This window comes from Corvus cornix, chromosome Z (genome assembly GCF_000738735.6).
Source record: "Corvus cornix cornix isolate S_Up_H32 chromosome Z, ASM73873v5, whole genome shotgun sequence".
NCBI classification, from domain to species: domain Eukaryota; kingdom Metazoa; phylum Chordata; class Aves; order Passeriformes; family Corvidae; genus Corvus; species Corvus cornix.
Genome location: NC_046357.1, coordinates 32936960 through 33225317, shown reverse-complemented (window position 1 = coordinate 33225317; position 288358 = coordinate 32936960). Strand labels below are relative to the sequence as shown.

General features: G+C 38.6%; 2 protein-coding genes across 3 annotated transcripts; both read right to left on the bottom strand.

The window, feature by feature from the left end:
* Positions 1–70668: 70668 nt before the first annotated feature.
* ROR2 (receptor tyrosine kinase like orphan receptor 2) lies at positions 70669–214713 on the bottom strand. 2 transcript variants are annotated; one of them, XM_039567432.1, is made up of 9 exons: positions 214310–214713; positions 116095–116172; positions 106160–106447; positions 105018–105048; positions 83220–83347; positions 79505–79819; positions 77556–77801; positions 75728–75930; positions 70669–74054 (listed from the first exon to the last, which is right to left on the bottom strand). In XM_039567432.1, exons 1-9 carry the CDS (start codon positions 214623–214625, stop codon positions 72612–72614), a joined length of 3048 nt encoding a protein of 1015 aa, XP_039423366.1. In that variant the 5' UTR covers positions 214626–214713; the 3' UTR covers positions 70669–72611. The 2 variants fall into 2 exon arrangements, with proteins under 2 accessions (XP_039423366.1, XP_010398287.2); XM_010399985.4 differs by lacking the exon at positions 214310–214713 and adding an exon at positions 185863–185938.
* Positions 214714–243403: 28690 nt separating this feature from the next.
* SPTLC1 (serine palmitoyltransferase long chain base subunit 1) lies at positions 243404–277542 on the bottom strand. Its single transcript, XM_039567066.1, has 15 exons — positions 277462–277542; positions 275630–275737; positions 268010–268104; positions 263226–263319; positions 262692–262764; positions 258293–258425; positions 256453–256582; positions 254598–254687; positions 253784–253891; positions 252287–252382; positions 251902–251998; positions 250370–250424; positions 248621–248738; positions 247702–247775; positions 243404–247205 (listed from the first exon to the last, which is right to left on the bottom strand). Exons 1-15 carry the CDS (start codon positions 277522–277524, stop codon positions 247112–247114), a joined length of 1428 nt encoding a protein of 475 aa, XP_039423000.1. The 5' UTR covers positions 277525–277542; the 3' UTR covers positions 243404–247111.
* Positions 277543–288358: the final 10816 nt, after the last annotated feature.

Below are 288358 nucleotides of genomic sequence, written 5' to 3'. Positions count from 1 at the left end.
TCATAAAGGGCCAACAACTTCTAGCATGTTTGATGAAGGACCAGGTTCTGATACACCCTTCAGTGAGCAAGGGCATCACACTCTCACCTAGATGGAAAGCCTGTCTGAGAGGATACCAGAGTGACGATAACACCCCAGTACAAATTACTACTGGCAGAACAAACTGAATGTCTTACAACACATTCTCTGGAATAATGAACTAAAGTAAGATGAATGCAGCACAGATTTTCTCCAACTAGTGCAGAGACTGTCTGCTACGTCAGTGGCTCCCTTTGGTGCTCTCTAGAAACATCCCACAAAGCCTAGGTCTCAGGCAATGTTCTTCTTCTTCATCTTATTTAATACTTTTTCCTTTGCTGTGTTAATTTTCACTGTTTCCTTCTTCTGGCTCTTCATTAATTTGAAAGGCCAATATCAACATATTTTGGCACTTGCTGTGCAAATACATACCCAAGGTGTGCTCAGTGTAGTATTAACAATTCCAGCTCCAGCGCTGCCATTAGCTCTCTCAGTGCAGACATCAAACAACAATATATTATCTTAATGCAAAGCTGTCAACTGTTTACTACATTATACCCACTGTATAGTATTCCCAAGCCAAGACTATATTAACAACAGAGTTAGGACAGAGAGCACAGATTAAAAATGTGGACAAAATAACCATTGCAAGAATACTGCAATTATCCCCAAAACAAATATTAAAACCCCTTATGATTCAAAGTTCAATTTATACTAACAGAAATTCACAGTAAGGTCATCGAAACGACCTCAACTGTGACAAGTAGTGACAGCCTGCAATAAATAAGCATGTTAGTCTTATAATACCAACAACTGCAGTAGCATCAAATATTTCTACAGTTTAAAACTAATTCTTTCTTTCTCATATGCTGTCTTTGCAGTGAACTCATACATGAACAGCAAATACATGCATTATTTTTTAGCATGTAGAATGACCTTCTTGTAAAATAGAGTGGAAAATACAAGAAAAATGTATTTATGTTGGACACAGAAACAGCCTTGATCAAAACCCATGTGTCTTAATGCTAAGAGTCTCCAGAGAGAGTCTTAGCCCTGATGTAAATTGCATCACCTGCTTTTATAATGTATATTTTGACTTGCATCCACAGAGTGCATGACAGTAAAACAGCACACATCCTTAGCATGTAATTACATGTTCAACTCCCTATAGTGTAAATCATATGCCCCTTAAAAACAGTTACTGGCATATAACTAATTAATGAATATTATTCAGGGTTATTGCCCACATACCAGCAATATTCGTTAGAGAACAGTTTACATTCAGGTATAACCAGTTTGCAGCCCAGCTGGCTTACCACATTATTTTCCATGATAATGGTTTTATCTGGTTTAAGAAAACCACATTTTAAGGAAAAAAAAAGCTGTGGTACAAAATAAGGCTGGAAATAAACAGCACTGAGGGCAGTGGCATCATGAGGCAGCACACAGGTACAAGGGAGGAGCCTGTAGCCCATCAGACTCAGGCAGAAAGGGTGAGAGCTGCTATCTGGGGAGAAGGAGGGCCAGCAGTCACTTATGCTTGGCAGCATGTTTTGAGAAGCTGTGTATGATCTCCCTTCTGGGTCCTACTGGTAATGGAAACATCAGCTGAAAGGAACCAGGAGCTTCCCCCATAACCTGGCACTTGGGGGGAGACTTTGGCTGGAAAAGGACCCTTTTCCAGATTGTGTGTGTTGCTCTGACCTTTCTCTCTCTTTTGGAATCCAGCCTGTCAAATCTTCTCCCTTAACACCCAAGCCCCAGCAATGTGAGTTGAAGTTATGCCACTGGCCCTAGCACTGTTATTTCCTTTGTTTGCAGCCATTTAGGCAAATTCCTCTTAATCACTTAATGTAATTTATACATATAACTATGGGCCACATGAGTATAAAGAGGTAGGCATGGCATCAGAAGTGTTTGTGGAACTGCTTTTGCTTACACCAAAGGCTGAATTCCGTCCAGTATTTTTGCACAGAAAGGCAATGTGTAATGTTACTGCAACACATTTTCTCTGGCACTGTCTCACTGCTGCTGGCACACACACAGCTCTTTGATATTGAGTAGGTAAATGATTTTCCTTGCCAGCTTTCTATCTGTAACTTTGACTACCAGTAATATTTGCTAGCTACCTTCAGTATGGCAGCTTTTAAGTTTCATTTCAGTTGTAGCCCAGACATTAAAACGAAGCTAGAGGCGATGCCTGTCCTAACAAGTCACGATATTCTGTGATGATGCACATCTGCGTCATCTCAAAATGACAGTATGTTCCATGAAAAAGAAAAGGAAGGGGGAGTAGGCTTATGTCTGCATTTATCAGAAAGCACAAACACACATTTCTGTCTTCATTCCTGTGAAAAAAATGCATCCACAACACTCCGTCAGATAACAGACTGCAACACTGTAAAACAGTCAATAAAACCAGCTGGGTGAGGCTGGGTTTTGGGATGGGAAAGAAAAAAAGGTGAACAGTGATTAATATCAGATTTTAACTCCTACATCTAAAATTTTAAGGCGTTAAAGGAGGATAGTTTCTTACCAACAACTACCCATAAACCACAGGAACGAACCTGTACTTTAACTGTACTTTAATTTACATTTTAACTTTGTATCAAAATGTCAACAAATGTGATTCAGCCTATAGAGCTGACTGGACAAATCCTACGTCATTTACTGCCCCCCTTCTTCCATACTGGCATATTAGTCTACTGAGTTACAATACAGCACTGCAAATACAATGTCTTTTTGAGTGTTTAATAATAGATATAACAAACTCATGCAATTAGAAATAATGTTCTAATCAAAACATGGGATCTGGATTAGAAAGATGCAGTGTTCCTACCTATGGAGAAGAGCATGCCTCACAAACGAGAAGGGGTTTGTGCAGGAGAAACAGGGAGGATATCTGGCTCCACATGTACACATGCTTTGCTCAATGTGCAGTTTCGCAACACAGCCAGCTGAATGCATCAGGGAGATTACTTCAAATGAGCTCCTACCTCTTGTCCTCTCTCCTGCATTTTTCACTTGCTCCCACTCATATCCCATTTTGCTCTCAGGAGTTGCAGGGCTGGCCAGTGAGCAGCTCAGATAGATGGTGGATTAGACCCTCTGCTGGTTCAGTGAGCTGATCCAATGCTCCATTTGGCAGAAAGATCACCGGATCTGCTTACTTCTTAGGCCAGTGTTTGCACCAGTGCTGTAGCCATCTCTGGCTGTATCTCAGACCCACCATGTGAAGCACCTTGTAATGCTGTGACTTGAATCTGTGCGGCTGACAATCAATCAGCTATTCCCAGCCCCTGCTAAATAAAGTTAAACAAAGACAGCTTATTTTGTAATTTAAAGTGACCATGCTGACATTACACCCAGTGCGTCTTTTCTTTGAATGCTGCCTGTCAGCCTGCCCTACTTTCTGAAGGTTGTGAGGGTGCTGTAATGAAAGGGATGCAAATATTTCATAATACCAGCAGAAACTCATAAAGACTCTATTTCTGAAAATTACCAATCATCACTTGGGGCCTGTTATTGCTAGCAGCACTTGGGGCTCACAGCCCGAGGAACACCTCTGCTGCCTCTGCTCCTTTGCATGACCTGTTTGGCCCGTATCCTCCACTGACAGGTCAGATTGTAATCTTGGGTGAATTGTAAGCAGCCCCATGTATCTGGAAATGTCTGCTGAGATACATGTTTATGTATGCTGTGTGCCCAAGATTAGAGCTTGGCCCAGCGCCAGGAGTTAGGAAACCAGACCCTACCCAGGAGTTAAGAAACTTGCTTACATTTGTTGTGTACTATTTTAAACATAAGAACAAAGAGGAAAACACTCTGCACTGATCCTTGCTGATGTGGAAAGTCAGACTAAGACACCTATTTATATTTCACAATGCTGAGGAATATCTATTACTTCAGGATGACAGTCGTGCTGAGTTTGTTGTGCAATAGGGATTTACAAGAACTTCTGCAAACTTACCCTCTTAGGTACTAAATGAACTTAAGCCTCCCCATGTTTGCTACACAAAGTTCATTCTAGCCCTGAAATAGTTCATGGCACTCTTTGTCCCATACTTGCTTCACACCCTTCAGCAAGCAGCATGTCATGCAGGCCTGGAGGCTGATCCCTGCTGACATACAGGGGATGGTTTTCAGTCAAGAGCAAGGTTCTTTTTCTGCAGGAGTTTTCCACAGAAAAAGTTGTTGTTTGGGTTTGTTTTTTTTTTTTCCCCTTTGCAAAGGTAACAGAAGAAAGCCTGTAAAGACTTAGAATTTCCAGGACTACTGTTTAAATGAGGCAAACACTTTGAAGCATCCCCTCTCTCATGTCAGAGGCTCAGGGGGGCTCTGGGACTGGAATCTGGCTGCTCCTGGTCTCTCAGAGGCAGTCAGTGGGGTCCATGGAGGTGACCTAGGTGCAGGAAGCTCTCAGTACACTCACTGCAGCCTGGAGGAGCCACTGCCTCCAAATCACAGACAGCAGTTGCAAACCCACAACCCCAGAATGCACACATCCCCGAGATGTATTAAAAAGGTAGAGGAGATGAACCCCAGCCTGCTGGAGGGGGTTTGCTGGTAAGGAAACAGCAGACAGGGCCTCCACTCAGGTCAGCAGTGAGCGCAACACAGATGCCCAGTTTTGAAAGGTCTCTGGGCAAAGCAACATTGAGCTCTTGTAAAACTAGGTGCTGAAGTTGGACTCTTACTGCAACAATTAGTTGCTTACATAAGTGACCTGATTTTTCAAATGCGCTGAACATCCAACAGTTCCCATGGACTCCAATTAGGGCTGCTGGCTGCTCAGCAGTTTTGGAAATCAGACTATTTCTTTGGATGCCTAAATATGGGCTTGGGGATGCTGGCTCTAGCCACTCCAACTTACAAATTCTGGTCATGCTATTTCTGCAGCAGAGGCAACCCCAATTAAGCTGAGCAGAGTTAGAAGTCATTCTAGAAAAGGAACATGACTGCACTTGGAAAATCTGTCCGGTCTGCTGACATGAAGAAATGAAATTGAAATTCCTGTGTTATTTATTCATAATCATCTGTAAGATAAAATAAGAATGCACATGTACTTCATACTTCACTACTTGCCATTTTGCTTGCACTTTGAGAGAAGTTGCAGAACACCAGGAACTGATTTGGAAAAACTGTTAATTCAGTATACATTCCACTTGCCCATCCCAAAACACAATGTACTTTACCAGAGGGAAAGACTTGGACTTCTTTTCATAACAAAGAAAAGAAAACAGCAATAAATAAAAGAACTAGGAGGCAACGGTCAGTGTTGAAACTTGTTCTCAGGTTGTTCTGCAAGACTTCCTTCAGTCTGCCCCCTCCTTTTGTACCCTCAACAGGGAGAAAGGCTTGGGGTGATAGGTAGCAACAGGATTCAGAAACGTTCTGATAGTAATGAAAATTTTGCATTCCCCTTCAAACTCCAGCCAATTGAATGGAAGCTCTTGTTTGCCATCAATAACACTTAACAGTCATCTAACAGTCAGATTAGCCAGCAGTGAAAGTGTACAGCGCAACCTGAGTTTGAATTAGACAAACTCTGTTAAGAGATATTCGTACCTCTGTACCTTTAGCAAGCCCTTTCTAGTGCCTCCTGACATCCCAGTCACTCCACAATCTCTTTCACCACTGTCTGTTTAATGTGCCCCCATGCTAATCTGGAAATGTGAAAACAAGGTTGAGAGCCAATGCAAGTTGTCTGAGCAGTGATGGAAAGGTGCTCTTGCTACAGTATTCGGCTCAAGCATCTGTATTTGGCTCCCCAAAATAGGCATACTTGGCAGGTTTGATATTAAATGAATTACTAATACTGCCTTTCAGCAAATTTCCTGTAAGGCTTTTACACTGATTTATTCTCCTGGCAAGATTTTTCTAAGCTCTGAAAACTTATTTAGATATTATCACTAACTTATGTAACACTTACAGAAAGCATGGCAAGAAGTATGGAAAGGGAGCTAGTTTTCATTTGTATAGCTGATAGAATCATGTAACTATATGTTTGCCCGTGACCTGTTTGCATGCTGATTCCTGTCCCCATAATGTTAACGTAATTATGTAAAGTCTTCACCATGAGTCACATAGGAAACTTCAAAGACAATGAAGTTCATTCATTTGTACACTATGTATTTCCCAAATTTAAACAAGAAAGTTATCATCACAGCATCCCCAAGGGGGCAGCCCAAGTGATAACAGTTGCCTTCCCTTTCCCTTGTAAGCACTGCTCAGAGTATTAAGTAACTTTCTCATGGACATTCCAGAGAGGGTAATGTGTGATCTATGCCTTCACATAAGACAAAGAAATCCCTGCTCATCTCCTGTAATGGATCTCCACTGAATAAAGACAATTCATTCTTAAACATATTTACTTTGAGGTGACAGGGGCATTTCATAGCCTGTGATAGCAGTTTCATAAAAGTATCCATTTACTCAAGAGAGCTTTTGCTGCAGTACGGGAGCTAATGCTGCTTGTAACACCATTTCTCTTTCTTGTCTGTTTTCACTTCCCCCGAAATGCCTAAACACTGATTCCCCATCTTCTGGAACGTGTTTCTTCTAAATAAACAGAAGAAGGAATATTAGTCTGGGGTTGGCTGGCAAAAGGCTGTGTCCTTTGAGAAAAATCCCAGCATCCATTTTTTAGATCCACTGGTTGAAGGGAACCTGGACATAGTGCAGAAAAACTATCTGTATGGAACTCCATTGCTAGAGTTTCAAATGAATCTCTGGCTGCACACTTTGGAAAAAAAGGAAAGACTTTTGCTATAGTGCTGAGTGAATCTTACTATTCAGAACAGGAGGATTTAAGTATTTTTTTCTTTCTGTCTCATCAGAGCACCAAAGAGTTGCATTTAGGATTTGATTCGTCATTCCTCATTACTGACACGAAGGGAAATTTTTATTTGTTAGTCCTAAGAAGAATAGAGAATGCCAGATCTCACAAAAGACGTCAAAAAATTTGGTTGCAGATCCAGAAGTTTCCATCAGTGAAACACGTATATGTTTAAGTCATCGGTGATGTGATATTCCCAGATAGGTATCAAACTTTAGAGACTGAGCCACTGAGTCCTGAATTTAAAAGGCACCTTCACTTCCTGGACTACCCTTACCTCTTTCACATCTGTATGCCTCAACTCTGAATTCCACTGCGGTTTTGTAGGTTCAAAGCAAGCAACAGCTGGTGAAAATTTTCAGCAAGCAGGTAATAGACAGTCGTTGTAGCTCGGTAAGGACTATGCTTGTGTACAAGAAAGATCTTAACTTGATTTGGGACTTGGAAAACATACTAATTTAAAAAAAAATTGTTCCTCCAACTCCTGCATAGATCAATGTACTTAACTTCAATAAGCGTACTAATGAAATGTAATTCCAGTTACTACTCAGAAATAACAAGGTCAACCAAACTCATCCCAATAAAATCTTTCTGTCAAACATTTGCTATGTCTTTTCTCTATAGATTATATATCTGCTATATTAAAGCCCACCTTAATACTGTTATTCTAAAAGACAACAATGTTAAGCATTCAGGATTTAGGAAATCCCAGCAATTAAGGCTCCTTAATGTGCAACCTTAATTCAACCTCTGTGGTACAGATGTATTGTCATCATGTATGGTGATACAGTCACACAGAGGTTTTTTCTTACAAGACCTCTGCCTCTTTCAATTACTTAGGAAGGACAGTGCCCTGTAGGTTTTCAATATTTAATTCTTTCCTCATTCAGTACACTGTTGTCTAACATGTTATTTATTTAACACTGTTCAAGCCTACTCTGAAAAAAACCACATAAAATTTCCTCAAGGGCTTTTCTGTGGTGCTTACCATAACAGCACTGCAATGATACACAAATGTTAATGAATCATTTCACAGGTTAAGAAGTGAGGCAGAGACACTACGAGTTGGTAAGCAATTTCAAATGTCTGCAACCTTTCTTACAATTATTTAGCACTGTATTTTCAAAGCTCATCTTCCACTAACTACAGCTACAGCTGTGAGCATTCAGCATTTCTGCAGCATCATCTTACAACCTCAAGTCAGAAGACCAAGAAACAAAATGGGGAAACAAAATGGCCAGGCCTGGGAAGTCACTTAGATGTTGCCTAGTTAGGGCTTTCTTCTGGAACAAGCCAGGTTTGCAAAACTGGTCTGAAGCAGCCATAAATTGAATTCCTAATCATAAAGGTTCCAGTCTGGCCTTTAGAAAAGTTATGTCAAAACTGGAATCTGTCCATGAGTGTCTTGGTTTTGATAGACTGGAGTTTGTCACAAAAACACTGTGTAGAAAAATTCCCAAACAGTTCCCTTTGCAGTGAAGACACACCAAGAAACCAAATTAAGGTTGTTCCAGAAACATTCACTTTTTGGTATTTCTTAGCTTTTGAGTGCTTTAGAGCGCATCCGTAATAATAATATGAATAATGTACCTTCGTGTGTGAGCAATCTGGTTCCATACCAGTGAATGCAGACAACTGCACATAGACACAGATGTGCTGGGACATGGTACTACACTGACTGTCAGCATTCGTACTTTCATTTGCGTAGTGTGATTAAGCAAGATAGAAACAGTATATAAGCAGGAAGATACTCTGCTACTTCTGGCATTTTTTTAAGCAACAGCAGACAAGTCACTTAGGAATATGATTTAGTGGCGGACTTGGCAGTGCTGGGTTAACAGTTGCACTCAATGATCTGAAAGGTCTTTCCCAACTTAAATGATTCTAAGTTTCTGTGACAGTGCCTCAAGCTTTAGCTTACACTGTAGAATCAGGTTGTTAGCAGTTTTCACAGCTATGAACAATGATACACACACAACAAATAGATTTTCATATACATTTCTGTCGTATTATTTACTTCTCTAGACAGGTTTCTAATTCATTCAGGAAGGATATTACAGGGGAGGGTTAGGAGTTGGGGGGGACTTTGCAATGGGAATAGGCTATACTTTTACCCTAGATGTTATACAGAAAGAATTTTAATAAAACCACCAATTGTATTACATCAGTGCATCCTCTTAAATCCCATGGAGATTTTCCTAAACAGAGCTAAGCCATTTGCTTCAAACATCTTATTTATTTCTGTCACTACACAAATCCCCTAAATATTTCAGTCACTGCAAGGCCAACTGAAATGGTAAATTACCTTGTATACTAAAGGGAAAAGTGTTGAATAGCACTAGGTTTGGATCCTGCTGAAAATGAGGCTGCTGGGATTGAAGGCAACTGCAGGAAAATCAGAATTATAAGCAGTATCATCCCTATCCAACAATTACACTAGTGCCTATTGGTAACATTCCTTTATACTTCTCCTCGCTTTTATTTTGTCTGATGAGACATTCTGCTATTTTTCTAAGTGCATGTTGAAAGAGAACTGTCAAAGGATGGCCTCACCTATTATTCTTTGCAATGGAACTGTTTGCAGACAGGTCATCAGAGGCTACTGCAGCTTTTGGAAAAGCTGACGATAATACAATGAAAGCATTTCTGAAACCTAAAGCTGTCTCTGCTGTACTTTTCCTTCTCCATTTTACAGTGTCAAATGCTTTTCTTAGTGCCCCTTAGCTAATTTTGGAAGCAGGGACTTTTATTAGATGACTGGTTTCAACCTGGGAATAAAGCTAGCAGCACCAGGGCACAAACCCAAGTGACTCAGATAAGGTTCAAATTCACTTACAAACTTATTCATAAAATTCTACAATGAAGGACAAATCCAAAGAACAATTAGCTTCTGCCACTACATGAATTATCTTTCTAACAAAACCACCAGAGCGTTAACTGTGATCCCAGGAACTGACAATTCATAATGATGACATCAGCCTACAAAGGGAAAGCAGAAAGAAATGCATGGAAAGTATTATTATCCTCCCTTATTCTCTAGGATTAATATTTGTGGTTTGCGGTACCATCGCACTTGGGACACAGCATTTCAGTTGTAAGCTCTGCCACTGGATTTTTTTTTTAAGATGTCCTTATCAGGAAAAGACATAAGGATTCTATTTTCAGCAAAGATCCTGAGATTTGTGGCTTTTCCACACCCTTTATAGATGATTCTGAAGTTTAAAGGCAAGTCAGGAAGCAAATGGCATCTTTACTAATGGAGAGCAGACTCCAGAACACATGCCTGTAATTCTCATGTACTTCTAAAGCACCTATAGTTGCATATCATCAAATACAGCAGGGACAATTGAGCCACAGAATTCTGACTGATCCTTCAAAATTTGACCTTATTTACACTAATAAACTTGCTGGCAACTCTAGTGAAATAGGCTCTGCTCTCAAATCACAGAGGAGACCTGCAGGAAAAGGCTGGGCATACACCTTGCCGTATGCCAGCAGATTCACTTCATTAGTGCAACCCCATCCCAAGGCCATGGAGGAGGTCCCAATGTTTTGGACTCTTGCTCAGTACCATACTAGTTCTGGCACGGACATCTTTTGTCCCTGACCACCTTTTGAGACAACACCAAGTCACAGTGGCACATTAGAGAGATGGCATCTCTGTGGAGATGGAGCCCCGTAGCAGCACACTGGTCTGCATTAGAGAACTGCTGCTCTCCTTCTCATTTCTCTAGCCTGCTCCTTGTCCCACCAGTGCTGGCCTCGGCATTGTCCTGCTCCTCTGTAACTTAGGAAATTTGGTGTCTTCATGTTAGATGCCAGTAGAATCTCCTCCTGACCCAAACAGCCCCTCACCTGACTTGCTACAATGCCCCTCCAGGAGACTAATGCATGCCTTAGGGCTGTCCTGCTTGGTCTTGTAACAAAACTGCTCATTGTTTGCCCAGGACTGCCTTAAGATCTTGGAGTATTGCCATCCTGCTGTCAAACACACCCCCCCTGCCACCCTGTCTTTGTTTTCACTGATGTCTAGTACTTTAAAGCATTAAGTCTGCCTGGATATGTATCGGATGTCAAGTGGGATGACAGTGTAGCAATGCTGTCACAGAGGAAAATTAACAGCATATTTCTATTTTGGCAGAAACCAGTTGTTCATGTGGAATCTCATTGAGTTGTGGCTTGTGCCATTTGTACCTTAAGAGCAAGCAGCATGGACAAGATGCCTGGTTGAACACACATGACTGCTTAGCATATGGATTTTGAAATACAGCTATGGGTGCATTAGAAGAAATACATGTTTTCCTGTGAACTAACTGTGGTGTGTGGATTCAGAAAATTCCCTGCTGGACTTTTTAAAATAGGCTGTTGTATTTACATGCCTCTAAGAAGGAGCTTCAAAAAATTAAAAATAGTTCTCTCTCATACGATGATGACACGATACCAGATTTCTTTTCCTGTTCTGAATTGAAACTCATGCCCAGAAGGAGGGGAAGGGAATCTTCAGAATCTTCATCTCTTTTTTTTTTTTTTTTTTTTTGAAACTTTCTTGAAGGCTGACGCCAAAATGTAGTTATACGGGTTGGGCACATTTTTTCCTTGGAAGAGGTCAGAGGGGTGAAATCCCAGTTTCCTCTGACTTCACTGTGGAAAGAGGCCACAGCATATTTCTGCTGAATGTTTATACTTTTCTTGGGAAATGTCTCTCTTTTTCTTCTTTAAACAATTTATGACATTTTCTGGAAATCAAGGGCAACAGCAGTATGTTCAGAACAACTTGAAAAGCCAGAAGTTCACACAGATGTTGGGACAAAAGCTTTCCAGTTCATCATTTTGAAACAAAGTCAAAGACAAAGGTCTAATTCCACACTTGGTTTTGTTTGGTTTGTAATTATTTCAAATGCAGTGGCAGTCTCTCCTGAAGTGGAACCTGAGTAAAAAATGAGGATGAGGAAAGACTGTAATTTCCATATGATCTCTGTGCACCTGCATGCATGCACACACATGCTGTGTTTACAGATGTGTGGCTCCAACTGCAGTGTCCCAGGTAGAGTACCCAAGGACTGTCCATGATCTGTGCAGGTCAAGAGAAGTGAAGAAGCAAGTTTGGTACTGCAATGAGCGCACACTCTCCCAGCAGGTGAAGGTTGCCCAGTGACCTCCATTCTCTTTCTCACACAGCTGGATCCTTCAGCCTTCCTGCCATGGGGCTCTTTCTCAATGCTGTAGTCCAACCACAAGCCTGGAAAGTTAGAACGATTAGAAAAGGCAAAAGTTTTGTTGCAGTTACTGCTCAAAGCCAATTTAATCCACTATAGAAAACAGTGGTGTTTGTTTGAAAGAAAAAGCATGCAGAAAGTACCTGTATGTAAAGAGATAACTGAAGTCAGCAATAAAAGAAAGATTAGCTGACCTGTGAAGTATTTACTGAATTCTCCCAGCTACAGTATACTGTTTCCTTGAATTTAATACCTTAATTGCATCCACAATTCTTTAGACACAAAAGGTTAATGCAAGAATTCTATATCCCCCGGTGTGCAGGCAGTTGTCAGCTTCCATTCTCTTCATCCAACCTTCCAAGTACAAATCAGTTCTTAGATATGGGAGAAATGAAGGAAGATATGATTAATACTTGAAGCTCTTCTCTAGTTTCTGTACTCTTGGCAGAGACTGTAGCAGCAATGATCAGATCACTGCCAGCCTTCCTACATTGCACTTTGCACAATCAAAATCCCCAGAGATTTAGTGCAATCTGCAAAAATCCTAGAAGACTATATTTCAACCACTGATTTCTAACGTTGCCTTTGGCCTTTGTTTTAAAACCTAAGCATTTGGGTTTATTTTCAATAAGGTCACTAGGAGTTAATACAACTGTTCTCTCAGTATAGGATGTGCAAACGTTGCAACCAAAACTCACCCTGAATAGTTTTCATCTAGTCCCACCTTCTAGTCAAAGACTTCAAACCACTTTGCTAAGCACTAATGAAATAGCCAAGATTCACAAGAGTCCTTGGAACGTAATAGGATTCACTCTTACCTTTTCTGATCCTTCCTTTCCTCATGAAGAAGAGACACTGTAGTTACAAGCAATTTGACCAGCTTTTGCAGCCCAGAACAGTGGAATGTTGCCTATGAAGAAACATCACCAAAAACGGCAATAGAGCCCTATGCTCCAGGTACCATAGCTCACACTCACTTGTTCCTGAATTAATTTTAACTTATTCCTGATAGTTACCACTTGCACACAGGTTGTAAACTAGACTTATAAATCTAGATATGGCTCCATCTCAGTTTATCCATGCTCAGTTTCTCCCTACTTCTGAATAAAGCCTGTGATATTATCTTTAGACCCCAAGCAATGTGTTTCAAGTATTCCATCACAGCTGTCATTTAAAATGGCTCTTTACTATTTGATGTGACTAATTAATCTAAAAAAAAAAAAAAAGAGAGCTAAACTGATCAGCAAAATCAAAAAATACTGAAAGCAAGCCTCTCATTCTATTCACATGGAGACATTTCTTTGGAAAAATAATAAAGCAGATTTGACAGATTAGAAAAATAATTGCAGTTAAGAACTTTAAAATGAAACAATAAAACTACAGCACAGGAAACAATTGGGCTAATGTTGAGGCCATCAGACTAAACTTACACACTGCACAAAGATTATATTTTCTCCACTAGTAGAAATACCTCTCTGCATCACTCTTGATGGGAGAATCCCTTCCAAGTTACATGTAGCAGCTCCTGTAGACAGGAGACAGAAATTCTGCATCAGGAAATTAGCCAGTTAATTAAGTATTTGTCAACAGGAAAAAAGGCTACAGGCACAGATGGATTCTCAACTGAGATTCTTAAGCTTTTGGAATTAATATCATCTTCTAAGCTGTTTAGAATCTTTAATGATGTTTTTGAAGTCAAGGGCAGTTAAAACTGAATGAATCTGATGGAAATACTGTCACCTTTAATGAAGATAAACCAGTGAGTCTGTTTCCATTTGCCAAGTTATTTCAATATATAAAATACCTAAAAATAATTTGGCAAACAGATTGGAAAACTGCATAAAGCACTTGGTTGGCAGAGATCAGGTTAGTTTAAGTTCTGGCAGGTGGATAACATCTGGCAGCTTACAGATTGAGTCATTAAAGAAATAAAAGTGACACAAATGCTGTAAAAATTTTTGTTACAGTCTATGGGGATAATTATTATAAGCATGACAGATAATGGAGAAAGAGCAGATCTAAACAGCTGGACAGCAGTAAGATGAGGCTAACCATTTTGCCTGAAGGAAGAATTGTACACTTTGGAAGGAATGTGTAAGCAAAAGTGACCTCTCCCTTCCCCCTCTGATTTTCAATGTATTAGAAAAGGACAAGTACAGCAGATACAGAGAGTGATAAATAATGAAACAGCAATAATTAGCTAAGCCAGATGAATGGATAACTGCACCAATGCAGGCGTAACAGGTGTGTCAAATTAAAGTTTTGAAAAATCTACTGGCAAATATCTACCAATAGCTGACTGATAGCTGGTTAACACCGAATAATAAGCAAGCTGCCTTTTTTAGAGTACTGGCAAAGGACGCAAGTATGTCTCTAACCCTAACACCTGACATGGCTAAACTGCTCCAAATTGTTTTAGGCTGATGTTATCCAAGATAAAAAACTGCACGGGTGACTAACTTACCAACTATCTGGCAAGTATATCTTGTCTGGATGCAGCCAGTGTTGTCTCCATGACCACATCTTTTGCCTGTTCATATTTCCAGTATTTTTAAGAGGCAAAAATAAATGCAGAATTGGTGAAAGAAAATGCCAAACACTTGCTAAGATACCAAGGAGTTTTTTATTACCTTGCTTTAAGAAGCAAGAGAATTCACCCTATGGGATTTTCAAGATGTCCCCAGAATCTGTTAGAGGGAGAGAGGTGAGCTGAGATACCAACTGAACCCATACCAGAAAGTCCTTAAGTATTTCATACAGGACAAACAGTATTAACTGGCATTTTCAGAGGAGCCAAATGAACTGAAGTGTCCAGATCCCATTAAATTTTCTGCCTAACTCCAATAAGCTCTAAAAATTCCATCACTTTGTACAGAGAGATAAAAATTACTCTGTTTTCCCAATTTCATTTAAAATTATGTTGCATTTCAGTTGAAATTCTCCTCAAAGTTAACAACTTTGCTGAAAGACATTCATTAAGAATTTCATTTTCACCAAGATTTAAAGTTAAAACACAAAATTATATTAGTTACACTTTAGTTCTTTACTAAAGAAAAGTACTAGTACTAGAAAAGTACTAGTATGATATAATAAAGGTATCCAGAAATTTTTATCAAAGACAAGGGAAGAAAAACCTTAGGAGTAAAATATTTTCCCTTATTTTTTTATGGTTATGGTTGGAGGGATTGTTTTCGTGTTGTTCTTCATATTAAAAAAAACCAAAACACCCCCAAACAAACAAACAAAAAACCCACAAAAAATGCAACCAAACAACATTTTGAGGACCAAGAACGAGGCAAAGACAGAATCCAAATTCTAATACAAATTCTTTTTACTTTGGCCACAGGGTCCAGCCACCTCTTCAAGAACTCCCAGTTCCCAAACAATACTAAGCCTTCTTTTTTTTCATAAATGGAAAAAAGCAGGACTCCAAAGCACAAGAGAATTAATAAAGGAAGATAAATCATTGGATTTTAAGATATCACAAAAGCATTTATATAAAATTAATTTGAAAATGCTGTTATTTCAAACCTCAGAGAAAGGGTAGAGTTTGCAGACCACATACAGAGGCAAAGAGGTGATAATTAATTCTGTGAAAGGACCACGGACATAATTTCAAAACACAGCAGTGAACCTAATAAGCCTGATACAGGAGATGAAAGTTAATTATAGGCTTAAGTAGGGGAAAGACTTCTGATAAGAAAATTCCCCTTGTGTTTTGGACCCCTGAAGTGAAGAAGGGTGGCTTTCTCTACAAATTTTTTCCTAGCAGTAAAAGAAAATAATTAAAAGTTATTAATTCAGAAGCACCAAAAAAAATTCTTCCTTCAAGATAATTCACAAAGATGTGTATCACTGGCTATCAGAGAGAGTGTGGGCTGAAAGATAGGTAACTTTTATGCAGATATGGTAGATTCAACCAGAACATATGGACTTTAATTGGATGATAAAATGATGCAATATTGGATAAAAGGTAAAATTATCACTTCCTGCATTTAGTGCTATAATAAGACTCATGAGTATATGCCATAAAAAGAAATGCCTTTAGCAACAAAATGTGAGTAATAAGCCAAATTTTAATAATTCTGGACAGTTAGCATGCATGTTGAAAACCTGGATACATAGATGGCAATTTCAAAGCTCTCTTCCAGAGAAGAAAAAATATTAGAGCAATGCAGACTCACTCAAGTATTTTGATGAGATGGTAGTAAGTGGGGTTTTGTTGTGGGCATATGGAATTAGTTTGCATTAACAGAAGAAATACGTGCAGTACCCTGGGAATTGATTTATCCTGCAGTGCACATAAACACATCAGATATCATGAGGACATCCACAGTACCCAAAACCTAAACAAGTACTGAGACTCAGATTGAGCTGACTCAGAGGAGAGCAAAGATTGTAAACCACAGCTATGTTAGAATATCCTAAACTCAACTGAAAATGGGGTGACAAGAAGATACCAAACACAGAAGCAAAATCTTAGAATTTGGTACATGCTACAAAAAAAGAATTATTAATGGCACAAGTGGTAATATTTTGTTATTTTGCTTCTATCTTTCTATCTTATGATTTCATTAATGAAATTTGAAAGGTCCAGGGAAAACAATAAAAGAGATTAAATATAGAACAGACACATCTGTTTTAAAAATAACTACTGGTCTTGTAAGATAGTTACTGGTTTTCCCTCTGTGGTTCACACCTTTGTCTTCCAAATAAGATTATTGGTGTTTGTTTCACTTTTGAGAGCCAATTTGATGTGCACTCAAAGAACTAAAATGCATTCACCAGGCACGTCTACAGCTTGTACTTTCACCACTGAAATATTTTGAAGTGCTCGTACCCTTGGCCCTATTCAATGTTTTCACCCTCCTCAGCTCACAAAATATTTTAAAATGTAGAAGACAACATGAAAAGCAGAAGCCAATCTCAAGAAATTTTCCTGACAAAGTCACTCTGTCATCCATACAGCTTAGTATGTTACCAAGAAGTACAAGCTTCTGTTTGTACAGATCACACTTGAGAGTGATATACGAGATTCTTTTTATAGACTTTTAAAAATTTTATTTTGTTATTATGCTCCTTTAGGAAGAGTGGATTGGAAAGACAGGAGCATACAGGCAGCAAGCACTTCAGCCATGCAGCTTTGCTGCCAGTATGCTAGGAATGCTCACAACCAGTAACAAACTTTACAAACCATGATACAAACTGCGCCAATTTCTCTATGCAACTTTTTAATAAGCACTGTAGCCCTTGAAGCACAAGAGGAGGCTCTGGAATTATTACTAAGCACCCTCATTATCCTAATCAGCCCCCTCCTTAAACTTTCCCTTTACCATGCTAACACTGCTCAGCTTGCAGCAATAAATACCATGTATCATGCTATTCAGTGCTACCTTGCACCTCCCTGATCCCTGGTCCCAATCCGCTGTACACACCTACAGGGCCCGCCTGCTTTTGGTATTTCTGGTTCCATTTCATCAGGTGATTCCCTATGGCTAGGACAACTCCTTCACCTTGTGGCTGACTCCACAGACTGAGACTACTTGGCCCATTTTATTTTGCCTGGCTTGGTACTAGGGTGTCTAAGAAGCTCCAGTTAATGAAGACACACTTGATAACGGTCTCGCCTTATCAAGAAAGCTAGCACACAGAGTTATTTTTCTTCAGCTGATAAACACGGCTTACAGACTAGCAACTTATTCAAAGAAGCCAGTCCATGCCTTTTTCTTCTCTTCTCTCCTCCGCCTCTCCTTTCTTTAGTGGATTCCATCCTGTTGGGCACTGCTTTCTGGTTTTCCATAAGACATCCAGCAGAAACACATGAAATAAAGTTTTCGTATTTCAAGGTTAAATTGGTCCTCCTGTCTCTTAAAGCACTGCCCTCAATCTCCACACTGCCTGACAAGTAAGTCTCTAAATAGCAAAAATAAAGCTTATGTTCTTTAACTTCTTTTGTTTCTTTTCAGTCTCTTGCACATAAACACATAGCATCTGGGATGTGAGCAAGCTTGAGATATTTGTAAAGTGCCTTCACTATCCAGGCTGCAAAGGAATTCAGTGGGGTAACAGACAGCAGCTAACCTTGAAGAGAAATTCTTCTAAGCCTCTGTGTTATTCACCACCTTTCATATTTGCTTGTAATACACCAGAATCTGTCACAAGTTGTCATAGCTACCAAGGGGGTAGATTTTCAAAGTTAAGTACATGCCAACATCCATCTAACGGAAAGACATAGTACATTTTAAATCTGTAGTTCTTTTCACCAGGAGTTAATGATGCAGACAATTTGAGCATCACAAGGCACACATACATTAAAAATATAATGATTTAAAGAAAATAAGTTATGACAAGGCAATTTTAAAAATGAACTTACAATCACCGATCCAACACAAAGCAAACAAAACCAATCATTTCACAAAACTGAAGCATGCGCCACAAGAATGTTCTGCTGGCTGTTGTTTTCAAAAGAGTTCTATTGTTCAAAGTAGCTGACATCGCCAAAAGATACAGTAATTTTATTACATTTTCTTAGTGAACAGTAAACTTCTCTGTCTACTACAAAATGGAAGAGAAACTGCAGGGTTTTGAAAGGAAGAAAAATCTGCATACTAAAACATCTTTGTTGCAGGTCTCAGCCATGAAAAAGTTCAAAGGAAATGCAAAATACAGAAATAAATTACCCAAATTTTACTAAAGGATCAACACCCAGTTGTTTGTTTCTATGATTAATTACCTACAGACAGCTAGAAGAGCAGAAGTTTATAGGTCTGTGCTTAAGGTAATTGCAAAAGGCAGGTAAATTTAGACATCTAGTCAGTGGAAAAAAAGGAAGACGTGATTAATCAACAGGATTAGATAGAAAATTTCTTTGCATATAAATGTAAGGAGCAACTGTGCTTTAATTGTAGCATTGAGAGAATATGTCTTTCAAATGTTAAATTATTCATCGTGTTACATACTTGAATGATCTTTTCTTAAATGTTCATGTAGGAGGTAAAAATTCTACAGACAATACTTAAGGGAAGATACTGTAGGAAAATTTATATGAAAATTTTAGAAGTCTCTTATCTGCCTAGACTGATAAATAGTAAATATGAAAAGATTTAAAACAATAAAAAGAATGAAAAAGAACTTTGAGAGACATTATTTGAGAAGCCTGTTTCTTAGAACAACAAATAGTGAGTCATCACAATAGAGAAAGAATTAGTCATTCTTTGCAATGCTACAGTACATCCTCTGCATGAGTTATGCAGAAGATATGCAGAATATGGACTAGACTCTAAATCAGGACATAAATGGCTAATTTTTAACAAAGGTTCATGAAACAATCAACCAAAGGATGAAATTTGTGCTTTATAGTGTTCTGTAGCTGCAGGGTCAAGCCAACAATGGAATACAAACTGGATTCAGGCAGGCAGCTTGGAGATGCACTTATTAGCAGAACCTAATCCTGACATGTCACACAGGTAAAGCTACCCTGGGTTATACCAAGAGATCTTGTCAGAATCAGGATGACAGGAACAGAATCAGGCATGCCTTGCAGAAACCAGTCTACCAGCAGATAGATGTCATCTATCAGATTTACACCAGTAATTTGGCTTCCTGACATCATTTTTATAGGCGAATGGGGCAAAGTTGAGCCAAACCACCTATTTTTTTTTTTTAATGTGAGAAGTAGTCTAGATTAAAATACATAAACCAGAATATTTTATTCCACCCTACAACATCCTACATAAAGTTAGAACAAGTGCCACCAAAAAATCATGGAGGTTGTTAGTTATTGTTGATTCCTCACTAAGAGGCATGGAAGTGGCCATTTTTCGTCCAGATAACCTCTCTACAGTGGTTTGCTGCCTATAGAATGCAGCTTGAGCTGGCATTTGGGGTGTCATAAAGAGGCTACCAAGCCTGCTAAAAGATGAGGACTATCACTCACTCCTACTCTTTCATGTAGGATCAAATGATGCTGTGACAAAGAGATTCCAAATACCAAAAAGGTTCTTCATGGGTCTAAGAAAGATGTTGAAAGAATCTGGAGCACAGAGTATTATCTTCTGTCTTCCCAAGTGGGTACTGGGACCCAGGCAGAGCTAGACAAGTGGATAGGGTGAATGACAAAACCAGTACCTGTTCAGGGCTTTGGGTTCTTTGATCTGGGACACACCTTTGAGAGACCAGGTATGTTAGCAGATGGAGCACACTTGAACAAGTTGGGCATGAGTGTTCTGGGGAGCAAGCTGGCAGGACTTATTAACAGGGTGTTAAACTAGGTTTATCAGGGGAAGGGGGAGCTCTACTGGGTGTCAGTAAGGAACCAGAAAACACCAGCGTGTTAGAGAACAGCAGGGAAACACCCGTAGATCGTCCCAAAGGAATTAGAGAGGGCTCCTCCCAAAAGGTGAAGAGGTTGCCATCCCAAATGAAGTGCCTCTTGCAGCATGGGTTACAAGCAAGAGGAACTGGAAACCATGGTACAATTAGAAAATTAGGACCTAATTGCTATCACAGAAACATGGTGAGAGTTACAGGACTGGAGGACAGCAATTGAGGGCTACAAACTTTTCAGGATAGGCTAGGAAGGAGATGCAGGGTCATTGCACTCTAAGTTTAGGAAAGAGTGGACTGTGAAGAGCTGCCTCTAAAAACCAGACAGGAACAGGCTGAGAGCCTGTGGGTGAAAATCAAAGACAAGACCAAAACTGGACATCTTGTAGTGGGGGTCTACTACAGGCTACCTGACCAGAGGAAGCCTGCGGAAGAAACCTTTTGCTTTGGATACAAGAGCCATTGCACTCCCAAGCTTTCATCCCAATGGGGGATTTCAGTCGCCTGGACATCTGCTAAGAAAACAATACAGCTGGCTGCAAGTGATCCAGGAGACTCTTGGAGAACAACTTCCTGGTCCAGGTATTAGAGAAACCAACCAGAGGTGAGGTGAAATTGGAGCTGGTGGTTGCCAGTGCAGATGAGCTTATTAAAGGAACTGAGACTGAAGGCAGCCTAAGCTGTAGTGACTGAGCCCTGGTTGAGTTTGGGATCTCAAAGAGCGGGAGCCTGGAGAGGAGCAAAGTCAGAACCCTGAACTTAGAAGAGTGAAATTCCAGCTATTTAATGAACTGGTGAATGACATCGCCTGGGAAATTGTCCTCAAGGACAGAGAGGTTGACCAGAGCTAGCAGCTCTTTAAGGACACTTTTCTTAGAGCACAAGAGCCCTCTCTCTATTCCAGTGTGTAGGAAATAGAGCAAGGCAGGCTGGAAACTGGCATGGTGGAGCAAGGATCTGCTTCTCAAATTGAGGAGTAAGAAAGAAATGCACAGCCAGTGGAAGCAGAGAACATGACCTAGGGAGAGTCCAGGGATACAGTTTGAATGTGTAAGGATAAGGTCAGGAAAGACAAGGCAAAGTTGGAACAGGACTTGGAAAGGGACTTGAAGAATATCAAGAATCTGTGAGTCCACAAGTGACAAAAGAAAGGCCAAGGAGAGTTTACCCCTCTGATAAGCTTGAAGGATGAACTGGTGGCAACTGATACAGAGAAAGCTGAGGTACTCAATGAGTTCCTTGTCTTAGTCTTCACTGGCAGTCACGCTTCCCAGTTGCCTCAAGTCCTTGCTCCTCTGTGTGGCTATGGGGGAGCAAAGTCCCTCCCACTATATGTGAAGAGGAGGTTTGGGATCACTTGATGAAGCTGAATAGCCACAAGTCTATGGGACCTAATGAGATACATTCCAGAGTCCTAAAGAAACTGGCTGATGTTGTTGCCAAGACAATCTCCATCATATTTGAAAAGTCAAGGCAGTCATGCAAAGTCACCAGTGACAAGGAAAAAGGAAACATCACTCCCATTTTTAAAAAGAGGAGAAAGGAAGATTTGGAGAACTACAGATCACTGAGCCTCACCTCTGGGCCTGGGATGATCATGGATCAGATCCTCCTAGAAGCTGTACTATGGCACATAAAAGACAAAGAGGTGACCTGGGGCAGCCAGCATACCTTTACTAAGGGCAAATTGTGCCTGACCAATCTGGTGACCTTCTATGACGGAGTGATGGCAACAGTGGACATGGAAAGGCCAACAAATGTCTTCTATCTAGAATTCTGTAATGCCTTCAATACTGCCATGTTTTTTCCTCACTGGAAGCCACGTCCTTCTTCTCAGAAGCCAAACAGTCCCTTCCACCCACCTTCAGCAATGACCTGAAGTGGTATCAAATAACATCTGGGTTCTCGCCATGCCCTCTCAGCCACACCCCCACTCGGCTACAGCAAAAAAGTAACCCTGTCCTTGGCTGAAAGCAGGACAACAGGGAATATGATACACCCACTCACTACTGTGCTCTCTGGTCGGTGTGTCTGTGGGGCTGTTTTTGAAATGAGTCCCACTCTCTGACTCAGTTCTCTCTGGGGCACCATGTTGCCCCAGGAGTTGCGTCTTGAGGCCCAGGATGGTGTTCTGGGCAGGGGTGTGAAGCATGGGGTTCGTCTCCAGACATCCAGTGGTTCTTTCCACTGCTGTAAGCACACAGTGCTTGCCTTGGCGGGTTTGCAGCAGTGTGATGTAACTGATCTGCCAGGCCACCCCATGTTTGTGTTTCGACCATCATCCACCACAACAAAGAGGCTTTGCCTGCTTGGCCTGCTTGATCGCAGCTCATGTTCCACAGTTACGGATAACTGGGAGACAGTGTCCATGGCTTGATCACAAGCCTGCATGTGTGTTGCATCTCTTCTCTGATGACCTGAGGTGCCTTGAGCCCAATGAACCAGAAATAATTCACTCGTACGTTGCCAGTCCAGATTAACCTGAGACACTTTAATCTTGGTGGCCTGGCCACCTCTCCATTGTTGCAATGTTCTTCAGCAGCCTGAGTCTTGGGCACATGTGTATCTCATGATGTACTTCTACAGCCAACTTCTCTACCAGGGCAGCAATTTCCTGCCACGATTCATCAGCCCAGGTGTGTTTCCCTCTGTACTACCGACTGACCTGTCTCTGTCAGCCCAGCCACCCCAGCACAGCATTTGCCACCACCCATGAGTCAGTGTAGAGGTAGATTGCTGGCTGCTTTTCTCATTCAGTGATACCTAAAGCCAGCTGGACGGCTTTCAGCTCTGCAACCGGACTTGATCCACCTTGTCCTTCAGTACCTTCTCTGACTCGTCACAGAGGGCTCCATACAGCCGCTTTCCATTTTTGATTTGTCCCTGTGATACAAAAGGAACTGTCAGTAAAGAGAGGTATTGCTTTCATTTTCAGGTAGCTGATTGTATAGTGGGGCCTCCTCAGCATCTGTCACTTTCTCCTCCTTCTCCTCTGATGATAGTCCAAAATTTTCACCTTAAGGCCAGTTAGTGATGACTTCCAAGACCCCTGGGCAACCGGGGTTTCCTATTCGAGCTTTCTGTGTGATCAACATAACCCACTTACTCCAGGTAGCACCAGTGACATGACATCTGGAAAGGACTTTATTTTTGAATATCCAGCCTAGCACTGGCAGATGGGGCACCAGGAGGAGCTGTGCTTCAGTCACAATCACTTCTGAGACAGCTTGAATCCCTTCACAAGCTGCCAGTATTTCCTTTTCAGTTGGCACGTAGCACACTTTGGCTCCTTTGTATCTCTGACGCCAGAACTCCTAGGGTCATCCTCAAGTATTTCCTGGGTCATCCTCCCTGGGTACATTTTGCCAAGGATTCCAAGAAGGACCATTCTTCCTGGCTGCAACGTACAGTGCATTTTTAATATTTTGTCCCATCCTGACTGGCCCAAGGGCAGGTGCATGAATAATCTCCTTTTTAATTTGTTCAAAAGCTTGTTGTTGTTCAGGAACACACTTAAAATCATTCTTCTTCCGTGTCACATGGTAAAGCTTACAATGTGGAATATGCATCCTCCAAAAAACGACATCTTCTAGAAAAGCCTGTGTTTCCTTCTTGCTGGTTGGTGGGGACATAGCTGCTATTTTGTTGACCATGTCCATTAGAATCTGAAAATGTCCATCTTGCCATTCTACTCCTAAAAACTGAATTTTCTGGGCAGGTCCTTTGGCCTTACTTTGCTTTATGGCAAAACCAGCCTTCAGGAGGATTTGCCCTTTCACAAAAACTTCCTCTTCTGTGTTCTCCCACATGATGATGCCAACAATGTATTTCAACTGTTCTGGAGCCCCACCCTTTTCCAGTGCAGTCTGGATTAGCCCATGGCAAACGGTGGGACTGTGTTTCCACCCGTGAGGCAGTCAGTTCCAAGTGTACTGCATATCCCTCTACGTGAAAGCAAACTGTGGCCTGCACTCTACTGCTAAAGGAAGAGAAAAACACATCAGCAATGTCAATGGTAGCACCACTTCGCTGCTTTGGACTCCAGCTTGTACTGAAGTCCCAGCATGCTGGGCACAGTGGCACTCAGTGGTGGTGTGACTTCATTCGGGCCGTGACAGTCTGTCAGTCCCCACTTTCTAGTGGGCTTACACACTGGCCATATAGGACTGTAAAGGGTGAATGAGTCTTGCTGACCACTCCCTGGCTCTCCAGTTCACAAATCATCTCATGGATGGGGGTCACAGAGTCCCAGGTGGTGCAGTATTGATGGCACAGCGATGTGGTAGCGACTGGTACCTGTTGCTCTTTGACCCTCAGCAGTCCCAAAACAGGCAGACCTCTGAGACATCAGGCAAGGTGTCTAATTTCCTGTCTCCACAGCAGCTATCCCAAAAATCCTAGCAATGACTTTTTGAGTCCTTGAAATACCCACTTTTGAGGTAACCTATGCTAAGGATGCACAGGGCCTCTGAGCCAGTCACAATGGGGTGCTTTTGCCATTCATTTCCAATCATGCTGTCTCCAGCTTCCAGTACAGTGAGCTGTTGGGATCCCACTGGCACCCCAGAAAGAAATGGCTTCTGTCCCCGCATATTTTGATGGCATCAGGGTACATCATGTGCCCACGTGAATTAAAGCCTTACACTCTTGTGTGTCTGATGTGCCAGGGCACTGGATCCACACAGTCCAAAAGATCCAAGTGTCCCTTTCTTCTGAAACCCGGCTAGAGGCAGGGCCCCTGTAGCCCTGGTCATAGCACTCATTGCTCACGCCTTTAACTATGAACTGATTGTCCCTTCAACAGGATTGTAAGCAACACCAGCCCTCCTATTCTGTCTGAGGATCTGTCCACTGGAAACGGAAGCAGCATTTATCCAGAATTTCCTGTGGTGGCTCTTCCTTTCAACTCACATACCCATGCTGCCAGAGCAGAGGTGGGTTTTCCATTCCACTTCCTCATGTCCTCTCCAGGGTCATGCAGGTGAAACCACAGGTTATCTCGTGTCATGGATACTCTCAAGCATGGGGTGCCTGGTCCCAATAGCAGAGTCACTGGTCCATACTGGCAGGACATTTTCTCTCTAACTTGCTTGAGTCTTTTGAATCTGTCTTCAGTGTTGGAAAGTTTTTCCACAGTTAAGGGGCATCTCATTAGGGAGGAGAAAAGATGATGTTCATATTCCCAGAGTTGAGTAGCTATGTCAAGTACTGTTTGTTCTTCTTTCATTGACATCATTGCCAATGAGTTGGCATACAAGAATGGTGCACTCCTTATAAAGTTCTGCCACATGGATTGTGTACACTGGACCTCATCTGGATCTAAAGGGAACTGCTCATTATTTGAGTCCTTATAGCTTACCTCCAGCACAGCTAATTCTCTCAGGTACTGGGTACCTTTCTCCACTGTGTTCCAACTGCTTGGGTGCATTATTAGATCATCCCTTGATCACCTCTTTCCTTCATGCTTGACAGGAGTCACCTCAAGAGGCTGAAAGTTTGTGTCCTCTAGCCAATCCCCTTGTCAATGCCCACATCCCAGGACAGGGATCCGTCACTTGGCTTCACTACCATCTAGTTTCATATAGTGGGCCACGATATCCCAGTATCAGAGCAGCCAGGTCACTCAGGGCTCATTCAATTGGCAGCTGAAATCCACTTTCATACCTTGGAGATCACCCAGGGATAGAGATCAAGTGATAACCTCTGGCCCAGCCTCTTCTTCCTGTTCTGAGGGCTCTGCTTCCTCTTCCTTCATCACTAAGCAAACTGATTTGTTCTTGGATTTCTTCTTCTGTGTAGGGGCAGCTGCTACTGGCATGGGTTGTTCCTCTGGTTCAGCTGCAGTTTGAGTGGCCATGGTGCCTGCTGGTCTGCTTTATTCCTTCTCCCTGTGAGGGTGCTGTCTAGTGATGAGCAGTGTCCAATATATAGTAGCCAGGGCACAGCATGTTGCATAACTTTGAGCCTCTCTGGATCTACCACAGCATTTTTCTTTCACATTTTTTATCACTCTAACAGGATGTAAGGCCCCAAATGACTTGCTCAAAAGGGGCTTACAGTGGCTCCTGTACTCTGGGTTAAACACACAGGAGAAATACTGACTAGATATTCTCAAGAGATCAAAACAAGACAGAAGTGCACTGACAAACTATTGAAAAATCAAGGAACTTTGGCAAAAGGTTTACTACAACATCCACTCAACATAAAACACTTCTCACAGCATTAATTTGGCCCATTCAACTTAGGAAACTTTAAACCTATTCAATGCCAAGTTATTCAAAATGTTTCAAGGAGAAGGAATTAGAAGGAGAGAAAGACAGAAAATATATAGGAAAGAACACATATAGCTACCAGCTCTTGGGTTCCAGCAGTGCTCAGAAACAAAGTCCAAGAGGAAAGTAGGGTCAAGTCACATGCTGGCCTCATGTTCAGCCTTAAATAACCCTGGGCCTTAGTGGCCTGTCCCCCTAGGTGGGACTTCCAGTCATTTGGCCACTCAGGAGCTGGGTTAGGGAAGAGTGGAGCCCCGACTCCAGTGTGCAAGTGATTGGCAGCTCTGCTGGGCTGGTATACAGGCTCTGAGGTGGGGGTGTGGGACAGTTCACTGTCTAACCAGAGCAGGGCGCAACCTGCCCTCTCCCCCACTCACAGGCATCCCAAAATGTCTCATGACATCAATCCCTCCATGCTCTGAGACAGATTTTCAGGGGTGAATTTCCAAACCACTGGAGGAGAGAAGACTTCCAAATACTGGCCCATGTACTCTCATATTCCATGCCACTCATGACTACCAACCCTCAAGAGAGATCTCTGAAAGGCTTCGCTAAAAATCTCTTCTGTAGCTCTAAACCTGCTGTGGACTGCACTAAGGAGACCTGGTAGACCTAGCAACAAGAACATGCTTTCCCTACATCCAGGGGAAATAAAAAGTTCTCAGCAGGTTCTCAACAGGTGTTGTAACAGGCCTGAGGGACAAAAAAGGGGTGAAAAGCCGGGGAAAATAATCCACCCCTGTTCCCCCTATAGACTGAGTATAGTCTGGACTCCTGAAAGTAACACCTGAGGTAAAGGTAGGAGAGCAACATTGAATACACATCCCAAATAACCCTCACTGCCTTTGATGTTATCATGTTGTAAGCTGGTATCACACACTACAGCAACAAAGAAATCCTGATCCCTCTCCATGCTCTCAAAAAGAACACTGTGAGGAGCACAAACAAGAATATATACAGGGTTAGGTAGAACACCCACATGAACAGACTGGTCAACATTGTGACCAGTGGCTCCTCATCTAAGGCAAAAAACGCTTAGGTCAAAGACACCAGATGTGTTGTTATCTCAACCCTTTGTGCCACACATGTGCCAAATAAGGTTATAGTAGTTAAGGAATGGTATTCAATTTAGTATCCCACTAAAACCATGCTCGCTCACACCCTCTGCTTCCCCTGCAGCACCCTGGAGAGGGGAACTGGCGGCACAGAAGGCAAAGATCATAGGATGAGGTAAGAACAATTTACTGGAAACAGCAATGAGATAAGAAAATGAACAGTAACAGAAGCAATACTTATGACAGAGGGTACAAGAAAAGGAATGATTCACACAAACCTCTCAACAATAGGCAATATTGGGTGTCTCCCCCCACCACATTTACTTGCCTAGACTAGAACCCCTTATCCCCTTCTCCCTGACCCCCAGCAATTACATGAAGTGGTACAGAATTACCTCCAAGTCATAGCCATGGCCCCCGTCCTGGTACCTGCAAAAATTAACCCTCTTCTAGCTGGAAGCAGGACAGATGAGTATGTCTATATAGAGACACACAAAATAGTTTCAAGGCAGTATATCACCCCATTAATGTATTCCTTAACTTCTGCATGTTACCTACATTAATTCTGGAAATAAGGACATTTGTACACATTTGTAACAACAGTACCAGAAAAGCATGCCAACAAAACACAGGATCAAACAAAAAAACCCCAAAACATGCTTAAAGAAGAAGTGATTCACTGCTCTGTTAGTGAACAAAAACAGGTTTGTCTGGCTGTGGAACACAGGTTACATCTTGCACTGCAGATGTGAGCTCAGTAAAATACAATTAAACAATTACAGAACAATTGTGGATCTGTAATAGACAAAGCACACCCCAGAACCCCCAGTCTTCTCCATGGAAGAGAGCGCTTGCCTTTTAGGAATGTGTTGAAAGATTCTTGCCTTACTTCACTTTCACTGCCACTGAAAGACACAAATTATTCCTTCTCCTCACTCTGTGTTAGCATGCCAGTGTTTTCTGCTTGTTTCCACTAAAACTAACACAGTCAACAAACTGAAAGGCAGCTGACTCAGTCTGACCAGGAGTGCCTTTCATAAATTACACTTATATTTATGACATGCCCAGGTTTATGTTGTGCTCAGGATCTGTTCCAAAATATTTCAGTTGTTAAAGAAGAGACAAGTTTGCCAAAAGAACAGTTTATCTACACAAAGAAATGATACCTGGAAATCCTGCCAAGTGAGAAAAAGGTCATCTATTTAAACAAACAGTGAAGTTAACAAGTAGTGCCCGCCTCACAGAGGCCTGTTCAGATCTATCATGTGTGAACTGATATCTATCATGTGTGAACTGTGCATCTGAAGAGGGACAAGCTAGCATTACCCTTGACATGTAGAATGTAACCATTTCACAGCTTTTTGTTTTTAATGGGGGCTCATTGTGAAGTGGGCGTATTTCATTCTTATTTCCCAAGGCATTTCCTATTCTAACTTAGCTTTTTCTACAAGCAAAATGGTTTGAATCCAAGGGAGGTGAAGTGCCCTTTCTTTAAAATACACCGTTACTTAAACGATTTTATAATCAAACAGTTTTTAAGAAGCTAGACCACTGGAAAACTGCCTCAGGATTTAGGCAGAACATCCAAGACACCAGAGTTTGGGGCTTCAGCTCTGAACCCCTCAAGCTCAGGTGCCAGCAAAACCAGGAGCTGCCTGGTGCATTCTCTAATTCCCGTATTCCCAGGCACCTACAGCAGTAACACTGTTTATGGCTAAAACTACCCATGTTTTTGATGCCAAATTTAGCTGACCAAAGTAATAAGAAATTAAGAATAAGCTCTGTTTCTGCCCAGGCCTTCTGTGAGATGTACATTACAGTAGGCGTTCCTGGAGCTCACCTAACCTTTGGCAACAAGTCACATTACAGTATCTTCTTACAGTGTGTCTCTTGTTCCTAATTCTTCTTGTATTTCTGGTTTTGCAGGAGAAAAGCTTACACAGGAAGGGTGGGGATTGCCTCTAGACAACTTCAGAGCTAGTCTGATGCTGACAGCACTTTCCTAGAAGAGAGGTAGGAGATAAGGTTTTTGACAGCCTCAGGCTGAGTAGGGTAAGTACATACACTCTCCTGTCTCCTAAGAGAACAGTCCAACCACTTGACTACTATCCTTATGGCAAGCCCAGCTACCATCTTCCTTCTTCTCCATACCAGTTTCAAGTCCTTTTAAACAGTCACTTTTCTCTTGAATCTGAAGAGAGCCCTAACCTGTGAATCTGAGGGGAATTGAAGAAGTAGGTGCTTAAATAGCATGCCTTTGCTCCTTGCCTGGTTAGGATTTCCAGCATCTTGCTTTTTGTGAATCTTTCTGGTAGTTCTAGGAGGTAACTCACTCAGTAGGAAGGCTGTAATTTTCCCCATGTGGTTCTTCCAAATGCCTACATCTCAGCATGATGCCTTTAGAGAGCTTACATGCATTATGTAAGGTCTTGGGTTGTTTTCCTAGGCCAGACAATCTGCACTGCTGGGTGGACAAGGAGATCACCATCCCATGTCTCTTCCATCTCCACCCATTTGCCTGGCTACCATTATGCATTTTTCCACGCCAAGCCATGCAGTTGCAGCTGTGCATCCTTCTCTGTTAGAACTGCAGCTGTGTCAATCTCTAAGTTGCTCAGCTAAAATGAGAGGCTTATCCTCAAGGCATTTGTGAATCCCGCTATTAGGAAAGTTCAAAATACATTTTTAAGTTCCAAGCTAAAAACAACATACAGAAAGAATCCTTTACAAGTTAAACTTCTCCACAGACTGAATTTGATATATCACACAATTAAAGCCACCACCCCTAAAATAGTGATTAGGCAAAATTGCAGTGATTTGATAGATTTCAGTGGACTTAATACTGGTAAATACTAGTTCAGGTTTTACCCTAGACAGCAGAAAATATTAGGCAGACCACTGTGTCGAAAGTAGCAGCTAAACTTTGTGTGTGTGCGTGTGTCTCTGTGTCTCTGTGTATGTGTCCGTGTGTGTGTGTGTGTGAGAGAGAGAGAAATAGGAAACATAAATAAGATTTTGAGAGTGAGAGAATTAGATTAAATTAAATCCTTCACTGAAATACTAGTGCCCACTATGGTCGAGGTTGTGTTCCAGATTCATTATCAAATTCAGTACTTTGTACTGACTCCCAAAAGAGGATGGCTGATAACTGAAATCATAATAATAATAAAGGAGCTATTCACTTGTGATCTGATTGGGACTCCAAATTCTCATCAAATCAGGAGCAAATACAAAAAGTGAATTTGATCACTTCTATTTTAGGAGTTTTTTTGATTTGCATTCAACAAGCAGATATGGAAAGATGTTGTTTTCTTTTTCAAAAACATGACTCGATTTTGTTGATTGTTGAAAATTAGCTTCATGAATATTTCAGTATGGAAAAAGCATTTCATCAAGTACTCACTGACTTCATAGAGCTAATATACAATTGACTTAAAATAACTTATGTTTACAAGGCTGTATTACATGGAAAATGTGCAACTTATGTGGTCCAAGATGGGTTTTATTCAACCCAGATATCAAAGCAGAAGATCTCTGAGCATTTTTGAGCATTGACATTTGTCAATGTGACAAATACTGAGAGAAGGTGTTCCTTAACAGACAATGTATTTTTAAGAGTAATGGGTCTGAGTCAGGTCCAGAACTTCTGAAATGAGTTCCTCTATTTTGACTTCTGAATGCATTCCAGTATTTCAGTGAATGGACTAGAAAAATTCAGGTAAAATGCTAAAAATTTTTAAAGATTTAATTTTAAAAATTTAATATTGAAAATCAAAATCACATATTACTAATGGTGCATAGACTATGGGAGTATTTCCTTGTGAAATCACAACTTTGTGTCAGAGAACCAGAACACATTTGGCTACAAGAGATGATAAGTAAGTACAAACATTGCTGTATGACCAACTGTTGTTGGAAGCCCATTCACTAATACCTGTTACTGTCTTTATGTTGATTTACAAAACAGAAGTTTACAAAAATTCGGTTGTGTGGGTTGGAATTCGTACATCAAATCCAGAAAATGTACACATTCCAAATACAAAGTGCTTGTCATGTATTTACTGTTGTTTTGAAGACACATGTAATAGAATTCATCAGTAACATGTTTATTAGGTTTTTTATAAAAGCAAGCCACCATCGAATCTACTCCTATAATAGGATTGCTCTGAGTCTCGTTACAAAGAGTAATTTAATAGTGCATCTAAAATTCCCCATTTATACTTTGTATTTTCTCAGTTGTAATAAACAGCAAAGTTGCTGTGAATATCAGTGATTTTAACTGCTTACAACTTTAACAATTTTTACTTGTTACCGCTTAGATTTCATAAAAAGAAGGGTGTGCAAGAAACATTTTGTGTGTATACAATGCCTTATGGAAGGCCAAGGCAGACTCCTGAGATCTGATGAACTAGTGTAGAAGTAGCATTTAGACCTGTGCTTTGGAATTATGCTGCTGAAACTAAATGTGAATATATATAATTTCATTTTTTTTAATGTGAATCATATTACTTGAAAGTGTGGCAATCTCAGAAAAATAGTTGATCTTAAATTTTTGTCATGTTTTAAAAAAAGATCTGTCCAGAAAGATATCCCACTCTAGATAAGTACAAGTATTCTGGTTCTCACCAGAATCTGCTCTAGTTTAAGTGAATAGCAGAAAGAAATTCTCCCATTGCACAAAAAAGCACAACTCTCTGGATAAAAAAAATCTGATTAAGCACAATAATTATTTTAATTTTAAGGCACTACTTCTAGGATAACCTTAAGCTTCAGAAAAATGTCAGGTTTTGTCAAAGTAAAGGTTACATTGATATCTACAGTATGTCATATTTGTGTGATGCTGCTAGAGACCTCTCTAAACTGAAGGCCAATATGTCAATTACTAATGGTTCATATAGTGTAGCCATAAGTGCTAGGTTTCTCTAATGGAGTCTTTTTTTTTAATGAAGTGTATCATACAGACATTTACACAAACTACTAAGTAAACATGCTACCCCAGTTGATTTTATCAGTTTTAGATGCTTTCCATATCAAAGCCCTGCAAAAGCTTACTGATTGATTATCATTGGTGTGCTTGACAATTGTTACATTGAAATTCTTATATTTCTGAGATTATACCGTGTCAAAATTTTTAAATTTTTATCTTTGTCTAAAGCATATGATTTTTTCCTTTTTCTAATTAAATTTGAGAAAGATTTTTGAGAAATATCGTTATTCTTAGTGTGTTTTTGGCAGAAGGACAAAGAAAAACATTGCAGTGCCCAAATGTACTTCACAACTAGTATTCAGTTTTGTCACATGGGCTCAGCTGGACTCAAAAGCTGAGACAAGTGATTACATCCCTTCTTCCCCCACTGCTCCTCAAAAATGGGGACAGTTCATGCAATCAGCAGTGACAATATACAACAGAGTTCCAGGTATATACACATGCTACCTGGAAAGATCACACCACTGCTATGTGAGAGCACAGATTTGCTATTAATATGAACATGAAGTTTTTTTGAACCAAAAGATGGCAATTAAACACTAAAACAGTGCTGATTTGAGATACCATTGACTAGTTTGTGTCACAGAAGTCTTCAATGAAAATCAGTTTCTTTCACAGTGAGTCCTAAATGTTATCAATCAAAATCCAGTTTCTATGGATGTGGACACCCTTTGAAATTATATGGTATCAGGATAAGTAAGGACGCTTCCATTTCTCAGCATCAATGGAAAAGTGCTCAAAGCTTTTGGCTGCCTGTTTATGAATTTTAATGAGGCCTGGATTTGTCTCAGAAGGAGGCAGCCCTAATTTTCAAAGTGATTCAGACAAGTCAGTACAATATTAGAAAACAGTACAAAAGCATGAGCGATAATATAATAAAGCACTTTGATGAAGCTATGTTGAGGAGGGGAAGGCGGCTTATATAAAAATCACCCCCGCTGTTTCTCCTCCTAAACTACAAAATTACCAAGTTTAGATCTCAGTTTCCAATGTCATTTTCACCCTTTTTTGCTAAATAGTTTGTGGTATGGAATGAACAGTAAAAAAAAAGGCTGATTGGTATATTTTAGTCTCAGACAGAGAATGATTTGACATTTCTCAGCCGTCAGACAACTATAGGACAGACACAAGTTAATTTTGGTTTTAGAAAATGTTTTCTTATTTGAATTAATTTAGCAGGATATTTAAATCCAGAAATTAACTAATCCTTAGCAGAAGTGACTCCATCATTAGCAAGACCTTCAAGGTTCCCCATCCAAACTCTATCCTTCACATCTCTCAGAAACGTGCTCACATCTAGGTACCACAGCAACCTGGTAGTGCCTTGGTCCCAGCTATGGCCATATGTGAAGGGAAAACCTGCCCTGACAGGCCCCAGGATCCTATTCCAGCCTCTCTCCTCACCATGTGTCTTACATTTTCTATGTGTCCTAGCAGTGGGCAGACATATACATGGTGTCTCATCTGCAAAATGGAGAACATCACTGCCCAATGTTGCAATACCAACATGAGGCTCATTTATGTAGCATCCTTGACCTCTTCAACAAACCAGCTTTCAAACCTGGACTCTGCTTGTGTGGGCTTAGAAAGAAGCAATAGATGAGAAGAGTCAGTATTTGCCACACAGAAATGACCAGCTCCTGCATAAGATTTCCACATCCTAGTGGGTTATGTGGAGTGAGAAAGGTTGTGACTACTCAATTCATTACAAACTGGTGGCTTTAGGTGAATGCCATGGTGGTTAAAGAAGATCAATGTTTAGAGCAAAGAGCCGGCTCCTATGTGGTCACTCCTCGAGCAGTGGAGGAGTTACCAAAGACCTGGGTGATGGAGGAAGGAAGGGTATCTCTCATGTTCTTGTAAGAAAAAGGCAGCCCAGAACCCCCATGAGTTGGGAGAACTGATTTCTTCCACTCCCCCCAGCTCTATCACCTCAACTTTCAGCACAAGAAACATGGTCCTGTCTCTTCTGCTAGAAAACGTGGGATGGGAGGGTCCCTCATTCAGACACCCTTCTGCAGTTCTTCCTGCTGGAGAAACGGCACTTCAATAAGGCATAGCCGGTGAACAGAAATGAAATAACAACAATTTCCATTGGTGATAGGGAGCAGAGCATGGGATTGGTCAAAGTCTCTCAGGGAAGACTTTCCTTTGCTCTGTCATCTGAGCTACTTAGAACTTGCCATACGTACCTTCAGGATCTCCACTTTGCGTTCTGAAGTCAGACCCTTAAATGCAACAGCAGATGGAAGTCCCAGGCTTTTTGGGACCCCATGTGAGTTTTCACTGTTCAGATAAAATTGTCTTGATTCCTCTGTTGACCTTACTGCCATGAACTTCTGAAAACATTTAACATTCTGTAGAAAGGAATTAAAGTCATGTAAACTCAATGCTGCTGGTTTTCTCTTCCCCCCCCCCCAACCCCCCATCTCGTTATGCTCATTTTCTTCCATCTCCCTGTTTTATTCTGATTTTACCTACTGGATTGTTTTCTTTTCCAGCCTTATTCCACTTTCTCATATTCTTTGTTTTCTTTCTTATGTAGCTCTTCAAAGTGGTATCTAGTCTTCGAATTTCTGTTACCTTTCATTTTCATCCTGCTCCCGCTTCCTTCAAATTGCTTACTTATACTGCAGTCCAGCTTTCAAATTCTTTTTAATTCCACTGTATTTATGCTTAGTGCCAGTCCCTCAGTTGATCTATTTCATCTTGTTGCATTTCCCTCCTCTCTCCCATATTTCATTGTTTGCTGAGAAAGATAAAGGAGACAGTATTCTTAGAATGGCAAAGACATAAACAAAACACTTGCATATTTGAAAAAAACTGGTTTTTTAGCCAGAAATGGCAGACTCTAAGCAGGTATTGTCATAATATCCTTCAAAAAAAGGCGAGAAGTAGGTAGGGAAAATTTGTTTTACTCCTAAGGTAAGCACTGGTTCCTACTGCATAAGACCACATGATATGTTATATTCATCCACTTGGTTAACGAGATCAGTTTATGGTGAAAACAACGTTTAGGAAGTGTACATTTATGCAACGTATAAAATGCTTCATTTTGGCATTGAAACACTTCCACACCCAGAAAAAAAGGTTTTCTGCTTCTGTGCCTTGCAATACATTAACCATTAGCCCAACACCAGAGTAGTTGTTATCTGACTCTGTTTACTAAATGGGCAGGTGATAGCCACACCTATCGATGATGAGAGTCCTTAACATTTCCCTGGAAGGAGCATAAAATAGTTTGGATTTCTGAAACTTTTACCTGGTAAAGGACTAGGGATTGGTTACAGGCACATAGCATACTTTTGGGTCACTACCAAAAAACTGTGATCTCCCAAATTTCTTCTACCATTTGTAAATGGAAAATAGATTAAGCACTGACCTCAGAACCACCAAATAAGTCATGCAGGTGCAGAGCATCATAACCAGAAATTGGTCAGACAATAACAAGTAAAGGACACTTTTGGATCTAATCTAGTAGTAGGTCAATTTCATCCTCTTTTTGCTCACTTGCTTCTGTAACCATTGGCATTTCATGACCTATGTTTGAATTCTGCCAGACAAACTATTTTATATTCTTTTAACTTAGTTTTTTCTTAGAGCAGTTACAGGGTAGGTTGCAAATGTGAAGGTCTTTGTACGCTTTGAAACAGTAAGCTTTTAAATACACAGTAGTGTTCCAGCTTTTCAGACAGATCACAACCCTAGGATATTGCTACAGGACATCTAAAGAGCAACCCTGATTTTCTGGAATTCGTAGTGTTCAGACTGTAGCTGATAGTCATGCCTCTTTCATGCTCTTAATTCCCATTACTTTTTGCATTGTCCTAGGAGTCTCAGTCATGGATATGTGTTCCCTATGTGCTGGCTTGGGAAACACCCTGCAAGATAACTTGACACTGAAACGTGAGTATAAGGAAACGTGTTCTGCCCCAGCCTTGCAGTGACACTTTTTGTTGTCCTGGAATGTATACCATAAAGCGTCATCGGCCAAGAAAAGTATAAATATATGTATATGTATATGTGTATGTATACGTATATATAAGATCAGAAAGTTCCCTCACCAAATAGGTTATACAGCTAAGCCGCATGAAAAGGCTGCACGCTGGGCAAGGGGACAATTAAGAAAACTTATGCTTATATGAGAGTCTTTTGCTCAGGTTTATGAATCTACTAACAAAAAGGTTGCTTAAGAATGCAGTAAAGATTACAAAATCAGATAAGAATGTACAAAGATTTCAAGCAGGGTTATAAAGATAGTAGTATTTATTAAAAGACACATTCTCATGCATCTCTGGGCAACCAATACAAGGAAAACAATCAAAATATTTAACAAGCATGTGAATTTGAAGATCAGAGGTCTGATGCTATCTAACTATAAAAGTGACATTTATTGTCCAGTAGAGGTAAAAAGCATTTTATGTCAAAAATGACAAATCACATCATTGAAATGCTCATGAGGTGCAATGCCTATTTTGCTAAGAAGGAAACAGAAGGCGTAGAATTTATATAATGACATGACATTTCATGCCCAAGCCATAGATAGCATTGATGGTACCTGGGATTATATGTTAGGCATTCCTGGGACCCAGTCCCACAATGGCATTTGGTAACTTATGTCCCTACACTGAAGAGTAAGCAGTATTAATAAGCCTTTGCCAGAAAGTTCTTAAAATCAAAACAACTGTCAAGCTCTAGCCTCATCAGGTGGGAATGAATTTCAAAACAGGAAAGTATTAAGAAGTACAAACCCTAAAGCCACATTCTGTATCTTGACATAGATGAACCACAGCAATCCCATGTCAGCAGATCTCAAATCATGTCAGGCATGCAGGGAATAAAGAGATTATCAGAACTGGGATGAACTCAGCCCATGACGTACAACCCTGCAAATGATCTGCTATTCGACAGGTGCCAGCACAGAGCTTTCAGCACTGGGGACAGATATTTGAAATGCTTAATGGGAGCAAGAAGCCCTGCCTCTGCATGTTGAACCTGCTCCTGGAGCATCCACAAGTTCTTGGCCAGGCAAGTTCAGCAGCAGTTTAATTTTCTGTTCCCAGAATTATGACTTCCTACACAAGCTGTCAGATCTAGCTGAAATGCTCAGGGTTTATGCTTTTGAATAAGCAAGTCTTGGACAGCTGCATGAAATTTGATTGTTTTTCATATATACAAAAGGGCAACTCTAAGCATTGCAGCTAAAAGCAAGCACAAAGATTTGTTACAGAGGATGTGTATTCACAGACTACTGGGTACCTAGAAATTTTGTCTTATAGCATATTAGGAGAAAATAATGTGTTTATTCAAGTGGTCTATATCTTAATAAAAATGCAGTGGTACATATTTCTAGCCACTGCAAACACATAATCTTAAATATATCCTCTTAGGTATTGGGGAATGGTACTCTTTTCATCATCCCATTTTACTGATGAAAAAATCAAGACAGCAGCTTCTTGCAAGAGGAACTTGTAATGATTTACATCTAAGAGAGAACTCTCTCCAGCTGTAACTGCTCCTGTTTTGGGTGTTCATGATTCTTTCAGGACCTTGAAATGGGAACATGACTATTTGAGCTAAGGCTCAAATGGTCAACTAGCATAAATAAGCATACTTTCCTCTGACTGGGCCAGTGAAGATGGAACCATGCAACCATATGATCCTACTCTTTTATTTTATGGGAATCTGAAAGTGTTGACTTCTGATCTGCCTTTCTTAATAATTATCATTAGGAGAACTTCTTTAAATGGATAACAACATCAAACCAGTTAACTTCATTGGTCTCTAAAGTCTGTCTTTGCTGCCAACTGATTTTTGTTTGTCATATCTATTGCTGGGAGGGTTTTTCAAGGATTAATTTTTCTGGATAATGTCCTGGGTTGATGTTTTCTTCTTTGCCTCATAAGTTCTGCCCCTACAGATTTTTCATCTTTATTTGGAAAGGAAAATTGAAAAGGCTTAATTTGGTCTGAAAATGAAATAGAAAAAAGGAAATGGAAAGAACATACAAACACTGCCCTTTTCTCTATATTATATATTGAACTGTCTGTGTAGCTGCCTTGTGGACACTATAGTTTGTGGTACAGATGCTTGTACTGTAGCATTCTTGTACCAGAATAGAGAAACAGGTAAAATATTTCCCTTTTCAGAAGAATTTTACTCTGTACTTGTAAGGCTGAGCTCCCCACCAAAGGAATCTTTGGTCACCTTCTCCGCATCATGATGAATACCAAATGAAAAGGATTCAGCATGAAAGAAAGATGGACAGATGGATATTCTCCATACCTGTATACTGGACTTCACCTACAGAAAGGCTGTAACGGTGTTCAGAAAGAGAAGACACCATTAATTCTTTTTGGAGTTTGTCTCCCACAGAAAAGGGGTGGTTGAAAAGCGTTGGATTTTTCCTACAGAATTTTCTATGACCTGTCTGTTTTAAAATGTCACCAAAGCTACAAACTGCCTTAGATATTCACAGAATAGTCCAAAAGTCCTTCCTCTGGATATTTGAATAGAAGTGCCTGGAGATCTTGAAATTTATGTAGAGACATTAATATCTGCAAAATGAAAATAATTTTTCAAGCTCTCAAGTGTTTTTCCTAGCTTGTCACATTTCTCCAGACCTGTGATTCCAGACTTCAGTCATTTTTCCTCACCTCATAAAAACTAATGTATTAGACTGCATCACATTCTTTATTCCCCATTACAGGAAAAATAAATACAATTGCTCCTGCCCGAAATATTCTTTTTCCCAGTAAGCCACTCCTCCTCCCTGTCCAACACTGAGTTTAAATCTGATAAACATGGTGAAGAATCACACATTTTGTGGGATCCCAAGTCATTAGGGAATCAGCAAGTACTCTTCTTGTATTTTGCAGCAGTGCTAACAAAATACATAATTGCCAGAGTTATTTTTTTCTTCTTTGTAATCAAAGGCAATTAAACATTATTTACTGTGTGGTCAGTATGAGCCTGAATAATATGAATTATAATCACAAAAGAGCTTTTAGGTGAGTGGAAAATAGCAGCCGTGGTTTTTTTTCATCACTTAAAAAAAACTAACAAGAACACCCAGGAACACAACAAACACAATGCCATTTTAGTGCATTTCTGGGAATACTTAATTAGAACTACACAGCACAAGTCAATATTAAAGCTCCATAACAAATTTATACCTTTTAAAAATTCACTGGGATTCAAATCCAAACAAAAGCTGCTAAGTGACAGGGAAATAATAGAATTACAGCTGTATGCTAGGATACTGGCTGTAACAAAGAACTATGCCATTCTCTGTTGGCAGTCCCACAGAGGTTCCAGTAGAATTGATTCCTCTTGTGCTCCAGAAGAGAAAAACAAAAATACAAATATTTTCGAAGCTGTTCCAGCTGTACAGGTGTTGCATACTTTCTAAATGAAGTGCTAGTCAAACAGTTTAGAGGAGCAGATCCTATATTGCAAAAGATCAATTCTTTGAACTAATTTCTCTTTTAAAAAAAAATTATGGGAATGTGATATGGCATACAAATGGCAAATAACATGCTGAAGTATACATTTAAACTGTTAATAGACAAAAAATTTAAGATATCTTTGAGCTTTTACACAACACATTCATTAGCAGCAATACCCCTTATACAGATACCTTCATTTTCATAATAATTGTTCCATTTTGTTTCAATACAGAAACATATTCAAATTCAGTCAGCTTCATGTGGAGACAACCTAACATTTGTATTACAAAGTAAGATGACCGGCAAGAAATCTGGTTCCAATTAATCACATCTACAGTTTGGCTTCAGTTTTTTCTACATGACATTATTATTACATAGAAACATTTTCCTCCTACCCATCCAGTCTTAAAAATTACGTCTAGCCTGTTTTTTATAGCTCAGCTATTGACAGATCTTTCTCATGGCCCTTGACAAATACTGCAACACACCTTCCACGTTCATTCACAGCTGTTCCTTCTGACCTGCCTATTTTTCTCACTGACTGTGCTTCACATCTGCTGCAGCTTTTCTTCCTCCCACACGTCAGCCTAAGCTGAGCTCCCTGGCTTACCTACAGTCCATCCTCTCCCCACCCCTTCCTGTGTCTGACTCCTGATTACACATGGCCAGCTACACCAGACATTGCTTTTCCAGCCAGTGCCTTCCAGCTTTTCCAGATTTTCCTCTGAGATGTGGAAGGAGGGTTCAGGGAAGGGACAGCAGCCATGTCCTTTGTGAGGATGCTTGGCAAAAGGTTGTGTCCCTGCCATGCTTGTCAGTATTGTCTCATCAGTATTTCTTCTCAAGATACTGCTGGCTGCAAGAGACTCAGTGTTTAATGTTGCAAGACCCTACAAAATGACCTCTGTGTTGCAGCAGTGCAGTGTTTTTTGGCTGGTGGATGTCCCCAGCCCCCAGGGACCCATGATGTTCACTGGCATTGCTTTATTGACAAAGAACCCAGAGAAAGGGGTAGCAGCAACCCATAGAGTTCAGACCTGATTTTTTTAAAAAATTCCAACTTTTGAGTTCCTTTGGTCTTACTAACTTTTTAGCATAAAATAAAGCTGTTTTTTAAAGCTGGTGATATTACATGGCTATGGGAGAGAACTCATGAAAGTCACTCTTGGCTCGCTACATGGTGCACAAAGTACTTCAAGCATGATATTTGCACTGCTCTTCCACAGAGGCTGGTTGAGCGAAGACATGGCATAAAGACTATGTTTTTAAAATGTCTCATAACCAAAAATTTTGTTCAAGGATTTACATGGCAGAAGCATGAAACATTTTTAATATAAGCCAAAAAAAATCTGACTTTGATTAGTACTTAGAATTGAAAGCTATCCCTAGGCCACTTCTTTGAAACACAGGCATCAGGAGAGCAGAACGGTATCTTGTTAGAGACAGACTAGGCAAAGAAGGTACTAAATGGAAAAGACCTTTACAGAGCCTTAGTATCCAGTGCTTACTAGAAACCCAGTAAGTGTCTCAAGCAGCATACCTCCATGGAGAAACAGCATTTCCTAGTCCAGTTTTAATTATCCCTTCTTTTATATTAAATGCTACATCAGTGACCTTGCTGGTTTTCAAAGGAAATGTGAATAAAAAAAGGTTTTGCATTCTTGCTAGAATTCATATTTCATACACGCCCTGAAGTCTGAACATGTTTTTAAAAATTCAAGCATACCAAGATGTGGCAAAGCAGATCATACATATTAAAGTGCACTGTGGATTGCATACACTAAAGTCTATGTATCTATCCAGGCACATAGCTGGAAACCAGCTCTGACCATATCTTGTCAGAAATACTTTGACTAAGCACATGCATCCTAGATGTTTAAACATTTTGTGGTGTAGATTTTCACCCTTTAGGTTTTGGTGTGTGAATTTAATTTTCAAAATAAATGTTTGTGGATTAGTTTTGGTCTGCAGACTACAATTTAGCACATGGCTGAAAATGAGACAGACTTAAATCTAATTCACTCTATAAAATGCAGCTGGATGTACTGAAGTACAGCTGGGATGCACAGGCATGGAGTTTTTTCATGGTTACAAATATTGTGAAGTGTCTGAGCATTTCCAAAAGTAGTGAATATAACATTATGAAATCACATTTTATTTTTTCAGCATTCCATGTTGAAGAATGAAAGGTAGAAATGTGGTCTGTTTTGTCTTTTCCAGCAAAATATTTCTCCTTTTTTCTATACAATTTATGTTGAAAAGAAATGATCAACCTGACTTGCTTTTTTATACACATCATATATCAACACAATCCTGCACTGAATTATATGTTCCAAAATGCTGTCCAGAAATGTTTTTATCATGAAAAAGTAAGTGCCCTCTTGAAATTCAAATCTATAACACATAACTGAGGCATTAACTCTAGAATTGTAAGAGGATATGTGGAACTATTTTCAGCTGCTATCAATTGCCCATGACTCTGTTTCTGAAGCACTTAGAACATGGGGATTCCTGGAACATTTTCTGAAAGGTATCGGTTTTGTAGAATGATTATTTGTGTAAAGAGATACATCGTAGGTTTTTGCCTTCACTTTCCACAATGCACACAGTAATGTCTGGGAAAGTTAAACACGTTGTAAAGAAGGCAGACCATACAAAAAAAATTGAAACTGCATTTTTAACCTGTTTTACACTGCAGTGACATTGCTTTATATATCAAAAACACAGGATGTGCAAATATTTTCTCATCTGGCTCCAGAGCTGAAGATGACATGACTGGAAAAAATTGCTTATACAGCTAAAATTTCATCTGAATAGTTGTGTGTGTGATTCATGCCATTCTATTCAAAGTATAATTTTAGTCTTCTTTCACTTGCCCTTGAAAAGCTTTTCAAGAAAATCTTAAGAAAGTCTAAAAGGGAAGGATAAGACAGGATGTAGAAAAATATGATCATCTTCATTCTCTCTGTATTTCAGGATGCACCAAAAGAGCTTATTGTGCTTATAGGCCATATCCAGTAAGAGATGAACTACAAAGTAATTTAGCAACAGATTAGGTGTCTATAATGTAATCCCAAGAGACTTTCTGTCCAACTCCATTATGTCTTCATTAAACACTCTAACGTTTCATGCGCAAGGCAACGGACTTGTCTCATGAGCCCTGGTGCAGGATGCAGCATGTCCACAGCAGCAGGGGTGATGCTTAGGGTGGCAGCAGGCTTGGCAGCTCTTCCCCCAGAAGTGGACAGCCCTCTGCCACTTGTAGCATCACCAGGCTGCACAGCCCTGGTCTGGGCCAGGCTCCAAAAGCCCTTCTCTAAAAGGAGACCAAAGATAATTTTCTTACAAATTGAAATAGTGGACGTAACCTCAAAAGTGTACACTAAGACACACAGAGTCAGCAGCCCAGGATCACAGTCACTGAAGAAAGATCATTTTTATGGTGTGATGACAAATTGCTCCGTCTTTCAGCAGAGCTGTGAAAGATCTCATCTGAGCCACACAGATGACACCAGCAGTCAGAAGACCAAGGAGGTGCCTGTCATGTCCCTGACTCATCATTTTGTTGTACATGTGTGCACACCTCTCATCAGCTGAGACAGGGACCATTTCAGCATATTTCCTTGTTATCCTGATTTATTGAGGAAGGGAAAGTTGAGTATTTCCAGCGTCTTTTATGCTGAAAACTAAGGCCTAATCCTAGTGCAAACTTGTCACCTGGTCATGTTTATGCTTAAAGAATTACTGAATAAACTTGTGGTGAGCTATACTCACACTCTGGGTTAGACCCTGCCTACCTTTCACATAGCATCAGTCCACACTCCAAAGAAAGTAGCGTAGGTGCTTGGATGGAATATCTATCAAAATAGATCTTTTCCTAGCGAAATGTGGGTTTATGGCTATTGCTCTGCAAAGTAAGTATTAGATTTCACATACATGCAGCATACTGCTGCAGATCAGTTTAGTGAACTTACTTTGCTGAGAAGCTGAAATTTTTGTGATGTGGTTTGATATTTACGAAACAGCTTTGTGAAAACACTTATGAATTCTGCAGCATGGGCACATAGAGTATGTGGAACCCGAACATTATCTTCACTAAAACAAATGTTGCTCTTGAGATGCTCCACCAGAATTCTCCTACAGGTTTCCCTGCTGATGCAGGTGAGTTTTCTTGTTGTTGTTTTGTTGTTGGAATTTTTCTAACACTTCTTCTTTCTGTGCCTCACAATGACCTTTACAACATAGCTATTAGGCCTTTAAGGTTGTTAATCAGTGAGGGAAAACTTACCTATTACGGGGACTCAGGTCTCTCACTTCCTTCCCTCTACATTGTTTTAGACACTAATTTCAACTGACACTAAAGGAAAATTCCTTCGAGACGTCTATTCCAGAGCTGATAAAAATTGGTCAACAGATTTAAATTTCTTAAGCAAAAAGAAAAACAGACATGTAGAGATTGCATAATGATAATTTCTTCAGGAAACTATGTTAAAAACAGGTTCCTGAGTCCTTGGATGTAATAATTACAGTCATTACAGCATAATACACATTTCTACCAGCATTAACTCGCTAAATACAAATAACCTTTGGAATTTTCAGTGGATTACACCCTTTTTCAGTCATTTAAAAAAGAATTAAATCTGAGGCAATTGCAAGTCACGGAACATGGAGATCCAGTTTTCAAATCTGAAGGCAAAAATTAGCAAGCTTTCTATATTTATGTCTTTAACCAATATGCTGGATGATACTTGTCACATGCCCAAGTATTCTGCTGGAAATTTCAAATTCTGGATATGGTCTTGGTCTCCTTAATTCACACAAAGATATTTGTATGGCAAATATATATCACATATATATTGGTTATAGACAGATTGCTACTCAGATTCTCAGTTTAAGGGTCTTATATTTGTCCAGGTACTAAAAACTATATTGCCTGCTTATGATAAGGCATGTAACAGATCAGATAGGGCATATCATAGTTTTACATTATCACAAGCAGTGGAAATGTATTGAATAATTATTCCCTGTTGAAAAACTGGTGAACTTCATAAGAAGCTAGTAGGTAGCAATTTCAAAGCAAAGAGGAGAAGATGTTTCTTCATACAATACATATGAGTTCAGTGGTTGAAGTTCTCTCTGGAGATGATTGAAGATGCTATCAGACAAACTGACAAAACCACTAATGCTCTGCAAGCCACAAATTATTCTGGAAAATTATCCATTTCATGGGCATTTGCCATTGACCAACATTTATTTTGTTTCTTTGTTGTGTGAAGAAACAGGATTTTATTCAGCCAAGTATCTGTGCAGTTGCGTATATCTGTGAAGCATCCCAGACACTATACACAGCAGCAGCGTCCTCTCTTCTCCCATGCTGTGTGGTTAAGACCACACCCTGATAGCTACTTGTCACTGGAGCATGGGAAACATTCAGACTGTTGTGGCTGTCCATATGTCAAATTTTAGCAAGCAAGCAGAATTGGGGGGAAAGAGACTTTTAGGTTCAAAACAGTTCTTGGATCCTTGTAAGCTGAGTGTTCTATGAAAGAGTGGCCCCAGTCCTCATGCCATACTGAGACATGGTACATCACTTTTAATTAGCTATTTTATATGAAAGAAGTATTTTACCTTGTTCATTTTCAGAAGACCTACCTCAGAAGTTCTTATGTATACTTCCTTATAAAAGTTAGCACTTCTGTAACTGCTGAAAACACAGCAGTCAGAAGGCATCAATAGCATTTTTTCATCAGAACATATTTCATTCCTTAAATATGGCTTCGCACAGCCCTTTCACACTAACGCTTTATAAATTAATCATCATGAACAGATGCCAAGTAGGTTATATATTTTCTTGATAAGGGGGAAATGCAAAAGGCCAATCTTCTATTTGCTCTAAAACAGAGGCCTCCTATTTATATCTCGTTGCCTGTTTAATAGAAAATGTTCTGTCTGTATTTTCAAGAAAGTTCCCATGCTGTTCCTATGTTGCAAAAATGAGACCCTTTCCCAAATTAAATGCACTTAGGTTGTCCTTGATTTGAAGCATTCTAGTTAAGTGTGAATCTATAAATATGAGAAACGCCCTATGCACATAACTTTTTTGCACACAGTAAACTATGTTCAGGCAAATAAATGTGGCATAATACAATGAACTTCACAGGAAGAAATAAGGGAGTGTTTTTCAGATGAATTTTGCTGAAAAATGCCATTTCACATTGATGATGAGTGTGCAAATGACCTCCAGCATAAGGAATACCAAATACAAGGGATTTTGAACATTTTTAAATGAATGCAACATTTCACTGTTTTATCTGGAGAGAAAAGAAGAAAAGCTTTTATAATTTCAATTAAGTTTTAAATAAAAATTATTGTCAAAAACAATGTTTCAGTTTAATAAGAATCAATTTTATTTTCTTGTCCAGATGTAAAATTGACTCAAAAATTATCTGCAGGGTTCAGCTTATATAGGTGAAGTTGAAAGGGGACATTTGCATAAAACTACATAGGACTGACTTCATTACAACCTGACTATTACCAACATAAATTTCTAAGGCCACACTTATTCAAAAAATACTTCAAATTTACTTCTGTAAAAGCCTAAATCTTACCTAACATTCACTGATTTACTTAAAAGTGGACATACATGGTATGTATGCCTAGAGAAGGTACTTATACCTGTCCAAAAATATATGCAACTTCATTATTTCCTCAGGTATCTTTAATTTTACTGATTTATACATGCACGAAACTCAGAGCATATGAAGTAATTTTAAACTTTACCTAATACAGATTGCTCTCAAGTTGACATTAGATCAAACAACTAATTTCTTGCACGTCTATATTCAGAAAGGCATCTTTTATGTATTGCAAAAGTAAAATAATATCAAGAGAATATCAGAATTGTATGGATATCCTACAAAGAATTGCAAATTAAAACACAAAATCTTTAAGCTCACTAAATTTCATTTTTCAAGTAAGAAAATATACCTGTTTTCTGCCAAGGTTTTAAAACCAAATTGCAGAGCCAGGCAGCTCCCCTAGTAATACTGGGATGGTGAGGAATTTTTTTCCAATAAAGAGACAACATATTTTTCAGTTTATCCAACTAACTCAGACCAATGCTCAATACTACGGATAGCCTGAATGAGATATTAAGAGAAAAAGGAACACCACAATCTAGAACTTTTTCAGTTTGTATGAACATAGACTATAGAACATGACATCTTCCAGCCAATAGAAGGTCTTGGTGATGAGCACAATTCTTTCATTTTCATTTCTGTACACACGACTTAATTGCTTGACTAGATGCATTCATTTAGTGTCTAAATCATATTTTAACTTTAGAGAATGGATTACATAGCCAGTACATTTATGATAGTGCTACTGCTTAATAGAAGTACTTTTATAAATGCCATTTGCATTCATTTAAATTGAATTCCTGCTCTATTCAGAAACAATTTGTCATCAACCATAAAGAAAAGAATAATCACAGAGTAACTTAGAAATGCATCATTGACCATTTAAAAAAAAATTAGCTACAAACTGTTTAATAAATATGTACAGGTACATAATTAGGTTTTTGTTAGCCTTATGTATAAATCTCAAAACTAAGTTCATTAATAATTTGATAATCTAGATGTTTTGGTTCTTACCAAATAATAACAATATAATATTCTTTAAGAAACTAATATTACTACTACAAAAAACAAACAAACTAAAGCAAAACCAAAAAACCACCAAAACTACTTATATCAAGTGTGCTTGGTTACGGATGTAAATCAATCTATCTGCAAAAATAATGGATTGGACTACTTTAAGGTCTTGTGAGTTGATCCCTTTCTTTCTGCAAAGTAAGATATTAATTTTCAGAGAAACTACAACCATGCAGATTTTTTGTTCTGAAGGTGTAACAAAATGATGTTGAATCTCCTATGTCTTAGAGTGGTCTAAAACAGGGCTATTATTTGGATTTTTTTCTGATAACTGAACCTTTATAGATCATCATAACATGATGTTGGAATTGACAATTACATCAATGACTCTGCACCATGCATTGTACATGACCTGCATACTGAGGGAGAAGAGTACAATCAGGAAGGAATGTTTTTTGCACTTGCTGAAACACACCTCATCTCCTTATATCCACTGTGGTCAGTCTAACTCGCTTCAAAGACAGATGTAAAACCAGCAGCACCCTACAATCCACATGCTACATGCTGTTACTACCTGACTTCTCAAGAAATGCTAAAATAATGATGAAATAACCTGAGATGGGCTGCTGAGAAAACTCCAGAAAATAATATTCTGATGCAGATTCAGATTTGCCTAAATGTTCACAAGATATTTAAGATTCAAACTAAAGTTTCAGACGTGAAGAAATGGAAGTGAAGTACTTAAGCAAAATTGGCCTGATTTTCAGAGACATTCAGCAGTTTCAGCTCCCATTTAGTTCACCTCTAAAATTACATAAAACAGTCTATTTGTGTAATTTATAGCCTTGAAAAAAAAGGTCTCCTGTGATCTCTCATAAAAGATTCTTGGCAGATAAACATGAGTAACAGAAGAGACATTGTCTCTTTCCTGACAGTGAGTGCCGAAAAGCCCAATAGCTTTTCCAAACACAATGTTATAAGCCTTTTATTCAAAGAGGATGAAACTATAACACTTTTAATGTTCTCTTTTCCTCAAAGTGTATTTCTGTTTGGTGGCTTTCCTCCAAGTTTTTCCAAATTGTGTTGTGATGGGATGAGGAATACTTGATGGAAATAGGAATAGCAAATACTACACAGAAAGGACAGCAATGACTCTGAAGTTATTGAGAAAAGAAGGCAAACCTGTTCCAAAATAGAATTTTGTTTTCTTTCTAGTTAAAAAGAGCAGTATTCTGCTTCAGAATGTTTTGTCTAAAAAGGACACACTGTATCTTCTAGGTGAGCAATTGGCTAGCTTGAAACACACTATATAAGTGTATATTTATATAAATATATATACATGTCAAAGCACACACACATATATGTGCTGTATATCAGTGTATATTTATGTGCTTCCCACTGAATGCAGTTTATGGTTTACTGCTTCAAACTTTTTTATTTTCACTCTTACTTCCACATTTTCATCTAAGAAACAGAAGTCACAATCTTTGAGCACGGAGTCCATTGCAAACTCTGAAACTGAAGAGTATGTTTCCTCTTGCCATCATTAAATGACCTGTCATTAATTAAAGGACTAGGAAGCTATGATATTGTCTACTAGCTACATAGACTGTAGGTATGAGTGTGCTTCCTCACTTTCAAATGCTCTTCCCTTGGACCCTTTCTGTAAATTTCCAAACTGGAAATGGAAGTGCGCAGTATCTCAACAAGGGAAGACCATGTGTCAATACAAGAGCCGAGCCCTGGGAGGTCCTCCCAGAGCACTACAAGATTCTGCAGGGCTCGGGGAGCAGCAGAGGAACGTGGGCAGTGCTCAGGGTGCCAAGGTTGTAGCACGGGTGCCAGAGATCATGAGCTAATGTGCCTGTAAAATCTCTTCCCACACAATGCCAAGGGCTACAGGTTTACCTCTGTCTTGTGATGTGACACACAGATTAAAGACAGGGTGTTGGAGAGTCACCTGGGCAGCAACCAGGTCAGACCACATCTTGTCACCACTACAATTATGGTTCCCTTCTCATAGGATGGGCCAACACTCCAATCAAAGCTGCTCCCAAAGATCTAATCTTCATTTTGCCAGCTGATAAAATTAAAAGTGCAAAGAAACTGGCCTAACAGACCTCAAATGTGTTATAACACAAAGAGCCCAAGAATATTGGTACCTTTTTATTATTATTTATTGGTACCTTTCTTGCAGCATCTGGAGAAAAATATCAGTTCAGAGTAGACTTTAGGTTAAAGCTCCCCACTGGGCTATGGGAGATGAATGTCAGTCTTTGGGTGACAACAGGCAGGGGAGCAACTTCATCTCAGGTGGAGCAGGTCTCAGTACTGCTGTCCTTCATAGTGGAAAGGGAAGGAGCACAAAGGAGTTCAGTTTTGTCATAATGAGGAGGAGAAAGGCCAGAGGAGAGCAAACCCTTGCTTCCTTTCACCCTGCTAAGGGCATTCACATCAGTGCAAGCACTAACACACAGCGCTTCCTTCCTGCCAGCTCTGCTCTCAGAGCAGAGAATGTTCATCTTGGAATGTAACACAAGTAACCAATTTCATAGTAATCTGTATTGGAGCACAGTAGAATCTTAGTCTTATTTACTTTTTATAAACCCTTAATAAGGGCATGTAGGAAGACTGGATGAAAGGTTTATGTTCATAAGTGCCCTGAGCCCAGGATATTCTGTACCCAGCCAAAACAACACCCAGCTTGCAGGATCTACATGTGTGAAATACAGATGGAATTAACAAAGCTTGTATGTTCTTATTCATATAGTCACTTCAGAATTCCATTTTAATGGAATGAATCCCAAGTACTAGATAAGATGAATAAGATTTCCCCAATGACTACCTTCAATCTTTGTTTACAATGTCACCAAAAAAGCTCCAAAAACATATTACTCAATTATTTATCTACCCATTATTTATTCATTCACCTAGTAGTATCTCAGTAAACTACCATGTGGTTTGGCTGCTCAGTTATCCCCTAAGGATTCTGGCCAAACACTCCTGCACAAAAGAAAGCTAGAGAGTATTTTCATTTGAAAATACAAAGAAAGCAGACATATTTTTTCTAATCACTTTCACTACAGCTTTAACTGGTCATGGACATATTCCAGACAGTCTAGTTCAAGCTTGGTTAAAGTCTTCAAATATTTGGAGACTTCTGAAGTACCCTTGTGCTCTATTGTGCCCCTGAAAGCAGGTCCCAGAAAAACTCCTTATCTCTGGAACACACTGAAAAGGTGTATTTGGTTACACATTCCAAATACAAAGAAGAAATGAATGTGGGTTTACACACGCACACAAACACACACACACACACACACACACACACACACACACGCATACCCTTGTTCATGTAAGCTGAACTGGTTAATTTGAGGATATTTTTATTCTCAGAAAGTGTAACTCACAACTCCAGCAGGCTTGCTCTGTCTCACTTTGAGTTCCCCTTTTTTGATTTTTGCCTGAGAAACATAGCTCCTACCCTAACTATGCAAAACCTGCTGCTTTCACTTCACATCATTTCCCCAAAATTCATTTCTCTCTCTATCTTGTTTCTCTTTAGTGAAGAGGGAAAAAAAAGATCTGTCGCAATAAAATGTCAGGTTTTTTATCTCATCGTTGTCAAAAAAGGCAAAATCTGTGGAGGGGGAAGGAAGGATTTGGACAAAATTTGGTCAGGTTCTAGTAAAGAAAAGTGTTCAGAAATGTGGTGAAATCATTCCATAAACCTGGGCCAGTCTTCACCATTGAAGGATCTCACATCTATAGTCTAGCTACACTCTCTTGTAAACAAACCACTTATAAGTAGAGTTCAGCATGAATGCACCAAAGCTCAGCCACCACAGCAACTACCTATTACTGTGAACAAAGAGGGAAAAAACAGCCCCCCAACCCCCCCACATCTTCAAACTAAAAGAAGTCAGAAGCTGGTGGCTGGAGAAAGACGGCTCTCAGTGTAATAAATGTAGTGGGGAAGGTCTGAGAGGTAGTGACATGCCTTCCTTACTGAAGAATAGAGTTGGTGAAAGGGAGGAAAATCTAAACAACCTGAGAAAGCATAGCAAAAAACCAATTTGGTGGAAGAATGAGATCTGGGGTGGGCCTGAGCTGCAGTCAACCACTCACTTAAGCAATCTGTATTTTAAACGCAATTGGTATGTTCTGAGGACAACTGGTGTTCACTAAGACTATATTATTGGGTATCTAGAGGCTCTGAAGCATTAGAATCTCTGTCAGTCACTGCAGTATGTAATAAATGTTATCTGTTTAATGGGTTATAAAAATCCTGATTTTAAAGTTATAAATTGGACTTGGAAATCTTCACAATACTGAAATGAAGAGTAAGACAGCTAACTATGATTCTGTGGAATAAGGCTAAAATAAAAGGCATTTTCAAGTCATCACCTTCACAGGAGAAGACAGTAAATATTATGGGAAGGCACACAGAGAGAGTTGTTTTCTTTAAAAGCAAGGCAAATTAATACATCTACATTTATTTTGACTCTTGTCATTTCACTTCCCAATCCCAAGGTTTAATTGTAAAGTTTCTTGAGATCTCAGGAGATAGGGTATGGCATCCAAGTCCAAAGCACTACAATATTATTAAACTGCAGTGAAAATGAATTTCACCACTATTATAATTTAAATTTAAGCACTGAATGCCATTCTTGTGGCAAGGTGGTTTTGTCTTGGTTTTTTGTCCAGGGCTGATATTTACTTAGTGTATATTTATCAGAACAAAAAGACTATGTCTAAAGAACTGAAAGAATTTCAGGATTTGTAATAAAACAAAACCTTTCTAATGACTCTGTAATTACTGTAATGTAATTCGGGATTTCAAAAGATCTAGAGATTTTAATAAACTGAAACACTTCACTGCATTTGCTTTTGTTCAGGCATGTCCTGCATTTACTTTCTCATAAATCCTCTTTAGACTGGCAATTTACTTAAAACTAACATAATTGAGCTTATTTGTAGTAATACACATGGTAATGGTTCTCACTAGGAGACTAAAGCCTAAATTTCCTTATTTCAAAAAAAGAACAATAAATGATTTATTGCACTTCAGAAGATGAAGCTTTTAAGTTTTACTCATGCACCTCAAAGTATGACACCATGGTGGTCAAATACAAGCCACAACAAAATTAATTTCTAGAGAGGCATGTATTTTTGGTATGAGCTGGTATGGTATGGGCTCATGTCCCATTCAGACTCTGCAATCAGACCAGCAATACCAGCAGGACTGGAAAAGAATAAAATAGCTTGCTCCTGGATCACAGAACAAAAGGGAGGCTGATTTCTTCCATTGCCAATATGACCATTTTTATTTGTCAGAACAGTTGCAATAAAAATATTAATGTTCTAGTGTTTTCTGTAAGAAAAAAAAAGTCCTTTCACAACCTGGAATATGCAGAGGGGGAAACTGATTCCTTAGGTTTTAGCTTTTATATTTTTCAAATTCTGTACTGCTTGGTGTGTGACTCTGAAGTTTTTTGTAGCCTGTAAATTTCTACTCTCTCATACTAGGTAGACATAACAAAGTCTCTCTGGCCCTGCTTTCCAAGGACACCAAGACTGTCCTAGGCCAAAAGTATAAACCAAAGAGCAGCTAAGGTTGGGTAAGCTGAGGGGAAAACTGAAGCTTTAATTGGAAAATTAACCCTGCTATGCAAATGAACCAAACCTATAAAAGAGTGAAGAACTCGTGACCTGGGGTCCATCTTGGGGTCCATTTTCGAGAATAGCTTCAGGGTCCCCAGGGGGTACCTTTGAAGGCCTTTCAAATAAGTGCCTACTTTTATTCTCTTACTCCTGTCCAGTCTCTGTTTCTGGGAGGCCTCTCAAGGCATCAGAACCAACTTGCCAGGTACCGATGTCTGCAAATAGCCCTATGATTATATATCTCTAAAGAGAAGCCTCAGACTGTCCACTGCAGAAAGATTGGGCAAAGCTTGGTCACAACACACTGTTATTTCTCACAGATGCCATTTAGGCCATGCTTGCAGTTTGCCGGTTAAAAACTGTACTCTTATCATAATCTTTACTATTCCTTCAAACCGTTCTCATCTGACCAGGGAAAACTGAGACATTTCACTGTAGCCAGTTAAGAAAGTATCTTTCAGTGGAACTTGCCAAGAATTTGGATGGAAACTGCCTCTACCTATCCCGTAATTTTTTTTTTTTGTTGTTCCCTCATAAACTCATTATGCTTAATATTTCAACAGACTCCACCAGGGCTTTATTACAAATTTTAGTATCTTAGCCACATGAAGAGGGATTGGTTTGAGAGGGCTTTTTCAGATGTCATTTTCTAATTGAGCATTAAGTGCCCATTGTAGCACTAAGTCCCTCATGGTGTAACAGATGCCTTTGTGTTTTAATTCATGTAAGTTCCATGAATATTTATGTATATTAGTTAAAACAATTCAGCTACAGCAATACTATTCTGTGTTCCCTAGTCAACAAATAAGAAGTGCTCCCCTTGCCACATGCTTATCTCTCAGTTATTAATATACAATAACAAATTCCAAGCTCTCAGCTGGGAACATTATATTGTAATTGCTTAGTAGGCTATTAGGGCATACCTGTCTGTCAGAATCAAAATACAGGAATTAAGACTCCGGGTATGGATAGAGAAATATTGATTTCTTGTGCCATCTCGTGGAAAAGTTATTAATTGCAAGACAATCTTACACTATTTCACATGGTTACGTATATGAAGAAATCTGAGGAACGTGGTTCAAGACAGCTTTTTTTCCAACACAAAAAATCTGCTGCTTATGAGGTAGTAATCTCATTTGATTATGTCTTATAGTCAAATATTTTCAATTAGTCAACCTAAACTCAGTGTCTTATCTTTCTGTATGCTGTGAGGACTGTACTTCAAAAAGCTTTGATTAATTTTCTTTGATTTATATTTCTTTCCTACAAACTATTTTTAGATCTTCATGTTCAGATTTATATGGAATGATACTGCGTTTCTTTTAAAATTCATTGCACAACAGAAGCATATATTTTCACCTGGACTGCTGGATGGAATCTATTTTTTTTCCCCAGTACTTTTTTCAAAATCACAAACTGATTGTTCTGAAAATAAATATTCACTGATTGCTTAATTAAACTTATTAAAATGCAAATTAAAATCCCAAACTAATGACAATAATTAAACAGGAACACATTACCACAAGGATGAAAGATCAGATTTAACTTTTTCCATTATCCAATATAATGTCAATTAAGTATAATTGGAAAATGAGAAAGCACAAAAAAAGTCTAAAAACAGCTTTTGCCACAGAAACTTAGCCAGGAATGAGTTACCTCATACATAGCTCAGAAGAAGACAGTAGTGTGTTATTTTGCAAGGGGGGTTAGATACTTTTGTGTTCAAGTCCACTTGCAGTTCATGAGAATTTGAAACACAACCTAAATCTTCTTTCTGTCCTCTCCCCTCCAGCCGTGATATTTTGGCAGTAGGAAACATAAACAATTTTCTAGATCCCATGTCTTTAATCTGTGACCACTCGCTAAACTACATTCACAGAAGAATACAGGTGATAAGCTCCAGGAAACCCCCGTGGGTGAGTGGTAGAATAACAGTAATACTTGAGGATTTAACCATGCAGCTCTTTTTAGCATTAATGTGAGTCAATAAAGTTAATCTCTATATTCCACTTTGAAACTACGTGTGCAAGTGTTTGAATTATTTCCTTTTTTTAGGGTTATCCTTTGATATCCTTCAGCATGTGAATGCTAAGAAACAAGTTGACAGTGGAGTTCAGCATCATTTACTCATTGCAAAAGAAATGAAATAGAATTCCCTGGATGCAATCTAATCCAGCAAACGTTTCAGGATCTGTTCCATCCCACTCTCAGAAGTAACAGGAGGTTTTGCTACATTTCTGATTCTTTCTAGAGCAGATATTGCTCTCTTACACCACTGCATTTTATTTCACTTGGTAAAGACTCCTCTACAGACAATTTCAAGACCAACAAATTGAGCAGTTAGCTAAATAAAAGCCACTTGACATGGCAAGCTACTGTGCTAACATAGCGCTGCACAGACCTCCTTCAAATTGTACTATTTAAATTCCTCTGGCCTCTTAAACACCCCTTTATGCTTTGATGCTGCTGCAATATCTGTGCTAAAAAACACACTGGACCTTTCACAGGGGTGTCAGTTCTTGTGGAAGAGAGCAGTTATTCTGATTGTGTCAAGCTCTCATTACATATGGGTCAATCGCAGTATGAAGAAACACAGAAGCATCAACAGTTAACCCACTGCTGTGAGTGGTCTCAGACAAGAAACAAGGTGCAGTCCCAGACCCCGTTATCCTGGTGTCAAGCATGTGGTACATTAGGAGACTATACAGCCCTAAGTTCCTACCTGAGTGCTCTCACCACCTTTATTGCATGCCCTTGTTTTCAGTGGCTTTGCAATCTCAATAGCAAGGTTACAAATAGCAAAGTGTTGAGTTACGATCTATCAGTATAAGCCTTGTCCAAGTCACACTAATTCAAGAGCTGACATGAGTCAGTTTTACTCTGACACAAATAATTTGCTTCTTAACAGGGGTCACAGCTTACATACTGTTCTCCATACCATAAGCCTATGGAAAGATTTCCTCCAGTACCATCTTTCACGTCACTACCAAAACTGGACCTGTTGTAGGTGGTTATTGTTGACTTTTTTTAATAGGAGAAGTGAAGTCATATTCCAGTTACATGAAAATTAATGAGATTATAAAATTAGGTGCTGACCAAGTACAAAAGATTATACTCTTTTCCTTTCAGAATGTGTAATGTATTTTGTAGCAAGGGTTCACATAACCATGCTTTCCCATTTGTATATTTTGCTGCTACTGTACGTCTGTTGCAAATAGCATTGTTTTCTGGTCAAAATCTCTCACTCCATTATTCAATTACTACAGTTAAATCTGCTGTCAAAACGTTATCCCTGATAACTCCTCAAGAAACTTTCCTGCCTTGCCTCAGATCTCTGTACCTGCTGAGGATTCCTACAACACTCAGCATAGTTTCCTGACACCAGATTCATTCTTTTGACCACATGGACTTAAATGGCTTAAGGATTGGGTAAGAGAACTGGCTACCTGGAGTTTCTTGTGTTGCCAGCTCTAAGCATACAGAAACACTAACCACTGAAAATTTCAAGATTTGAACAAACGAAGTTGATTCTAGGGAACTTTCTTGGGTTTGAGGTTTCAGAATGCTGTTAAATCTTGTTTTCCAAGCTGTCTTTGAAAGATTAAGTACTGATAGTTTCTTTTCTCCAGGTTTCAGATTTCTGCCAGATATTATGTATGAGACATGGTAAAGCTGTAGCTCCCACAGCCCATTAAAAATTAAATCTAAGTACCCTTAACATAGTGAAGTCAATGAAGTTTTCTGAGGTCAGCTGGAATCAAAGGACAATTTGATAACTATGTTAATGGACCCATACTCAAGGAACCGAAGTACATAATCAGCAGTAATAACAATTCTGCAAGACAAATTAGATGGTTAATAACATGTAAATAGAACCACAGTATTCAGATTATGTCATTAGTAATAGCTGTGCAACTGCAATGTCGTCAGAAGGAACGCACACACAGACCTAAATGGAAATTGCCAAACTGTTTTGTTAGTGAAGAAAGGGAGGAGAGCTGGATTGCGCCCTCACAGCTGTGTTGGTTGTATAAGGTTAACAGAGTGGAAAGCAGTACAAATTTAATTTTGCCACTGTAAAGCCTGCCAATTTTCCATATTCTTTTATGGACAATGCCTAAACTCTTCCTCACTACTCTCTTACTTGCTGTCAGGATTTTTTTTTTCAATTCATTCCTGCAATGCTTCTTGACGTGTTTTGTTTCTTCTATTTAATCTCCTTGTATATAAAGCAGTGGTGGTATGTCATCACTTGCCTCAGAGAGAACATGGAGGTGACTTACAGTTCCTCTAGTCCTTCCACAAGGAACCACAACTCACTTTGGTGCCTAACCTGTGTGAATAAAGAAGAGGCTATGACCATCTATGCCCCCATGGACATGACATTGCCACAATGCCCTCATCTGTTGCAGTGGAAATGGTGTCAGCTTCAAAGTTCAAGATTCTTGTTATTATAAGCTGATGCAATGACAGGACAGTAATGCATATTTACTGAGTGTTTTAGGGATCCTTTCTCAGACAGTTATAAATTATTTCTTAGATGAGAACTTTTTATACTTGATGAATAGCAGATGATTTTCACTACTTTACTGTTTAATTTTTAAATTAATTTGAAGTATAATTCTCCAACTATAAAGTGCTCTGAGACTACTAAGAAATTAATCACATTAAATGAACATCATTATAAATCATCATCCTTACATGACTCTCAAAATCAGGCACTGAAAGAAATTAATGCATCAAAGCAGGATTCTCAAGACTTCATTTAAACAGAAAATGCATTTCAGAATTAATTGAGAAATATTAGGTATGTATTGAAATTGTGGATTTTTGTGGGGAACTCCTCTATCAGAGTTATATAAAACCCAAGTTTATACGTAGTAAGAGCACATGTGTTTGTAACACCTGTGAAGTTTAAACTTATGCATTAAGTTCATATTATTAAAAAAATTTCAAAAAGCATTATAGATCTGAGCAGTAACCTACAGTCTCAGTCTTATGCCACTGACAATTCTTCCAGTAATTACATTTAAGAAGACAAAAGAAGTCATGCATGAATAAAAGCAAATATATTGCACTTTCTATGTAAAACCATGACATCTTCATATTGAAAAGAAAAACACCAAACACATGAAATATAATTATTAAACTTACTAGCAAATGGTCATTAAGCTCACTTCTCGTAAAAAAAATGTACAAAATTTAAAGAGACACTGTAAGATGAAATATGAAGTACATATCAGAAGCTACAGTTTATAACTGTAGCTTGGTTGGTCTTCTGGTAAAATCCAATCCTTTGAATAGAGAAAGAAAAAGGAACAAACTTCTTCTGAATATGGGACTGACAATTTTTTATAGCCATATGGATATTTGCAAGTCTTTACTGCAATGTCACTAAGCAAAGGCAACAGGCTAAATATCCAAGCTATTTAGCTGCAGCAGCCATGCAGAATATTCATCCTGAAACAGGAAATTACAAATTAAGAAAACATAACTTTTTTTTTCAAATACAGTTTTAAATTATCTTTAAACAAAGTGCAGAGGGTTTGAACTTGAGTAGGAGGGTTCTTGTGTTAGTCTTTCTGCTAAATGCTCAACCAGCTAGAGGTACTACCCAGTGGCCTACACTAAACTCAGGAGACCACAATTATGATTAGTTTGGGAACTTGCCTCTGCTTTACTCATCCATTTTTTCTAGCACCTGCTAGGCTGTTGGGTTTTTTTGTTTTGGTTTGGTTTGGTTTTTAACACAAAGAATAAGAATGGAAAATATAAGCCTGAAAAGCTAAGTTTGTAAAAACTTTGGAAAATTTTTTCAAAATAACAAACAAGTGCTGAGAATGAAATGCTACACTGAAATGTTGGAAACCAACACAAATTAAATTTCAGACACTACTCATGCCTTCAGAATTATTTTAAAGAAATTGATATACACTACACAGATTTAAACCTGCAACTGCAAATTTGAGGGTTTTTTTAATGGAGCTTCAGTGTCTTGTTTCTAAAAAGGTTTGCTAAGGTTAATCAAGGGGGTTGCAGATCTATTGAACATACAGGGAACAGAATGTAAAACAAAAATTATCTAGACCCACACTAACTAGATTTAAACTTAATATGCAAGATAATTCTTAGACTTCAATAAGGTTTTAGACTCCATAATGTTTAAATTTTTATCTAGCTGGTTTTTGAAATTTCAGGGACGTTTTTGAATTACTGCCAGCCTTTCCACAAAAAAGCCAAAAAGCTTCCTCAGTTTGAGTGAACTCACTAAAGTATCCTCATTTTAAAAAGGTTTGGGAAAAAGTGGAGTTAATTCTTCTGCACCCTTATTTTTTACACATGAGCAGACATTTCATGGTCAACAGCTGAAAGCACAAAATACTTATGTACAGAGTCCAGACAGCACAGTCTTAAATGGTTTGTTTTTCTTAGCTGTTTTATGCCTACTTGATGAGGCAAAGGTCTACCAAATGAGTATTTTACGACCCCAGACCAAAAACCAAAAGGCAACTTTGCAGCCCCTGACCCTATGCACCAGAGAAAAAGAAGTAAAAAAAGTGTGGTAGAGGGGCTGCCTTCATTTTGCTCCAAAATAAACATTTACTTGCTTTTTAAAGGAGAGAGGGAGGAGGGAAGGAAAACACTGACTTAATGGAGCATAAAAGAAAACAAAGTTTGTTAAGTTCCTTTGTCCCTCCCTAGAGAATTACCTCATTTAAATGCAAGACCCATTTACAGATAATGGGAAAAATAAAAGCTTTGTAAATGTAGGCATGAAAAATTCTTATACTTTCAGAAAACACTGATGAGTCAATATCTATTTATTTGGAAGATTTATTTGGTGTAATAGATAAGTACTTTAATTAAAGCCTCCATCTGTGGAAGTTGACAAACATAGCACCGTTACTGTTTCTGACCATGATAATGCTGAAGGGGAATGTTTCTGTGCAATAGTGTCACCAAGGTGATTATATGGTATTTAATTATTATGTTGAAAAAATGGAGCATCACACACTTATCTCTGATGTGAATGTAAATGTGACATTTTCTAAAACTAAAAAGGACATGAATATAAAGAAGGAGCAACATATTCCACTTATTTCACAGTATTTCAGCAAGAAGGCTGATCTAAACCGAGAGTTACAAGTGAATATGACACTGCTGTAAGTGTACTTCAATTTATAAAAAATAGAAACTACAGATATAAGCTGTATAGGTATATGGCTATTGATATCTCTGTGTATTCTTTTGGATCATGTTTTCATTGTATTTATATTTGCCTTGTCTACTGAAACTGTTTAATAGAATGTTCCTTTGTCACCAGAGAAAGTGTATCATCAAGATGCAGAAACACAAATTCTTTAATTAAAGAGAGGTAAATGGTAAAAACAATGTCTTATAAGTAAACCTACTGGAGATACAAGGAAAACTGCGGAAGAAACATGAAGTATAATAGATTATGTGTGGATTCCAAAAATATGTACATAGCTGCAAATAAAATTTATGGGACTAGCAATAAAGGTGGACCTATACCGAAGTGTCATCTGCAATAACAGACCACTCTCAGTAGAATGAGAGACAAGGTGCAAAGGGGGAGGCTGAGAAGACTGGTGTACAGGTAAATCAAAATTACTGCTCTAGCAACTGTTTTACCCAAGTAAAGAGCTTCATTTTAAAGGAGATAAACTAGGCAGTAAACGATCAACTCAATCACCTAGTTTTCCATAAGGCTGTCATACAATTGTCAACACAAGATGTTTTGTTACATAACAAAAGATTCCAAATAAACTCATAGTTACAGTGCCATCATGGGTAACACATCTTAATACTCTGCTATTGGCAATGCTATGCTCATACAACACTTTAACCAAATCAATAAAAACCTTTGAGAAAGTGTGAAATGAAACATATGGGCAAATCTGTCTTACTATCACAACTCTGGGATATTCCAAAAAGCATCTGCCTTGTTCAGTGCCCTTCATTTTATTAAATCCTAGTGGTTTCAAACATTCTTTATTTCAAAGATTGGGAAATCAGTTGACAACATATAAATATTGCTTCAATTGTTTTTAACAACAGTGCCTAGTTTCAGGATTACTGATAATAGGTTTAAGCTTCAGAGAAAAATGCGTGACCTTTGGTCTGTTAAAAAATTTGTTGAGGGTCTGCTGGTAAATCAAGGCATAGTGATGCACAGTTATGTAAGTGGTTTCATCCTATTATGGAATACTGTAATGCAGAAGTCTGTAAGTCCTCAATTATATGGAAGCACATGTGCAAACTGATTTCAAAAGTACAACCATGAAACATCTCACGATGTATCTCTCTTATCCTATCTTGCACTTGCAAATACAGCTGGCATATTTCTTAGAAGTTTCTGTGATTTATGATTTCTATAATTGCATTTTCTTCATTGCTTCTACAGTTACTTAACACTGTCCTATTGCACGCATACTTCCAAAAGTCTGCCACTGCAGACATATAACAATGTTCAAAACATCTCTGTATTTCCATGAAAAATAGTTTCAGTGAAACTTCCCCCTTGTTCCTACAACTGCACTCCTACTTCATTTGATAATGAAGGGTAATTTTTGGGCAAAAAATTCTTATCCTCTCCAACCAAAAAGTCACAGGTCAAAGCTGCACTTATTGCAGTACATCTTGAAATACATCACAACCTCTAGTGATGCCTGCAGAAAAATAAAATGTTGCTACAAAGGCTGTCACTGTCTCTAGCTACACATCTCTTTCCTCCAGTTTGCTTATGTGACCAATGGCCCCTGCTGCCACCTGTGGCACAATAAACAGCGAGGACCAAGAAAGCATGGCCATTACCTTTAATGAGACGTAATTTCTGCACTGGCAGCAGTGTTCAGTAATACATTCTCAGTAGCATTCCAAAGTAATGGAGAAAATGAATTTTTTAAACATGACTCTTAGGACATTGTCCCCTCTTATTACATCACAGGTCTCAATTCTGAAGATTGTGTTTAGCATTAGTGGCAAGAATTAGCCCCAGGAATTAATTTTGTGTCTTCTGTTAAAAATGTATTTACAAGTCTTATAAGATCTGGGCTTATATGTAAAAGAATAGCAAAGAATAAATATAAAATATTACAAGGAATCTCCTTCCTCCTTATCTTTTTTCTTGAAGAAATGAGACCTACACATGGTTTTGGTGGAGCATCAGCGTTAACTCTTTAAAGGGTTGTCTATCACATCTTTTAGTGTTATTTTATTTCCAATATGCCAACTTCTTTCCTGTTTAGCCAGCTGTCAAAATTGGAAGATTTTCAAACTATATATGATTGATCAGAAATGCCAAACCTTGTGACAGTCAGGATTCAGCCTAAAGAACCGGTGATAGAGCACTCTCTTCCTGAGTTCAACAAAACAGAATAGTTACGTCGGAGTTCATCAGCTGAGTTCACTGCTGCTTCTCACTTTGCTTTGTCAAATGTGACTGGGATCTCCCTACAAGAATAAGACTGTGGCATAAGCAAAACAATGCAATACAAAAGAAAATTCTTGAGGTTGCTACCTGAATTTGTATCTTCTAATCAACATCAGTGCAGAAGACTACACTGAAAAGAGAGGCTATGATATATAAAAGCAAAAGGACAAGTTAATAATTTACAATTTCCTTAATTCATAAGAATTTATAATGCCAGGTGAAATGTCAATGTACAGCTCAAAACACAAGAAATTTTTTCCCAATAGCTCACTGGATTCCATTCCTGAAACTTACTGCTCAGTCTTTTCCTTGAAACTTTTCCAGGGACATTGTTTAATTTTTATACAAATTTTAAAAAGCATTAGTTTTAAAATCCCTTTTAAAAAGTGCTGACAGTGCACCCTTTGCCAAAACAAAATTGTATTTGACTGTGTTACGTGAGAATGACATTCAGTTTTTTTAATACAGCTTCTAAAACAGTAGAAAATATTGGCCAGTTTTGCAAGTATGTATTCATTCAATAGTCTGCTCAGCCCTGTGAAAGTACAGAGGTATGCACATGTGTGTACAGCAGGAATCTAAATAAGTAAGAATTTCATGTATGTGCAATTCACGTCAAGGTCAAGTTTAAAATTACCCTGGTTTTAGCAAAATTTCTGTGAAAAAATTTTGAAGAGGTTTAGCACTTCCTCAGAGGCCTAGCAGAAATATTACACCAGCAAAACCAATCAGGAAGCAACACTAGGTGAAAGTGTGCACGCAAGAACACACACTGGTAACAGTGTCTTGGAAAGCTGCAACTCAAAGAAAATAACCTAGGTAAACGTGAAAGTAATGTTATCAAAGGTCCACATTAAGCACTAGCATAATGACCGTGTGTATTAAACACACAAAAAGATCAAGTAAACTGATTTTTATAAAAAATTCATCAGTTCATTGAAACCCTGCATTTTACTTGCACAAAATGTCTTCTGCTACCCCAGAAAGTGTCTTCCTGCCTCACTGTGGCATGTTTCAGGAGCCATTCAGAAGCAGAAGTGCTGCAGCAGCAGGAGAGGGTTTGCAGGACTGTCCTTCTGTCCTGGAGAGAGGCAGCACTAACAACCCTGCCTGAAATTTGCTGGGAGAGCAGATCCCTGGCAGGATGAAGACAAGCATCTCCTCACCTTTGGGTGCATTTTCTGGAGCAGGCCAGGTGAAATCTCACCAACCTCCGAGATGGGGTCTGTATCCCCACCCAACGTGATGTTTTGCTGTGGTGCTGGGCAGCTGTTAGTGTCCACCACCACATTCCCTGGAGCCACATGGTGTTCCACAGTGGTCCGCAGTGCTCAGTGCCATGGGACACACAGCAGATATCAGGCCCTTGGAAGAAAGGAATAAAGACTCTATAGCCAGGGGCCAGCAGGGGAGGGTCCAGATTGGCCAGGAGGTACTCGGGTGGGATGTGGCCCCTGTTTTATCCCCCATGCTCCTGGGTCCACAGACTCCTGCGATGTTGTCTGTTTTCAATAAATGTTGCCATGGGACAAAGAAAACCTTTCTTGCTCAGGCATAGTCTGTCAGATATGCACCTCAGAGTGGAGGTGGACCTCTTCCAAAGAGGCAGAATTCGAACTCTCCCTCCCCTTCCCCCAAAAGACCCTTGTATGTTAGCACACTTTAAAATGCATGAACAAGGTAGGTATATTAACTCCCACTTACTAAAATCAGAAAATTGCAAATAAGTATGTGGATTTCCAAGCAAAGTCGAAAAAAAAAAGAGGTTTTCATGAATGTTATTTTGGCAACTATTTTTCCCAAGGGCATAGGCTAGCGAACAAAATGATTACAAGAAATTACAGTATGTACCATGAGTACTTTTTGGTATGCACAAAACAATTTAAGGCATTATAATGTCACACTGCCACATGGAAAAAAAAGAAAGAAAAAAACGCAGAGTTTAAAATTTATTCAAAAAACCATACTCTCTTTACCGTCTGATAGAGAAGCTTTAAAAGAAAAATTAGATTTTTAAACCATGCTTTGAGCACAATGTCAATTACAAGTTGGGAAGTGTTTAAAAAAACAAGGTGAAAATTTCTTATGGCCTTAATCCAAACCCCTTTGAAGCTGAAGAGTTTTTCTCAGTAACTTCAACTGGCTTTAGTTCAGGCCTCAAAACCATTTGTCATGATAAGATGTACCCACTCATTTCAGACCAGCTCACCCCAGAGGAAGTGCTACATCTGCACATGGTGTATCTATGGTCAGGCAGCCTGCACCAAGGCCAGGGGTCCCAGCAGCCTCTTAATCCACTGATCTCCTGGGGAACAGAGGATGCCTTTCTGTAATGCCTTTATGCCATGTCTTGCATAAAGCCTCACCCACCATCAGGATGCTAATCTTGCCGGCAGTAAGAATTTGTATCCTATGCATTTCCCTTCACAATGCCTGTAGGAGCACCTGCAAGTTTGTTTTTTACGGGAGAAACAGTAACAGAAACCTAAACATCTTACATGAGGTCCCACACGGCGCCAAGTGACAGACATGGGCATTCAGCGCAGAATTAACCCCATTTCTCAAACAAACATGATTAGGAAAAATACTCAGTCCCAGCTTCCTGCCCTCATCCAGCACTATCTCAGTGTCTTAGCACCTCCAACACAGTCCGCCAAAAAAATTGGCTTGAGGCTGAGGGGGGTAAGGAGTGTCCGCACCATTCCCTGCTGTGGCTTTTGCTGGGTGTCCCAGAGCAAGGAGGAGGCTTGAGCTCAAAGCATCCTGTCTGTTTTGGAGGTGAATTCCTCACTGGTTTGGTTGGATTTGCTTCTTCTAAAGTGGGGAAGGTATCTCCACAAAAGTAGCAGACACCAACAGCAGAGGACTGTTACAGCAGATATCTGGATAGAAGAACAGGTAAAGAAATCACAAATATATTTCCTAATTATAAGCAAAGACACGGAAAAATGTCAATGCACATCCAGCACTTACATTTTATAGGATGCAAAATTGTAGGCCACAGCAAAGTCAGGAGTGAACTTGTGCTGAAAACCAAAGATCTTTCTTCCACACACCCTTTCATTTGGGAATGTTTGAGTCTGCAAGTTAGTGAACAGCAAAATTCTTACTCTTTCACTGGCTTCTCAAAATGCCAAGACTGAGTCTATTTGTGAATATATCTATTTATAAATACATAAATGTTGTCTTTTAGTCTTAAGAGAACAGTATTTCAAGTAGAGGAGATGTAGTAGAGAATGCTGTGGTTGTCCTCTGAGAAATATCTAAGAGAGGACAAGGGAGAGGGATATATTAAAGGCATAAGGAACAGAGGAAGCAAAGAGAGCATGAAATACCTTCCCTTCATAAAGAAAGTGCTCTGTGTTAGCAGTATACAGTTTGAAAGGTTTCCTCAGTAATTTGTTGTGAAATTATCAGCTGAGCTGGGAAGAAAAGGATTCACTGAGGAGAGACATTTGGTGTGGACGCAAGACGATGGAACAAGAATGGAGCACAGCATCCCTTCTTTGGTATGAAAAGCACATGGCTGCTAGCATTTTGCCAGATATTTCTCCCAACACTTCAGGTTAATTCTCATAAAAATATTTAATGTAAATCTGATATGAAAGTAATTAAATGGAGAACCACATCAAGTTATGAAGAAGTATCCATAGGATTAACAACAGAGCAAGACAATGATCTTTATCATAACTGTAATACCTCAGACTACATTTGAGAGTTATCAGCCTCAGCTGAAGTAATATTATATCTAAATTAAATTAATGTACCTTAAATATTTCTGGTTTTAAATTACTTAGAGACAGTCCCAATTATTTCTTCAGTTTGCTGCCTGTTTTCCTACCCACCACCCCATCTGTTAATTATTTTTTCATTCTGAAAGGAATTTCTTTAGACATTGCTGGTGTATATCAAATAGCTATTTCTAAAGCAGATGAAGAATTAAACTTCTTGATAAGATTTTTAATACTGATTGTTACGAATCAAAACTACAACAGCTCTGAACATCTCCAGTGACTAGTTTATTAGTTTGAAAAGAAATTTGCAAGAAGTCTAGGTGGAGGGTGGCTCCTACAAAAAAATTATTCTTCAGTAACAGAAATAAAATATGGAGCAACAAAAGCACTTTCTGTAAATCTCCATGATGATTATTTATTACTTGCTGTATGGAATAAACATTCAATTAAATGAATATGGTAATTTTAATTTAAATTCCCTCCTCTAATTCCACTGCTTTTAAAGTTAACAACCTACTGAACAGATGGATTATTTCAGTTTTAGACAGAGGTTTTAAAAAGGACAGTTAAACCATCAGGTACACTGTAATCGAGATAAAGTAAAGTTCCTCTTTCAGATCAATAGAAATGAGAAGTAGCTACATGGGATTCTGAGTTCCCTCAGTATTGTATTATTTTAAATTCCGACTCTCCTGAAGATTTACAGCCCTGAGAACCCCATACTATTTCCAGCTCCTGCCATAACCTCTGTTACATTACTTCCCCCTGCTTGTGCAATCTTGAGGTATTCAGCTAAGACTTAGAACCATATTTTTTCATTTTAAGCAAAAATGGGGCCTGGATGGGGCCTGAGTCAGGGAGTGAACCAAGACCCTCAGCACAGGTGTCATAGGAAAAGAGAGACACTGTGAGAGTGAAAACTTTCTCTGCAAGTTCTACATGGAGGCAGTACTCCATGGGTACTGCTACAGGATTCCTCATGTAAGGTTTCCCCTGTGAGTCTGCTCCAAGGACTGTGACTGACTTGAAGCAGTGCCCAGGAAACACTTCACACCAGGAGAATCTGGATTTGGATTGAGGGCTGCAAAAGATCTCACACAGCCCTGGGACAACAGCACATCACAGAAGGCAAAGAGAAAAATACCCCCCAATGAACTGAAACCACCTGAATGTGCACTGGTCACTGCAGGTTCATGTCTGTATGTGCTGGAGTATGCATAAATGTGCAAGTGTGTTCATACATTTCATTTGACCCTGAACACGGAGCTGTTGCCTTATATTCCAGTATATTTTTTTCTTGCAAGCTCAGGCATGTGTGCACACAAACACATGCAGGGGCTGCCTTCTACTTGAGGTCACAAAGCAAGCCAGGTGACCCAGTCTTCTGCACTGGCAACCCAGTGTTAGGATCCCCCACTGTCTATTTTTTAAGAAGGAGTTGTTGTTACAGAGTCCAGGCACTCCAACTTTACAACATGAATCATAGCACAAGCCAGGAACAGTAGGTGCAAAATGTTTTTACAGCATTTTTCTGGAAAGGAAATCCTGCTGAACCAATTCTCCTATATTTTGTCACAGTAGACAACAGTACATTTTGGTCTAGAGAAAGATCTGACTGACCCAGATACCACAGACTTGGTTTACACCTTGCCAAGTGAACACATTTAGTATTGCCTAATAGTCCTTAGATTGTTTAGAATTCATACTGGTGATTGAAGGAGACAAAAACTTGTCGTATCTGGAAGTTGTGCAAAACAGAGACTATACAGGGTCCCTTTTGAAAAACAAGTAACAAAATTCAGTTTTCTGCTAAGGTGGAACTAAAATCATACACTGGGCCATGTCATTGTTTGTGCTGTGTGCTACTATTCTTCTAATATCACTTTTCCACTGTTAGAGCAAATCCTCAAAACTTGATTCTAGTAATGGATTCCACTAACATTCTGTAGATTTATTTATAGAACAGGAACATACACTGTTCCGTACAATATTAATTTAGTCCCCCTCCTCAAAAAGAGGATGGTTTTGCCCATTGATTTTTTCTTCATATTTGGATAACTGAAATGCTGTATTGGAGAACAGTTAGCAGCATCATTTGCCTGTCTAGAAAGAAAATTACTTTCTGTGCATGGTGAAACTATGACTTAAGGTTTATTTGAAGATACTACTGTACTTGCAACTGGGTGTTCCTCCTCTTTACATCTGTTCTGTCAAACACCTCAAGGTCTGACATCTTTTGAGAGTGCTCCTACTCAGCAAACGTTCCTGAGCTCTTTTCCAGAAAGCATCAGATGTTTCCCCTTAATTCCAACATAGCTGAAGTGAGGTGATTCCTCTGAACACAAAAGCCACTGAAATCTGATGAACTCCTCAGATAAGAAGTGAGAAAAAAATTCAAATTCATCTCTCTAATAAAAGTTTGAGGTACTGTTACTGTGAAGTAAATTCCCCATGACTCACTACGATGTTCACAGCCATGGCAGATACAGGAAGCAAAGGATTCTTATCTCAGCAGGGAGCTTGCTCCTCTGGATAAGTCTTTAGGGAAATCACCAGATGCAACTAAGAGTAGTGACATTTAGATGAAGGAATGAACCTGGCTACCAAAGTTTGTAATAATGTTTGTACCTAGCGTTGTGGGTGAATCCTCTGTTCTTACACAGCTGCCTATACTGCAGTTGTTACATCTTTGTCTTCCCTATAGTCTCAATGGGTACAACAGAAGAAAAGACCCAGCAATAATGCAGATCTCAGACAGTATCACAGCAGGAGTCAAACTGGAGCTAGTGACACATCTATAGGCAGTTTCCCCATTCAGTATAGGAACCATTACTCAGTTTTCCTGCCCTGTGATTGCAAATCCATCTCCCATCTACCCTATATGCTTTTGCAAACAGGGACCTTCCTGCCTCACCAGTGGGCTGCTGTGGACAGTGTCAATGCTCAATCCACTTTTTCTAAGGTCAAACCCAGTCTTCTTACGAAAATCATATAGACAGAGAAGGGTACTAGAAGCAAGAGAAAACCTTTGAAGCACCCCACAGTCTTCTCAAAAGCACCTTGCCCTTTCCTGGACATTGAGACATGTATTTGCTGCTTAGAAAAACTGTTCCACCCTCAAGAAAAGTCCCAGCTTTGCTGGACTTGGCAGGAAGAAGTACATTTGCAAGCCCAATTGAGAAGTATTGTGCTGGGTTTTTCTGACTCCAGCCCCAACCTTTCCCTCATTATTGCCACCTTACCACCTTGTTCTATCCACTTACCTCCTCTCCCTTCCCTGATTTCCCTTGGCCTTGCTTCCAAGTCCTGAGGAGGAAAGGCAGACTCTGACACCAGGTGGGACTGTCCAGCAGGTATCACAGGCAAGAGCAGTCTGGGAAGCTGCAGAACAAGAAGTTACTGCCAATCCATATGACTTACAGTAGCCACTAACATGTTGGCAGTGGTGCTTGTGCAGCAATGCTCACCTTAAGTGCAAAGGAGGTGTTTGCATGCTGTCATGGCTCCAATCCTGGCAGCTCAGATGAGTTTACCCACATCCACAGAGGGGGAATACCCCTCTGCAGTACTATGTGTATTACCAAGGCTGACCTAAGAAAATTATGTATTGCTCCTCAACTATAACTTTGAGAGCACATCCACATTAGTGGGGATGTATAGGAATCTGACCTTTTGTTTTCTGTCTGTAGTGAATTTATGAGGCTTAAAGAAGACAATTAGGAGTTTCCCAAACTGTACTCAAAGCATGCAAAGTTGTAATGTTCTTTGATTACTAGAAACAGGCTGAACTTCAGGCAGTGCTGTACAGAAGCTTCCATTGACTGCCGCTCATTCGCTTACTACATCTTTTCTCTCACTGACAAATCTGTGCTGTAACTGGACAGTTTACTCTCCACTACTCTGAAGCAATTTAGCAAAGGAACAAAGAAAGACAATGTAGTTGATTTATCAAGTTCATTTATCTGAAATCAAGAAACCTAGAAAAAACAAAGAACTTCATGTAAATAAATTTCACCTTTTTTTTTTTTTAATTTGTCCTTTATTTAGTAAAAGCACCCAAAGCTGCATTATATTAACACAAGTAATAAAGCTTTCATATTTTATTCCTACCAGTGCATTTCCAAGTCCAGGTGAAATGCTGGAAATAAGTAATGCTGCCATACCTTGAACACAGGGTGTGGATCACAATGATACACGACTTACAAGTGAATCCCAATGTAATAAAATGAAAGTTGCAGTTTAGGTGTGAAACCTGTAACTTAAGCAACTGTGGCCACTTCTATTTCCACAAAGTACCATAACAAAACAGCAGCTGTAGGATAACATACTTCATCATACTTTTTGCATCACTTTATTGAATAATCCATGTTGGATGTACAGCTTATAGCTATAGTGTGTGTTGGCTACAATGCTACAATGAGAATGTGTACTGCTTGTATTACAGAAAGGGGTCATGAAATGTATGGACCTGTCTGCATGTTTAACAAAATGAAACAGCAATACTATAAAACTGCACCACATGTGAATATTGTAAATGGTTAAGTTATAAAGTCATTCATTCAAAAGTCCAAATATTTCAATGAAAAAATGTATATAAAATGCAGTAAAACATAAATTACATTTAAAGGTCTGTACATGATTCATCCTGCAAATAGAAGCACAAAAACAGCACCTTGTACAGTATTGCTTATTTTGGTCTTCTAAAGTTCAAAGATAATTTTTACTAAAAAGCCAGGAAAAAAAACATGGTTTCACATGCAATCCAGCAGTAACTGTGGTAAATCAAGTAAGTCTATAACCCCGCACAAAACCCAACACTTTTACAATGTAGGAACATACATGTGGAGACCTTTTCTATACTTGATAACCAATATGAAGTTAAAGTTGGATTCATTAAGTTAGTGCACACCTATAATATCCCCTACAATATCCCCATTTTTGGTTAACAGTGTATTAAGGCTGTTTGCTGCTGAAAATACACAGCAGAGGCGGAATACTCTCATCCATAAATGCAGTCAGATGATCTCATTGGGAAGCTTCTGTCACAGTCACTCACCCGAAGTGATGAAAGAAAACCATCCTTTCTCCTCTCATGTTATTCCACAAGCTCTTGTGGATACTCTAACTTTATGTGAGCTCAAAATCATTTGGATAAATTCACGATAGAAAATTCCATCAAGGGCTATTTAGAAGAAAAAAAAATCCACTTCAGGCTTGGGAAGACCTTAAGCCACAAATTGCTGGAGGCTGGGGAAATACCCTGGGAAAATTCCACAAGGGAAGTTGCCCTTGCAGTCTGTTCCTGGGCAGACATTATCGACGGTCTTTCAAGACATGCTGCTGGACTGGACAGACCTGTGGTCTTACTCAGCACAGCCAGTTTTATGTTCAGTTTCCTCCCTTTTCTTGTTATTGTAATACAAACACAGATCATTATTCTCAACTTAGTTTTTCTGACTCAAAAAGCAAACAACAATCTTGTGTCCATTTTGTCGAAGAGATAAATACTACAAACTAAGCTGTCCATCACATCCAGGGCACTTCTTTATGCTTAGAGCAGTTCTGCAACCAGCTGGATTCCTTTTTGTGTTATTGGTTTAAGCATAATTCACTAACATTACACTCACATATCATGATATACATGATGTGCAATGCTACTCTGCAATATGTTGCACAGCAACAGTACATATTTGAAAAGCAGCTTCTCTCAAGAACTGTAGGACAGTAAAAAGATTAAACCCAGCAATTCTATACCATCATATTTGAAAAATCTGATGGCAGCAATGGTCATTAAACCTGGTATATCATTACTGCTGCACTTTAAATGGGTGTTGTTTTTTTTAGTTTTGTTTCTTTGAGTCAGATCAAAATCACTCTGTTAAGCCTAAGGATCTACCGTCTCCATGCATGGAAGCGACGTGGAATTCTTAGCAATGAGGCCAAATTCCTTAGGCTTCTGATTGAATTTCTGCTTCGTCCATCTGAAGTGTGTCATTATCACCCAACAATTCTGTTTCAGGCACAGAGCCCTCTTCTTCCTCCTCCTCCTGGACAGGGTTCTGAGCAATATCTTCCGTTCCATTGTGTGTGTCATCCGTGCCTTCTGACAGCAGAGCAGCCCTGTCGGCCACCGACGCATTGGAAGGTGCTGTTGTTACATAGCCTGTGCTGGTAGATCCACTCCCGCTGTGGTGGGAGCCTGGTTTGGGAATGATCTGGGGGGGTATTTGCTGAGGAGCCATTTGCATTGGAATTTGGACGGGATAAAAATTTGGCAAGTAAGCACCATAGGCAGGCATTGGCTGGTAACCATTGACTGGAATGTAGAGCTGAGGAGGTGGGACCATTGGCCTCATCTGGCCTTTCATTTGTATGAACTGAGGTTGAGGGAAGGCTGGAGTTTTCTGCTTTGGTCCAATGTATCTAGCATTGCTGACATTACTAACAGGGCTTGTGCTGAGAGAACTTGTTTGTGTGGTGTTGCTTGCCCCAGAAGTTTGCGCTGAGCTGTTGTAATTAGAAAGGTTTCCCCATGTTCTTAGTCTATTATGTATATCCTTAAATCTTGGTCTTCTGTTGGGAAATTCATTCCAACACTCCAACATCAAAGTGTATATCCATGTGGGGCAGTCATCAGGACATGGCAAAACCTGTCGGTTCCTGATCATCTCAATGACATCCTGGTTAGAATAACCACAGTAAGGCTGTAGGCCATAGCTGAAAACTTCCCACAGCACAACTCCATATGACCATATATCCGAATCAATAGAAAACTTGCCATACATAATAGCCTCAGGGGACATCCACCGGATAGGAAGAAGGGAATTTCCCATCAGTTTGTAGTAATCAGCAGCATAAACTTCCCTGAAAAGGCCCAAATCAGATATTTTCACATTCAGTTTATCGAACACCAGTATATTTCTAGTTGCCAAGTCCTTGTGGACAACATGGTGGCTAGAAAGGTATTCCATTCCTGCAGCTATCTGAGTCACAATGTGAAAAAAGTCTGCTGGTTCCAGGGTGGATTTTACTGTCTTGTCATCATCAGTGCTGCCAACATCTGAATGGGGAGATCTCATCACCAAGAACTCATGGAGATCACTGTGGGAACAATAACTAAATATCATACTTATAGGTTGTTCCTTTGTCACTATTCCCAGCAGACAAACTATGTTTGGGTGCTGTAATCGTGATCTCATCATTGCCTCGTGTTTAAATTCTTCCCGAAGAGCCAGTTCTGCTTTGTCTTTAAGCGTCTTAATGGCAACGGCTTGTGTCTGTTCACCTGGTGCTGTACCAAAGAGATGCCCCTTGTAGACTTTGCCAAACCTCTCCTCTCCTAGTTCCTCCATAAACCGCACAGTGGACAAATTAATTTCTTTAAGCTTAGCCTGAAATGAAGTAAAGACAGTAAGTAAAAAAAATCACAATATTTTCTGAGCAACAGAATCTCTTATTAAAGAAAATCTCCCAGTGGTTAGATCTCCAAATGGAAGACAAATTGGGCCAAAATGACTTTTCAGGTTTTTTGTGTGTGCTCACACCAGTATATTGATTTCACAGTTAACCTTGAAATCAGTTACACTATTACCAGAAGCATAAATTGAATTATACTGCAGGATAATGGATATAATTATTTTTACAAAGGAGTGGCCACATTTCCTGCAAGCTCAATGAATATGGGGTTCAGAGGAAATCTGTCAAGCAATGACATCTGTTAACTGCATCTATACTTTCCCTGCAGACCAGCCCTGAACTGCCCAGTGGAGGTCTGTCAGAAAAGCAAGGTGGTTGAGGAGGTGGCAGTCTCAGAGTGAACTGAAACATCCTTTCCAGCAGAAGAAGGAACAAAACCTCTCTCTTTCAGGTCTGCAGTAGCAGGTAATGCCTTTTCTTCTCTGATGCTCCACAGGAAGAGCCCCTGCCCATGGGCAGCACAGTACCCCTGCTGAGGAATCTTGACTTCACTTCAATAAAGAGGGGCGTGGAATTGGAGCAGAAGGAAGAAGGAATTTCTCTCTGGTACTTGAAGGAAAAGGTTGCAAACCCAGGAGTGAGAAATCCCCAGAACCTTCCTCCTGCAGCTGGAAAGGGAAGCAAGGGAGTTTGTGATGGTGATGTAATGGGTCTGTCCTGACCAGCATGGGATGGAGGAGTCCCTGACCAAGTGAAGTGCAGCTTCACACACAGGGCACCACAGCATGAGGCAGCAGGACAGGCTGGGAAGATGTTTTAGCAGGTGATTTGGGAACAATCTCTGATTTTAGTGTCCAACAGGCTGTAGACTGGGCTGGAAAATTTCTAGAACAGTTCAGAGGCAGCCTTTAAATATTCACATTAACACAAAAAATAAAAGCAATTTGTTACAGCTGGTAATATTCATTAAATATTCTACAGTTTCCTGAGCAGATGTTGCCAATTGTTCCAAAGTAAGCATTGTTTTTTAGAGGTTGCATCTTGTAAATGCTGTGATTAAAAATTCAACATTAGCTCTGAACACAATTTTAGTGCAGAGATCAGTCAGCTGACCCAGAAAATCCTAGGCAGGAGCTGACATCTGTAGACATGAGTTCAAAGCCATTTTCCATTCAACATCCTTTGTGATACATGCCTTGGAAACATGTTGCACCCCATCTTAGCTCTCCATTCACTTATGGGTCAGAACACCAGAGGTCTTGAGCTGAAGGATTAGAACAAGAAACCCCACCACGCATCATGCTTTAAACAGACAAAGAGGATTGCCAGGAGCAAAAATGAGCTGTAGGCTGAAGACTGGATCAGGAATAACCACTTTTCCAGTCACTCAGGTAAGAGGCAGAATGGCGATTGATGGGTAAAGACAAATGACATTAAATACTGTGTAATGAAAGCTGTTGTCCCAGGCCAGGATTTCTAGATACAGCTACGAAGTGCAAGACCTGGTTTTCCCTGAAGTAGGTGGCCTGCACAGTATGAAAATTAGGTCCCCAACAGCATGGCTTGATTCAGTCACAGACAACCTGAAACACTGAAAATCATGGCACTTTGGAAATATGTGGGCCTAAGCAAATTGTGTAAGAAATACCTGTTTGTGTTGATTAATGAGCGGCATTTCCATGTCTTGGCTGGGAGATGCCATCAGCTGGCGGCGCTGTGGTGTAGCAGCAGATGCCTTCTGCTTGTTTCTGCACATGCAGACCAGGAAAAAAAGGCAGGCTATCACCAGGGGAATGGCTATGCTGGGAACAAGGATGTAGAGGATTCCCATTTTGCTGTTGTCACGTGGACCTGTCAAGCACAGAAATGCTCATTGCTTACAATAAGTATTTTTAAGGTATTTGATAGTAAAGCAAATTATTATGATTATTTATACTATATTTTAAACAAAGAGAAACTATACCCTGAAAACAGAAGTCACATTACCCTCTCCCCCTTCTTTGTAATTTTCTATTACATATTTCAAAAATGTTTGAATAGACATAGCAATTAGCAATATGAAGATAAACTAGGAGCCCCACATTTAAAGTGTGGCCTGTAACAGCATGTGGTTAATTTTACTTTATTTTTGAGGCGTCCCATTGAGGAAACTGCAGAACACAGACCAGAGTATCATTCCATTGTCCTGTTCAGGGTATAAAAAACAAGTGAGCAGTATCTATCACAGTATATGAACCAGTGAACTCAATATGACCCAGCACAACAACGCAGTCTGACCCACTCTCATAGCTTCAGCCATTTCATCAGCACCTGGCCCATTTTTTACCTCCAGTGCTACTTCTGCCCAGAATAAAATAAATTTCACTTCTTGTTGGTAGAGATATTAATTGTTCTGTACTTAATAGAATGGCAGACCTTTTATAGTAGAGTGAGGCAGACATGAAAGAGCCATCAATACACTTAGTTCTGGAACCTTCCTAAAATACTTTTTCACTTAATACCTAGAGACTCTAGAAAAGCATAGTGATGTCCAAAATGTTTGCTGGAACTGCCTGGGATGTCTTCTGTAACCTGTGGTTTTGCTATTTGTGGCAACTGCTTCCACCACAACCACATCCCAGTGTTACCTTCACCCTTTGGTACGTGCAATGTAGAAATTTATTACAAATGTCAAATCATGTTACTGCAAAAAAGTGAAGTAACTAAGAAATCTCATATTAGTTCTGAGCAGTTTTAGAGATCCACGTAATCCACTTTTATGGTTTCCATGACACATACATATCTTGCTTCAGGAAACATGCTTTTCTTCCTAATGAAGCACAGTATTAACTGTCATATCCAAGGACAGTCTTTCCAAAGACCATTGTTAATGTGTGCAGTCTGTACCAGTACAGGGAAAATGTACTAAGAACAGTACTAAGCTATGAGAGTTGTACTTTTTATTTTTGCAAACAGTTGTGCAGTACAGAGCCACTAGCAGCTAGTACAGCACTTTTCTGATAAGATCATCTGCTATATGACCTTCAAACTGCTGTGTTTCTGCACTTCAAATGGTTTCTTTCCAACCACGCATGGTGCTATATCTCCCTCTATAGGATTTGAAAATTCTTGCTGCCTGCAAGATGTCATACAGAGCAAGAGCAATGTACCCTTGAGCAGCATGAGCAAACCAAACACATACAGGTGATTTGCATATGCAATCTGTCATTTGACAGGTCAAAATACAAACTTCAGCATTATCATTAATTATTACCTCAGACTAAGCCTCCAATATATAGTAGAAAAGTGTCACAGTATCTCAAAAGCTCTGATCTCCAGAAAGCATTAAACAATTACAATACAAAACAAAGTTGCTGCAAGTTAAACATTTAAAAGCAGAAACCTCTTAAATGAATTGTACTTGTAATAACCAGGAACATACAAAATTACCCAGGATTTGGGACAGTAGTAGGGGAAAAAAGAAAGGTAATACATACTACAAGAAGGTATGTCACACAGTTCCATGCGTACGTTTTTATTCTTTGTAAAACACCAGGGACCATCCATTTGACCTCCAGGATTTCGACAATACGCATGTCCTCCACCTAGCTCTGGAAACTGTGCGCTTGTCAGATCATGGTTGTGGGGACTCTGTGAGTCCCAGAGCTGGCAAGTATGGCCAGACTTGGTAACGCTGACAGTCCCTCTGTAGTCAGCTCCAGAACCGTTGTAGCACTGATGATCTAAAACACAAGGTTTGGGAAAATGTTGGGAAAAACAAAACAATCAAGGGACACCAAGACCAAAACAGTTAAAGTCCACAGAATATGTATGCAAAAAAGTACTTAAATTTGGGTACTTCAAGACTTAATGAAAGCTGTTTGTTTTGAAATTTCAGTTCTGTGGGTATCTGTGCATTTACACCCATTTATTTCTGGATTCTGTCCTGGAATGCCTCAGCTCTATGGTACACACATGAGTACTTGCAATTCTGAATTCAAATTGAGACTAAGGAGCATGTATGGACCTTTAGATACAGAACATCATAAGTTAAACTAAATTAGAGATATGAGTTTCCCTTCAGGAAAAGTCCTCAGATGTCAACAATGGAAACTTTTATTTCTCATAATCTTCCCATCTTCTTCACACTGCTCACTTGCTATAGAAATTAGTGCTGTATTTTCTAATGCCTCTTGCCTATTTTTCCTTATTTTCGTCTTTAGAAAGAGAGAATTCAGGCTTTTCTTGTCCTTAGAAGCATCATTTTCCTATCTGCTGGACTCATATCTTTATTCTTTGTTTTGCTGCTATCCTTTCTCCATACTTTTTGAGTGCTTGTCTTCTATATGCATCATCTGAGCTGAATCATGCATTTTCCTGCATTTTTGCAATATTACTTTCTCCATTTTTCTGTACTCCCCTCTGCAGCCCTCAGGAATCCAGCTCTCTCAAATTCCACAAATATTCAAGTTACAGGTGTTCCATCAGCAGCAGCACCACTGGCTCTAAGGATCATGGACAACCTTCACCAGACTTTTTACTGGTTTTGTTCTCATGCCTTTTGCTTGATACCTCTTCCCTGGCTGAATTGTCTCTGTCATTGTATTCTCGGTTACTTCTGCTTCTCAGATACACTACATAATTAACATAGAAGTGCAGAGCTAGACTTTCATGGCATGGCTCCTGCTCCTAACTGTGGATTCAGACAACGGATATTCAGAATAATCTTATCACATTTTGAACTTTAAACATCTGTGGTCTCTTGGAGTTTTCTTGTCAAACAATGTATGGGTTTGTGATTAATTGCTATGAAATGGAGTAGTCAGAAAGACTCTCTGCAAATAATTAGTGACAACAGAACAACCCTTCTACTCCTGGGTGTAAATAAAAATTAATGGAAGCAAGATCAATGTTTTTGCCCATCCTGTGTGGGTAAAGAAAGACAACTGCACCCCAGTTTTCAGGATTGTTCAGTTTTCAGGATTAATAGTCTTGTGGATTTCCACATAGAAAGAATGAACACTAGGTTCATTCGTTTCCTAACAGATCTTCCAGTGAAACTTCAAGAAACTATCTGAAGTTTCTTGACAGGTAAACAAAACTCTTAAATAGATGTATGGGGAGGGTCACCAAAAAAGGCAAGGACTGAGCCACAGGTGGAGGCAACACACTGCAAATCTGCATCAAATCAGCCATGTAAACACAGAGTTTTATGGCCCAGGGTGGTTGATATAACATACTTTGGTACAAGCAGCATTCTTTAGGTTTCCGTGCCATCCCAACTATACCTTACAACAGTGCAAGATTATGGACAGTATTAACAACATAAAAACAAGTTGTTCAGCACTTTCTTTACAAAAAGAATGGCTGAGGCATTGTCTCTCAGCCTCATTCCATGGAAGCAACAAGCTGTACTTTTTCCCAGTGATGAAACATCCAGACTTACATCGGCTCAGTCTCTCCACAGGGATCCCAATTCTTATGCAGTTGGCAGCTTCCAAGGTGTCAGGTCGTGGGAGGTCCTCACACTTAGGCAACTGTAGCTGCATCAGGATGAGAGGGTTTGACCTAGCAATGTTATACTCCTGCCTACAGAGATCATTCTCCAGAACTTCACATTCATCCCGGCACAGCTCCCGTGGCTTAGGGGTCCGAGAGCGCTCATCGCACAGGGGAAACACAAAGTGGCAGAAGGAGGGTATAGCGAACTGTGAGCACTGGTCAGACAAATGCGTCGAAGTACCAATCATGGTGAACGCAGCTGCGAAGGAACAAAAGTACTGATAAGTATTGGTTCATGAACAACACAAGAAACAACTTAATTTTCATGTCATTTGCCTTTAATATTTTTCCTTGAGGGTCTGAACGCCTACTGAGCAACAAGTAAATGAAGTAATTTCTGCTGTAAAGGAGAGCTGACAAATGCAGGAAGAAAACTCAGCATCCCAGGGTCCCTTTGACATCTGTACAGAGCTTGTAGAACCTCAGTTCCCAGGAAGTAATCCATGTGATTGCCATTCCTCATACTGCAGGCAATTGGCTAATTTTAACTTGGAAGGATCAAGAGCAAAGGCAAGATACACCTGCCAGGATACCGGTATGTAATTCCAGAGTTCCTAATTAGATAAAATCTGAACAAGGATCACCTAACTTCTTGCTCCTCTAGACATTTTGATAAATAAATGAAGTGTTTTTCAAGTCTTGTCAGGCAAAAGGAAGTGTACCATTAATATTTGGGGAGCCATGGCTTGTAAGAGACATAAGAAGCCTAACAGGCAGCAGCTTTGGGGAAAATTAATGTAATCAGTCTCAGCATGCTGATAACATTCAGATGAATGTCATAATGAGTTAGGAACATAATTCTCCCCTTCAGCTCTCAGCACCTACACACTAACATTTATCTCAAGGTTTTCTTGCACATTGCAAAGGAAAGGCAAATGTTCGTCTGCATGATGTGTTTAGTGCTGAATCAACCTTTAAATGCAGGAACATTCACTCCCCCAGGAAAGCATCATTTGTGAGTGAGTTGCTAGACTACATGTTCTATAAACTCACACTGTAAAAAAAGAGAAAATGTCATTCAGCAGTCTATTTGCAACCTAAAAATAAATTCTTTCTCTTTTGTCCAGCTCTCTCCTTTCAATCATCTGTTTCCTGCGGACACTTGCTGCTAGAGTCTCTTCCTGAGACATCAAACATGCAACAAGCAGCCCCAAATCCAGCCTTTTAGACTGTTTACACCTTTTTTTATTTTAATTCAGAAATATTAATGCAGGAATATAAACTTTTATCAGTCATGTTGGGAACACTGCATGCAAGCAGACCATCAGGCCTCAGAAGATAGTTGTGACATAGGCTTGTCCCAAAGACTAACAGGGAAAAAATAAAACCGAAGGACTGAAGTAGTCACTTTTGCTTGTTTGAAACTCCACACTAAGTTTTCGAAAGGCATTGCATTACAGAATTTAGATCATCATGAGAGAAGGGTGCACAATTTACAATTATATCTTTATTTTGATGGAAGGTGCAAGAGCCAGCAGTACTGTGTGGTAGCATCTAAGGAATTTATAGTTTAGTTATTGAACAGATATTAAAACAGCACAGCAGAGAGCTTGCTAGCCAAACACATATACACAGGTCAGGCATCAGGTCTGGGCACTACTCATTGTTGGCCTTTCAGTGTTCCAAGCCACATCTAAAGTTTTTCTCTGGAAATATCATTCTTTTTTTAATCAAAGGCCGCAATTCTCACCTAATCACATGGCCTGGACCAAGCAGCATGAGGGGCCACACAGACAAAGAATATGTACTTCTTACATCAGTACAGCAGGGAGATGGAAATCCAGAGTGAAAACTCCCGAAGATGTAACCTTGCTAAATGTTGCTGGTGTTGGACAGTAGGTGTCCTCACTTCCCACACACATCGGAACACTAACACCTACCATCAAAAATTGCATTTAGGAGATATGGGCAAAACTCAGCAAAACCCCAGCAGCAATTATTCAGGTGGGTTTTTTTCCCTTTTCCTAACAAGTTACTACAATTTTAAAAATACCCTCTCATTTGCGTATAGAACACCCAGTCCTGCGATACTTCTTTTACATGTTTTACATGACTTAAAAGAACCAATAATGCTATGAAATCCTCGGGGTAACTTTGCATAAGATGTTTCATATGACGTTCAAAAGTACAGAGTCTGAAAATGCTGTATTATTAACAGAGTGCCATTACTGCTTAGCTAGGAGCTGGGCATTTCTATATGGTGGTTCTCAGTGTCTTCCTGAAAGAGAACATTTTCATCAGAAATTCTCCTCAACTCCAGAACAGAGAGTTCCACCACCCTAGCCACGGAAATTGGATTGATAATTGGTAGCATTAGGAAACCAGCAGTCAGGTAATCAATGCCCATGTTCCGTATTTCTGAAACAAGTACAACTCCATCAATTAACATTTTCTGGATAATATTACAGTTTTTTAATTGTTGGGTTTGGTTTTGGTTTTTGAAAAGAACATTATGAACCTAATTCACAGAGTTACAGATTTAATCATTTCAGAAAGTTGAACATTTCCATATTGCTGAAAAACATCCAAACAGGACAGAGATTATGTAGCTAGGGAAAAAACATGTATCAATAGTATGTATTAATTAATGACAAAATGTTAAAGAGGCTGGAATTACAATGGAGTACAAGAGAAGGGTGGGAGGAGAATGCGTTGTAATACCATAAGTAGAGGTCAGCACCTGGATTTTGCCAGTCTCAGAATCCGGTCACCCTTTCAAGAACATGAAAAAATGGACCTGGATTTCTGGCTTAATGATGAATCTTTAAGGTAATGTCTTTAGGGAGTTAGAGCTGACAAGTGAAGTTAAACTCTTTTTGGCAACTAGCTATGCTGAAGTTGGAGAGTCCATTAGTGAGCTGTGCCTGGCCAGATGCAAATCAGCTCCTGCTGGACTGAGTTAATTTGCTATATATTATGACAAACAGTTTGCTCTATTCCATGGGTTCATTTCCTTGCTCTACTTTGTGTACATCAGGGTCACAGCTGCTAATGTCAGCTAACTGAGATCCAGTGAAGAAAACCCATGTTGATGTCCAGCCCACTAAAAGTCATTAAGGTTTTGGATGCATGTTTGTGACTGCACACAAACTGTATTCAGGGAAAGATTAAGCACAGACAGAGCACAGGAAGGTCAACTCTTGTCTTATATAAATCAATGTGAAATCCAGACTCTGCCAGAATTATGCAAAAAGGAAAGAAGCCCAAGGGAAGGACACCATACACTTTTTCAAGAAAATAAAAAATCAGTACTTTTTCACTGTATCACAAATCCATTAAAAAATTCAAAATCTTATTTTTGAATCCATCATGCAAAAAGCTCCAGTATAAACCAGAAGCTGTTAAAAAATTCAGCAGTCTGACATTTTAGTTAAGGACGTGGAAGAAGCTTTACACGTTACCACAGATACTCATCTTCCTTGCTCCAAATTTGTTCTAACTGCTCAAGTCAGAAACAGGCTCACCCGCTCTAAACCTTAATATAAAGATGTCTTCATCATTGGCTGACAAAGCTAGAAGGATGATAGCACTGTTTATACCTGAATTGGATACTTGTATGAATGTTTCTTTCTCCCTGCAAAAGAGATGTTTAAGCTTACCAGTAATTCGGTTTTCAATTTCCCCTTGCATCTGGAGGGAGTCCACATAAATGGTTCTGTTTCCAATGATTCGTGCACACGCAATTCCCCTATATGGCTGACAGAACCCATCTTCATGGTAATCTTCTCTGCAAAAGACATGTTAGGATTTTATATGCAGATGTCTCTCTGCTGCCAATGGATTTTTACAAAACATATTCTTATAAAAGTGGAAAAACTCAAAATACTCTAAATCTGAAATTGTCCCATTCCCCAGGTCCATTTTTCCCCCATTTTTTTCTCCAATTCTCTCTCACCTTAGAAGTATCAATGAGGGACCCTTTGAATAGCTTATTACAGAAAGAAGAAAACAAAACCCAACATTAATTTAAAATAATAAACTAATAATGGAATTTGACAGATGAATCTCTTAAAAACCATTTAGACTGAGACAGCAACATAGATCTAGCTATATGTCCCCATGCATTTTTGGCATCCAGCTGTACCCCATAAAATTAGGCAGTTTGTTCTCTTCTCCCACTTCTGTCTCCTGCTCTTCATTTCCTGTAGTGGACAGCAGAAAAGATCTTGCCAAGCTTGAATTAAAACACAGAATAAGAGTAATCAAGGCTATAACCTCTTTTCCTCTTCGCTCTAGTGAGAGTCCGTGCCAAATTTCTCTTTCAACATATATTTTAATACAGTTTTCAATTCAATGAGCCTTTGGGCCTTTCACTCCCTTACATCAACATAAATATTTTGGCACGAAAGCCCTAGCCTAAAGGCTCAGTGGTTCAGCACTTCATCCCCAAAGCCCCTGTAAATAATACAGAACTGATCTGCAGATCATAACTGTCACAGCACTGAAAAGGGACTTCAGAGTGCGAGCACTCTCAGAGTAAATATCCATTATGCCACGTGTTTCCTCTGGAATGGCACAGCCTCTGTGCTAGGATTCACTAACCTGATGGATTCACACCGTGCCATTTACTGCATGATGGCCCAAAATTACGTATAAACATAATCCAAAAAAACATGTCTCTAGAGTAGGACACCTAAAAACTTAATCAGCTTTTGTAACTAAATGGTTCAAAAGTCCAGCAACTATTGAAGTATTACTTCAATACTCCTCTGCACTTTGTACTTCATCATCTTTGGATACCAACACCTGTTTTGGTCACCCATGTTCCCAAAACTCTTACAAATACCTCCAGCCTTCCTTCAGGTACCACATGAGCAGGATAAAACTGTCTGACTACGTGTAAAACCTCACAAATTCAGCTGGGAGAAATCAGCATGGAAACCTGCTGCCTGACAACAGCTGCCTGACAACACTACCTGTGCCTACTGTAACCTCTTACATGATACCTCACTCTGTCTTAGCAACCTTCTCATTTTTCCTCTGCTGTGTCTCCCTGATAAAGCCCATCTCTTCAGGAAAATGTTACCAATATTTCTTACTCTTTGGCAGTGGAAAGTTGGGCAGGACTGACTGTACCAGTAGCCAAAAGGTGGAAACACCAATCACCACTCAAGCTGCATCTCCCCTTTTCCTCCCAAAAAGACAATGACTTAACAGGACTCCTGATAAGTCATGGATACAAAGTGTATCATGCAGTTATTATCCAGATATGGCCTTTATTTCCTATCACAGTATTATTGTTAAGTATTTATAAAGCAACATTTTGTCTACAAACTCTGAAACAAGTTCTGCTTCCGCAAAGATATCTAAGTTTTTGATTACGGTGGATAAAGTGAAGGAGGAGTTGATGCCTTAGGTTTTAACTTTTATATTTTTCAATGCACTGCCTAGTGTGCAACTCTGAAGTTTCTTGTGGCCTGTTAGCTGCTGTTCTCTCATCCTGGTTAGACATAACAAACCTCTCTAGGTTTCCACAACAAGGACACCAGGCCCCAAAATGTGCAAACTAAAAGCCTCTGAAGGGGGGGCAAACTTGGGGTAATTGCATCACTAACTGAAAATATAATTGGACAATTAACCCTGATATGCAAATGAACCAAACTTATAAAAGTATGAGGAACCCGTGACCCGAGGTCCATCTTGGGTGGAGCCTTTTGACTGCCCAGGGTGTACTTTTGAAGGCCCTTCAAATAAATACCTACTTTTATTCTCTTAATATTTTCTAATCTCTTTTTTCAGGTAGCAACTGCCAGGCATTATAGTCTTAGGACCAACTACTCCCTGCAGTGACATTCTTTCATTCTTACAACAAAACCTGTAATTTTGCAACAATTGCATCATGCCTGAAGGGACAAAAATATCAAAGCATTTTGTCTGTGCCTGTTTTATGATCCTTGACCACCTCAGTAGGAAGTCAGCAATTCCCAAAAGGAGCTGAATGAATATGAAACCTCCATTTGACCTCTTTCTTAAGAGTAAATTCATACCCCTATCCTGCAGAACAAAGTCTGCAATGTATCTTACTGAAACTGTATCTCACACTTCAAGTCTCAGTTCAGGGTTCTCTTGCCAGTACCAAAAAAAAAAAAAAAATAAAGCACACTCCAAACAGCATGGTTTTGGTGACAAAAGCAGTGTGATCTCTAACTTAGCTCCGTTTATTTATTTCTGTCAAGAACTTTTAAACACAGCTTAGATACTATAAATACACACATATGCTCCCCTCTCCCATGTTATAGTCAACTGCTGATTATACTAAACTGGATATGACCATTACCATGGACACAAGCAAAAGTAAACAGTAACCTGATGTCAGTTACTCTGACAGAAGCGGGGCTGTTATTCTACATGCATCTTTGTCAGGTCAGGAAACTCAGTGAATGCTGTTTGACTAGTACTAGTATTGAGAGAACAAAATTATGTTAGTCTTCTTAGGAAAAAAGCTGATTCCAACAAAGTTGCAGAAGTGGCAGCAGTTAAGAGTCTCCTTATAGATTACTCTGTCCTTCAACTACATATACACTTGGGACATGGCAAAAAATCTGCAACAAAAAGCAGCCCGGGGAGAGTCTGATAGAAACTGCGTAGGAGTGGCATAATGCTCAGTTCAAACAGGAGCCCCTGGAACCACATGAGGCTTTGAATCATGCTCCAAACCATATGCCAGCAATTCAGTTGCTGATCAGAGAAATAATTAAAAGCTGCTGAAAATAGGCAGAAATACTGACTCTTCAATTTCCTGCTGCTGCAGCTATAATGTCTGCTCTGATCAAGAACCCTGGTGAAAGCAGAAATCTGACTCCACAAAAGGAACCCAGAAGAGTTACATTTGTTCCACTTGCAGAAATCTTACAAGCTATCCAGAACAGGTACCTTTTTACCTTTGCTCTTTAGTTTGCACATACTTCAAGGCAGCATTAACTTTTCTCACTAGAGATTTTCTTCCATTTTTATTAAATTAATTTTTTTTTTACAAAATAGTCAGGCACATGCTAGGTGTTGGTCTTTTTTTGCATCTTTACAGGAAGGCTGAATCGAAAACAGTGCACCTGGAAACTGAATTTTCTCAGCACTCAGTTAAAATGGAGGTGAAGTATTCTTTTACTGAGTGAACTCTCCTCCCAACTACTCATCATATGTTTGACCGGAGTTTGGATTTAAAAATAAAATTGTAAAGAATGTGACTAAACAGACTTTCTATTCCAAAAACTCCAATTTCCATTGCTCGGGATCAGTGTTATCAATTTACCAGGCCCACAAACTGATCTGCCAGAACAATTCAGTTAAGAACTAGGCTTTCTAATCAAAAGCAAAAGCAGAAGAACCTTCTACCTCAGGCATACATAAATAAAACAAAAATACTGATACTGTTTTTATGTACAACATGGAATTTGTTCAGGTTTACCAGGTCTGGAAAAATCTTGACAAACCAAGCGCTGATAAGCATTTACAAGTTCCTTATCACTCATGCACTCCAACACCTCATAAAATACAGCCTGCTTTCAGGTTTGTGGGCAGAAGTCTGTATGACATTGAGAATTAACCAAGCAAGCAGTGTAGAAGAAAGATGCAGGTTCAATCACACAGTGCGACTCCCACTGATAGAAATCATAACTTCCAGGAACATCTGTGTCTATAAAGGAAGAACTGGAATAATGAGGTGCCTCTGAAGAGGAATAAAATGTAGCATGATGAATAGAAAACTCTCTAGATGGAGATCATGCAGCTCTTCCATAAGATAGCTGTCTGCTCCAGAAATATATAAAGAGATTTCTAGGTGACTAGAAAAAAACATAGTAGACATCACTACCCCCACCCTCTCATTAGGCATTACTTTAATTTCACATATGACACAGAAAGGACACCAAAAAAAATACTACAGAAGGAACTACATTGGAAACAAAGAGGCTTTTCTTCATGGAAAATTTGAAATGCTGAAAGAATAAGTCTCGGCACAATACACTATATGCTATCTATGTAATACCATCTATTGTTTGCAACTGTCACTCCTGAACAGACTGGAGGGCATATGAAACAAAAAAGTCACAGTAAAAAAAGAGGCAACCATGAAAATGCTGTTTAGTACTAAAATCACCTTCTGAAGCACCTAAGTCTGAGGAGTGTTTTCAGCATGCATTTGGTGCCCCTGAAAGCACAGTAAGTGCAGACCTTGTGGTTTTACTCAGAAATAGAGAAAACACATGAAGCTCTAACAGTTTTTAGCAAGGATTCACGAAGTGAATTATGAAAGCAGAATTGAGAGGTACCACATATTCATTTGCTAGTGAGACACCTTTATTCTGATTGCATACTACAAGTTTTACTTACAAAGACAGCAGAAATTTCTAAGTTAAAACTATTTTCCTGAAAGTAGGAGAGACAAAACACCATGCACGAGCCATAGAAAGAAACTCAGAAATTCTCCAGAAAACTCAGAAAAAAAAAAGTTTTTCAACTTAATACATTGAAAAAAAAAATCTAATTTAATAATAACCTACCAACCTACCCTAGCAGTTATATGGACAGACACATTCTCAGCCTACACTTTACCAAAGTAAACAACACTAAGCCAGTTCATACACTATAACACAATATTCCAGAGGTCAGCTTTTAAAAGGTAGCAGAAACTTTGTTACAGAAGTTTCCCACAAGCAAACCAAATGCAATTAAAATTTCCTATAAATTTTCCCACAACAAATAAGAAACCTGAAGCTTTGAACCTCTTTCATGTTGTCCACGGATTAACTAGCTTTTAATTAAGAACTGTTAAATACTGGGAATGCTAGACCTCCCCCTAACATTCCAAGTGGAACGGCAAAGCAAAGACAAATGCAGAGAAAACCACAGACTGTGGTAGATGAAGGAAAGGACCAATTATTTATGTCAGCCTATTTGCTACTCACAGAGAAATACAACATTTGGTATACAGTTGCTCATCTTGTCGGGAAGTCTCAGGATTTTTGATAGTTACAACTTGATAACTAATGTCAGAAGCTATATAAAGAGAATGATTATGATGGACAGTAAGATAAGAGGGGAAAAGGACAGGCATCATGTTTCAGATTCTGACTTTACTTAGCCCAGTGTGTGGCTACTTCATAAACATAAAGCACACAAGTTAAATGACCTGCAATACAAAAAGAATAAAGGAATAAAGGGTTTTTGCTTAACCAAAGAGAAGCAAATCTCTTTGAATTGTGTGAAGGGCACTATAAAGGGCTACAGTAAAAAAATCAGGTATTCCTGGGGTTTTTATAATTTTTTTTTTTCATTGTTTGTTTATACTTAATCTCAAAATCAGGACCTTTTCTAATCTTGCATTACAGTCCTTGTAATTTGTTACCCTTACTCTTGACATGTATTGTATCATATCATAGTGCTGGGGAGCAAAATCTGTTCACAAGAGGATCACTTTTCAGTGGTTAAAATGACTAACATCCCCAAATATTCCCTTCCTCAACAGGCCACAGATGAGATCTGAGAGAAGAGAAACATACTACCCTTGTCATATGCCATATCACATCTATAAGATTTGCTTCCTGTCAAAAACATAGTGCATATATATTAATGTTACCATAGAAAAATACTTGGTACCTTCTGGCCAGGTTTGTATATTTGCCTTCAGAGAAAATATCAAATAAAACACTCAATTTCTTGTTTCACCATGAAGTAAAATTTTTCAAGAAAGGTTGTCTTTTAACGTAATAGTTACAATGGGCTTTAAAATTGCTCCTTTTCACAGGCCGCCCATTGTGCACAGACCATCAATGGAAGTTTTACCACTGACATTCAAGGCAACAGAATTGGGGTATAAATATTTGATGGAGGAAAAGAACATAATTTTTTTTGCAAGTATGGTTTGAACTCTTACTATCCATTGAAGGGCTGGGTTAATGCCAGGTTCTTCTGACATCACCCATAACACAGGGCAGAAATTCAGTAACACACACAAATAGGTTGTTGGTTTTAGCATAGCTTCCAAAACCCAGGTGTACAGGAAAACCTCAAAAAAAACCCAAACCCACAAACCATAAAACACCCAAAATTCCACACATGCACATCTGTGTCCTTCCTGCTGAAGCCAACAAACTAAATGGTGGCAGGGACAACTCGACTGCTGCATCAAGCCCCAGCTGGATGGAGGCTACCCTGCACCCACACCACAGGAGAAGGGCACAGGCTTCCTGCCCTACCTGTATCCATTCTCTGAACAAACAGTTTCATCCTCTGACCAAAGGTTTCTGCAAATAACCCACCTTTCCGGCACTTAAAATCATTGTTTGCACATCTTCAACTGCGTCTAAAGATCAGTGCTCCTGGGATACCAGGAAATCCACACTGATGTACTTAACTCCTCAAAGAGAGACTTAGAATACTACAATATGAGAGTAAAACTTTTCCTTTGCACTAAAGGAATGTAAGAAATATTATCAAAAAAGAGAGTCTAGTGTTAAAAAATAAATAACTAACAGGCAGGGGAATTTGTATAAATAGTCATAGCTCACTTGAAGTTAATGGACCTATGACAATTTACACTCACAATGGATATGGCCCGTGACTTTTGCTACCAGATGCTTACTGAGTGTAACAACAGACTCAAAAAGCAAGATTCCCTTACATTTAGCATCCTACATGGACAAATATTTCTTGTTTTTTATCTGAGAAGTAGTACCTCGCAAAATCCCTAAAAGAATTTACTGAAAGTTCCAATTACTGAACAGTTGTGTTGCATTTGATTTGAATATTTACCTACTAGTTACTAAAAAAGTACAATGTGAACTGAAAAATCCATATTCAATGCCTAAGACCAGTAAAAAATAACAGTTGATATTTATTCTACTGATTCTATTAGATTATGGATTTGTTCATATTACTCATTGGACCTGAGACAGCATTTTAAGCCTGCTAATAGAAAAAGCAACTAACTGAAATGTCATTAGTAGAAACACAGCTACCAATGGGCTTAGTGTTTGTGAGAAACTAAAGACATTGTTTGTCAAAGAGCAACTTGTAAACTTTACAACAACCTAATATTAAGGATATTGAAAATATTGCCAAGAATGATTATAAAATCAGCATTTTTAAACACAGAACTCAGTCTCCAAAGTCCGTCTCCAAAACATAGTCCAAATAATGTTTTAAACGTATATTCTAATGTTACTGTGGAAGGAGGATTCTTTTGCTACAAAATATTTTAAAATCATTTGAAAACAAGAAGGGGAGAGAACATCAGTAGGGTTTAACCATAGGTCTTCACTGAATCAGGACCGAAATTGGCCTCCTCAGTAGGCATTGCCTTAAGTGGGCATCAGCACTCTTAGCTGAGCTATGTCCTTGATAAAAGATACCACAATCAATTATTTAGGTGGATAAAACCAACAGAAAATGGTGCTGCCTTCCTTTCTTTCACACATTCATCCTCCATCACTCCTATACCATGAAAAACAGCCCTTACAGGCAAACATTTACAAGGAACAAACACATTAAACTGTGCCAGGTTGCTCATTGCACAACACTGAATGCTGCTTGGTATCATATTCATTCAGGTATTTATTATCATTTTGCATCTTTAGAGAAGTTTTCAGTGTACCAAAAATGCTGCCGTTCCCAAGTACAGCACATACAGAAGCATAGACATAGGTGGCAGGATTGCTTTTACTACAATAACCTGGGTAAAACAGACAAGGAAGCAAAACTAAACAAGGATGTCAATGTTCTGAATTTCTGTAAGAAACAGAGGGTTGTCCCTAGCTATACAACCAGCCACAATCCTCTTGATTAACACATGTAACTTCAAATAGATGATCTAATATTCTGCCAACAACATTCTAACTTCTGTCTACAAACTCTCTCTTTCAGTTTACTCAAAGGACATTTTTGTAAATTCTCCCTCTGCTTTCATAGGCGTTAGCAGGTTGGGATGAAACCTTGAAATCACATGGGTCAGCTGGCAATCCAAGGAAGGCTGAGTTTTGCTGAGTGTCAGATATTTTTAACAGAAACATGTCTGTTACAACCACGGTTGCTGAAAATTTGAAAAGAAAAACCTTCAGAAAACTAATTTCAACATATGGGAACACGAACCTGGCTATGCAGCATTCCAGCTTCTCACTCACCAAAGAAACCATTATGAGTTTTCTTCCCCACCCCTTTTTTTAAAGGCATGTTATCCCCCTCAGTGTGTTATGGCTGTCTAATAAATTGTCTTTCTCTGACATCTCCAAGGAAAGTGAGCAGAGGGCCCACAGACTCTGAAGAGCCTCTAACAAGCAGCTCCCTATTCCCTCTGCTGACAGAGGAAAGCAAAATTCTTAGCTGTTATCCTTCCTCATCCTGCCATGCCACCCTGAGTGAGTACACATAGGTCAGCTCCAAAACGGTCTTAGAAGATCCCACCAGCTGAAAATGTCATTATAATTGCTGCTGTATCAGGCATCAAGTGAAACTGGCAGGGGCCATCCTGGGCAGCTCAGAGAGGGCTCAGCAATGGGGCTGCTCGTGCCTTGAGTTCAGTGCAGAGGATCAGATGGCTCCACCTGGGTGGCTGGGCTTCAGCAAGGGAGGGATGTGACTGGCAGGGAAGAGCTAAGAGATCATGTTGGCTACCAGGGAAGATGGGAAAGCCATGCAGGAGAAGGAGCAAAGAACTTTGATGGCAGCAATGCTGAGGGAGGGGTGGGAAGGGATGTCTGGCCTCACCAAGGGGACTGGTCTGGGAATTGGGGTCACTTCTCACCCTGCACCACCACCTCCCACCAGCTGCTCTGACCTTGTCTAGTGTCATCTTCACCCAACTCTGTAAATGCCACGAGGGATAAGCTCAATATGGTAATTGTTTCTTTTAAAAAACACTTTCAGTTTTCAGGTAAATCATGATTTCCCTACAGAAGCAGATTTTATGCACAAATAGGAATTTTTTATTATTGTTCAGTTGATTTAAATCCATTGACATAATTTTATATGTATGCCAGGAAGACAGGTAGGAAGTAAAGTCCTGAGAGAAAAGACTGTGAAAGCATGGTTGAAAATTGCCAGTTATAAAAATCCAAAGGGAAGGGGAGGTTAAAAGAGGGACACAGGATTAATTTAAAATAAAAATATGAAATCCCATGGAAGTGACTTAAGCTTTTCATTTTGGTTGTTTTTTCTTTTTTTTTTCTTTTCCTTGAATGAAGGGGAATATAAGCTTTCTACAAAGTGCTTCCTGGGTTTTTATTAGAGGTTAAAAAGTTAAAATATTTTTGTAAAAAGAAATAAAGTCAAAAGTCATTATTAATTTTTTTTTCTGAATTAAAAATGTTTTAACTGACCATGCCATTAATAATGTGATCATTTCTGGAAGAATATGAGCAAATGAAAAAGTGAAAATAACTGTACTGGCATTATTTTTTTTTTTTCTTTTTTCTTCTATTTTTTAAACAGAACAAAGGTGGCTTCTCTATCTCAGTTACCAGAGAGATTATATATCTGATAGCAGAGAGCTTTGTAAAACAGCTAGAAATGATCATAGCATCAGTTATAAATTGGCTACATAATTATATGACAAGTGTTCATCCTCAAAGTCTTTTGCAGAACACTTTTACTAAAACTACAGAAACATCAAGTATATATGAATATATAATACTGAAGTGTCAGTTTTCCAGTTTTAAGGAAAAACTAGCATATTCCATCTATCTGAAAAACTTGCCGTCATCTAAATTATGTCTTTAAAAACAACTGACATTATGAAACTTTTGTTAGTTTCTCTGCTACTTTTTACAGATGCAGTATGAAGTAATTGTTGCAGAGTTTGTGAATAGTTCCAAATATTAGAGACTATTATCATAGCTTCTCTTTGATAGGGCTTATTTGAGATTAAATTTTTCACAGTCCAAAGATAATTTTTGCTCGTTTTTTTGGTACTTTTAAGGAAATTTTTAGATGTTTCAGAAAGTAAGTCCTGGGAATTTTTTAATACTTCATTTCTCTTTAGAAAAGAAATAAATTAAAACCCTAAACAACAACACTACTGGGAGGAGCAGTCACTTGTTTGTGATGCTGTCATATTGTCTTGCTATTGAGCAGACAAGAATCTCGTTGGAACAGACTTTTGGCTGTTCCCATGAAACGCTGCCTGAATTTGTCTAGCTCTTTGTTTTTAAATGTAATTTCCACCTTAATGCACTTATCAGTCTAGTCTACTAGAAGTGTACCTGATACTCTCCAAATACTGTGTCTACTGCAGGCTTTGCACTGGTGTGTGACAAAATAAAACTGCTTGGCACTCATGGTTATCACCTAAGGTTAAGTGAGGCGCTGGTGTGAGGAGTTTGCGGAGGGCCTGGGAGGACAGGGACTGTGGAAGCAGGATGAAGAGGCAGGTCAGGGATGTGGCTACTACCAGGGGAGCATGTGTTCCCTCAAATCTGCAGCAAAACCTAATAATTTTTATGTCTTACCATTTCTTTCTGTTAATGGATGAGTAAGTATGTGTCTCCGCTTCTGGGCTGGTCTGTACTCTCTAGAGACAGCAGTCTATTATTAGTGCTATCCGTTTGTCATCTGGCTCCAGTGGCAGAGGTCTGGCTAGCTTGGCTAAGGAATCTAGAATTCACGAAATAATTTTGGTGTGTCATCATAATTTCACATAATAGGTTTGTTGGTTTTTTCCAAATTAGGAAAATTAGCTTTTTCTCCATAGGAAATTCTATGCCAGTTTCAATCAAGGCCTCTAAAGTTCTCAAAAATTAAAAATTAACAGACAGTCTTCTGCTTCAGCCACTGGAAGAGGGTAGAAGTGAACAAACTTTGGCTCTGTAATTTCCCTTTTCTGGAGCTTGGATAAGAGCACCCTGATTCACCCAAAACTGCTGGGAGGCTGGGGTGTTCATCCAGCCTTGATATAATCCCAAAGGTAACTTCCCCTTACACTTCTTCCTTTGGACTTAAAATTAATTACCGAATGTTTATCAGACTGTATTTTCAAAGACTCCTCTCTTCTTTTACTTTCCTTTTTCCTGTGTATAACCAATTCATGCCTGATTGTCACATTTTTCCATTTAAATCTTTCCACAATATAATAGTGGATGCTGCATTGTTCCACAGGCAAAATAGCTCACATTCCAAAGTCAGAATTAATTTATTTTCAGATGCCACACACATGATGCTATGCAAACATCATTAGCTTGATACTTTGTGAGTAGCAATTGTACCAACACTACATCTCTGTAAATTAATGTAATCGAGTTTAACATTAATAAACTCTTCACTAATCAAAACATGTGAAAAATTCAATCAGGAGAACAAATGCTTCCCCAAGTTTAGAATTTCAGCATTTAGTTCTTAATGTTTAACAACTGAGATCCTGTATATACTGATATATCTGTCAGTCTCAACCACAGAGATTATAAAGGTACAGTGGTCACCTATTGCACATTCTTGATGGAGTGTCTGAGTCCTGAAACTATTGATTTTGTGTTACATTTTCGCTTTGCCCTCCATTCCTCAACCTAATATAAAAAAAATATGCATTTAAACTTCATTACACACTGAGGTTGTCTTTTCTACATTAATTACCAAGTGCAGTATGAAAATGCTACTTTGCAGCTATCTACAAATGAGCATCACCACAGCAGCTCCAACCTGAAAAAGTGACTACAGCTTCAGCTCTGGAACATGTCACACCTACAAGCATGCCTTAGCTTTAAGATTCAAATTCCTGCATAATTTAGCAGATCTTTGAGCTGAGAATATTTTTTTTTTTATGCAACGTAGCATTTTACGACTGGACTCAATGAACTTAAGGGTCTTTTCCTACCTAAATGATTCTATGGCTGGGGAGCAACTCTGCAGCAAGGGATCTGGGGGTGCTGGTGGGCAGCAGCTCAGTGTGAGTCAGCAGTGTGTGCCCGGGCAGCCAGGAGGGCAAACCCCATCCTGGCTGCATCAGACACGGCAGCACCAGCTGGGATCGGGATCATCCTGCTGGATGCCGCCGTGGTGCAGCCTCACCCTGAGTCCTGTGTGCTGTGCAGGGCCCCACAGTTTGAGAAGGATGGGAAGGTCCTTGAATGGTCATGGGGAGGAAACAGAACTGGCTGAAGGGCTGGAAACAGTACCATGAGGAGTGACTGAGGATTCTGGGCTTGGCTCCTCTTGGAGAGAAGGAGGCTGACAGGTGACCTCACTGCTCTCGATGGCTTCCTGAGAAGAGGAGAAGGAGAGGGAAGTGCTGGTCTCTTCTCCCTTGGGTCCAGCTAGAGTAAAGGTGTGAACGGTTCAAAGCTGCATCAGGGGAGGTTCAGAATGGACATTAGGAAACATTTCCTTACCAAGAGGGTGGTCAAAGTTAAACAGGCTTCCCAAAGTGGTGGTCAATGCCCTGGGCCTGTCAGTGCTTTAAAAAGAGGCATTTGAACAATGCTCTTAATAATGGGCTTTAACTTTTGTCAACCCATGGAGTGGTCAGGAAGCTGGACTAAATGATCCTTGTAGGTCCCTGCCAACCGGAGCTACTGTATTGTATTGTATTGCACAGTATTGTATTTTATTGTATTGTACTGTATTTTATTCTAGTCTTTTCTCTTCTGTGTGTTTACTCCTCTACAAATTATTTGGCAATATGGAACTACTTTACTGTCATTGGGCAGGCAGAAAAATGGAGGTTTGTCAACATAATTTTGCAAAACTCAGTCAGATGAAAGTATAAGAATTTCTATCTCCAGGTCAGCCTGCTGAGCTTAGGAGACATTTCCCAGCTTGAGGGAAAGCGCGGTGAGGCAGGAGTGAAAATGCAAATTGAACAGCTAGGAAAGCTTGGGGTGGGGGGAAGTATGTGTATGTATGTGAATAAATATTTATAAAAACTATGATGATATACCGTTGTTTGTGTCACACCTAAAGTAATCCTTTTTCTCTACTATGTCATTATCAGAGTGAACAAAATGAGAAATGGGATTCCTATGATTAAGCTTTTCGAGAAGTATGAGAAACTGCTGATGACACATGCTTCTTGCAGCCTTACTTTTAGAGTTTACAACTCAAATACTTCATATTTTAGACTCAACAGAGCAGTACCAATTTAAAAGAGCAGATTTCCTTACTGAGTTTTGTTTCTTCTTTTTAAAAAGCAATCCCTTCCATCATTGTTAATCATATTCAGTTTTAAATAGAATTGTCCAAATATTATAGGTTTTTACCATCTGTTTGACTTTTTCACTAGATTAATTGCATCTAGTTTGTTTGGCTCTTTAAAATAGAGAACATAATAATACAAAAGTAGGGAAAAACTAACCATAAAGCCATAAAATTGGAAAGGATGGTTTATGGTGCGGTGTTCCAGCATTATCTCATTTTGTTAAATTACCTACTTTTCATTAGAATGGTGTTCCTTTATCTTTGTGCCTAGCTGCAACATTCACCCTTTCCTTGTATGCACTTAGAGGCTATTCAGCATCCTAAGGCACTCTAATTAAACTCAATGTGGCATCAAATGCCTACAGGAAGTCTCAGGGACATATAACTGTCCTTTTGTAAGACATACAATAAATACTTTGAAAGCCATTTAAGCTACTGAACAAATGAGAGTAGGGGAGGGAGAGAGGGAAGAAGTAAAATCTAAACACACTAAATATTGCTGGTTATATCGGGGATGTCCAACAGCTGCAGCAGCTACTTGCCAAAAGCGCAAGGGCCATTACTACTTTGAATATCAATTTACATATATCCTTGAAGGGAATAACAAGTGTCTTACTTTGCTTGCAACTTCTTTGGTAGTTTAATACAAATTGTTTCTCTGAGCTGCTAAAACCTAGGCACCTGCTGCTAATCTGGAATTTGCTGTAAGAGGGCGTGTTGGGGTCACATATTTACAAAGAGCTGTAACTCACTCTTTGCCGTGTATTGCACAGCTTATGAGTCGCACCTTACAGCTCACCTGATACGACAGCCTAGGCTTTTTTGGCTATAAAAAACCTAACCACTGCTCTGCAGACCAGGAAGCAGGCTGTCCCAATACACAGGCTGTGAGTGAATTCTCACCCACAGAAAACATGAACTTCCTTAAATATTCAGATAGAAGATAAAGGTCAAAATTTTGAAAAAAGAACTCTTAGAAAAGAAAGTGTTTGTGTTCTTTGGTGTACTGCATGTTTGTAGCCCTACATATATGAATTACATTAGTATAATGCTTGATCCAACCCATTTAAAAGTATCTTGACAGTACTGCTAATCACAAGTGAGAAGATGCTACCTACATTTAACCTTAAGTTAGCTTAACCGTAAGAAATGTAACTAATTATTACTTTTTCCTAAAGTATTTAGAAACCTTGCCCAACTACAGGCCAAGTCCTGCAGGGTTGCTTTTTTTGTCTTTGCAACCAGTCTCTCTCAGTAAAGCAGTGCATCTGCATTAAACTTTAATTTACACAAGGGCATTTGATTTATACAGTAGCAAAAATAAGGTAAAGCTTTCCTGAAGATTTATTTTTAATCCCCTATGCATATGCATGGTTTCCTTTGTTTTTTGGGGGGGTTCTGAATAATATGGGTTAGTGAGCGTAACCGTTCAAAAAAGACTATCATCCTTTTTTCTTCCTAAATATTCCCTGTCAGTTTCTTTCTTCAGTTCTTCCCTTCCTCTAACAGAAAGGAAAAAAACCTACCACTTGTAATAGTTTCCCCAGATAACAAGTAGCAGGAATACAGACACTTGTGTCTACTCCAAGATGCTATGTATATTAGTTTAAATACATGTGACTTTTAAAATGCATCAGCTTTGTAAGTACATTGAATTTATATTTCTATCACTAAATAATATAAAATGCATTAGATTGTTCATCATTTATTTACTTATGATTAGAAAGCATTAAGTGGAAGATCAAAGCTCAAAAATAATGTCCTGTGGGAAGAAGTTGTGATCTGGTGTGGTGAAAAACAACCCAAAACAGTATTTCCACTGCTCTTTAATTCTGTCTTGAATTACACATATTCTGGAGTTTAAAATGAGAGGAAAAAAGTATTTTTTGAAATGCATGAGTAACATTAAGATGAAAAATTCCGGTTTTATTACAAGATAGACTGTCAGGTTCCTCTGAGTACACCCTACATCTCTGGGCAGAAGAGAGTATAAATTTTAGTTATATGTTAATTTGTGATGTTGTAAGCTTCCGAGCCTTTCTAGGCTGTATCCTACACAAATAGAGGAAAACTAAAAAATTGCACTCTAAAATAGATAAGAGAGAAAAAAATTAGTGCAACCTTGGTTTTAGTTCTGTCCTTCCTCCAAATTTCCTGTCTGGGCCTGAAAGACTGTCAAAGGACATTTAAAATTATGAAGTCAAAAGCAGATCTGAGATTGTGGATCAAAATCCCCTGAAAGGAGCCCCAAACCCACAGGATGGTGAAATACAACCTCCCCCTCAGCCTTGGGAGAAAAAAAGGAAACTGACACACAGAGGCTAGGAGGGAATTGCAGCATGTTCCAGCCAGATCCCCAAATTGGATTGTCAGGGAGTCAGGAAATCTGCCAAGACAAACACATGCTGTTTAATGTAGACCAGCTCAAGATAATCTGTGCCTCAGTTCCTCACTCATAAAACAGGATAACATTCCATGCTTTATGGGGAGAAGAATGTACCCGAAACATTTTGAAATAATCTGATCCTACAGCAGAGGAAGGCAAAAAAATCCCAAGATCCCCCATCTCCATTTGATGTACAAAACACGGAGTGACAAAGGTTAAACAACTCGCTGCAATCACACACAGAGACAGGAGTACAGTCAGAAATTGAATCCAGAACTCAGAAATGACAGTCCAGTGTTTTAATCACAAAATTCTTCTTTTTCCTTGATTAAAAGAGGAAATGAAAACACAAGTATGAGCTTATTCTGTAACTTCAACATATTACTACAAGCATCTTAGAAAAACATACATAGTTCAAATATGGTTGTCTCAGCCACATAAATATTTTGATGAAACAAAAGGCATGCATGTCATTCTGGAGGAAGCACACCATCAAACACCTGGTCCTTATGGGCCTGAATAAACACGGTAACTTCTGAGTTGAAACAACCTTGTATTGTTTTAAAAAAAATCTGTTTATGTGAATTTTAAGATAATCTTGTATAATTTACAAGATTAACAATGTTATCAGTGGCTAAACTACAGTGAGACCAAAGAAATTTGCCACACCACCTAAGGAAATGAGGAAGATACAAGTGGTGCTGCTATTTGATGGTAAGGAAAGCATTCTTTCTCTTTAGTGTGATCTTAGATACCTTTGTTTTGCCAGAGAGATTGAATTTACAGAACTATTTTCCCCATCAGCTACTGTCTTTTACCTGGAAGACCCCAGTCAGGGGCAGGGAAGTGGCCTGAGGGTGAAGTGCTCTGATGATCCACTCCTTTCTACCTTCTTTCCCAAGACCTTATATTCTCTTTTCCATCTTGTAATTACATGAAGATTCATCACATGATGAAAATACATGTGTTTCCATCATAAAAATATATGACTGCCCCTCACATCATGCAGAAATTTCCCTCTGGGGTCACAGAAAAAGTGTGCTTTGGGGTATGTAGACCATGGAGAATAAATTGCTCAGGAACCCAGCCTCAGGGCTACCCACTGAAGTTTTAACACAGCCACATTACTGGATTTTAGACATTCTGTTTTCCACTGTTTGAAAGAAATGTTTTTTTCCCGACTACGACTGCTTCATCATTTTTCTTCAATGGACTGAATCTTCAAAAACTTACTGTTGTCCCAAACTACCTGAAAATCAGGCATGAGAACATGCAAATTTATTCTGAATAATTAATACCCCAAAAATTACTCCACGAGTAATGATCATTTCTACTTGGTGGCAGTGTTTCTTCTCACCCATTTCTCCTAAGCATCCAGCATACAGGCATCAAAGGCCGCAAACTGATAACTGATCTTAGTCAGAGTTCAATAAAACAGGGACTTCCCAAAGTTTCTTGGAAAACGCAGATCCCCTGCACAGGGCTCTGGAAAGAAATGTTCATCTCCTGGCATCCTGAGCAGATTGCAGAAAGGTCATGTAGGGAAAAGTGTAGTAGTGACAACAGAGATGTTTCCCAAACATCTGTCAAGAACTGAGCTTAAGGGCACTCCTTTCTGCCTGAATTCTGTGTGCCTTCCTCACTTCCACAAAGGCCTCACCAGCTTTTCCAGAAGCCCTTAAGAGCCAACAAACTGAATACTCAAATATTAGATATCTTCCATCCCAAGCTTGTTTCAAGGTGGCACGACTACAGTTAAACTGCTTCAAAACAGGGATTTTCCCAATGGGTAAAATTTAATCTAACCATTCAATTCAAAAGAAAAATGTATTAGACTAGAGAACACGCAGTCTTTTAGAATGGCATTATTTTCTAAGAGCAACACTTCTAGAAAGAAAGACAACTGTTTCTGCCCTTCTACTCTTAGACTCCAAGATATTAATGCCCATTTCTTTGTTTTAAATCATGGTAAAAAAAGCATTCTCTGGTATTTGCCAAACTTTTATTTTATATTCATACGCTTGTATTTTTCTGAACAGATAGGATGTCTCTCTTTTGAGAAGCAAAACTAATAACAATAATGATACAAAAGGTAAAAGCATAATGCAGTGAAAGAAAGGATTGCTGGGCTACACTCTAGTAAAACAACCCTTTGGTAGCACAGTCCTCTGGGCAGCAAAGGCTAATCAGAGAATATCTTTTGGACTGTGTTTTGATTTTATTTCCTTTGTAAATTAATCTGTTTTGAAGTCTTTGATAACTTTAATAGTTTTAATAAACAGGATACATTGTAATTCCCCATTTCTACAGGAAAACCCCTAGAAATTTTTACAAACATGGATCTTAAGAGAAAATAAAGAGGTCTCCAAATAATCTGCAGCAATTTAAGACTACATATTTGGTTGAAAGTTTTTACATTTAGATTTTTATGAAAGCATCTCAACTTCATTACCTGAAGGTCAGGATGCTTTTTTGCACTGGCAAGTCTGACTGCGTAACACACATTTTCTCTCTGGCAATCTTTAATTGCAAATTAATTCTAGAAATTCGCAGCATGAACTGCATAAAAATACCTTGCTAGATGGTATCTACATAGGTAATGTTCCTTATCCCTTAATATTCATTAGGTATAATTTTAAACCAAGTTACAATGGCTTTATGTTTCAGGTTTCCGCTGAAGCATGTCTTTTTTGAAGCACTAATACCAGCAGCAATAGGTCTCACATGGCTCAGTGCAAGGTTGCACTGTGCAGACAGCAAATGGAAAGAGTCTTTTGTTCCATGAGAGCTCCTTCCAAGCAGTTAGGTATTCTTTGGCCTTTTTCCACCCTTCCTCTTTTCTGGCTTTCAAAATGACCTGCATGGTTTTATACAAAATATTCAGTTTTTAAAAAATCTTAATCAGTTTCTCAAAACAAAATAATTATACCACCAAAACATGGCATTTTATTTGATGGACTGATTTTTTAAAAAATCAAAACAGAAATATGCGTGCAATGAGGCAAAGATTTCTAATCCCTGAAAGCTCTTGGGCCTCATATGATAAGACCCTCATGACTTCTCACTAGACCTTTGACCTGACCCTGTTTTTCTCAAGTTTCAGGTTACTCTTCAATCTAGTGGATATTAAAAAAAAAAAAAATCTACCAGCAGTGTATTCTTCACCTTTTAATGGAAGGTCCAGAACAATGACATCACACTACTGCTTCCAAGACCAAAGGCACAAGACCCATTGTGAAGAGTCATAAGCCAAATGACAGGACTTCTTAATTTTTTTTTTTAGTTATTTCTTTCTTTATTTTAACTTAGGGTCACAAACCAGCAAAGGTTGCATAGCAAAGCATTAAAAACCTAGGAAAAACCAGGATGGAAGATGTCTTGGGAGCCCTAATTTACTTCCACTTCAGGGAGGGAATATAATTAAGAACTACACATCACATACACAGTATTTTTTTTTTTTCACTCTGTCAGTTGAAATATTTTGTTTATGTTGGTATTTGTGAAATATTAACAAGATCATTCTCAGTACAGGAGAAGCACTTGGAAAATACTAGGGAAGCCAAAAGAAATATAATTAATTACTTGTTCCATAACAAAAGTGAATCAATGTAAAACTTGGTTCCCAGGTTTGTTGGTCTGACATAGGCCAGAAGAGAAAGGCCAAGGAGAATGTATCCCATGATGAACAAGAAGGACAAACTGGTGGTGAGACTGATACGGAGAAAGGTGAGGTATTTTACTTCTTTGCCTCAGTCTTCACGGCAGTCACCCTTCCCAGTAGTCTCAAATCCTTGCTCCTTGGTGTGGGTATGGGGGAGCAAATTCCCTCCCACTATACGTGAAGAGGAGGTTTGGGATCACTTGATGAAGCTGAATAGCCACAAGTCTATGGGACCTGATGAGATACATTCCAGAGTCCTGAGGGGTCTGGCTGATATTCTTGCCAAGACAATCTCCATCATATTTGAAAAGTCAAGGCAGTCAGGCAAACTCCCTGCTGACTGGAAAAAGGAAAAATCACTCCCATTTTTAAAAAGAGGAGAAAGGAAAATCTGAGGAACCACACACCGGTGAGCCTTACCTTTGTGTCTGGGAAGATCATGAAGCAGATCCTCCTGGAAGTTATGCCACAGCATATAAAAGACAATGAAGTCACTCAAGGCAGTCAGCATAACTTTACTAAGGGCAAATTGTGCCTGACCAATTGGGGGGCCTTTTGTGATGGAGTGACAGCAACGGCCAGTAAGAGAAGACAACAGACATCATCTATCTAGATTTCTGTAGGCCTTGATACCATCTCACATGACATCCTTATCTGCAAATTGGAGAGACATGGATTTGATGGACTATTCAGTAGATAGGAGACTGGCTGGATGGATGCAGCCAGAGAGTTGTGGTCTAAGGCTTTGTGTCCAGATGGAGGCCAGTGATGAGTGGTGCCCTCAGGGATTTCTCTTGGCACTGGTGTTCTTCAATATCCTCATCAATGACACAAACAGTGGGATCAAGAGCACCCTCAGCAAGTTTGAAGGTGACACGAAGATGAGCAGTGCCATTGGCACTACAAATGGACCTGGGCAAACTTGAGAAACGGGCCCACAAGAACCTCACAAAATCCTACAAATCCAAGTGCCAAGTGCTGCAGCAGGTTGGAGAAATCCCAGACATGAACAGACTGGGAGTTCAAGTCATTAAGAACACCCCTTGAAGAAGGACTTGGCAGTTCTTGTGGATGAAAATCTCGATGTGACCCAGCAGTGTGAGCTCTCATCCCAGGACAATTGCATCCTGGGCTGCATCCAAAGCAGCATGTCCAGCAGAACGAGGGAGGGGATTCTACCACTCTATATGGCCCTCACGAGACTCCACCTAGAGTCCTGGGTCCAGCTCTGGGGTGCTCAGCACAACAAAAATGTACACTTCTTAGAGTGGGTCCAGAGGAGGCCATGAAGATGATCAGCGGGCTGGAGCACCTCTCCTGTGAAGACAGGCTGAGAGAGCTGGGGTTATTAAGCCCGGAGAAAGAGAAGGCTTTGGGGAGATCCCACTGTAGCCCTAAAGGGTTCTCATAAAAAGGAAGGAGGGGCACTTTTTATACTGGCAGATAGTGCAGGACTAAGGACAATGGCTTTAAACTGGAAAAGGGCAGGTTTCAATTAGATGTTAAAAAGAAATTCTTAGAGGGTGCTGAAGAGCTGCAACAGTTTTCCCTGAGAAGCTGTGGATACTTCACCCCTGCAAGTGTTCCAGGCCAGGCTGGGTGGGACTTTGAACAACCCGAAATAGTGTAAAGTGTCTCTGCCCATGGCAGGGGGGTTGGAACTGGGTGATTTTTACAGTCCCTTCCAATCCAGACCATTCTATGATTCTCTTTTCATCCTTATGACTGAACCAGCAAGTGAGCCCAGGCATATAACAAAAATCATCAGATCACCACTCAAGTCAAAATGACACTAACAAACAGAGGTTTTGCCTAGCTACTCAACGACAGGATTCTAGTCTTGTTTTACCTGACTTTTCAACTTATAATAATATAACATGGGTAAATTTGCAACCACAGTAACCTAAGCATTTTACCCACTCATTTTTAAACATTGTTCCAGCCCATACTTGCCCTATAAACAATTACTGTTCCAACGTGACTTTGTAGTAATTTACTTGTTAAAAATATGAAATAAGCAGGCAGAATTTGCTCAAGAACAGTCAATCAAATCAAAACCCACTGTAACACAATGCTACCTTTGAAAAGGTTGCATCCATTCTGTGAATTTTTGATCAAATTAAGATATTTTTAGCAAGAACACTGTGGTTGCAGGCAGTGTTTATTGAGTTTATTAACTAAATTCTGACAGAAAAAAAGTAGTCAGAGTACATTAATTTTACGAAAAGTACTTACTGAAGATTGTGATTTGGGCTGTTTGTTGGACCTGCAAACATAAAACAAACAAGTATTGCTGACAAGTTAAGCTCAAGGACAACATCATAAAAAAAAGTCAATAGCAATCTAAAGGAAATTGTCTCTTTAAGGAAGGTTTGTCTCAAGATTCAAACAAAATCCTCTGCATTCCTGAACATAATTATATATTGTTATTTTCAAAGCCACAAATAAAAATCACATGAATCTACTATTTCCTCCAGCAGCAACTTGAATGGAAATAATTTTTGTTTATAAAATATCTTCCACCAAAATACCACAGGCAGTTAGATAAGGTGTTATCTAGGCACATCACTTACCTTTTAATAAGCCCCACCTGAGCCTTACTATCAGAATTTATGATGTGGCAAGGAGATGATCAACTTTTGTCACAGCAAAAACAAGGTTCAATACCCAGCACTTCACTTCAATACTCAATCACTACAAACTAAACTGTGGAATTAATTATTTACATTACAAAATTAGAAAACAAATTTAGAAAAACAAATTTAGAAAACAATGCATCTCCCATTTTTTCTTCCATTGCTCCAGAGACAAAACTAAATAAAAGGCTGACTTCCAGATTGGATGGTTAAGTCTAAAATATGCAATATAAGCACTTCTTGAAAGGTGTGATGTACCTTCAGGTGTCAAAGGACAGAATTTGAGGCCAGGCTTCACGTAGCAGTACAGAACTGAAATTCGCAAGGATGGGCCCAGAACCATGAACATCACACAGAAAACCTCTTCTCATTCTTCTCTTCAGGTTTTGGTTTTTTCACAGACTGAGTTCAGCAGTAGAGTGAAAACTCCAGGCCATGAAATATTACCTTTTTTTTTTTATACTTTTTTTTATACTTTATACTGGCACTTCTTCAATTTTTTCTTCACTGTGTATTTACAGACCTCTACATCTGTATTTACTTTCTTTTATTACCAGTAAAGGGGTATCAAGTTCAACTGAGAAGTTCTGTGCTGGGAGAGAGGCCCCAGGCACTGACTTTATTTTCTTTTGTGTTGAGAATTTTTCTTAAAACATTAAATTCATTTCTCATTATACTATGGTTAAAACTAATACCTAGTCTATAAATCAGTGTGAGTAGTTATAAAAGCCAGGAACTCACCGAGCCTGACAAACAAAACTCCTGTTGCAGTTATTGTCTTCATCCCATTTGAAGCCACACACTGGTAGTATCCTGTGTCTGTGGTATCCAGATCCTGGATTCTCAGACGTGAACCATAATCTGTTTTTCTGATGATGATCCGTCTTGGCTCCTGAACCACTGGAGCATCATTTTTTAGCCATTTGACATTCGGGGATGGATTTCCTGCTACCTTGCAGTGGAGGATTGCTGTTTGCCCCTGGACTACAGTGATATTGTTTACTGGTTCCAAGAAGGTCAGGAAGTAACCTAAGAGGATAAAAGGTCATAAAAGATCAAACTTTACTTGGGTTGTGGTAAAAGCCTGCTCAAAGGCACTTTTCTAAGAGAGAACCTTGGAAAAAAATTCAGTTTTCTTTCAAGCACTCAAAAAATACTCAATGAATGCAAATCACTGTCCTAAGAACACCATAGCAGCACACTCCAATTCGTTGTTTCGTTGCTGACTTCGTATTTGTGTGCAGGTAGGTATGCAGATTAGAAGGTCAATCATGAATTGATACCATTACACTCCTAACTGCCTATCTGGACACCTATTTTGAAGCAGTAGTATTTTTCTACCTCTGACATGCTAACACATACCTCGAATGCTGTTCTGTTCTAACAGCAAAATACACCCTCGTTCAATAAAAGAGTAATCCCACTTGTAGCCATTTTGGAATATCATCGTAATTTTACCACATAACCTTCTTACATGATTACAGATTTGTCTCAAAAAGAACTACAACTGGAAAAGTTACTTTTAGATATTAATTTGACTTGTCAGTTAATCAACAAAATCTTAAAATTAGTCTGATTTGGACAGGCTTATCTTATAATAAGTTTTAAAGATTATATGTATCACATTAAATTTAAAGAAATAATGTCTCAATTGCAGAAGTAACCTGTGACAGAGGGAACTCTTAAGCTAATTATAGTTTGCCATTTTTTACTTAAGTCAAAAAATATGGTCAAGGAAAGGTCTATACAAACACTGCGTAATAACATTTTGTAGTTATTTTGCAAGTGAAAACTACAAGCCCTAATTGGTGGTTTGTTGAAAGCAAAGGGCTTGTTAAGTAGGCTGTATTGGTTATCTCTAGGGATGACAAAAAAGAAGAAATTGATGGAAGGACACTGTCAAAACATGACAGTCAAATCTTTTTTATGTTATTATTTAGAAATTTGATTTGGTGTTAGGAGTCCTGCAACTGACACACATCACGAACTGAAAGCTTGACAACAGGTAATTTCACTGAAACAATAATGTTGTTACATTACCTTACAAAACAGGTAAGAAAAGTATCTAGCTGTTATGGTCATTTTTGTTTGTTTCTGTGAATTTAGACCATTTAGATGTAAAGCACCAGGAATTCAAATTACATTATATTCTTATGCCAGCTGGACCCAAATATCAAATAACTTCGATGGATGCCCACATGCGGACATTTCCTATCAGTCAGATTATTTTGCAAGTGTTTAATTAAGAAATAGCATATTATGTGCTGGAATCTAACACCAGTAAAGAAATGGTCCACGTTGATGGTCTAATTGCTGAAATACCTAAAGAAAATTGATGCTCTGCTTTGATTTATATTTGACAGGACCATGAAAATCACTTCCTCTGTAATGGTTAAGTATAGCACTGGAGAGGGGAGCAGTAGAAACATCAAAATATAGTAAGTGTGCAAAGCCAGATTTTGCTGGAAAACTGGATTTTCCTGGGTATTGTATTGTTCTCTACTACTGGCCTTTCGAAAGAAATTCTGTTTTAATTAATAATATGCAATTGCAGTGTAGGCAAGTGTGAATTTAGTTCACCACTGAATAGAAAATTAAATATTAAATATTGAAAACTTACAGGAAAATTATTTTATCCTTTTTTTGTCATAAAATAATAAATCATTGCTTATGCAATTTTATTGTTTTCCCTATTTTTAATTGAAAATATTTAGCAGACTTCAAAACATTTTGACAAAACACAACAATATTTATTTTTGAAAAACTTATATAAAAGGGAGAAAAAGTATATTAATGCTTTCAGCAATGTCACGCCACAGTGTCATTTGTTATGGTTTCCAATTCCATTTCGTAGCTGAAAAAATAGAAATACTACGATGACATTCTGGCAGGGAACAGAAAACCAGTAAATTACCTTCTTGATATAGGAAATTGAAGCCATTGATTTAAACTTGTTTAAGCCAACATTTTACATACATAAGCATTTCTAGCAGCATGAAAGAAAGCATGATCAGTCCTACCACAAGGTAGAAAAGGATTTCCCATGTCTATTTCACTCTTAGCTTGTTATTTAGAGACCTGTTTCACTGCTTTTTCACAATCTGTATGTAGTTTATTCTCATCAGCGCCACTGAGATACTGGGCTGCGTCCACAGGGGCATTACCTAGCAGAGAGAGAGATACCATAATCCCAATCTACTCAGTGCCTATCAGGCCACACCTGGAGTATTATGTCCAGTTCAGGTCCCCAAAATTCAAAAATAACACAGAAAGACAAGGGATGGTCCAAAAGAGGGCTACCAATGTCTGCTTGTGAGGAAAGACTTGAAGTAGTTAGATCTCTTCTCCCTGGAGAAGAGAACGGGCAGGAGGAGCATCATCACAGTTTTTCCATACCTAAAAGGCACCCACAAAGAGAATGGAGACACTCATCACAAGGAGCTACATGGAGAAGAGAAATGGCAATAAGTGAAAGAAGGCAGGAAATGTTTCATTTCAATAGAATAAAGACATTTTTTGCAGAGAGAACAATCATTCACTGGAAGAATGAACTGCCTAGAGATGTGGTGGTGTCCTCATCACTGAAGGTTTTCAAGATGTGATTGGACAGAGTACCAGATCATTTTGTCTAGGCTTTCTTTCCCCAAAAATGTTGCACTGGATGATCTTCAGAGGTACCTCCCAGGCTGGAATGCTCTGTAGTTCTACGGGTCTATGATCCAGCAATTGTGGGGAGAGGCTGAATGCGCTCATACAAAGGAGGAAAAATAGACTGTTTAAGACCTTTTTTTGAGAAGAAGCTGGGCCACTTCCAGCATGGAGCCAGCACAGAGGAACATTCGTCTGGCTCAGAGATGCTTCTGATTCCCAAGAAATGAAAGAAGCACAGAAGATCTGTCTAAAAGGTGGGACCAATTCAAATGATGTAAGATGACAGACAGGGATTGTGTTTTGTCTGACTCTACTGCACTTTTTGCTCTTTACATCCAAGTACCTGAAAGGTCTATATTGTTCTTGTGCCATTGGTCAGCTTTTGTGCCATTCGTCAGCTTGTAGCTTCCTCAAACCCTTACCACTATTTCCCTTTTTCTGATTTAAAACCAGCTGGGTGGAATCCAGCTCCTTCTTTTTGGGATAGTCATGGATATTGCATTCAAATACATTTGGATGAAAACAGATAGTAAATTTACTTATTAGGACTTATTAACTCAGGATTAAAGCCATGTTAGAACTTCTTGTTTTACTAATTAAAACAGAGCTACTGCAGGAAGTAATTAGATCCATATCTTTTAAGCCATCCAAAATATTTCATATGAATCTACGAATCTAATCCTAATACTAACTAGAACAAAACTATTACCATGAAAAACAGTGCCAAAGATTTATGGATTAAATCAGACCCAGTGCAATTAGATAGACTTCCCCTGAAGTCAGGGTAACTGCATCTATTTCCTGCAGGTCAGAATTCAGCTTCAATTCATCATTACTCCTGTCAATTTTACAGGTATTTTCTGCAGTGTTTATATTACCTTCTTATTACAAACCAAGTAATAAATATTTTAACCTAATGAACTTTGAAGCCTTTGTGTTTTCCAAAGTTCTCCAGAGCAGCCTAGGAGCAATAGAGCAGCTTATGGCCTATCCCTTGCCTTTGTCCACTCTCAACTCCACACTCTCTACTTGCTGGTTTCATTTCCTCTTTGAGGAGTGATGTTTATATACTCACTGATTCTGAAGTATTTGTATGACAGAGCGGGCAGCCATTTGTTGAGCTGCTCTGTTATTTGGTGTCCACTTTAGATAACCCATAATTGCAATTCTTTCAAACAAAGTGGAAAATGTAACCAACCATGTTCTAAAGAATGTTTTCTTTATTTAATTTCTGTGGTGATAATCAGCAGTTACTTTTTTTGTAATGTACGTCACACCACAAACACAGTGTAGATGCCAGTTTGAGGCAAAGTTTTGGGGAAAAAGCAAATTTTCCCAGGATAAATTAGGACCTCAACAATGTACAAAGCAATTTTTTTTCCCAATCTAGTTCTCCTTCTGTCTTAGTAAATCTTAATTTGGACAGGTATGAAGGAAAATTAAATGTGACGATTGCTCAAACTTGTATTAAACTTGTGTCCTATATTTTGTGTTAAGCATCAGTCAAGTAGAATTCTTTAGAACTGGAACAGAATTGTTAATCTGTTTTAATACTAACATAATTATAAAACAGAGAATAAATACTCTCCATATATTTTGTGTTTGTTACATATTGCCAAACTTGTAAATGTCCTATAGTAAATGTCATACTATAAAGAATTATATTTTATTTGGGAGATGGATAGCAAATAGAATTTTTTAAAAATACAAGTATAATGTCCAGAAATTTCCTGTGTTGAGAAAATAACATTGAGTTTTATACTCTGGCTGGTTTCCAAGGGTCACTGAAATGAAGGAAAATGCTTCCTTTGCCTTCAGTGGTCTTTGGCATGGTTTAAGTATTTCAAAACGAAAATCTATCTGGTAGATATTTCTGCATTTGCTGTAGGCAACAATGCTGTAAATTCAGTTTCTCTTTTAATATGGTTTCTAACATAGTTTACAACCACTACTAGTATTTATTTTGCTTGAACAAATTAAAAACTCTTCTGTCAAGAAGCTATGAGAGGACAATGCAACTTAATCTATATATTATATTATGCTATCATATTCTATGTACTCTATGAATAACATAGCTTAGGAAAATGATTGACATGAATTCCAGTAAAACACTTTCATATTTTGAAAAACCTTTGTAAGGTTGCCAGTACTTCATATTTTTAAATGGAATAAATTTGATATAAATATATCAAACAGAATCCCACAGCAGATCAACATCAAGATGACAGGTCTATTATTCATGTTTTGGCAAGAATATAAAAATAATGTTTTCCAGTGTGCCTCAAATCATTGTCAAGATATGCACAAGAATAGAACTAAACTAAAAACCTAAAGGGTGCAACTATCACTAAGACCTCACATGCATATTATATTTCTTAGTTTTATTTACATTACTCTGGCACTTATGTGTCCCAGTTATTGGCTCAAACCATGTGTGTTGTTCTTGGCATAAACACAATATAAAATGATTGCTTCGCTTTTGTTATTTTAAGATCTTAGCTGTGATTTTGAAGTTCATTCTAAAAAAATATTTTAAACCTCCTTAGTTACTTCAGATCATGTAAATTCTGGCTTAATTGTTTTCAATTCAAGTTTTAGTTTCTGTTCATTTTTTATTGCTTTTACTCTTTTTTTTCTATGTGATTTTAAAAATAATTATGCATTCATAATTTTAAAATAAGCTTCAATATGGCAACCATGACTTGTGTTTAGTAAAATTTGCAACTGTTTTTATCTCAGAACTTCCACATAATTTATGAATATTGAAGTCTCATCAGATGGGATGATACCATCACCCTTATTTTCCAAATGCAGGAAGCAGAGCAAGGGGAGCCTAAGCGATTTGCCAATTCACACGTGGACTAAGTGTCAGTATCTATGATACTACACTGAGATTCACATCTTTCTGTATTCCTGAGACAATGATGCTCTGAGATAATCATCCATTTTGGCTCCTATCCAAGTTGATTCCCCTTTCTTTCTGCCCTGCAGAAGAAACACAAATACTGAATATCCAGTTTTTGAGAAAAAGAGAGGAAAATTTGAGTCATACTAGATGCCTGAAGATGAACAGTCTTTTCAGACCAAGAAGTAGTAATTGCATGTATGCTTTATCACTTTTTGGAAAACTAATTTCTCCGTAAGACGTATATCTTTACTTAAATAACTTTATCCAACAGTCAAAAAAGCCCATAAAGCCATCAGTTTAGTACTACATAACACATCACAGGTTACAAGAGTCTCGGCTTGAGATACTCAGAATTTAAAATCGGCTGTTTTTAAAAAAGGGTAAATACTTTTTTTCCGCCTAACTGCATAAATTCAGACCATTTTCAGATTCATGGAATAAAAATTTCCAGTGTTCAAAATCCCTACAAAAATATGTATATTACAATTTGTATAAATAGAAATGGGGGGGGGGAGAGGGGGGGGGCGGGGGTTCCCCTAAGCTATCTTGCTTTTTCTTTTTTTAATGTCTTCCCACCTCTTTTCATTTTTGTCTTCAAATAATCTTCTTTTTTAGATATAAATAAAAGAGCATGATCTTTCTCACCATGACTCTTTCAAATGGCGAATTTCTGTACTGGGATTTTAAGACTAATAAAAACTTATATCCAATACAAAAGGGGTTTGGGACCGTATTTTAAGTAATTAAACTAATGATATTTCCACTAGAAGCAAAGTCACATTTTCCTACAATAAGACATAATTTTTCACCTAGGATGCAGACTTTAGCTCATGCAAAACTGAGGAAGACACCACTGTTCCAAAATCTACTGTGTTATGAACACAGTACTAAGCATAAAGTGTTCACAAAATTGACAGGTAATCTATAAGGAACATAAAAGAAGTGCAGTTTTCCAGGCTTATTAAAGAACTGAAGACTGTAATAGGAGAAAATGTATGTGAAAGTTGCTGAAATTCAAATAGGTGTGTAACAACATTTCTGTAAATACTTGAGTTTAGGGGACATGAATGACACCACAACATCTTGGCAGGTGGTGAGAGTCCAGTAAAGTGACTCCTTCCACAACTAAATCAGAACTCCAAATACACTGAGAAACACCATCCTAATAAGGAGGGTAGATTGAAGCCTAAGACTCATGATTCCTTGCACAGAACATTTTCCAAAATAAAAAACAGTCTCCCCAATTCTTCACCCTCTGTTTTATTTAATCACAATATGAAGATGAGTGATTTACAGTATATTGGAGCCAGATTGGGAAATGGAAGGGATGTTGGCAGGTCTCCCACACGAGTAGTTAAGGAAACTACACTGTTATATACTGCCAGGTAATATTTCCAGATGAAATGATACCTTTACAGCCTAATTTAATCCAATTTGCATCTCATTCTTCATCCTATTTTTTTGATCTCAACGTACAAAAATCCATCCAGAAACATGTAAAATAAGTTGATCTGGTTCACATGCTCTTGAAATGTCCTTAGGAACAAGGAATGAACTGCCAATCTAGGAATGAAGCAGAATTAGCCTTGAAATACTGTCACAATGTGCACATTGTCCTATCCTCTGAAATCAGTGGGGTTTTAGGACCCAGTAAGGGTATGTTAAGAGTGTTTCTGCAAAAGAGAAAGACACCAAGTGAGGCTGACTTGAAAGTAAGATTGGGGAAAGTATCATCTTTGCAAACAATGTACTGAGAGGAGAATTGTGCCCAAGTGTTTTATTTTTATTCCAAAGCAGACCTGAGTTCTTCTACAGCAAATGCTCACTGCTCTGCTCTGGTTTTCAGTGAAACATTCCCCAGAGGCAGTGCTTTTTTAGTCATTCAGGTGTTTTTTTAAAGGAAACAGGGAAAGATAAATTCTCCTCAAAGCCCTAGCCAAGCCATGGTCCCTTCTCATGAACTATCAGAAGGCTAGCTTCACTTGTAGGAAGAGACTTGCAACACTTTTTAAAATGCACATTATTAATAATACTTTGCTTAACCCAGTCATGTATTTGGAGATAGAATCATTTTTCAGGACTTCTGGAAGATTCTAGAGAAGAGATTCTAGTCTCTTCTAGAGAGACTAATATGCTTGGTACTTCTAAAGTGGCTTTTAATTTGGGTATTATTAAAGCTGGTTATCTCCATGCCTGTTTTTAGTCTATTCTAAAATAAGAAAAATTTTAAAAATGGGAGGTTACAAGCAAATCAGAATAAGGAAGGAAAAAGGCTGATGTGATGGAAGGGCTGAAGAACTGTTTCTATGGTCTCAACAGTATGCCCAAACTTTGAAGTAGAACTGCCCAGTGCTTTTTGGTAACAAAACCCAATACCTTACTACTGTGACACAAGAACACACAGGCTAACATTCCACTTATTTTTGCCTGTATGCAGAATTTCGTACCCACATTAAAAAAAAAAAGGGGGGAGCGAAATGAGGCCATTTCCACAGCAGGCATGCTGCAAACTAACAACTGATCCTATACCAGTGAATCATTTAAGAACATGGGGCCCTTTTTTTCTTCCTTTTTTGTTTTTTTCCCAAAGGAAATATACAATTCTTATGATGTAGAAATGTTTGAGATGTGATTAATTACTTCCTCAGACAGGTATTGCCTGTGGCTCTGGAAAAGAAGGAAATAACTGGCAGTCCTTTCTCAGCAAGAATTTAACCAAGCACTGTCACATGAAAAAAAAACAAAACTCTTTTGTGTCTGTAGTCATAAAAGCTCAGACATAGCAAAAGAGAAAAGTGGGACCAACTTGCCAGGCAAACAGATGCAGTTAAAGATTAAACACGGCCCTTTTCCACCAAAAGTAGTGTGTACTTCAGTGTGAATAAAACAACTGGTAGTATGCAGTGCTACTGACAGGAGGGACTATTACTGAAATTTATTCCCATAATAGATGGCAAATTCTAAACTTCTAAAATATTTCAGCAGCTTCTGAAAGCAGCAAAGAGTTGAGAAATGGAGTATACCAGGTCTTCTTTCCAAATAGGAGGGACTTATTCCCACACTGACAATGAGCAGCAAGGGGGTTACACACATGCAAACAGAAACACATCTTTTTTTACTGTCTTATGGACAAAAATTAAAGGAAGATTCTGTATAAAACTTCCTAATATGCAGTCAGGGTAAGAAATCTAACTAGTATTCAGGAGGACAATAATGACTAGATAACATTGGATATGTATGAGAAGTGAGACTATATTCCAAAGTACTCTCAAATTTTATGTTCCTCTGAAAGACAAAATGCAAGAACATCTGGCCAACACCACAGAGCTCTGTAGACTTCAACATGTGCTCATTAATGAAGCTGGCATGACTATCTGACACTTTTCCCTAGCATAAGAGTTGACATTACAACAGCTGTGCACCCATAAAAAGAAAAATTCAGTACTACAATTGAGAAAACACGGTTCTCCAGGTAGAATACTGAAAATGTCCTGCTTTAGAAAGTTGCACCAAATTGCAATTGGAAGCACAATTTGCAGTAAGTACGTGCATCTTCAGATCCAAGAATAGGATTTGTATCTATAGTTTTAAGTGGTAAAGTATCGTAGAATTTATGTTAACTAATAAATAACTAGAAATTCTGACACTACAGTCAGTTTAAAAAACCAAAGCATTAATTCACAGAGCTACTTAAAAGGTAAATATTCTTGAGTTGTAATGGTCTAGATTTGATTACCTCAAACTAAAGATACCAATACTTAACGTTTACCCAGAGATGCCAAATGTGGTGCTCTACAAAATTAAATCAATTTCATGGCAACACGTGAAAAAAAATACGTTAAGAAGGTAATAACAGCCCTCTATGTTTGGATCAAATATCTAACCCCTCCATGTGATAGGAGTCAACATGCTTCAGAATTAATTTTTATAGACTCCTTTAACCTTTCTATCCCTTGCTATTCCTTGGAATCACAAGTGTTAAGTCACTCAAGCTTGCCTTCCTTACAGACTTGTATTAATTGACAAATATAGGGAATATACAATAACAGGATTTTGCTGGTCCTTTCTGAAGAATGTTTATACTTCAGCAGGGTGATGAAATTAAAACTCATTTTACCTTTAGGTGTTGGAATTGGTCTCTCAAGTCCATCCACATGACCTAAGGGGTCATTTGAATCTGGAATTTCCATTTCACCTACAAAGAAAAAAAGATTTTGTTGAACTGAGGTGTTGAGTTAACCTCTCTGTTAAAGAGCATTATAACAGTGAGTTCAGCAAACACATTCAGTCCATATTCTGCTTCCAGAGCAGCAGACAGGAAACATAGCACATAAAAAACACGTATCAACAAGGTCAGGATTTATCCATTGCAGATTAGAAAACTCTACAATAATTACTTTGTGGATTACTTCGTGTTTGGCAAAATATACAGCATTAAAAACTACATTCCAGTTCTCACCAGAATAAAATTCACACATTTTTATGAAGAATGCAAACATTTCCTGGAAGCAATTCTGGCTTAGCAAACTAAGCAGTACCTGAGCTTTATTGACAGTCTCAGCTACAAAATGACATAAATTTGCTTTTGAATTTACATTATGGTAATTCAGATTCTATCTCCAGAGGTCAGGCTCATCATCACTACTTATCCTATTCTCAGCCTCATCCCTAAAAGATATCTTTAGCAATGAAAATGTAACAACTGTTATCCAAGGATTTCAAAGTGTGAGGAAATAGACAGACATCTTCTGTATGTGCTCCTCTTTCATGTCTAACATATCTAGCAGCCTGCAGAGAGTACTTTCGGGTTCCTTTGTATTTGCAGGTCTTGCAAAACTCCAACCACTATAAATCAGGAGCCAACCTGTTTTCTCTCCCTTTTGAAAATATTGGGTAAGGAACAGAACTCAACTTCTAACTCAAATAAAGGTATAGATGTGCTTTAACTAAAACAACATCTAAAATTACACCTCCTGGGGTTTTTTTATATTTTCCAATTTATATTCTATCATCCAAATTCCTTACATCCTTAGCATATCAACCAGATATGTAAATCTAACGTCATCAAGATCCAAAGTGAAAGATCTGGACTTCATTGTAAGTCTGTTAGGGGTGTTCACAGTATTGTTTTGTGTGAAATGAAGCTAGAGAAAAGGCTCTCCCTCTTCCTTTTGTCCCCATTACCCTTCCTTCAAACTAACCCTACAATACCACTCTGACTGCAAGTCTCACTGAAGAAATACAAGTAACTTCACCCCTGTCTTACACCATATTATGAAAGAAGAAAATAATTCAGACTCCTTTGTTTTTTGTTTGTTTTTTCACCCATTATTTGAGGACAGATTTAGCTAACCTGCCTTTACCAGGTAAAACACAGAAATCAGAGACGCTCTCTACAACAGGCTGGGTCTGAAAGTCTTGTCGTAGTACTGTCACCTTGTCATACATCATCTCTCCCTTTATCTCCCATTGCTTGAAGTTCTTTGCCTGGCAATAGTAGAGATACCACTTGATTTGTGGTCTTATTCCCAGATACCCCAATTAGAGTGATGGTGAAGATGGTGTTGTACCCTTGGTAACACACACTTTCAATTTGGAACAGCTAAGGCTTGGGCACACGTCCTCCATCTTCTGCCACACCTAGCATTAGCCAATGGAAATCATAGATAATATTCATCTGCAGACTGCAGGGAGAAATGGACATGGGTGGCCAAGCTGGCCATTGCCAAGCTCTGCCATTGCAAATCCCAACACAGTGTGTCTTCATAGCCCTGCAGGCAGGGTACAGATTAGCGCCTGACTTTTTAACTGTACTGAAGCTTTGTCGATTTATTTGATTCAGTGTGAAGTGGTGAATGCACTGTTTGACAGGCATATTCTGTCAAATTTCAGGAGAGATACATCACATCTTGTGCTTACCAAGGGGCAGCAAGACCTCTATCCCTTGCTCTTGCTTGACCTTCTCTGTGTCACACAAGAGGTTTAGAAGGCGCAGCAGCATTTACTGGCCACAAGGAAGACAAATCCAAGATGAGACAGAGCAAAAAGAAGAGTAGGAAAACGAATCAGTTTTTTAGTCCACAAGTACTTGCCCATATTTTATTCTGCTGATCATAATCCACCAGCATTCACAGGATGGAACATTATTACAAACCTGTTCTTAAGGACACTAAACTGCTTGACACTCAGCTCTCTGGACTCCAGGCTGCCTGAGATCTGTGAAACTTTTGGTTTAATACCACACATTCAACTTTAAAAGAGCTGTTTCTATTTCTTCAGTAATCTCATGGGATTTACAACAGAAAAAGACATTAGAAGTCAGGTAAATGAGCACAGAAATGTTCTCCTCTCTCATCTCTCCTTCCCACACCCATATATATTATTTTTTTTAAGCTTTTCAAAACTCAGGTGGAAAGAAACAAAAGCATTTGCTGTTCTGAAAAAGTTTCACTAATAGTTTTATGTGATTCACTCTTGTACTTGATATGCTTCTGTCTGGAAAAAACATTAATCTCCAGATGTGCTTTACCAGAGAACAATTACAAACCATAGACACCACCTATCATCAAAATCTCCAGAACTAAGAAAAATTAAAATTAAAATCCTTTGTATACTTTGCAAGTTATAAATACAAATCAGATCTGTCACTTAAACTTGTTTTTATGAAAGAAAAATGTATATTTTCTGTAATCTGCAAAATGCCACTTCAGCCACATTTATGACAAATTCCAAGCTTTAATCCTAAAGTTTCTGTACCACAACTTAAAACACCGAAGAGTTATTATCAATTTGAAAAATTAAGTTTTTAACACTATAAAGGCAACCAGCAAGTCACTATAACAAAATAAAACCTTTTCTCTTGCACTAAAGAGAATTTTAAAATTCTGGATTCCAGAACTTAAAGAAAAGTGTTCCTGTTGAATATTATTTTCCGTGTTTTCTGGTTTTACATTAATAACATAGTATGTTTTTCCTGCTAGGAGTGAGTCCATGGTGTTTACCTCAGCAAACAATAATTCTCGTAATATTTTTTTTCCAATTTTCCTAACTATAGCACAGATGCACCCTGATCACATCTCATCACCAACTCTCTCCAGTCTTATTCTTGTTTGAAGACCCCTACAGAACCATGCTCCTGTCTACTCCTGATTTTTTATTCCCTTTTCTCACTTCATTTAATCAATATTTCTGTAAGGGTATTCTATTATGCTTTTCTTCTTCCTACTTTTGGTATCTTTTCCTAGAAGGATATTCATGTGTTGTTCTACTCCCTGAAGTAGAAAAAAGTCCAAGAAATAATTTAAGGTGCCCAACTTTCACTGTCAGTTTTTATCAGTAAAAAACTAGTACTAGGAAAAACATAATTGTTCATTAAACTGGTTCTAGACATCACAAAGATGTCAGATAGTCACATCTTTTTTTATATCTATAACAAACGCAGAATTGTTATACAATGCTAAGAAAAGAGGTAGACCTGCAAAACACAAAACTGGAAGAACAGCAGCAATCCACTATACAGTTGTTATTAAAAACTGGTGAGAAAATAAATGGTCAATAACTGAACCTTAGATGTGACCTTACCAACTCACTCTGCTCTCACACATGGAGAACATTGAACATCGTGTGCTGCTGACGCTCTCTCACTTCAAAAAGGGTACAGAAGAGTTGGAAGAGTTTCAGAGAAGTCCAATTCAGTGAGAATATTTACCTATAAACCAGGTTTTTTACTGCTGCTAGGGTTTGTCACTCTGAGAAGCAGATGGCTGAGTTCAATGACAGTGAAGCTCTATGGAGTTATGAGCTCTACACAGTGGATGGATCAAGCTCTTGGAAAAAATGGCAGTATTAGAAAAAATAGCAACCATCAATTTCAAAACAAAGGTATAACAAGGTAAGGTTTTCTCAGAGGAGATGTGGTTAGACTAAGTGCAGAGTTCAGATGGGCTACAGCTGAGACTGGGTTCAATGAGACCTAACTATCTCACAGAAATCCTATGTGGGCATGGAAGTCCCCAAGTTAAAAATGGCTGGAGGCTGGGTAAATACCCAGCACAGAACAGTACTATGTACCTGGATCTCTTCTTACACTTTTACTTCAGCATTTCCTTTTTTGCAGCCATCAGAACCACAACACAGCATTGCACAGATGCCTCATCTGCTCCTGTGTGGCTGTTCTCACACTTTTCACTACCATATGTTCTCTCTGCAGACATTAAGTGTATCACAGCTTATTTCTGAAGACCCACTTCTTCAATTTACATCTGCAGTGGGAGTGCGACGTAGAAGAGGTCATGAGTGCAGTGTCCTCCTTGCACATTGCATGACCAGACAAAACTTCAACAGAACCAGAACTCAGCCTGAATGTCAGTGGCCAGTATGGGACAAGGCATGTGCCAGATGTGCCACGTGTCAGATACTAAGGAATACTTTATTAATCCTCTTTTCAGGGAACACAGTCAAGCAAAATGCAGATGCTGTAAATAGTAACTCCTTTAAACTGCTCACTCACACAAAAATTATTCCTTAACTTTTCAAGGCAGTAAAGCAAGCCATTTCACCTTATGGAAAATCCCACTCCAAAAGAAAACCCATATTTAAAGTAAGTATAATAATCTATATTTATGATGTACAAAATGCATTCTGTTCCTTTGATTTATTACAGCGAACTGCAGCAAGGGGACAGGTGATACAGAAAATTATTTTCCTGCTTATATATGAACAATTATCGCTTACTTTTAAATTTCCTTTCTCCTGAAAATATGAGGAAGACTTTCTTACCGACAAGATCCAACACAGGTAGCCCCACCACTCTATTTTATGCACCAATGACCAACAGAATACAGAAGGAAATATCGAGTGTTTTTGAGACAGGAAGGTACTTTTACACTTTTGGAAAGTAAGTTGCCCAACTGATCACAGTATCAACTCACAGGGCATACACCACTCATCATAAAAGAGCCAAACTTTTTCCTCTGAAATGGCTATGATTTCACATTCATTACTTGAGAGGTAATTGCAATAAACAGATTCCAAAATGCTCATGGCCAAAAGCAGACATCAAAACAATGCATTAATCTTCATCAAAAAGCCAGTCACAAGGAGGGGGTTGCCATAATTGAAACCAGGGACAAACCAAGGCCTCAGCCTCACACAGAAGGAGAAAAATAGGATTCAGGTATTTTCAACCAGAGTGGGCCTGATTGAGTTAGAGCAGTTAAGGTCTGACTGATGCAATATCCTGCAATGTTAGTAACTGTCTTTCATTATTTGCAGAGTGCAGATGAGATCTTAAAAGATGAGAAATTGCACAGACATTTCCTATTATTTATTAAAAAGCATAAAAAAAGGAGTGCCAGAGAATTATAGAGCTATCAGCTTAACTTCAATTCCTGGAAAAATAATGGAACAAAGAAGTTATTTTTAAGCATTTACAATAAAGCAGAGTGATGAGTAATAGCTAAAATAGAAGCCAACGTTGACTTGGCTTACACTGATTAGAATCGGACATAAGTCAACAATCTCAAGGTATTGCAAACAAGGCAGATTTCACACAGAACACATAAACAGCAGTAATCTTCCCCATCTACTCAAAGCTAATAAGGCCCTAGACTACTTTCTCCAATTTTCTGTATTCCATTTCAAGATGGATGAGGGTAAAACTAAAATACAGTAACTTGCACCATGAAGATAGTCTACAAAATGTGACTAAGAAAATAAAAACATAATAATTACTATGCCTTCTTGGTCTGAAGAAGATTAGCTATGGACTGAGAACCAGTATTCTTCAAATACAGAGGTCTCAGTGGACAAAATTGTCCAGTGTGGCAGATTTGGCAACCTTCTAATTCATATGATATTGCGCAGGTAATAGATGCTGCTTCTCCCAGGTGAAACAGATCTTAAGATCTTTTCCAATCTTGTGATTCTATGAGGAAAACAACCATCCTTCTACTATTGTATTTTAAATCCCAAAGCTTACAAATAAATCCTTCAACACTAAAAATTGCACAGGTCTGTAATTAGGAAAACTGCAAATTTTTGTTCCGATGTTTCTTACACTCATCAATAATCCTGTTTCTGTAGCTGAAACCATTTTCAGATTTAAGCATGAATATGCAACCTTTGCTTCCTGCGGCTGTAACCTTTTACTCGGGTACTAACTTTCTTCTAATAACATAAAATTCCCAAACTCTCTCTTTTCAGCCTAATACTCTCTAATATTCTGTTCTTTTCTTCATAAAACTTTGTTGACCTTCTGTCAATTACTAGCCTCTGGAGCTCCCAAACAAAGGGCCCACTGTACCCTTTGATTCAGCTGCCAATCTGATTACTTTGGCTGGGGAAGGCAGGCTGCTTGGGTTGCTGAATCAGGGCCTTTCATTGAAATTTCTCTTTTCCAACATCTGCAGCCCCTGGCAACCAATTGCAGAGTGGGCTTGGCAGACCTGTAAAGGGTGGTGAATAGGCTACAAAAGATGCAGTTTGTAGCATAAAATCAGTGCACCCCTTTCATAGTGATGGCAGATTAGAACCTTCACGGCACACCTTCCTTAAATGCTGCAAGCTTCACATAAAAATAGCTGAAGGTGGGGGAAATAACTCTCACTTTCTGTTACAGTTTCTCTACTGAGACAACGGTGAAGTCTGCAAAACAGTTACTTCTTAGCTGGTTATCAGCTCACAAAGCATACTCTTCATAGGTTAGTATGTTAACTAATTAAATTTATTCTTTGGCCATTCAAAATTCTTCAAAATTACTTTCAGCAAAATTCATTTCAATAGAAAGTTCTCACCACAAAGCCATTAGAAAGGGAGTAAGCTCTTTTAAGCATGCTCTGTTATAATATCAAAGTAACATTTAAAAACTGTATTTAAAGTAAAAGCAACACCAGCCTACAAGTCACAGAACCTTCAGAAAGCTGGTAAAAACCACAGACAATAAACCTTTAAAAAAGCCAAGGTCGAGTTATACAGAATACATTCCCACAACTCAAGAGCATTCCTTGTTAAAGCAAACATCTTGTTTCATTAGCATGGATTTTCCACTCTACACACTTTTTTCTGCTTTACCTAATAGCTATATTGAAATATTTTCATTTCAGTAAGTATGAGGAAAAACATTCTGTTCCATAACGTACAGGACAAAGGCAGGTACAAAGTTTATGACCTGTACCAATAAAAAGAGTATAGTTATTTGGATCAAAAATATATCATTAATTTAAAATAAAATTTTAAAAACACATAAATGTTAAATCACCTTCATTCTGCACAGCAAAGATTCATTTCTCAAACACAGGTTTAGAGAGATACAAAATGTTGTATTTTGTCAGTTAAATGCATAAAGAAGGAATCTGCATAGTGCATTAATCTCTGTTACTGTGAATGTTTGTTCACAGATTGATCCAGGATAGACTAGCAGTGTGTTTCCAAATACTGGTTCAATGCAAGTGCATGATGAAAAAAACACTTTATAAATTTCACAATATTCCTGTAGGAACTTATTCATTAAATTAAATGAACCTTATAAACCTACCATCAAACCACTCTAAAACAGTAAAAAAGATCAGCTGGTCATCAGCACAAAACTACAGAGAAGGAATGATTCTTCATTTTCACAGAGAGCTGCAATGAACCCTCAAAACAGAAAAAAATATACTGAAGACACAGTTTATCTTCTTAGTCATCAACCAGGCGCCCTAGCAAGTAGGGTGAAGTCAGTGTGAGAAGAACGAAATCAGATAAGTCATTATTAACAGGGATTCAAACACAGACTTCAATGAATACCTTGATTTATTTCAATGCCTCATACTGTTAAAGCGTATTTTACATTAACCACACAGCTGCATTTTCAATTGCACAGTCAATCTTTATCCTCTCATTGCACAATTCTCATCATAAACCTTAGCTATTAAATAACTTAGATTCTTCCTCCTGCAGCTCCTATTTGCCACTTAAAATGAGAATTCAGAAATGCTAGTGAGACAAACCAGAGATAAGGATTTGTTCAGATTTCAGTCACAGAAGAAGCCTTATTAACAGCTGTCAAAACATTACAGTGAAACGAACAGGACCCATGGAAAAGAAGATACTCATTTTAAGTCAACATTTTTAGAGTGCGACTAAGTTTTGAAGCTGTTAAGCTTTGGATTACAAATTATTCTATTAATTCACAGCCAAAACACTCTGATAAAGTTACAATAAAGTCCAGGTCCTCTTATTTTAAAATGCAAAGTGGAGAACATTTAACAGAACACAGCCTATATTCTGAAGGGATATTCAAATCCTATTTTCAATTCTTAAGGCTTCCTGCAAAGTCCTGGCCAAGTCACCTCAGGCCGGATTAGAAAAGAATTTGATGCCAAAAGATGCAGACAGATGTCTACCAGGATTTTCAAAAGCATGTGGGCACCTGAATCTCCTGTCTGCAGTAAATATCCCTTAATCTTTTGTACCTCAGTTGCCCAGAGGCTGAGAGGGGAAAAGGTTAGCTCCCTGATGTGGTTCCTAGTGCAGCTGCATGAGTGTTCGAGTCAGCACAAAGAAGGGAGCAGCATGGAAGAAAGAAGCTAAGATGGGGAAAAAGTGGAAGACAGTTTTTGGATGACTGTGGTGATTTATATCACTACAACTGATCACAGAATTTCAGACAAATCTGTGACAGAGAAACTCCAAGAAAAGCAGAACATAAAGCACTATTTGGAAATAAATTAAAATAATAAAACTCTTCTGAATGTTTAAAAAGTAAGAATTAACTCCATGGTATTTACAGTGAAAAATACCTGAGTTTTTTTAAGCCACAAAAACATTTCAATGTAATTTCTAATTTAGCAGAAATGTAACTAAGTCTACTAGCTATCACAAACAGCTTTTCTGTACAACTGTATGCTAAGCAGTCAGAGACAGTATACCAGGGAGCATATAAAAGCTTTGAATCATAGAAAAAAAAATGCCACAAGTAATTGTAGATTTCATAATGAGTGGTATTTGTTGGTAACATATTATACTTTGGAAAAAAAAAAAGTAAAGCAATTGTGGGTACATTCCAAAGCTCTTCACCACCTCAGTTGTAAAATCACAGTTTAAACACAACCAGTAGAGGCTCTGAACACACCTGCAGTAGCTCAAAGAACACCAAGCAACATGATAATTATCCATGGCATTATTACATGATTGATTATTTTACTGCTTCTGGCTGTGAAAACAAAATAATCTCAACCAAAAGGTTGAAAATAATCATGATTTATGAGTATAACACTCCATCAACTGGGATAAACAATGATTTTCACAGTGCTCTTTTTTTCTGAAAGAAAAAAAGGAGTACAATCCAAAAATGCCAGTCCTGTTTGCAGCCTTAGGCTGAAATGTTTAACACTTCAGTTCAGGAAAGCAACCCGAGTCAGAAAAACACTTGAAAATGGGCTTATTTCTAAGCACTCTCTTAAATGCTTTCCTATATTTGAAACAAAACAACAGTAATAAACTCCTTCAGCCTAAGAGGCAAAATAAAAATAGCACAGATCACAACCAAGTGTAAGAGAATACAGTAGAAGTTATTACCTATACTAATGGTTATTCTGACTGGGTTGACAACTACAGCAGAGGAACTACGGTAAGTGCAAAAAACCTCTCCTATGTGTTGTTTAGTTTTCACTCTGTAATTGTATCTCACAAGCAGGAATTGCAGCACCAGCCTTTGATGGTAGGGAGGCTACAGCTAGCTACTCTCCCCTCTGTAAAACAGTGAGAGCAAATAGCATGTTCATATTAATCAGAGCAGTTTTTGTATTATTTATGGTAAGTATTATAAACATCTCCCTGACCAGAAGTATACAGTGGAAACCAAAGAATAATTAATTCTCAAGCACTAGGAGCTGATACTAATTTGAGAAACCTGGGCTCCTGAGCAGGGTTATCAATACTTTAAGAAACCAAGGCTGGCAAGTGAGCTAATGATAGGGCATTATTCATCCTTCAATAAAATCATTAAATAGATGTACATGCCTTTTTCTACCACCAAGTATTACAAATAGATGTTCATGCTCTTTCCTATCAAAAAGTATCACTTATTTTTTAAAGACCCAAGGAGATAGAATACTATACTGGCTATCTGAAGCTTTACCTAAGCACTTGGGATTTGTCTGCTCTAAGTCAGAGTAGACTGGAATTTTACAAAATTACTAATATTGCTAAAATTAATATCAAATACTGTGTTCAAAGAGAAGTAGCTGATCATGAGTAAAGTTTACTTACTATTGATTTTGATCATGACCAGTAACAAAAATAAGTTAAATATACCAGATTCAATAGTTAGAGAGGGCAAACTTCTCTTTATCATAAAGTATTTTGGTTTTTAGACCAAGAGTTTAAAAATCATTATTTTCCACTGGAAGTTCTCTTTATAATGAGTAATTAGCTATGGTCTGTGTAGACAGAAAATATTAATTTCTCTCCCCCTATGAACAGTACAGCTCTGAAGGCCATGGAGCAAGTATGGAGAGAGAAAGTTGATGTGCAGTTGGTGCAGCCAGGCAGGTCACTAGTGAGCACCCCCACCACTTTTGACCAGATCAAATATTGTTGTGGCTAAACATTACTCTGTGTGCATACGTGCATGCGCATGTGTGAACATTTGCCTCTGTGACTAGAAAAGGGAGGAAAAAGATAAGAAAGTGTGCCATGGTGTAAAGGAAACTAATATCTGATCTATATTTTAGCCATTGAAAAATGCAAACCAGTTACTCTAACCAGAAATTTTAAATATATGTTTTTGTTTTAGTAGGCTTTTCTACATTTTGTGGTATGAGGTTATTTATTTAAATAATACTAATAGTATAATTTAAGTATTATTTATATCTCTTCATTCGAGAGTAGATATCTAAACCCCAAATTATTTCTGCTGACAAGTTTTGTCCAGTCTACATAGGAAATATCTTCTTCCTACTTCAGAATCTGTTTGACTTCTTGGATTACAACTGAATGCATAAAGTGAAGTCATAATGGTAATAATGCTCTGAAAGAAACTCCCATTTCTCTTTCTGCTGTTTTTTAAATACCTTTTCTTCTACAGAAAGGGGATAAAAAGCTCAGATGCTTAAGTGGACTTTGATATGGTTCCTTTTTGTTATTTAATTAACAGAGCAAAACAACAGTTTTCTGGACAAAAAGAGATGATATATTATTTGCTTATGTTCTTCTCATGAAAAATAATGCAACAAGAGTAGATACCTGAGGTGAAAAACAGTGTGTGTGGAATGCTTCCAGATGTGGATACACTGTTTTCAATGAGTGGATAGTAAAAGAACTAAATGAAAACTCGGTCAGAGTCCCATTGACAATAGAAAACATGGTCATAAGGATGCTTAGGAAGCCTCTTCTGCTGTGCCTGCCTGAAAGCAAAGCAAGGAACAGCTTCCTTAACCCTGCAGTGCAGAGAGCCCAGGCATGCACCCATTAGCAAGCAAGCTCAAAGCACTTAGCAGTTTCCACCCAACTCACCTATTTCCCTATACCAGGAAGGAATTTCCTGAGCTCCCACTATCATTGCTCATTACCCAGTTTAACAACTCTAAGCAGCCTTAACCATTGTATTAATGCTTTGTTCCAGCTGCAACATTCAAGGCTGCCATGCTGCCATTTTAATTGTCCGAAAAGAAAAATTGGGTACAAATGCCAGTGCACTTTCAAAGTTGTACCTTCTCCATCGAAGAGCTCTGAATCTTACATGTATAAACTCCTATTTTGCAAACTGCAAACTTTGCCACCTTTTTGTTGCTCTGACAGCAGGACTGACATAGTTTTTTTCATCACGTGGTCAGTCTTCCTTCTATGCCATCAAAAATACTGTGGCTGTCAAACACGTGTTTTCATGACAAGCAAGTGAGAAACAATTTTACATTTCAGGGTTAACTTATGGCCCAGTTCAATGACCTTGAATTCGTACTTACATATTGAACAAAACTTGTCTTAAAGTCACATACAACCACAGCTTGATGTGTTTTCAGAAAAGCACTCACTTGAAGTGATACCCTCTCATTTTGAACAAATGCAACAAAAAGCTCACGTCTGATCATGCAGACATGATCACAGATGGGAGTGAAATAAACTGTGAGGATGCAGCAGCAGTTACCACTGGAAAATTGGTTGGGTCCACCCCTGAAGTGCAAAGAACACAGAAGACAACAGTAACTGCATGCAAATGCCGAAAATGCTGGTCTTCATTCCTAACCCTTCTGAGCCATAATGCTAACTCTAATAAGAGGAAAGGCTGCTAGAAGCAGAATACATCTGTTCGCACAACAATTAAAGCAGACATTATAGTGGAGAGCAACATTAAGAAATGACACGATTCTAGGTACTTGTAGGAATCTGAGACTTTTGTTGATAATGAAGCTTCAGTGAACGTGTCCCATTTTGTGTGATGTAGACGGAATTAACATTTGTACAGCTGCCACTTACTGTGCAATATAAAGACAGAAAACTGCTAAGCTTAACAGGCAACTTCTTAATGGCAAATGTTCTTTATTCTCAATACTGGATATTTTGCCAAATATTAAGTGGGTTTCCTCTGGTTTTAAAAAAAGTAGAATCAAATCTTTCCATCCTTCCTAGCACATGTAGTAAAAACCACTTTCTCTGTGCTATGTGAATTTCCCAGGTCTAGTTGCTACAGAGCCCATCAGATAGTTACCAGCTTGTTCTGCACTCCTGCACAGGCTGTGATCTGTGGTATTTGGCACAGCAGAAGATTCAGAGAGGGAACTGCCACAGATGGAGAGGACAGCAGTTTGAGCACACCCTGGACAACTGAGGGGCTCAGTCAAGACTGGAAGGAGTCAAGCGGTAGGAGCAGGAGTGGCATGCCCAGTCAAGCAGGATGGAAGAAAGCAACTCGCAATGGTACAAGACAGCTGGCTGGCAAGATGGCTTGAAAGCAGAGTGCATTTCTTCTCATTCATCTCACTCTTTTGCCGCCCACACAAGTCAAAATTAATACAAGGTGAACAGTTGTTTCCTATCAAAAGTGTGACTGCCTGATATGAAATACACCCAGCCACCTGAATTTAACCTGGCAAAGCATCAGAGTGATAGAAATAGTTATCTAATGGTCGCCCGGAGGCTCAACTTCATTTATAACCTTTACATGACAAAAGACTACCATAAAAATTAGCTACCACTAGTTATCTTTGCTGGCAGGCACAGAGATGCCATCATTAAAGTGGTCAGAGTGATCTGTCATCTTACCTAAGACAAGGAAACTTCATTACACGTGCAGCAGTTTAAAGAAAACAGAGCTTTTTGTTCTCTACTGTTTTCAGGAATTAATTTCTCAGCACTTACCTTTTAAAAATGTTTGTTATTTATTACAATTTTTTTTTGGTGAACATCCAGTTTCTCTTCCTCAGTCTGGGATTTGTGAGAATCTACATCTTTCTGTACGAAAATTCAACTACAGCCAAAATTTTAAATCTTGATAGAGTACCTGAATTAGAGGTAGCAGTTACTGTGTTAACTAATTGTATGGAAGGTTATTTTTCCTTGTATATATGCATGTTCTCATGCTTTGGGAAAATATTTAGGAAATTTTGTTCAAAGAAGGAACTGAGATGCTAAGCACAACCTAACCATTAGCTGTCTGCTGTGGCACTGAATAAAAGCATCTTTGAAATGTCTGGAGTGGTTACTTGTATGTGCTGCACTTTCTGTTGGTAGATATGAAATTAAACATCCACTACAAAAAAAGCTTCTGCGGATCCTCTACTATGTTCACTACTTACTGCCTTTTAGACTTTCTACAAAGCAGCCAACTTGAAAGAGACTGGGTGATTTACAGTCCAGCTCTATGAATGTAGATAAGATCTGGTCAAAGATCTAAAACAAAACAAAGAACTCTGTATTACACTTAGAATGGATTCTCAAATATTTAAAACTACTATGACCCAGAAAACCAAATGATTGATATATTACCCTTGACCATGTCATTCTTGGCTAGTCTGTTTTGCTCTGCTCTGTCTCTGTATTCTGCTTTGTATAGATTAATCTGAAATATCTAACCTCTCTCATTTGATAAAGTAAGCACTGTAGAGATAATTGGTTATTAAGTGCTCTGCTCAGTTACTTGGCTGTCCATATGTATCTCCTGACTATGCAATACAGCAGACATTGTTTTTGTGTCACTATTCAGAAGAAAAATATCATTAGAAAAGCCTAATGAAAGCAATACCTAAAACATATTCTAAGAGTATTTATTTTTATTTTGTGTATTGATTCAATGAAATTATATATTATTTGTATTTTCTCCTACTTGGAAAAAAATGAACAGTGAATTAATTTATTCATCAAAAAAAGAAAATTCTCTATATATTTATACACATAACTATATCCAGTAATACTAAATACTAGTCAAACTGAAGGAAATCTTATTTATAACACAAGGTAAATGAACTCCATTTTCTCCTTATATATGCCTCTCTAACACAGTGGTAAACTTGAACACACAAATTTAATATGTTAACCTAAACCTAACAAATGAACAGAAAAAATTTATTATGCATATAGAAGAAACAAAATAAACTGCTTTACATATACATATTTCTTCCTCCTGTTTTTGTCTTCTTCTTCATGAAAATAAGTACACAAAAAAAAAACCAGCCCTCCCTGAGAAACCCATGAAAGAATCTAAATTTCCATGAAGAAATTGGAAAAGGAGTCAGAATTGAGTACCTGGCACTGCAATTCTTGCATGCATACAACAGCTAATAGGAGTTTGAGAAAAGAACAATAACAGATGAAGTCCTTAATTGGCATGAAACACTTTTCTGCGTTTCCTGGAAAAGGTCTACAAAATGGCAAAGTAAGATTAAATTACAGTGATGAAGAAGGACATTCACAGACTGCAAAATTCAGCTTTGAATAATATTCTGGCCACAGCACTGCCACTCAACTTTTAGTAGTTACAGAAGAACTGAATTCTTTTACCATAATCCACTTTCCCACCCACCAATTACCATGAGACAAAGGCTACCACAAACTTTCGACCATTTGGCTGGGCAGGAGTTCGTGAAATTACTTCATATACAAAAGAGGTAGCATATATACGGTATTACGTTACTGTAACAAGGCTTTTAGGCAGATTTTAAGTGACCTTATTGGCCCAAGTCATAAAATGGTAATTCTTAGTGGACTTACAATTTATGGAGAAATTTGACATGAGCAACAGCCCCTTGCTGCTTTAGTTAGTATAAAAGGCTATGGCACATTCTTATTTACTGCATTCTAATTCCTATCCTTTTAATTTATTTTTTAAAAGATATTTGTAACAATGTTATTCATAGAACTCCAATAGCAACAAGCAAATTGATAACCAAACTGTTTCATATGCACTTTGCTTTCTAAATAATGAATACAGCACATAACTCCAACCTCAAAGTGCTAGCATATCAGCTACAACCATTATATCAGTCAGGTCCTTATAAGATCCAGTTATGTCAGTTCCCTGCAAGTGTGTCTAATGAGGTATATTCAGCAAAATCATTTATTATAGAATTCAAGTATGATTAAAGTACCGTAGCTTTCCCACATTCCAGTGACTAAACATGCAAAAGTAGATGTTTAGGTGCAGTAATGCTTAACACAGAATAATAAAGTAAGGTGAGTTCCAAAACTGGGAGAAACGAACAACACTGAAGAAACAGATGTTCCATTAATACATTACTCCGTGAGTGATGTCACCACCAAAATGTTGCTTTGACATCAGTGAAATATCTCCAAAAAAATTAAGGGCTGTTTCTCTACAAAGCTCACATGGCCAGCTGCCCTGGCGAAGTGTCTCTACACCAATGCACACAGCATGAGCAACAAACAGGATGAGTTAGAAGCCACTGTGGTATTCAAAAGCTGTCGCCTTTTTGCAATCACTGCTACTTGGTGGGACAAATGCCATGTGTGGCTCTTGAGTGCAGTTACCAATGGCTCACAGGCTGTTCATAAAGGACAAGAGAGGAGGGAGGGCTGGAGGGCTTGCTCTCAACATCAGGAGGTGGATTGAGTGTGAAGAGCCATCTCAGAAGAACAGCCATGAGCAGGCTGAAAGCCTGAAGGTAGGAATCAGAGTCTAAGGCAACAAATGGAACCCTGTGGATAGTGTCCACTACAGGCTGCCTGATCCAGGGCAGCTTGTGGATGAAGCCTTCTTGCTCAGGCTACAGGAAGCATCGTGCTCAAAGACTTTTGTCATGCCAAGGAACTTCAACCACCCTGACATTTGCTGGGAAAGTAGCACAGCAAGCTTTAGGTAAGCCAGGAGACTCTTGGATAACTTCTGGAGCCAGGTAATAGAAAGCCCTACCAGAGGGGGCGAGATGCTGGACCTGCTAGTCACCAGCATGAGCAAGCTAAATGAGGACATCAAGATTGAAGGCAGCCTGGGCTGAGGTGATCACGCACTGGTGGAATGTGCAGATCTGAGAGATATGGCAAAGATCAGACAAAGAATGAAGAATTTTTAGAAAGCAAGCTTCCAGCTTTTCAAGGAAATAGTCAGTAGGAACCCGGGGAAACTGTCCTCATGAACAAGGAAGTAGAAAAGAGCTGGCAGATCTTTTAAGAATCCATAGATTAAGAATTAAGAATTCCATAGAGCACAGGACTTCTCAATTCTCTGGTGTAGGAAATCAAGGAGGGTAAGAGACTGGCATGGCTGAGTAGCGGAGCAACAGCTGGTCAAACTAAAGGGCGAGAAGTAAATGCATAGGCAGTGGAAGCATGGGCAGGTATCTGGGGAAGAGTACAGGGATGTAGTACAGTTGCATAAGGATTGGTGACCAAGGCAAAGCTGGAGCTGAACTTGGCAAGGGATGCAAAGAATAACAAGAGAAACGTTTCTACAGGTGTGTGAGGCAGAAAAGGAAGGTCAGAGATATAGAAGGTCAGGCATATTTCCCCTGCCCCTTCCCAAACCTCATAAGCAAGGCTGACAAACTGGTAAAAACGGAGGAATAGAAGGCTGAGGTACTCAACCAAATTTTTGCCTCAGTTTTTCACTGGCAACCCTTCTTCTCGCAACTCTTGAGTCCACAAGACCAAAAGTCCCTCCCACTCTAAGAGAAGATCAGGTTTGTGATCACCTGTCACTAACCTGCTTTAATTCTGTACCTTTTCTCAGTAACACGGCACAGCACCTTGGTAGTTTACGATTGCTTGTGTGGCCATTTTCAGATTACCAGCAGTAAAGGAGGCTGAAGCCAGGTGGGGCTTGGCCTCTTCTCCCAGGCAAGGTACAACAGAACAAGACAACATAGCCTCAAGCTGCACCAGGGGAGGTTCAGGTTGAACATCAGGAAGAAATTCTTCACTTTCTGGGGATTGTCAAGCCATTGGAATGGGTTGCTCAGGAAGGTGGTGGAGCCAATATCCCTGGAGGCACTCAAGAAATCACTGGACAAGGAACTCAGTTACACGGTCTACTCGACAAAGTGGTGTTTGGTCATGGGTTAGACTTGATGATTTTGAAGGTCTTTTCCAAGCTTAATGATTCTGTGATCCTATAGACATCAGTGTTTCTGTAAGTATTCTGAACAAGAGTCATAAAATATAGACCATTTCCTGTGTATTTACTAAATTCCCAGGAGTAAGGATATATTTCACCTCAGTAGGTTCATGTTCAGTCAGCCCTCTCTCCCTTTCCATCCATCTTTCCCAATTTTCCTCCCCCTCTTTCTCCCTTTTTCCTCCCACCCAAGGAAAGCTCTTGATTTTCCTCATGTTTTCACTTCATCAATTTAAGCCAAAGGGCTTGCATTAGCTATAGTGAAAAACACTTAAATTTACTGACATAGAAAGTTTTGTTCTCACTAAAATTAACCAAATTCTAAGGTGTGGTCAAGCCATTTTCCACTGTGGTTCCCTTGGGTAACGTGTATATGTGATTATTTTAGGGTAGAGGGGACAACTGACCTGCTTCCATTTATCTCCTTGGATATGGGGTCTTAAAGACTCAGGTCCAAAGGTCATATATCCCTCAATTTCCAAAGCATAAGAAACAACAATCCTTTTAGATTATGATTTAATTACATGCATACTTCTGATTCAACTAGTTTTTAGAATTAAATTAATTTTAAATCTTAACATGTCAAAAAATTAATTTCAAATAATATTTTTTTCTCTCCTATTTTATCCAGGGAAAAGATGCTTATGACCAGACTTCTCTAAAATGTTGACTTGTTACTCATCAAGCAGTAGAGCATTGGGCTCTGTTTACACCACTGCAAAGCTTAAGGCATTTCGTGGAATTTTTTCTTCCAGATGTTGTCCTATCAACGTTTTTACACAGCAGAAGAAACATAACAGTCAAGTCCTGCCTTTTGGCAAAATGACAAAATAGACATACATTAAATGTCAGCTTTCTAGAGTTTACATCACTCACACCCTTCAGCCTACAAGGACCTACAAATTACAGCTGTCGAAGTTTTTGCATAACCTAAACTTTCAGCTCTAGAGAACCCTTACTTGTCTACATTTATTTATATTCTTGGTAATGGAGTGGTTCATTATTTATACTAGCTGTTTAAACAGTAACTGGGTTGTTTTAGGAATTGTGCATTTGTGCAGAGATGGGCTGTGCAGTTTATGTGTCTGAAGGAAATCATCGACAAAGTAAGTAGAAATAAAATTGTGCAATTGTAAGAGTAAAATATTTTTCCATAAAATCTTTTGCAATAGTTTTTGCAAGCAAAGAATGTAGATTAGCTTACTTCTCACATCTACTAGTCATGTTTTTTGACTGCTAGGATTTAACATTGTTAAATCTATAAACAGACACTGCTACATTTTCAAGCCTCCTTTCATTTTCAGAAATGTATAACTTTGCTCATGTATAAACAGCTCTGGAGACGTGTTATGGAAGAGTTATTACCTACATACTAAACAATCTCCTAACTCTTAAAACTGAGACTGGTGCTCTGCAGACCTTCAAAAATAGAAACGGGTGAACCTTTTCAAATAGGGAGCCTTTTGATCTTGCTGATTCAAGAGTCCCCAGAAGTAGAAATTCTTGCGTCTCTTATCTCCAGCATTTTGAATGCATGTTTCCCTTCAAAATTGACAGCACCAAGAGAAATGATCATTATTTGTAGGCAATTGGAAACCTAAACAATGTATGAATGAAAGATAGTCTGTATTACATTGCAGAGAGCATCAACATAGGTAGGAATAACCTGCATGTGCATAAATACACACACAGTAAATAATAATTCAGAGTTTTTTCTCTGCAGTCTCACTCCTCCAGCATCTTTTAAGCATGCACCTTTTAAAAGATATTCAAAAATGTAGCAATTTGAGTAATTTTCTGAAAACTAGCTCAAAAAAATTAATAAAACAGCATTCTGGATGCCACATTTCAGACCTCACAAAGCACATAACAAAAGTTAAGGGTTTCATGATAAAACACTGGTAGTGACCACGTACCCTGCACAAAGGTGAGTGTTTATGACCTTGGTGAGATGGGATTTCCATTTCCTTTAATGAGCCAAGACATCAGACTCGCACTCTTAACTCACACAAACACAGAACCTGCCCCTGGGACAATACGTCTGTTTCTGCGGAAGCATAGGAAAGTAGGTGTGGAGAAGGGGGAGGAGGGGGAGATGGGGATGGGGGCCTGCGTAACCAAACCAAGACAGTGATGGCATCTGTGGTTTAGCTGATCTTCAGGTGAGAAAGAAGAGGAAGAAAAATACAGTTGTGAAGCTTTGCATTGGGAGTTGATGGCGGCACCCCAGTTCCCTAGCTCTGGGTAGCACTGCGTGCATTTTTGTTCCAGCGGTTGACACCGTCAATAGCTCTGATCACTGCAAAATACTCTTTTCCAATTTGCTCTCTCTGGAACAATGGCTCTTAAAGCCACAAATTACAGCATATTTTTCAGAGCTGCTTGGGTTTTGAGTTTGGTGGGATGGCAGACGTGTTACCTCAGCTTCCCTGTCATAACATTTAATACCGGCAAAAACAGTAAATCAGGCGCCAACTATACCAGAAATCATCTGTGGTATTTAAAGGCATCTTGTTTACTCCTGTCACTTGCTTCTTCATTAAGTCAACAGACACATATCAGACCTACAACATGTGTGGGCAAAGTTAAAACTGCCTTTCCACACTGAGAGGCAGGATGCAGTGTTTAGCCAAAGGATCACAAAGCAGGCAAATCTGATGGGATAGTGGAGCACGGCTGCTGAGTGAGGAAGGGCATATATGCCAGCTGTATGGTCCACATCTGGCTGATCAGCCACATTCCTTGTCCAGCAGCAGGTATTGCAACTTCACTCTGGCTAACCAAACAGAGCAAAGGGAAGGAATTCCATATGGAGATGAATTAAAAGACAGGCAGGACAGAGGGACTGCAGGACTCTACAAGAAAAGGTTAGATGTAATGATATATGGGTAGAGGGAAAAGAAGACCCAGCAGGAAAAAAAAGGAAGCCAGCTAGCAAATAGAGTTCTCAGCAGAACACCTACTTGCATGCCTAGTATAACATAAGCTCCTTTAACCATACTGCCTAAGCCTCCAGCTCTCACATAGCTTCAGAGACATGAAGGCAAAAAGCAACCCAAGTCTTGGAAAGCTTTTTAGAAAATATATGAAGCCAAGGGTTAAAGGGAAAAATAAAACATGGCATCTGAAATATAATTTGGAGTCACAAATAGAAAGCTCTTGATGGATAAGATACAGGGCATCAAGTGTGCAACTTCTTTGCACAAAGACATTCACAATTTGAAGTGTACACTGTTTTATTTTTAATCCCAGGCTAAAAAGATTGAATCTGCATGAATACTAACATTGAGATGATTTCTAGAAGAATACACTAATAGCTTAATTTATAGATGAGAATGAGAGATGTTCAGATAAAATACTTTTTAACCATAAAAATGATTAAAGGTTGAACGGCTAATCCTCTTCCTGGAGCTTTTCAATTTCTTAATATCTGTGAAAATGTATTAACTGAAACTCATTTGTTGCAGCTGTAAAGTGCCGTTAAGTGCCAGAGTGAGTCATTTCATTAACTCCTGTTTCTAAAAGAACAGCTTGCTAATTCTATAAAGTCATTCAACCTCCTGGTAGCTCATGTGAGGAAACATAAGCCAACCCAAAGCTTTCCCAGCCACTCTTTTTGAGAACAGACTGGCAGTAATAGAACCAGAATCAGGGAAAGGGAAAACTGCATATGGCTTTTATCTGATGTCTTAGCCTTTCTCATAAGGAAATGTAATCTGCACATAGAAGGCATTACACTTTAGTCAAAGTGCCTGTTTATGTATCTGCCTCAATTCTGAGCAGGGTTTTAGCTGTACTCTACAAGTTCATTAGACCTACACAAGCCAGTTGTTTCACAATCAGAATAATGGCGCTTCTGCTGTTACAGAGAATGAGAACATTGTTTTGGATAACACAGCCAGATAGACATGATTGTTAATTGTCTTGTACCATGTAACCTAAGTGCAAGCAGAGAGCAAGGAAGACAAAAGGATTTTAAGGAAGCAGAAATTTTAAATGGCTTTAATCTCAGCAGCCTACACTCACCACTTAACATAGAGACAAGAGCTGTGACTGATGTAAGAAACAGGCATTTACTCTTTTTAAATCATCCAGTCCAGACCTCTAAAGCTACACATGCTAGTTTTTATGTGAAAAAGTACAACAAACCTTCATCATTCATTATAATAACCTTGCAGTCCAGTTATTTTCTTTTGAAAAACAACTTCATAATAAGTAAACAGTACATTTTAAACTCATAGCTGTGTGTCTCAAAGCATCTTTTTTCATTAATACATTTTGTCACTTTACAAAAACTATTTGTGTTCTACATGAAGCTAGAATGTAGGACTTGAAACACAACACCCAACATTTAAGATAAAATACGTGTATTTCAATTCCAAATGAGGCACTAAATCAGCCAAAGCTTATTTCTGACGGACTAGTGATAAATTATAGGATTTTCAGTAATCCTCCAATAAACAAAGTGAACACTGTTCTTCACGCAGAAACTGCTGGTTAAATCACACATGACATAGATCTGGTATTCTTGCTGGAAAATATGACATTGACCTTGATTGTCAGACAGCCTTCTAGAAACACTCAATTTTCCTGCTTGCCTCTATGTAAGCACACAGTTTATAAGAAAAATTATGTGATAGAAGTAATAAACATATAAAGCCCCTACCTAGCAATGCAGATCTTGAAAGCGTTTTCTATACTCTGGATCAAGGGAGAAAAATACTTTCATAAATATACTGTGAAGGAAAAGAAGAAAGAATACATGACAGTGGAATTATTTCGCAAAAGAAAATGAAGCCTGTCGTCCTGCTCTAAGAGGCTGTAAAGATGCCTAATCGGTGTCTCACCTGTAAGAGGTGAGAGATCTGCATGGTATTTGGAACAAGACCTGCGTTGCAATTGTAAGGTCCCTAAATGTTTGGCAGGGAAATAGTACCACCTGCAGTACATGGCAAAGTTTGTTTATTTGTGTACAAGGCCAAGATCACATACTCCTTGATGAAACATGTCTGTTTTAAACATGTGGAGCAAAAACATGGTGTATTTACTGCTCCATGCTTTAAAGTGAAAGTTTGCCATGGCAGAAATCATTCACAAAATAATCTCAACTAGAACATCTATTTTATCTTTCGTACAAAACAATTATCTTGTATGAATGGCACTTTGACAGAGTAAAACTACATTCCCCCCTGCATCTGTCTGCTTTCAAAGTGATGAGCAAAAAAAAAACCACTATGTTTACTGAAGTAGAAAAATCTATCATTGCTTTCTATTGAATTTATTTTCATCTAGAAGGCACTTTTTCTCAGATCTCTGAGGGATCTGGGCAGGGTGGATAAATTTTTTTTTATTATAGCTGCTTTTCACATCTTTATTTAAAAACATTTTTGTTTTCAAACACCCTATTTATATTTAAAGATTAAAATATTATATTCTGTGCAAAGCAGTAACCTAGTAAAAACAATTAATTTAAGCTAAAAAAAATATTCAATAGTATTTAAAGTGTTCAAGAACAACAAAATCTCTGAAGAAACAGAAGCCAAAGACAAAGGAATTGGAGCTAGAATAAGCTAAAATGCTAAACCAGCTTTTGACAGAAACAGACTATTCCACAGGTGCATTGTGAGTCTTTGCTTCATTCCAAATTTCAACTACTTCATTCAAAGCTGAAAAACCAACTGGGATTTTAAAAGCCAGGAAACCTTATTTTTCTCTTACAATCCATGAATAAAAATGAGGTGAGAGGCTGAGATCCAGATTTAAAATCTCAAAGTCCATGGTAACGAGAAACAATCAGTTCAATTCACTCCTACAGATAAAACTGTATTTACTGAGTCAATAGGTTTCAAATTAAAAACATATTTTAGGAAAGTAATTTTCTCTTCCATATGAATGTTAAAGGGATTTTATTTTACTGGGGTTTTTTTCCAACACTTGTTTTATGCACAAATAGCACAACCATGGATAATAAATGCTTACAGTAACATTCTTAAAATCTTGGGAAATGAGAAAACATAATAAATGTAAATTAAACCACACTACCGATAAGTGCTTTGCTCCATCAGAAAAAAGGGATACTGGTAACATACTCATAAACCTTTAAACTGTTTTAATTACCAAAGACAGCCAATATTACCCTAACAAAAACAAACCTAAACAAAATTGAAAGAAGATTGAAAGTAACAGTTTTCCGATTTTCCAATTTCAATTATAGTCAGAAACACTTATATCCATTTTTTTCTACACTCTTTTTCTTTACCTAGAACCTGGAGGAAAAGGGAATTAGATACAGTGCTTGGAAACTGAAGGGCGTAAGATCTCATTTTCTTCTTTTAAAAAAATACGGCAGCATGGAGCTGACAGTGCAATTTGCTAGTTGACATCACCATCCCCATTATCTGAACTCGAAAAAAATTAGAAAGAGCTCATTTCTGGTTTAAGACAAATCTATTCCCTTTCTCATGGTACAGGAGCAGTATTTTCACTCCACCTTTTGACAGCAAGGCATGGCGTCTAGGGGGGACAATAGAGGAAGTTTCCCCAAAACTGAATTACATCAGTAAAATTGACAAGAGAGGCACTAGTCTACCTGCTCCACCTGAGGCCACAGAATGCATTTGCTTTAAAGTCCTGGGGTGGGAGCATAACAACTGCTTTGATATATAACAATACCTCCATAACTACGTAGATTGTGTAGTGAAAAGACTTCATCAAGTTGCTTTCAATTAAGTCTTTTAACTATCACAAACTTATCTTCTGTTTCCCTAAGAGAAATGAGCAGGGAGTTCAAAGGGCCTATGTAGGCTACAAGGTGTTTTCTGCAGCAGTCAAGTTGTCCAGGTGAAGTCAGAATGCTTCAAATTGATGGTATGGGCCAGATGCCTAGTTCAGCTGGCACTTGGATTCAAAGAGTTTGATATTAGTCAATGTGAGGAGACATGCTGAGAACAATTTAATGTAAAATAAAGGCAGAAACTAATGTTTTCCCATTTTTTCCCTATATAAACATCTAACAAACTTCTACAGCTGTGTTTATCAGCAGAAGCAGAACTAGCTTAGCCAGCTTTGTAATTACCTAGAAACTCGTATCACTGGCTCAGTTAATTTGATGCATACCTGATCCCAGCCTGTGTTTTAACCAGGCAGTTACATCACTTAAGCAAAATGTAAGTTGCTTGAGAATGGAAATGGCATGTTGTGATACAATGTAGGTGTTCTCAAGCAAAGCCACAGTACTAAGATTAAGGTACTAGCTTTCCCAGTTACCTTGCCAATTCAATCAAGCTTGCCTCCACCAAGATTAGTTTGTGTTAATACTGATTAGCATAAAATTTGAACATACTTTTCTATGGTACTCTCTATTGGCACTTAGTTAACAAGAGGTTTTCCTCACAGTTTTGATCTGTGATAGCATGTGATATTATACAGTTTATTTACAGTTCCACCACCTCCAGTGAAAATTTTCAGTATCTTGTTAAGATAAAGTTATTTCTATTCAAATGAAGAAAGTCCATTCAGACAGCTCCCTGCTAAGGCAGAATAAAAAACACCAAGGCTTTTACTGCAGAGGTACCATCTGCAGATATGTTATTGAGCCGTACATATGAGTATATATCATATCTAATTGCTTATTACAATCATATATGAATAAATTTTAACAAGTCTTAGTTATCAGGGAAAAGCAAACAACTTATAAAGCCTAATTTGCTCACAAACCACAATGAGTTACCTGAAAGGTATGAAGCTGATCCTGTTTGGCTATGCTGATATAATTAGCTTCAGTTGCCTGAGCTCTGATACCATATTAGGTAGTAAAAATGTTGCAAAATGAGTAAGAGTGTACTGTTATAAAGACATTTGTATCCATGACCTCCTCAGGTACCACTGGCCCTGTAGATGTTCTGGCAGTTGCCAGTGGGTGTCCACCCGTCTTCCAGCTATTTGCTCACAGGATCAGCAAAAGAGGAAACTGAGGACGCATGAAACTGTCCCAAAGATAAATGCAGTATGACAGCATTAAAAAGTCTTTTTTTTTTTGGCTAACCCTTTTCCTCTCTGCACCACCATGAGACCCAAGTACATACTATAATCACAGAAGAGCAACAATCACAAAATAGTCTGAATTGGAAGGGACCCACAAGGATCATTGAGTCCAGCTCTTAAATCAATGAGTCATACACGGATTGAGTCCATGACCTTGGCATTGTCAGCACCATGCTCTGATGAACTGAGCTAATCCCAAAGGAGCTCTGGCTGCTCCCAGCATCAGGCTTTTTGCAGACACTGCACAATAGCAGGCATTAACCTCCACTATGGCAGGAGGTGGCACAGCAGTAGAACTGCTTTGGGGCACAGGATGAAGGAATAGAAGAGCGTACCTGAGAGCACCTGAGTGATGCTCTCTGTGAACTTCTCCTGTTCACTGTCTCTCCTGCCCCCAAGCTTGTTTTCCACTCAGAATCATTTTCCCCTTTATCTTCCTTTATAGAGACCTATGCCTTGGCCTTCCTCAGACCCAAGGCTGAGCAGATGAAACATCTAAGTCTGAAAATTCTGGCTTACTGAAGTTCATACAGCAATAACTTTAGGCAGTGTAAGAGCCTCACTTTCCCATTCACGTTCAGTACCATGCAAGGTGGCTTTGTGCACCTTGGGGTTCCAGAGGTTGACAGGAACGCGTTGCAGTGAGTTGGAAACCTAGTCAGCTTGCTAAGGAAGAGGTTTGCCCATTCTTTCCTGGTAACACTACAATGGTCACTGAGAAGTGGTGACATGGCATCTGACCTAAAACTCTATGACTGAACATGGCTACAGCTGTTTGGAGCCAGATGCAAGTGAGAACAGAAGCTTTCTTTCCTGGTACCCAAAGACAGATCCTTTTTCTCCACTATCCAGCACAGAACAATAGAAATGGTTTCAGTTGGACTGTAAAAGGGAGACAAAGAGCAGATGTATCTGGGAACACAGATCCTGCAACATCCAAAAGCACATGGGAGGGTTATAGTCATCTCCAGCTGGGTACAAATGAAATAAACCCTACACACTCAATTCAGAAATACAGATATGTTTGTTAAACAGCAGCCAGAAGTGATAGAGATATTTGCTTAATCCCAGAACCTGTGTAGCTCAGATATGTACACCCAAAGCCAGGTTATCGTGGTTTCGTGGCCTGCATCTGAAGCACTAAGCATTTTTCCATCATCTTCACATAAAAAAAATCAGGCCATGCTTGAGCTGAAATAGAAATGCCTGTGACACATCCTACCAATTAACATCTTTATTCATATATTTTTTTAAATGTGGTACTTCTTGCACTCACCACTCCACATGACTTAACATGTGGACAGGGCCCACAACTGATGTCACACTGGTCTAACAGTCAGTGAACCATCACACTTCAATTTTCAGTGTTTTGCCAAGCATGTAACTTCTAAGCATACAAACCCTACAGCACTGTAATTATGCAGTAGCAACAATATAATTATAATTGCATTAACCAAGCAGGGGCAGTTCTGGGGAAGAAAAGAAAGGCAAAGAACCATCACTGTGTAACAAAATGGTAAATACAGGATTCAACAATGTAAGTGCAACACACAGTATCTATCTTCTCTCCTTGAAGCAGAACATGCTATAGCAATCCAGAAGAACTCACTAGAACTGACTTTAAAGACACTCAATTCACTGTATTAAATACATATTTCAGAGTATCTGGTTAAGCAGACTTATTTTCTCTTTCTCTATTTAAAAATAATAGTTTTAAGACACAAAAATGAAAACTTGGCCCCTGGTAAACACTGTAGAAGCTAAAGACTGGACCTTCAAAAGAAGTCAGCACCCCTAAACTCCCTTTTCACAGCTGCTGAGCATTGAGAATATTGGAAACTTACCATAGGGCTTTTATTTCCAATTGAAAAATTATGCACTGCATCTGCACCTGTATCGAGAGATAAAAGCTGGAGGATCTAATGATGCTGTGTAATACGGATTTATTGGCTCAAACTGATGCTAAACCAAGTTTCTTAGAGGTTTTGTATTCAACAGTGCTCCTGGTTTTCATTTCATTTATACCTTTGATTTATCTTTCTATATTCTGAGCAAAGTTCTGTCAAAATTCTTGAATGCTCTCTTTAGCACATATATGTGGTAGTTACAGGCTTTGTAATCTCTAACACTTATCACCTCAAGAAATCTCAATAAACAGAGAAAAACAAAGTCTTGGTGGTTGAAACATGTTTTAACTGATATTCAACAATTTTAGAAAATTTACTAGAGATCTTTTCGAAAAGATCTCATCATTTATTAGATAAATATATTCTTAGAAGCATTCACCTAGCTAAACAGGAACATCATTATTCAATATTAATTCTGTTATTTTGTATTTTTAATTACAGTTTTAGGCACATTTTGGCTCATCTGTTTTCTAAAGACCTAGCAAAACATTCTGAATCTTGTGCTACACTACCTCTGTGAGATGAAAGAAACAAACCAGCTAACTCTTATGCTACTAGGCAGACATTTTCAAAGAACGCATCTCAAAGTTCTTCACAAGCCAAAGGCTGGTGCCTAGACAAACATGAGGAAAGACAGAGTTGCCATGCCATTTATCGAGCCCTTTCTTCTTATCTCACTAGTTATGTCTCAGAAACAGTAACTTAATTAAATCTGCAGTGTCAATCAACAGTAGCTATGGACTTGGGTAGAAAAGTGACCTTGAGTTAAAGAAAACTTAAAGCATGTGTCTTCATATTGAAGACTTTTGGTTCTGTTCCACAACCCTGTCAGCAAAATCACTTGAAACAAACAAAACTTAGAGCACTACACAGTGAGTAGGTGAGGATTTCAGCTGTTTCAGGTGAATAAAGAGAGGGTGTTTTAAGAAAAGCCTTCTGGGAAAGTGATGTCTTTGCTGACTCAGGTACCTCAGAGAAACCTGTGTTCCCCTGAATTCAGATGGGGGTATTTGATGAGACGACCTCTCCTGGAGTGGAGAGAACAGCAGCATTCAGTTGCTAACATCTGTAGGGACTGAAAAGAAAACCCTGCATCTGAAACAGGTGAGGCCCTGGCCAGCTCAGGCTTATCTCCTGAGCAGCAGCAGGAGAAATAGTATGGACACCCAGCAAAAGGTAGCCATGTCCAAGGCATCAGAAATAAGAGATACTGGAGCCAACTCTTTGACAAAAGAACCATGGTTAAAGACCATTGGGTAACTGGAAATGTGCAAGGGCTGTGAAGACTTAGGAAAACAGATTGAGACTGCAGATCCAGATTACCCCTTTCATTTGTGAAACCTAGAATATTACAGATCTGCCTCATGCTCACTGGATATGACCTTCTCTTAAAATGTGTCTGTAAACAAAGTTGCAGCCTCATTTTTCAGTTCCCTGCTAAGTGTCTCTGCCGTTACACATTCACTGAAATCCAGAGCATGCTTGCAATGCAGGCACGAGGCACCTCTTCACAAAAATGTCATTCAGAGATGCAGAAAAGTTCCTTTAGACCTTTATATCCAAAATGAAGACAGTTAAGGTCCAGGATAGCTATCCAATGCACCTACTTCTCACTAGCTTTATGGTCTGTTCTGTTTTCTTCCAAGCAGTGAAAAACTGCCATGTTTGCTTTTCTGCTCTCATTTTTTTTGTTTCCTATATTAAACAAAAACAACAAACAAACAAAAAGGTGGTGAGAAAGAGACAGACAAAAAATAAATGTAGTAAAAAGTATCCAAAACATAGTATTCTGGTAAGAAAACAACGGACTTGCAATAAACCTGGACATCTATGAGCTGAAGGGTTAACAAATCTGTTTCTAGCCTTACTTTCCCCAAACAGATGTTCCACACAACATTAAACAGGGGCTAGAAAGAGGGGGGGAGGCAGAGAATTAACTTTGGCGCAATATGGAATTTTTAAAGGCATTTCCTTCTCTGTAAGAGCCAAAAGCTGTAATCACTTAAGTCTTTGCTTTTTTAAATACATATTAATTTTGTAGCTTTTGCCAAACTAAATGAATCCAGTCTTTGAAAGAATTTTTTTTAAAAAAAGAAATCAGTTTCCTCAGTCATACTTGAAGTCTGAGTTTTTCCAAGAATGTCACCAAAAATGTGTACGAATTTCTCTCTCTCAACAATGAATTCTTAAGTGTTTAGGTGTGCAACACTGTTACAACAGTAACTTAGTGTTACAGATCTTAAAACTTTCATATTTAAATAAATTCATTTCACTTAATAATTAGAAAATTTCTTTATTGTTTGGGGGGTTTTTTTGCTTGCTGGTTTGATTGTTTTGATTCATTGCCTGGGGTTTTTAACTGGGTGGGGTTGGTTGATTATTTTAATTTTCTAAAGATAATATCAAGCAATGCTAATACAGGTGCCCACTCTGAAATTCAAATGTTACTTATGAGTATAGAAAAATATTAAAAAACTTTATTAATCTGCATTTGGGAGTATTTTTCCTAATAAATAATTTTTTTTCCTAATAAATAATGTTTCCAAACACTGATCCAGTTTCCTGATCACACAGATGTTCGATACACTTTACTCTTCTTATACATGAAGTCCCAAAATGAAGTATAAATGATTCAGGAAAGCAGATTCCCAAATGAAATATCTCTTTCACTCCTGAACAGCTATAATATATTTCTAAAAACCCGAACTTAAAAATGTTAAATATGTTAAAAATATTTAAAAATCAGAATACTGTTACTTCCAAAGTAACAGTGTACCTCAGAAGCCCTTGTTATGAGAGAAGTTTCTCATTTATTGCAATAGTTATACATTTGTTGAACTCGACAAATTACACGAGTTAGAAGGAAAAAATTCATAATAAATATGAAAGATGTATGTACATCGCACATTGATGTCATTTTCCATGTTCTGCTTTCTCACCTCCAACTTCATACCTTTTACATTTAAGAAAATTAATCCTGAAAAACACCAGCCAATTTTAACTGCCATAATGGGAGGCAGGTGGTAAATGAAAACAACATTGATAAATTATGGATGATGTGATAAAAAATTCTTGCTAGGTAGGGCCCCACATTTTTGTGTATGTTGAGAGTGTTCACCATAGAAAAAACATTTAGTAAACTAATAGTAGTAAATTAATTGTAGTGAACTGGACTGCAATGTAGAAAAGAAACAGATAAATTAGTTAAATACTCTGAAGAAAAGAAAACCTTAGATGTTCAAAACAGACAAATTAAAGAAGTGTTAGATTATTCCAATTCAGTGTTTGTGAGGCTCCTCATGTAAGTGGGGACTCACAATGCAGATACCACCTACGCACAGAGCAGGAGCCACCACATCACTCTGTGGTTCTAACACAGAAAAGGTATCCATCCTGGAAAACAAACAGGAATTCTTCTTTTGCACTGTGTAATGCAATGGTTGATCCTTTTCAGACAGTTTACTTTAAATTAATTCAATTCCAAACTATTAATGGAATGAAATCTATTGTTTATTATTTTCTCTTATTAATTTGTCTAGAAACTATGTTTTCATTTCTCTTACCCAGTTTGTTGTATGTCGGGAATTGATTTGTGTCCCAAGCTTTGCCACCAACAAATGAAGTATTTTGTCTCTTTTATAAGGTCAAAGAGTAAAGAGCATTTATTTCTCTTTCTCTGCCTATATGCTTGATTTGTTTGGTCACTGTATATCCAATAGCAAAAGTCAAAATAAACAGAAAAATTAGCAGACTCTCAGTAAATTGAAAGTAAATTGTGTTTTTTTGAATGCTACATAGGCCAGCACACCAATAAATGCTCTGAAGGTCTGTTATGCTTCAACTTCCAAAATGAAAACTTTTTATCAGAAACCAAGGCACTGAAGACAGTGATGAACATCCTGGTTGTATACAGCAAATACTTATAATAATAAATAATATTAATAATTAAAATCAAATCATAAAATAATCACTACTGACTTGTCAGTATTTGGGACACTAAAGTTCCTGATACTGTAGCGCTACTTCAAATACTAAAAGAAAAATAAGTACAAGACACAGATCGGGCAGATAGTGATTAAATTAAGTCCTCAGTGTCAGATTTGCATTAAAGTTATGTACTTTCTAGAAACATAAGTAGCAAACTCTGAAAACAGAAGCCCTTTGACTATAATGGAAGTACCAAGCCTGAACTCATGGTAGAACTTGATCCATACTCACAACAGGAAAACTTTAACATCCAAATCTTGGGAAAGCAGGCACTACAAAGCCAGAATTTCCAGAGCTCAGCTAAGAGACAGTTGTGCTCTCTTCTTCTCAAGCTCTTGTATGCCATTTTTCAGTCAGTACCTCAGACCTGAAGGAAATGTGGCCTTTGCTTCTTCATATGCATCACACATGATGAAAAATAGCAGCCAGGAAAGAAGGAAAACCCTTTAAAACACAAGGTAATTCATAGGCCACTATGATTGAAAGCATATACTCACATCTTCTGTAAAATAGGAGACATACTACTTTCCTTTTAACTTTAAGGAAATTCAGCCCAAATAGTCAAGATTTTTCATCAAGTGTAGAATAAAATGACCCTCACTAAACAACAGCTTGAATCTCTCTCTCAAAACCTTTTTTTCTGTTAAGCATGTGTGAGGAACTTTGTACTTTCTGGTGATGAGAGAGGCAGCTGAACAAATGTCAAACACCATTAAGAGTTGTTTCAAAAACTCTAATCCTCCTGAGATTTCAGAACTGGTTCTGTAGACACCAAAATACCTCATGGGACTAGATGGCTGCTCATGACAATACCCCAAATTCTAAGTACCTTGTTAAAAAAAAATTACTGGTAATGAACTATGATGTTTTTCCAAAAGCTAATCAAAATAGTCCTCAGAATATATTGGACATCACTAAAAATGTAAATTGTGTTCACTTTTCAAGAGTGTGGTGGCAAAGGAAGAGTGACTATACATCTATATTTTGCTCATCATTTCACATGAAAAAACAAGAAAAACACCAAACCAACAAAAACCCCCCCAGTCACTGATAAACTGCTATTTACATGAAAATTACTAGAAACTTGACAGTCTTTTATTTTTCCATGTTCTGTTTATACAGACATGACCCTTCTGGAGCAGAACAGTTCACAGGGGAAGAGAAAATGAACTATGTGTTCAGTGCTTTAAGGCTGTGATGTCAGGGCCCTGCTGTGCATAGGCCAACATTTGTATTATAGCCATTACTTATTCTTGCTAAGTGTCAAGTAACACTGAAAAGATAACATAAATACAGAAGATTTTTGAATTCTCCTCAAATTTCCAAACACAGACAATGTAATGATAGAAAGCAAAAGTATCATGTCTTTTTTAATTCTTAGCAAGGCAACGGTTTTTTTCAAAATCTTTTTCCTCTTGGCATAAACTGTTTTCATTGAAATATTTTGGGGTGTCCACTGTCTGTAGAGCAGCTGTACTTTGTCACAGTGTGATACAGCAGACCTGCTTTGACAGAGAGCAGGGTTACTAAGGGCTGTCATTCATACATGCTGAACCAGAGCAGGAGATCAGTCATTTTTGAGCCCATGCCCTGCTCTTTAAAAATATTTCCATGTGTTTGCAATTAGTGAGTGGGCTATTCTGGCAGCAAAGGTTATTGAAGGCTGCTTTCCAGAAGTGGGTTGTTTCTTTTTTCCCAGTCCGTACAACTAAAACTAAACCTTAGCATGTTTAATAACAACCCAGGCAAACAGTAGGCTCCTGTACATATATAGCAAAAAAACCCCTTAAATTGAAGAGTTTATCTGCCTTCCCTTGCAAAAACTGGACGTGCTTTAGATCCAGAGGGCTGCAGAATGCAATTGTGTAGCTTTTAGCAAACTGTGACAAGGAACAGAAGCCTCACACAGCAGAAAGAAGACTTCTGAAACATAGTTTTAGCTGCCATAGTGTTTACAGGGCACTGAACAGGGGAAGGACTTGACCTCTGCTGATCTGAAATTTCATTGCATTAATTGTTTCATTAAGAAATTAAGTTATTTAAGTAGTGCCCTCCAAGACGTGTAAGTATTTGCTCAATTAATGATGCATTAGAAGTTATATATTGGAAAATACATTCATTTGTGCCTGATAGAAGTGCAACCTACATCTTCCTGGAGAAAAACACAGCCTTCAGAAACACGTCACATGACCTACCACACAATACATCAAAATACTGATAATTGTTTTACATTAGATATTAACTTATCTATCAACCCAACTGTGTCTCATAAATAGTTTCTTTTATGAACAACAGTAGAATAATCCATAGCAAATATCCTCAACCACATACAGTATTCAGGACTATTCATAATATACCACTACAATACTAGGGAATGTCTTGGATTCAGAACTAGCACTGAATAAAGAAATATAACAAGATTAAGTACCTTTGTAAACAATGCTTCCATTTCAGCAGGCTGATTCTATTCCTCAGTGGAATTAAAACCATAGTGCTTACTTTAAAATCCTTGGATACAAAAGGTAAAAATAAACAAAGTGCAGAGTAAAGGGCTACAGTCTAAGAGAAAGGTCTTATGGGATTACTACTTCACCATCCGAACCACCCTTTGTGGTCTATGTGGCTCATGAATTCAGTACAGCAAGAACTGAAGATGTAGCATAAAATATGTGTTTCTTAATCTAACCTAACCCCAGGGCTGATACTCTCGTACCAGACAGTACAGTCCTGCGATGGCCAAGAGCATCCAAAGAGAATTAGAATAAACCTAATTTGACAGCTAATATAAACCCCTATTCCTTGTCCAAATCATCCTATTATTATAGTCTGCCTTCACTGCAATTCAAAGTATTGTCTTCACTGCAATACAAAGAAAGGTAATTTAGTCAATAATAAGCCTCAGATACACAGTCAGTAGTAGCAGAATTCAGTCACGTGATTTTATTTGTTACAAGAACTACTTATATATGTAATAAACCCCACCATTTTCATTTGTTAGAGAAATTGGAGGGAATTTAAAATATACAAGACTAGGAAAACCTGTGCTGGTGGAGCTATAAAAGTCAGGACAAGTCCAACACATTTCTCCTTTTATTCTCATACTTACAAGCAAGGCAAGAAACAAGTAATCACAAGGAGAATAAAACAGGTTGTTCTTGTACAGCACCGCTGCTACATAGGCACTTTAAAGAAGAAGATAATGAGAGAACAGAGTCAAAAGAGTTGACTATGAAAAGGTCTTTCACATTGAGTTACAATCAGTAGAATTAATCACATGACTACATACAACTCATGTTATGGATTAGGTTTCAAATTAAGAAAATGTCAGAATTAGCTAACACACAAGAAGGATGAGAAATAGGCTGAATGAAAGGGAGGAATCTAAAATGATGAAATCTCCACGTGTACCAAATTGGTACATTTAAAAAGTCTGTTTAAAGGGAAAATCATTAGATGACTCTCAAATTCCATAGTTACACATAAACCATAACCAATTATATTTAAACCATATCTCCATATTATATATTTAATACAGATGTGTTAAAAAGCAAGCCTACCATCTAGTCTTCTTCAGTGCCTGGAAGGAAATAAGAGTTTCATCCAGAAACCAAATGCAATTTAATTTTTCCAGTACCGACTCAAATACCAACATAACCTTACAAGATATTTTGGTTTCAAGATACTTTTACCATTGGGGAATGAAATAGTCTGATAGCAGCTTCCAGGAATTCAGCATAATTAAAGCCAGGCACAACCAAAACCAGCATTTGGGATTGCTAGGAGACCAGAAGGTAAAGTTTCATTCCGATTGGCCCTTCAATTTCATCTCCAATATTTATATTATTAAGTACATGAGAGGAACAGACCTGACTAGAAATATAAGGACATTAAGTGGAATTGTATTTTTAATAGTATTCACTGTTGCAATTTTTTTAAAAATGCTTCAATTACATAATGAAGGGAAAAAAAAGAGAAAATCAAAGTAAATCACTCATGCACAAAAAAGATCAGTCAATACCTATCAGACATTTACAGTCCTAGTTTACCAAGACTGAAAGTACCCTACAGAGAAGTGAAAATACGTATTGCTGGTTCAGTACAGGATTAAACATTTCTGCGTTCACTCCTTTATGAAAGGCTACAAACCATTTCACCTTTGCGCAGGAAACTAGTTGAAAATTCCTGTCTCAAAATATTCCAATCACCAGTAACTCTGTCTACACAAGGAGGTTTGCTTTATAAACAGATAGTGCAGCTTAACTATAACACTCTGACTTCTGAAGTCAATTCAAGCCTCACTGGAATCCAACCCAGCATCTCATTCATAGTTGACTGTTGCGAAGGAATGCTTGCAATATGCAGGAGTAAGAGAAAGCAAGCAGATAAAAGGTAGTAGGCATGGCCAATAACATGATTGCACAGCATACTCTGCATTCATTTTGAATTTCCTATCTGAGATACAGTTGTGGTCTTCAACAGCATTTGCCACCTTTAATTAACAGTTTCTAAGAGATGTAAACGTGTAACAGATCACAGTCATTCATCCCTCTGCCAATGGAGAATTACTTCATATACTGTGTTTGCTAGTATTTATCCAACTCAGCTCTATGAGTTCCAAGAAATTGAACTTCCTATTCCTGACAGAAACAGAAACCTTCTGATGGTACAATGCATTACATTGACAGTAAAAAATCAAAAAAGAAAAACAAAAAAACAAACCAGCCAAACCCAGATAAGTTTATTGCTATTTTTCATTATTTTACCATACTCCTTGTCATCAGTGATGCTTACACCATTTAAGTATTTCTGCACTTTCACCTTCCTATGCCATCCTCACTTCCTCCAGTTGCTCACACCTGGCCAATCCTCTTCATGCATTTGTACCCAGATCTGATTATTTTTGCTGCTTTACCTCAAGCTCCTTTCAATTCATATTAATATGTCTCTATTAATGGCACATTCACACCCACAACAAACTTGCCAAATATTTTCCCACCTCACAGTGGGATTGTTTCACACAGCACTCTCTCTGTGCAGTCTGCTTGCCAGCCCAGCCCTACACAAGAACATTCAGAGTACCTTTCCTTCTGAAACCATGCTATTTTAGATCTGTCTTTATCTCCCCTATCCTGACCCCTTTTTTGCACTATGACTATGGCAGCAGCGTATCGGTTTATCCAGCCATGCTGTGACTTAGGTCAAGCGGCCAACCAGGCTAAAAATAGCACAGAAAAAGATTAAAAAGTTATTTTAAATGCAAATCAGTCTTCCAATCCAGTTCACTACATGACTGCACACCCTGTTGCACCAGTTGATGATGTGATCTCTAGAGACTGGAATAAGCAGCGGAAAGCAGTGACTGTAGTGCAGAATAGCACTGCCAGAAAAGGATATGGCCATGAAACTATACAGTCTTCCTGTGAAGAACATCTTTCCAGGGAGTGCCTGGAACTGCACTTCATCGCCTGCCCAGTGAGTCCTGTGCTGTGATGAAGTGCAAAGAAACACTGATCGGTGTAAGTGAGATACTGGCGAAATCAGGTCTATTTTTATTCTCCATTCCAAATAAAGCAATGCATATCTTCAAAAGTAGAATAAGGCAGTATATTTTCACCACCAGTGAAGTTAGTGTAAGAATTTCTATCCTTCCTCTCCACAGAATATTTTCCTGTCATTTCAGCTATGTTCGTGCAAGCAGGATCACTGATAGGGTGGCTTAGAAATATCTCAGCTTTGAGAAAAGACGTTGTTCATTTAGAACCTCATCTTTTAATAACTGAGATCTTCAAAACAAAACCAAAACCTTGAGAAAAAAAACCAAAACCAAAACAAAACGACTATTTCCCATGGATTCATCAAGATAGTTATGTATTTATGTAATTTGTGATACAACTGTCTATGGATTGTGTTGGATACAGCAAATCTTTGGCAGAGATTATCTTTCCATTGACAGGACACCAAAACTATAATAATTCATGCTGGTTTAATTAACTGCAGTAAATAAAACAGAATCTGGTCTGTGAAAGACCTGAGAACCTAGAGGTCTTCACTTTTCTCTCACTGCTTTAAGGTTAAAAACATAACCTGAAGTTACACAAAATACAAATTTACTGTCAGAAGGAAATGTCACCTGCACACATTCTCTTTTAGGAAGTAGCCAGTTGCCAGTGCCCTTTCTGCCTCATGCCCTCATCTGGCAGGAAGGCAGCTACTGCACTCACACTGCCTGCTGTGCCTCTCATCCCTTGTGCTGGATTCCTCTTCTCTTTTCAGAGCTCTCTAGCCTCTGTATACTCCATTTACATCGCCATTTTTTAGTTTATTTCTGCTTTCCTTTCACTCTTTACAACATATTGTTCTGGATTCTCATAAACTCTCAGCTACAGTGTTCTCATGAGAATTCCTTCTTCTTCCTCCACATCCTTCAAAATGAAGGTCAAAGCTCAGAGCCTACTTAACCACCCCAATTCTCAATGTAATTGAATGCACTGACTGTCCTTCACACTTCCCATCAGAAAACATAACCAAGATATGAAGTATCATCTTTATTAGAAAGCTAAGTATTTTTTTACTCCACAACATCAAGTTAGCAATTTTATTGGTAACAGAATTTTATTGTTTAGCATTCTTTCACTTATGGACAATTTCCTCTCTCCACTTCAGGCCCTCAAAAGGTAGTGACTGATTTTTACTTCTGCTACCATAAGTGTACATATTAATTTCATTACTGCGACAATGCATTTCACTTTCTGCAGTTGAGAACTACCAAACTTCCACTGTGACTCAGGGGACTTTATTACACACTGATACAACTTAACTTCCCTGACAGAATCTTTGAAAATACATATTTATCAGGAAGAGAATTTCAAGCAATTTTAAAGTAGACAATTATAATTAAATTTAAACAAATACTGATTTTAAATCTTGCAGTGGGATCAAAAGACTTGTTTTAGTCCAATGTCCAAACCAGTGATGTCCAAAGCAGAGATTAAAAAGGACAGCACTACAGGAACTCGTAACCTGTACAAAAATATATTATCAGCTTGATCAACATACATGACAGACTGATATCCATGAACTAAAGAACTCCATTTTTCACCAGCTGAAACAACCTTCAGTTTTGATCCAAGCACAGCACAGAGCAGTATCTGACCTGCCAGGTAGTAGAGACGTGACACATATCCTCACCCACCCAAAGATGACAGAATACTATGGAAAGGGCTTCATGATTATTCAGTACAAAGTGCCATAAAAATATGCCTGTGCTTCTTGCAAACCTCTGTATTATGCAGAAGGCAAATGCTATGAACCTAATGATGTGCAGATGGAATCATCTAGTAAAGATCTGACATATCACACTGCTGACAAATCTGGACTAAAAAAATACTGCAAAGGCTTTGTTGCAGATGTAGCTTCTTCACTTTCTTTTGTGCTCCTTGTTCCATGTTTTGACAATGCTCTTAAGAAAACCTGAAAGTTCTCATTGTATGTGTCTTCTTACTTGTGCAACACAAAATTCTGCCTCCTCTATGATTATATTTAACACAGAAAGTGAAAATCTGCTCTGCAGTTTTGGCAGCATTACCTGCATTTCAGGCACCTTCTTCCCTTTTCTGAAGGACATGAGGAAAGGAAAACAGCAATTCAAGAAATAGCAGGCTGAGTCTTCAAAGCACTATTTCAAAAGACAAAACAAAGACAGAGCCACAGCACAACAAAACCCTTAGTCTGATGAAATTTATTTTGGTAATCATTACTCCTCCCCTTCCTTTTCTTAACAGGATGAATGGCAGGGAGGCTCTGCAATTCCCCTGCTTGGATACTATAGGAAGGGAAGTTGCATTTTTTGTGTGATTTGGATTACATTTGTGTTTACAGGAAGCCAGCCATGGAAAGCTTGGTGCTACATATACATAAGCAGAACGAGAGGCTCAGCTCAACCTGAAGACCTGGGGATACAGTCTTCTCTAAGTAAGCCTGGCATGACTGACAAGAGGAGCCTTACACTAAGCAAAGGGGAAAAGGTCGAGATGTATCTGTAATTTCTATACCTACTATATAATAAAAGGAAAATTGGGCACGTAAGAGTACAGCAATAGTAGTAAGAAATAGAAAGTAGAGGATATAAAGCAAGGGAAAAGTCCTAATATGAATGAGAAAAGCAATCAGGTATGCATAAGAAGTAATTCACAGGGCTGTGTCTTATATAGCTAGGATCAGAACAATCAGAAGTTACCAAAATGTGATCAAGGAATTTCCAGGCCTAGGCTTCATTAATAGGCAAGACTTCAGAATAGATTTTTAAAGAAAGAATAATTAGTATCCAGATCAATTGCAAACAAAACAAATTGTAACAGGATCTATAATAATTCCATCAGTTTTACCAGGTAGACTTTTCTAATAACAGCATGTTATAGACAATCTCCTAGCTTTGCTTAAGTAAAATATTTGACGTATGGGAATTTATATTCAGTGTCAGGCGAATGATGAGGTACCAAAAGAGAAAGATGAAAAAGAGATGGCAATAAGTAACTGAAAAAATGACTGGCAGGAGATCATTCGAGAGATCCAACACTGACTGGTGCTTGGTCCAACCTTGCTTAATATTTTTAGTGATAAAGCTGGAAGAAATATCATAAATTTGATGCTGAAATCACTCAGTCACAATGCACAGCAATGGAATCATAAAATGACTAAGAAGAAAGACCTTAAGGTCTGGATCAGAAAAATCGAATGAGTCAGTATCAAAATAATGAGATCAATGAATTAGAGAATAACATAAAACTTCACTGTTTATGTTGGGAGCTCATCATTTAATCCAGCTAAGGACTGGTCTGAATGTCCTAGTAATGCAGATATGAAACAGGAAAATAAAATTCTTAAACGTATCAGGTGAGACACTGCAATGCTGCAGAACAACTAGCAGTTCTGTATAAATCCTTGAATTTATGTTGTATACATTAAAGAATGAAAGAGAAAACAGAACAGATGCAGAAAAAGGAATTGAGAGACGGTACTTACAGAATACATGAAAAACAGGTTTTCTTGTTTCCCATAGAACAACAAAACCAAAGAGAACTCATGTCTGGTCTTCATGGAAAGTTCAGGGAAAATAAGCCCAGGATGAAAAGTAGCTGCTTGCACAAAAATAAATAGACAAAATGCAGAGTGGATAAACTTCTCCTCAAAAGTGAAGATTCCTACCTGCTAAAGCAATCAAATCCTTAGTCTTTCCAATGGGAGTAGCAGAGGCAAGAAAACACTAGCTGTTTTTCATACAGACTTTGATAAGTTTAAAGAACGGACTATATGGCACAGTGCCTTCAATAGCAGAAAACTGCTCAGTGATGCAGAAGGTTCCTTATAGTCCTAGGAAACTTTCTTTTTTCCCCTTGGGTTCAACAGCTCATAAAGAATTTGGACTTCTACTCTTTCCCTTCCAGCTGATCCCTGTTACAACTTATTGGCTGTGAAAAAGGAGTTCCTGAGACAGTACAGAATATGACCACCAAGAACCACAATGATTAATGCCAGAATGAGGAGGAAATAAGAAGCCAGCAATATGCTTCACACTTCATCCTGCAGATGTGGACTGACCCAAGCAGGTTATTCCCCAGATAGATCTTGCCTGACTGAGAAGGTGACGGGTGTGTCACCCCAGCCACAGGGTCCTGTTTCATATGAGACTCTAGAAAAATGCTTCTCTGAAAACAACACCAGAGCAAAACAGCTGGGGCCAGAGGGAATGTGACTGCCCCTTCTAGCAGCAGCAATATTACATCAGCTTAACTGTAACATCAGATCTAAACACGTGCTGAATGTGGGCTAACTCAGCGCAAGACCAGCTTGGGTGGCTCTGCTCCATGCTTATAGCACTGGTGCTCTGGGGCGTGTCATCTGGAGACAACCAAACATTCTCTGAAAAGTCACAGCTCAGTCTGGCTGAGTTTATTAGCTGATTCCAGCACTCCTCGTGCAGATCTATACAGCACATGTGAGGATAAAAAGCCTTGGCTGGCTTTTGTAATCACTTTTGGGCATAGGGTGAAGAGGCTAAAGACAAAGAGTTAGATCCTGTGAATCTCAAGTGTCACTGTTTTCCTCAGCTAGGCCACAGCAAGCACTGCGGTACAGCATGGGTTTTAGTGTATTAAAATCTGTACACAGGCCCTTTCTCTTTCTAAAAATGTGCAGCTTACCTTTCAGAGAAATGCATCACATAATTCTTAAGCCCATCTATCAAAGCAGCAGTGAGCTTCTGAAATGGATTTACTCTTCTGTATTTTTTACATTTTTAACACATTTTTTTGTCAAGAGGCCATTTCTGAATTGACAAGAAAGAGATTTCAAAATGAAATGAAACATTTCTCCCCAGTCCCATACTTCATAAAGGAAAAACCTTTAGATGCAGCACAAGCGTTTACCTAAAATTTCCATTTCTCTTTACTCCCATAAGGCCCAAGATAAACAGTACCTAATAAAAGTTGATAGCATGGGCTCTGTTCAAGTGAAACCACTTTATAACTTAACCAAGTTTGTTCTCTGCCAGGAAATGATTGCTTTTCCAGTTCAACCCAAGAATGCTGCTCTGCCTTATGTCTACTGGCAACAACTTCTCTGTTTATGGGTGGGCTAAAAAAGGAGGATTCAAAGACTAAGTTTAGGCCTCAGATAATGGTCCTAGGATTAAGATTTGGTCCCAGATTTTACCATACCTAACACACGGGTTTGGGAGGATGAGCAGACAAACAAGAAAGTTACGATAAGGTATTGCATAGTTCGCTATCCTTCTGTTTTTCTTCTCCTTATATTTACTTCAGCACATCTCCATACAAATCGCAATCAGATTTACAATATGAATGAAACCACTAGCAGATCTGATTTTCCTATACTGCATTAACACTAGCACATACTTTTTTCTGTCAGTCACTTGCTTTCTCGTAAGTAAAATCCTTGTACCTCACTGCAGAAGATTCTTCCCGATTTGCAAGGCAAAACCAGCACTGCAACTGGCAAATGTGTTGCAATGTACCATGGCACTTCAATGAAGAGAAGGAAATCGGTTCCTCCCAAAAGAGTTACTTAAGAAGTACTGCTGCAGTACACGACGCAGCACCCTTGGCAGAGATGTGTGGTGGAACACACTGCCACTATTCTCCACACCACTAACGAGGAGAGTGAATACTAAAATTAACCTATGCCCTTGTCCTGCACCAAAAAGCAAAGCACCTCAACATTAAGCTACATACTTTAAATGCATCCATAGGAATTGCCCAGGCTTGAGGAGTTATGAAGAAAATCTAATATAGGACAAAGTGTTGAAGTTATACCTCCCTCCTTTAAAGTTTTATGTAATCATCAGCTAGAATAAAAAATCAATTGTGCTACACAGTCACACCTCATTTATTGTTCTAACTGTACACTGACTTCTTCATTGAGAGAAAAAAATCACTATGTTTTTTCAGAATAAAATTCTGTTACAGGCAAAACTGTCTGCAGTGGAGGAATTATACTTTAATTAATTAATTGCCATGCAGCACAAACCTCTGATCACTGACTTGAACACTGAGAAAAAGGACATAAACTATTACATTTGCATAAAGAAACAACTCCTTCCTTCCCCAGTCTCAACTTACCTGATTTTCACCAGAGATTAAGTTCTACCGATTCACATGGATCTAGTGAGGCAAAAGGCAGTGTAAGAGGCTGAAGGGGTGCACATGACAGATTTTGTCTGCTTCTTTGTGCTTAGGGTTTCTGCCACCATATGCTGAAGGGTTTGTTTCAGCTTCCCATTATTGCTTCTACCCTTCTCTTCCTCAGTGCCCCTGCCTCACCATAGGTTGTTCTGGTCTGGCTGTGGGCTGCAGTCTTTTGGGGGTGTCCTGCTCCGTGTGGCCCACCTGTGGGCCCCCCAGGAGTGATCTTGCACCACTGCTGCCCTCTCCTATTTACAACCTGGGGCATATTTGTGTCCACCTACCACCCTTACCCCTGCCAAGAACATCTTTAACCCTAGGTAACAGGAGTCGACATCTTAAGAGCCTGGACATATTTTTATTAGAGAGACTTTTTGGAGCAGAATTATCTCAGGCAGAGCTGCCAGAACAGTTGCAAGAACAGTGATGGATAACAGAAATAACCATCAACAATACAGCTCAGAAAATATGCATAGATATGTCTAAGCAAGAACAGCAGAGGAGGGGAAAACCGTTTAAATGGACTTCTACAAAGGAAAACAAAATTCGGACATATAAATCTAAATGTCCCAATAACTATCTGTCAGAAAAACAATTTATCACCGAGCCTTTTATATACCAGAATTAACTTCTAAAATAATTCCAGGGTAGCAAGGCTTACCTTCACAGTCTGAGCAAAAAAACCCAAGCAAACATGCATAATTAGAGACCTTTCAGCAATTTCCAGTGGCTTCAGCAGGGAAAGCAGGACAGAGTGATCTTTCCATCCTTACAGCTCTTCAGGTCTCTACTTCTGACTACTCACAGATGAAACAGATGTGCAAATCTATCCCCAGAAAGAAATACTTCCTACAATATAATACAGCTGCAGAAAGACGTGAGAAACTATGCCTCATTAACAACTTATTCAGAACTGAGAACACTATTAGAAGTATCCAGAGACGCATTAAATCAAAACGGATCAGAATATCAATTATGCTAAATCTGTGTCAAATGATGGAATTGACCTGATTTATAACAACTGTGTTTAAAATGACAGACTACTCATTAAAAAAAAAAAAAAATACAACAAACAGATTCTTGAAGTAACACAGACGTAATAGACATTTGGGAGATGAATGTCTAACACACAATTCAAATGAACACCAGCCTTCTTAAATTGACAGTTGGTGGCCTTTATTTAACTTAAACAGTTTACTTCCAAGCCCTTCTGCATTATTCAACTTGGTAACGCGGACTACCCCTGGGAAGCCACTCTCATATAGAGCGACTTTCTTTAAATCAAGCCCTCCTTGGACACACATTTGACAGTATCTTGCCTCAGTTGTCACTCAGATTTTTTAACTGTTTGCAGCATAAAGCTTTTTATTGCAAATGAAGGACAGGGAAAAATTAGCCTTGGGTAAAAACATTATTTGTAGAAGGAAGACATACTACAGTCTTAACCTAAGGAACTTAAGGTTCAATAGCAGACAATAGATAGACTACACAAGTATGAGAAAGGAAGATGTAGAGACCCAAAGGAGATTCAACTGTCACAGGAATTAATACATTAACTGTATGTTTCTAGAGGGCTTTATATCTAGAATAACCAGGCAAAGTGAAATGAGAATTTCCAAGCACAGGGACAAAAATAACTCAAAAAGTATACTTGTGGGGGAAACAAAACCACCACAGTAGTCATATAATACATTTTAGAGACATGGCAATAAAAGACAGGAAAAAAGAGTATTTCTAATATATTAAGGGCTTTTAAGGTAAAGAGAATATTCAATCTATTTTTTAAAGACTCTTAATGGACTCAGGAAAAGGTTAAAACTCTATAATTTTAAAATGCAGCACCTTGTAAAGAGATAATGTAACAACATATCTGGAATGTGATCAAGAAAGACTTGAAGACAAAACTGAAGAGACAGGGAAGAGAAAGAGGACTGTGAAGAGAAATTGCAAGGATTTAAGGAGGAAAATAAGGCCTTATTTTAGACCATTGAAAAGGGCAGCAGATTAGCCACAAGTGATGTTAGAAGCTCCATTCAGGAAACAGTGGTGGTCTGATCTAATGACCATACTAACAACACTAGCAAATAGAAATATTTAGATATTAACTAGGAAAATGATCAAATGTTTCAAAATTATTTGAACAGAGCCTTGGGAAACATGAGGATTTTTAGTTTATTTTTGTTAGACACTATTGACATTGTGACTAGGTTTGCTGTTGAAAAACTGGACAATATTGCTCCAGATTTTCTCACACTTTGACCACAGGTAACTTCAGTAAAGTCAAAGTCACTACAGAAACCTGTGGTTATAGACATCCTATATTTTTAATTTCAGCTTCTTACTGATACATTGTTAGAGCTGCTGGTTGTTCCAGTCAAGCACTGTCATTACCAGCTATACAGCTCTGATCTGTTTTCTGCAGCAAGCAACTCTGTCAGGACATTGCTGACTGTACACCTAAAGGACTTCCCAAGAGTGGATGGAATAATGATTTTTTGTAAGAAAATTAATTTCCGTAACAACGTATGTATCTACATATTTTGTTTTAATGTCTATATTACACAGAGGAGTCATCACATTCATTTATTCCTCCCAGCTGAAGGTTGCTCAGATGTCTCAGATGTATCATTTTATGATAGCAGTTTATGATTTCTGTGATTAATCAGTGTGGAAATATACCCAAGATGAGAATTTGTGCTTGGTATAAGGAATATCCTGATATATTCCTCAGGTCTATAATTCAGTCATCAACCCAGTATCCACTATAAATAGTCTATGCCACAGTGTCCATAAACTTTAGCCCAAGAGCAGCTACTCAAAGCCTAGGAAAGAAAGTAGAAAAATAACTGCTCAGAAGGAAAAAACATCCAATAAATTTACTAAGGTACTGCTTGTGCATTTGAGAGGTGCTGGAGTGTGTCCAAAAAGCAAAAAAGCTGGTGAAGGGTCTGGTGCACAAATCCTGTGAGGAGAGCTGAGGGAGCTGGGGTTGTTTAGCCTGGGGAAAAGGAGACTGAGGGGTGACCTTATGGCTCTCCACCACTGCCTGAAAGGAGGGTATAGACAGGAGGGAGCTGGTCTCTCTCCTCCTAGGTAACAAGTGACAAGATGAAAGGAAAGGGCCTTAAATTGTACCAGGGGAGGTTTAGATTGGATATTAGAAAAAATTTCCTCACTAGAAGGGTTGAGAGGCACTGGAACAGGCGGCCCAGGGAGTCACCATCCCTGGAGGTACTTAAAAGACATGGAGTAGATGTGGCACTTAGGGACATGGTAGATTTATTTTGGTTAGATTTGCAACTGTACTCAATGATCTTTAACGGTTTTTCCAACCTAAATGAATCTGTGATCCTGTGATTAAGCTCTCGTTAAGTCTTGCTATACAACATGCACAAACCCCACAAAGGACAAAGGTATTTTCTATTTCTTTCTGCCAGGAAAAAAAATTACCTTGGTTCTGAAATGAAGAAACGGCCTCTAAAATTAACTTACATTTAATTTATATTAGGTATTACTTAATTATGTTTAGCTGAGGATACTTGCCACGTTCACCCATGATCTGAAACTCATTAACCCTATTCATGAATCAGCAAGGATGCCTACGAGACCAAAGCAGCTTGAGCTTCACTGGCTGCTTATTCATTTCAGGATGAATATAAAGTTCTAACTTACACCACTCTCAACAGAGAGCTCAACACACACAACCGAAATCCATCAGACCATATGTCAAATATTAAACGATGCTTCAAAAAATCTGCATCACAGGAGATCATACAGTTATATCGTGTTCAGATGTAAATACACTTTGTTAGAACCTTCCCTTATAATGGCATCTTACCATAAAAAAGAAAAGAGAAAACATAAGCAGGAAGGAGACAGCAAAGAGATACGAAGGAAGGACCATGCACACCACTTGACACAATTCATATTAACTTTACCTGTAGGACTATGATAATATACAAAGACACAGTGTACCTTTTGGGCATCTAATATGTTGTCAATTCCAGCTGGATCTTCTGTATGGTCAACTGCATTTGTATCAGTGAACTTAGCTGGGAAGCACGAGACACAGAGATGCATTCCACATTTTGGATAGTGTATATTGACACTTGATTACTGACTTCAGCAAGGCTTATACCAAATTCATATTGAATTTGACTGACCCTCCTCAATAATCTCTCCAGTCACAGAGTCTCACTGTTAAACTGTGACACTGGGAGTTGTCGAAGACAATTTCACAGCCGATGGAATCACCGATGAATCCCCTGAACACACTATAAAGAAGCACTGAAAGAAAAGACGACTTCTGCTTTTCTTACAGAACCATATTTCTTAAATCCTGCATGACATAATAGATAAGGAACTTCATGGAAAAGAGGTCTTCCTACACAAGACTATTATTTGTACTACAGCAGCTGAATTCTTTCTGCAGAGTTCTAAAGCGCTGATGTCTAGAAAAGGAAAAGTAGAACTCTCCATGGGACTGATGTTTGTACGGGGTATCATTTCACAAATTTAAAATGAGAACCAGCTCAAGATTAGCTCATAACAATGGTAAATCATTTGAACATTTGAATAATTCAAATCATTTGAATTTATATATCTTTAAAGAGTGCTTCAACTATTTCACGATACACAAACTTACAGGGAAAATTTAACACAAAAATATGATATTTTTCTATTTGAATTATTTATTCTTCCCCCAATGTTCCCCAGTTTTTCCTGGTCCATGAGCTAGATATTTCATATATAATCACGTCTCAAAAGAAATGCCACAAAAATTTAGAAAGAAGTCCCTCTAAATAAATATATACAGCTACAAGCAAATTAGCATGGAAAAGTGTATGAGTACTCTTTCCTAATCTCACTTCTTTTTTCTTTCTTTCTTTGCAAATCATCAAAATCATCATAATTTGGGACCAAGAAATTTATTTTTTAAAGAAAAGCAAAAGATTTCAATAAAAATTTCAGTCACACTTTGGCTTCAGAAATAAAACTCACATTATAAGCAATTTTCTTCTTATTCTGGTGGCAGAACAGGACAGGAACTGAAAGGCAAAATAATTCTAAAAACCGAATTTATATAGCTTCTTTGTAACTACAAATTGCTTATTCTAATTTCCAGTGAACCCTCCATAATGAGACCTTTCACCTGCAATATCTGTTCACAATGCAAAGCTAACAAAAGCAATTGTTTGAAGGATGGGGGCCTAAATTCTTCCAATAAATTTTTGTACTTTTAGTTTCATTCATGTTTTCATCTTTGTATCATAAAGAGGTTCAAAATCTAGCAACAAAAAAAAAAAACAGCAGTAAAAGAGAACAAATGCACACAAAATGGTCATTTCTGCATACCATAACAATAGATGCTACACTTAACTGTATATTGATAACTTCCAACCACCCCAGCAAAAATTAAAAGCATAAGCAATCCGGAAGAAAGTAATTGTGTTGCAGGCAAAAGTCAAGCAGAATTGAGCAGAAAGTATTGAAGGTTGCCTTTTGAGTTATATCAGTTTTATAGAAACCAGTTCTTTGCTTGAAAAAAATGTAGGGTTCTTAACTGAAAATACCCTTCATCCTCCTCACATGGATACTCCTTATGTGAACACACCTTGGATATTTTTTGAGTTTTCCATGTTCTTTTCATTTTCTTAATGAAAAGCCTACAGTGAGTTATGGGATTCTCTCTTCTGAGAGGCAACTACCATCTGTAGAACACCACTAAGAGCTGAAGAAACACTCTCATTCCTCTTTCTCCCCTAACATAGGTGACTGCACTACAGACAACTGGGGGAAAAAGCGACAACATTCAGGATCTTCAGAATAAGTGGAATTATTATTCTGCTTAACTTGCAAAGAAGGCAAGAAAAGGTAAGGATCGCTGCTTTCCAGTCTTCATTTTCACCTGTGAAGGAGCAGGGAAAATTTTTGGACTTGTATTCAAGATCTAAATACTTATCTTTTAAATTGCACAGTCCTCTGAAAAATTGAACAATATTTTTCTGTAATGTAAGAAAAAATAAGTTATTCAAAGATAACCATTAAAATTTTACTGAAATCCCTTTGCTGACATAGATAATTTCACTGCATTCTGTTCTCTTTTTTTCAATGTTGATTGTAAAACTTTTGTCTGACTCTTTATGTACGATGATGAAGACTCCTGATTACAGGATTTAAGGATTTAAGGATTTAAGCATGGCTCTGTTGTAACCCTAACAGAAAAGTGTTTGTGATTTCCCCCACAACACAGGGTACATTTCAATTCTATGGCTTAGTTCACTGGGTGATCAAAGACTTGCCTATGAGACAACACAACACAGTGGCCAGTAAAAAAATCACACAACCCATCACAGCATCCCTCACTTTGGTAGAGGGCAGGGAAAGCAGCTGAAAGGTTTCTGCTGCCCACGGCCATCAGGCCTGCCTGAGGTGTTTCTGTATGGCATCACATAAGGCTGTGCTTTGCAGGCATGTAATCACAGACTTGTCTCCTCACACTGGTGAAGAACACAAAAGCTCTTGTTTTGAACTCAAGCTGTCCCCAGAAGCCAAGACAGAAAATGGATGTTTTTCCTTAATGCCCACCAAATATTTATTGACTACCCGGTTTTAAGCAAAAGCTGCATCAAACATTAAAGGCAATGGGATTATACAGACAGAGATGTACTATAACACACTGTTCTCAATAGTTTTCATATGAAATGTAAAGCCTATGCTTCAGTCTAAATCCAAGCCCAGCTCACAGAACTAGTAGATGTTTGTGTGTCTTTACATGTGCACATACACACGCGTATGGTGGGATCCCCACACGCATTTTGGTTGGGTTATTTTGAATTTATGTAGGTTGGCAGGTAGAATGTGTTTATGTGTAGGAGGGAATATAGATGGACGGGTATTTGCAGATGTGTGTGCAAGTACGTGTGGGTACATGCTTGTAACACTGTGTGGAGGTTCATGTGTCTGTGGAGGGATGTAGAGTTACATGTGTGTAGGTGAGACAGAAATTATATGTAGGTTTGTGTGTGTGAGGGGCTTTGTATGCACAGACGTGTAGTTGCATGTATGTGGAGTGTGTGGGGGAGATGTGCAGAGGCCTGTGTCCAGCTAGGGGTTCGTAGTGCAGCACGCAGAAAGTAAGTCTGCATGTGTAGGTGTGGGTATCGCAGGAAGGTGCAAAGGTGTGTGTGTGGATAGGAAAGTACAGGGTTGTCTGTGCTGTTGTGACTGCAGGTAAGAAGATGGCAGGGGTGTGGGGGGGTGTGTGCCAATGCACACACAACATAATAGAAGCATATGTAAGACAGCATTTAACAGAACATGTATTTTCAATACAGAAGTCCATTTTCAAATAAACACTTTTGACAGAACTTAATACTATCTTATATGGACTTACACTTAAGGCTAATTTAGAGTTTGCTGTAATTTTTGTGACTTTTACATTATCACAATTAAAGAATTAAATATGCATTTGGAGAAACAATGAGTACACATGGCTGATTATTCTGAGATTATCCCCTGACACTGATTTATATGATTTCAAAAGGAAACTGTGAGGAGTCAAGTTCTTTGAGAGTCTTTATAGCCCTGGTGGTTAGTTTCATGTCTTGTATTAGCCTTGGATTTATTCAGAAAGGAGATTCTCTGTATTTTTTTACACTAATGTTATTTTATAACGCAGCATTTTACAATGTACTACCATGTTCAAATGAGGACTGTCTTCTGAGAAGCTGTAAGTTTGTGCCTTCTAGTTTGATTTAGCAGACTGCCATCTATCATGTAACTGAGATCTTACCATAAATCAGCTGAAGTTTTTATTCTCTGTAACATTCACTACACTGAAAGAGAGTAGGTTTAGACTGTGCATTAGGAATAAATTCTTTACTATGGGGGTGGTGAGACACTGGAACAGGTTGCCCAGTTGTAGATGCCTCGTCCCTGGAAGTGTTCAAATTGTATGGGGCTTTAAGTCACCTGCTCTAATAGAATAGTCAACAGCAGGGTGGTTGGAATTAGGTGGTTTTTAAGGTCCCTCCCAACCCAAACTATTCTGATTATATGAAAAGCAGTATCATATTTAAAAACACCAAAATCACCCATTCAAAGTCCTCCCTGTTCATAAAGAAACTACAGTACTTCAGCACAGATTTTAAAAAAAAGATCTTATCTGTGTACTCAAAAAAAAAAAAAAAAGGCCTGGCCAACGTTGAGGCACTGTTCTCAAGGCCAATAGTTTTAAAGGAGAAAAAAGTCCCAGCATCTGAAACCAGAAATCCATTTCTGAAAATATAGATGTAAATCACTCAGCATGATATAAGAGGTGAACATGGGAACCATACTGTTCAGCAGCTAATTTTACTTGTATTGCTTTGTTAAGTACGAAAACATACACATCTGAACCAAAATGTGCAAGGAAATATTGACCTGAGTGACAAAGCAGAAAATCCGCTCTATCCTACTTTCAGTTGTCAGGCAGTTCCTGTTAAGTACTGAGGACAAGGACAGGATGTTTACCACAGAATACACGTAGCCACTTTAACTAGGGTTACTTCACATCATTACCTTCACGAACTCTAGGTACAAAAATACCTCCTCTGCCAGAAATGCAGTGCTGCGAAACCGCCACAAACTACACAAACTCCAACAGCTCTCTAATAAAGACAGGAGAATGGGACACTGTTTTAGACATGTTCCACCTAGAGATACTCAGGAGCCATTCTTCTCTTCCTGTGTTGATTTTCTCACTACTGAGCAGCGGCAAGTATTGCAAAATGAATACTGGTCTCTTACTATATTTTGCCTTGTATTGAGGGTCATGGCTCTTGTATCCTGACTTTGAGCAAAGACTTAATGTTTGTAACATTCAGAAGAGTTTTTTGGATGATGAACAAGGGAATGAAGCAATGAAACAGCCATAAAGCAATTTTGGTGGGGGTAAAAAAAGAAAAAAAAGAGAGAGATAAGAAGTTAATAATATTCCAGACCTTCTTACTCAATAATAAAGATGAAAAGGGCAGAGAAATATCACTTCTCCCTTTTGCAAATGTTGTTTCCCCAGACAACTATTTTTGAGGTTGTTTGTGAGGTGGATCCCCAGCTTTAGGGGAAAGAAGAAGTACATTCACCAGGAATACAAATAAATGCTCTGTCTTCTTGGTAGAACGCTCCTCTCCTTCAGCCCATGCATGCGCATTTATGATTAGCGTTAACAGATGAATTATTTACAGTGAAGAGTAACAGATTTACCAGTACAATAAGAATATCACTAGATAATACTGCAGCTTCGTTCACATGGAAGGCAGGTGGTAACGGCACATGCAGAGAAATTTTTTCATCAGACAGTGAAAGTGCTATCTAATGCAAGACATGAATTTTTACACTGCAACATAAACTGCTCTCTTTCACAAAGTCTTTACTCCCTAATCTAAGTTTACACCCAAACATTGTGGAGAAGAATTCTTTTTTTCTCATCACTCTGGTACACACCGTGTAGTTTCTGACACACTTACCTTTGTTGCAGAAGAACCTAAAGCTTGTCTGAAGATGCTCCTCAGTCATAAAAGAAAATCAGATTTTTGTACTATGGACTACAGAGAAGACTTATTGTTGACCCCACTTGAAACCCATGCAATTATGACTACTGAGGCACTGCTCAGGTACACTTTTGATGCAAAAGGCCAGACCATGTCAAACCAAGGATCCATGTCCTAGAACATCTTCTCTCCCTCTATGGGAGAGAAGTGGTCTATGGCAGTTATTTTGAAAGGAGTATTAAAAAATAAAAGGCAGTTTATAATGACATCTCCAGTACATTCTCACACCTATTAGCTGCCTGCAGCTGAAAAGCTTTCTGAGCTCAAGGTGGTTTCTTGTTTAATAGCTTCTGGAAATTCTGGCGACCCCTTAATGTGCAGACCTGGGACAAAAGGTACAACTTATTCTACTTTGTATCTTCGAAAATTGATAACAAAGAATGAAAGCATACAACTGGCCACATTACACTAGATCAAATGAACATTTAGCCCTGTGTCTAAAAATAGTCAAAATCAGGTTCATATATGGCACTTCTCCTTAAGTCTTCACCTTCACATTGTTTTCAGTCTCAAAAACTTCCTGAGGTGAATGCATTCTCAGTAACACTCAACGGATTTTTCCTTCAGAACCTTGACCAAAGCTTCACTTGAAACTACATTTTAGCACACAACATTCCCAACATCCCTTGGCGACAGCAAAGTTTCAGCCTCTGTTGCCAGATGTGTCAAGACTCATCTCCTGCTTGGTAGGAGATGATTTCTAACAGCTTTATTTGATGCCTCTCCAATATTCTGAGCCTAGAATGAACAACACAACTTCACACGTTTCTTTAAAGAGTGAAATGTGAAACAAAAATTATCTTCCTGACAGAAAAAAAGAAATTCAAAGAAGTGGATATGTGGCCAATGTAATTTTGATAGTATAATTACAGAAACCATACCTCTAAGTTGCTTTTGCAAATGAAATATTCACAGATATCATGTTCTCAAAAAAAAGAAGTGTGTATAAAAGAAAACCACACAACTATTGCTGTGTCCTTTACAGCACTTCACTAAAACTAGAGGAGGGGGTGGGTATCTTTGTGTGATCTAAAGTGAAAATGAGATTAACTTCTGTTTCAGTATGAGAGGAAAACCTTATAACTAAATCCCCGACAAAGAGCCAAAAAATACATTTAAATACAGATACAGAAAACACACTGTACAGGATCCTGGTGACATCCATACTTCTCAAGAGCAAGGCATATCTCAAAGCCCATAATGATTCAAATATGGCGCAATAACACTGAAAACTTGAATGTAATAAAATATCAAGTAATTTTTAGTGTAAAAAACAAAACAAAACCAAACAAAAAAACATCTCCCCCCACCTTGGTTTGATTCCTGGCACCACTGGTTGAACAAGGAACCACAAGCACAGCATATTTACAGCAAGCTTTCCCAATTGCATTCCAAGAGCCAAGAACCTTTTCTGTAAACTGAGGCTTCAATCTACCCCACACACTACACATTTCAGCTACACGCATTTAATAAAGCTTCACCTTCACATTTTTATTTTTCTCGTTACATTGTTTATATTACTCTGCATTAATTTCCTCTTTGTAAAATCCCCTAAACTGCTCATAAAACTGCCATAAAAAGAAGTAAAATGATCCAGCTTGGAGATCAAGGAAGAGAAGTGGGACAATTTTTCACTGGAGATGCAAAGAACAGAAAGAAGAATAATGGATCACTGATTGCTGTACAAGCCCTGTCAGAAGATAAAATTTTTTCAACCCAGAATTTTTCCCAAAATGGTACATGATAGCGTCTAGGAGAAGACAATCATATTTTAGAAGGCATTTCTGAGCATACAAATGCAGTTTATGCGTGATCCTCATGAAAGTATAGCAGGAAGAGGAAAACCATAGACAAGCAAATTCTGGTAAGTATTACAGGTTTGAAAATCTAGTCAGACATCCTGAGTTGTCTCGACAGCCACAATGGTGTATTCCTATGAACCCTGACTCTAAGACAGAATCACTCACATGGAAAATGAGGTAAGGTGTTAGTAAACAACATTTTGAAAAGTAACTGCCACAATCAAAAAAAAATTAAAAAGGGAAAAATCTTAAAACTTAGATTTATTATAGAGGAATAAATATGCAGGCCACAGAGAAGTGCGTTCAAACAGCTGTTCCATATAGGTATTATCCTTAAATAGCTATTTTCATAAATCTTCTTGAGTTAAAAAAAAAAAGAAAGAAGAAAGTTAAAAAGCTTAGGCTGATGACAAGCCCACTTGGCAGGAGCTACTATAAATATTGCAAAGTTTCCATTTCTTTCTCTTAAAAAAAAGCACAAATATAGTCCTTTTATGTTCCCATTTAAGTAATCACTTCCAGGTTCCATACAGATCCATCCACATGAGTAAGACTTAAAGTCTGCTATTATGAGCAGAAAGGATAAAACTGCCCTTTGGCAGAAGTATTATTTTCATGTAGTTAAGTCTTTTGGATTTCTACCACTTCCCTTGTTGGCTTCCATTCTTCCACCCATCCCTACTTGCATACCAGACATTTAACCTGCACTGCCAAGCAACCTCCCTCCCTGTTTATCCCCTGGAAATGTTCTATCTTCTGCCCAGAAGGGAAGCTACACCCACTGGAGCTCTACCTATGCTGCTCTGGATTAGCTGATTCCCTTGGCTGGCAAGTCACCATAAGTATTTCATGGGAACATTTAAAATTATACCCCAGAAAACTGTTAGTCATAATACGGTAACTGAAAACTCATCATAGAACACAAATCATACAATCTGAACCACAGGAGACACTCAAGAGCCAATAATCATCAAAATAAATTACTATCAAAGCTCCAGATTCTGCCTCTGTACTGACTTACACTAAATTAGGCCGTTGGATTCCCGAACTGTAACAGTTTTGCAGAAAACAAAGCTAACATTAAAAAACTTAACAAGAGTTCACTCCAGATTTGTAGATGTTAATTTCAAAACAAATGACGTTGCTCACCTCCACTTTTGAATAAGCAGTGGAATATATTCTGAGGAGACCTTAGTTTTGGCAAAGCTACTTCATAAAACTGGGTTGCTAGGAAGTAGCCCTAGTGGAGTATCAAAAATAACTAGATTCTTCAGACAAAATATTTTCTGAGAATCACAGGAGAGACAACTGGGAGAGTAACAGGGCAACACACAGAACACTTGAGATGTTTATACAGAAACATCAGAAGTAAGGACAATAGGAAGAACATTAAACTCTTCAGAATCAACAAAAAATTGCCATTAAATCCACGTCACAAAGACTGAGGATTAATCACAAAGCCAGAATTGGTGTGGAGGGGTGAAATGAAGTCAGTGATGAAATGGTACAGGGTTGAAGAAAAATAGAGAAGGTCTTATATTGTTAATCAAGAACACATACACTTGCTCTGAAGTTCAGGAAGAGTTGAGAAGCAGATTACTGAGTATCTCTGAGAAATATAAAGTGGGAAAACAGTGAGGTTCAATCACACGTTCTTGAAAATCTGCTATAGATCACTTATCAGAGACAGGAATGCATTATGCTTACCCCTTAAGTAACTAGAAGCAGCATCCGGAATAAAAAAGATGATAGTGGGGGGCCTTCACTGAGAAATCCATGGGTGAGGAGGAAAACAGACAAAAAAAAATATACAGAGAATCCAACACAATTTTTGAGGATATTTCTTACATGATGTTGACTTAAATCTGAGTAAAAGTGAGGTAAGTCAAGAAACAGAAGTCAAACTAGTGTCATAAAAAGACAAATTCTTTATTCTGTGGAGGCAAAGAAACAAGATTGACAGATATATTCATTAAAAAAAATAATTTAAAAAACACCAAACTGACCCCCCAAAATTGATACAATAGTTGTATTCAGAAACACATACAACAACATTCTAAGGATACTGGTAAGTGTCTGGTGATGAAAATCTTGAACAAAAGGAAGACAGAATTTGTCCCAAAATGGAAGAAACAAGAAGCACACAATGGGACCAATGCAGCTGTGTAAGGGCCTCTTCATAATCAGGAAATATAAAAGGAATATATTTTAAAGTCAAGAAATAAGGGCCTGTGATGAATGATTAGTCATAGTATAGAGGAATTACATAAACACATATGGGTAAAATCAGAAAGGCCAAAGCATACAATGAGTTAGAGTCAGCATGGATACAAAAAGACAGTAAAAACATGTTCTTTATAAATGGTATGTTTAAAGAAAATATAAAAATTAAGGTCCTTAGTTAAGTGGGAAAGAAAACAAACATAAGAATAAAGAGGCAGAAGTTGCTTTCTCAAACAGTAGATTTCTTAATCCGTTTTTAAAAACTAATTGTGACCTGTGTTTTTAACTAAGGAATATGATCAAAAGCTTGAATAAGCAAATGCTATACAAATTGAAGTTACTTTCAGGTCATCTACCATGCTCTATCCCACCAGATTCTTTCTTAAGGGTCCATCAGATGTGGGCAGTGTTCCCAGGTTCCCACCTCATACAATGGATATATCCTCACAAGGCAGGACCGTGTGTGTGCGTACAAGGTGAGAAGACCAGCAGCTGCATGTTTCCAGGGTTATGGGGCTGTCAGAAGGAATGTCTGAGTGGCAGTCATGCAATACATCTTTAGGAGCACAGCTTCTGACCTTCTCTTCAAAACAGGCAACTGGAACATAAGCAGGAAGGTAAGTTATGTGGACCAACAGCAAACTGAAAAACTGTCTGCCCAAAGAGTAATTCTGTCTGCTGCAGACACTAGAAGGGTAGGCTGTAAATGCTTAACACTTAAAACCCAATGAAATTTTGCTAAGCCATCATACTGGGGTATCTGGGTGGATTCTTTTGCTCTACTAGATGTTTATGAGAACTGGAAATAATTATTCCACTGTTAAGTTCTTGTCCAACTTTGGGCACCACTGAAAGAGCTATGATCACCTGACAGCTCCAAAAGCAAACGGGAGACATGAGTCTTAAAAAAAATGCAGGACCAGGTTTAGGCATAAAAAAGATGTAGGTAAGCATTTGTCCAATGTACAAAAGGTTGCTATAAGGAAGACAAGAGAGCATATATTTTAATTTCTGCTATATGAAAAAGAAGGTGAAATCAACATAATTTGCAACCTGGAGGATTTGGGTTAGAAACCAGGAGAGGATATGCTATTCTGAGGACAGGTGAGCAAAGGAACACACAGTTTCTTCACTGGAGATTCTCAGGGCTTGCTTTGAAGCACATGAAGACTGATAAGAACATGAGCCTGAACAGCATCACTTCTTGTCTGTTTTAAACTTTCATTTTTCCTAAACCTTTAATAACTTCTTTGTAGTTTTTATCCTACAACTAAATTTCTGTGAAGAACTGATGATATTTTTTAAATTTTATTTTAAAAGAAGACATTTAAGTTCCTAATATTTTTAAAGTTCCGTCCTAGAAAATTCCTAGATAATTATTACGCCAACCTTCTCCTTTCCAGGTACAAGCTTGAAAAAAATTAAACAGCTACCTATGTTTTTCTTGAAATTGGTGGAAGACAAAGATATAGGTAAAACTTTCTGGACACAAAGTAGCCATCTCATGGGCAAGGGAAAACGCAGGAAAAGGAAGGTAACAGACAACAGCAGGGCTGAACTACGGATAATCTGAGGGACCTGTGGAACTTACAGGTCTGAGTTACCATTCCCCAGGTCCTGGAGAAAACCACTCTCACAGATCACTTTCATTCAAGGGACATAAGCAAAGCAATCAATAAAAGGGTCTTTGTGCTGCCTGAAGTGACATGAAGCACTTCAAAACAGTAAGAACAACCTGGAATATCTCCTTCTTATGTTTGAAGACAGTGACCTTCTTCTATAGACTTTCCTGGTTTACCATGCTTGAATTCGCCTGTAATAGGTGTTAAAGAGGTGCTGTCAAGAGGTGTCTTTTCCAATAAGTAATAATCTGTTGTCTCTTCCATTCTCTCTCCCTACCCAAAAGAGCAAAAGTAATATGCATTTGTCGGCTGTAGACACCCGCTGAGCATGGATTAGGCCTGAAGTCTTACTGGCAGGAGATGAAAGTAAATTCCGGTCACAGTCCAGAGGCTGATTTAATCTGGGAGAAGAGAGTGGAGCTAAATGAGCACATTAATTCCAGAACTTAGTTTTCTCTGTTCATCTTTGCAGTAGAAAAGAGGTGAAGCTGGAAGACGATGGGTGAATATACTGCAAAAAAAGCTTGAGCACATGAATCAATTTTCAGAAAAAGCATTCAGTCTTAAACTGCAGGCTTGCACACACTGGAGGAAAGTGAAAACACCACTAAGTGTCTTATCTTAAAATCCGAAGGTGGAATATTGGTGTCTTCAAAGCAAAATTTCTCCACCATCAAATAAAATGATAGACCAAGATAATGCAACCAGTAATAGTGCAACAGAAATTAAACAACTGTGACTGTATTCTATATAAGTGGTTATAAATTTGCAACATTGAGTTATATAACCAAATAGGAAAATAATAATGTCTAAAGGTACTTAACCTGCCCTTCCACTAATAAGCATCACTCTGGTGTTTTGGTTCCCTCCCAAAAAAACTTCTAAACCTTGAAAAAATTAACTTTCACTACCATAGCAAAAATTCTGTGATTATTACAGAGGCATTATCCCCAAAGAAAGTAAATTGAACCTGAGTCTGTTTAAGTCCTATCCTATCTTCCTGTTAACAGAAGTTGTCTTTTAACAGGACTAGTCTATCAACACTATCTGTTTTGTACATCAGATTCCTTCACAATCTAGATAAGATGTCTATATTTTCCATACTAACAATAAAATACAACAGCAATTGTAAAAAAAAAATTCTGTGTTTCTGCTATGCTGCTACTTAACCTTAGGAAACTTCCAAACATGAAGAAATCCATACGCTTTTTGTGCTCCCAAGCACATTTTCTTCATGTCTAATTGATCAATGGGTGGTCCAGCTACATGATAGCACATTCCACAACAGTCTGGTGGAGAGACAGAACAGGAAGCCCATGACCAGACACCTACCGTTCACTGTTTTTTATACAATTAATTTCTCGCAGTATGCTGACATACCTCTTACAATGTTTTCCAATAGTTTTCTTTGGAAACCAGTGGGGTTTTTTAAAAGGACATGGATCTCAATCTGAAAAGACTTCACTGAAGCAGATCTGTTTCTAAGAAATGCAGATTGAAATACAAATCTTCCATGAATTTGAGGACAGGAAACCTTCCCCTCCTCAAAAAACTTATTCTCATACGATGAGCTGCCCACATTCATCCACTTTAAAATTACTGCCAGTAGAAGAATTTCAGTACAGATCTAATTCATCATTAAGAAAATGTTCAGTAGGAAAATTATACTATTCACCCAGAAGGGAGGGGTGTCCATAAATGTGTGGGTGTTACATGGAAGTAATCATTATGCTTTGCTCTGTTTCAAGTTACTGGCTTTTAGCCCAGATTTTCTACCCACCTAATTTGTCAAAGTGGCTAATTATCTCACTGTCATGAGCACTTAATAAACATTAGAATAGTTGTTTTCTGCAGAGTGGGTAATTCTGAAATGATGACATACTCTCTTTCCTCCCCCAAGATGAATCCATTACTTATCATTTTGTCTGCTTACATCTGATAGCACCATGTAGTTCAAACTACAAGTTTCCAAACCACAGAGTCTGTGCTAGACAGTTTAAAGGCACAATTCCCTTCTTAACCAAAAAATTAACTCTGCAGACTGGCTATGCATTGCAAACATAAGCAGAGTTCGGGTTTTTTTAAGTCATCTCTATATTTACTGTCCATACATTTGTAGATGTCTCATCAATGTGGTGAAGATGAAGGTTACTAAGCTACTACCATTACAGTAGTTATGCCATAAAAGAATGATGCCAGTGTAAGAACATACACAAGAAATCCAACCTTAAGCCCCCACTTTCTTCAGACTCTGTCCAGTTCTAAAACCATGTACAACCACATTACTGCTGTCATCAGGCAGAGATGCTGCTGCACATGGCCACCAGTGCTAAAGTTGTGCCTCACCTCTAACACTCAGGCTTGTCTAGCCTTGGCTTCTGTAGCCCCTCAAAGCTGGGCAGCGGCTGAAGCCGATTATGTCTTACCAGAAATAATTCCACTCTCTGAAGCAAAGAGCTAGTGAAGACATGCGTTTTTTCCACTTCTGATGATGAACAGCTGAAACTTAGGTTTATAGGTGAACTGTGGAATCCCAAGGCCCGTGGGAGAGAAAACACATCCCAGTCACTAGCAGAACATCTTGGGGAAAAAGACAACCTTATTCCCTTTGCTCACAAGCAAATCAATCTACTTGGGCCTGGGAACCAGTTAACAAGGGATACAGCAGGAGAAAAAGAGGGAATAAGACTTAGTTTTCTATCTACCTCCTTCCAGAAACTCATTCACCTCTAAGCAAAAGGTTTAACAGGATAGCAATTTTTTCATGCTTATTATGACAAGTCCAAATGAAATTCCAATTACCTCATTTCCATGTCAAATACTCCTGACCTACAGGGGAAAGAGGCCAGTTGTCCTCCTACCCACCCCAGAACAAGATGAGGCTCCCTCTTTTCTTTTTCTTCTTTTTATTTAGGCAATTTCTGTGTTTACACATTCAGCCAAAGATAAGCCAGAGACGGTTTCTTCTCCCAAAACTGACTTATTTTATTGCATGGGATCACAACAGCGACTGAGAAAACACAGTTAACAAAAAATCCTGGAGCCTTAATTCAAACACATCATGATAAACGTTACCAGCAAGATATTATCTTTTATTGCTGAACAATTACAACCAGATATATCCCAATATTACTCAGAGTGGCCCTCTGTGGCTCAGAGTTCCTTTGATGTTGATGGAGACCTGCTTTTCAATTAAATCATAAGAAGAGAAACACAGATATTTCCATTGCAACTCCCAAGTTAATATCTCATAAATAGTACACAAGCTCTCTTAAATGTGGAACAGATGAGCTTTAAAATAATGTCATGATCGAATATCAAAATAATAATAAAAATAATGATATCATTGAATCTTTCAGTCAAATTGAGAACTAATGTTGACTTATCACCTGTCATTCTCCATTAATGAAAACTGCATATGGATACTAAGATTGTGCATGTGATGGGGAAAGAAGTATTCTTTAATGACAGAACTCTTATAAAAATCTAATGACCATTCAGATCTGTAAATCCTTAAAGAGCAAGTTGACAAGAAAAAATAAATCAATGCACCAACTTTTTAAAATGTCAGAACTTAAGAACAGGTTGTTTAAATCTTCTCATTTTGATACTAATTATGGTTTATTCTGAGCAACTTCGTAAGAGGCATCACTGCATTCCAGGGTTATTGCCTTAATGATTTCCAAGCCAATCTGCTCAGTTTATTTTCCTGCTCTGTAAACTTGAATTGGAACCCAATCATAAAACTGAAGTACTTCCTCCCTGTATAAAAATCAAGAATGAAGACGAGCAAAATGCTGACATAGTGACAGAAAATCTATCACCGCCATCAGCATAGCAGATATTGTAATTGTTGCCTTGTCAGGAAGCCAGATGAAAGATGAACCATAAGGAAGATAAAATCACCTCAGGTGGATGACAGAATTACAAGTGTAGGGTGTAATTGCTTGAGGAAGAAAGAACCATCCCTGATACTAAGCTTCCAGGAGCTAAGATGGCAGAGGAGTTAAATCATTACATGATCAATCAGATCAGTCCATCTTGCATACAAACAAGACTCTGCCATATAAACTCCCAGGACCAAATTGAATATAAACTACTAATAATTTGCTACTTTTGCTACAGGAAGAAAAGACTGAATGTCTTTTCTCTGAAGCTGAAGATAAAGCTTTGAAAATACTGAAAAAACAATATCTAATCTGTCTCACTCATGCTTGTTTGGAGAAAACTTTCTGATCTGTAAATGAGTTATGAACTGGAATATCCTGCTGTCAGATGTGTACCAAACACCTATAACAGTACAAAGGGGAATAACCAAGAAAAGAATATCAACAGTGGTCCTCACAATTAGCCTTGTACTACTCGTACTTCAGACTTTCAAAAATGAAAGCCCACATGACAATCCAGGCTTGCGCATTCATGAGTAGAAACAGAGGTCACTGTTTCTTAGAGGAATTTTAAGGTAATGTTTGCAATATGCTCTTGGACTCAACCTGTGATTTCTAATAGTAAATTAGCTCATACTGTGTTGAGATAGTGTGTAGTTGTCCTCACAGCATTTGGAGCTGATAAAGCCCTGATACAGACCAACAACCCTCTATGGCCTGGGCCAGAATGCATCTCTATCAAATACAATAGATATATCTAGTGAGAGAAAATGCGTAAGAGGTGTATTTACTTCTATTTAAATTTCCAGATAGTATAAGTACAAAGAATGCAGCCAATCTGCATACAAAAAGACTTTGGAATCTGTAATTTACTCAGCTCGTCCCTGATTTGATACTTGGAAAGTCTGTCTTTGAACAAATTTTTTCAAACTTTAAGCAAGTTAGAAACTTACTTCAAACTTTTAGAAACAGCAGGACACAAGGTTTTTCTAAATTACTATTAAAAATATGATCAACCACAGAAGTTCTATTATAATTTGTTGAAATATACTATTTTGCTAGAAAGATGGAATAATCCAACAGTGATTAGCTTGCATTTTCTCTTCACTTTTTAAGGTTCTCTTATAAATTTTTATCTGGTATGTTACTGCCTGAAAGTAACTTCAAATAGGTGAAAGCTGACAGCAACAGTGGAGTTTTCTCTGCCAGGAGTATACATTAAAAAATGAAAAATTCTGCAAGCACGCTATGTTGTTTAAAAATGAGACTCTAAGGCACCACAAGAAGAAACCTTTTATAAATCAAGGGCACACTGTATACAGTAATTCACTTACAGTCCTGAAGAGAGAGATTGTTAAAATCTACTGCTCCATTTTTGGCATGAACTGCAAACAGGCAAGATAGTTTACAAATACAGATTATAAGCAGTGTTGCTAAAGCTGCCATTCTTGTGATCTCAAGCAAACTCTGAAACAAGTTGCTTCCTTTCTGAAAAGCTTAAACGTGTTTCCTCCCCCCACACACCATTAGTCTGGACAGTTGAATCATTCTCACAGCAGATAAATCTTTCCGACTGCTGATTATTCTGACGGGGAGAAAGAAAGGCACTTTGTGTGACAGGGTCCCTTTTGTTTTATTGCAGGCACAACAATCTGTTTTCCATTGAACAGGGGTTTTAGTTCTCCCTCCACAACATTTTTCTTTAATTATGATAAAAGACAGTAACTTAATCAGGCATAAATCCTGTTCAAGCAAACACATGAAAATAAAGGGGTTAACTTTGGAGGCAAAAAGCTAGACATGTGACTTCTCAATTACAACTGTAGATTATAAACCACTAAAGCACTGACAAGTGAAAATTTGTTTTTTCCTCAGATTTGCACTAGTATCACTACAGAAATTAATTAGAGAAACCCACAAACATGTTTATTTTGTTTAACAAGCTTGCCTACAATATAGCTATTCAGTTTTAAAATTATCTTGACTTTCTAATAGCATAACCATATGTACAGCTGCTCCCAGAAAAGAGCACTTTCTTTGTAGCATGCTATTTCAGAAACTCTGGAGACCAGCACCTCAATACGCCAAATAAGTTGGTTACGAATTAGGATGTTGGGACTGATACCAAGAGGGAAAGGGACTGCCTTCATTGCTTGTCTGACACATGTAATACAGATGTATGTGAAGACTAGGACCAGCATCCTCAGAGTACACTCAGTTTTGTCCCCACTGCCAAGTCCAAGAACTGGCACAGCAAACTGCAGCTTTAACTTGGTTTACTTGTTGGAAGCAAAATTCATCTGCACAGCTAAACTGCAACAGACTGGTCTCTACCAAAACAGAAACCACCATCAGCTACTTCACAAGATGCACATAGGCTGCCTGTATTTTAACCCACTCCAAAGAAGCAGGTTGAAGCAGGAGTCCACCTCCACTCATGTTCTCAAGAAATGGAATATTGCAATAGGCCAAATGACTCACCTCTCAGGATTCTGAAAATATTGGAGAGGGTGAACATGGTTTCAGCAGAGCAAAGTGAGAGGATACACCAACAGACTCGGTGTGCAAGGGAGCCTAGATGTAGGGACAGGTAAACAGGAGATATAAAAAGACATGGAGTGATAGTATGACAAACTAGGGAGTTACGACATTTTCAGGAGGAAGGCACAAGGTGTTATACACAAGGAGGAGACAGCAAGGGAAAGAAATTTGAGAGCTGAAATTTGGAAGTCAGTGGAAACACGTATAGGGTGTACCAAATATATTCTAACTGAACAGGCATTGGATCTTTCTGAGCAGAAAAGGACAGAGACGGTTTGATGGCCCTGAGGACCAATGAAACAGCAGTGGTCATGTCCATGTATCTGCAACTTCTCTTCTGACCCCCAAAGAGGCTGACCACATCAAAGCTAAGCCTGGGAACATGCCTTGCTACATACTCCTCCTCCACATCATACTACTGCACCACCACAGTTAGACCCACGGACCAAAACCATGGCAGAAAACATGCTCCCCAGGAAACTGCAGACTGATGTCCAAGCTTCAAACAGATCTTCTCTACTTTATGGTAAGAATGTAGCCCAAACTGCTGGAGTTCAAAGCTGGTGGATGCTGGGGAAAGAAAACAGGGACAAAAACTCACCATTGAGGATAACCTAAGGGCACAGGGTGTTCCCTAAATATGGAGGAATGGGAGGATCAGACACAAAGGCCTTGGTGGACAGAATAAGTGGATTGCACAGGTTTATGCACCAAGGACAATGGGCAGACCCTGCAAAATACACAAGCACTTCATACCTCCTGTAAGTAGCAGTAACTGCTGCTACCAATGACTAAGTCCACCATCATCACACTGAGATTCTATTTTGAGTCTCTCACGTCTGGTTTGTAGCTGGTGGCTTCTTTGTTTAACTAGCACTGAGACAGTTTCTGAGACTTCAATCTCACTATAAAAGGTTTAGTTGTTTACTTAAAGACATTTCTGAATAAAACATTCCACATTCAAATTATAAATGTCAAAAGGAGCATAAACCCCTTGGTTGGGAGTGGGGGGCTTTGGTGGTTTTTTTTTGGTTTTTATTTGTTTGGTGCTTTTTGTGTGTTGGGGGTTTTTCCGTTTGGTTGGTTGGTTGGTTGGGTTTTGGGGTTTTTTTTGTTGGTTGGTTGGTTTGGGTTTTTTTCCCTGACCAGTCTGGAGTGCATTATTTCAGGCAGCGTGGAACTGCCTCCGGCTATAGTTACAGAGTAGACTTTAAATGAAAGCTGGTGATGGTCTGCATAATATTTGGTGCACCTGGGGAAAAATATATCCAAGCAATAGCCAGATCTGTGGCCACCAAACTTGTTGAGGACTCACTTGTATTACTTTCAATGGAATCCTTGAACAGACTGACAGACAGTTGCTGCATTTAAGCAGGCTTCTTACCTTTGAAATACATGAACAAAAATTAGCAAAAGAAATATCACACAATATTTAGGATATCACACAATGTGATCAAATTTGCTACACAGTCACTCCCATAGTATCTATTGTCAATATGACTTTTACAATTACAATTTAGGTTTACGAACATCACACATGTAATTAGTTTTACCGTATTAGGCATTTAGTACCTTTAGAAATGGGAACATGTATTTAGGGTTTTCATATCTTAATATAAATCTAGTCTATTAAAAAGTCCTATACAGACTTACTAGAGCACACCTGTGAGTTTTTTCAGCACAAGCATTTGTGATAAAGCATATCAGCTTTGCAATAACTCAACATCCAAATGCTGGACTTTTTGGGTGTGTGATGTTGTACAGAATCAAGAACAGAATCAGCATGCTTCCTTATCAGGAAAGCAGAGACTTTAAAATACCAACAGTCTTTGTTTATATGGAAAGATTAATATATAAACTAATGCACATTCCTACGCTTCCATGCAGTCCCAACTTCACCCTGTTCATATTAGTGTGTTCCTGCCCCTAACAATTTAATTATTTGAGGCACTGGGGAAGTTTCAGTTAGTACCAACTAAATCTGAACCATTTCAAGTACAGTACACTATCTATTTTTTCTTTCCTGGAATAAAATAAAATATGACAGCCACTTCAAATACATCCAGAGCTAAATTACAATTTATGTTTTCCCTCCCTCCTACATGTTGAAAGAGCTCTCTTTGTAAAAGAACTCTACTAAAGAAAGTGTCTGTTGCACAAATGCATTTAGTTACCTTCCTAATCCTGAGATAATTAAAATCTGCTAAGGTAATAAATCTGAAAACAGTTTATTGGAGAAATGCTCTCTGCATTCTGAACAGCATCTACAAAGTTTCCATTGACATGCACAGGCTTTTTTTGCTAATCAAGTAAAAGTACTTCTTCTCAACAAGAGCAAAGTAGAATTGCTCATGGAACCACAATTTATGCACTAGAGCACAGCAGCCTCAAGCCACGTCAAAAAGCATCCTCAGCACATCATCAGCACTGCCCTGCTCTTTAGCCACACGCTCCTTGGAGTAATTGCTTTCTGAAAGAGCTCAGACTATAAATCACCTCTGACAAATTGACTTTCATTTTGTCTCCCAAAGTAATAAGACCAGAGATGCCACTTAAAATTACATTAAAGAGATTATTTCTTTTTCCCCAGGGAAAACATTGCCTGGACTATGCCAAATGCAGTATACAAGCCACCCTTTCCTACTTTCTGATAGGCAATTTATTTTACATCCATAGGCAACCCAAGCTGAAACAGAGGAAAATTGCAATGGACACAGGAAGAAGTGGGCCAGTAACCTTTCTGCTGTGAAAACCATCACAAAAGCCCACTAAAAACATGCTAAAGTTTCACGGGACAAGTGCAAAAATGAAAGTCATAATTATTTCTGAAGAAACTTGATGCAGCCGCAGGTCTGTTCTGAGATCATCCTAATGAATGTAATTTTCCAAAATACAGAATGTTGGGAATGAAAAAACTCCTAACTCTACCATCTACACTGTTAACTGAAACACATCTTTAGTCCCATAAATTAACAATGCATAATGACAATACAAAATTCTAAGCAAGATTATTTCTTTCAAATTTCAGTTCTAATTTACAAAAATTTGTACACACTATTAAATTTATGAAAATCTTTTCAGACCAATCCATCTCAAAGTACATTATCCATTTATATACAGCCATAGCGATTTACAGAAGCCTAAAATAAGACAAGCGGGCACTTAAAATCTTGGTTCATTTTTTTCAAAGTGACACTGCTTTACCAATTAATATTTTTCAAGGTAAGGGAGATGCAGGGCTAGATATCACAGTGAGAAGTAGAACTACTTTTTCCACCTCTGTTCAGTAAACTCGCATTACAGAATCATGGATGAAGGTTTTGCTGCTGAGCAGAATTCCATGAGTCTTTTTCTTCATTTATTATGTGGCAGAACACACTGTGTTCAGTATATGCTTGGTCCAAAATGCAAAGCACCAACTTACTGCTCCTGCTCTTTAGTCTCCTTTACTTTCAGAGTCTGTCAGTAGAAAAAGAATTAGTATATTGGCTACTTACATAAAAGTGATATTACACAGTCCAGAAGTGTGAAGTTAGAAAAAGTGAGGAGATGGCAAATGATATCTCACTAGGCTAACAAAGCATTATCAGATTAACACATCAAAGACATGGAAAACTCAGATTTCACCCTCTCTTACCCATGAGTAGAAACTGTTTCACACATACGATATGATTTTGTCTTTTATGGGAATGCTGTAGAAAATACTTAGCAGAAACACTGCAGAAATGATGAGAGCTTCCAAGTGAGGGTGACCATTTTCTTTGCTTGCTTTACCACCTTGCTTTACCTCTCAGTTTTGCCTAAAGGCTAGACACCAGACAGGCAGCTTAATCAGTGGCACAACAGCCAACAAGCTGATGAAGCTACTTTCTGAGACTTATCCCTGATCAAATCCATCAACAATGAACAACTGGATATTTGTACTTGAAACGTCACCACACCAGACAAGATGCACAAAAAATAGTGTTTACAGTAGACAGATGAAATGCTGGATTTAAAGCAAAAGGGAGCAATGGCTAAAACCAGCAAGCTTGAACCAAAAATTGCTGAACATTCATTCTCAAGAATAATCAGGAAGGAAATGTTCTTGAACATCCCGATTATTTTTAATTCTCCCATCCTACTACTTACATATTACTGTAACTGTTTCTGAAAAAAGAACTGTCCAGTATTAAGTCTGTTTTGCTGTTTCTTAATAAAAATTTCTATCTGCTGCCTTTTCAAATCCTTGGTCAACTGGGAAAGAAATATTACAATTACATTAATCTGGTATTACCCTTATTTGTTGAGAAATTGCTGGATTAGAAGCAAAGAAAGTTTGGTTGGGGGTTTTTTACTGCCTTAATGATTCATTTGGCAGAAGAAAGAAGCCTTGATTGTTGGCAGTGAGAAACACACTTAGAAATCTCTGACTGGGCCAAAAAAGTCAATTCTAGTGCAATAATGGAAAACATAAACGCATTGTTCAAAAAAAGGCAACCAAAGAAAAAAGACCCAAACAAGCCCCACTTACTTAGAGAGTGAATCACATTATCTTCTCTTTTAGAAATTCTTTAAACCAGCTTAAAAATGAAGACTAACCAATATGCTATCTAAGCCCAGAAAATATGGTTGGGGGGTTCTGTGGGTTTGGGGTATTTTGTTGGGGTTTTTTTTCCCATTGTATTTCTTTTTCCTGAAAATTTTGTGCTTTCATTTTAATGTGTATTGCCTGTTCCTTCTCTGTCCATAGTCTGCTTGGAAAATCACACTCTTACGGTTGCACAGGTAATATTGCAAAAAACAAATGCAGTACTTGCACCCCAAATCCATAGCTGTGATAAAACAGTTATCATTTAGAGTCTTAGAAAGTTTACAACTGCTGCCTGCAACCCCACACGGTTACATGGCAGTAAAACTACCATGAACAAAGTCAATTTCCCATAGTTTACAAAAGCTGTGAAAAGATGTGAAATTGGGAGGTCAAGTTACTATCTAAGGAGAAACACCCAAGAGATAGAGGCTGGGGACAGTAATTTTTTATCTGCGTGATCTTACCAATATCGTACATGTGCCAGCTACATGTGTTGAGCTGTACAACCTCTTGCTCACCCACATGGATACTCTCTCTCTCCTGCAATCCTGCAGACAAAAGTAATGCTTAAAATTTTGCTAGGACACCATCATCCAACAGAAGCACCCACATCCATGAAGAAAGTGATGAGGCTGAGAGAAAATAAAAAGTCACCATCCCCCACAGCCAGCCTCCAAAAATGTCTTCTCTACCTTCAGACATGTACAGCAATTACAAGTTGATTTCATTACATACATGATGAAGTATTTGTATCACGTTGGCATGTCCTCTCAATTATGAACAATGTGGAGGTAAAAATATTCTTATGATCTTCCATGCTTACATGGAAAAATGTGATAGGTAGACACGGTTAGAAAAAAGCAGTTTGATATTTTGAAAAGAAGAATCTGCAAAATTAAGAAAAAAAAAAATTCTAAAGCTGCAAATACTCTGTGTGCAAAAATCTTATTGAAGCTTTTACAATGACAGAATCTCTACTTAAAATAAAAAGTTACATCATGAAAGAAAATAATTTTTGCCAAGTACCTAGTTTTGTGCCACCAAAAAAAAAAAATTATGTAGATGAACACTGTATGGAAAAACAGCACACATTGTTATCACAAAATAGGTTCAAAATCAGGTTGATGATTTTATTTAAGAAAAGATCTTAATATATCATGGTTTATCATGAATATATCATGATGTCCATGGCACTTCAGTTTCAATAAAAGTTTTCAACGTAATTTAAAATTATTGTATACGTAGATGATCATAAATATGTTTTTACCTCCACTTCAGAGAGCATTTAAAACAAAGACACAAATGTTTGTACACCATCATATATACATTATTATATCATATATACATATATATGACATATACTATTATATATACATTTTGTATACTATCAAGTTTCCAGATCAGACTTCAACTCCTATATCCCAAGAATACTGAGTTGTTCACTTTTCAGTTGATACTGGCAACTGCCTGCAAGCTGCAGGAGTTTTATAAATCCCTTTTCCCAGACCCATTCTCAAATAGCTTGCAAGCCGTAATAGAGTTTTCCAGGAATGTACCTTCTAACTCCATTTCCTGTTGTATTTAAAATCCTGCCAAAGGAACATTTCAAAGCAGAATGCAGGATATAAGTGTATGACAGAAATTTTGCTGGTGGTTTCCAAAATCATAGGAGTCATACTAATTTAAAAATGAGATGTGAAATTCTTTATTAAAGAAACATGGACTGTGATATTCAAGTGGGTCTAAGAATTAATACTAACAGCATTGCAGCCCCTACAGATTTGTTTTTAATTTACATAAGAGTTTGTTAATGAAATAAAGCACAAATGTTCCCGATCCTGTTTTCTTCCCATCACTTTGCCCCCTCTAATATTTGGAGTGAAACAAGTTTTGAAGAAACCTCCTTTAAAACACTGCTTTCTGCAGGCTTTGGGCAGAGCTGTATTTGGCTGGCCCTCTAATCCACAACTTATTCCCTGTAATAACAACAACTTGTAGCAACAACACCACAGTGCACCAGTCTGCCTTGTTCATGTGGTCCATTAAAGAAGCAGCTCAGAGAACACCTGAAAACTGTATTTCAGTGGCATCATTTGATGAATTACCTGAAGATATCTGAAGATATCTATTCACAGGGAAGATGTGTTAGCCATTCTCCTCCAACAGCAGCTGCCTTCTTAGAAATGCCATAATCACTCTACATGAAAAGATAGCAAGCTTTTGGCCACACATCAGCAGCGAGCAGTACCTGTGCCTGGTGCACAGCTGCCAGCAACAGCTTCTGAAACCACGACATTTTGTCTCAACGTGGCAATGTAGGTGCAGAGCTCAACCCTGCAACAGGCTGGAGACTCCTTATCACATAAAATGAATAAACATGTGGATTTATACAGCAAGGAAAGTAAAATCCTAAGTCCTTGTATAACCAATACAATTTCCTTCTGAAACCCTCAAACTTACAGTGAGAAGGAACACGAATGGGTTGTATTTGGAAAACGTTTTTCCAAGTGATCATGAGCAGAAAGTTGCATTCAGATATTGGATTCACTGAGACAATACTGAAAGTAAGAAAAACAGAGTGCAGCAAATGAGTGAACGCAAGAAACTGTTCTGTTACAGAGGAACAGACACAGAGCAGAGTCTTCAAAGTATACAAAAATAGAACAAAAAATTACATGGGCTGACATGAACCTCTTGACTAATTTTTGAAAGCACTAAACTTGACAGAATTGAGTACCCTGACTGTCTTAGCTAGTAAGAAAATATTCAAAAATACACTTAAGCCATCCTGATTTGTTTTCTGCTTTCCATAGTGTTCTAATTTACACAGAAATACATGCTCTTCCTAGGATGGTTAACTATGCTTCCCTATTCAGCGAAAAGCACCTGTAGAAACTTTTAATTCTGAACTTAGGCTGAAGTTTGGTTGCAACCCTTTGGAATGATTGGCATTAAATGCGGCCTTTTTAGTAGTAAATAAAAATGCTTTAATTTTTAATTTTTTTTAATTTGGTTTTGGTTATTTTTGTTGTTTTGTTTTGCTTTATGCTAGCTGTAGCCTGTATTTGAGGAACAAGTATTAAAAAAAGGAATAATTTGCTAGGGAAAAAATCCCCAGGATGAAAGAATTGAATGCAGATGTCAAATCAAAGGTAACACCTCTATTGTAATCATAGGTCAATGCTAGTTCTTCTAATTTTCCTATGAAAAGTATGTTTTGAATAATGCTACTCATGGCTTCTTTTAAAGAGACATTTATTTCTGACAGCTGTTTTCATTTTACATACAGGAATATTAAAGTCTTTTATTATTAAGAGAACGCATAATTACAAAAAAAATTAACATTTGCTTTCAGATGGTCCCCAGATTTCCCCCATCCATCCCCATCATCTCTACTACCATGCTATTCTCATGTAAGAGGCAAATAAATACTATACCGTATAATTTTAAGATAGTTTGAGTTTAAATTATACTAACTTGAAAGCATGTCTTTTTTAAAAAAAAAAAAGTTATTTTAATCCTGCTGCAATTCTGTTTTTCTTTAGACTTAGAATTGATTAAAACAAAACAATGCTCTGTCCAACTGCATTCTTTTCATGGTTTTCCCATCCTTCCATCATCATCCTAAAATACCATACCCTTATAATACGGAATTCTTTAATCAGTTCTGACATGCATCTAACTTTTTACTTGGCCCAGCCCCAGCAAACATAGTTGTGCTCTACTACACATAATTTCTCTCCATAACTTGTTTTTCTTTGGGTAACATACTTCATTTCAAAACTCTAGGCTTCTGTAAGGGTTAAATTAGAGGTTGAATAACTAATGCATAAGCAGAATTCTGATTTCATTCAGAAATACTGCTCTCATTCAATCTGAGTTTTGGCCAAATCAGCTGCAAAACCAAGCTTTAGTCTGCCTCATCAGTTGCTAGAGCCTATTATTGAAATCTTCATTGTTTTACATAACGAGTATGTTCCAGGACCAATTATTTTTCAGGATCATCAACTCTTATTTGGTACTTAACAAAAAATACTACAAAATAAATAGATAAAATATAGGTCTAAATATTACTTCTGCTACAAGTATCATCATTTGAGAAATCAGCTCAACACCACCAGTAGAAAACATACATAATTTTCCAGTACCACACCACTGACAAATCAAAAGATACACATATTTTTCTTATAATACTAATGTATCTTGGAGTCACTGAATCACTAAAGTAGGAAAAGACCTTCAAGGTCACTGAGTCCAACTGTTAACCCATCACTGCCAAGCCCACTACTAAACTATGTCCCTAAGTGCCACATCTACATGTCTTTTAAATACCTCCAGAGATGATGGCTCACTGTGCAGATGCACATCCTTTCAGTGAGCAAGGCTTCTGCCACTGAAGGAAAAAAAAAAGAAAAAAAGAAAAAAGAAAGAAATCCCATTTCAGAGAATAGGAATACTTGCTATATATAACTTTCCCAGACCAATGGGTTTGAATCAAAATCCATTACAATGAGTCACTCTTCCTCTGACTTTAAATGAAGTGCCAGTAGTTGTAGCAACATATTAAATTAAGTGAAATTTTTGGGCTCTGTTTTTCATCCTCCATGCTGAAACCCTGAACGTGAAACTCTAACTTCTTGTTAGAACTCACTATTCTGGAGGAGAATACTGACCGTACATCTGTTTTGTAGACTGAGTTTTCAGAAGGAACAGAAATGTCCTCTTCTGACATCTCTTCCTCTTTCTGGAAAGCTGTTTCTCTACAGAGGAGACAGCATCCACTAGTTCTAATTTAAAGATACTGTGCTGTTTCATACTCAGTTTAGACACAGTCAAATTGATAAAAATACATCACGATAGCTACAAGACTCAGAGAAAGACTCTAAGGAACAGATTTTGAAAATACCTGGTCAAAGTCAGAACAGCCTTAAACAATTGCCTTGGTGTCTGCAAAAATAAATAAATAAATAAATAAAAACCCAACAAAAAGTTCCCCAAAAAGAATCCTGAAATACCAAACCACAACAAAACCAAACACAATGGAATTAAGAATTAAACTTATCAGTTCTTTATGAACTTGTATAGGAGTAGAGTATGTTGTGATCCTGGGCATTATTCCACAAAAACACTCCAGTCTGGAGCACATGAACAAGCCATACTTTCAGCAGGTCACATGCTGAAAATGCAATGGCTGCTCACAATCATGTATACACATTGTGCTACTAATCCTTTTCTGGTCTACACCAGAATGTTTTTATGGTTATACTGGGCATCAGATTTACACAGGAGCTCTGATTTTTGCAAACAATGCATCCATACTTCTATTTCTGCATAACAAGAATTTTTAAAATATAGATTTGAAATTCATAAATTCTTAATCCATCTCAGAAGCAATGCTCATGAAGTAGTTTTGTGCTTACAAAAAAAGTGGGTTTAGAGTCTACTCATGCTAACACTCATACAACACTTTCCTACTGTGATGCAGGGCCAGGAGAAGAAATTCAGTTAATTCCCTAACTTAGTAATTCCCTAATCAATAAAGTAAATGTCTCTTATACAACTGTATTTTGAGTTGTATTTTTCCAACAATATATATGTGAATCACTAGAGAAAACTAAATCCTTTTTCTAAGGCTCAAGAGGATTAGAGCCTCACGTCCTTAAAGCATGTGGCTAATATGCTTAGGGCTGTATGCTGCCTCTGCAACAAAAGATGAAATGCATTAGCCACAGGAAGGAGCATGCACGTCTTATGAATAATGCAACAGACAGATAAACTGACACCATACACTGTTGACACGGGAGACAGAAACCCCCTCCAGGCAGCAGAGATGGGAACAAGGAGCTCCTGTTTTTGAGTTGCACGTGTCCTGTCTAAAGGTCTTCTTCCTCCTGGATAAAAAATGGCAAGCCACACGTCCTGTACAGGTGGTCCCTCATTTGCACACTAGACAGAGCAGCTAGCTGAACAAACAGAGCAACGTTGAGTCATGTCAGACAGCCTGGTCAGGTTGGGACACATTCATTGCTCATGCAGTCTTTGTATCCAAGTAAGGAATAGAAGACATGGCTCACCATTCCTTACATGTGCAGCATTACTTGTACTGCGTTCCAAGATAAAGTAACTTCGGTATTTGGCAAGCCAAACTTTAGCCTGGTGCTGAATGGAAATCTCTTTTGATCACAGCCTTTCCACATTTGAGTTGTCCTTAAGAAAACAAAAAGAATAAGAGAACTGCTCTTTGCCTTGACAAGTCAATAAAAACAATCCTACTCCCAATACTGTTAACCAACTGTAAATACTTAGGAACATAAGAAAATGGGGATTAATTAGTTTTCATTCGATTACATAAACAGATCAAGGCACGCTTTGATTCTTTTTGTTTAGGAAAATCTTTGATACTTTGTTTGCTTTGTTGTCAAAGATAACATTTTTTCACTCCGGTTAAAGATAAACCTTATGGCTCTTGTTCAGATAAATTATCACAATTCCAAGCCTGATGTTTGAACTTAATCAGTGGGACCAGCCAAGCGACTTAGATGTATAACTTTCTTGAGCCAATTTATGCTAACTTTTGCTACAGGGTTTACATAAAATCAAAGGTCAATAAAGGCAAGAATTAAAGGTCCATTACATTTGCTCTGAACTAAATGAAACTTGCTAAAAATTCTGTTTAAAACACCTTCAAAGCAGAATATTTTTAATTCAGAAGAATGTAAAATATAAAATAATCTAGAGTTTAAAATACAATAGGTAATAATCATGGATTTAAAAAATTAGAAAAGCTACCTACATTAAGTTTAAAAATGTTTTATTGTTCTGCTCAATACTTTCTGTACTACAGTCAGGAATGTAATAAGCAGGTTATGAACCCAAGAGCATCTTCCCTGTAACATGTTTAAATACCAGGTAAAGAGTCTGGCCTCAGACTGGCAGTCAGCATGAATCATCACCAATTCCAAACATCTCTCTTGAAAATAAAACTTGCTTCCAGATTTTGACAAGTTTTTTCCTTACTTTGTCGCCTGTTTTGAAGGAGGATGATGCTCATCATCTGAAGGCTTAGGTAGACCTTTGGAAGATCCCAGAGGAATACCATGACACATCCTTGCTTTAAGTTTGCATGGCCACCTACATTCTTTTCCCATTTTCAAGTGATACTCAGGAAAATAAAACACAACAAATGGATTCATTTAGACCTACACTTAGTGAAACATTAATCCATTTCATTCCCTCGTGACCATATCAAACTCATCAACAGTGTTCCAGGAGGTGATGGAAGAATCTCATGCTTCAATCTAGCTCAGTGTATGTACTGCCCAAACCAAAAAAAGTGAAAGAAAAGTCTGAGCTCCCAGAAGGCAAGCAGCGCTGAACGTCTTCCTCTACGACTTTCTTTAGAATGTAATGTACTAGGCATCTACACATAAAGACTCTCGAGTTCCCAAAAACTTCAACAACAAGTTGGTAGGTAACAATTAAAAAAAAGTAATTCAGTCTGCAAGTTCACAGGAAAACTCCTACCAGAGCAAGCAGTAAAAACGATTCAACTCAAGTAAGACTGAGCCTGAAAAACCAATCACATGGTGTCACAGTAATCTGAGAACCTCAGGAAATGCCAGAGTTGTCAGGCCACCACCTTCTCAGTAACATTTCACCCAAATTAGAAACTGGATACACTACGTTACTAGCTGGCAAAACTCCCAGCCTCAAATGATGGCCTGTCAAACGAGAGAAGGGCACTCTTCCCTCTCCTGCACTACTAACAGGAGAGCCTGACAGTCTCTGGAGAGCAGAATCAGCCCTTCACCACAGAAACACCACAGTGACATATTTTGTTTTCTGTAGAGTACTGCACACCCCAGGAAACCCAGGTTCTTCAGAATTCACAAAACAAATCTTCTCTTCAAATTGCGTCACCATTATGGTGGTGGACAACTTGATCTACTGCTATGAAATATATATTAAATATATATATGTAATATATATAATATATACTGCAATGAAACTACCAGTTGCAGCTAGAAGTTCATTAGGAGTAAGGAAACCTGATTATCATGGTGATAAAATCTGACAGTAACTGTTGTTAAATATCTCTTAGGAGTTGATCCCTTCACAATAATAAGGATGAGGGAAGATGGCAGAAAATGGAGCATTAATAAATGGTCAATCACACTTTTTCTAATGGAACTGGAGAAACAGCTGATTTTAAAATCAGAGTTCAATGACAAGTGTCCCTTTGTTCACTTGCTTCCTTTTCCTTCCCAGCTCTGAAGACGGGCCACTGCTACAAGAGCTTCATCCATACATATTATGATAAACATAGTACCACAGTCACACATGGATATCCAGTATGTCTTTATTTTAGCTGGGTCCTAAAATGTTTATGAGGTCCACAGTGGCACTGTGCCCCATATACAGTAGGTGTGTATATATATATATATATGCCACTTTGAATAGTGCCAAATGCCCCAGCCCCGACTCACAGGAGGGAGGTGTGATCTCTCTGCATCATGGGGAATGAATGCTCTGCAGAATACATTGTCGCTGTCGTGCTAAACTTGATGTACATCCTCATTTCTTCCCTGACCGAGACCCTTTCCAAAACGAAAGTAAATACATAGGACCAGTGCATATCTAGTCTCATCCTGACATTGAATCAAAGTACCCTGAGATGCACATCAGGATGAACATATGTGTCCTGAAATGTGTTTGCCTGCCAACAAATGTTCCAGGATTTGTACAACAAATCACAATTGAAGACAGCAGTGCAAAAGGAACAGGCAACAAAATCATTTGCACTGCTGAATATTCAGATAACCTTAACTAGGCTGTGGTCTATTTCCACTTACGGAAAAAGGGATGTCAAAATTAAGGTGAGACTACAAAGCTTTCTGGAACAGAGATTCTCCTGAAACGCCATTTTGCAGGGACACACTGTTCCCACGCACTTCAAGTTAAACATTTACTACACAGTTGAGAGAAATGAAATGCTGGCAGAACTATGGTAAAGGATCTCTTGAATTCTTTCCAAAGGTCACATATATGGACTAAATGTCAATCAAACCACCGTTCTTATAAGCAGGAGTGTAAAAATCACCAGAAAAAAAAAAAAAGAGCAAGATCCTAACTCACTCGCTCTCCAAAATGAAAACCAAACCAAATTTTAAAAAAAACTTTAAAAAACTTTTAAAAAAAGACACTCCTTTTCTTAAAGATGGACTGCTTCTTGAAATCTATCAAGACAAACCAACTAGAAAACCTCTTTTTGGGAATATTTACTAGGATTCTTTTCCCAGCCAAGCTGAAATTATCACCCTCGGTACTGCAGAAGATGGTCGGAAATAATACCCAGTACAGAGTTTCAAAAATTCCATTACTTATGTAGGTTTGGGGTTTTTTTTTTCTTTGGGATATAAGCATAGCATCTACTAGAGATTGCACATAAAACAGAACTGATAGAAGTCTAGGACAGGCATATATGCAAGCTTGCATAGCTAATTCTTTTTAATAACAATAACATGCCAAAAACTCATGAACTACACAAAAGGTTAAATAAAATACTTAACTTATTGTAATGGCGAAATAATTTATATTAATTCTCAGTAAAATTACAGAAATGGCACATGTTCAGGTTTAGTTTTTGGCATGTATAGATCTGTTTTTGGGATAAACTAACTTCACTGAAGCAGAAGTGGAAGCCAAGCCTTTATCCTGCACAAGCTGATTGAAGAGACAGAAGCACTGGTCTGGCAAACCTAAAAGCTGACTTTTGATGAGGAAAACCAGGCTGCTGGAGAAGAAGAAGGAGGGAAAAAATAGAAGGAACTGCATCAAAATGTCATCAGACCAATTCTGCTAGGCAAAATGGAGATTGTACATATACACTGACTTTCTACCCCAAGATCACCCATTCGTCATCACAGTGACAGCTCTGGAAGAAGGAAATACATTTTCTTATAGAACTCCGAAATATGTACAGCACCAAGGATTAGGAAAGAAGAAGGAAGAAAATATTAAGCAATGCTTGAAAATTTAGCTCATTAATATCACTGACAAGGGGTTGGTGGGCATCTTACTGCAGAACAGCCAGCTGCTCCTCTGAGAGGATGGGAGCAAGGCTGAAAAATGTAAGGTAAGATTTTGTGTCACAGTTCTAAAATATGAACCTGAAAATAAGGTGAAGGGGTGCCAAAAGAGGCAGAAGGTTAGTGAAATCCTTGAGGTAGCAGGAGTCAGTGGTGGCCTCACAGGCCACCTGGACCCACCCAGCTCACTTTCTCTGCCAGAGGAACGAGACACATGTGTAGGCATGGACCAAGCAGGCACATTTGGGCACGGGGCTGTGGGCACCCCCCACCCCAGAGCCAGACACCACTGTCACCTGCTTGAGGAAGGGTGCAATTTGAACTGAAGGTGTTGAGTAATTGCTGTGAAGACAGCAACACAAATCCAGCCAAACCTGGGATGGACACCTTCAGCCTCCCCTTCTCTTTGCAGCACAGACAGCTGGTGCCACTGCTTAGCCACCAGGTAACACAGTAGGCAAATTCACCTGCTGCTTCCCCAGCAGCTACTCCCAGCCAACACTCACAACATGGGGCAGAACAAGACCCACCCCTTCAGTCTTTTCAGTCTACACAACACAGACACCAGATTAGCAAAAACTACACATAAATCAGAAATAAACTGAATGCTGGCTAAAGAAACTTTTTTTAAATATAGAGAAAGCCTAAGGGAGAAGCATCCAGGCTATGGCAGGCAAACAATCATCCAAAATTTGAAAAAATGTTGTCAAAAATTTGTACCTTCACACAACATGAACAAACCTTTTACCCAGTATTTTCGAAACATTATGACAAACAGAGCTAAGCTTAATTAGCAGTACTCTAAGTTATCTTTACTAAATCAAGTATAAATAAGCTCAGTTAGTAGACTACAAGCTTCATCACAACACTTAACTTTCATCTCAGCAAGGGCTGAGTGATTTTGTATTTCAAAGACATCTCTTGCCACTCCAATAATTAAACGTGGAGGCCCCTAGAGAGAAATACAGAGAGCCATCCAGGAGACCTTGGAGCCATGAAATAATTTAACTCTTGAAATGTGTTTAAACAATATTTCAGTGTGAAGAAACAGACATCTTTACTGTGCACTACATTCCTGCCATTCCAACCTGTCCACAGGTTCCTGTTCATGTTCTTTTTCCTGTGTATACAGAAAGCCTTCTTTCTGGAAATACACATTGCACAGGGAAATTTCAGAGCAAGCTACACTTTCAGATTACATGCTTGAAAGTTTGAATTATTGAAAAAATACTATCCTTTAAAACAGGAAAAAAAAAAGACCAGGAGCAAGACATAGACCAGATGGTGTGGGAGACAAATCAAAACAGCACAAGGGTTATTAAATTGCATCCACTTGGAACTATTAACTGGCCAAGAATCAGCAAGACAGGTTTCCAAGTGAGCCTGAATATTCAAGGCTAAAATCCAGGGCCTAGCTGTAAAAGGTAGTTGCAAAATCAGTATCAAAACTGTAAATACACAAGAAAAAAAAATATTTTGTGTTTAATTTATGTGCTTGTCACAGTTACAACAGTATATTGGAACTGAGCCATCTTTCTGATGGGAGAATATGAATGCTGACTCCCAAAAATATTCTTCCTGTACATGGTGTGTCATGATAGGTGTAAAAGCCATAAAAAGATACTTTTAAAAGCATATGCTTTTTCCAAAGAAAGATGCAGAACTGCACAACTTTACACACTGTCTGCTGATCACAGAAAAAGGGGGAAAGAAAACTCTTCTGAAAGGCTGAGGACTAGAGCAATAAACCCGAAAACATTTTCAAATTTGTCAGAGAAACAGAAGAGCTAGGAAGGCATTTACCAAAATTATATTAGGAAAATATAATGAGAGCTCAGATTCTGCAGGACAAGGGCAATTAAAAAGAGCAGTTGTTTAAACAGAAAGTTTAAACAACAAAATGTTCTTGAGGCCAGACATCTCTTTTAACAACTCTTTTTCAAATGTAATTAAAGTATACAAGGTAAAAAATCACGCATTGCCTGCTAAAGGGAAAGGGCTTAGGTCAGGTATTATCAGTAATTACAGCTATATAACCTCATCTTCAAAGCAGTAAACGATGAGGATCTCCACTCCCCACTGACTCAGATTATCATTCCTATTATGCATAGAGAGAGAAATTAAAGTGCTCATGGCAACCTGAGGCTGTCTAGGCAGTCCTCATGCAATCAACCATTACAGGTTAAAATTTGACTCATACTTCTTTTAATTCAACAGATGATTCTTGCAAGGTCAGAAAAAAAGGAAATATGAAAGACACTGTAAAGCAGGACTGCCAAGAGAAATGAAAAATGCTTTAGTGAAATCTGTTTTTTCTTTGGTGACTTAACTTAAATGGCAGAGTAGTCACAGAAATGTTAGCCCTGCTTTGAGTGAGGCCTTGATCCCACGAGGAATTGAGGTCCTTTCCAACCCTAATTATCTCAAAATGGTGCATATTTGCACTTCTTTTTTCTATTCAGTGTCTAGCCTAACTAATGTTCAATTCTTTTAATTTCCTGTCATTCCTTGCCCTATTAGATTTGGTCATCAGTCCATCTTGTAACCAAACATCAGTCTCTTCAGGGTGACCACACTGTAAATTCAGTCTGTCAAGAAAAATCCCACACATGACCATTGGCTTGACTGTATTTGACAGCTCCAGCACTCTCAGAAAGCCTTCCCTCGATAAAAATACAGGGATCAACTTGAAGATAAGCAAACTGCTGTAAATTAAAGCAGATTTATAAGCAAAATTTCCAGTGACACTGTTCCAGTGAGATAAGTGGTAAAATCAATAGGAACAGGACAATACACTACTAAACTAAACTATAAAAAAAAATACTTAGGCAAATGAAAATTGTCAAACATCAGAGCAGACTACACCTCATTTATATACACTTCTACATATACAAAAATATACACATCTATTAACATATCTACCAAGATAGCACAAATTAGAGGCATAAAGTAAAATTTTTAAACTTTCTTTCATTTTAACCAGTTTGCCTTCAGAAAGAATCCCTAGCCTATTAGTAGTCTAAAATATCCCACCTTTCTGATTTACCCTTGGGGGAAAAAAAGCCGAAGCAAATAATGAATGGTATAAACTGTAATCAAGCAATCCAAACAACATCATTCAGCCATCATTTAACTAAAAGTTAATAAAAAGGGAAAAACAAAAGAAAACAAAAACAAGAGATATCTTGAAATCCAATAGGAAGCAATTGCAAAGACATGCAAAATCGCAAGACTAAACAGTCTAAATTTGTTTAATAACATACTCACTGTAACTTCACTGACTGCAACAGAATCATGCCATTTTACTACACCTGAAGATAAGCGTTACATTTTTTTATAGTATTACCTTGTAGCTAGCATTAGCCTCTGCATTTTACAATCATATAAAAAAGAATAAAGGATGAGGGGCAAAAAAGTAACTGCAGACAAAATGCCCTGGCAGTGTTTGATTTTCCTGCGGTCAGCAGTATCTTAAAGTTCACTTTGAGAAAAGGAACTGTTCAACCACTTCCATTAAAGATGTGTAGTTGCTCCTGTAAAATAAAATGGAGAAAAAAAAAACCAAAAACAAGTAACAGCAACAACAAACAAACCAGTTGTTGTAAGCAAGCTTTTTCCACAGCAGCAATGTCTGGATGACATTTTGGCTTTCTGGTCCCAAAAAAACTCTCCACTACTCAGTTTCTTCTTTCAGATCAATCCCTTCTCCTATGCCTACAAGAATTTCAGTGTCTTCTGAGGCCTGGAAGTCAGTCCTCCACAAAAAGACTTTAAAAGCTTGCTATCTATTGAGTGATTGATGGCATATAGAATAATTACTAATGGAAATCTAGTAGGTCAAGTACTTTGACTTCATCTTTGTGAAGAAGGAAGCTGGAACTGCCATTAAAATAAAAATGCTTTGACAAATTTTCTTTTTTCCTATTCCCCAAATTATTTCAAGAACTATCACAGGAGCTTTCTATTCACTGATATCAATTAGAAAAATACAAATTTTCTCGAAATATATACTAGAAATGTAAGTCGCAATGACTCCATAAGTCAATTATAAAATTGTTCACGTACTTTTCCCTATCTTCTAATAAATCCATTTTTGCAAGAGATTATGTTAGATTCAGTCACTTTAGAACAGCTGTTGATTTCCATCCAATTATGAAATGCCTAGTTTTCTCCTATACTTCCTGTTTTAAAACCAGACTTTTATATGTCTCTTTACAATTCTGGTTGATAATAACTTTTTCATGACACTGCTTGTTCATAAAACTTGTTAAGTTTTTGCCATTTATGCTGTGTTATCTGTTCCCTCCTTTTAACAAGTAATCATTCAGAATGAACCACAGAAATTAGTCAAAGTTACTTAAACACAGTAGGGTACATGTATGCCAGGATATGTAAATGCAGTGAGAGCTTAAATTTTATATTTCATTGGATAAAAATGTAAGCAAGCTAGTTACTCAACTACTTGAATCCAAATCAACAACAGGAAATCTCTTACCTAGAGCTTTTATTTCAGCATTTTGATCTTTTATTTTCTCTTCACAGACTTTTCCCAGGTTTTCCATTAAACATCATATTAAGTAAATGCACAATCATGTCTGGTGCCACGTGTGCATGGACACACTGTACAGAAACTTTCTCACACTAAAACTTCTCTGCTCTCAGCATACTTTCCTTCTGCCTCATTTTTCTCATAAACAAGACTATCTCACTTTCTTGTGTAATTTAAAAATTAAATAGCCTTCGTTAATTTGTTTGCCTTGGCAACAGGAGTTTCAGAAAGTATTACTGAATCTACAAAACAAGATACCACCAAAATCTATGACTGTGTCAGTGAAATGAGACTCCCTGTTCCATTTTAGATGCTGAACAGTAATGGGTGCAGAAGTAACACAAAAATGCCTATCTGGCAAGTGAAATGATTTTCAGTTCAAACTTTATAAAGATATACTATGACCATTTAAGTCTGACTTTTTGTTTTTTAAAATCTTTTATTCAGGTAAAAAAAAATTAACACTTTATGTTCACAAGAGAATATTGTTTCTTACAGTATTAAAAACTCATTATTACCCCTATCAAAGAGGTGTAAATGCTACCTTAATTAATAAACTTTAATTATTTATTTTATACAAAAGCTAGGGACTGCTTCCAGAACAGCACTGCTCCTCATGCAATTCATAATGCCATTACATGAGAGACAAATGAATTCCTTCATCTTTCTGGAAGATAACTGGTTTAGAAGTAAAACAAAATGGAAAATGTGCTCATGAAACCAGGTCTTTTAAAGTTCATCCCAGCAGACAGCTGTTTGGGGGAGAAATGGCAGAACAGTCTATAGATTTTTACACAAACAGTTTTGTGGGATCTTAGGTATGAACAAGTCATGGTTCACATATTTCCTTCACCAACTAGTCTCATGGAGACACAGACAAGTTTGTCTTTAGATGGTTCAGGTTCACTCATTGTTTTCCAGTTCAACAAAACCTTACAGTAAACTATAAACCATCTTACTAAAAAAACACACATTAGTCAGGAAATCAAATCTTCATGAAGACTTATTTTCATTCAGATGTATAATCATACAAATGAAAAAATAAGAATGGAGACTAAAGCAACTAGTCTATTCTACACCACACTCTACAAAGGTCTGCCTACCCAGATCAAGCCAGAAATAGGGACTCCATAGAAATGGTTTTTCATGTAAATTAAATACAAGGAAAGTTAAGTTTCTGAGAATCCAATCAAAACTATTTCCCATGGAGCTGAGGTGGCACTCTACAGCTAATGAAACAGAGCCAATGAGTTAGTGATGTAAATCACTAATTATTCACTTATTATGTAAGTGCTAGTCTATATTTATTGCAAAATTCAATACATCAAAAATCATGCCTGATATAGTATCAACTAAAGAGAGAAGTGCTCACATATGATTTTTTTAGTAAACATGAGAGACACAAACTACTGCTGCTTCAATAGACATAAATGAAATATCAAACAATATTGTTTTCAAAACTTTTTATGGTGAAGCTCATACAGAATTCCTTTTAAAATAACTGCATTTACCTTGCATGTCCGGGAAACACCTGGAACATGAATATTTCTACTGCTTGCACCTTCAAAACTATGGCTGTAATCATGTTAAACACCAATTAAAACTATGCAGAAATGAGGGAAACATCTGCTGATAATACTGTTACACGACAGACAAAACAATCCCAAGCAAATATCACAAATACCAGCTTCAAATACTTAAAAGGATTTAGCACAGTATTTGATAAGCCAGTCAAATGAGCCTTGAGAACCAAAAAACTGAGCTCAGGACCATGTTCTTAGTCTTTAGCTGTGTTTTACAGTCTGCACATAATACAAAAGTATTAACTTGGTTTCTAAATCAAAAAATTCCCTTCCTTGAATAGCTACTTACAATATTAATTTATATGAAATGCTTTTTCTATAGCAGAGGTCAAATTACCGGAGTTTTGAGCAGTTCCAGACACTCTACATATTTAGGAGGTTACTAAAAGATTAAAATTGTTGCAGTCAACTTTGACTTAATTTGAAGTTGAACTGCTTTATTTGCTAATTAAACAGCATTTTGCCCCACTCTAGAGACTAAATTCACCGCAGAGAATTCTTACCACTTCATAACTATACTGTTAACAGCTAAACTATGACCTAGATAAGACACTTCATCATGAAAACAGAACATTAAATCAACTAAACATATTTTTGTTAAGGCAGCAAAACAAACTGTAGCCTTTTCAGAAGGGAGGAGAACCCTAATGGTGAAGAGAATGATGACTAATTGTATAAATGAAAGTATTGGCTTTTTTCTCTTGGGACTCAGGAAAGATCCTTTCCAAATTATGGTTTTAAATTAAAGACAGTTGGAAGTCTCAAATCTTGTCCCTTTTGGACATATATCCAAATCCTTAAACCACCACATACTTTCTAAAAACTTGGCAGTCTCTGCACAGAAAAGCCCAGGATTGACCCAGCTGACTCAGAATTACCAAAGAGAGCGGTTTCATCAGTTCAAAGGGACAAAGAAAGAAAGCAAGGAGAGAAAGGAAACAGGGAAAAGAAAGGGGGAGAGAAAGGAAAGGGGGGAATGAAAAGAAAGGTGGAAAGAAAGGAAAGGGGAGGAAAGAAAGAATAAAAAGGGTAAGGGGAAACCAATCCCCACACTAGGAAAAAACACCAAAGAGTGGGGGGAAAACCCACAAACAGTTTTTATACATTAAACATGTGCAACAGTAAAGGATGTAATAATTTTCACTATTTCACAAGTTTGTTTTTTGGCATGCAGAAAAACAAAGCATGTTTTTTTCCTAAACAAGCAGAGTCCATTATTTTTTTACACTATTAAGGCTCCCAAAGGGTCAGAACCTGTAGATGGTAAAATGGCTTCTCAAGCAACATGAGTTATGAGGGAGGATGCTAACTGCTCAGTCACCATCTCTTTGGAGGCACTTTTCCTACCTGCTGTCCAGGAACTTTTTTTTCCAGACAACTAGGAACAGCCACTGTGGATCACTGAAATACTTTCTATCATTAGTAGGAAACCATAACATGTCTGTGAATTCCTAAGATCTAAAGTGCTACTCAGTGGGTGAAGAATTAGTCAGAAAGAAAACAATCAAACAACAAAACACCCAAGTGTCACAAGGAAACATGCTGTAGGGAAAAAGGTTAAATTAGAAAATAAAATGAAGGAAGATGGGATGATGTGAGCCACAGGAAATGAGGAGAACCCTGTAGAGACAATGACAAGTACACCTACTTACTCTTACATCATTTCTACAGTTTTAAAACCGTAACTTATTTCACAGACGCATTAATGCTTAAAAATTAATTTTTATCATATGCTTCAAAAGCTAGAGTAGTTTTAGTTAATTGCCTTGGTCTTGCAACATGCAACTACTCACTCAATACGGGACTTTGAAGAGCAAAATGTAGGAATACATTACCCAGTCTGAGATTAAAGGGTGTAATTTTAATCCATGAAATTGACACAGACATGATATTAAGACTCAGAGAGAGAACTGTCATTTGCAAAGTTTTCTATGAGCTTTATCTGAACTCAGAAAAAAAAAGAAATCAGTCTCTGAAAATAGGTAGGTGTGAACTCTCTGCCTTTGAAACTGATGAATCTGGTACAATATGAAAATATATCTTACCAGAGCTATAGAAACAAAAGTTACAGAAAGGCAGGTTATTTAAGAAGAAGCCAGAGAAGCAGAGTCTTACACATGTCACAAGGGTTTCTGCTGAGGGAAGTTTAGCTCCTGAGGACCATAACATGACATCTAAGATGCTGTATGGAATGAGAGCCTGAAGTCACTAGTGGGGAGGGAACTGCCCCCTATGACATTCTCATAGGTGAAACATGACATTTTGTATAGTGGCAAATGACAGCTCCTTAGAAAACCATTAGAGTTAAGTCTCAGTGAATTTGTGGAGCTTCACAAGTTTCAGTGCTATGGATATCTGCCTTACTGAACTCCACAGGCAACACCAAGCTCTTAGGTGTTGCAAACATTCTGGTCTTAGCAAATGGAATCAAACACCAGTAAAAAATAGTATGGAGAGGGTGGGAACAAAGATGGGCAACAGAGTGAAGACAGGCAGAAAGTTTCCTGCTTAAACCATTTCACTGGTACCAAACTGGGGCTTAGCAACAATTCTTTGTGGAAGATCTGGAGTGGATCAGAACTTGAGCAAGGCTATCCTGCCACAAAACAGTCAGACTTCAATCAGGGAAATAAAAACGTCATCTGGTAAATATAGGAAACAATCATCTTCCTTCAGCTTGACAATCATCTTCCTTCAGCTTGTCTTGGTACAGCGTGGACTAGAATACACCGGTTTTGGTTAGCACAGTTGAAGAAAGATGTTTTGGAGAAGGTCCAGTAGAGAAGAATGAGCACAACCACAAGATTCAGAAAACATGATGTAAGAGGAAAGGCTGAGAAAACAGTAATGGTGAAGGGGGTGTTGAAAGAGAGATATCTACAAGGAGACAGGAAAATTTTTGAGAAGTATTTGTGTCAAAGTTTGAGGATCTATTTCAGAAGCCACAAAAATAAAATCAAGCACAATTGCAAGAGGTAGAGGAATAAATTGTAACAGTAAATAATGCACTTGGATTGCAATCAAGTGTAAGTAAGCACTAAGTCTGCATGCCTGCCAGTGGAAGTCACTGCATCTCTGCTCCTGTCACCTCTGAGAATGGGCTATGCCAGCTAAAGTTGATTCTGTCTTGAAGAACAAATAATCCAACCTCTCAAGGTCCTTTTAGATCCCTTTTTTCCCCAGTCATACTGTGGTTACAGAAGACCTTGATCTTCCAGAAAATATAACAGAGGTAAAGACACTTGAACAATTTCTACAGAGCCTAACACCACAGTAAACCACAGAGGTTTGATTTTTCTCTATTTCTAGAAATGATAAATCACATGCCAGTCTGACTTAGTACAAGTAAAGATGACATTACAAATATTTCACTGATCACTAAGGCCTTGTATGCAGGAAGAAAATACTGCATCTAGTTTACTCTTCAGTTTCACACTGAGTTAAGACTTTCTAATAATTGCCTCTGTAATAAATGTGAGATAGTATTTTTCAGGTTTTGTAATTCTGAAAATATGCTATAAATTAACACCTTAGTTTTTGCAGTCCTTTGCTGCATAAACACATAATCCTCAAGTTCCAGAATCAAAGCTGCTCCTGACTTTAAATTTGGCCTTTGGATTACAGATCGGTATAACTTCTGAAACCTGTCTTTCCTAACTCTGCATGTTCTTGTCATTGATTAGCATGATCCTCTTCAAAGCATTTTTTACATGTGATATGTTCTTAGATAACACACTAGTAAAAATAAGCATATTTTTCTCAAGAGCAACATTATCCAAAAGCTCTCTAGACATAAAACTTGAAAGAAACGTGGTAGGGTTTTTTCTGTTACTTTGAAAACCACAGTATCATGAACTTTGTAACAGTTTCTCTGCTCCCTCTGTTAGAGAAGATACTTCTGAATCATATTTCTACACTGACACAGAGAGAAAAAGATAAATGTGAGATCAGCTTTAGAAAAACAGGTTGAATTACTATCCATAATTTCAGATATAAATATCCAAATTCACTGAGTTTGCAAAACCAAGTATAAAGAACAGACTCACCCTTTCAAGGTATTTTTTTAAGTACTGCTTCTGGTCTGGCTGGAAATACTTTCTACAAAAATCAATTTGTTGTATTAAATTGTTTCCAGGCAGAGCTATGAAGCACAGCTATTTTTAAAATTAAAACAACAGCAGATATGTTTTTCTCATGTAGGTTTGGTTCAGATCCTGTTCAAGCTTGCATTTTTATCTACGTATTACCACTTCTCCCTTTGTAAGGTATTCTGGTCTACCATGAAAGGAGTCATCATTAACCACCACTATAACAATTTTTAAAACATTTTTTTTATGTTTAAGCTCATTCTTCAACTACTGAGTTCCTAGGGCACCATAAATAATTTTAATTTCCCACTCCCCAAAAAAGGAAATTCTTATATGAACATAAGTTTCTGGTTTCCCTGTCGTAGACTCCTCCCCTTTTTTCTTTTCAACTTGATGAGAGAAATGTTTCACATTAACTCAAAAGCAGCATGATTTGTATTTCTCCACAGGAAGTTGTAAGATTTAAAAGAGTAATTACTGATAGATGCTACAAGATCCTTGGTATTTTCAACTTAAAGAATACTCAGAAAGCTTTGATAGATCTTTAGAATCTTCACAAAACTTGCATTCTGTCCATTTCCTTGTTTACTGTACTGAAAAGATTCCCTTGTTTTATTAAGACATTTAATTTCAAAGATCATTTATTCTTACTTGCAATGAAAAACTCAGTGGACTCCTAAAATGCAGCTTAAGTAACAACTGCTGAAGATCCAACAGTTCTAACACAAAGACAAATGGCTAAGACGATTTGTGGTGAGAATCTGAAAACTAAACAAACACCTGTTTGCAGACTAGACTTTTGAGGCAGGTGAGAATTTTCTTATTTAAACTGCACAGGTTCATCTTCACTCTGCAGAATCCAAACCTTAGACAGTCATCAATTACAATTATATTGTGGAAGTGTCTCTACATTTTCTAGCCCACAAAATTATGTTAATATTTTTGCATATATGATTTTCTCTCTCCAAGAATACAGTCCCATGGCAATTTAAGCTGCTCTGCCAGGGCTGCCATGTGCTCCTCCTCCCAGCCATCTATCTTCTCTTCCCCACACCAATGCTGGTGGTCCATGGTACTGGAGGTAAGCCAATTCAGGGACCAGGCCAGAACAGCGTTGGATTCTGCAGGGTTAATTTTTGTCCAGTCAGCTCTCTGATATACAGTTTCCATAGTTTTGCATTACTTGAAAAATATATGTCAGGGCAGCACATGTTAAGAGGACAATTTATTTTAAAAATGCTCCTCTAGTTTGTCAGCAAAATCTGAAAGCAGCACATATTTAGAATCAGAACAGAACCATTAATGCCTGAAATAAAAGAGTACAGATGATATTACATTGGGGTTCTCTGTCTGCAGCCTTCACTTGCCTATTTATGCTTTTGGATTTTTAAGAAGGGATAAATTTTATTATAGATAGAAACATTGCTGCAACCTTACTAGGTCTAGTATTATTATTGGGTTTATCTATAACACAATTCTGCTGTGTCATTTTTCTAAACAAGAAACAAGCATAGCAAAACTATTACTTATCTCCCAGAATACAAGCTTTTTCATTTTAAGGATAAAAAATCTCAGCATTCTCTTTGCATACTATAACTTCCTTCTAAATTTTATGATCATGAACAAGGCAGAAAATTTTATACATTGTTGAGGCATCTTAAGCTTTCAAGCAGTTCTATTTATTATTGGTTCATACAAGAGATTGACAGGACCTACTCTAAAGTCACTCAGCTGCAGTAGTCCAAGACTATCAAGTAACACTCTTTTTCTTTTTTTTTTCCCATTTTCTTATTTTCTGACCTTGCTCTATTCAAAAATACTTTTGATGCACTCATGGGAGTAATTTCTCATGCAAACCCAGGCAAACTGAATTAATGTTTCTAGAACAGTTCTTCTTGGCTTTTTTCTTCCAGAGAGCTTCTTATACAACAAGACCTTTGCTTGTTCTGCCTCCAAAGAGAAGAACAAACAAGCAAGGTCCCACAACAACTTCGTCTGATCTAAGGTGGCACTGCTGTGCCTCAGACCTCCTGTCCCTCAATGTGCAACCCCCTCTGCCAGCACTGGCTGTCCCACAGACAATTACAGTTTTATCATACCACTCTCACATGGACCTGCTGTACCAGTTTCAGATTATTATTTCTTTATTAGAAAAGTTAGAGATACAACACCCATCTATTCTGTTGTAGACATGGAAGAAAGCAATCTTCTCCATTTGTGCAGCAGTCTGCCACTCTCATTAGTCTGTCTTTGGTAGAGCTCTTTGATTCCTCTTTTACACTTATATACAATAAATTTTTGGTTTTTTGTTTGTTTGTTTACAATTCATTTGACTTAGGAGAGTTTTTCTGACTAGTAGTAATTAAGTTTATTATTTTCAACCCTAATTTTTATACTTAAAGACACAGGAATAACATTCTTCCTGTCTTTTGTGGTACATTATCTGTTCTCTATCTACACAATAATTGAATATGTGACTGTGCTATTGCTTTGATAAAGAATTAATCCATTGATAGCTTCATTTATGATTCAACTCGACAGTTGTGTAGACTGTTTTGAAAAGTAAGCCTTCAGAATTCTAGAACTCTTACAGAATTTACCTCTTCTTTATACAACCAGTCAAGTCATTCTTCTTATCTAGACAATACCATGGGGGAAAAAAATAATGTTAATGCGTTAAACTATAAAAAGCAAGGAAAACCATTTATAGAAACTATTTCACCTTGAAAACATACTCACCAGATGACGTGTTAAATGAACACCCTAGAGCAGTTCTGATGAAGACAAGTGGCAAGTGATGAAGACAAGTAATCTGGAGTTACAGAATTAAATGTTTATTCTGTTCATATAAAAGGAAGTCCAACAAAGCAATTACAAGACAGAAATCTAAGTTCAGTAGAGGTTTCACAGGTATGACAATATACACAAGGGGTCTTTTTGTTCAAGAAAGAATACTGAACTTGTTTATTGCTGTCTTAAGAAAATCACATCTGAATAGAAATTTCAAATCCAAAAGGTATGTTAGACATGTGAAACTGATGAATTGCTCAGGGACAAAATGCCAAATGGGGATCCAATCTAATTTCCTGATTCAGCTACTCACACCTTAAAACCAAACTCTGGGAAACCGTGATCCCCAATATTTCCCCACTCATTTCACTTTGCTGCTCCTGCAAGCAGTACCCAGACAAATTATCTTCCTTCTGCTTCAGCAAAAATCATTAGAGTGGAAGAAAAAAATGCCTTATCTCTTGCTAATTCTCTGTCCATGTATTCTTTCTTTTTTTCTCTATGACTACTTTCCAGCAGAGCCAGCTTGCTGATTTAACTAAATAAACTAGGAGCTTCAGGTGTCTGTGAAACTACGCCCTCACCAACCACACACAGCCTTTAGGAGAGCCTTTAATGAGCTCTGCTCTAGACTCAGAGCAACAGGCACGTGAAACCACACTCATCCTTTAAATACCTCCTACAGAACCAGTAATAAAGGTGATACCCTTCCCCTCCCTCAGCTACTCTGTATCGCTCTCCTTCACTCGCCTTCAAAGACAGGCACACATTACAGCAAAAACAGAAGGCATCAATAGACATGAGGGCTAATTCAATCAGCACAGGAGGAGTATGTTCCCTTTGCTTCCTGAAGCAGCACACACTACTGATACATGTCCATAATGGCGCATGGAGATACACACAAACTGATTCAACACCAGCTCAGAAGGATGGAACTGTATGTAGGATACCTATACTGGGTCTTCAATGTTGGTGGAATTCATCTACTTATGCCCATCACAGTAAGAGTGCACTACTTGGTGAAATATATTTCTATAGTGATTTCTTGTTCTCACTGATACTACAATGCAGATTGGTTTGTGTTCTTAAATGAAAGCTTTTGTCCCCTGCCATCTAAAACACAAAGTCACAATTTATAACTAAGAGATCGCCTTTTGACTTTTTGAAAAGTATGGTTTATGGCCTGGAAAGTCATGTACAGACATTTTTAGTTTTAAAAAAAGATCACAAGCTGGCATCACTTGGAAGAGGAAGTCCTTTCCCAAGCTGGCCGAGGAGGACAAACAGATGTCAAAAGAAAAAGCTGGGTTGTGAGTCAAGTCTGTGGAAAACATCAGCAAAACTACCTAGCAGGATGCTGCAAGTGAATATTGGTGTATGGCAAAGTCCCAGAAAACGTAAATGCAAGAACCCGGTAAGGGACATTTCACTACTTATGCGTTTAGAAAAAAACCAAGAGAAAAGACAATAATTTAAGCAAAATCCATGCTTGTCCCGAATGATTACTAGAAATGCTGTAGTAGTCTTTAGTGGAGTAACAACTAAAAGCAGGATTAACAAACAATGCATCTTCTTTCAGTGCAACAAAATCCTGTCGTTCCTTTTCTTTGAAGCGTTAACTACTTTGTAGTCACTGGATTAGAAGACTTGAGTGCTTGCATGCTTTCCAGACATGCTGAGCCTAATGACAACTTCCTTTATAAAGCAACAGCCTCACAATGAATAAACAAACTTAAATAGCAAACCATTCTTTGCACAGAGAACATAGTGACAGATGCTATAAATTAGATGGAATACTGTAAGTAGCATTTCTTCCTTCTGAGCAACCACACAAGGCAACAGAGAACATCTATAAAAGGAGTTATTATTTTTTAAAAAATGAAAGTTTGCTTAATATTTTTCTTTGTCTGCAATGTTAAAAAAAAATAAATACAAAGAGACCTTTAAAATAAATTCTCTCAGTCAGAAGTATGATTAAAAGCTTGAGATGCTGACTGCTTCTAAAAGACATTTTTATTGAATATAAAATAGAAATTTAAGACACTGAAAATAAGCCATGAAAAGGACTCCACAAGTCCTTTAATTAGTGGTCAAACATATTCCCATGTCAATGACAGTTCTGAAAGCTATTCACACCTTAGACAAAGTGCAGTGAGTTTAGAAAAAAGATCAGCTTCTCTGCAAACAACTGAAAACTCACTAAGGATTAATTTGCTTCATCTCTCATGTGGTCCTCTTCTTCCAGCATCTTGCATTTCTATGCTGTTTACAGCAACAAAGTGATTAAGGAAATAAGTGCAACTCCATTACAAATCCTTAATTTAATCAAGACACTCAAGGGGAAAAAAAATCCAGTGCCAACTCTTGATCCAATGATAAACTTCATCACTAAACTAACAATTTAATTAACACTAGAAAGGGTTTGATTAAGATTTGACCTAAAAATAGTTAATGTGGGCAATATCATTTATTAAAAGCTATCTGAAAACTCCTTGTACTCAAAGATGTACTGACTGTTATCAGATGACCTGTGTAAAATTTCCAGAGCCGAATCTCTTTTATTAAAGTCAGGATGGAGCTACAGCTAAGTCTTATGCAACTTTTGAGATCAAAATATTTTATAACTTTTTGTAGTTAGGCATTTAAAGACATTCAGAAGTAATCCGTGCTTGTATTAGTTTCTCCACAAACACTGTACTCTCAGAGAGGTTTTCTCTTTATGAAGTTAGGTAGAAGCTTACAAACTTCAGGGCTTTCAAAATCACAGCCATGAGTTACCATTATGTTTTCATTCCCAGATATTGTGTTGACAGAGTTGTTGTGGTTTTGGTTTTTTTTTTTTTTTTTTTTTTTTTTTGAACACTGCATTCTGCATACTTCTCAAGTCACGTGAGCATCAATTTCCAGTTGATTAAATGTCCTTTCCTATTTAATGGCAAGGGGGCAAAAGTCTGTAAGCCGAGTCCATTGTGCATCACCATTTTCAACAAATGACCATCCTCATTGCTGTTGCCTCTCACCTGGCCATATTCTAAAAGTGAACACTGGAAAGGCTGAAATAACATTTTCAAAAATAAACCTTTAAGTGAAATGTAGAGTAACAAATACTCTGTTTACCATTAAGCAAATCTAATTAAACAGAAGAATACCCCTCAACAATAGAAGTACACAAGTATTTATTGCTGTGATTATGGGCTCTCAACCACTGTGACGCTTATTCAGAGAAGAAAATGGAGTCTCAAACTTCATGCCTATCGAAGTAGAGTGAATCCACGCTTTCTACAGGTGGTTGAGGCGATTATCACGAGCCTGTTTATGGGGAAGCTCTAAAATAAAAGGATAAACCCCAAACGCGCTTTTAATGGTAATTGATGATTTTATACTGCCTCCGAGAAGGTTGAAACTTGACATGTCTCCTGAGAGCATATACAAGTGGACGGAGCAGTACCATTGCCCACAAAAGAAGACGGAGGTACGCTGCCACACTCCCAGCGCTTTTTCGGCCCGTTTTCCCGGCGCCAGGCGCTCCACCCGTGGGCAGCTCCGCGCCCGGCCAGAGGTTCCCGGGAGCGTGCACTCCTCCACCCCCGGGAAGCTGTGGGGAGGCTCTGGGAGGGCAGAGAGAGTCTGGCCGTGGCAGATGCACAAGCGTCGGTGTTCTCGGGCTGCACCGGAGGGTAAGGGAACGAACGAAAAAAGGAATGAAGAAAGGAAAGAAGCTCACGGGACACTGTGCACACCTCCCTCCTGCTGCATTCGGAAAACAGATCGAGCTGCTCAGGGTGAAGGGAATAAAGCGGGGCCGGGGACAGACGATCCGGCATCTCCTCTTACAACCGTCAGAGGACGAACGTCATCCTCCCTGCGGCCCCGGGGGATCCCCGGAGCCCCGGACCCTGCAGGAGGGGCAGAGCAGCGGGGCAGCCTCTTCAAAGGGAGCAATAAAGGCTCTAGGAAAAATAAACGCAACGGGAACTGACCCCAAATCCGCGGGCTGTAACATGCCCGCCTCCTGCTCTCGCCCGGAAAGCTCCCAGACCTCTAGCTTTCTGCTGACCCTCTCCCTTCATGGTAAGGCAACAAATGGCAAGACCTCGGACCCCGGAGCTGAATAACAGGAAATAAAGGCATCTGTCACCTCCCGGGGAGAGCTAAACGGATTAGTGAAAGCAACAAAGGGAAGAAAAGGTCTTTCAAACGTGCAATTGATTAACAAGTCCCCTCTAATCTGCAGCATCACTGTTTTTCCTTAAAGACATCATCGGTCTCCTCCAGCACGTCGGTGCAATTAAGTTAAAGCTAGGAAAGGCGGGGGAGGAAGGCTTTGCCAACCCGCCGAGCTCCCGCACTGCCCGGTGAGGACAGAAGGGGAAGGAATACAAACATGGCATGGAAATGGTGCAGCCTTGTCATCTGCTCCCTCGGTCCCTGGGCAAGGAATCCCGGGAAGGACTTTGTGAGTAAGGTTTATCTGCTGCAGAGGGGGAGAGGGCAATTTTCCAGAGAACGGCTTCATGAAAGATCAAAGAGCTGGATCCGGCAGCTCCTACCTCGACGGTGCATTTCACATCCCAGAGAAAACGAAAACGTTAAGCCTCCCCTTTCCTGCCCTGAAAGCACCACACAACTTAGGCGTGAGCGGAGGAGGGAAATTTTTTTTAAAAAAAGAAAAAAAATTATGCGGCTTCTTTTACGGGAACTGTGTCTTAAACCATCGTGGCTTTCCAACCCTACACATTCCCTAAGGTCTCTGTAAATCACGGCGCTACCCTCGGAGATGTCGGACAAACTGGCATCTGTTCAGCAGCAGCGGCGCTGCTGCCACGGCGCCAGGTCAGATGTTGATAGGGACAGTTTGTTCAGCCCTAAAAACAATCGCGGAGCTCCCTGAACCGCGCGCCCTAGTGTTTCCTGAGCCCAAAGTCTGACCTTCTCAGTCCCTGAGGGTCGGCCAGGTACACAGAGAAAATGGGACCCTCTAAAGCTCAAAAACACACAGAAAGAACCCCCGCCGAGCCTCCATGAGCTGCAAGCACGGCGGCTGCCTCCTCGGCCACTCAACTTTAATCCCCTCCTGGTTCCCGCTGAGATTCTGGCAACACTCAACGTCCCAAATAATAACACATTATTATAACCATTCCGAGGAGAGGGCTGGAGGGCGGGCAGAGTGAAGGAGGAGGCTCCACACATTGCTATCCACCCTCGGCAACAACAAAACCCCGAACTTTTCCTTTGTTTTCTCCTTCTTTCTCCCTTCACCCTGCCCCCCTCAGTGGCTACCAACCAGCCTCGGAGCGCTGAACCCGCCGAAAAGAGGCACGAAGATCCTGCCGCTAGAGTGGGGCAGAGGCGCCGGGATGCGCTCGGGGTAAAAGTTTTAGCTGCCCTCGCCTCCTGCCAACCCCCGCCCCCTTATAAAGAACACAGCATCAGGTTTCCATTGTGCCAAGAACCGGGGAAAAAAAATAAAAGAAAACAAAAAGGATGGCGTAAAGAAAGAGAGAAAGGAAGAAAGAAAAGAAAAATAAAAGAAAGCGGAAAAAGAGAAGAAAAGAGAGGAAAAGAGAAGAGAAGAAAAGAGAAGAAAAGAGAAGAAAAGAGAAGAAAAGAGAAGAAAAGAGAAGAAAAAAGAAAGATAGAAAGTAACCACCATGAACCACCACCTGGGGATGCTGGCGGCTCCGCCGGTCCCAAATGGATACGCGCAATTCTCCTAGGAACTGGAGCAGCTTCCCCTGCCTCCCCTTTCCCCACACACCCCTACTCGAAGAGCAGAGGCATCCTCCCCTCCAGCCGGGGGGCCCGCTCCTTACCTGCCGCGCGGAGGCAAAGGAGCGACGCGGCCGCCAGCAGGAGCAGGAGGCGGCCCGCCGCCCCCCGCCGTCCCGCCGCCGCCGCGGGGTCCATGCTGCCCGCCCGGCCGCCGCGGCACAGATCCCGCAGGTAGCCCGCAGGGAGCAGCGCCTGGGGCGGAGAGGGGTCCGGAGGCGCTGCCGCAAACTCGTCCCGGGCACCGCCGCCCCGGCCCTGCGCTCCTGCTAACGGACCGACCCCGACTGGGGGCGGAGGAAGCTGCGCTCCTTTCCCCTCCTCCTCCTCCTCCTCCTCCGCCTCCTCCTTCCCCAGCATCCGAACGTCACCCGGGACCCGACACAGGGGAGGGGTGCGGCACCGAGGGGTGGACAGGACAAGGACAGTCCCTGCGCTCCGGCACCCTCTGCCGGGGGCAGCCGCCGGCCCCGGCCCCGGGCGAGGCCGCACACATTTTCCCTCCTCACTCGACGACCACCAGGAGCCAGCAGGACTTGGGCCCCCTCTGAAAGGCGAGTCCTGCTCCCAGAAGCCTCAGGAGCCTGCAATCTTCCTCACAAAAATCCCCAATGAAACAAAAAGAAGCGGGCGAAGGGCACATCGCCCAAAACCGCTACGGCTTTTCTCCTTTGCCTCCTTCCTTCTCGCTGCACAATTGAGGAGCTTTTGCACCCCTACAACGTTAAAAACAAGTTGATTGAACACAGTTTCTCCTGCTTCCAAAACGCACAGGGGCGTCAGCAGCGCAGCACGCGCTCCACCACAGCTGGGATCTCCTTTGCGCTCTACCGGTTCTCTCAGCATAGGGTGTCAAAAGTAAAGTTTGCTTTCTGTCTTCAGCAGGCAAAAATAATCTGCTCCCAGTAAAGTTTCAAAATATTTCCAAGTTATTTACTATCAGAAATAAGGGCATTCTGAGCATAATTTAAGTAAGCTTTTAAAATTAAATTTTTTAGGGTGGGGGGGGTGGGGAGGGAAGAAGGAGTTGTCTTGGTTTGGGTTTTCTTTGCAGTTCAAAGAAATCAGTATTTTAAGTTAATGCAGAACTGTCAGCAGGCTTCTTTTAACTACATCATATAAACTCCAAGAATACACTTCAGCCAATTAATTGCTGTGGTTTTAAAGTTATACTTTAACAGCATATTTAATTAGATGTCTTCTCTGCAAATACATTTCTACTGTTTCAGATTTCATTTCTAAAGATTTGATGCTGAGTAATGCTGAATACCTACAAATCCCTTTAAGTTCTTCTCCAAATCAAGCTCTAAATTCACAATAATTTTAGTGAAATTAATTTTCCATTAAATTTACTTCTTAATGCAAACAAAGGCAAACATTACAACATATTCTTTCTTCCTCATTTTGCGCCCTGTTTCTTTCCTCCCAAGTTTTCAGTTCCATCTTGAAAATTCTTCTGGCACCTAAGAATGACAAAGGGAGGTCCTGATCCCTCTTTGGCAGGAATGTAGAACTGACTGATTTCAGCCCCTTGCCATCACAACAACACATTTTAAAATCCCTTTCATAAACATATGAAACCTATGGTAAAAGCAGTGATGATCCTTTTTATAAGCTCCACTCCTTGGATTAAAGTCTGCTCCAGATTTTGCCTCTTTGATAGTTAGGAACATACTCCTTATTTCCAGACTATATGTGCTCAGATCAGTTTATATTCCTTCTCTCTTGTGCCACTACTATCCTTCCCACTTCCCCCCTCTATGGTATAAAATGACAGATTCACACCCCAGTCTTTATGTTGTTACCCTAAAAAAACCTAAATCTTTTAATTTCCTCTGAAATGATCAGTTATGTGTTTCCTGATCACCCTAATCCTTTTTCCTGCCACACTGAATATCCCTCATTCCTCCAAAATTTTGGGAGTCTGATTTAATCTTTCTCATGATGAGTGACTTGAGCTCGACATAGTAGTGGAGATTCTTTCTCTACCGAGCACTTTTAATTTCCTTGCTGTACTGAAAAGACTGATACATACTGGTGATTTACAGCACCTTGCCAGTTATACGTATATTATGATGTGTTAGAAAATCTACTTCCCTCTTTCTTTATCATTTCCAGTGTATACCTAACAGCAGAGACCTGCATCAAAATTCTGACCTCACAAATCCACCCTAACCCCCTTTTCTGTATCTCAACTCATCAAGATCAGTTCCTTCTGCACCTTCTTTTATTAAAATCACCTGTTGACTCTGCATCAACAGAAAATTTTGGTTGCACATTGATAAATAAAATCAGTGTCAAGAAATGTCCCCAGGAAACTAAAACAGAGACAAGTGTTATGACTTTTAAAACAAATTTGAGGTGGTTAAAAACTGCAGCAATTACCTGCCTAAAATGTTGCAAGTTCAAACTCTATGTTTCTCTGAAATTTGCAGCTGTGTTTCTTGCCTTCCAAACTTAATAGGAAATAAAAATATCTGCATAAATTAGTCTACATTTTGCATAATCATCCCAAGAAAAAATATTTTGGGTTTTTTTCTTATGCTCTCAAAGATCTCACAAAATAACTAGGATATCGATACACTTTTTGCCTTTGGGAATAAATTAGCATTTGATAAAAAATTTTGGTTGTGAATCATTTTCCTGACTTAGGATGGGAAACTGGTTTTGTCATGAAGGTTAAATGACTAGGCCAAGTTAGCTGTTGAGAATTTAAGTCACCTTCATGCCCACAAAGTATTTTGTCACTAACCACAAAAACTGCTGTTCCATATTTCACATTGCAAGTGAAATCACTACAGTGAAGAAACCACAATACAAATTCTTTCTCTGTATTGTAGAAAAATATGTACAGCAAAGAAGCCTCAAACAACTGCACATTCAGGGCTGGTTCCCCCTATTCATGTAAGCCATTAGAGAGATCACTTGTGTTGTGCAACATATGGTCGCAAACTGTTTTGTCACTATTTGAGAAAGAGAAAGCTGTGCATGTATTTGTTTGCATGACCATATGGCATGTGCCTGATAGGAGCAGTTAAGAGCAATGGGCAAAGCTGGAATTCAGCCTGAAACTTCCTTGGGAATCCCTGACAGACTTTGGGTGGATTTCCTTTGCCATTTGTGTCTGCTTTCATAATAAATGTAGCAAAAGTGACTTTAAAGAAAGTGTAAGATTAAATGTGGTTCCAGTTGAGAATCTTAGTGTTTGTATAACTATCCTGAAAGCCTAGGTAAGTTTTAACTGGTACACTATCTTTAGTAAAAAAATTAATTCCCCAGCTGATCCTTTTATTCATGTGATGAAAGCAGCACAGAAAACATTACCTATATGTTTCCTGTTTTCAGGATCATCTCTTTGGCTTTTCTCTACAGTATTAAAATATATCACGCAGGTTCCCGCTATGGGCCAAAACTGAGAAAAGGATTTGGGCATAAAACATAGGATTCAGACACTAAAGTCCAAATTTGTAATGCAAAAATGTACCTGTTTAGTCTTGAACATTCATTCTTAGCTGAATCCTGTTAGGTGTGGTCAGTCCCTTGTGTGATCAGTTATACATGTTCAGAACTACCCAGCTGAATGCTCACTTCCACAGAGATCCAGAAACTTTCCTGCCACAATGCTTGAGACTCTTGACAAACCATTCCTGATTCTGACCACCCATACAATGTTAGTCACTGTCTTCTGAAGAGCACATTTCAGGAGAAAACTGAGGTGATCATGCTCAGTGTTAAGTCTTGGCCCAGCAAATACCAGCCTAACCCATGGGGAGCTGGGCTCTCAACCTTTCTCAGCATCTAGGTCCTCAGGGAGTGACTTGATCACAATACACTGTGCAGAAGAGTGGGACACATTCTGCTCCACTTGCTGGAGCTGTGCCATTGTATGCAAACAAACTGGAGAGCTTGGGATGGAAGTGAGAAGGCACAAGGGGAAGTCTAGCTGGGTTACTCGGACACCGAGCATAGTGTAGGAATTTGATGAGACTGTTGGTCAGCTGATAAATGTGTTACAGTTAGTGTAACTCTGAACAAAAAGAAAATAGTTTTAGGGCAGCTGTTCAAATAAAGAACTGCATGTTCACAGTCTACCTGCACATTTCTGTGGTTTGTTGTTTTGTTAGGGGTTTTTTAATGAACACTGTAAATAATAAAATAATAATTTAAAAAAAAACCTGTTAAAAACACTCATTAGGAAACCTTTTCCTACAGAAAAAGCCATCAGGTTTTGATCCATGCTTTTAGACCAGTGTTTCTTATGCTTTAAATGTACATGATTTTGAGATATATATGTGTGTGTGTGTGTGTGTGTGTGTATTAAAATAGTCACAATAAATATTTTTAAGGAGTATATTTCATTTTAAAGAAAATATTTCACCTCCAGAAGGTAAAACCCGCTTCTACACAGGCTCAGGAGCCATCTCCCTTCTTGCTTTTGTTTCCAGGTCAACACACACAAACATGTCAAGTAGTACCACTACAGGAGCCAACTGACCACAGAATAAACAAATCTGCAAGCATTCATACCATCAACACTCTTATTAAAAGAAGATCACCAAGGATATTTCTCATGCCTAGAACCACAGGAAACAATAAACAGAGTGTTTCAGTTGTTTCATAAGTTAGGATGCAGACAACATGCCCAAAACCAGAGCCAATTGCCCTAACTTGTAAAATCACACTCACCTGATGGTTTGAGCATCCTGCAGTGTCTTCAGACTGATGCATCCTCCATCCTCTCCAGTCATAAAAACTGAAAGGGGGAAAAAGCTGCATCTCTCTCTTCTCTATCCACTATTTCTACAAGTGAGACAATTATAGAATGACTTGTTGAAGATAAAAATTTGAATAGGGACTGGGATTTAGGTTTTCACCATATAAATTAAACAAGAACATGATTGTCTGATTTAATTTAATTTAGGACTCAATTACTCCTTGAAATTGTTATGATTACACTAAAGAGTGATCTTGGCATTTAGTCTCATGCTCAGAAAAATAAAACTGAGGTTCTTTTTTCATGCAGTTTTCATTATCATCTTGTTGGTTGTACTGAAATACTTATGCGTATTTATTTTTGTTGTTTATTTCAGCCATCCCATGTCACTAGCATGCTACAGTTTTGTAAATAGTGTGTGAACAATTAAAATTGTAGCTATTTGTGTAAACTCCAAGGCAAGATCTAGCTGTCAGATTGGAGCACCAATAATCAGACATTTGACTGACTGCAATGTAAAAAAAGGGGTGTCTATTCATCCTTAACACCCTAAGTTACTTGCAGAGTTCACGAAGAACTATGAATGTACCACCTAAGTTCGCAGTACTGGTATACTGTGCTAAATACTGCAGTTTACAAGGCAAGACCAAAAATACAACATTATGTCAGCGAGGCAGACACAACCATGTCAGCGGATCTGACAACGGAGATTGGAATACTGTGTAGGATAAAATGACAGTTCAATTTCAAAATGCGTCAGATTTTTGCAAGTCTAGAAAGCTATATATTGTTTCATTTTGAAAGATCATCTGGATGTGAAGGTGTCAAACAAACCCTGAACTGAACCAAGAATTTAAAAGTCAGCACCCAAGGGGTACTGACTATGGAGAGTGTTCTTTTGAGTGTTCTTCTGAATGTTCTTGATGTGCCTGTCAGTTCCTAAAAGACAGTTGTGGGGGAAGTTGGGAGAGAGAAAAGAATAAAAGATGAGGATTTTTTTTTTTTTTAATCAGTGTGGTCTGGGTTTGGGGGCATTTTTTTTGGTTTTGGTTTTTTTTTTTTTTTCTTTTTTTTTTGTTATTGGTTTGGTTTTTAAAGGTAGCCTTAGCTAGAGAACAGGCAGTCTTCAGGATTGGAACATGGAGGTTCAAGCCCACAAACAGATGGATATACTTGAGAAAGAGGTAAAATTTGTGAGGAGACCAGAAGCAGTCAGCACAATTTCTTTTTCTTATGTTATAGACATGAAGTTTCTTGCCACTCCTCTGCCTTTGGAGTCCCAAAAAGCCCCCAAAGAGACAATGAACACTCTAGCAGAGGCAGGCTAAACACACTGCAATCCTGTAGTAGGGATCAGCCATGTGGTAAAATAAAAATCTTCTCCTTCCCTCTTCTCCTCAGACTTGGGGGTACATATTGCATGCAGACATAAAGGAGCAAGAACAGCCATGGGAAGAACTTTAAATACAACACACAAACAGTAATGGGAACAGGAATACCCCTACAATCCCTTCAGTGATGCTGTGTTCTGTGGCATGGAGTGGGTGAGTGCTGCTGGCTCTCAGTACAGATTCCCCAGGTTCTTCCCTTTGGTCTACAATCCTGAGGAAGACTGTCTGCCACGTTTTTCCCTTCTCTTACCTACAGTCTGAACTCCAAAACATGTGGAAAGAGCATTCAGTATCTTGATGAATATTAAAATGAATGGAATCACATATCCTATTGAATAAAACTGCTTCACACACACACAACTAGTTAACAGTATAGACAGTAAAATCTTCACACTGAAGTACACAAAAGGATATGTGATTACATTGGATTGCACTTTTCAAACATTTTAAAGACAACTTTTCTCCTCAGAGAGATTTGCAAAGCCAACCATCTGGAAAAAAAAATTGTGTTCCCAGCTCCCACATGAATCATTGAGGTTCACTTCTATTAAAAGCAGTGTAGTGCTAACAAGTAAAATTATTTTAAAATACACTTTTTCGTTATATCCAATTACAAGATTGCATTGTGTCTGAATTGTCTATCAAATCAGTTTGATTTTGCAGTGTTACTACTGTCTATATAGTATTTTTTCCTTCTCTTTGTCTGTGCATCAGTCTCGTAAATATATACTTTACAAGAAAAATCCACCAAAACAAAAGAGTAAAATTAGATATTTGTGTTTACTTAAAGAGGCACTCTACTTCTTCTCATTCCTTTTACTGGAATTGGAGCAGTCTGAATAGTTAGTTGCTACATAAGTGCTAAAAGGAGTTTGTGCCTTTTCTGGCCCTCTTTTAGAACAGCTTTGTTTTTCTTAAAGTGAATTTTTAATATCTAATTGTCCCATCTCTTCTGTGTACAAGCAGAGGAACTTTATCTAAATATATTTTGCCTTCATGATCTTATCATTATCCCTTTTACATTCTATATCTTTCATTCACAAAAGAGACACAACAAGACTGGAGACAAGAAATAGTTAGAAAAATTATTCATGTTTTGTCTTATGTTTAATTGCAAATTTAGTCTGATCTACCAAGGGAGATAGGCAATTGCTTCAACCTAAGGGCAGACTAGATAACTCTCCTGAGTGCAAAGGTCTTACCTCCATACAGAAGAGGCAAAGGAATTTCAGTCAGTAAGTTTTTTCACCTTTTAATAGGGAATCAATGTTTTTCATAGCTGGTCAGTTCCTTTGATGGCACCATGTTCTGTTTCACTTCAGAACTTGTGAGAATACACTTTGGGGTCTGAGTCTCAGTCTTGAAACTGAATTTCTGCCTAATCTGAGGCTCTGCTTACAGGGATTGGTAACCCTCCTCTGGCATCAGTCAACATTCCCACTTCAAGCAAACAGGCAAGGATGGATTATCAGTTCAATCACTACTGTTGTCCCCAACAGCTGTAATTTGACCAAGATCAAACAGGAGAGAAAACTTACTTTGATTTCTATGTTGTTCAGAAATTCCTAAGCCAAAGAGGCTTATCTTACTTGCCCCACATCAGCAGATGCTCTACACAAGTATCTACCTGACTTATCAGAAAGCGTCTCAAACGAACACTTCTTGATATCTTTCTGTCCAAACCAACCATAGCAGCAGCAGTCAACTTCTTGCAACAAATCTGTAATTATATTTAATAGCCAAGTTAAATTAGACTCAGATGCTCTGAGCTATTGCATAGACTTGATGATGTCTCTGAGACACTAGTGTAATTTTTGTGGAGAAGAGTTCATCTGTGCCAGTCTCTGCCTTATGCAACAGCTAACATTAGGCAATGCTGGCCCAGTGAAAATTAGACCCTGTGCACCACTGTCCTCTGTCAGGTTCTCAGCAACTACCAAGCAGTGTGGGAATCAACCCCCTAACAAAAATACCAAGTGGAGAAACATGACAGCTCCGTTCCAACTCTGAACTGAAGCTCTCTGAGAATGTCAAAGATAAAAGTGAAGAATCTGAACAGCCCTTCTTCTCTTGCCTGCAACTTGTGGATGATAGGGAAAGCAAAGACAATGGAGGGTGATACTACTTCTCTGTGTGGTTTGTTCTGAAGTACTTGGTATTTAATAGCAGCTAAGTCAGACAAGAAGGCATAGACTGATTTGGCAGAAAGTTGCTCTAGTATGTAACATAAAACATATGAAGGTGATCTATTTAACCTCTGCATTTCTACCCTTGCATAGCTTTTAATTCAACAGGAAGTGGGGAAAGACAGCATATATATTTGTACTTTTGAAAGGGTAGGAAAGGAAGATTTTGTTAGATTGTGACTTACAGGGCTCCTCATACTGAAAAGAACCTTAGTGGAGCAGAGGGCTTCTGAGCCACACATGGCAATAGAAATAAAAACAACTAAATAAATACATCCGGGTGGAAGGAATAATGAGAATAATTTTTCCACGGTAAAATGTGTGTATGTGTGTGTGTGTAGCTTCAATATATTTTAGCAGAACTGCAGCTAAATGCAGTGGGGATGAGTATGAAATCTACAGCTTTCCTTGGATATTATCCTCACTGAGGAATTTTCTTTGAGCACAAGAGCTTGAGTTCCTAGAACATACAGGCTGTATGCTGGGTATTTTATTAATGATGTACCACAAACATGGTTTTATACTGATGTGTGTATTATTGAAATAAAGAACCTTACTAGAACTTCTAATGCAACTAAACACCAGTATCCCAAACCCACAATTTTTTCCCTTTTTGTTTAAATTCTTTGGAAACAATGCCATTAAATCAAAACAAAGAAGGCAGAATTAACAGTGAAGTAAGGAGAAGATAACTTAAAACAGAGTTCTGCATATATTTGTTCTACAACCAGTTTCTCTTTGCATTTGGAATTTAATAAAATTCTGTTATTGTATTCCCAGGCAATAAAATTCCCACAAAAAATTTAGCCAAAACACAAATAGTTTCCTCATCTACAGTATGACTGAGTTATTGCTACTCTTGGAAATTTAACTTCTTTGGTTTACTTTTATATTACAACCTGAACATTTTAAATAAAACAAAAGAAGCAACTGGTGTTAAGAATTACAAGCCAAAGCCTCATCAAAAAACTCCTGTCTTTAGCATTGATAACAGCCAAAGAACTGTGATGTTTAAGGCTTTAAAGTTAGCCTTCCTATTATCTACAATAAACTCCATGGTGTTTATTTTGTTTATTTAGTGGTATATAAGATTGGGGTGACTTCTGGGACAACTTGAAGCCTACTGCTTTTTCAGCTTTCATTAGCATTAATGGGAATCACATACATGCATCAGTGTCAGGATAAACTCTAAAAGAATTCATCTTTAAATAAGAAGGCATATTTAAAGACAGATTTCTATCAGTGCATTTTACATGACTATGAAAGATTTTGATTTGATCCACACTCGGCGGGGGTGCCCGTTATTCAAACCATGTGGTATCTGCTTGGTATGCAGGGCATAAATACTGCTGCTGTCAGCATTTGCTTTAAAATCTGATGCAATATATTACAAAGAAGATTTGAACAATCATAACTAAAATTTTTTGGGAAGACTTGAAACAAAGGTTTGAATGGGTCTGAAAACTTATGGAAACAATAAAATCTGAAATGTTATAAAAAAAAACTTAGTGTCCACATGGGAACTATTCTACAACCTTCTCAGCAAATTTTAATCAGACATGCCTAAAAAAAGTAATACAACCAACTTCTATATAAACAAAAACATGCATACCTTCCAACAAAGGGATTAAATACTGCAGTTTACATTTTTTAGAACTACCATATATAGGAATACTTGGTGCAATCTGATGGCACTGAACTTAAAGAAAAATGCATAGCCAAATAGCAAAATAGTTTCCAATACATATCTGTTTATCAGGTAATTTTTTCAGTGTTTTCCACTGTGAAATCTATATTTACATTAACACTCACACAATGTAATTCTAATGGTTTTATGCCATCTATCTTTATTTGGTCTTCTTAAACCTTATGAGAAACTCTTCTGTCCAAAACACATACACTGATAACCATAACCACCACAACCTGCCATATTTAAACTTACTTAAAGTTTTACTATCAATGTTGCTATAATTTGGTATTTAGACAGGTCTGCCAGAAGTTATGAAGGCGTTCAGATGAAACAGTTCTTTCCAAAAGAGATCTAAAGATGTACTATAAACTACACAGCAGACACAAGACTTGAAAATACAAATCTGTGTCATAATAAATACTTTATACTACATAACTAATTGGTGCAGAAGTTTTCAAAGTCTTATGAAAACATTAATATGTGAAAGCCAAAATTAAAGAAGCTCTGTTAACAACTTTTTTAGAGATGAAGAATCCATGGGGACATTGATCAAAATTTTATAGAAATTGTGACAGTAATAGAAATAAAACCTTCATGTCTGATCAGGATATTAAAACTCATACCACTTTGACATTTAATCTCTGCTTCAGAAGACTTGTCTTCATCTGCACAAAAACAAATCCTTCCTTTTCCACTCCAAGAGGGAAGTCTTCTCTGCCAAGCTTTAGTTGCATTAATTTTAACATATTGAGAGATAAAAAGTAATGTGGAAGCATAAGGGAACACCTAAATATACAGCATAAAATGTTTTCAAACATGGAAAGAACTACAAGAAGGATATTTCAGATAGTAAAATATATTTTGCACTATTTATAGTGATATTAAGTAAGGGGAATGAGATCAGCACTGCAGGATTTTACTAATAAAAATGTCCTTTTGCACATTTAAGATTACCAAGATCTTAAGAAGCAGCAAGGATGCTCTTAACTGAGGTAAAGTCATCTTTCTTACAGGTGTTCCTTAGTCAGCTGTAGACAGCAATCTGATAACAAGATCCTAGGCAGACAGACCTGGATCCAGTATGATTAGTCTTTAATTAACTGTGCTCAGCAGAAGGGTTCTAGTATCAGATTAAGACTAGACTTTACCACCAACTATTGATATATACTCGATTCTGCTTCAAAACAGATTACAGAGCCTTTTGAGATCCTTTCCAAGGTTTTTATAAAAACAGCAAGATGGGTCTTATTGTTAATACATAACATAATACAAAATCACTCTGTGACCACATTGAAATGCTAAATTGTACCACCAGAAAGTGTTTTTCACTGACATGAACAAACACTGAAGACTCAAAGTTTGTTTATGAAGATGAATACAACTAAGTTGAGTCTGAACTGAGGACAATCATCATTACTTACATTTTATATCATTACATAGTCGCCATCACGTATAGATTCTATCACAAATCATGAAAATAACTTTTAAGGGACATGTTAGTATTAACCAAGGATAAAGGTTCTGGTGACAGGATGCCCAATTGTTCTGATGGCAGAAGAAAAATGTATCTGAACTGTGCTTTTGTCACTTTTTCACTTCTTTTTTTTGGCTTCAACACAGCCAATTGTATTTGCCAAGTCTCTGATGTATCTCTATGGAGATGTACACAAAAGGAATACCTCAAAATAGAAAGCCCAAATATTTTCCTCAGTTTAACCAATGACAAAGATATTACAGAAACTTGTCAGTTTCAGTTCTTAACTCTTTCCCTTCCACTTATATGGATTAATTATTTTTTTGAAAGAAAAAGATGGTTTATTAAAAAGTAACAATGGTGCAATAATAAGAAAACAATGTATTAACAGTAAAGTCAGCTGCGCTTTATTCACTGCTTCATTCTCAGCATAGGAAGCCAGCTTCCATAACACAAAAGGACTGTCCAGGTGTGGGGATTTGGGGCTTTCTTTTAAGAATTATTTTCCCTGCCTACTGTATATCTAGACCACTGATGTAATATAGCAAACATTTATTTTTGTGTTAGACAGACAAATGATGGTATTAGAGCACAAAGTTTCTTAAAAAGCGATGTTGTAGGGACTTTATTGACCACAAAGCACAGAACTATCCATCAGACATGGTACCAGAACACATAGGTCATGTGTGTTTCTGGCAGTAGCTTTCTATTCTTTTTGTCTGCCTATCAACACACCACCATATGGTAAGAAAGATATCCAAACTCTTCTTGCTGTAAGACAATATGTGCAAAAGCAGTCAGGCAATTTGGTGATATAGTCTCCATAAGCAGTGATTACTATCTAGAACTACAATCCAGTCAAAGTCAACAGACAATTAAAGTTTTTATTATATGAACACAATATTCTTAAAGATGTTAATCCTACCTCATTACAGTTACCAATTTTGCACCACTAACACACTTCATCTCATTTCCTTGCTTTGATGGACCTATGCCACCAGTTTCATCCCTAATACATGACACTTTTTATGTCAGTACCTCATTCCTTATTCTGATGGCCACAATAAATCACCTAGGGCTAACTATTTTACTGATAAGAGGAAAAAATTTGAAATGCCATTTCAAAGTCTATTAAGGATTTCAGAATAATAGTTTGATGAGCCTGAGCAGAAAGTTCAGACAGGAAAGACTTCTATCCAGAGGGATTCTGACGGTAGGTGAATAGACTGGTTAAATCTCCAGCTTTCCAGTACTCCACACTCAGATAATACACATTTCCAAACACTACCACCGAACACAAATCCCTAAGTATAGTATTAGGCACATATTGGCTAATAATGTGATCTGCATATTCCTCAATGCTGCCATAATTTCCTATTTACAGTTACAGATCTTGTTTCAAATCAGAGCCCTCAGAAGCTGGGACAATGGTGGTAGAAGTTGTTCTTTAGGTTTTTTTAAATCACAAGAACTGTGAAAAAACTACAATTGAAGCCATAGTTTGGGTATAAATAATAACTCAGACAACTGGTTTTTATTTTCATTTTTGTTTTCACTGACTGAGAATGTAAATTGAACTTTAGTGCTATTGTGCTTTGTTCTCCCTCTCTGTGAAAAAATGTGTTCTGCATTAAATTGCATGGATAAACTCAAACAGCTCCAAATATCACCCTTCAGCTTTTGTATAACACAAGAGCCAAGAAAAGATAGAGAATGTGGTTTTATGACCAACAGATGGTGTAATTGGTATCATAGATGTTTTTATGTCAGGGGGTCGTAGGTTCAGTCTCCATCTGGAGCCTTCTCAGATCTGCTGTGTAGCTAAATGATTAAAGAAGCTATATTGGGTCAAAGACACAACCACCTGCCTGAGGGTAAAAAAGCTGCTTTCTTCATCTAGCTGTTATACTACAGTTGCCTCCCATATTACAGATTTCAAGCCAACCAGTGCAGCAGTTAATAACAGCAGGACTGCACAAAATATTCAACACCAATTTGCTCATATCCTTCAAGTTTCTCGGGAACTTTTGACAAATCTCATAAAAGTAAGTCTTGTCTTGCTTACATGAGTGAAAAGCTATTCTAACTCAGACTGATAAATAATTGCAAAAGACCAAAATCCACAGAAAACAAAACAAGTAGGCTGGATAGACCTTGAGAGATTCAGCATTGTTCAGTTGGCCAAGAAGGCTCACACCTCCCAGTCAGAATTAGACACACTTGTACTCTGATGGTAAAACTCAACATCAATGCTCAGCACAATTAGTCTTAGCTACAGTTTATGGATTAGGATCAGAATATTTAAAAATGCTCTAATACTACAGTATTAGGTTTGTATATGGTTTGCTTGCCTAAAAGGCTGTACAGACAGATCAAACAGTAATTTATTTACACAATGAGATCATCAGTTCACTTCCGTTATGGGTAGAGTATCAGCAGTAATAATTGCACGAAACCAGTGAAACTGTGGCTTTACTGGAAACCAACACTGTCACTTCCACGAAGCAGGAATTCTACATATTCAGGATTATCATTACACAGCGCGCTAAACTTGCCTGGCATACCTCATGATTTAGTTGCTCTCTATGGAACTGGTGCCAGAGACCTTACCTGGCTAGTAGTGGAAATGAGCAAAATATTTCTGTCTAATTAAAAAACGCCTTACAAATTACTAGTTTCATGAAATTCTGCCACAAAGAGTCCTATTACTCTTCACAAATTCTGTTCAGGATAGCAGTAACCCTGTGCCAGATAGAAACCCAGTCCAGGATCTAAATTTTAACGATAATGACACAAGCATGAGTAAAATTATTTCACTTAGCAGATTTCATGTGCTCATACGTAAAGGAACAGTAAAGTCAAACTCTTCCAGAATGTTAAAATATTTCCTTATATTCTGTTTATTCTTATATTCTCCCATGATAATAACAAACTTGGTATATATTAGTACTTCAAAATAAGCTTTAACACAAATTAAAAGCTAATATTAAATAGACATGTATATTTTCAAAATTTAAACACAACACATATTATTTTAACTGATCATAAATATAAAGAAAACATGATCTCATTACAAGTTTTAAACTTTCTCTTTTCCTATACGACTGAACTGACACCTTGTTGTTTCACCTAAGCACTTGATGAAGACTTTTCTCACAAACCTACATCCCTGAGGTGGAGCTTCAGTATCACAGATTTCAGCTGTTGATAATATGCAAGATTATATGCTTCTTTTTGCAGATCCCTAAACAAAATATGCATATGTTTTCAAAAAAGCAGTTGCAAGTGAAGTTTAGCTGCGTTTGCTTCAACGCTGTATATGTTTTTGCATGTGGTGTCATTCACACGATTCATCTTTGCTGGTATAAGAAAAACCTGAGATGCAGTAAGAAGAAGAAAAAAAAAAAGGTGTATTTTCTTGCTCATATCACAAAAACATGCATTTTTATTTATTTTTACTTACCATAGGCGGTGAAATATTTTCCTTAAACACAAGAAATATATTCTTTCTGTTGGAGAGCGCTTTTCCTAAGAAGCTATGCTATGGGAACGTTAACAATTGCCACTTCAAAGTAATAATATGTATTTCCATTCCAGTCATCTCTATGTAGTTGAGACACTTCACGTATAGCCAGGATTTATAAAAATGAGCAAATTTAACTGACCAAGATATCTATACTAGCTACTGAGCATATTGCCTAGACATTTGAGTGCAGACACATGGGAAACATCACCAACATAATCATTCAGCAGCCAAAAAAACAAGCTTGTTAATTTAAGTACTTCTATATGAATTCATGTAGCCTGTCTTCATGGGTACATTATGTCCTCTTCCTCCACTTGTCTCCTCATATCCATCAATACTCCCTTTAAGGGATGATAGACAAACACACAACGTTGTGTACTAGCAGTCTAAGATTCTCCTGTGACTATTCTTGTTTATTGAAAGTAAAGGGCTGTGTCAGTCAGTCCCGTCAGTCACCAAGTAAGATATTCAAATGTTAAACAGATTGGACATTGTGCAAGTTTCGTGCTGCCCAAGAACAGTTCCACAGTAAACTACACCAAAGACAAACGCTTTGCTGCCATTTTATCACCTGTTACAACAAAAATTTATTCACCCATGAGTTAGCTCACTTAATATTTCTTCTGTCCTGCTGGCTGCACAAAGAATATCTTTGGCTAAAGCAGTACACATATATGCTGAACTTCTAGGGATTTTTCATTTTAAGGCTTGGAGTGGCCAAAACTTATTCAAACCATGCCATTTGATACCACCCTTTATCTCTGGTCAAAACTGTTAGGAGGTTGTGGAGAGGGGTTTTTGCCTAGCTGTTTTCAATAGCTTATGTGGGGTTACACCAGGCTGGTGATTGGTCATTACTGGGGTTACCCAAGGCTCCACCTTGGGCCCAACTCTCTTCAGTATCTCCAAAAACAACCTGCATTCAGGACTCAAAGAGATACTAAGTCTCCCAGTGGGAGGAGCTGTCAACTCCCTTGAAAGTAGGGAGGTCCTGCAGAGACCTTGACAAATCAGAGAGAGAATGGGCAATCGCCAACTGTATGGCATTTAACAAGGAAATGTGGCAATTAACAAGGAAAAGTGTTGGATTCTGCTCCAGGGACAGGTCAGCCCGGGGTGTACAGACAAACTGGGGAACAAGATGCTGGAAAGCAGCGCCACAGAAAGGGACCTGGGGGTCCTTTTGGAGGGCAAGTTGAACGTAAGTCAGCAGTGCCCTGTCACCCAGGACGGCCGACTGTGCCCTGGGATGCATCAGGCACAGCATTGCCAGCCGGGCAAGGGAGGGGATTGTCCTGCTCTGCTCTGCACTGGGGCAGCCTCACCTCAAGTGCTGGGGGCAGTTTTGGGTGCCACAATATAAAAAAAAATACAAAGCTATTAGAAAATGTCCAAAGGAGAGTAATGGAGAAGAGTCTAGAGCAGAAGCCATACAAAGAGCAGCTGAGGTCACTTGGTCTGTTCAGCCTGGAGGAGAGGACACTGAGGGGAGACCTCATTGCAGTCTACGACTTCCTTGTCCACTGACAAGGAAGAGCAGGGGCAGGCACTGATCTCTTCTCTGTGGTGATCAGGACCCGAGGGAATGGCCTGAAGTTGTGTCAGAGGAGGTTTAGGTTGGATATTATGAAAAGGTTCTTCACCCAGAGGGTGGTTGGGCATTAGAACAGGCTCCCCAGGGAAGTGGTCACAGCACCAGCCTGACAGAGTTCAAAAAGTGTTTTGGCAATGCTCTCAAGCACATGGTGTGATTCTTGGGGTTGTCCTGTGCAGGTCAAGGAGCTGAACGTAGATGATCTTTGTAGGTCTCATCCAACTCAGGATATTTTGTGATTCTGTGATTTCTCTTCTTAGTCCAGCATAAAAAATTATTTATAGAAAGGTGTGTGAATACTTAATAAAGTCCCTTTGATACCACACACCAAATTCTTCCCCCAGGTTGCAAAAAGTATATATAACTTCACTCATTTGCTAGTTTCTCTGTGATGCAGTTGCATCTAATTTTGCTATGAGGTAAGACACTACTTTATCCTGCAAACAGTTTCTGATTATGTGACAATTCACAATACAAGTTCACCATTCTCCAATGTACATTGTTACTGCCTAGACTTTGAAGGGATCCAATAATGGGTGAACAACATTTCTGGAGACAGAACTGTTAATTTCTAATTAGTCTCATTACTAAGAATAACAAGGATTTTCTTCACTGCACCTCCACTGCAGCACCTTGCAGTTAACTTACTACTCTTAACCAGCACCTAATGGGCACTTATGTTTTCTGTTCAAATTGAAGGCTCCTCAAATACCACCAAATTCCACCTTTGTAAAAAACAGCATCTTCCACTGTCTTCACTTCATAGTATTTAAAAAATGTTTCCATTTTTGACCTGTAACTCCAGCATGTCTGACAATGCAGCTGTGATATTTTACCCACACTTAAACTCTACGATTTCAAATTGGAAAAAATATTAAAATTGAAAGACTAGCCTTCTGTACCTAGAGGTGATCACTGACACCTATTTATGCATTTCCACAGACCTCAACTTACAATTAGCATTCACCAGCACTATGCACCAAGGAACTAGGTCATTACATTTTCATCATCATCATCAAATAAATCAAATTAATTTGTACCACCATATTAAAGCAAACACTCGCTGCTCGTGTAATTTTCAAGCATCCAACAATGCTTTTAGTTTTGGTGTCTGTCCTGAAAAATGAATGAAAAAAAGCAGGAAGATGACTGGAAAACAAAAATGCAGGAAACAGCAAAAGCTTCAAGAAACAAGAAAGCAACCCCTATTTAAATGTTCTAATATTTTAAAATCCTTAAACATTTTAAAATTCTTATCCTCAAAATAGTGACCAAGGTTAAGCCGTTTTTAAAGTTGAGCAGTTAATGTATTTTAAATTTATTAAAAATTTTTAATAAGCAAATTTAGTAAAACAATCATGCCTAGTTCTTTTATCCATGAAGAAGTCAGGAAATTTATTCTTGCAAATGCTGATTACTGTATGCAAGGGTAGATTACTGTAGCAATTCTTTGTATGTAGCCTGTTTTTGAAAATCTAAGGATGGATAAAAAATAGATCTATAGTATTTCACCAATAAAATATTCTATCAGAACAGTCACAGATAGGAATTTCATTGCCATTGAGTATTCCTTACTATTAGCTACTTTAAAGGCCACTTAAATACTCCCATATTTTAAGTCTAAAGGTTGCATACAAAGGTAAAGGGGTATTGTAGTCTGTTTAGATTCTGTAACTAAAGTTCACATTCACTATTGACACTAAGGCAAAACTTTACTCTGCACAAGCATGATACACAGAACTGAAGCTAGCTTATTAAAAAATATCATCCTGGACAAATTTAAAATTTAAAAAAAAATCATATTTGACCAATTCACTGTTGAGAACAGCCATTTCTTTATCTCATTATGTGAAAGAACAGAAAAAGTCCAAACTACTAAAAATGAGAAAAGGAATACAAATTCACCACTCAGGTTATCATGAAGTGCTGGTATTCCATTACCTTTTTTTTATCCTTTCAATCATCAGCCTAACTTGTACTTATGGTAATGCACAGAGTTTATATTCTTGCTCATGCATTCTCTCAACACCTACTGTGACACTGGTAATTAACAATGGGCTTGCTCCAAACAAAATCCAATTTTAATTAGACCACATGTGAAAAATTATTTCCACTTCCTGTTCTGAATTACAGTCACAGAACTACAGAATCACAGAACAGGCCAGGCTGGAAGGGGCCTCAAAAGATAATCTGGTCCAACCTTTGGTGAGAAAGGGAGCCTAGATGAAATTATCCAGCACACTGCCTACCCACATCCTGAAAATCTCCCATAATCCCTGAGGAGGTTGATTTCCAGTGATTGACCATTCTCCTCACCATAAAAAATTTCTGTCAAGATGAAACCTTTCACTATGCAACTTGTACATATCAGGTTCCATGTGGCTCACCTTGAGAAACCAGGTCTACTGGGGGCTGATGGGGTCCATCTGTCAGACAAGGGGAAGAGCATCTTTGCTCATTAGCTTGCCAAACTGGTGAAGAGCTGTGCCAGGGGAGGTTCAGGTTGGATATCAGGAAGAATTTTTTCATTAAAAGAGTTGCCAAACATTGGAACAGACTGCTCAGTGTGGCAGTGCAAGTGGCTCCAGCCACTCTGTCTCCTGATGAGAATTTGGACAACCAGCTGTGGTGGTCAGCACCCCAAGTTTAGTATATCGCTTGCAGTTACGGGGAGAACCCATGATTCCTTTGTTCTGATATTTGTATGTTTTCCCCTGATAGGTTAATGGTTTCCCATCCCAGTTTTATGTATGAAGTTATGTATATGCATTTTCCTTGTTTAATATGCATATGTTCTAGAAAGTTCTTAGTTCCTCAATGCCCTATTGGATCCTTCCCCAAGTCCCTCCTATGTGTTGTTCCCATTGGTGCCCTTACTGTCGACCTTGCCTACTTGTCCCTATCCCATTGGATGTGATCCCTTTCCCTGCTTTTCCTATCCCCACTATAAAATCCCTGGACCCTTGTCAGGTCCTTGGCTCTTCGTCCCTGTCATTTCTCCAGAATAACCTCTGTGTGGAACACAAACAGAGAGTCCCCTCTCTTTACTTCTTTGCCTCTGCCACTGCGTGCACTCACATCAGCTCAAGGGGAAGCTCTCTTAGGTGAGGAGCATACCTTGTTTGCCTGTTCTTTTTATCTGTGCCTGCCATAGTGCAGATGGGTCCATGGCTAGAGCTCCAGGCTCTCTTTGGACTAGCACGCAGCACACCGTCAAGTGGCGCCCAAGCAGGCCAGGGACCCTTGCTGTTGGAGTTCCCTGCTCAACCTATGGCAGTTCTCAAAGGCCGAGAGTGAGTGCCTCGGGAAAGCTACTCCCTCCTGTAGCAGCACGCTGTTTTTTGGTCAGCGGTGCTCCAGGAGGCTTCAGTCTTAGCTCAAGACCGGCAGCAGAGGACTCTGGCAGCAGTTTTCAGTTTCTGGGACCTATCTTTCTGTGGTGAGTCTCTGAAATTTTTGTGTGGGGTCCCTGAGGTGGTTTCTTTTAAGTTTTTCTATTTTACTGCTGTCGGGGGTGAAGTCTGGTGCAGCTTTTGTGTTTAAAGACAGGCTCAAAGCCCTCACTGCACCAAAGGGAGGTTTATATCCAAGTATCCAAGATTCCCTAAAGGCGGGTGGGATGAAATATTCTAAAGGGTTGTTAAAGCAGTTCATTAGATGGGTCTTTCTTTACTTCCCCCAGGTGTCCCCTGAGTCAGTCAATTCACTTGCCTTTTGGGACAATGTGGGATTTAAGTTGAATGCCCTGAGGCAAGCAGGGGACACATCTGTTGCAAAGTTTTTTCCTTTGTTAGTTTTAATTTGTGCTGCTATTAAGAAAAAATGGGGGAATGAAAGTAAGACCCAGACCCAAGTTAAAGATGTTTGTCCTTCCCCTCAACCCTCTTCCTCTACCTGTTCTCCTAACTCTCTTCCCTCATCACTTGAGGGGCTTGGAGGTACAGAAAGCTGCCAAGCACAGGGCTGCCACTGTCTCCCTGGCACTCCAAGCTCTCCCCAGCCCCCCTCCCGTGGGGACACTGGCCATGCCCTCACGGACCCTTCCCATTCCCCATTTCCTCCTCCCTCTTTCCCAGTTAGTCCTGTGTTTCCACGTAATGGTGGGCGTCCACAAAAGGGTGGATGCCATGTGGTGACCCCCCATGCCTGTTTCTTCTCCCCACAATCCTTTTCATTCTCCCAACCCCTTCCTTCCACTCCCAGATTTCCCTGCGGCCTTGGGCCCCTCCTCTGTGTCAGGCCCCTCCCCTTGCATTGGGACCTCCCACACCTTAGGCCTGCCTCCTTATCCCGCACCTCCCACCTGTTGCCACTCCCTTCAGGCCTCACTTCCTGGTTCCCATGCCCCTCCTCCCTGTGACTCCTCCCATGGCCTAGCATCTGGTTCCCACGGCTGGGCTTCCAGTTCCCACAGGCCTGCATCCGGTGCTAACACCCATGCCAGATGCAGCCTGCATAACACCAGGAACACGGAAGCAGTGGCTGCTCCCTTTGCCGCACTGGTTCACCTCAGCCGCATGGGGATTAATCCCCAATGGGAGGCCTTCTCCTATCAGAACATCAAGGAGTTGTGCAAGACCCAAAAGGAATTTGGAAAGGAGAGCACTTACTTTAAGAGCCTCCTTCAAGCAACCTTTTCTACAAATATGTTAGTGCCTCACAACATCAAGACCATCTTGTCATGCCTTCTCCTCCCCACAGAATTCAAACTGTGGAAGAGAGAGTGGAAAAGGTTGCTTGAATGTCTCCTCCCAGCTCTTCAAGAAAACTATGCTGAGGTGACCTTTGACCACCTGTGTGGTGAAGGTGAGATGGCCAACCCTCAAGATCAGGCCAGGCAGATCCCAGCACCGGTGCTAGCTGCTGTGAAAGGACCCGCAGAGAAGGCATTGCTTTTAATGCCTTCTGAAACCCCCAGTCGCATCTTTGTGTCCATCAAACAGGCCCCTACTGAAATGTTTATACATTTTGTAGAAAGGCTAAGGCTAGCGGTGGGGAAGCAAATAACAGATCCAAAGGCCCAAGATGAGCTGTTACATCAATTGGCTAAAACAAATTCCAATGAGGTGTGTAAATGGATCATCTTGGGTCTCCCATTCCACCCTGCTCCCACCCTAGACCTTATGATAGAGGCCTGCACAAAGCTTGCAACCTTTGAAGATACAAAGAAAAACGGGGGAGTAGGAGGAGTAGTGAGAACTATGGAAGTGATGCCAACCCAAACGATGCCAGCGCAACAAGGCAGTGCACCAAGACAGAGTTCCCAAGTGATCTGCCACAGGTGTGGGAGGAGAGGCCATGTAGCGAGACAATGTAGGGCACCAACCCCCATTAACCAAAACAACAAGCCTGTCTCTGCAGACCACCACTCCATGCAGCCTCAGGGAAACTGAAGGGTCAGCCCGGGATGGCTCTGTGCGACGACAAAAATGGAGCCATCAAAGACCGCGACGGGCTGACACAACAACAACAAAAGACTAATACTGGACTTGACATTCCTTTGACTGCCAGCCAAGGCCTGTACCTCCTTTTGCCGGACTGGACATATGTAGCTGTAAGTTGCGATCACAACAACTCCAACAGGCAACTTTTCATGCATGGGACCACCACAGATACACCATGCAGATTGGAGATCATGCCCATTGTCAGCAAAGCAGACACCACAGGGGCACTCCAAATCCAAGTGAGATGCATTGCACCCCCATTCTTTATACCATCAGGTTGTGTCCTTACCTGAGCCACCACCCTACCACAATCTCCTTGGGGATGCTCTCCATCAGTGGGATGGGTCGAGCTGGTGAGGGGGGACAGACCCATGATGGAGTGCAAAATGTATCTCGAGGACAGTAGTGTCGATTTGAGAGGCATGGTCGACACAGGTGCAGACGTCATGGTCATTTCTAAGACCCAGTGGCTGTCACGTTGGGAGTTGCAGCCTGCAGATAGTGTTGTCAAGGGCATAAGTGGATCTACAGCAGCGAAAATGAGCAAAAATGTTGTGCAGGTAGAGGGACTGGATGGGCAATTGGCAACCATACGCCCATATGTTACCGATTCTGGTTTCGCATCGTGGGGTAGAGATCTCATGGCGCAATGGGGCGCACGTGTTGAGATACCTGCCAAGCGGCAGGATTTTTAATTGGGGCCACTGTGGAGCGCCCAACCCAAGCACTCCATTGGAAAACTGATTTGGCTGTTTGGGTTGATCAATGGCCCCTTTCTGAAGAAAAATTAAAGCACTCAATCGGCTTGTGGACGAGCAGCTGGCCAAGGGGAACACAGCACCTACCAACTCCCCTTGGAGCTCCCTGGTATTTGTTATCTGCAAACCAGGTAGAGACAAATGGCGGCTCCTCCACAACCTGAGAAAAATCAATGATGTCATTGTCGACATGGGACCCCTACAACCCGGAATGCCCTCTCCTGCAATGCTTCCAAGACATTGGAAGCTAATTACCATTGACATAAAACACTGCTTTTTTCAGATCTCCTTGCACCCTGACAATGCACCTTGGTTTGCTCTCTCGGTTCCATCGATTAACCAAGAAGCTCCCATGTGGCGCTACCATTGGAAGGTCCTTCCTCAGGGCATGAAGAACTCGCCCACAATCTGCCAATGGTATGTTGACAGCATCCTGTCACCTGTACGCCATGCTGCCCCAGGGGCCATCCTCCTTCACTACATGGACGATGTCCTCATTTGTGCCCTGATAACAATAGCCTGGAGTGGGTCTTCAAAAAAGTGAAGTGACTGAGGCCCTAAAGGTACATGGGTTCAAGCTCCAGGAGGAGAAAATCCAACACGTCTCCCCCTGGAAGTACCTTGGCCTCAAGATCTGTGAGACAACTATCATTCCCCAGCTCATTAAGCTAATAGATAATCCAAAGGCTTTGCAGGAGCTACACCAGCTGTGTGGGTCCATCAGCTGGGTGAGGACCTGGCTCAGGATCTCCACCGAGGACCTTGGTCCCTTGTTCAACCTCTCGGTGGAGACCGAGACCTGAAGTCGCCAAGGACCCTCACAGCAGAAGCCAAGACATCGCTTCTAAAGGTGCAGCGGGCACTGGAGGAACAGAAGGCCCACAGGTGCGAGCTGAGACTGCCATTCCAACTTGCAGTCTTGGGAAAGTTTCCACACCTTCATGGCATTCTTTTTCAGTGGGACTTGGAGTCGGGGGACCCCCTCCTTATCATCGAGTGGGTGTTCCTCCCTCACCAGCCCAGTAAGAGTCTCACCACACCACAGGAGCTCATGGCTCAACTTATCATGAAGGCCAGAACACGCCCCTATCTATTACTTCTGAGACCGTGGAGTACCTACTCCAAAGCAATGCAAATTTACAGTTCACACTTGATAGCTACCCGGGACAGGTTTCTGTGCATTATCCAGAACACAAAATTTTTATTTGACCTTTAGCCTGATCCCACATGAAATTCAAAGCAGAAAACCACTCGATGCTTTGACCATTTTTACAGATGGCTCTGGGAGATCGCAGAAGTCAGTCATGACTTGGCGAAATCCCAAGACACGAAGTGGGAGTCCAATGTCGAAGTGGTATCTGGGTTGCCATAAATTGCAGAATTAGCCACTGTGGTCAGAGCTTTTGAGAAATTCAAAGAACCTTTCAATTTGGTTACAGATTTGGCCTATGTTGCAGGGGTAACTATGCGGGCTGAAAATGCCTTGCTTAAAGGAGTCTCAAACAAAAAGATCTTTGGCCTGCTTGCAAAATTAATCTGTCTTATCTCCCACCAAGAGCAGCCATACTATGTAATGCATGCGAGGTTGCACACCAGCTTTCCAGAGCCTATAGCGGAGGGCAATTGTAGAGCGGATGCTTTGGCCATGCCTGTCCGGCATGTCAACCTGCCAGACACTTTCCATCAGGCTAAGCTGAGGCATGAGAAGTTCCACCAAAATGTGCCCGCCTTGGTCTGGATGTTCCGCCTCACCCGTGACCAGGCGAGAGCCATTGTGGTGACTTGCCCCAACTGCCAAAGACACCAACTTCCATCTCTTGGCAGTGGGGTAAATCCTAGGGGACTCAATAGCTGTGAGGTGTGGCAAACCGATGTCACCCACTTCCTAGCTGGCTCAAGTACCTCCATGTGTCAGTAGACACATTTTCCAGGGCTGTGTTTGCATCAGCCCATGCCAGTGAGAAAGCGGCTGATATGGAGAGGCACCTGGTCCAGGCTTTTGCCACACTTGGTGTCCTGCAAACGATAAAGACTGACAATGGCCCCGCATATGTGTCAGCATGGCTACAGAAGTTTCTGCAGTCCTGGGGAATCAAGCACACCACCGGCATTCCACACTCGCTGACAAGACAGGCGATCTTCAAAAGAACTCACCAATCACTAAAAGGACTCCTCGAGCGGCAGAATGGGACTTACGAATTCAATTCACCTGTTGTTCGTCTGAGCCAAGCCCTCTTCACTCTGAACTTTCTCAACTGCACCTTTGAGGAGCCCAATCCACCTGTCCTGAGGCACTTCTCCAACGAAACAAGAGGGAGACTAAAGGAGAAGGCGTCTGTGCTCGTCTGGGACCCAGAAACCAAGGAGGTACAAGGACTGTATGACCTAGTTACTTGGGGACGAGCACATGCATGTGTCACTACACCCTCTGGACCACGCTGGATTCCCAAGAAATGGGTCAAGCCCTACATTCCACCAAAGACAGTCGAGGCCGGCCCCAGCAAACATCAGGACCTTTCAGAAGACAGCAATCCCAAAGACATCACAATGGCTGCATGGAGGAGGAAAAGAGACCCATCTGATGACAAGGTCACGAACGAGCAAAACTCTCTCTTCGTTTGGTACCTTGACCCTTACCCTATTTTCTATCCTATTTTAATCAATCTTCCTTCTAAAAAGGGGGGATCAGAATGGGATTTGTCAAGTTTATTTTGATTTGTGCTGAGTTTCGTGGTTTTCCTTTGTCATGCACTTTAGTAATATTATGTTTATATATTTCAGAGAAACGCTATCCCAAACACCCGGTACCCAGCATGCTCAGTCCGTTCAGTTATCTTCTGCTGCTGTCCCTGGTAGTCTCCTGGATGACAATGCCAGCCTTGGCATGGATCGCTCCACAGCCCCAAAGAAATGTCTGGGTCACCCTGGCCAAAGCTGTGAAGCTGGACCATCTGTGCCTCCTGATGGCGGATATGAATAATCCCCTGTCGGCTTGTCTGGTTGGGATTCCTCTTGCCCCATCCATCTACCCCACTCCTAAGAGGGGGCCACCTCCACCTAACCCGCTGAGCCAATGGGATGTGTGGACGAAGACCCGTCCACACGCACCAGAAGAGCCCCAAGAATTAGTGCTGCTGGGGTCCTCCCCAGCCCCTTGTTGTATCATCTTCAATTACCAAGGGGCCAGAGGAGTAAATATAGTTATCAGACACTCAGAAATAGATTATGACACCGAACACTGGTGCAATCAGATCACCAACACACAGTCTATGTCCACTGACAAACCCATTAGGCTCCAGCAGGGTGACTTCCTCCTCTGTGGAGGTCAGGCCTGGGCGGGAATCCCCTCTTGTATTTGAGGAGGGCCGTGCATGCTAGGGCATGTCTCCCTGCTGGCACCCAACAAACTCCAAATTTTTGACTGGCAAAATGAAACAAAAATAACCACCCAACAATCTGATCCAAATTGTAACTTTGAGATTATTAATTGGCTACAAAAAGAACAATCAACCAACTCCCTCTCACTGCCTTGGGTGGCGGCAGTGAAAGCTTTTGGGAGCATCAAAAATGCTGGGTGTTGGCTTAGAAGGCATGTCCTTTCAACATCCAAAGTGTTAACCGACTTCCTCGAAAACGAGGAGATAACCAGACAAACCACATTATCAGCCAGAGCCTCCACTGACCTCTGCCTGTTGGCACACAGCCATGGGTGTCAAGACCACGCGGGGTTGTGCTGCCGGGACTTGCCACCAAACGGACAGTCTATCCAGGCTGCCATCCAGGAAATCAAAGAAGAGCTACACAAGATCTGACAGGAGTCAGAAGACTGGGCCAATACTCTGCTGAAGAACTTTGGGTTATTGGGATGGGTAGCTTCTATTGTTAAATCCATTATTTGGTTTATATTAATTTTCTTTCTCATAATTTTTAAGTTGCTTTTAAAATTTTCTTGTTGCTGCCACCACACAGTCCCTTTCAAAAACAAAGGGGGCGATGTGGTGGTGCAAGTGGCTTCAGCCACTCTGTCTCCTGATGAGAATTTGGACAACCAGCTGTGGTGGTCAGCACCCCAAGTTTAGTATATCACTTTCAGTTACGGCAAGAACCCATGATTCCTTTGTTCTGATATTTGTATGTTTTCCCCTGATAGGTTAATGGTTTCCAATCCCGCTTTTATGTATGAGGTTATGTATATCCATTTTCCTTGTTTAATATGTTCTAGAAAGTTCTTGGTTCCTCAATGCCCTATTGGATCCTTCCCCAAGTCCCTCCTATGTATTGTTCCCATTGGTGCCCTTACTGTTGACCTCGCCTACTTGTCCCTATCCCATTGGATGTGATCCCTTTCCCTGCTTTTCCTATCTCCACTATAAAATCCCTGGACCCTTGTCAGGTCCTTGGTTCTTCGTCCCTGTCATTTCTCCAGAATAACCTCTGTGTGGAACTCTTTACTTCTTTGCCTCTGCCACTGCGTGCACTCACATCAGCTCAAGGGGAAGCTCTCTTAGGTGAGGAGCATACCTTGTCTGCCTGTTCTTTTTATCTGTGCCTGCCATAGTGCAGATGGGTCCATGGCTAGAGCTCCAGGCTCTCTTCGGACTAGCACGCAGCACAGCATTAGCTCAGGGCCGTGGTGGAGTCACCATTCCTGGAGGTGTTCAAGAAATGACTGGACGTGGCTCTTAATACCATGGTCTAGTTGACATGGTGGTGTTTAGTCGTGGGGTATGCCCAGCCCCTGCCCTGGAGGGATCTCTGCTGAGATAAGAGATTTCACAATCGCCCAACAGGACTCCCTGGAAAGGCAACCACTTCTTTGGTCACGGCGAGAAAAGACAGACCCACAATCCTTTAGGAGACCCTATGCAGATCCTTCGTAGCCCATTGGTCTTTACCCATCCCAGATCCTCTGTAACCCATTGGTCCTCACCTATCCCCTGTATCCCTATAAAAGCAAGCCCTCTGCCCCTGTGGGGGGGAGAGTTCTCATCCCTGGCTTTCCCCTTTGCCGGAGGGGACCAACAATAAAGCTACCTTCGTGCGGAACCAGCCACACAAGTCTCTTGTCTCTCCCTGGTCTGGCCTGGAGGCTGCCCTGCAGAGCTGAGCTGAAATCACGAGCTGATAATCACTAAAGAGCTGACAGCTTCTGCACGGGCCCTCCTAGCCAGCAGCTGAGGGAAGACACTGGGCCTCCGGAAGGTGATTCCTTTCGGGACCATCTCCCCGGACCGGTCACCTCTTCCTGGGTCAGAGCTACTGACCCCATCACCAGCTGTAATAACTGGCGCCTATTAGATGTACTTGATGATCTCAGGTCCTTTTCCAACCTTAATGATTCTATTATACTGCCCATGTAAGCTGTGGATGACCCATCCATGGCACTGTTCAAGGCCAGGCTAGATGGGGGTTGGAGCAACCTGGTTTAGAGGAAGGTACCCCCGCTCATGGCAGTTGATACTAAATGATCTTCAGGGTCCCTTTCAACCCAACCCATTTTATGATTCTATTGCCTCTTCTATTTTCCATGTGTCTTATTCTGAAGAGAGCTTCTGCCATCTTTGTAGACACTGTGTAAGAACTACACAGTGAAAAATTGTCCTCAGTCTGTCTTCCTTCATAGGGCAGGTTCTCCAGCCCTTTGGCCATCTTCATAGTCCTCCTTTGGACCTTCTCCAATCTGTCCTTGTCTTCCTTAAATTGTGGAGACCAGAACAGGAGCACAGTCTGACAAATGCTGATTAGAGTGAGACAAACGCTTAATTTTGGCCTACACAAAATGTAAGTTAAACACTGGATTACACATTTCCAATTCTACTTAAGGTGTTCCTTCAACTTCAATACTTACTGGTTTTTGCCAATTCTCAATCCTTTGTTGGAAAATGCAACTTGGTTATACAAACAGCATGCAGAGCTAAGTGGTAACACCTCTAATAGCAAGGGAAGATAGAGAAATCTTATCCATAAAACATGGTAGGCAGAATTGCAGTATTTTATTCTGTAAAGGTGTCTCAAAGCTGGGGTATATGTCATCTGGACTCGAGCTTGTTGATACACCAGAAATTCTATTCTGAGGCACAACAAAACTGTATCTGGCCCACTGTCTAGATTCCAACAGTGGTTTTCAGCAAGTGTGTGCTACCTAAGTATTAGAAATTAGACATGTAGAAACTGTTCTTCCCTGATAGGTACTCTTCAGCTGATTTAGTAGTTTCTGTGACTTCTACTACGCATGTTTTGCAATTACCTAGTACACAATGGACAGGAAACTAAAACCTGGAAAATCTATCAACAGCAAGACAGAGTAAGTCTAATACCTTACTACCATGAAAACTGCCAAAGAACGTAACAACACAAAAAGAAAGGTTATCCAGACACTTCCTTTTATTAGGACACTGAAACAGTTTAATGTACAAATGCTTTGTGTTAGTTGTAAATATTTCCTCTATTTAAGCAGCATTTACAGCTCTGTACATTTACATGTGTACTTCTCTAGTCATCTTAAGATGCAAGACACTTTTGCGGTAGCAACTTCATAGATCAGTGAATGCCAACACTCCACAACCCTGTTTAAAATAATAAAGTCCAGATGGAGTGACAGAAAGGAGACAGTACACCATTCTGTGCATTGACTGGGTTCATATTTCAAAAGTGGAAAAAAAAAAAAGTTACTCAGCCATACATCTCTTTCTTTCTTAATACCCTCCTTATGCATTTCACCTCCTATCCAAAAATAATGATTACTATAATAAACAGAAAAGGCATCTGTAGTTTTTCCTGTAAAAACCACAAAACGACACAAATAGCAATCATTTATTTTTAAATATTCAAGGAAAATAAATCTCTTTGTTTAAAATAAGTATATATATATATATCACATAGACATGTTTCTTCAAGCTAAAATATCTTCAAAGTATAAATGCTTTCCAGTCTATCCCACATATTGCAAAAAATTGCTTCCATCAAGACAATTTCAATAAATGGCCAGCTTTTTACAGTTAAAATGCCTTCCTTCTCAACTACCAGGTATTAATCTTCAATTAAAAAAAAATTAACAACATTTATTTTTGATCACTAATTAAAATACTGGATCTATTATCCACTTAGCTGAAACTCTGTTCCAAATATCTGGCAAAGCAAAATACATAAATTGATTGAAATAAAATTTATTTTCAAAAGATACTTTGAAGTTTGGGATAAGGTCTTTGTGTTTGATTCATCTCACAGTATCCCACTCAATACCTTTCCACTCAACTCCAGTCTCATGCTCACATCTGAAGAAATGGATGGAAAAATCCCACTTCATCCAAACATAACTACAAAGTAACTAACACAGATTTGTTCATATATCTATCAGCCAAGAGCACTGGGCAGTTAAGCACCTTAACAGGCTTCTGATTTTTCAAATGTCAGACGTTTAATCAGAATCACGTGCTGTCTCCCTAACCCCAATCAACATTTTTCCCCAGAGCCACCCATTTCTTCATCTGCTTGCCATGTCAGAGACATTTATCAAAAAACTCAAAATGAAGAGGAGCCAGACATGCTTAAACTGACCAGGAATATTCCTCTCCACCAGTTACATCTCGTAAGTGTCTTTATTTCTCACAGAGACCATACATATAACCTGTCAGTAAAACACACACTACAACAGCACTTCAACTGCTATCAACCAAGGTATTCACTTTACTGTGATCCAAATGCTTCTTTCCTATACACTGGCAAACAGTAAAAAAGGACAAAGGCAGTTTTACCAATGTTTTAATGGTGGGTATGTGTTTGTCAAATGAATCAGATTATGGCATCTCTTAGCAACATTTCTGAACTTTTATTTCATCAGAACCAATTAGTCACAGCTTTGAAATTGCTAGAAATTTCACTCTGCTTCTTGCTACTTTAGTTGTTATCACTGCATTTAAAAGCAAAAATACCCAACAAAACAAGAACAAAAATAACAACACAAATCCATTTATCTAAAAATTATTGCTAATTCTCTAAGCACAACAAAAATTCCACCCCATTTGCAGACAACCTAAAATAAAATGCGAGAATTAAATATAGATTTTGCCACCTAGGATTTCAATGGCAATTGTTATTTGCTTACCTTCCCTTTGCTTTATCTTAACTCCAAAACTATTTATTTGCTGCACTTGAATCAAAGTACCTCATTTGTTCCAAGTTTATACATCAAAGGCTTGACTTTACTCGAATATGCAGGTTTCAATTATCAAACCAAAAATGGCTCAAAAGCTCAAAGTAGAGCGATAACAATTTCCATTTCTCACAGTCTCTGAGGGTCTTCAAGATGACTGTTCGGCACTTCAGTTCCAGTCTGTAAAATGGGAGTCAGTTCATTCTGCACATTTTTTTTTCTTTTAAATTGTTGGCTTCTCACTGGCTTTTACTCACAGTTAACAGAGAAAACATAAATGTCAGTGAAATAGGAATACTCTTTCACATTGGGATGAAGGCTTTTCTACATTGCACAGATACTGATTTGACTATTTCAAATGTCAAGGAACAATCACAAAAGTGCCCCAACACAACTTTAGATATTCTATCTGAATGTACACAGCTGAAAAGTTTTGAAAGCCAGCATAAAAACAGTCTCTATGAACTGGAGGCAACATAGACTATGCTCATGTAATGTAGAATATTCAGCAATATATGGTCAACCATATGTTGCATTGCTACAAAATCCAATTGCATAAGTAAAAATCTAAATCAAACATAATTAACTTTGTATTTAACAATGATGTTTCTCAAAAATAGTCCTGTAATCCTTGTAGTAGCAACCAAAAAGGCACATAAGTACAAAACAACTCAACACATATTAGGTAGAATACAAAATTTTTAGACAGGCATTCTTAAAGCAAAATCTTGAAATAAAAAGCTGTATTTTTTGTTTTATAAAAAGGTACATACTTCCTTACCAGTTTCCTGATTGAAGTAAAGTGTCCATATGTGCAATGTCCATCTGTGCTTACTTAAAATCCTGACAGCACAACCTCCAGGTACTACTATCAATTTACTTGGGAATTTTATGTGCAAAGATTGAGTTGTGTTTCAGTAGTATTTGTACCATCTAAACTTTTAGTAGCTATCTGTGAGTCTTCCCTTCTAAGGTATAGATGTTTAAGATAAAACTAAGCACACATCATTTTTGTGTTTAAAAGCAGTTTGACTAAGCTAGTATTTAGCTGCTGTTTCAAAACCTTGGTTCATTTTCCATGTTGCCTATTACTCCTCTTCAAGACTGGTACAAAGCTCCCCTATCTGAACATACTGCATTGGAATTACATAAGTTTCACAATTCAGAGGTTTGAATTTAGATATTTTAAAGTTAATAATATGAAAAACCTCACCCATAATATCAAACATGCATATAATTACACATGGAATGCTGGAAGCAAATAGTATTTGATATGAATTTACTGGTTAGACAATAGAATTCTCTGGCCAGGCTTTCTTAAAACCTGGCTGCCAAAAATGGTTAGAGAAAGATATATAAACAAAAAGAGCTGAAGTTCTTCCCTCCTATAATTCAATAATAAATGACATAATATAGCACAAAATTATATCTTAATGTGTTATTTTCTTCCTTTTGGAAGAAGTATTAGGAACAGTGTATTTTCATCTGGAAGGTGGGGAGGAATAATTCCTTGAAACTTATTTGAAGTTTCCACATTCTGAGAAAATGCAGAGAAAACAATACATTTTACATGGTTTGGGGTGAAACTGAATATTCATACACATTTTTGAGAATGTTTAAGGGTTTGAGGAAATAAATTTAAAACTTTTTATATTAAACATATGAAAGAGTCATGAATGCAACAGTGATATCCCATTTTAAGTAATGCTAATAAATGGTAGAGTTTGAACTGGAACAACACTGTGTTATTCAGCAACTCCAAAATTCAGCATTCTTCCCCTCACTGCATTTGTACCACTCTAGAACAATTTTGGTAGTCAGATTTCAATGCCATCAGTGGAAGAATCTGGAAGTCACTGTACAGTGTAAAACACTTATCCTGATAATGTGGGGAAAGAGGAATCCAAAAACAGCCGTCTAATTCAATACAGACTGTGCAGCTTCCTTAAGAAGTGATGCAGCTTTGTCCAGTTCTTGTTCTGTTTGTTCCACTGTTATCACTACTCGAATACTAGAAAAAGAAAACCAGAACATACACAGTAAACTTTAGTCCTAGACTTCAGCTTTAGAATTGTTTCGTACTAATTTCAACACATTAAGATCGCTATCTGTAGGGAAATTATTACAAATTCAAATTCAACCAGAAACAAGACATACGACTAAACAGACGTGGTCAAACTACTTTTTTGCCCCCGCTCTGCTACCCTGCCATACACATTGCTGAAATCTGTTATATTTTTTACCTACAGAGGTGCAGCTCATGGAAATGTGCCTGCTAACAGGCTACATGCTGATCCCCAAGATACAGGTAGTTTTGATACATTTATTTAATGGTACTAGCAACCTGTAACAGTCACTGAATATATGCATCAAAAATGGGGCCTCTTCCATTTTTTTAAGAACCAACTATTTAATCCAGTCCACTGAACAAAACTCCATCTTTGTACGAAAAGAGATGGAGAGCCATACACAATAAAAATCAAGTAACACAGTAACTTTCTGCTAACCTGGGTGGAGGAAGACATTTTTCTTCTTTCTCCAGATAGCGAGCCTGTGTTAACGCAATACCACTATTCATGCACTACAAATAAAGGAAATACAGCAGTCATCCTGGGAATTTCTGATGGCTTATCTATTTGATCACCAAATACATATAACTAGCTTTTATTAATCTAGTGTCAAGATAAATGCAAGTTCTTTCCCAAATGGAGGTTGGGAAGGTTGTGCAAAATCATTTCTAATTTCAATACAGCTTTAACACATAAAACAGTTTATGGTGCAGTGTCTTTAGTTTTCATCTCCATGTAATCAGGCAAACATACCGTATTTATCAGGCAATTAAATCATATTTAAGCATATTTACAAGGAAATTAACTTCAGAATTTCTTTGTTGTGTAGTCTTGTTTATCTGCCACCTGATATATAAACCTTTCCATTAACCCCCACCTCCCCATGTGGGACAAAGAGAACCAATATGTATTGAAGAAGGGAAAAATACTACATATAGAATATGAGATTGTTCACACATAAAAAACACAAGTTCACAAACTCAAAGAAGCAAAGGTTGACCTTAAATGGTTAAAGTGCACCTCCAGAACACAGTTCTTATTAACATTATAAAAGTTGTCTAAGCAACAGTTTTATATGCAGATTTGAGCACTGAAATAGAGAACAGGAAATAATTATTTCCTGAAGTAAAAAGTCTAATATATCCTTTTTAATCCAGAGCTACAGACCTAACTATCGGCAGCAAGAAATGGTGAGAAGATGATCTTTAATAGAGCAGTATTATCAGTAAAGAAACTGAGTTTCTTGCAGCATTCCTGCAAGATAATTCAACAAGTTACCCAACAAGCCTCCCTACCCTTCCTTCATTATTAACATTCAAAGTCAATGATATATTTTAATTACTATGGGGACACTTACATAATCCACAACTCTTTTGAGTAACTTCACATCATTCTCTCTAGATCCACAGCTCTCCTCCAACTGCAAGTGCAATGCTGGAGAAAAAGATTCTCCCACTACTTTTAAACCAGAAATCCTAAAACAAATAAAAAGGCTTTGATGTACATCCTACTTGAAGATGTGTTGAAATTCTAGATAACAAGTGTTTCCCCTTTCTAGGTGGTGAGTGAGAAAAGATGGATATTTCACTTTACTGATACTAATGCAGACAAAACATATGTGCATTTCAGCTTGCATTACACAAAGATAACAAAACTTGTCAAGCGAATGTTTTTATTAAGGAGTTTCAGTACATTTGTATAACAAGAGTTACTCATCCTTTTGCAAAAAGAATTAATCATTCAAAAATTCTTAAAGAATCCTTATGAAGATATAAGAGCAATGTCTGTGTTAGGCCTCTAAGTTGCTGATAAAAACCCAGCGAGCTAGGTCAAGTCTTTCGAGTCTACACTAAGAACAATAATAAATTTTTTTATCATTTAAGGGATAAGAAGGAGCAAAGGTTTTGCTTGGAGGTTTTGAAAGATTTGGAAAGATTTATGATTTTAAATTATTTCCTGTAGAAAATCTTTACAGCATCATCTGTCACTTAGTCAGAAGCTCCTCTAAAATTAGTTATATGACTTAGAATTGTTCCCTAAACTGTACATAGAAACAGGTGTTATTTGGGTTTCTAGAATTTGACTGAATGACTGCCATTTGATTGTCATTGTCCTGACACATCACACACAATCAGGACTGAGTTATTACCATCCAAAAATCTGTATCCAATATCCAAGCAAGACCTCTGGTCCCCAAAATTAACAGGTCATATAAATGCATATCAATTATGAGGTGTAATTTTGATTTCTGGACTTTGATAAGCTTGCTTAACACACCTTTTAAGAAGACTGGGATAATTTCATGGTAGTATGATTTCAAAGAAATTAGTATAATTAATCATGCATTAGAGATTTTGTATGAGTGTTTTTAAAGGTTATTAATTTCTGGGATATGCAACAGAAAATTATTCAGGAAGAAGAATTGTAAAATACAATTGCACAATTATTGCACATTAAATGATTGTTGAGTATCACAGCAATTTCTGTATCTTTCTAGTATCAATACCTGACAGGAAAAAAAAAGCAGTTAGTCAGTATAGTCGTGTTTTAAAACAGCATTGTGTTAGGAAATTTTAAACCTTATTTTTCAGATAAATTCTAGCAATTTTCTATGTGTCTCCGGAACAACGGGTAATTTTTTACTATTTTAATGTTCAAGTCAAATATGTAAGAACAATATTGTATTCAAGGTGACTGAAAGGTCCACTGGGTTGTCTGAAAGAGTATCTGCTAAGCTTCATTCCAAATGCTTTTATTTACACAATTTTCAAAATGCTTTATCAACACTTTGTGTTGCTGAGAGCTACCACACTCTCCTGAAGATTTTAATGTGTAAGAGATTGCTGACTTCCTCACTAGCCTTAAGGTATAATCTCACTTAAAAACCTGTGAGGGATTTAAAAAACGTGGACTCTTTTTAGTAGCGTAACAGACAGTTGGGAAAGAATACTATTCCTCCTTTAATACATACATAATTGAGAGTACATATCCCACGCTAAGCATCTGTAAAACCAGAAACAGATTTGGACAAGAAAAGTTCTTTAAAGTTGGCATTATAAAGGCATAGCCAAATAAAAGCCTAAAAAGCCCCAAACGCCACACTTACCCCTGTAAAGCTTTGTGAATTCGTTCGCATTTAGCCCGGAGAGTCTGAAAAATGTCTACATACAAAAAAACAACAAGAAAACAAAACATTACAAAAAAATCCAAAACAAAACAGAAAAAGAAAAGGCTTAGATTTCCTGTTTCTACTTTCTATTTCTCTAAGATTTCAAATATAGCATCTGGAATCAAAGGTATGTATATCTCTTAAACTACTAAGTCTCTTTACTACTCTTCTTAATGTTCCCGATTCCCACTTCTGCCAGGAAATGACAAGCTTTTAAGTCCTGACAAATGCACTACTTCCCTTTATCTCATTACTCCAGCTGCATATGGAGCTGCTGCTGTTCATGACCATATGGAAATGATGACATAAACACTTTGTAATGGGACTGAAATGGCAGGTCCAATTTATAAATATCCATAAATATCTATTGCCATGCAGGTGCTGCTCATTGATCCTATCCCCAGTTCACTGCAGATTCCTTAAGAGGAAACTGACTCCTGGATCTCCAAATCGTGGCTCCTTTCCTTGGTGAAGGCTAAACCTACACTACACCTAACAGCCCTGTAACTTACTCTTAATTTTTTCTTGATTCTATTTCACTTCAGAGGACTGGGCATGGGCTACCCAGTAATTTTCATTTATTTGTCACAAATTAAATACTGCATCTCTGCAGATGTCCTCCAATCTGTTGATGCAAATGAAGGTTAAAACCTTCAATACACAATTTGGCCAATTTTGTCCTCATGTGCCTCTCAGCCCGTCCACTTCCTAAAAAAAAATAAAATGAAAGTAAAATTCCTTCCCAGATGTTCTAGTGGCAGGGATTTGGCAGCGCTGTGGCCTGGGTTCAATTCCCGGTCAGGAAAAAGATTTTTCAAGGCCAGGTTGGATGAGAGTCCTGGTCTAGGTGTCCCTGCTGATGACAAGGGTGTTGGAACTAGATTATCTTTAAGGGCTTTTCTAGTTGACTCCTAGAGCAGAAATTTCTACCTGCCGACTTTATACAAATGCCCTGTATTTGGTCCTGCAAAATTGCAGGCAGTTTGCACCCTGATCATTCCTGAGACTCTTGCCTGAATGCTTAACTAGAGAAGGAAAAAAACCTAATTATATAGTGCAAGTGGAAAGGAGAGGGTTGTTCAGTCCTGAGGAAATATATTACCATTTGTTTCTATTTAACCTTCTCTTCCTTCATTTGTGCTGAAGGAATGTTTTTAGGGAAGAGGCATATCACTGATCTAAGCAGCAGAATAAAAATTTCTTATTTGCTTTTTAAAACCACCCGTGTCCCTCTTAGCCTCAAATAACCAGCTTATTTTCAGCTGTAAGAAGGAAAGGGAAGGAAAGACTGAAGAAGAAAAGCAGAGTGGGAAATAACATGAAGAAAACAACATGCATGCAAAATTAATTAGCAAAAAAATAAAGAGGACATCAGAGTAAAAAGGTGAGGAATAAAAGTAGGGAGAAGTTCAACTTATTAGTCTGGGGTGAATTAAAACTGAAGGACAACATTTTCCTGAATTATGTACCTGGATTATCTTCCATAATATTCAGAGCCTCAATAGCAGCAGCAGCTAACAAAGGAGGTAGGGAGGCAGAAAAGCAATAGCCTTGACCAGACAATCGCTAGGGGAGAAAAGGAAAAAAAAAATTTTTTTACAGTAATGTAGACAATGTTTTAAAAAGTAATTCATGTACATATAAACAGCCTCTCCTCCACACCTACAAGTACATGTAAGGATTTCAAAGCAGGTCTCCAGTTCATCTACAATATTTCATAGAACCAGAGTGTTTCTGTATAGAATCAAATACTGCATAATCATCTATATCATACTTGCTAACTGAGAGCAATAACTAACTCTTATATATAAGTAACTAATAGTGCCAGACTATTTAAAAAGAGATCTGTCTTACCTGATGATCAATAATAAAAGATCTTCCGCAGCAAAATCCACCAATAGAAGCCAGTGAATTTTCCATGTTTGCACTAATAAGATCTATATCATCAATCTGTCAGTTAAATCAACAAATTATTAAAAGATGCTTTTGATTGCATCAAGACCATTTATAAGTTAACCTATTAAAAATATATCTTGTTTCATATTACCATGAATACTAGGGAAGATCTACCAAACTACGACATAATAAAATGAAAGTACAACTGAAATAATAATAATACTTTTGAGCAATACAGAAAGGACTTTGGGAAATTGAGATTTATGGATCTGTAAGTAAATTGCATATGATCTCCCTCTTCCAGGTATTGCAATGTGAAGAACACAAACAGATAAATTATTTAGATACTGGTGACAATTCCACAATGCACTCAGTGTGGCAGTTTCCTTTAAGAGTATAAGTTGCACTGTAGTCAGTAGAAGGTAGAATGTGATTAAAATTAAGCATAGACCTAATTAAAATAGTCTGAACATTAGAGACACAATTGTCTTGTTTCACTTGTTAGTTGCAAGTATTTTCTTTTGCCAGGCTCTGAAAGATTTTGTCCGTAAATTAATTTATTGTAAAAGTCAATTAATTGGAAAGGAATTTAACATAGAAGCCAGTTAATTAGATGGCAGTTGGCATGTATCACAGTAACACTGTTTCCTTTTCCAAACTAATTTTCCCTTTTCCATGTTTGGTATTAATTGAAAGCAACAGGACAAAGGGGAAGACAGAATGATTCTCAGAATTTTTTATTTCACTTCCAAGCTGAATTCAGATACTGTCAGAATGTAGTGAGAGATGCTCCACACTAGAACACTGGCAAACAAAAAGCTCTTCTTCCTTTACCTCAGCTCAGGGGACTGTGGTAGTAAGCAGCTGCAAGGATACCATTTTGAATTTCCAAAGTACTCCTCAGCTGCATAAACACATGAAAAGTGGACCCTTGGAAAAATAGTTCGGCTTAATCTGCTGGTAAAGTACCACAATAACACCTTTGCAAGAACCACTGAAAATTTTATCCTATTTTTCTCCACTGGAGTAAAAGGCAATAGAGTAAAACAGGATGGCTATATACTGCAAAGATCTTTCTTATTTACTCCAAGACCTCAAATACTTCTGTGTCAGAGTGACACTTTTAAGTGTATGCAGCTGGAAAAGACAGTACTCATTATCTCATTGCATGTCCCAAAAAAGGATAGAATTATGCACTGTAAAAATTCTTTTGTTATCTTTGTCATTAAAGATAAGTAAAACTACTTCAAGTAAGCACATGAAAGACTGCCAAGACCTGAAAGCTTTAGGACTGCTAAAAAAACCTATATTTTAAAAAAACCCGTATTTTTAAAATCCCGGTATCTAAATGTCTACTGTACACTAAAAAACTATCTGTTAATGCCACAGGTATTAGAAAACAATTGCACAACTTGCTTCTGTACAAATCTCCATTCACAACAAAAAAGTACATACATTTATTCCAAAGTGTTCAGTAATTCCTCTTCCATGTTCTCCAAGGACTCCAAAGGAAAGGCTCTCCTCCAAAAATATTCTAACTTTGTATTTATACTTCAATTTTATCTAAAACAAAGAAAATTATATAAAATATATGTCAGAATTTGGTGACAAAATGAGAGATATGGTAAAGAAAGACAAGGACAGTATGCTGAATACTGCATAAAAGTCTGTTCTAGAATTCTGTTCTGTCATTAAGACATTTTAACAGCCTTCAAAATTATTCCTCCATGTAATACTAGAACAAGTTTCACAAATGTTCATATATTAAAAAATCCCTTTTTTTAATAGGTTCTCAAGTACTTTCAAGATGATGCATTTCCACACCATTTCTTCCACCATCTACAAGTGTAGAGCCTGCACAAAAAGCCACTTTATGCTGAACAGCAAATGTCTTCCTTGGAGTCATTATTTCTGACATTTGTATCAAGGTTTCTTTGAAACTTTATTTTTCTTTTTTTTAGATATAACCTAGTTTAACAATCTAGTATCATACAGTGTAGCTGAAAATATAGTATATTTTACAGGATAAAAACTAAGACCACAGTCAGATATTCATTTCTAAGTCTCAATAGCTTCAGAATCCTAATCAGAAGTTTCAAAACAAGGTTAAGATTTGGAATCACCATTTCACAAACACGTGAGAAAGCAGGAAGGTAAATAAAAAAACTGCACGCAGAGCTTTTTTATGTAGGCTTAATTACACATCACTATTATTTCATTAGACACATGCTTTCATACGCAGTTCAAAACGCAAACTAAAACCACTTACCAACTCTGGAAGAGGGCAAATGTCTCCTGTGTTCATATACAATCCTTCCACTACAATAAACCTTCGAGTTACACGGGCCTTTCGAGGATTCTTCAGGGAAAGATATGGTTTTACTTTATTTCAAGTGTTACTAAACCAGCAAAACTCTGAAATTTTTTTTGATAGGGAGTATTTTTTTGAAGGGAATGGCCTCTTTTTCAAATAAGCTGTTACTTAAGTTTAAACTTATTTTTTGTCTATAACAAAAGTTGAAATGCCTCACTGGGCTACTTGTCTTTTATTTATTTTGTAATAATTTCAAAGCTTTTGACTTCTACACATGATTTAAGACACAGTGTTTTGCAACAAATTATACCAATCCATTTGAACTTTATGAATAAAATACAACCAATGTAACCACAGAACAAATACTACAAATCTTGGTCTCTGTTATACTCATCATTAGTCTAAGCATTTAGAAGACTTTTCAACAAGGGTTTTGAGCACCAGGATTCACAGTGCAACACAAACTTCTTACAAGTACTGTCTTTGTAAAACACAATGCAAAAGTATTCATAACACATTACAAAGTCCTTGTCTGATCTCTGGATACAGTACAGACCATTAAAATATCTCTCACTTGTTTCTGCTAAATTTCAATTGGTATAATTTCAGTTTCGCTGTTTTAAAATGCCATTCCTCTGTTATTTACTTTGAATCTTATTGCTATTTTCTGAATAAGGATATTTAGTCACACTTCTTTCATTTTTCAGTTCTTGTAAAAAGATTCAGAAACATCTATTTGACTTTTCTGTGTGGTAGGTACCAAACTAGTCACAGTCTTGCTCTACAGGCTTTACCAACTCTAATGATATGACCTTTTCTAGTCAGTACGTCTTAGTTATACACACATGGTCTATATTAAGCTCTTGCCCACCAACTTTATGCTCACATTCAGCTGATTACAGTAAGAAATTTTAGCTAATTCAAAGCACTCTGCTCTAACAAACCAAATGTGTTACACAAATTAGTCTGAAAACCACATCTAAAAACACATGTAAAGATTATCTGACAGTATGTATCTTCCACAAGGCATGTTAACTAGTATGTTATCCATAAATTTGCTAATAATAAGATCCATTACTGATGTACACTGACGTTAAGCTGATTGACAATTTATCTACTCTACTTTTCCTGTGTCTTATCACAAAATGTGCAAACAAACCATACAATCATGATAGCTACTCAATTAATTCTTTTAAAACTAATTTAATAAGTTATCAACTTTCTGATCCTGATCCTAGTAACTGCTTTTGGGCATCCTTTTGCATTACTGTCAGAATGAGAAGCAAGCCATCAAACTGACTCAAATTTTTCAAGAGAGAGAACATCTTAAGAGTTGAATGCATGATAGGGAAAGACTAAGAAAAAAAATCAACCATATTGATTCTATAAAGGACTAGCCATTTTTGTGCTGATTTCATAGTGTGGCAATCAAAGTGGTAATTAACTTGCATGATTTATTAGGTAAATACAGTTACATAAATTTCTCAGAGATCCAAAAATAAAGCTCTGTAATAGTATTTAAAGAAAAGAAAAACATTATGTCACTTCAGTCATCTGCCTGTAAAGATATTCCCCTGCTACTAATGCTGATGAGCTCAGTTCTAAGGGTTAAGACAACAAATGCAAATAAATAAATATTTTTTTTTAAAATTATCTTAATTAAATAAGCAACATTAACTGCTCAACAGATAGTTATGAAAACCAAGTAACTGCCTTTGAGCACTGCATCCATTCAATTACATGACTCAGTAAAAAAAATGTGGGGGAGGTGGGACAAAAGAGTACAAATATTTCTTCAAAGGAATGGTACCTTTTGATCTTCAGTCTCTTGTTCTTTCAACAGTCGTTCAAGGTCAGCCATATCATTATGCTTAAATAACTTGATGTTACTACGAGATGCTTGTAATCCCTTCTGAATAGCAAAGCAGGCAGCTTCATCTCTGTAAATACAGCAAACCCTTCTAAGTTTGTTAAACATGGTGCAATTATTCAAAGAAAGCTGGCTATTAGAACTGTCTTTCTTTTGAGCAGATATTTGTACTTAGCTGTAGACAAAACCAGATGGTTTAAAGCACCGTATATTTTATTTACATTTTGAAAATTCATTTCAAAGCTTCTCAATTTTATGTGTATTACAGACACTAAAAGCGAGCAAGCAGATTTTTTCTTGAAATCTACACTCATCCTTTTGTTTGTATGTGACGGCAGTTTGAGCACAGCATTCCATGGACTAGGTACAATACCACAGTAATCATCCCAGAAACCTCTCACTCCATTTGCTCTGGGTCTTAGAAAAAAAGCACAAAGATGCGCCTGTAACATTTTTTGTAGTCCTCCAAATACTCAAAACCTCCATCTTAATATCCTTTGAGAAATTATATCTCCATGTCCAAAGAACAATCCCCCCATTTTTAGTGTTGGGACAGCAAATTTCCAGCTATGATGGGCTACGCAATTTCACAGCTGCTTAGGCCAACTAATCTTGTAAAAGTGGCAGCTAAAGCAAACCTGCACATGGCAAATGCAGTAATTTCAACCAAGCTGCTTTCAAATACAGTGAGATCTTTTGTCAATGAGAAGGTGAAACAGTATGAGATAACTAAATCCAGGGTACACTGGCATCCTTGAGTAGTGTGCACAATCCTGGTCATTTGTCTCAAAAATGCTGATCCAGAAGATATCAAAGACAACCAAAACACATGATTAAATTTATGAAAGAACTTCTGTAAAGACGTCAAATAGGCTGCAAGCCTTACACTTAGAAAAGAGAGCACCAAAGAGAGATTTTGGCAGACAAATACAAAAGTATCACTGTGTTGTAGTTTAACCATAGCAGGCAGCTGAGTCCCACACTGACACTCATTCCCTGCTTCCATGGGGAAAATGCATGGGGAAAATCCCTGTCTAAAAATCAAATGCATCCATAGAAATTAGTATGTATTGTATTTGAAACAGGTATTTCTTCATATTTTTCATAAAATGTTCAAGTCAGCCATTTGCATGTCAAAGAAACACTGTGGATATTAAAGATCTAAAGTACTGTAAGAATCAGAAGATTTAAGAAAAATCCATCTTCCTAAATCCAAACCCTCTTCTTTGGCTCCGTAAATTGAGTACTGTTACATTGTTTCTCCCAGTTCTTGAATCATCCCTTCACAAAACATGACTGGCTATTCTCAAGGACCAGATACTGCGCCTGCCAAATCCTTTATTTGATTCTGCACAGCAATTCTTCTGTTGCTTTAATATGTACCAATATTTATCCAACTAAACCAATGCAAATAGGCATGAGGGGAACAACTGTCCTGGAAGAAAGGTGAGAAGCCAGCGGTAAACAGGAGAAAAGCAAGTATTACTGTATAGTTTATTAAGAAGAAAATTAGGTATTAGAATTACATTAGTATTTGAATGCACAAGTTATTTTGCTTTTTTTGAAGCTGAGTGCCCATGACTATGCTTTCATGAAGAAAGAAGTAACTGATTTGTAGTATTTGGCAAAGAAAAAATATTTGAACTTTGTACTACATAATCGTTGATCAAAACTAGCAGTATTTTTAAATGTTCAACAATATGATTAGCAATCATGAAAAAGAAGAATTGAAAGGAAAACTATTTAATCTGGAATTTCCCAAGTAGAAAACAATACTTACACAAACACAATGTCCCCTCTCTTTGAATATGCAGGGATAGCACTGGCAATTGTTGCAAATCCATATGAGTATATAATAGCTTCCTCTGTCCTCATGAATTTTGCTAGCCGTTCTTCTAATTCTAAGTGCACATCTATTTGAGAGAAAAATCAAAAATGTCTTAGATAGCTAGCTTTTTTTCATATCAAAAAGACTATTATTATTTTAGAAATCATCCAATTGAAGAAGAGAGAACATTTATTTGTAGGACAAGAATTAAAACAAGTAACTTTCCAAAACCCAGTTGCAACCAATCCAGCTTCACTTAAACGGACAAGTAACTAATCACAAGTTTTGACAGATCTGAAAATATTTATGCAACATGTTTCTCTAATGTTCTTACGCAAAAGTTGTTAAAATCTACTTGTGATTAGACTACAAATGATGCAGCCTTCTTGGACTGTGACTAGAGAGCACAGCTACTACAGTCAGGAAACAAATTATGTGATTTATAGAAATTAATGAGGTCCTGTTGGCAGACTGTCAGTTCTTCCAAGCTGATGCTTGCACTACATAAGCACAGCTATGATTATAACAGAAAATTGCTCTTGTCAGACTGCAAGTCACAAACGATCTCCTGAACACAATTTAGCCCATTGAAAAGGTCACACCTCCAAGCCAGAGATTATTCACACTTAAGATATATTGACCCAATCACACACACAGCATTTCCCAAGCCAATTAGGTCAAAATAACCAATGTCAGAAATCAAAATATTAAAAACTGTAATACCACATGGGGAGTGGATTGTTGCTGCACAAAGGGTAACCACAGCATTAAGTATTCCAACTAAGCAAAATAACCTGTATCAGACAAACGGTTATTTTGACTGTCTAACTCTATTGCCACTGTCTGCTTCTGCTAGCAATAGTCAGAGAATTATGCCTGTTATCACCGGGAAATAAGTAAGATTAAAAGGCAAATAGAGATCATTACTGTGTGACTTGAAAGACCACCACTGGCCAAGTGTTATCTTTTTGCAATTACTGAAGTTCATTGAAACTAAAATCAAATAAAGCAACATTAGTTATACGTAGATTCTTCCAATAATCTGTGGGGCGTGGTTATGTCAGTGTTGCCTTTTCTGACGAGACACCAACAGAAAGGGTGCAGAGAGAAAGGGTATCGTAAAAATCCCAACTTCGCCATATTAAATATATCTAGCTGAATCTTTCCCCAAAAGGACACAGCCGTCTGATGTATTTATTAATAAAAGCAAAGGGTATTTATTCAAACAGCCTCCCAATCACAGTAAAGAGGAATTTTATCTATAGCCTGCAAAATATAAAGCCTCAACAATCCTTTCCTAATGTTTACCTGGGCATCAGGTAAAAAAAATAGATCAGAAAGGAATTGGTTTTCCCACTGCTTTTAAATGAAAACAAACAGTTAATCATTCGTGATTTGTAAGTTTTCTTTTGCACCCTGTCATTTTGATCCAGCTGCACTAGATATACCAAACATTCAGGGACATATAGAATATCCATTCCTCTCCAGAGCCTTCAGAAGGAAGGATACTGACTGGAATTATCTCATCTACTTTCTTGATTGAGATTGTAAATAGTCCACTTCCAGAATCTTTGTGTATTTTTCTTGTGTCATTGCTACATGGACTTCAGGATCCATAAACAGTCTTCAATCAGGCTTCCAAACAGATAGGATGACCTTTGATATATTGAATGAAAAGCCCAACAAAGATCAGCAATAACAAAAAAATTTTAAAATAGACTGGCCACATAGCATTTAAAACATGAAATATAAACAACATTCAGTACAAAATGTTTCTTTCTGAAGCCCTGTAGAAAATAACAAATTAGGGGCAATAAGGACTGAACTACTATTTTTGAGCAGTCAGCTATTGATACCAAATGAGGAAACCACTTACACAATTTAACTGAAAAAGATGACAAGACCATCATTGTTCAAAATCGGAACTTGCACCCTTCTCACCGAGCTTTATTCAGCAACAACTACCATTACACTAAGCAAGGTCTAGGTGAAAAACAGTGGGCAAAACAAGTATTTATAGCAAGGGCAGCTAACAAATATCTTCAGCTTTGTGCTACGGAAAAAAGTTTTGCAAGCCTAAGTAAATTTTGCCAAGGGCAAGAACACGTAAGTTCAAAACCATGAGGTTAAAAAGTGTTAAGGCAATATAAAGGTTTCATTGTGATAAAATCCAAATACTATCTGACTCTCCTCTATTGCAATGATTCACTTTAGTCTCGTTACACCACTTGGATTAACCTAGCTTAACTGAAAACTGCAACCACCACCTGGAGTACATTTGCACAGAGGAAGACAAGACTGGAACAGCTTTCTATGAAATTATGAAACATTAATAAAGCTAATATTGTTAATAACTATTATGAAAGGCCTGTTTAGTGCCTAGCATATGCTCACATGGAAGTCAAAAACAGAAGAAATGAGAGTTATGAAGAAAATACCCACAAATATTCAGGTATGTGTAAATATACAATTATTTCATGCTCATTATAGGCTAAAGGCACAGATACATTTTTCGGGATTACAACACAAAGTAAAAATGTCTTAAAAGGGACTCACTAAATCTATTAATTACCTTCAAAGTGGCATAGATATGAAGAACTAAGTCTCCATTCAAAATAAATTATAACACAATATCTACATTTCAAATAGAGATTTCTAATACTGATATCAGCTTCTAAGAGGGGATAAAACTGAGCAGTAACAATCAACAACCATCAGTTAAATTATACGTAGGAATGTAAAAGGAAACTGTATAGTTCTGCACAGAAGATGACCCATTTACTGAAGTAACAACAAGTGAAAAATTGTGTGAAAAGTTTAAGGCACGCAGTGATGCAAGAAGTGTTTCTTCTCACGGATGCCACACTCAAATGTTTAAAGTTAGGTGAAAATGGGAAGACAATTTCAGATTGAACAAGTAGAGCAGGTGTTTGTCTGCCATTTAAAATGTAGCCTCCATTACTTTGTGTGTAAAAGATGATACCTCAAATGGGCGAGTATAACATCACTTCTTCTCTAGCGATGTCAAGTAGCAATGCCGCAGATTAGATTCCTTGCCTTGTGAAATGGAGCGCTTACGCAATAAATTCAGGAGCCAATAAATAGCAAAAGCTATAGTTTACACATTAGGATTAGCCCTCCAAAGAGGACAGGAAACAATCTGAAGAATCTCTCACTTACCAGAAAAAAACAAATTTAACCTGTTTCAAGCAATCACTTGAAACAAAGTGAAAGACTTCACAAAATTTAAAATCAGCTTGGATTCAAAAGGTTATTATTATTCCGTAAGTTTTTTTGAGCACTTCAGTGTTTTGGAAGAGAGGGGAAGAAGTCTGTATGAATTCCAAGAGACCACTGCTGAACTGTGATGAGTGGGGAAATCTAGCTTCCTATAAGCACTCTCTGTACTAATCAGTGGGCTACCAGTACGTTCCTTAGAAACAAATTATGGTTCCAAGGTAATGAACAATCCCTAAGACTGGTATCAAGACTCAGCCCTGTTCTGATAGATAGACTTCTATAAAATCAAATTAGGTATAGCAACTAGTTGATCACTTATAGGACTAGTTTGATTAATTAAGAAAAGCTCAAGTTTGTCTTGAATTCAAGTCAAGGCTACCGGAAGCTAACTCTATGAAATAATTTGAGTATAGACACCCTCAGAATTCCATCATCTCTCAGAGACTGGAAAGTTCACAAAATTAGTTGATGGTTTTAGCCTGTAACTGTGCAGCTGTTCATGTATAACTCTTCGGTTTCTATGCAATATTTCAAAGTATAAATGCCTGTAAAGAACTATTTCCAGAGCCTGATATTTAACAACTTACTACTTCTTAAGAAGAATTTTAAAAGCCCCTTACCTTAGTAACACCTGCTCAGGTCATAAAGTCTCTCAATTACAACACTGAAGTTATCAGCAGTGGAAAACTTCATTCTGACTACAGCATTAGAGAAATGCAGCTAATAATTGTTATCACAGAAATCAGACTGCCCCCTTGTGGTCGGTAATTCACACCGGCATTTACACTCACAGTCACCATGTATTATTAAATTCTAATAGGTTTATTTTCTCTTTCTACTGTGGTTACCAGAACTAAAAAAGATTATAAACTTTGCAATTCTCCTCCAAGACCAGCATTAGAAAGAGTAAGAAAACAGATACAATAGTAAGAAACAAAGCCAGGAGCAATAAACACTACCAATCCTCAACAACTACAGTGAAATATGCGTTAGAGGATAACTGTTCTTCAGATCAACAGAAATAACTTTTTGCTTACATATTGCGTTATTTTGGCTGGCTTACAAAACTAGTCTGAGCACCTTTAAAGGCAGATCAAAGAAAGTTACTCACCAAAAGTACCATAGAATCCTCTGGGTCCACAAGTGCCAACACCGTATTTCTTCAGAGAAGCCTGGGCTGCACTCTTTAATAGGAAAGAATTATGTGAAATATTCCTGCATTAGCTCTCTCTTCTATACACTTCACACTGACAATTCCACACCAATGTACACAGATCAGTTTTTGTATCATGTAACATAACCTGCTTCACAGAAAGTATAATAATGTACTGAATTCTATGAAGTAATTTCACCTCAAAACTACTTTAGACAAGTGTTTAAGCATCCTTCATTTTATTCTAATACTTAAGGACGTTGAATACTAATCTAACTTGATAACCAACTAGGCATGCAGTAAATACACCAGATTAACTTTAGTAAAAATACAAACTTGAATAGCACAGCATTACAAGGTTTATAATCTTCTTTCCTACTTTTCAATATGTTATTGATGAAGTTCATGCTTTCTGTAGCTATTATTTATGCCAATATAATAGACAAAATAAAAGAGGAATATCACACAAATAGAATAACTGGAAGAACTCACCTTAACCTTTTCATTATTCAAAAGTCCAAGGAAGTTAAATGATGCAAAGTTTATACATTCCTTGCCATTAACAGTGATTATATGGGTGGGAGGACTGAAAAAAATTACAGACCTATTGTTATGAATGAACAATTGTCATTTTCATAAACAGCTAAACAATACAGGAGTTCTGGTTTTCAACAACAGAAGGCACACAGGTTTTTCAAGATTCCCTCTTTCTACTTCTTCCGTTGCAGCTGCCAATAAGTATTTAAGTTCACTGTCAAGTCACAAATATACTGCACTGTACTCAACAAAACCTATATTCCCGTAATTTAATAAACTGCAAATAGTTTCTTGAGATATTTAATGATTCCTTGTTGAAAACTTAATTCATAGAAAGATGACCCCTGAAGTGATAAATAAAGTTTCTCCGTTAAAAGCAAAGTGATATCTATTTTCAAGAAGAAATACTAAAAATAAAAAGGAAACTTCATTGTTCTTACTTCCAAGAGAAAAATTAATTCAAAATCAATGTTTTTGTCATAAAGTAACCCCAGAATACCTATCTTGTGCTGATAGGGCTATTGAAATAGAGGTACTAGCTGTAAGTGGACAAAACTATTTTATCAGCTATCACCTCAAGTTTTCAATTGAGTTTAATCTGCAATGGTTTGAGTAATTTATGTAACCAGAAAACAGAGAAAGTGTGAAAATGCACACTCTTAGCAAATGAACAAGAGCATAATATATATGAATAAAAGGGCAAAAAAATTTTCTGGCCTAAAATATGATTCAGGTAAACAAAACCAAAAAAATTGGAGATAATTAAAATACTATCCTTTTAAATACAAGCATCATGTCTGTGTACGGTGTTCTATAGAACCAGAAGCAAACCAGTTTTGGCAACTGTACACATCAATACAACAAATTCAAAAGTTTCAATTAATCACTTGGAGTGTAAGAAGTCTCAAATCTAAGCCAAATACAAAACCCTATGTCTGTCCATTTCTGTATCTGCTGTCAAATACTACAGTTGAGATCCTATGCTATTCCTCGGACACAGTAATTTCCACAAGCTTTCCCATGTAGAAAACTAGCACTGAGCAATTTTCTCCATCAAAATTAAACAGGGCTGCTCAAATGTCAAATGCCTGTGCACAGCTGTTCCAAATCTGGTGGCTGACAATATTTCAATGGGTACATTTGGTGTGCAAAGCAAATAAACTTTTTAAGTCCAAGCTATTCACTCACTGCAAGTTAAGAAAAACACTGAACTGCCTGAACTTCACTTTAAAAAACTCCATGATTTCACACTATATCTGTTCACTTAAAAAAATTGAGCACATGTTCCTTCAACTAAGCAATTGCAAAAGTTCACTAAACAGCTTTGGAAAGCTTTCTACTAACACAGTGCATGTGTGTCTTTTGAATGCTGAACCTGTCCCCACAAAGGAGCTGTCCTGCATTACTGCAGTGCATCTTCTGCACCGGAGCAGCATTATAGAAATGTGCAGCAAACTGTCTTGGGGAACCGACTGCCATCAAAAATATGCCTGGATCTGTTCTTCTATCCAGCTAATCAATGAGCTGTACCAAAGTCTGGATGTCCTACTAAGTGAAGTAACTATTTAGTTTCACAGATATTTACCAGAACAGACCTATATTTACGCATTTTGTCACTAACGTGAGATTCAGTATATTCCCAGCACACTAGCAAACCTGGTCAATTTACAACAATTTGCCTCATGGACAGCTTCACCTCTCAAACCTAGAAAACATACTAATGTTCACCAACAACTTGGCCCTCATAAAACTGCAGCCCTCATGAAAACTTGGCCACACTTTGCAATCAGAATTTTACACAAACTTCTAAAGAAACAGTAGTGATTATTTAGAAAATACAAATGGAAAAGGTTATTTCAGCAAATAATTATCACCAAAACATGGATGCTGATTGCATCATAAACCCTGCCTTTCAACAATAAAAACAGTTAAGTCTTTGCAAAAGGGAAACACTGAAACATTTGATTTTTTTTTATCTTTTCATGTATCTCCCTTCCCCTAGTGTAACAGCTCATTAGGTACCATGGTTAGGAACAACAGTTATGAGATACTGAGTGATCCAGCTTAAACAGTAAATAAAAATATAATTTCAAGTTATATTCAAAGAACTTGCAAGCAAATCCTTTAGAAATTGTCTTTCAAGGACTGAAAGCACGCCCACTGTTCTTGGGCCTCTCACATAAGTGTTTCATATATTGAAAAAAAATCAGTCACAAAAGAAAATTAAGAAGGTACTAATGATGTGACATTTTAAAGCAGAACAAGAATTAGCATGAAAATTTTGCAGATGTACTGTTTTAGGAAATAGATTTACATTTTCTGAGTGAGATCTTGTACAACTAAGCTATCCTGCATAGATTAGTTCACAGAAAGGCTACTACAAGAAGTAACTAATTTCTGGACTGTGAAAGCTGCTGTGGGTACCTTCTTCAGCATAGATTCAAGATGGATCACTTTTTTGGTTAGGACATGTCTCTGTGATTTTGGCTTTCCTTATCATTTGGCAATGTTACTTGATTATGCAGAAAGGAGAATACGAACAGAGGGCACAAACTGCATGGCCTACTGAGGGAGGAGGAAATCTGCCTCATACACACAGCGAGTCAAAATTTTTACTGAAATACTTAAGTTTTTCTGTAGTGGTTATGAACTTTTATAATCCCCACATATTGCTGTAAACACACAGTATTACCAATATAAGTGAGGGTGGTGAGGCACAGGTTGTCCAAAGAAGCTGTGGATGCTCCATCCCTGAAAGTCTTCAAGACCAGGCAGGATGGGACTTGGAGCAACCTGGTCTAATGGAAGGTGTCCAAATGGCAGTGGTTGAAATGAGATAACCTTTAAAGGTTCCTTCAAATCCAAATCAGTTTATGATTACGATTTTTGTAAATCACCACTCATAATAGACATGAAAATAACTGAAAGAAGACTACCTCAATAAATACGGTCTCCCTAAAATGCTGGTTAAAAAGGGGAAATGCTCCTGAGCTGAAATCAGGATGCAGACGTTTTTCTTCCTGTATTAATCCTGAAACATGTTTTAACTTTACAGTCAAAGTTACAGTCTACAGCTGTTGAGCAACTTGTGGGGAAGTCGTCAGTCGTCAGCTTAAATGTTACAAGACAAATGTCAAGTTTTCCCCACAGCTACTATCGGGTTTAATAGCCACAACATATTAACGTTCTGTCACAAAACATTTCCTAGCTGTAAGCACTGGAAAGTTCTAATGATTTAAACATTTTCTGAATCACTCTAAAAGATATATTTGTTCTGGTTTTCTAAACATCCAACACTTCTTTTAACTCCATAGTATTGCTTGTTTCAAAATTCTGAAAAATAACAGAAGAATTGTTCACATCACAGTTAATTAAAACAGGCATCACATTTATATGGCAGACTTTTCTGTGGTAGTAGAACCATCAGAATGGAGCTCACTATGACAGCAAATGATTGTACTGTCACTAAATTATTTCAAATTATTGTCAATATTATATTCAATATATTAGTGTCAATAGAAGGATATTATGAATGCTTACATGGTAAAAGTTACTGACGCGCAAATCTGAAGCTTGTGAAAAGAAGCTTCAGAGCAATTTCTGAAATACTGTGATTCTTGCCTAAGTCATCAGACATTTTAAAAGCCTTGTAACACACAAGAAAGTAACACTGAGCCATAAATTTCCTCACAAAACATTTACCATCCAGCATTTCCAATTCTGATTGTCCAAAAAATATCAACTTTTCATGAAATGTGTGCTGAGTTTGGAGTAGAGTCAATTTTCTTCACAGTGGCTGGTACGGGGCTGTGTTTTGGATTTGTGCTGAACACAGGATTGATAACATAAAGACGTTTTTGTTATTGCTGAGCAGGGCTTACACAGAGCCAAGGCCTGTTCTACTTTTTGCACTGCCATGCTGGCAAGGAAGTTGAAGGTGCATGGAAGGTTGGGAGGAGACACAGCCAGGACAGGTGACCCCAAGTGACCAAAGGGTCCAGACCATACGGCATCATGCTCAGGATATAAGGAAGAGGAAGAAGGAGGAAGGAGGGCACGTATGGAGTGGTGCCATTTTTGTCCCCAAGTAACTGTTGCATGTGATGGGGCCCTGCTCTCCTGGGGAAGCTGAACACTTGCCTGCCCGTGGGAAGTGGTGAATGAATTCCTTGCTTAGCTTTGCTTGTTTGCATGGTTTTTGCTTTCCCTATAAAATTGTCTTCATCTCAACCCATGACTCTTCCAATTCTCTCTCTAGTCCCACTGATGGGGGAGTGAGTGGCTGCATGGGGCTTGGCTGCTGGCTGGGGTTAAACCACAACAAAGTGCCAAGTGGCTACCCACTTCTTTAAAGTCATTCATGATGACGTAAGAGGGTGGTATCCACTTTTGGAGGTCTAAGTCCATGTTTTCAGAAAAAATGAAACAAATTAATACCAAGCAATACAGAACCATAATGAAGGCAAAGATACAGCATTCCTTCTCCCACCCCCAATATTGAAAAAAAAAATTAACAACCACATTTAAAGTAAGAAAGATTTTCTTAGTAGCATGCTCTTGATAATGTTACAAAACCAAGACCTCTTCAGAGGTAAATTCAGACCAGCTCTCTAAAAATGCAATTCATTTATGAAAGGTTTTAAGGATATGGAAAGGCTTAATGAGCAATACGCTTAAAAATACGGATATCAAGTATTTGAGTCGAAATAAGAAACAGAATTTATTTTAGGTACATTTACCCTGAAACAATGTTGTAATTGAGAGCTGGGTGATCTTTTGGCACAGGAGGTACAAGAGGCTCTGGCTGCCATTCTTCAATCAACTCTTCTTTTTCCTGATCAGGAGAAAAGAAATACTGTTTGAGAGGGAATTCCCCTAGAAAATACATAATGCACTAATAAAGAGTTGATAACAATCGAATGAGAAATCATGTATGCTAGTACATGTCACCTTTCTGAGACACTTAGAATATATATTATCTCAGGATCTTTAAATGAGAGGCTCAGAATCATGAAATCTGAAAGGGAAGAAGATATAAAGAAACATGGAACAGATGTGTCTGTGTATTAAAGATCTTGTATGATAATCAAGAGATGAGTTACTAACATGATGTCCCCACCAAATTTTAATCAATACTGTTTCATTCAACCTGTTAAATATAAAAATCCTCCTCTACAGTTTATGTAATTGAACATGAATTACATAAAAATTTAATATAGATTGCCTCAATTTACATTCTCAAGTCTTCAACACTGCTGTTTCAACAACAGTGGCATTAAAATACTTAGCAAAATAACACATATGTGAGAAGGATATACTCAAGAAAAACTGTCAATGCTCAAGAATAAGTAACAACAACTACTAAACAACATATCCTGCACCTAACTATGGAAGAATACTGAGTGCACATTCATTTTCAAAGTAGTACCTAAATTCAGGTTAATCTCAGAGTAGAACCACAACCACAGCCCAAGAGAGAGAGAAAATTCCATCCTCATCTCACAACACTATCTGGGGGGAAAATTAAAAATCAAAGACATAATTTTACACTAAGGGTGCTGATCTACCACACTGCAAGCCAGCAGCTGCTGCTGTGCAGTCCTCTCCCAGCCACACATTCCTGTTCCTTGTGCTGGCAGAAGCAGTTACAAAATCAGACAAAAGTGTTACTCAGATCCAGATGAAAACTAACTCAGCAAAAGCAGGATGGGATATAAATCTCAGCTAGAACCCACAAGAGTCCCAATCCCAACCAAGACTGGCTGATGCTATTGGGAAACCACATCCTGAGTTGCAGTTGCCCAGTAGTATCTTATACCTTTCCACAAGAGTTCAAAGAATTCTGACAATCATAAAGCAGGATGTATGCTCATGCAGCCTTCATTCTGCTCCTACAGTAGCTGTTGAAAGGCCCAAAATCCTTAACGGGTAGTGTATCTAGAATCAAGAGCTTTACATTCATTTTGGAGCACAGGGTAGATGATTGATGAAGTTTTTCATTGTGTTTAATTTTGGCTTGGGGTTTTTGTGGGGGAGGGTTGTTGGGTTTTGTTTTAATTCGGCAGCAAAATAATTCAGGTGAGAAGTGGTGCAGCCTGTCAGTTATGGAAGGATAAGTAAGAAAAGCTTTATTTGACATCAAATGCCTTAGAGGGAAGGACTTAGGAAGCATGGTGTTTCTTCTGTTTGAGACCTGAACACAGAACATTTGAACAGCCTTACAGAAGAGCACGCAATATAAAACTCCTTTTCTTCAAAGAAAGCAGAATTAAAACTGTGTAAGCATGTACTTAACTTTTTCATTAAAGTCTAAATTTTTTAGCTAAGTGTACAAAATATCATCAAAGCTTAGCAGCTTAGCAATAAATGATACAAGATCAATTAAAATACTTTTGTCAAGGAGTTTAGCAGTAAGAAAAATAGTATTTATAGATGCACACTGTAATTACAATAAACTAGCACAGTCCAAGTGCAGTTGAGATCTATGAGCAACTCCTAATTAGTGTTTCTATCCCCCATTCATACTAATTTCTAAGAAGTTTTCATTCTTCCCTTTAAATTTTTGCTGCACACAAACTAACAGCATAGGTTTACAAGTCACAGATGAGACATGGCAACACCCTGATTTTTCTCTTAACACAACTGAGAACATACAGAAGAAGTCTAATCATCATTTCAAACAACACCATTTAATTAATTCTAGCTCACATTCATTCTCCTCGTCCATTACATAGCATTTTGGTTTTTGATGGACATAGACAAACATTTGCGTATTCACATCTCATGTATTCTGTTTCCACCAGTTCCTAGCAGAGGAGGGGACTGGAGACATTGATGATTAAAATGAATACCAATCTCAGCCTAAACCAGCCACCCACCACTGCGGATGGGACAATGCAAATCCTTTCCTCCTTCCATTCACCAAATACCTCAGTACCCTGGCCTGTCCTGCTGACTGTTCAGGGCAAACACAACCATCTGCCTCTGAACAAAAGGACGAGGCAGAAGCAGACTCTCATGCAGTGACTCAACATCAAAGTACTTCTATCTTCTACCTCCTAAACAGATCAAATTTCACACCAATGTCAACAAAAAAGTTCATTTTCAAACACAAAAAGAAACCAAATTTTTAATTCACACTTTAACATCCTCCATATGTAGTTGATTTGCTTACTTCTCATTAGTTCACTGCACTGAAAATATCCACTTGATGAAAAGAATTAACTCAAACCCTTCCGTTTCGCTCTCTTGGACTGTAATGTAAGTGAACTCATCCCTCAACTTTTCCTCTTGCCCTTTTATATTTTTTTTATAATTATTTTTAGTTTATATAAGCAATAAATAAAATATAAATAACATTATAAAAAGTATCTATTTTATGGCTAATACAAAATAAACATGAAAATATATCTCTAAAATGCTTATAAGTATATTTTATAAATTATAATATACATACCTTTTTATACATTTAGCTTTAGGCTTTCTGGCTCTCTGAGCCCTAACCCAAACAGTAATGGAAGCTTGGTGCTGAGGCTGAAGTCCCCATCTCCATGGGTGTCCAGCATGACTTTTCCAGCCCCAATATCCCTTGGACTCTGAACTTTCTGGCTCTCTGAAGCCTAACCCTACCTGTAGCAGAATCTTGCATTCGTTTGTGCATATTTATACATAAAAACATCTTAAATCTATTTATCTAAATTCACACAGATACCCACACATACATATACAACGGTTTTGGGTGGTTGCATTCTGTTGTGGATTTTGCTTTTTAATTGCCATGTACCTTGGGTAAGGAAAATACTTGGCTGTAAACACATTCAACGCAAATTATTTAAAAAGTTGCCTTGTTTACCCAGGTTCTTAAAAAAACAATGAGCAATTTTGCTCATGAAGACAGTTCTTAGCTAGCAGTAGTGTTCTGAAACGATGTCATACATGCATATTCTGCATTAATATCAAAAGATTAATAAAACTTTTTATTTACTGGTCCTCAGATAACACGTCTTTAATTTCACAGTATTTCTAGACTCCTGTAACATAATGGGATAAACTGGCACAAATAATGGGCACACCAGTTAGAAATTTCTCTCTTTCAATGTATGTACGTATGCTCATACATAAGAGAAATTTTACCTACCTAGGGAGTCTTGGCTCAGAATTACTGAAAACCTTTACAAGAACAGACTACCTCTGCCATTCCCTATAGAAGAATATCTGATTGGTCTATGAATGCAGTTCCTGCAAAACAGAGCTCTCAAGATCTCTGTATTTCTCAGCCACACATTAAACATTTGTCTCCAATATGAACTTTCCAGCCTCCTGACTAATATCACTCAAATAAAATGTGTCCCATGCTACTACTGCAGTGGAAATTCTAAAATCAAAGGAAAACACTCTTCCTCCCATTTGCAAATGGTAAGATGCGACTCTTAGTAGTACTTCACAGATTTTGAGAGAAAAGCTCAGTATCATTACCATTTACTGCACAGTAAAAGACAAATAGCAGGGTACCTTCCTTTTACATATAGCTAAAGGCTGCCGTGCAAACTTCCACAGCCCACTCCAGTCCTCATTGTCACTTTCTATAGATTTTACTTTGTGTGAAAGCCCATAAGAATCTATGTCTAGCATCCTGTATGGCAACAGACTTATTTACATTTCCTAAAATGTGAAACTATCAGGAACTTACAGTATCAGAGAAGCACTCCACCTTTTTAGTTAATGATTTGGGAGACACTATTTTCTAAAAGAACCAGTAGGAATACACACAAACACTGTTACCAAAGCATAAGAGTCAGTCAGTTGAAAGGTGATTTCTGCACTGGATTTCGTAGTACTCTTGCTACACATTTGACTGAACCTAGAAGCCACCTTCAGGGTGGATTTCTTCACTGTTTTACAAGCACGACTCCTAAGTGCACTAGGTTGCACAATGTGTCATCTGCTTCTCATTCCCCAGGACTGACTAGTCGTAACAGATCTCTAAGATGGCTGTGCAGTAATTGTATTCTTCATTAACACTGACTGAATAGACTGGTGGATGCCTGAGAGATTGGGAAGGGACACAACCAGGCTTGAACTAACCGAACATAGATTTCGTACCATACGACGTCACACAGCAATAAAAGGGAGAACAGCGGTTTTAAGGAATTTAGTCACCTTTTGCTTGGTCTGATATTGGTCCATCCATGGGAGGTGGTGAGTGACCACCTTTACATCACTTGTCTTGTTTTCTGTCTTCTTCCACTTTCCTTTGCTTATTAAGTAATTTTATATTCACTTGCAAGTTTTCTTGCTTTTACTCTTCCTTTGCTTTGTGAGCAGCTGTGCAATGTTCAGCTGCCTACTGGGGTTAATCCACAACACAGACTAGTGTCAATTATGTGCAGATTTCTAGTGAAGTTTAAGGAGAAGGCATGTCTCTGTGTGTTCACAGCTATCCCCCTACACAAATACATGAGCTCTCTTCACAAGAATTATCTACACTGTAGAAAGAGAAATTGAATCATTCCATGACTCTGATGTATCAGTTTGCTTAATTCCTCCAATTGTAGAAGATGTACTCACATTCTAACTTCACTGCTGTGTTTATGCTTACTTTCAGTGAACTATCTGTAGACAAAACATTCCCTTCCAAATACAGTTCTTCCTAAAGCAACCACTACTTCTGTCTTCAAAGGTCAATGATACAGTCAGCTACTCTAACTTGCACCTCCTTCATGGCTAGCCAACTTGAACACAGGATCAGAACAAAGAGCATTTGCTCATGGCTTTTTTTCACCATCAAGATAAAGGTAACAAGCCTATGGTGTCTTCAACAGTCAAACCCTTTCCTTCAATACAGCTCACAGCACTGTGTAACTTTTTGCTTCTGTAACTTGCAATGTGAATCATGTATCTAGTCTATCTATATACAAGGTAATTCTTGACCACTTTGCATTTTTGCCAGTATTCACATTCCTTTTCACCTTTCAACCCCAGTAAAGTTTGTAAAAGTCTCAGCAGAAGTATCAGAGCAATAACATATTTGCATGCTTCTGTTTTTCAGAAAGTCTGTTAACTGCTGTCTAGTGAATTTTAATACTGTCAACCTGCAAAAGTAAGGTTATTTAAGCCTAAGCCACTTCCACATGTTTTTGCCCCTGACACCCTTCTAAACCCTTGCTTTCATTGAGCTGTAGCAGACTGGCTACATGTGCAATCTCCCAATTGTTTACTGCCCCCAGCTGAAAAGACACAGAACAATTTTCTTCTCCACATAGCACTATTACAGATTTGTCTAAGAATTTTCTTAAATACCTCAGCTTCAGCAAAATTGTCAGTCCTGAATGAAGATGATGACCTGCAACTGCATGATAAAATCCAAGATGCACATAGAGATACATGAGTGAATTTCTTACTTTGTAAGGAAAAGACAGGTTTCAACTTTTTTGGGTCACCAATTACCCAAGAGTTGCAAAGAGCCTTTTCCTGCCTTTGACTGCAGAGAGAATGACTCTTTAAAACAAAACAAAAAAAAAGTATCCTCCAAAATACTTAGGCTGCGGCATGTCTTCCTAGATGACATGAACACTAAGTTTTCACTGCACTGGAGCTCCCTTCACACTCATTCCTTCTCTGTATTCTTACCAAAGATAGCAAACTTTGAGTATCCCAACATCAATTCAAACTCTTCCAAGCACAAAACTGAACCGGCCATCGATTCCTGCTTAGTTCACTTCCTGCCTCCAGTCACAGAAGCATTTGGGTTGGAAGGGACATTAAAGTACATCTAATTCCAATATCCCTGCCACTGGCAGGGACAACTCCCACTAAACCAGGTTGCTCAGAGCCCCATGCAGTCTGGCTTTAAACACGTCCACAGACAGGGCATCCAAAATTTCTTTGGGCAATATGTGGCAGTGCCTCACCAAGCTCACAGTAAAGAATTCCTTCCCAGTATCTAATCTAAACCCACCACTTTGAAGCCATTGCCCCTTATCCTGTCACTACATGCTCTCGTAAATAGTCTCCCTTCATCTTTCTTGTAGGCTGCCTTCAGGTACCAGAAGTCTGCACTTAGGTCACCCCGAAGCCTTCTCTTTTTCAGGCTAATCAGCCTTTGCTCATAGGAGAGGTGCTCCATCACTCTGATCATCTTGGTGTCCCTCCTCTGGACTCACTCCAACAGGTCCCTGTCCTTCCTGTGCTGGGACCCCAGAGCTGGATGCAGTGTTCCAGGTGGGGTCTCACCAGAGCAGAGCAGAGGGGCAGAATCCCCTCCCTCCCCTGCTGCCCACGCTGCTTTGGATGCAGCCCAGGACACGTTTGGCTCTCTGGGCTGTGAGTGCCCATGGCTGGGTCATGTCCAGCCTCTCACCCACCAGCACCCCCAAGGCCTTCTCCCCAGGGCTGCTCTCCATCTGTTCATCCCCCAGCCTGTGCTGATACCGGAGCTTGCTCTGACCCAGGTGCAGCACCTTGCACTTGGTCTTGTTAAAGCTCAGAAGATTCCCATGGATCCACTTTTCTATCTTGTTCCCTCAGGTGTGTCAGCCACAGTACTCTGCCTGGTGTCATCTGCAAATCTGCTGAGGATGCACTTGATCCCATCATTCAAGCCATTAATTAAGATATCAAATAACACTGATCCTAGTACAGATCCCAGAGGGACACCACCTGTCACTGTGTCCATTGGGATGCAGAGACAATGGCCACTACACTTTGGGTGAGACCATTCAGCCACTTTCTTATCTACCTAGCAGTCCACCCATCACATCCATTTCTCTCCAATTTAGAGAGAAGGATGTTGAGGGGGGGATCATGTCAAAGGCTTTACACAAGTCCAAATAAATGACATCGGTAGCCCTTCCCTTGTCCACTGATGGATTCACTCCATCACAGAAGGCTACTAGGCTGGTCAGGCAGGACTTGTCCTCTGTGAAACTTCTGCTAAACCACAATTTTTGTGGAACCCACTGTAAATTCTCAGAGTTATTACTTATAGACACCACATATACAGATTGACCATTTTCCCACCAGACACAAGCTTACAGTTCATTTTGCTTGGTGGGTGTTTTTAACATAGCTTTCATTTTTAAAATAAAGCCCTCCATTGAGTAGAGCTAATGCCAGCTTTTCATAGCTTAACAGTCACTGTCACATCAGTTTTCTTATTTCTCAGAGTCTCAAACAGTGCTACTTTAAAAGCACAAACTGACATGTTTAAGCAACAAGCAGTTCCTGAGGCCAAAGTAAGCTCACCCTTTGAAGTTAAAGAAAAAAAGCAGAACCATTTATAATGCAGCAGTGGTTCAACAGCCAAATGCATCAATTGCTATGAACTATTTCTCTAAAGAGAAATATGTTTTTCACCATACCTTAAGTGTTAGATCAGATCGCTCTTGAAGCTTGTATGTCTTGGAGAAAAGAAGTCTGATTATCCATAGTATTAGAATTCCTTCTAAAATGAGATGGTAAGCAGGAGCCTGAAAACAGAAGTACAAAAATCATTCTAAAGAGAATTCTATTTGAAGTGTGTGACACAACACAACTATTTTGTTCCTACAAGCACACTCAGAAAAAAACCTAAAGCTGATCATCAGCTGATGTATTTCTAAATCAGTTAAAATTACAACTATGTGAAAGTGGAATGTTTTGCAGCTACTACTTGTAGCTGTTAACTTGAGATTGAATGGATTTAGTCTGTTGTTCATAAACAAGGCCCGTTCTAAACTGATAACTGATTTCAGTTCCACACATAATTTGAATACTGCGAGTAAAGGCAGGTAAGTCATACATGTTGCACCAGTCAGCACCCACAAAGGCAGACAGCTTTCAAAACAAGCAGAAGTATCCTGAGAGCCTGAAGGTCTGTGTCACCTATACTTCAACCCTCCATTTTTATAACTTACAGTCCACCAGCAGGGACAGCTAGTATTTACAAAGAAAGCCAATTCTGTTCTCATAGGCAGCTTCTGTCAGGTTTACAGGCACTTTGATCAGGTATAAACCAACTGAGTCACCTCAAGTATCCTTGTGTCCTTTACTCTTGTGTAGACACAATGTGTGGGAATACACAAAGCAAACCAGAACACAAGAGTTGATCCAAGTTAAAGTTAGCCTCTTTGGCGCTTGGAGGGTTAAAATCAGTTTGCTCTGGCAGCACAGCTAGTTTGAAGTAGATATGAAGTTATTACATCAGCACTGGACACCTAGTATTAATGATGAGTCCAGTTATTCCGTTTTGGAAAGGCTCCTGTCTATCATTTTCAAAAGACTCGAAGTGCACACAAACAAGCGCACTCCCTCCTCAAGTCAGGTGAATTGCTTCCACACATCAACATTTTTGGTGGTATCTGACCTGCCATCAAAGCTGAACTTACCACACATCCAGAAACTAAAGTAAGTTGGACACAAGCTTTTAAAACCAGTAAAAAAATCCTATGGCGTATCAAACTGCAAATAACAAATGTTACCTGTTGCAGAGTACTTTTCAGTTTATGATACATACTAAGACACAAACATATTACGAATACATACATGACTTGTATGACACGACATCTAAAGAACATACCGTATACTCCCACTGAGGTCCCTGTGCTTTTTAGTGCCTTCAGTTATCCTGGATTCAGTGCACTAGAGCGTGTTACCTGCTTCACTAGCTGAGCACTTCTGTATTTGGACGGCAAACCTTGCACACATGCTTAAAAAGTTACCACCCTTTGTCAAAGGAAGGGACACAAACCCACCGCTTATCATCAGGACATCCTTTTTAACATCACGAAACAAAGACCGGGTACAAACATGCACAGCTGATCTTCTTCAGGCGGGAACTCAAGCCTAAACACTTAAACGCCGTTTCCTCCCTTGCAAACGACACTTGTAAGTTACAAACCCTGACCCCCGAAAAATACTGTGAACCTTCAGACTTAATGCTCTGCTACATGCCTTAAATGTCGCTTTATAAACTTGGAGAAATAAGACATGCGTCTATATTTTCAATATACAGCCGTGCTGCACTCACACATATTCAGGATACGGCGAGCGCAGCCCGATCCCCGCGGCACTGACCCGCACCCAGCTCCCGATTCACCCAGCGCCGCCCGCCGCCGCCGCCCCCGGGGCAGCCCCGGCGATACGTCCCCTCTCCCTGCGCCCCAAGCCGCCCTCACGCCGCCCCGCCACGCTCGGGGCGCCTGCCCGGCCGCACCTCGTAGAAGGCCTGGACCATCTCCACCAGCACCCACTGCTGCCCCACGCCCGCCGCCGCCATGGCCGCGCCGCCGCTTCCGCCTCCCCGCCCGCGCGCGCCAGGGGCGGGCCCGGCCGCGCACAGAGCGCCCCCTGCGGCCGGCGCGGCCCCGGCTCCCGCCGCGGCCTTCGGAGGAGCGGCGTCTGTGCGCTCCGGGCGCGGCCGCCCCGCCGGCATCCCGAGCCGCCAGCTCTCCAAGCTGCTGTTCCGTGTGGCGAGTTTCGTCAGGGAGCGAGGCTACCCTGGGAAGATCACAGAATCACTGACTCTCAGAATCGGTCAGATTGGGAGGGACCACAGCAGGCCATCGGGTCCAACATCCCGGCTCAAGCTGGGCCATCCCAGAAGTACATGGCGTGGGATTGTGTCTAGACAGACAGTTCTTGGATCTCTCCAATTAGGAAAGGTCCACAACTTCTCTGGGTAACCTGTTCCAATGTGCAGTCACCTGCACAGTAAAGTTTTCATGTTCAGGTGGAACTTCCTGTGCTTCAGTTTCCACCCATTGCTTCTTGTCCTATTGCTCAGCACCCCTGAGAACAGCCTGGCTCCATCCTCTTGCTGTCACCCTCTTTAAACACTTATATACTTCAGTATTGACTTCAGCGTTGACTAAATGAAATTAGCTATAAACTGGACTTGCCTAAGAAGATAAACATGGATTTATGCATGTGTACTTCTCGCAACAACATTTCAAACCTGGTCGTGTTTGTTGAACTTGCTGGAGTTTGCTTGCTGTTGCTTTCTCCACACACACACAGGCTTCCTCAGCCCCATGCTGTCCTAGGTGGAACAAGGCAACAGGCAGATCCTGTGCTTTGGTACCTCATTAATGCAGGCTACACTTGACACCTCTATATCTGTAACTGGTGAATTCATTGGTGGAAGGAACAATTCCTCAGATACTTGTCTGACAAGAGAAGCAGCAAAAGTAAAACCTGAGTATAGTGAAAATAATGAGTAAATTCAAGTAAGAGCAGAAATTACTTCTTCAGGAGTCTTGCCAAAGTGAGTGGCCCTAAAAGCCAAAGATTGTTGGGGAATATGGTGGAAATAATGAGCAAATACAGATAAGAGCAGAAATTACTACTTTAAGAGTCTTGCCGAAGTGAGTGGCTCTAAAATCTCAAAGATTTTTGTGAAGAGAAAAATGCTGTGAAGAAAAAGAGTAGTTTTGAAGGCCTCTCCCCACAGATGCACCTGGGTGTGGGGAGGTGACTGAGTGCCTGTGCAGAGCTGTGCAGAACTTGAGCAACTGCCTAAAAGTCAGCAGAGAGGAGGGGCAACTGGAAAGAAGATTGCTTGGGAAGTGAGGTAGCTGTTAAAGGCAATGTTTGGGAATGGGTTAGCTGGAGCTAAACAACTGTGGAGTGTTTCTTATGGTCTTCTGGGACAGCACAATGGAAGCACATCCCTTGGGGTTTCACTCACTAGTCTTCACCATGGTTGGATGAGAGAAACTGGGGGCAACAGTTGACTAAAGAGTTGATAGCAAAAATCTTGTGGCTGTTGCTAACTGCAATTTTACAGTAGTGGATAGTTAAAGTCAGTGAACTTCACTTTCACACTAGCTGAAATGTGTAGTAGTTAATCTCCCTGAGTTTCTGAACTTAATGATATACTTGTCAAATTCCAAGCTCTGCTCGATGAAGAGAAATATGTGGTTTGAGGCTATCTGAAAAGTCAAGACAGACAAGAAATGTCTCTTTTGGCTTTTAGCTGCATGAAGACTCTTTTCTTCACTGTTAAGTACTTCTGTGGCCATTGTGTCATGCTGAAGTCTTGAACTCTTGGGAGGCGGCTGCTACTACCAGCCTCAAAGAATGTGTCTGGTATGCAGTCCCAAATTGCCCCCAGAAGAGTGGGCCACATGAGTTGTCTTGGTGGGCAGCAGACTGAGTCACTCTGCTCTCATCTCTGCTCTCATCAGATTCTGACTTTCAATATTTGACATATATATGTACAATTGGGAGACTAAGAAATGGATTTTATGAAACACTGGACAAATTGTTTCCAGCATGAAATGCAGTGAAGTTAACAACGTACTAACCCGTAATTCTTCTGGCAGTGAATTCAGAGTTCCTGGTCTGGATTGTCATAGTGCTGGGTCTCTCATAAGAATGAGCCTATGCCTGTTACTCTGCAGTTTCATTGTTGCAACACAGGGCAACTGCTGCTAATTGCTTAAGGCTGCTTTACTTCTGACAGTAATAAAGAGGGGGAGGTAAAAGGATAAATCCTTTGCAATGGCAGTTTATGACTGGGAGAAAAGGGGAAACAAAAAACATCTCTGAAATTAAAGACCTGATGAAAGCTATTGAGATAGTGCCCTATAGGAATTCCTGGTCTGTATGTTTCAAATTCTGTACTTCTGCCCCCCCCCCGCCCCAACCCCACCCCGCCCCATCCTCCATTTGCACAATATTTCTAAACCACTCTTATTCTGGATCTTCCTCACCAACCCACTCATTTTTCACACCCCATTTTGAATCCCCAGCTCAGTTCCCCTGAGTCGACACTGGCATTCAAGTTATCTGCTGTAGTTCTCTGATCACTCCAGACGCCAAAAAATAGGACTTGGTGTGGCTATCAAGAATTTTTTTTTTTTCCTAAGTGTCACAGATGTAGCCAGTGCTAGTTATTTTTCTGTCCTCTTTGCTCTATTAGTTCTTCCTCTGGCTTCTTCATTTTTGCTTTGTCAAGTATGAGACAGACAGTAGGATCTTCTATTGACCTGGTATCAGCTGAAAAGGGAAGAATCGCATTAGGAAATGGCATGTAACTGTGAGGAGACGGTGGTACTTGCTGCCCTTCTAGTTGTATAGCTGTGTTGAAGATATGTCCATGGTAGGCAGAGAAATGTGGGAACTAGTGGAAGAAGTCCCTGAGGTCATTTACTTCTCCCCTGCCTCCTCCAACCACGCAGACAGATGGCCTTGGAGATTAAGGACATAAGGGAGTGTTTGCAACTATTCTCACACATTCTAGGTGATGAAAGCTTAATTTAGATAATTGTGGTTTTAGTGTGCCTAGTTGTAACATGTTGGCTTTGTGGCTACCATAAAAAAATTATCAAAAAAATAAAAAGAAAGCATTGGGAAAGCAATACCAAAATGGCAAGGGGAATAGCAGGGTAATACTAGTTAATCTTTTTTAGTTATTGAAACTTGAAGCTCCACTGAGATGATGCTGGCAGCAAGTACAAAAACTTTCAAAGTCAGTTGAAAGCTGTCTATTAAGCCAGAAATTGTGTCTCAACTCCTAGTGGGAAGCCCAAAGATGTTGCAAGGATACTGTGCAAGTGCCAAGAAGAACTGGAGTATCAAGTTCTGTAACTTACCTGATATGTGGAGGAGTAATTGTGCACAAGGCAAGCGGAGCATGGCATAAACTTAGTGTTATCTAAATCTGTACACCACTGCATCTCAGATGTGCTTAATCCAAGTTCTACAGTGAATTAGCTCTGAATTAATTTTTAAATCAGACAGCAGAAACCTGTCTCAGATCTGTCTGGGAAACATCTGGAGATCTCAAGCTTTGACACAAGATTTGTGAAAGAGTAAGAGTACCTAGCGGTCAAAGCACTGGTGCATTCTAGCTATTCCTAATTCTTCCATGGCACCTTGAACAACTGTAGTGACTAAGTGACATAAAGTGGAAATGCAGTAATATTTACCTGGCATACCATGAGGACCAAATTTAACCTCAGCTGTTTGGACTTAACGACTACTGTAACTGTGTAAGAGTGGCCAGAATCTTCTTTTTAAAGTATTTTCAGCCAAAGGTGGACCTTTGGAATGAAAAGCTAACTTATCAGAGAGGTGGATATAGGCATAGCAGTCTGCCTCCTGTCTACACCTCTTTTCAATGTTTGTGTCCCATGTGGACTTGGCAGCAGTGGACTGAGCACTTTAATTTCCAGTACATGGCTGAACTAACCATCTTAATATGGAATTGACACTAGATAGGCTTAGTTCTGTGATGACTAAAGAAAACTTGTATTAGGAACTTGTAAGAGCTGCTTAGCTGGGCTGTGGGGACTACTGACAGGACATATACTATTTAAATGAAAATGTTTGCCTGGCAGAGAACCAGTTACCATATGTGGTGTTGCAATATTTCTGCTGTAGGGCTGGATTTTGTATCCTGTGTGGTTAAATCTCACATATCTCTCATTCAACACTTCAGACATATTCAGATTGGTGATTTTCAGCCCAGAACTTTCACCTGAGTTGGTTGTCCCTACTGCAGGAGAAAGTAGATATGTGACTCATTTGTTTCTCTCCCTTACCTCAATATGCAACTGAACTGCTGTCTACCCTTTACTTCAAAACCTTAGTACAAACAGAACATTATTCATTCCAAATTGTGTCAGTTTAAATCTCTTTTATTTTAGAAACATAAGCACTGTATTAATAGAACATTTCAAATTTGTGTTCCTTCTTCTTGTCTGCCTTTGTGCTTGTACTGAATTGACTAATTGCTGTTTCTCTTAGCATATTTGAATTAGAAACATAGCAGACATTATGAGCAGCCTTGTACTCAAAACTATTTTTATGGAGTTAAAACAAGTTGACCATAATGAAGTCAAGATCACTACAGCAGGAGTAATTCAGTCAAAATAAATAATGCAGCATGTTTTGAAATGCTGTCAGCTCATCACATGTAAAATGTCCAAACTGACTAGATTCAATATGCAGAGTGATAAGTAATAAAATCCTGTGTCTGCATGAGACTGACTTTTTCTGGGCTGAAAAGTAATTTTCATATGCTATTTTTAAGAAGTGGTCCAATGGACTAATCTGACATGAATTTTAGGTTATACATGTGACATGCACTCTCTGCAAGGTAGAGCTTGAGACCCGCAAGATGAGAAATAAAAATACAATTGGCATAAATTCTGTCAGTAAAGTGTCCAACAGAAGCTCCTGGGGTTTGACTCCAAAGGTTCACATTGCACATCTCCTTTAGGTATTGTCATGCAGGCCTCCTCTCTTAAGAATGAAACTCGAAGAGAAGCAATGGGATATCAATCCTGAGTCAATTACATTTATTTACCTGAAGAATTGGACTCCAGTCTCATACAAAGTGTCTTAGAAGCTCTCCTGTCATCAGTGTTTTCCATCGTTACTGTTTTGATGTAGAAATTTCAAAGGAGTATTTCATCTGGTGGTGCTCTGACTAGATAAAAGCTGTCTGCTAATGCAACCCAAATAGAGCTTTAGCCTCTGTGTGGTTACATGAAGGTCACACTGGTTTGTACAAACCCCCCTACTTTTACAGCACTGTTATCCACTTGTTGTCTTGTATAAAAGTGGGGTCTCTAGTGACTTCTTTTGCAACAACAAACAGTGGAACCATTACTTGAAAGTTTTCCTGAGGGATAGAGCCTTAGAAATTTCTGCACTGAGAAACATGAAAATACGATGTATGCAGTCTTCACATAGTTGTGACTAGATGCCTCAGAGAAGGATACACTAAAAAGAAAGGTGAGATGAAGTGAGAGTTTGGTGTTCTAGTCAGATACAGCTGTCCTTTGAAGCAAGATAATTAATTTTTTTCCATAGTGCTGCAGTGTGTATTGTAGATTTCATTTGCCTGCAAAGAACAGGGAGATGAATAGGCAACTACATAATCATGATGTTATAGGAAGGTGGCTACATCCTACTTCAGTTAAAAGAGATCTTACACAGAGTCTGTGAAAGATGGTATCCATATCAGAGACAAGCTCTTTCCCTGTACTGTACTGTGATTGTAGCTGTTCCCCAAAATCAGGTTTTGAGTGTGGTTCAGATGTAGCAAGTCTCATGGGAATAGCGTGTGAATTTTTAAGAATTAAATTAAAGCTGAATTTTTGAGATTAAAGTGGCAATTTTTTACTATTGATACAAAGAAATGCAATAGATACCTATCTTCCAAGACAAGTCTTAACGAATTGGTTTGGATTAGGAACCACTGACAGTTCCCAGCCCGAAGTTTGAATGCATGTTAAATTAATTCAGTTAGCTGATCATATTTAAATATTAACAACAGATTTAGCGTTCTCATTCTGCTAGAGTTAGTTGACAACAAATCTTTGTGATGAAAAATAGAAAATAACTACTGAACTTTTTGAGGCCTGCGATATTGCAGAACTCAGATCAAAACTGGGATGAAATTGTGGTCTGTGCAGTGGCTGCTTTTGTCACCTTAGAAAAAAATGGAAAGATAGGAGATAGTTGCAGGTTTTGATTTTGATCATACCTTCATCATGGTTCATATGGCTCAATATCTGGTAGCTTCTTACATCCATGTAACACCGTGGGCACAGAAGCATTTTAGAATCCCACTCTGTCATAATTGCCTCACTCTAAATATTTGTTTCAAGTTTTAAGCAAGCTGTAAATCTTCACAAACCATTTGCAGGACATTTGAGAGTAGATTGAGCTGTCTATGATAACATAATCTTTTTCTCCATAATGACTAGGTTTCGCCACTGAGGTAGGCAGAATAATGTGCTCTCAGTAACACCATTTTGCTGACTGCAGCAAGCACTGATTACTAATGCATTCCCTGATACCTTCTACAGATGGTGGGACTTTTTGTGTCTGTGTTTTCTTCAGTTCAGCTCCTTTGCTGTTTAGGTGTCTCTGCATTTTAATGGTAACAGTGTTGGCTGCAGTGTGTGATTGTAAAACTCTTACTAGCATACTTGATTTTAGAAACAAGAGATTTCAGGCGATGTTATCAGAGTAGAGGGAAGTTTGAAAAGTTATGGAAACTTCAACTTTTTAATGCAGGGTGTTCACCATGGAGTTTGCTTCCCTGAAGATACACATATAAAATTGCCTGTGAAAGAAGCAACTAAATTTCATCCAGTAAAATACAAAGTATTCCTTTGCCAGCTCATCATTCTTGCCAATCTACTGAAGCAGAGAAAAGCGCTGTATCGTTTGCAGATCCACGTAATGCATACCAGAGCACTAGCTGAAATACTTTGTGGTTATAGGTAAAACGTGTGTGCATGTGTTGGCAGAGCTAGTCTAGTCTGTCAGGCAACACCTTGCATATATTTGTTACTCAGAGAGTTGCCACATAACTGCTACAAATTCAGACCAGATGTGGCTGAAAACATTTTTTAATTAATAGAGCAGTGCTCTTTCAAGCACTGAAATTCTTACCTGGCTTTTATTTTGATCTATATGATTCTACCTGAGCAAGGCCTGAGTACGAGCACAGTTCCCCATTCAACTGCTGTTTCATACCCAGTTAGTGGAATACAATCTCTGTTCTCCATAGTCACCCCAGATGTTATGCAAAACTAAGTAATTGTAAGCAGTTAACATCTAAAAGATAAAATAAACAAGATAAAATTATAATGGTGAATAAAGTGACTGAGAACCCCTCCACACACTTTCCAAACACAGAGTAATTGCTGTAATATACCTTTCAGAGAGACCTGAACAGTAAAGAGGGGATTGAGACAACAATGCAGTCCTTGTTAATGAGTGAATGTTGGTGCCTTTATAAGACAGAAACTTACCTTTCTGACACTTCTGAAAATCTAAGTCTGCTGAAATCAGAGAAGAGTACAGGTTGTTTTTTGAAGCTTTTCAGAATTTCACAGTGCATCACAAAACAGTGATTTTACAGTTTCACTTCTGTAAGATATTTGTGCTGGAAAACAGTTTGCTGTATGCGATTATTTATGCCAGCAGCTGAAGCTAGTAAGCAATTTCAAGTGAAAAAATTGTCACAACATAGCTTGTGCTCCATCTAAATATTCTCCCAATTATTCCTGTTTACTCTAATAGATTTCCCCCCCTTCTCTTGAAGAAAATGTCTTAAATTTTTTTGTTCTAATGGTAGGATATTTTTAATATGAATTCCCATTTATATCATTGTTTCACTTTAAAATTCACATTAAAAATAGGACTGCTGAGAAATGCAGTGGACTGGAGCTCACCTAGCTTGTGCCTTTTGGTTTTGAAAACAAGCCAGTTAGTTTTCGGTTGCTATTTCTTCTTTGCAAGTTTTATTTCTATGCTGGTGGGTTATATTCTGAGTGATTCTTTAAAAAGACAACAGTAGTCTTAATTAATGTGTAAGATGAAAAAGAACTTATAATCAGTTGGTCTTTGCTTAAACATGGTAGCAAAATGGAACAACTGTCCAAATATAATGAGTGATTTTTCCAGGAGACAGAAAAGGAAAAGCAAGTTCACTATTGGGGCAGTTCACAAGTAGAAAAGAGTGTGAGATGAGAGCTTACTTTCTCCAACTATTATCAATAATAGAAACCACTGATTGATCCAAATGCAAATAGTTGGTTCTTTGGGGGAGGCAAAAGAATTTGGAGAAAAGTCTGATAAATGGTTCACCCTTGGAAAAGATACTTTTTGCTAAACTTCCGTACAAAGAAGCTGATCAACTCTATCAGCTCTGTTGATTGTTATCAAAACCAGAAAGTAAGGTAATCCAATCACTTTCTGTTCTCCTAGGCTTGCCACATTTTTCCGGTTATAAAACATTTACATTTCACCAAAACCAGAAAGCAACTGAGAACATTTAGAGCTACTTCTAAGCAAATCTTAGTTCCTTCTGTACCTGTAGGTAAAAAGTCTTGGCCTGATTCATTGGAATGTGTTTGTAGTTACGCAGAAAGAAAAGAAAGCCACTAGTTAGTTAGATTCTGTGGCATTTGTGTTTAAGTAGTGCCTGAAAATTCTGTGTTCAGTTTTGTGATGCTATAACATTACCCGTGTTTGTTTCTGCTCTAAGCACAGCTGGTGAAAGAAGAATCACACATTGTTTAATTGTCAATAGTCTTATCATGAAATGGGTGGCTTTTGCAATAGGAGTTTTTACAGTAATTTCATATTTCAAGGCTTTTTGTATATGGATCTCATCAGGAAGTAAGTGAGACAATAAGAATTTGGAATTGTGGCACCAGCATTCCCAGACACATTTTTTTATTCCATATGGAGAAAAAAATGCTTAAAAACCATTTGCTGTAATTACAGTACATTTTCCAAGTGATTTTTCTGTTAAATATTTTAACCAAAATCGGACATATGTGGCTAGCTACAGAAACAAGGCTTGTCACTCCCCCCTTCCCTGCCCTTAACCACACGTGTTTCCTCATAGAGAAATTTGAGCAAAACTTCTGTACCAGTTTTTTGTCCCTAAGGCTGCAAAAGTACATTGCAGGGTTTGAAAGAACATCATTATTGGGTAGATCCTGAGATCTCACCAACAAAGCAATTCTTGATGAGTGCTGTAGATTTCTATAACCACACTAAAGTAGCTCTAGCATCTAACATTGGTTGTCTGCAATCACTGACTCAAGAGGATTACTCTTGCTTCCACTATCTTAGAAGAGCTGTAGTGTCCTAGTATCCAAAGTGGAAAACTTATGCTTACTTAAGTAGTGCATACTTGGAAATTAATTTAGCTACCCTCAAAAATGCAAGGTCAAGTAAGAGACGTGAAATCCAAATTTTTCCAATTTTTATACTTGCTGTCTGATTTGGACCCCTAATCTGCCAAAACCAGGATGTGAGGATGGATATCTGGGGACCAACTACAAAAATTCAGGTTCTGTGTTAGAGAGGATTTATATTTAAATACCAACCAAGGAATCCCAGAGAAGAAGATTGATTAATTGTTTTTGTGGTAAATTGGAAAAGTTGCCTAAGAATAATCCTCCTTCTTTTATGTTTGTTTGTTTGTTTGTTTGTAAGCATAAAGTAAAAACTGAATTGAGATTCACAGAATTTTGGTATTTTCTCCTGATCCTTCAGTCTTTCATTTACACAAATGTCGAAGCAACACATTTTGCCTATTCCCAGACCTTTGTGGAAATGAGTGAAGTAAAAACGTTACAGCGTTCAGCTGATGAAAACAGTTCATGCCATTTCTCAACTAGCCTTTTTTTACAAGTGCGAAGTGTTGGGCACATGGGGACATCTGCTGCCAGCAAGAGGTAGTGCACTGAGAGCATTCGAAACTTGAGTTAATGCAACAGTATTGAAGGAAAGTAAAAGTAGGAGAGGCCATTACCCATTGCAACTAAATTATTTTTAACGTCTATGGAACTTGTATGGTATTGGTTAGGAGTCTTGAGCCAGTACCTAGAAAATACATCAGTGGGTAAAAGGCAACAGTAATACTAACATACTTTAAAAAATCTGTTCAATATGGAAAGTATGTCAGAGTGATTGTCAGGGGAATTTTAGATTGGGGTACAGTGATATCTATTTCTGATATTGTGTCTATTTTCAGTTGTTTAATTTTCATAAAACACTGTTATGTTTGTTTTCCATTTGGAAAATCTGTACCACACTGTCTATCATTAGACAGCTGCTGAGGCTTCTTTCAAACACACATTTCTCTGTTTTCATGGTGTTTATCCTTTGGGAACTAAGAAAATGCATTTCTTATCAGTAAGAGTATTCCTATTAATGGAGGCATTTAACCTAAAAGTCAAGAAACAATATACTGTAAAGACAAAACTGAAATGTTAAATACAATTGTGCTGCTTACATCTGTCATAAGGATTTTTCAATTATCTTTTGACTTCCAAGTGCAGCACATCATCAGTGTGTTTGCTATCACAATTATAACTCCATCTCATGCACTTTGTTGATGAAAATCTGTGGCAGGAACTGTTCAAGCTCAGCTAGCTAAAGCAATTTCAGAGAAGGCCAATCAAAATAATCACAGGGATCAGAAAAAATGTGAAAACATACTAGAGGTCTAAACTATATGAGCTGGCTCTGTTTAAAAAAAATAGGCAAAAAAACCCAACCAACAAACCAACCACCCAACCAAAAAAACCCCCAGAACACAAAAGAGTGTGGGAGAAAGTTCAGGA

What these genes read in the sequence shown, in the direction of transcription:
- SPTLC1 (XM_039567066.1), bottom strand. Translation starts at nt 277,524, where the DNA reads ATGGCGGCGGCGGGCGTGGGGCAGCAGTGGGTGCTGGTGGAGATGGTC. An exon ending in TGGTCCAGGCCTTCTACGAG is followed by an intron (nt 275,738 to 277,461) that starts GTGCGGCCGGGC and finishes TTCTGTTTTCAG; the next exon opens with GCTCCTGCTTACCATCTCAT. An exon ending in AAATGTCTTCCTCCACCCAG is followed by an intron (nt 247,206 to 247,701) that starts GTTAGCAGAAAG and finishes TTCTTTTTCTAG; the next exon opens with TATTCGAGTAGTGATAACAG.
- ROR2 (XM_039567432.1), bottom strand. Translation starts at nt 214,625, where the DNA reads ATGCTGGGGAAGGAGGAGGCGGAGGAGGAGGAGGAGGAGGAGGGGAAA. An exon ending in AGTTTTGTTTGTCAGGCTCG is followed by an intron (nt 105,049 to 106,159) that starts GTGAGTTCCTGG and finishes TTATGTTTGCAG; the next exon opens with GTCCAACAAACAGCCCAAAT. An exon ending in GTGTGACATACCTTCTTGTA is followed by an intron (nt 75,931 to 77,555) that starts GTATGTATTACC and finishes TGTGCTTGACAG; the next exon opens with GTCCACGTGACAACAGCAAA.